Source organism: Leuciscus leuciscus, assembly GCF_965113295.1.
Source record: "Leuciscus leuciscus genome assembly, chromosome: 5".
Lineage (NCBI taxonomy): Eukaryota > Metazoa > Chordata > Actinopteri > Cypriniformes > Leuciscidae > Leuciscus > Leuciscus leuciscus.
In genome coordinates this window covers 22419876-22708233 of record NC_138729.1, presented here as the reverse complement: position 1 = coordinate 22708233, position 288358 = coordinate 22419876, and the positions used below count along the sequence as shown (strand labels likewise).

General features: G+C 38.1%; 1 protein-coding gene and 4 long non-coding RNA genes across 8 annotated transcripts; 2 read left to right on the top strand and 3 right to left on the bottom strand.

Annotated features, from left to right (window-relative positions):
• Positions 1-11650: 11650 nt before the first annotated feature.
• LOC309499047 lies at positions 11651-14207 on the bottom strand. The gene is made up of 3 exons (XR_014206121.1): positions 13995-14207; positions 13595-13722; positions 11651-13307 (listed from the first exon to the last, which is right to left on the bottom strand). It is a non-coding gene; the product is annotated as an uncharacterized lncRNA (long non-coding RNA).
• A 13035-nt stretch (positions 14208-27242) lies between these two features.
• On the top strand, positions 27243-28243 carry LOC309500105. The gene is made up of 4 exons (XR_014206486.1): positions 27243-27506; positions 27639-27689; positions 27888-28115; positions 28196-28243. It is a non-coding gene; the product is annotated as an uncharacterized lncRNA (long non-coding RNA).
• Positions 28244-75942: 47699 nt separating this feature from the next.
• edil3a (EGF-like repeats and discoidin I-like domains 3a) lies at positions 75943-261012 on the bottom strand. 3 transcript variants are annotated; one of them, XM_082170029.1, is made up of 10 exons: positions 260436-261012; positions 193278-193307; positions 180194-180322; positions 147350-147463; positions 132479-132660; positions 112107-112262; positions 110011-110155; positions 108421-108605; positions 89914-90069; positions 75943-78325 (listed from the first exon to the last, which is right to left on the bottom strand). In XM_082170029.1, exons 1-10 carry the CDS (start codon positions 260497-260499, stop codon positions 78176-78178), a joined length of 1311 nt encoding a protein of 436 aa, XP_082026155.1. In that variant the 5' UTR covers positions 260500-261012; the 3' UTR covers positions 75943-78175. The 3 variants fall into 3 exon arrangements, with proteins under 3 accessions (XP_082026155.1, XP_082026156.1, XP_082026157.1); XM_082170030.1 differs by having other exon boundaries at positions 193278-193304; XM_082170031.1 differs by lacking the exon at positions 193278-193307 and having other exon boundaries at positions 260436-261009.
• Positions 218256-221547, top strand: LOC309499038. 2 transcript variants are annotated; one of them, XR_014206110.1, is made up of 5 exons: positions 218256-218774; positions 219978-220182; positions 220433-220498; positions 220746-220869; positions 221233-221547. It is a non-coding gene; the product is annotated as an uncharacterized lncRNA (long non-coding RNA). The 2 variants fall into 2 exon arrangements; XR_014206111.1 differs by having other exon boundaries at positions 221218-221547.
• LOC309499049 lies at positions 248505-256501 on the bottom strand. Its single transcript, XR_014206123.1, has 3 exons — positions 255790-256501; positions 250390-255239; positions 248505-250273 (listed from the first exon to the last, which is right to left on the bottom strand). It is a non-coding gene; the product is annotated as an uncharacterized lncRNA (long non-coding RNA).
• Positions 261013-288358: the final 27346 nt, after the last annotated feature.

Sequence of the window (288358 nt, the reverse complement as noted above, 5' to 3'; positions counted from 1 at the left end):
CGCTCTGTGGCGCGGCAGGATTTTGAACACGGTCCTGAGCCGCCGCGGACAGACGCCGAAAGGCGCCGCCGGTGTGTGTACTCTCATAAAGAATAATGTGTTTGAATTTAAAAGACGTGGCGCTGCGCGAGTACTTGAGAGTACACACCGGCGGCGCCTTTCGCCGTCTGTCCGCGCTGAGCTGCGCGTCCGGTGTGCGGCCGCCTTAACTTGGGTTGCCCGAAGCACAACCGCTTTACAGCTCAAAGTATTGCCTATACAAGGCTATCGGCTCCAACAGTTAGAAAACATTTAAACAAATTTTATAATCATCATAATACAATATATTTGATCTGTTACAAGGTAGATTTGTTCAGTGATAACTACGAAGAAACGGATAGGCTGTAAAACCATAGACAACGGTCTTGTCAAGTAATTGTATGAACTTCTGGTTATAGCCCCACCCACTTCCGGTTTAATCCAAATACAGATAAGAATAATTTTGAGATTGTTACAGATACAGATATTGGCTCCACTGCAGACCCATAATATAGGCTATAAATTAGAAAGGACACCCTATAATGAATTCTATGGTCAGGACACAAAAAAAAAAAAAAAATCATCTGGTCCTTGGTTTTTATTAAAGGGATACTTCAGGATTTAGCATTAAGCTTTGTATTAGTAGAAAACCTGTAGTATTTTCGAATTACCGTGCTTTCTACACTCATATCTCCCTGAGATGAGAGATTTATATATTTTTTGTCTGGAAAAAATCCTCAGATGACGCAAAAATCGTCATTTTGCGTCATCTGAGGATTTTTTGGCCAGAGGCTAAAGACTACAGCCAGTAGGAGGGGCTGTCCCGCATGTTTTCAACCCGCCCATAGAGGGTGGGATCTCACTCACAGAATGTACACATAGTGTCAGCCGTCTTTCTTTGGAAGCTAAGCTAGCAGGCTCTTGTTCTGTGGAGAAAACTGAGTAGTAGGAGAAAGCTGAGTAGTAGGGGTTACCATCCTCTTTTTCCCGGACATGTCCGGCCGCCGAGATCGTCTAAAATGTCCGGGATTCGGCTTTTGCTTTCTGCAGTCGCCATTCATTGTTTACATGCACACCTTTTGTTTCAATCTAACTGAATTCATTCCAATTGGTGAATCTGAATGTAGTTTTTACATGAATGCTAAACAAGTGATCGGTCGATGAGCGTTTTAACATTGCTAAGAAAATTCCCGCTCCTCCGTGAGAGATACGAGATCGGCGCGTCTCAGTAATGACGCCACCGGCCTCGCGCCGTTCTCCCGCGGCCCTCAGCCTCGTCCTGCTCGCCACAGTAAACATAATGAATGGCGACTGTAGAACGCAAAAGCCGAATCCCGGACATTTTGGGCGATCTCAAAATACCGGGCAAACTCGTCACGGAGTCTCACTAGTAGCCTAGCCGCCTTGTTTTCAACTGCGCTCTCTAACCGGTAGGCGTGGCCTCCTAGGGCAGCGAAGCAAGTGCATTCTGGGAGTTGTTGTCTTTCATCCACATAAGCCAAAAATACATTTTCTGGCTTTTCTCAGTCTAGAAAGCTCCAAATTCAAAAATAATTTCACATTTCTTCTACATAAATGACCTATTTTAAATACACATTCATCTTTCCAGAGGTGAAGTATCCCTTTAATTGGGTAAATACAACCTCAGACAAAAAACAACACATGACATATTACACCGTATCATCATTTATAAAAAAAAAATATTAAAAAAACAATGCCAAAATGGAAAAGCCATGGGTGACAAACTAAGTACACCCTTACTGCTTTCATGGCAGTTTGCTGGTCTTGAGCATTAAGGTGTGTTAACACAATGCCAAGGAGAAAAGATATCAGCAATGAATTTTGTCATTGAGGATTTCTATACAATATTGTGCAAAAATCTCATCTCATGAACCCAATCTCGTCTCTCGTCTCATCTCGTGTGATAAGTGTCTCATCACACCCCTACTGTATACCAAAGTGTTCTAGAGTCAAATGTAAGGCCGTCTGTTCCGACAGCTAAAGCTTAGCCGAAACTGGGTCATGCAACAGGACAATGATCCCAAGCACACCAGCAAATCTGCAACAGAATGACTGAAAATGAAAATAATCAAGGTGTTGCACTGGCCCAGTCAAAGTCCGGACCAAAACCTCATTGAAATGCTGTGGAAGGACCTTAAAGGCACACTATGCAAGATTTGTACCTTAATATAACAGCTTCGAAATCATTTCGATGGCAAACGAACTAGTATTAGGGTGAATCATCCCCTACTTTTGCCGCTGGCAAAACCATCAATGCAAGTTTGAGAGGTGGCGCCCCGACAAATCTCGCGAGAATCATGACTTGCTTTACGGCACGATGTCACATACATCAACAACATATGAAGCAGCCTCTATGGAAGACACTAGCACGCATTTCAGATGTGAATCATGGCAGAGTCGACGAAAAAAACTAAGAAAGCGCGGTCAAAAGAGTGCAGAGACGGCTCTGCTTGTTTGAGAAAAACGGAAACTGCATAGTGTGCCTTTAAGAGAGCTGACCATAAACAAATTCCTGCAGAACTCAATGAACTGAAGCAACATTGTAAAGAAGAGCGGGCCAAAATTCCTCCAGAATGTTGCAAAAGACTGATAGTGTCATACAGAAAATGATTAATTCAATTTATTGCTGCTAAAAGTGGCTCTATAAGCAATTGAATCATAGGGTGTACTTAGTTTGTCACCCATGGCTTTTGCATTTTGGCTTTATTTTTGTTAAATAGATAATGACTGTGTAATATGTCATTTTTTTGTTGTTCATAGTCGTTGTAACAACTAATTATTTAGATCAGTGGACAGGGTGCATAAGAACAAACAGAGAGAGAGAGCCCCGGCCACGTGCGCGCACTCTCACCGCCTTCAAACAACACGAGCGCTGTATTGCTCTCTCTCCCTCGCGCATATCAACACAATAGTAAAAGGTCAGAAGACCGATTGTGTTTTATAGATTAGTAGTTTGTTCATATAAAGTGTTTGATTAGCAAGTACATGTTAAGGAAATGCATAATACAAATTGTATGGGTTAATGTAACGGTAAACGGACTCTGCGGGTAAAACTGTTGTGATGAAACTGCGCATGCGCGTGGTAAAACTGCTGGGGTGAAACTGCTGGGGTGAAACTGCTGGGGTGAAACTGCGGCTCTGCGGCTCTTCCTCTGCTTATAAACAGACCGTTTTGCGCTTCCGGCAATGTCGGGACGTCATCTTGTACAGTAGATGGCGGTAATACTCCCAAGGAGTAAGCAGCCAGTAACAAGTAGTAGTAGAAGAAGAACGCAGTAATCTCAGTTCTCGCGCATGCGTCCTGGCGCTCCCGTGAACTCTCGTCAGAGGCCCACATTGAAGAACACTAATAGTTGGATAAAGTCGTTATTTTTGTTGTTTTTCCGCACAAAAAGTATTGTCGTCGCATGATAAACTTAATGTAGAGCCACTGTAGTCACTTGGACTATTTTAACGATGTTTTTAATAACTATTCTGGGCCGGCGAGTTTGGGTCCCTCTGAAAGCCTATGGAGGAGTGAGAAAGCTGTCAGATTTCATCAAAAATATCTTAATTTGTGATCCGAAGATGAACGAAAGACTTACATGGTTGGAACAACATGAGGGTGAGTAATTAGTGACAGAATTTTCATTTTTGGGTGAACTAACCCTTTAAACAAACTTTCATGTCGGCACAATTAATCTCCTTGACCCAGAGAGTCAACCAAGCCCAAGCAATCCATTTAGACAGAATCTCATTCTTCCCGACAGTGGATAAAACTACACAAAATGACTCTGCAAGGTCATATAATCAAACTTAAAAAATGTATTTCAAAATTCAAGGCAGGCGAGAGAGAAACTTGCACACTGGCCTGAATTCAGGAATAAGGAATAGGAGGTCATAGGGATACGCGGCTTTGCACTGTGACATTAATTACAAGATGATGTTGTAAACATAGGGCGCATCAAATAAGAATCACATGCTCTAAAACGGCATGGAGGCCTGCTGGCTCCTGTGAAATCAAAATACAGTGTTATCCAATTAGAGCAAGGAAATTGAGAGAGACAGGTTGGGTGAGGGAATGGCAAGGCATGCTTTGAATTATTTGCATGCGTATACTATGTATGTGTGTGTGAGTGTCGGCACCAGTGTGTGCTCTCGTTAGATCATGCAGCACTTTGGGTAATGTTGCCAGAGAGGCTTATCGTTCTTCAGAAAGTAAACAACAGCAGGGCAGAGACTCCTCTCACTGCAGCAGGTGGAATGAGATATGCACAAGCATTAGGCAATCGCATAACTTTGCCAACTTCTGTGTCTGTCTTTTTATTTATCTGTGACTATGGAAGTCAACGTTATTTGCAAATTCTCATGTTTTTATCCAAGCAATTAGGCAAGGCAAGGCAAGTTTATTTATATAGCACATTTCATACACTATGGCGATTCAAAGTGCTTTATATAGAAAGGAATAAAAATAATCACAAAATAAAAGCAAGTAAAATCAAAACAGTTATTCAAAATACTTTACATAGAAAGGAATTAAAATTTCACATTATAGCAATTCAAAGTGCTTTGCATAGAAAATAAGCACAAAATAAAAGCAAGGGAAATTAAAACAGATATAAAAGGAATTAATTAGAGTAAAATGAATTAAAGTAGTAAAAAGATGATACATAGAATACACTTCTCATCTGGCAAAACACCACTGTATCTTATTTTGCATCTTTCAATTTCCCCAATTAAGTGGTTTATGTTTCTCTCTTACCCAATTCTCAGTGCCATTTGAGTTCAGTTTAGAATCAAAAGGAAGAATACAGTGCAGTCAGTCGGACGTAAAGTGAATATTCGGAGATTGTCCCATGATGGTCAGTCTTTTCTGTGTTTTTTCCCTCGGCACGCCTATATAACGCTAGACGTCTCTAGAGAGATCAGTTTTCACCTCAATTGAAAAAGGTGAGCACTCACAACTTGCTCACACATTTGATCATCCAGACCCTCTGGGCTTCCCCCACTAAAATACCGTGGATTAACTAAACCCACCAGACTAGTATCCCCATACTAGTCACCAGTGTTCCTTTGACCATCATGAGTAAATCCCCCTCAGGTACCTTTTAACAATTTAGACAGTTATAAAAAATAATTAAAAGAGATAAACTGGCAAAACCATGGTGTATCATATTTTGTACAGCTGCTTGTTATATTGTGAGATTATCCCATGTGGATTGTACTGTGTCTGTGGTGATCTTTCGACACGCCTAAACAAATCTATTTGACGTCTCCAATAGACCCGATTTGTCCCTAAAATCGGACAGGAGGAGCACTAGGACTGACTCACAGAGGAAACCTCAGGTTCACTGCCCCATCAGTCCGCACCCCCCAAAAAAAACATTTGTTCGGAAGCTCTAGGAATGGAGTCGATCCAGTCCACACGCAGAACATCGAGTTTAATTGACACATCAAACTCACTACTCCACCACAGACCCAGGTCATCAGCATGGTTTCTCTCAATTTCTCCAATTAAAGGGATACTTCACCTCTGGAAATATGAATGTGCATTTAAAATAGGTCATTTATGTAGAAGAAATGTGAAATTATTTTTGAATTTGGCTGAGAAAAGCCAGAAAATGTATTTTTGGCTTGTGTGGATGAAAGACAACAACTCCCAGAATGCACTTGCTTCGCTGCCCTAGGAGGCCACTCCCATGCCACGCGGCCCACGCCTACCGGTAAGAGAGCGCAGTTGAAAACAACAAGGCTAGGCTACTAGTAAGTCTCCGTGACGAGTTTGCCTGGGATTTCGAGATCGTCCAAAATGACCGGGAATCGGCTTTTGCGTTCTACAGTCGCCATTCATTATGTTTACTGTGGCGAGCAGGACGAGACTGAGGGCCGCGGGAGAACAGCGCGAGGCCGGTTGCCTGATTACTGATGAGCGTGTGAGACGCATCGGTCTCGTAGGCTATCTCTCACGGAGGAGCGGTCATTTTCTTAGCAATGTTAAAACGCACATCAACCGATCACTTGTTTAGCGTTCATGTAAACACTACATTCAGATTCACCAATCAGAATGAATTCAGTTAGACTGAAACAAAAGGTGTGCATGTAAACAATGAGTGGCGACTCTGGCCAAAAAAATCCTCCGATGACGCAAAATGACAATTTTTGCGTCATCGGAGGATTTTTTTTCCAGACGAAAACTACTCTCGTCTCAGGGGGATATGAAGGTGGAAAGCACAGTCATTCGAAAATACTACATGTTTTCTACTAATACAAAGCTTAAAGGACAAATCCAGTGAAAAATGAACCTAGGGGTAATTAACACATGGTTACCGAGTCGATCATTCCCTGAGATGCGTTTTCATGATAATCGAATATAAAGTGTTTTATCTTTAAAAACAGATTAGCTCATAACAATAGTATATGGGGCACAGAGTAAGTAAAAATAAATTGCTAGTTAATACCACTAACAAGGCTCAAAATAGCCTCACACTAACACGGTAGCATAATGAGGGTCCATACATGCAAACCGAAGCATTGAGAACTTTGTAAGTGTACAGACAGTTTAATAAGAAGATACTTTATAAAGACAGTACATTACGCGTTTACATGCAGGATCCATTTTGGAAAACAGTCTCGACTAATCGAGTCACGAACGCCGTGCTACGTTAGATTTCACTATGCGTAATTCCTATCGACCAGCTCACTTAGCGCGGCGTTCGTTGCTCGACTAGTCGAGACTGTTTTCCAAGATGGATCCTGCATGTAAACGCGTAATGTACTGTCTTTATAAAGTATCTTCTTATTAAACTGTCTGTACACTTACAAAGTTCTCAATGCTTCGGTTTGCATGTATGGACCCTCATTATGCTACCGTGTTAGTGTGAGACTATTTTGAGCCTTGTTAGTGGTATTAACTAGCGATTTACTTTTACTTACTCTGTGCCCCATATACTATTGTTATGAGCTAATTTGTTTTTAAAGATAAAACACTTTATATTCGATTATCATGAAAACGCATCTCAGGGAACGATCGACTCGGTAACCATGTGTTAATTACCCCTAGGTTAATTTTTCACTGGATTTGTCCTTTAATGCTAAGTCCTGAAGTATCCCTTTAAGTAATTTATGTTTGTCTCTGATCCAGTTTTCAGTGCCATTTGAGTTTAGAATAAAAAGGAGGATGCAAAATAAAATACAATGTAATCAGTCGGACATACAGTGGTACAGTACTCGTTCAATAAATGCACAGATAAACAGATGTGTTTTGAGTCTGGATTTGAATGTGACTACTGTAGGAGCACATCTTATCTCTTCTGGAAGCTGGTTCCAGCTGCGGCTGGCATAATAGCTAAAAGCAGACTCGCCATGCTTAGAGTGAACCCTTGGTATTTCTAGTTGATGTGATCCTAATGATCTGTTAGGTTTATATTCAGTGAGCATATCTGCAATGTATTGAGGTCCTAGGCCATTTAGTGATTTATATACCCGTAATAATACTTTAAAATCAATCCTAAATATAACATGCGCAATATGGCTGCCGTCACATCATCCAAGTGGATGCTGCACATTGGTGGTGGTTGATGAGATTCCCCCTTCTATGTAAAGCGCTTTGAGTGCAGAGAAAAGCGCTATATAAATGTAATGAATTATTATTATTATTATAACTGGGAGCCAATGTAAAGACCTGAAGACTGGTGTGATATGTTCATACTTTCTGGTTCTGCTCAGAATCCTGGCAGCAGCGTTCTGTATGAGCTGCAACTGTCTTATGGTCTTTTTGGTAAGGCCAGTGAGGAGTCCATTATTGCTTTGACTTCTAAAACTAATGTCTGACTCCATAATCACACCGAGATTCCAGACTTGATTTTTAGTTGTTTGACCCCTAGCGCAGGCGCGGATTTATGGGTGGGCCTGGGTGGGCACGTGCCCACCCAGATTGACCGGTGGCCCGCCCAATCAGATTAATAAAAACAATTTTAATTTTTAATTTTAATAATAATAATAATAATGAATTAATAAATAATGTCATTGTAATAGTTTCCTGAGGACATTTATGTACAATAGCTACGAAAAATAGCTACAAAAGAAAAATATTATGTCGGCATATCATGTGTCAGTCCAGTGATGCTATCACGCAACACCGCTCTCTGTGCGCGCACTGACTTAACGTTGTGATAGTCTACATGCGAGTCGCATAACAGACAGATGAACTTCAGGTTTAAAGCAGCCGGGAGGGCTGACTGACATGAGTACAAGGTAGTTAAATTCACTACCTAAGTACTGATCTGCTATAGTTGACATATTTATCAGGCGTGTTACATAGTCGTAATTTGCGGGTGGGGCGAGGGACATGTCCCCACCACTTTTTTAAACATCTCGCGGCACTAATGTACCAATTCTACAAATACATTAAACATCTCCAGTTAACCAGCAGAGCATTCATTTCGTTCGTTTGTTAAATAAGAGACGATCTAGCGCTGAACTGTGTTTTTTAAATCAAGTGATGAAAGTGCTCGTTGCCGCTGCGATCAGTGGCGCTGATACAGTGTTCTCTCGTGTGGCTCGTGCTTCAATCCGGACGCGCGCTTCAATCCGTTGCGGATACTCTATTCGTTCTGGTGAAATCACACATCATAATGCACACATGTCCCTCCTTGATATACAACCACTGATGAACATAATCAGTTTTGATGAGAAAAAAAACTAAACTGGTGCGGATTAGATCCCACAACCTCTGACACTGCTGGCGAAAGTTCTACCACTGGACCATTTAGGTGTACGTTGTTTGAATAGGCGAATCTATGTATTTTAGTCACACAAAAATTGTCAGCACTGACAAAATATATAAGGCTACATCTCATTAAACGACAAATTAAACACCATGTAGCCTACTATTTAAATCGATTGCTGGACATCGTAATGTTATTGTACAATGTACATATATCTAATTTAGCAAAGTTACGCCACTGGGCGTGTATATAAGCTTAAAAATCCGAGGCCCCCCCGTATATTCACCAGGCCCACCTATTAATGACATTCTGTATCCGCCACTGCCCTAGCGTCAAGGTGTGCGTTCACCTTGAGAACTTCATCTTTGTTTCCAAATGCAATGACTTCAGTTTTGTCTTTGTTTAATCGGGGACCATTTTGGGGGATTTGAAAAGCACCCCATATCCACATACATTTGTCAAAATAGACAATTTTGGTATCATTTTACATGAAACCCTTTGAAGTTTCATAAAACAGTGCTAAAAGTGATAAACATTTAAGTGTATGTTGTCGGAGCTGTAATAAACCCCCCAAAAATATGTGCTTTTTGTTTTTTTGTTTTTAAATTCATTTTTGAAAGTGTATAACTCAGGCCCTGTGTGCTCTAGCACCATGCAGACAGTTATGGCTGTTTCCACTAGATGCCAGCAAACATTGGAAAACTGTTTTTTTTTTCTGTATAATAAAACATTTAAAAGATGTTCAAATTAATCTGAAGGGAGGAATATTACCTTTTTTTTATGTAATTTCCACCTACCCAAATCTAAATCTCTGCCCATACCCATATACTGTAGATAAATGCAATATCCCAGTGTCATTTTACAGAAAACCCATTGAAATTACATAAAACACTGCTGAATGTGATAAATATTACAGTATATGTTGTCTGTGCTATAATAAATAGAGTCTGAAACTTGTTTGAGCTCAGAAAACACAATGGAACAACAGTGGAACTATATTAGCTCTGTGCTCTACGATGCAGCAGCCAAATCCATCGGCTATAAGAGCAAGAACCACCAAGACTGGTTTGACGATAACTCAGACATCATCCACAACCTGCTTAAGGATATGCGGAAAGCACAACGAGAAACTTTAGACAACCCTTCATCCATTAAGACTTGACAGCATTGGCAGGCAGCTCGGAGGAAAGTGCAAAAGGATATACGGGCCATACAGAATGAGTGGTGGACTGAAAAGGCACATGAAATCTAATCCTTTGCAGATAAAAATGACATGCATAATTTTTATAATTCTGTCAAAACCATCTACGGTCCAACAAATCGCTGTGTCACTTTGCTGAAAACAGCTGATGGTCAAACACTTCTGAAGGACCAGAATAGTATCCTATTGAGGTGGGCTGACCATTTTGACACCCTGCTTAATCAGGACTCTGATGCAGACCCCACCATCCTAGACGAACTGCCTGAACTTCCTCCCATCCACGATCTCAGTCTACCACCAACCTTCCAGGAGGTTCTATCATCTGTCCGTTCCCTTAAGAACAACAAGTCCCCTGGCGCTGATAACATCCCTGCTGAGCTACTGAAGGAGGGAGGGTACATATGTATGCACACCTTCTACCAGTAGATCACCAAGGCCTGGACTGATGAGAACATCCCACAGCAATGGAGAGATGCAAACATTGTAGTCATCTATAAGAACAAGGGTGACAAGGCCGTATGCGGTAATAGTAGGGGCATATCACTCCTTTCTGTTGGTGGTAAGGTCATGGCCAAAGTGCTGCATCTGAGACTTATTAACAACATCACTGAGTCAATGCTGCCAGAATCACAGTGTGGGTTTAGAAAGAACAGAAGCACGATCAACATGATCTTCACAGCCCGGCAGCTTCAGGAAAAGTGCCGGGAGCAACATCAGGACATGTTTATGGCATTTGTCGATCTCTCGAAAGCATTCGACACTGTGCAAAGAGAGCTCTTATGGGATGTCCTCCTCAGGTTTGGATGTCCAGATAAGTTTGTTAACATCCTCCTCCAATTCCATGATGGGATGACTGCGCGGGTGACCATAGGCGGACAAGAGTCCGAGCCCTTCCCTGTACGCACAGGGCTGAGGCAGGGGTGTGTGTTAGCGCCAGCGCTCTTTAACATCTTCCTCCTGTGTGTCACCAAGCTTCTCCACAATGAGATTGAAAACAGCAGTGGTGTGGCAGTGGACTTCAGATTAGATGGCAACCTCTTTAACATTAGGAGGCTACATGCAACAACAAAAATCAGTAGAGAGCAGGTCCTGGAGCTACAGTATGCAGACGATTGTGCTTTTGTGGCCCATACTCCGGAGGATCTTCCAACTGTCCTTGCTGTGGCGGTGAGGGCGTACAGCAGGATGGGGCTGACTGTCAACACCACCAAGACAGAAGTGGTCTGCCAATGGAGTACCAATGTCCCACCCACATCTCCTGCCTTCACTGTTGGATATGAACAGCTGTCAGTAGTGCCATCTTTCAAATATCTGGGGAGTTTTCTCTCTGAGGATAGCGGCATCGACAATGAAATCCAGAGCCGAATTAAACAGGCATCAGCTGCCTTTGGGAGTCTTTCATAATAAGAACCTTCATCCCTCCACAAAGGTCGCCGTATACCAAGCGGTCTGTGTCACCACCCTCCTCTATAGCTGTGAAGCATGGGTAACCTACTGCCGTCACATCAAGTCCTTAGAGCACTTCCACATAAGCTGCCTTCAGCGTATTCTGGGAATTACCTGGCGTAATCATGTGCCTCACACTGAAATACTTAAAAAGACTAACTGCAGAAGTATTGAGGCCATTATTACCCAGCGCCAACTGCAGTGGTTGGGGCATGTGATAAGGCTGCCCCGCAGAGTACTATATGGCCAGTTACATCATGGTCAACGCTCAGCTGGGGGTCCGAAGCAGCGCTATAAAGATCAGATGAAGAACGCCTTGAGAAAATGTAAGATCAGACCTGAGGATCTGGAGGATGTTGCTGCTGACCGCACCACCTGGCGACAGCTATGTGGAGACGGGGTTCGTACACTAGAGATGGAGAGGACAACCAGAAGACAGCAGAAGCAAGCCAGGAGAAATGCAGCCATTGCAGCCACTGTGACCATCACACATACATATGCCCCACCTGCAATAGAGCTTGTGGGTCCAGGATAGGACTGTTCAGCCATCAAAGATCTCACCGTTAAAGGCGTGGACGTCATCATCGGATTTCGATGGACAACCGAAGAGTGGTCGACCGATATTGGTTTTTTGATGGCCGATGCCGATATCTTAGAGAGCAGGATGGCCGATGGCCGATATAAAGCCGATATTTATATATATATTTATTTTAAATCAATATTTAATAAGTTATAAATAAATTAGAAAACAAATCTTTAAAATAAACATGCTTTTATATTTTAGATGGCAACTTCTTGAATCTGCAATCCTATTACAGTATTTTTCACAAAGTAAATGTTTAGAAATATATGAATATGTGAATAAAAAGAAGGTAAACACTGTAACAGGGCACTCAGTAATCTGGTAATTTCGTGCTGGTAATCATATTTTTTCAAATAAAGACAATGTAACGCTAATTTTACATACAGCACAGTGAAAACGATATGAATATGACACAGTTGGCAACTGGATATATCACAGATATGAATGTGACACAGTTGACAACTGGTTATATATTAGCATATTTTAAAATGAAGGATTTCAAGTTTTTCGATCGCGTCTCCTGTGAAGCTGATCTTCTGTTCGCATTCACTCACTTCGCACGGACCGACCGTCACTTGCTGACAGTAATGCACACTTCACAAGATATCACAGCTGGATTCGATTAAATCTGCAAGGTTTGTGAAATTAAATGTTTATTAGATATTCAGAGATTTGTTTAAATGACGTAGATGCGCATTTGCTGAATGTTGACAGCAAATGAGAAAGTATTTTAGCCTGATTGTTTGCCTTTTCTGTTACAAATAATATAAAAGCAAACGCTTTACTTTACTTACTTCGCATACCATTTACTTTCTTTGTTTATCAGTTCTGTCAAACAAAGTATTAGATATGACTGACAGAGATCGTAAATTAATTAAGAGACGGAGAATGTGAGTGAGCGCTGTTTGATCTGAGGAGCTGCCGTTGCCATTCTCTTCTGGCGCTGGTGTTCTCAGCGCCGCCCGTCAAAATAAAAGTCTGGAGCACCGTCAAAATAAAAGTCCAACACATCGGCCGATGCCGATATTTCAAAAATGCCAAATATCGGCCTTGGCGATATATCGGTCGACCACTAATAATAAACAAACAAAAATATAGGCGCTTTATGATTTTGATCAGAAGATACAAGATTTATAATTTTCCAAATTATAGGCCTAAAATCAGTGTGGTCTATTACAATCCAGAACAGGATCCACATCCTCCAGATGTATATCATTCCTTAAATGTGCATCATGTTTGTCACCCGTGTTGTGCATCACCTCAGCATTACCCGGACTGCCTTCTGGAGATGTGATGCCAGCTGTGCCAGCTGCTGCTCAATCTTCAACAGAACCTGAAACAAAGAAATCACTGTTGATGCAGTTTTTGCACTGTAATAATATCCATTTCACAATATCAAAATGTAGATTTACTGAAATTACCATTTTATTCAAGTCTGCATACTTGGAAACTACTGTGCAAGCATCCTTGCCATATACTAAACGTTTGACATTTCTTTTCAAATAATAGTTTATCAGATTGGTTGCTGTGCTTTCACATTTCAAACTAATAATAACTCTACCAAAATGCGTATAACATTGTAAATGCTGTAATAATACAGTATAACTTAGGCCTACATACCAAACGCAGAGCGCTCTCTCCAAACTGCGCGTTTCAAAACTGTGCGCTCCCCTCTCGAAATCATCCATTTAGCTTCAGTTCCACTTCCAAAGATCGCTTTTATCAATGCCATCGACGCTTTTACCTTTCTAGGTGCAATTATAGAAATCAAAACTATAATTCCAAACGCAAACTCGAGAACACTTCAGTCAACAAAGCTCTTGCACGTCACCCGGAAGTGATCGGCGCGTCCAGCCTCTTGACCGCGAGCAGTGTCAGTATCTCAGCCAAGGAGGTAATCCAGCATCCGGAAAGCGTACCTTCTATGGGGGCATCCATTGGCTAACAAGCCATCACCTGCTGTTAGCATTCCACTGTTTATTTCTAAAGAAACATGGCAATGTATAAAAGGCTCCATTACCTTGTATCTTACGTTATGGCCCCGTAGAAGCCGTTTTTACATATAGACAGGTGGAGAATCTCGCAGGCAATCGGGGGGACGTGGAGGCATAAAGTCCAATAAAGTCAAAGGAGAAGCCCATAGAGAGTAATAAAGTTGCTCCTGCTCCTAGCTCATGGACAGCTCCTACTCACGCTCTCCGTCTCTGCAAGATTCGGAAGGGAATGATTCAGATTTCTCTTGGCACGGCTACTACAAGACTTACAACTATCAAACAGGTTTCTCACATCACATCTACGTCGTCAAGCTCAGTTTGAGGCTGCGCAGTACGCTCAATTTTTATTTTATTTTTTTTTACCAAAGACAACTCACAGAAACGTGAAAATGGTCTCATTTGAAAGATAACATCCTAAGCTAAAAGGTGATATAAAGTTTGTGGCTGTTTGTGGCTGACTGAAGCCGTCATCGGAGCTGAAATGTGATACTTTTCTCTGATCCTATTTCACGGCGCAATTCTTTTGAAGATCATTCAATCTATGATTTTCTCACAATGAAATAATCTACACCTTAGAATGAGAGCTTTCTTGTGATATATGACTTGACTGTTTTGTGAAATATATAAAAAAAGACATATACTACTACATATTAAAATATATTAAAAACGTAAGTTTTTTTAATGGCGATTAATCGTGATTAATCAGAAAAAAAATGTGTGCATAATCTAGTTAACTTTTGCAATCGATAAAAATAAATAAAAAAGAAACATGAATAAGTCTTATTAATGTTTATTTTTATTGAATATTTTTTATTGAATATTATGTCTTTATTTATGTTAATATCTGCACAATTAATGTGTATTTAGACTGCCTATGCCATTCGGTACCCCCCATAATCCCCCCTCCCCTCACAAGTCTCCCATATTTTGGTACCCAAATGTTGACGACATGATTCGTAGAAATATTTCTTCACAATCATAAAGTGGAAATTCGTCTATGGCATGTTATTCTTTGGTAAAGTTTAGATTCTAAGCTTTCAAATGATACCATAAATTGGGTGATACCATATAGGAAAGCCTATAGAGAATGAGAATGTGACGTCACGCGTTTCACTCTGCGTTGCATTCCGGGAAGGCACCACCATATTAGGTGGTTACGCCATATGTCGCCATGGTTACTTCAACAGTGAGACCGAGAGAAATAGCGACAAAGAGAGAAAAAGCAGCTTGATATTCGTTTTCATTTTTGCAATACGGTTGAATAAATGGAGAAATAGGAAGCGAAAGGAAAGGGGCTCTATCGGGAGTGACAAAATAACAACGTCAGGCAGCGTAATTTATAGAAACTGCTTAGCATCAACAACATGGACCTGAAAGACCTGCAGCTACAGAATGGATGAAAGACCCAGAAGCACTACCACCTTTCACACACCCTGACATAGTCAGTTACCTGGTTTATGGTATCAGTGCCTACACAATGCAAGAGTTTAGAAGCTTTAAGTCATATGAACATTTCTGATGCGGCTGGGTGCAACAAACCCACAAACCTGTTAACTGCAAGATCTCAGTCATACTTGAGGTTTCAGGCGTCATTCATGGAAATAAATCTGATATGAATCGGATGTGCATTTGGACCTGCCATGTAAGCGGACAGATCGGACATTCCCCTGTCAATGCGAGTCGTACGTCATTGAAAAAAAGACTGTCTTTTTGAAACAGTTTGCGGTACAGATATATCTATAATAGTGGTCGACCGATATATCGGCCGATATTTGGCACTTTTAAAATATCGGCATCGGCCGATACGTTTTTCTGATTGGCCGATGTGTTGGAAGCGGGACTTTTATTTTGACGGCGCTCCGGATTTTTATTTTTACGGGTGGCGCTGAGAACACCAGCGCCTGAGAAGAGAACGGCAGAGCCTGATCACACACAATGTTGCCAACTTAGCGCCTTTGTCGCTATTTTTAGCGACTTTTCAGACCCCTTTAGCAAAAAAAAGTCAAAAAAGTGACTAACGACAAATCTAGCTACTTTTTGGACAAACCTCAGTACAGGGCTGTAGTACTCGAGTCCGGTCTTGGAATTTAATTAAAATATTATTTTTCGTCACGTCATCCGCCCGATCCGCGGTTTATCCGCATCTCTAGTGTGTGTGTGTGTGTGTGTGTGAGTTGGCTCGGCCCTCCCTCAAGCAGTTTAATTGGTTTACATCGCGTGTATGATTGACTGGAACAGAATGTGAGGCTGATCAGACTGCCCGCCTTAAGGCCTATATAATTATTTTTTTGTTGTTCTTTGAATTAGTGAATTATTTTAAATAAAATTAAAATCAGTCATTATGTCATTATTACATAATGATTTCATTTCTATAGGCTATATTTTAAAAAATAGAGTCGGCTCTTCAGATATGCGACGCACCTACAAGAGGCTCATTCACGAACGACCCATCACTACTAATAACCATCACACACTAGAGTATCTTCGCACAAATGCTTGTACTTTTAAGTAGGCCTATACTGTGCAAAACGGTTCTTATGAATTTCTTAAACAACTTCCTGATGAATTTATTTGAAAATTCTGCAGTTTGTTCTCAAATAAAAAGAACATATGTTAAATTACACTGTGTTCATTGTTGTTTAACCAAACTTTAATGTTTTCTGAAAATACATGTCTTTCCTATTAACCCACGTCCAAATAACAATATAATACAATATAATATTTTTTTCAGGGAAGGCATAAACCAACCATAGGGATAAGATTATATGATATCAAGGGGAATGTCTATACTTAAAAATCCTGGGTGTTGTGACACTGTTTTTGCTTTTAGATCAACAATTAATAACCCAAAATGATTGTCTTGATAATGTCATGCATACGACTTTTTTTTCCTGTCCTGGACTCGGTCTTGACTTGGACTCGAACCTTTTTGGACTCGGTCTTGTCTTGGACTCGAACCTCTTTGGACTTGGTCTTGACTAGTCCTGGTCTTGGACTTGTCTTGGACTCGACAAAGGTGGTCTTGACTACAGCCCTACCTCAGTAACCTCCAAATGTTGCCAGCACAGTCCTGCGAGCGCAAGGTTTGCGTTCTCCTTGCCATCACACACATATCTCTCTGCGTCTACCATGTTCAGTGAATGGCTGAGAGAGGAGCAGCAGCACGGCACAGACGTGAATGAGCAGTGTTGTTTCCACGGACTTATCACTTATCTTTTGTTTTATATTTAAAGAATTTAGTTTGACCATTTTATTTCATTACTTGTGCTTATCACTTGTAATACTCACTATCACAGTGCTTTAGTTCATCCAGTTCCCGAACTCTCTCAATTCAGATAATTTTACACACATAAAAAAAATAGTCATTCAATAGCTATTCGTTCTATTGTCTGACAAAAAAATATAGTAAATGAGAACAGCTTTATTGGACATTCGGCTATATGATATTATATGATATTATAGTATGTTATATTAAAATACAGCATCCGAACATGATTTTAACGAGAAAAAAACATTAGGCAGGCAGAGCGCAAGTACGCCGCGATGACGTCATGAATATGCTAATTGACGTATGACGTCAGACTTTTAGGGGAGGCGTTAGCTACTTTCCTTTGAAAATAGTTGGCAACACTGATCACACAGCGCTCACTCACATTCTCCGTCTTCATTAGTTTACGATCTCTGTCAGTCATAGCCTATCTAATACTTTGTTGGACAGAACTGGTAAACAAAGAAAGTAAATGGTATGCGAAAAAGTAAAGTGTTGCTTTTATATTATTTGTTACAGAAAAGGCAAACAATTAGGCTAAAATACTTTCTCATTTACTGTCAACATTCAGCAAATGCGCATCTACATCATTTAAACAAATCTCTGAATATCTAATAAACATTTAATTTCACAAACCTTGCAGATTTAATGGAATCCAGGTGTGTTATCTTGTAGCCTGCATAAACGTGTTACTGCGAGTGACGGTCGGTCCGTGCGAAGTGAGTGAATGCGAACACACTGAGAAAAACAATAAGTAGAATTTACTCAATTTTTATAAGGCAAGTTTTTGCACGAATTTTTTTCAAGTTAATTTCACATTGATGGAAATTAAGTAAATCTACTTAGCTAAGCCGAGTAAAATTCACAAAGTGAATAAGTACATATAACTTGGCCTGTTAAATTATATTGAGTAATTTTTACTTACAAATCTGATATAATTAATATAATTAAGTAAAACCACTTGATATTTTAAATACATTTTACTTGTTTTATGCAGTGCTGGTAATTATTTTAAATTAAATTAAATGTTACTCTTATAATGTGACAAAATAATACTGTGACAATGTGCAGTTAAGAGTAATTTATTAAGAAATAAGCATCTACAGAAACCTATAATGACAATAATAACAATTCAGTGTGTTCGGTCTCTCTCTTTGTCCCTCTCAACCGGTTTACAGCAACGGAGGCACAAAGGACTGAATGCATTTGAGAAATATCCTGAAATTAAGAAAAGAGAGAGAGAAAAAAACAATAATCAGTAAACAGCAAATACTTTTAAATTAAAAGTTAATTAATTTGCATTCACATTATTCATTTCATTTATACCAAATCATTAAAAACATCCTGCATGACCTTACTCTCATAGTCATTTACACACATTAATGCTAACATGTTACACACAGCAGATATCAAGGCTACGAATTAGGAATTTGGGAGTACGAATTATTGTCATTTACAACGTGGTCACGATTTAGTAAAAGCAGGGACCATATGCACGATTTAGCAAATGAATGAGGAAATGAATTATATTGTGCACAATGAGGGAATGAGAACCTTCTCACTTAGGCCTATTGTTAATTGGTGGCCAATATTTGTCATCTATATAGACTTGTAGTCAAGACCGCCTAAACCGAGACCAAGACACTACCAAGACCAGAGGGTATTGAGACCAAGACAAGACCAAGACCAAGACCAAGACAGACCAAGTCAAGACCAAGACCAAGTCGAGACCAAGACCGAGACCAAGTCGAGACCGGAGGGAAAAAACAGACTATAGTATTGAAGCTAAGCAATAACTTGTATGAATTCAAGAACAGCAGCATACTATGGTTCAGCCGCAGTTTACATTCAATACATATTAGATGGTATTACTTTAACTACACAGGCAGAACAATACAGAGACAGACCATGTCATGTGTGTGACTGTGAGCTCACTGTAAATGTTTTTGCAGACTGGGTGAGATCAACTATGTGCAGCAATTGCATGACGGCTGTTACTGCACTATTAGAGGATTGAGACTCCCTTAACTTTTGTGTTCTGTTGAGGACTGACATGACTGGTACTGACTGGTTCATCTGACAAAACATCAAACACCTCCAACACCATCTTGCTCCTCCAACAACTGTCTAAAGAATGAGAAATATGTAACCAATTGAAATTATACTTAATGTGTAGATGAAATCGTAACATCAAATTAAAGATACACAATTATAAACTTGGATTAGGCCTAATGTTTAGTCAACACAACGGAGATATGCAGATGATATTTAAAAGACCATTTATTTAGTCTAACACCATCTTAAATACAATACTGTAATCAAACAACACACACACACACACACACACACACACACACACACACACACACACACACACACACACACACACACACACACACACTCACATGCACACGCACACACACACACACACAGAGAGATATCAAAGACACAAATTCATCTAAGCAAATGCCTGCCTATCTCTGTCGATTTCGGAGTCTCCAAATGAATCCATTCTGCAACTTTTAAATACATAATAAAATGTTTAAAAAACGAAATTATAGGCTTAAGTGCAGGATCCGAAAGTTGGTCGTTTTGTCGCTATGGTTACACACACACACACACACACACACACACACACACAGTTGGCGGTGCGCTCAAAGTCATCTGTCAGTTGTGCAGTTACCCAAAATCTCCTGAATGAAGTTAAAACCCATCATGTCACTGATATGTGTTTTTTAAATCAAGTGATCAAAGTGCTCGTTACCGCTGCGATCAGTGGCGCGGATACAATGTTTTCTCGTGTGGCTCGCGCACACGCCGCACTGTCTTCACTCGGACGCGCGCTTCAATCCATTCCGCTGCAGATAATAATGTTGCATTATCGAACGTTGTGTCGTCGTGGATATTGTAGTATTGTATTGCTAAATCCCCGACCACTATGTCGGTCTGAGACAGCGAGACCTAGACAAGACCGAGAGGTCAGAGACCAAGACAAGACCAAGACCAAAGACCGTCAAGGCCGTGACAAGACCGAGACCACGTAAAAGTGGTCTCGAGACATACATCACTACATCTATAAAGAAAATTGCACACAAAATAACAAATATTAAACAAAAAGATCATGATTTAAGTGACATATTCATGGTTTTTAGGCGTAATTACTGATAAATCGTGTAAAACGTAAAGTTTAAAACTGAGAAAAGAATGTGGCTAACGTCTACAATCAGGGTATCTTCCGTCCATTTAATTTCCTATTTGAAATGAAATAAGCAAAAACGAGAAAACGAGCCTTTATTCGTTTTTCGTTTTTTCAAAAAAACGAAAAATATGAGATTTCGGCTTGATTTTTCGTTTTTTTGGTTCACGGTTCAAAAACGGATAAATGACTTCAAAATCCGTTTTGCACATGTGGGCGGTCATGAGACGCCCCTTTCACCCGATTGGTCAAGCAAATCTGAGCCTGTGACGTCATCAGTAGTTCCCCAGGTCTGTTCGACAAAATAATAGTCCTATGGCTCTGCGAATTCCGCGTCTTAAACTGTAGGCTACAGGGCATGTCTAGAACGGGCTTTCTTCTGTGCAACTTAACCCGTTTCACATAAATATTTATATATCAGAAATATTAAATATTAATCTGCATCCAGCCGGTTTTATTTAATTGTGCTGTGCAGTGTTAAATGTGTGTACACGTGCTGCGCCTGCGCTAGACAGCGGGTGAAGTTCAGTCAAGTATACGCAGCTGTCATAACTCTTCTTTTAGACAATACGCTCAGTTTTAGATAAGGAGATGTCATTGCAAATACTTTAATGCAAAACTGCTAATGGTGGTATAGGCTACCGATGAGGGTAAATCTTTTTTTTTTTTTTACTGTAACTATAATCATAGCTGAGTGAGACAGCGAGATGATTGACAGGTCGATAGCCTATAGCGGAGGAAAAAGCGCAAGATAGCCTATTTTGTCAGTAAAAAATAAATAAATATTTGTTTACTATAAGTGAGTTTGTCTTTGAAAACAATAACAACAAAACAATCAAATAACACTGAACCACAAACTGAGCGTTCATTTTAAAGGGAAATTTCCAAATATCTTTTATTTATCTGTTATAATGCTTTTGTTTTATGTAGGCCTGTTGCGTCTTAATCGTTTTGTTAATAAATGTCTAATATAGGCTACTATGCGCCCCGGGAGTTTTTTTTTTATTGTAGCCTACTATTTTATTGTTGTTGTGCTTCCATTAAAATAACATTGAACCAATTCGTTATACAGCCAGCACTGGAGTTGTCTGGACCACTGGGCTCCCATTTGGGTCCCAGACTCCCAGTAGGTGATCCTGAATTAACAGATTGATTGAACGCATGTTCGCTTGAGTTGTTCAGTTTATCTCTGTCACCAAATTTAAAGAAACTGAGATTTTATTTTATTTTAAACAAATATTTATTTTCATGATATAATTAATCGGCTTATGTCCGTGACGCCACCTGTCTGAAGAGCATTTTTGAAACCCGCTTGCTTATGGCTGACTTGCCGCCACCTACTGGCGGTCTTTCATGATGAAAGTATTGTTACATGTAACTTCATATTTTTCACTGTTGCATTTAATAGTCTCTTAGTATGCAATTGAAATTGCTATAAAAATGCACTAACTGTGCCACCTTTGAGCTGCAAAAAAACTGTGTGTAAATACATAAATCCCATGTCAGATACAGATTTCATCAGACAGCCTATAGGCTATCTACAGCAATTTGTTGATTGAATATTAAGAAAGTTATGACATATATTTACAGGGTTTCAAAAAAACAATTCTACATTTGCTCACAACATTTTTCTTACAAAAAACAAATTTTACTGGACAATGTCTATTACAGTACAACATAAGGGTGATAACAGAGTGATATGATTTAAGAAAAGTTTATTTTCATCACACTGTAATGTGATCAAAGATTTAAATATAAACTCTGTATGCAACACAGCATAGGCTACTACTATGCGTCACCTTATTCTGCTCTAAACAATGGGCGCCGCCATGACGATGACTCCGGTTGCCTACTTCCGGTTCGTAGAGATACCTGTCAATTTTGATGGACGTGTCTCTGTACGTTGTTAATTATTGTAGGCTATATTGTTTTATTGTGTATTAAGGGGAATAGGCCTTACATCAAAACTGTCTCTCTTAACTGCGTCTGCATAAGTGATTCTCAATTGTAGCGGGTGGGCTATATGCGGTGAGGTGAACCCAGGAAAAATTAGGCCCTTTTTAAAAATGTAGGCCTATAACCTAGGCCTATATTTTATATAAAAGTTTTAGGCCTATATTATATTATTATATACGTTTTTTTTGTTAATATATCTTCATTAGATATAATTATACAAAATACTAGTGAAAACGCCATCTAACAGAACATAAATAATTTATTTATTTACAATATTATCTGCTTATTTTAATTAACGAAATGTCAATCTTCATCTTTATAACAGAAGATACAATACAACAACATCTTAAACATACAGATAGCCTATCAGTATCCCAAAAATAATAAGTAAATAATGTCAACTAAATATTGATTAGAGTTCCCATAGACTTTTTCTAGTCGACTAGTAGTCATTTATTTAAGCAATAGCTAAGTTGACTAATCGCACGTTTATATTAATTAAATACTGGGTGCATGGAGGAATAGGCTATCCTATTCCGCGCTCAAGCACATGCATAAATCTTGCCGCAAAAGTAGGCTAATTATAATAAATGTTTCTGAAAAAATAAAGAGGCATTTAAATTGTTTATTAATAAACTACTGTTTTCTAAATCAGTGTCGGCTGCAAATATCCATACATCTTCGCTGTATGCAGATGCGCATTTAGAGAGAAATCCACATGGGTTACAAAATCAGATGCTTTCGATTCGAATTTGTTCATTTAAAAGTGTACATTTCAAGCTTTAAATAGGTAATAATTATTATATAGGAATATTCCTACACTGTTTCAGTTCATTTCTGAGACGCACTCCAGTTCATTTCTGAGACGCACTCCAGTTCACCGAGATCATGAAAGTGTGCCTGATTGTTTTATTTTACAAAAGTACAACGTTTTCTTGTTATTGAGTTTACACAAATAAAAGTAGTTGCGAATGATGTAGGCTATTATTATTTTCAGTATAACCAGAAATTATAGAGTATTTTATTTTAAGTTGTTTCCACTGTTGATAGGAAAATGCAAGTTCGCGCCGGCGACTCTGTGCCATGCAGTGCGCGCTCCACAATGCCACTCGGATATGCGTTAAAATCTTGTGTTTATTTGTAATAATCTTAGCCCTGAATTATTCTTGTCTAACCTGTATTATGACTGACATTTGCTTTTTAATTTACCCTCATCGGTAGCCTATACCACCATTAGCAGTTTTGCATTAAAGTATTTGCAATGACATCTCCTTGTCTAAAACTGAGCGTATTGTCTAAAAGAAGAGTTATGACAGCTGCGTATACTTGACTGAACTTCACCCGCTGTCTAGCGCAGGCGCAGCACGTGTACACACATTTAACACTGCACAGCACAATTAAATAAAACCGGCTGGATGCAGATTAATATTTAATATTTCTGATATATAAATATTTATGTGAAACGGGTTAAGTTGCACAGAAGAAAGCCCGTTCTAGACATGCCCTGTACAGTTTAAGACGCGGAATTCGCAGAGCCATAGGACTATTATTTTGTCGAACAGACCTGGGGAACTACTGATGACGTCACAGGCTCAGATTTGCTTGACCAATCGGGTGAAAGGGGCGTCTCATGACCGCCCACATGTGCAAAATGGATTTTGAAGTCATTTATCCGTTTTTGAACCGTGAACCAAAAAAACGAAAAATCAAGCCGAAATCTCATATTTTTCGTTTTTTTGAAAAAACGAAAAACGAATAAAGGCTCGTTTTCTCGTTTTTGCTTATTTCATTTCAAATAGGAAATTAAATGGACGGAAGATACCCTGATTGTCTACAAAGCTAACTCGTCATTAACCCTCTTGAGTCGGCAAAAGCGCCCGCGCGTTTTGCTCGATTTTTTTTCACATAGCAGCAAATTAGACTTATACTCCGTCATTTTTGGTCATAAAGATTACAGACTTAAGAAATATGAAAAAATAAACTGTTAAATGTCTACTTTTTCCACTTTCAATCGAAATAAAACATTGTGCTTTTGTAAAATAAAGAAAATAAACAGGGTGCTTTCTGCCTCTGCCTCTCCGTCTCCCTGAACTTTTTTCTGGAGCACGTCTCTAAACTTACGAACACTAAACTTTTCGAATGTATAGCATGAAGTGATGACAAGACAATCGTTGAATTAATCAAAAAATCATTATAAATCCGTAATATAATGCAGTTTTTTACTGTTGCTTACCTGTCGAGAGCCGTTGGAGTGGAGATTCGAAATCCCTCAATCATCGCGTGTGTTCTTCTTTCTGCGCATGCGCAGATTCCTTTCTTCAAGGACTAAATTTTACTTGATTTTTTTTTATTTGCTTCAATGCTTACATGTAAATATGCCAGAGAGTCAGAAGTCAATTTCACTTGTCTGTTGGATGTCTAATATTTACAAGTAAAAAATGAGTATATAATTAGGATTTACTTAATATACTAAAGTTTTCATTTTTACTAAATTATTCTTAGCAAAAGATACATGATTGTTCCTGTTTTATTTACTTTGACATAAAATCATTTTTTACAGTGAAGAAGATCAGCTTCACAGGAGACGCGATCGGAAAAACTTGAAATCCATCATTTTAAAATATGCTGTGATATATCCAGTTGCCCACTGTGTCATATTCATATCGTTTTCACTGTGTGCTGTATGTAATATTAGCGTTACCTTGTCTTTATTTAAAAAAATTGAATTACCAGTGCGCACAATATTACCAGATTACTGAGTGCAGTGTTACAGTGTTTACTTCCTTTTTATTCACATAATATATTTTTAAACAATTACTTTATTTGTGAAAAATACTGTAATAGGATTGCAGATTCAAGAAGTTGCCATCTAAAGTATAAGCATATTTATTTTAAAGATTTGTTTTCTAATTTATTTAAAATTTATAAAATATTGATTAAAATAAATATAAAGTATATAATAACAATATCCGCTTTATATTGGCCATCGGCCATCCTGCTCTCTAAGACATCGGCAATCAAAAAAACAATATCGGTCGACCACTAATCTATAACAAATTAAACAACTCTAGTTGACTAGCAGAGTATTAATTTTGTTCAATTGTGTTAAATAAAAAGCGATCATCTGACGCTGAAATACGTTGCTTTTGAAATCATGCTGAGTGCTCGTTGTCACTGCTGTCAGTTTAGTGACAAGCAGTTTCTCTAAATAACGCTGCCTAGCGTTGTTATTTTGTCTCTCCCGATAGAGCCCGTTTCATTTCGCTTCCTCCTTCTCCATATCTTCCCAAGAAACTGCTGCGTATTGCTAAAATGTAAACAAATACTAAGCTGGGCTCTCTCTCTTTCGCTATTTCTCTCGGTCTTACTGTTGAAGTAACCATGGCAAGGTATAACGTTACCACCTAATATGGCGGTGCCTTCCCAGAATGCAACGCTTCGTGAAAAGATTGTGACGTAACTCTACCCTGGTAATCCAGAGTTCTCGCGAGAGCACAAGTTGAATTTGCTCAGCGAGTTACTCTGGTGTCGAGCAATGGAGCTCATTAAATATGCCCCTCGATCTGAGCTGCACCAATCACATCGGGCTATCTGATATAGGCGGGCCAGAGGCGAGCTAAACAGATGACGACAGCGCTGTGACGTCGAAGTCATTAGTCATTAGTTACACTGTTAGACTTTTCTGTAATTTCTACAGTTATTTACTTTAAATCCCCCAGTATTATACTGCTATTTCTCTTTACAGTAAATAACTGTGATTCCCATTGCATCATGGGAATTTCCTGTGACGTCTAACACCACATACAGTGACTTACTGTATTTTTTAAATTTGCTGTATACTACTGTATTTGTCTAACACCACATACAGAGACTTACTCTATTTTTTTTTTATTTGCTGTATACTACTGTATTTGACGTAACGGTCTCTCCGGCTGGCACCATTCCATCGTGCTTTTTATTTCCTAATTTTTGCCTTACACTGCGTGTCTACAACGCTATAACAGTCAGAGGCTGTCTATATTGGACACATTGAAGCGACCGGACCGGACCATTAATGCAAAATGCGAACCTGTTTGTCCCTTGTCAGAAATAGCGCGAGCGCTTGGACTCGGAGTACTGTACGTCAGAAATATAACGGCGCATCATTTGTCTTGTCGTGTCGTGTCGTGCCGGAGCATCCAGTGTAACCGCCTTTCCACTGCGCACGACATTCGCATTCGATTGTCGCATTTCGCCCCCTGGTGTCAGTCGCACGGAACTTTGAAATTGGTCGTGATGCAACCGTTACCCTCCGCTGTTCACAATGGTAAAATTAATGATTTTAATGAATGTAATGCATGCATGAATATATCCACACAAAACAAATGACCCTCAATACATCTTATATATAAAAAACAGTCGATTTTATAGAGCTAATCAATATAAATATTGATTTAATAATGATACAAATATTTTTTTCAGCCATAATTATTAATAACCGTCATTTTGCAGGAATAGCGTTTACATTAAAGTATTAAAATATTGGTAATTCTAGCTTCGCGCTCATAGTTTTGATTAGAATACATCACATCCGGTCGATCGGTCGCATACGGTCTAGCGCAGAAGTTCAGATATTTCAACGCATCCGAAGCTCAAATCGGATCCGAAATTTCCGCATACGCATATGATCGGAACTCCCCGCAGCTCCCGTACGTCTCTCCATAGGAAATGAATGACTTCCGGTCCGACGGCTGTCGTTTGTCGTTTGCAGTGGAAAGGCGGCTTTAATATCACTGGGTTCTGACTGTCTTTTGTTGGACCGCGCCGTTCGAGTCTGGCCCGGGGAAGAGACAGAATTCACTTCACCGAGAGAGAGACCAGCAAGCAAGGTAAAAAACATTCTGTGTGTGTTGACAGGAATGTGCCCAGTTTAACCTGTTATAGCCTACTACATGGCGGTAACGAACTTTACCACGGTAAACTGCGCTAACGTTTCATTTGACAGACTTTGTTGTCGAGTTAAAATACGCCAACGAGCAACGCTTAACGTTAGTTTACATTAACAATAAATTAACTAATGTGAAATTCTGTTTTGGTTGTAGATAATGTTGGCCTACTGATGAGAAAATAACATTGTATGTAAGTTTTATTTGGCTAGCTGCCACCTTTCTAGGTTTAGTATTAGTTTGCAAACTATAACATATAGGCTATTATAGTTTTTTTTATGGAATTTAATATTTACTTCCATTTTTGTATGTGTTTAAACTAAAGGCAACTGCAACAAAGCGCCAATTCGCGCCAGTGACTAGCAAGATTCCGGAGGTAAGTTAACGTTAGGCCATTTGTGATATATTTTGAAATAAGTTTGCTGAAATGATTAGCAATATGTGATAAGTGCTTTGGAGCCACTGGTGCAGACTAGGTAGCATACAATGTCTTTTAAAATCTCTATAAAATTGGCTAACTTTATATCAAATAAGTGATATTTGCATCATGTCTAACTTTATATTTATTACACAGCAAATTAACCAATCAGAAGATGGACCATTGTCTTTGTTCAGTCTCACCAGATTAAATGTATCCAGGTAAGCACTGCAGTAAAACTCTCACTAATTCATCCATACCAAATCTAGAATTCTAAACAACTTAAGTTTATATTTTTTGCATTATTTTGATATTTTATTAGGCAGAAGACTCTCTACCATTGCAGTCCCACCTGACCAGCAAGGTCCTAATATCAGTGCACAGGTGGGTTAACTGTAGGAAGGAGAACGATCATCACACAGTGAGTTCTTGCATGTGTCTTACTGTGTATTTGTCTCAAACAGGAACTCCTTCACTGCAGACGAGCTGAAATGGGCTAAAACATCGATTTCAGTCACAGTCATGGATCTCAGCATTTTTGGACAGAATTTAGGATTTGTAAGTATTAAAATTTAATCTGGAATAATTTAATTTAGTTCAGTTGAAATGTTTGAATATGCTATTTACATATGCTAAAAAGCTGTTTACAAATATATATTCTTTAGTTATTGTAAAAATAATAATAAAAATGTAAAAAAAGGAGGTTAAAAATATTTTGACACTAATATTTTCTCTCTCTCTCTCTCTCTCTCTCTCTCTCTCTCTCTCTCTCTCTCTCTCTCTCTCTCTCTCTCTCTCTCTCTCTCTCTCTCTCTCTCTCTCTCTCTCTCTCTCTCTCTCTCTCTCTCTCTCTCTCTCTCTCTCTCTCATATAGTGTTGGAACCGGGATCTCCTCTGAAGGACTGAGTACATTAGTGTTTGTGGACACGCATGCAGACCAGGGAACATTCTGATGTTGTCAGTCAAGTTCTGAACAGGAACCAATCTTTGGAGAAGTCATTTATTCGCAAAGGTGGACAAAAACATTGTGTTGACTTTTTAAAGATTATTCTGATGATGATCTTTACTCGTAGAAGTAGAAGTAGACTGAGGGGTAGACAGTCAGACATTGATAATAATAAGAAATGTTTCTTGAGCATCAAAGAGACTCCTTTCAAAAACATTAAGACACTTAAATACTTATTTTGGCCACCAGTGTACATGAATCCAGTGTACATGAATCCAACACATTTTTGTAAATAAGTGAAATTATTTTTAAGGTGGGGTTATGTGTCATGTATTGTGAAAAGAACTGTGTTTTGTCCTGTGTTGGATATTTCCTTTTTGACTGCTTAGAAATGTATTTATATTCTGCAGTTTTATGAATGTAATGGTTGATATTTAATTATAATACTTGTATAAGCTAAACAACCAATGACTCTACATTCATTTAGTCAAATGCCAACGTTTTGTTTATGATTTTATGTATGATTTTAACAATGTGTGCAGTGAAGGACAGCGTGTTAATTTAACACATTTACACATCTTTGTGCTAACCTTTCTGACATATTTACTTTGTTAAAATCATTAACACAATGAATTTAAATGTTAAATGTTAAAATTAACACAAAAACGTTGTCCCTAAACTCACCCATTAATGTGTAAACGTTTCACACATATTTCCAGCATTGGCAGACTGTTTATTTTGTGATATATATGAAATGTTTTAAATAAAAAAATTGTATTTTGTAATAACTTTGTCTAATTGGTTTGTATGTTAGTAGTATTTATGTAGGATAAAAATAAAATGAATTATATATCAAAATTATGAAATCTAATTTAGTACAAAGAAAAAAATAATTACAGTAGTGTACTGATTAGCTTCGTTTTTACAGTAATGCACTGTATTACTCAATTACAGTACCATACTGTAAAACTGAAATACGGTAATGTACTGTAAATCCTAATTACAGTAACTTACTGGCAACACTGTTGCCAGTAAGTTACTGTAAAAACCCCTTGAAAAGTCTAACAGTCATAGTAACATTGCAAGATGCCTATGGATGAACACCAGTTGTTTGAAACGGCTTTGGCCGCTACAATGAACGAGTTAGACTTGGCTTTTTCTCTAAAAGAGGAACAGAAGACGGCGCTCGAATCGTTCCTTGGCAAGAAGGACGTTTTTGCTGTTTTGCCGACCGGATACGGTAAGAGTGTTATCCAATTGCGTGCAGTGAGATTTTCAAATGCATGCTTGGTGCCACCCCTCGAGCTGGCCGATTTTCATTAGTCGACGCCAGACCATTAATCTTTTAGATTTAGGTCTGGTTTTCCAGGCTAGTACTAACGTAACTCCTCATTCTCTATAAAAAGGACGTGTGAACATTGGAACGAAGATTTCGGACCCGGAGTTTAAAGGGGTCATAGACTGGATTATTTTATTATTTTATAATGTTTCCTGGGGTGCCCTTATAATGTTAGTATGATTTTAACATCAAAAACGGTCATAATGTATAAATAAAAGGCATTTTTCCAAGCCTGATTTTAGCCTCTGATTTGAACGCTCTGTTTTAAGGGGCGTGTCTGCTGTGAGACTTCAGTGCTGTGATTGGCTGACATGTTTGTATATGAAATAGCTAGTATTACATGTGGAACTCTCTCTAAAACTTTTACTACGTTTTTACTATAACAGCTAGAGATTAAGGAATCGTGAAAAATATTGATCATAATGATCTATTCCCATCACATGAAAGGTTGCAGTGATGAGCATTGAGCAGATGAAAGACAGATCGCGTATGAAATTACACCTCTGGCTTTCACCAAATAACAATGCAAACACGATGTAAACTCAGTAAAGCGTTGTACTGTACATTGTAACAGCGTCATGATTTTGTGATGATTGATTTCAGTGAGTTTTGGCAAGTGTCCAGATAAACTTGCGCTGTTTGATTGACAACTTGGGCAATTGGAAAGGGAGCGTTCTTTGATCGCTTTCTTTATATAATTTAATCACAGTTTAAATAAGATTATTTTCATCCTACTACGATAAACGACATGAAGTTGATTGTTTAGTCACTGGCTTGATTTACTGATGCAACAGTATTGAACGATATTTTGAGAGATAATCTGTCTGCACTTGAATAATTACATCAGAAATCACTGATCACAGATCAGGCATTATAATAAACATGACTAAGTTACTTAACGTTACATGTTTGTGGCGTTGCTGGCAGAACCATATCGTAAAAGTCTGTTTGCAAAGCCTCCGCCGAAATTTACCAAATAATCCACAGTGAAACAGGGCTCTCAAGTTTTGAAGACAGGCAAGAGTGACATTAGCTTACTAATAAAATGATTAAGCCTATTTGGAGAGATCCACATCTCGTTTATAATGTGACAATATGTCAGTCATCGTGTGATAACGAAAATATGACCAGGCCTAGACTACTTGTTCTGAGCAGGTGTTGTCACTGAACAGGCTGTAAAACTGTTGGCTAAGTTACAGGCACTCATGGAAAAACTGATGCTAATTATCTGGGAAACAGCAGTCAAGTTGTCACTATTTGTGTCAAACAAGTTGTGAATTTGTTGTAACATTAAAACAGGAGATCATGACTTACTCTGTGCTCAAAGTGATGCTCGGAGGTCCAGTGGTTTCCTCTGTGGATGAAGAGACGTTGTAAGCAAAATCACGTGAACAATTCCAGAATATGGTTTTATTTGTATTTATTTTTTTATAATGGTTGTTGCGTTAAATCTTACCCAGATACAATAGTGCTATTTTCTGATTGGCGCTTGATTCCTGCCGGTTCCATAGAGAGAGAGCGGCGCGGCCAGAGAAATTTTGGGCGCTGCAGCATATTAAATATATTATAAATAGTTTTCCAAGGTGAGAAATACAATGTGTGGCGGGAGAGCGTGACAACAGACCGAAATGAGTGGCTGTCACGCTCAATGCGTGACACTAAACAAATAATGCACTGCTGAGACATTCACATTGTTGGTCAAGAAAAAAAAAAATCCACTATCCTAGCATTAGGATTTTTTGGAAGGTAATGGTATTTATCCTGTATCAATCTTTTCTCGTGCTCATGTCATTGTTCACTAACGCTCCAGTGGGCGGGGCCAAAGCTAAAGTGTGGCGTCACAAGTCTCCACTTTTTAGATCCTGTTGTTTGCTGGCCTTGGTTTCAATAAAAGCAGTTTTTGGAATAACAATAAAGTTTAGAGTTTTGAAACTTACAGGGTATTTTTTTATAGTATAACGAACTCTTAACTGTCAAAGGATCAATGAACATTTGAATTCTATTCTCATTCTATGACCCCTTTAAAGGGGTTGTTTAACTGCAGAAAGTTTTGGCACATCCAACTGTTCACTTCATCAATGCATTGGCACAGGGAGTCAAGGGGGCTGTAATCGTTAGGCGATAGGGCTTAGAAGAGCTGTGTGTCATCTGCATAGCTGTGGTAAGTAATTTGGTTCTTTTACATTATTTGGCTAAGTAGTGGGAGCATGTGCAGGTTGAACGGGAGTGGCACAAGAACTGAGCCTTGAGGGACTCCGCATGTCATGGATATCCATTCAGACTTTTGGTCTTCTATACTCACATAATAACCTCTCCCTTCTAAGTATGACCTGAACCATTTTAGGACTAACCCAGAAAGCCCGACCCATGTTTCCAGCCTGTCAAGAAGTATGTTATGATCGACAGTGTCAAATGCATCACTGAGGTCGAGTAGCCTAGTACCAGAATTAATGTTTTGCCTGTATCAGTATTTAAACGAATATTGTTTATTATCTTTATGAGCAGTGTCTCTGTGCTGTGATGTGGTCGGAAACCAGATTGAAAATTGTCAAAGTATCCATTTGAGATTAAAGCGACACTAACTTTTCAACCTTCATAATATATTTCCAAGATCATTGTGATGGTACATCGACTTACAATAGGTTGAATGACACGTCTGCCATAGCCTGACAGGGTCTGTATCGCTTTTACTGGCACTATGTAACTTCGGTGTTCGGGTAGTAACAAGAGCACAAAAAGAACTACAAAATTCGACTGCTTTACGGCATACGTCACTTCCCCCACCACTTCGTCAAATTTGGACGTGAGAGGCCAACCAGCGTTTGTTATCGGCTTTCGTGCGTATGTTTTTGTCATGGGGGTTGTTTACACCTGGCCACTTCATGCATTTTCTCAGATCGGATAGCTATCCGATCGTGAAAAGTCCAGGTTTAAATGCCCTCCGAAACGCATTTGAATCCAATCCCTCAAACCACTTCAGGAGGAGATCTGAGACGCATTCCAGACGAAACTGGACAAGTGTAAATGCATATGGTTGTTGAAACCACATATGTAAATTGTACTCCTCCCAAAAATGCTAAAAAAATAAAAACGTGTGAGAGCGTTGTATAGGCTATTATGTTATATCCAGATATGACGACGCGCTGGAACACGCATCACCGCAGATGAGCAACTGCATCAAGCCAACGTGCAAACTATCGCAAATCAAAGTGAAAGTAAGTCGCAGACGCTTAACACACAATCTTCATCATTAAAAGTAAAGAAACGAAATGATCTTACCAGGGCTGCCTGTTACTGCTCTCTCTTATTGCGGTCTTTGATTTTGAAATTTTAGCTGATGATCTATAAAATGCAGCTCATATCTCGGTGACGTGCACTCCATTAAATCTGCATATAGCGCGAGAATTGAAGATCGAATTTAAATCCGTTTCGCAAAAATACATTTATGTGACCAGGTGTAAATGGAATCGTTTTGATAAATCAGATAGCTATGCCTCACGAATTAGTTTGCCAGCTGAACTCAGGTGTTGTGAGGTGTATTTATCACGTAGTCCTGAGGGATATCAGATGACGCTGCGATTGATTCCTGCGATTATCATGAGAACAGCTTTCAATATCTCACATAATTATCATAAATAAGCCTAACGTAGAGGTTGTAAATAGTGTAAACGAGCACAATTTGCTAACTATTATGATAAATTGCAATAATCATGTCTAATGACATCATAACGGCCAATGTTATGAAATAATACGACGTACATTTAACTTAATTGATGTTATCTGCATAGCTGCCAACTTTTGAGTTTTGCTTGGAGTGAGATTTATGTTTGGGGGGGGGGGGGGGGGGGTTATGTTGACAAGATTATGTTGACATAAACAAGATTTATGTTTTTTATTAATAAAAAAAATTATTGCATCACAATAAGTGTATTGTGATTGTCAAAACATTTTAGTAACTATACTGAATTTTATTAGGTTTAGCGACAACATGTTACAATGTTTACATGGTTCAATTTCTGGTAAGCTACGCTTTTTTATTATTTCAATTCAATTCAGTTATTGTGATTTGATTTAATATTGACTCATTTGGATAAATATTAGGTAGGCTACACAAGATAGGCATTCATTTTTCTCAAGAAAAAAACAACTCACCTAATGCTGTAAACATACAGACAGCCCTATCAGCTGGCAGTATTATTTAAGGTTAAAAAATAACACAAATTAAATATAATGCGTTTTTTCATTATAATAACAACTTTATTTAATGATATAAGTAAAAATATAATAAATATGCAATATAGTACACATATTTAGCCAAATACTCTCTATAGCTCTTTTTTTCTAGGCAACTAACGTGCTATAGCCTATATTATGGTCATTAAATGGCTTTCCTGAGGTAAATGTTATGTGACATAATTGTTCTCCAGCTGTTTTATTGACCCCTTTGTTTGATTGATTGGTCGATATTATGTATGAGGAATATACATTTCGGTAAGTTGTACTGTATCTTTCAACAGTGTTCATTCGTGTTTAAAGTTATATCAGCTGGAGATGATCGGTTCACGTGCCGCTAGGGATCTGTCGCGTCACATTTACAAGCGCCAAAACGGTATTTATTGTCTGAATTTCGTAATAAAAGTGACAGAATCTGAGAGCTGAGATTTTTTTTATATCATAAGTAACCTGCTCTGTCTAGTCTGTCGGTCTCGGTGTCCTCTTTGCTTCGCGATTTTTCTGTGCGTGAGAAAATGGATGTGTGGCGTGAGAGCGTGTGAAGAGTGTCAATTGCGTGAGTCTCACGGTGAATGCGTGAGAGTTGGCAGCTATGTATCTGGCATTTTGTAATGTTTACATTCCAATAAAAACAACACAAATTAAATTATACAGTAGGCCCTATAGACTATTTACTTGTGATTTAGCTGCAATCATGTAAAAATGTTATAATATAATTTACGACAGTGCAAGTATTCCACAGCGACTCTAGGGGTCGCTGTTTGACAAAAACACAATTTCTACTTAGTGTGGCTTTAAGAATTTGTTCAGCTGATTGAAGACAACTTTTTCAGTGATCTTGCCTATGAAAGGAAGATTTGAGATTGGTCTGTAATTGCTCAATTATGTTGCTATCCAGATTGCTCTTTTTCAGGAGGGGCTTGACAACTGCGGTTTTAAGGGACTTTGGAAAAGTCCCATAGAGAAGTGAGGAATTTACCACTAGGAGATCTGCTTCTAAGCAGTTTAACACACTTTTGAAAAAGGAAGTGGGGATTGTGTCAAGGGCGCAGGTTGATGTTTTATGGTGCTGTACTGTTTCTGGCAAAATTTTACAACTAATTTCTTCAAAATCAGACATAGTAACTTTCTGCGGATGTGGTCTGATCTGTCTGACCTCAGATACCACACGAGGATATGCTGATCGCCTTTCTGATATTATTGATTTTCTCAGAGAAGAAGGAAGCAAACTCACTGAGAGTATTTCACTGGGAATCTGGCTTGGGGTGTTTGTTAGACTCTCTACAGTAGCAAAAAGAGTGTGTGTGTTGTTTATGTTTCTGTTAATAATATTTGAGAAGAAAGTCTGTCTAGCTTTGACTAGTTCCACATTGAAAGCATGGAGGTCGTCTTTATAAATGTTATAATGGACTACAAGTTTTGTCTTCTGCCACATGCGCTCAGCTTTTCTGCATTGTCTTTTCATATTTTGCACTGCTGTTGAGTTTCTCCAAGGTGCTTTTTGTCTGCCACTCTTCTTCCTGACTTTCACAGGAGCAATATCATCTATTACACTCTGTACTTTTGAGTTAAAGGACTTAAGGAGAGAATAAACAGAGTCTGCAGATATGCTTGGTGTTAAAGAAATGGCCTTTATAAATAGCACACTAGTGTTCTCATTTAAGCATCTCTTCTTGACAGACACAGATCTAGCTTCAATAGTAGGAGAGATCAATATGTCAAAGAAAATACAGAAATGATCAGACAGTGCTACATCCTTAATAACAATCGATGAAATGTTTAGACCCTTACTGATAAGTAAATCTAGTGTGTCCACAATTGTGTGTGGGTCAGTGTACATTAACACAAGCAGTCATGTGATCTTCCTGTGACTTAAGTATAGCACCACTCTTTCTCACCACTAGGATGATATGGTATAATCAGAGACAATTAGATCATCAAGATAAAAAAAAAAAATTGTTTTTGATTGGTTATGAGAGGGAAGAGGGCTTTGTTATTTATGTACTGTTTGTATTATTATTCTTTTTGCAGAGATGCAAAACTGTCCATTTACTCATTCAGCCATTAGCCCAATAGTAAGGTCCAGTGTCCACACGCACACACACACACACACACACACGTTTACTTAGCTATCTAAATGGGAACATTCCATAGACGTAATGGTTTTTATACTGTACAAACTGTATATTCTATCCCCTTACACAAACCTTACTCCTAAACCTAACTCTCTGCATTTTTACATTTAAAAAAAACAAAAACAAACTTTAATTACTTTATTTTAATATCAGATTTACCAATGAGGACGTCCCTAAAGGGAGGTTCTCTTACGAGAGGCTCTCTCGTATTGCGTAAGTTGCTTACGCTACGGGAAAAACTCATTTTCTCGAGATATTGAAGCCAAAAAATTATCCTTAATTTTGTATTTATTGTCAACGCGTTGCAGCAGCTAGAAGACCTAAAGCGGGCTAACTAGTGCACCCATTGGTTGCTCCGCGGCAACTGCAGCAGCCTACCACTGAGCCCTGCGTGACGTCGCTTCGTGCCCCCACGCGTCATAGCCTGCCAGAATGGGCTTGGCTTTAGCGTATAAAAGACGGGCTCGGGAGCTGCTTACCTGATTTTCATCTCTTCAGCGAAGCTCTCCGCATCGCTGGATCTCTGAGAGAAGCCGCCGCCGTCAAAACAAGCGACAGAGCAAGCCTAGGACAGCGCCTGATGAAGCCGGTCGATTCTCGCCGCCTTCAGCCATCCGTGCCTGCTACGCTATTCAGCATCATATCCTTTTTCTGCTGTGTGTGTTTGCCGCTGCGTCACACACACTTTCTCTCTAAAAGAGCACGAGGCGTTTTTGTTAAAATGCCTCGCACTTCCTGTGGCTCTTGCAGAGCCCCGCTCAGCGACGGAGACCGCCATGTGATCTGCGCTCTCTGCCTGGGCCGAGACCACGCAGCCCTCGCCCTGTCTTCGGGCGGCTGCGTCCACTGCGACGACATGACAATGTCGACCCTGCGGGCTCGACTTGCCATGTTCGACGACGAAACTGCACCTCCGCCTGCCTCTGCTGGACCGCGCAGTAAGAAGCGTCGCTCCCAGAGGCTACCTGAGCCTGCCATGGCCTGCGAGCGCTCGCCGGAACCTTCCCCTCGAGCCTCGCTATCTCCTTCTCCGCACTCCCTGAGTCCAGTGGGAGTCCAGTGGGACTCGGGCAAGCGTGGACGCTGAGCTTATTCGCCTCCTCACCAAGGCCGTAAGCCAACTTGGCCTCGAGTGGTTCCCGCCTGAGGAGCCCGCGCCCAACAGGCTCGATGGGTGTTTTCTGCCTGGCCTCCGCCATGCGCCCGCCTCCAGGTCAGCACCCTTCCTGCCGGAGCTCCACAATGAGCTCACGAAATCGTGGAATGCACCATTCTCCGCGAGACTTCACTCCCCAGTCTCCTCGACGCTCTCCCAAGTGGACGGCGCCAGTGAGAAGGGATACAAGTCGATCCCCCCCGTGGAAGAGGCGGTAGCAGCGCACCTTTGTCCGCCCTCTGTCTAAAGCTTGTCGGGCCACATCAGCTCTCGTCGGCCGCGCTTTCACCGCCGCTGGACAGGCTGCTTCCGCCCTGCACTCTATGGCAGTTCTGCAGATTCTGCAAGCCGATCTCCTCCGTGAGTGGGATGAGAAAGGCGCGGACCAGTCCATCGTTACGGATTTACGAAGCGCAACGGACCTTTCCCTTCGTGCTACTAAATCCGCGGCCCAGGCTATTGGGAGGAGCATGGCCTCGCTCACCGTCACGGAGAGGCATCTCTGGTTGACGCTCGCTGACATGAGGGAGGCTGAGCGGGCTGTGTTTCTTAGTGCCCCGCTCTCCCCGTCCGGCCTCTTTGGCCCAACTGTTGGTGGGATTGTCGACCGTTTTTCTGAAGTGCAGAAGACCACACAGGCTATGAAGCTATTTCTGCCTCGTCGCTCGAGCTCCACCGCAGGCCGCTCTCAAAAGCAGCCTCCTGCCCGGAGCTCTAACCAGCAGTCCTCCCAGCCTCCGCCTTCGCAACGTCGCCAAGGCGCTCACCTGAGATCGCGCTCGTCAAGCCGCCGCAGGCCGCCTCCCCTGCGGGGACTCCGGCCTAAGATTGCGCTGACACCTGAGCCCGCAAAGTCCTCCTAGCAGCTTCAAGGAGGAGAAGAAGGTCGAGTCCCGCTGCGGACGGACCGCCTTCAAAGTTTTTTGTCTCTGTCAGTTCCCTTAGAAAAGGCGACTGCAGATGTGTACTTTGCAGCCAACGAGCGTGTTGTACAATCCGCTCACCTGCACCCAAACGCCGTTTTTACGGCGACCCAGAGAAATCTCATAAAGAGTACAATTTCTGGTTATCCGGCTCATCCCGATGGTGTCTTGAGTGTAGTAAATGTGCCCGCTTCCCAGTGTTCACCCCTACACACAAGCACGGTTCCCCCTGTGTCATTCACTCATGCAGAGCCCACTCTCGTAGAGCTGGCATATGCCGCTCGAGTGTTAGATGTAGGAAATGTGTCCACAAAACAGTGCCCACACCTACTCAATGCCCGCTCTGCTACACCTTTATCCTAGGGGACAAAACCTATAAAGCTGACACACACCGGCTATGTTGTAAGCCCTGTGTCCGCCCGCGAGCGCCCACGCTTACTGATAAACACAACACGCCCCGCGCTACTCGCGCGCCCCAGGCTTTTCCCCATGAAATGTTCCCCGCTCAAAGTTACCAGGACGTTACATGTAAACCGGCCAGCCGCCGCTTTCAGCACGCCGCTGTGTTCAAGCATTGAGAGCGCACTCACCGCGCCGATAACTCAGACTCAGGTTCACGAGCCCACGCCGGTATTTCCGGTATAGCCGGTATTTCCTCGTCCCAAAGAAGGATGGGGCTCTCAGACAGTGTTGGGAAAGTTCACTTTCTACATGAACTAGTTCAAAGTTCAGTTCACAAATTTTAAAATGAACTAGTTCAGTTCATAGTTCAAACTTCAAAATTTTGAACTAAAGTTCACAGTTCCAAAAAATGAACTAGTTCAGTTCTTTTTTTCCATATGTTGCTGCGAGCTATTATTTTTCAAAATTATTGCCACAGCCCATATAAAACCACAGACAGAAATTATGTTATCAGTTTTAACACTGAAACTATGCGTCAGATTTCATCTTCATATCCAATTTTAAAATCCTTATCCAACCAGGGTTTACATAGCATTGAGGGTAGGGTTGCCAACTAAACAAATGCGGGACAATCGTGCATGGTTCTTTACAGGAAAATGAGGGACACTCAAACTATTTGTAGGCTATAGGCTAGGCCAACATAACACAGTAGGCCTATATGTCATTTCAGGTTCGTATGTGTTTAAAAGGTTTTCAGACAACACATTTGTTTTGATTAAAGTCATATTACACACAAACCATAGTTCAAAATAATAGCATTTATAATTATTAGCTTTTGTAATTATACACTACTTTTAAAGAAATTAAAGAAATGAATAGCCTACTTTTATTCAGCAAGTACATTTATAATGTTACGTTTTTTTTTTATTTCGGATAAATTTACTTTGAACCTTTTATTCATCAAAGAATCCAGATTTTTTTTATTATTATTTTTTTATTAATAATAATCAGAAATGTTTCTTGGCCAGCAAATCACATCAGTATATTATTCCCTCAGGACGATTTCATGCTTTCTTGCGTGGCTGGATGTATGTTGGACTCACAATAATCACGTTGTTTGAATTCGTCAAAACTGATTTGCCGAAATCAAAACCCAGTCGTACAGTGAAAGGGATTTGCCGGTAGCGCGAGTCCGGATCGAAGCGACCAGACAGCGGAGGATTCTGTGCACAAATCAAACAATGATTTGTCCCAAAATAATAATTAATTCTCAATTTAGAGTTTGTTATTCGTATGGTCTGGTGCGCGTGAGTGTGGACTGTGATTGGATGATGACCGGTGTCGTGATCAAGTGCCGCTGTTCAGATTCAGTCATACATCAGTGGTTAGATCAGCGTCAATAAACGGGACAACAGAGGTTCCGAACGGGACAAATACATTTCTATAGAAATCTTGCACCCTTATGAACGAAGTTAAACTGAGAGAGCGTGCCGTTCACAGCCACCAGAATGAACGAGTTCACAGTAACGTTCATCAGGCAGTAATAGAGTACGTTCAGTTCACGTTCGCCCAAAATATGAACGAGTTCATGAACTATCGTTCAATGAACGCGTTCAGGCACAACACTGCTCTCAGAGCGTGCCGCTCTGTATTCCCTGCCACATGATACTGTGTGCTTATGTACATGTACTGGCCCACTCAGGTTGGCCATCTTACTCCCACTAATCTGTGTTCCCCGGGTGTGCCCTGGGACTATATGGTGGATGCTTGGCGAGCACGGCATTGACAAGGGGTTCCCGTAGCGTAAGCAACTTACGCAATACGAGAGAACCTCTCGTAAGAGAACGTACTCGGTTACTAGCGTAACCTCAGTTCTCTCTAGAGAGGGAACGAGTATTGCGTAACCTGCCGTGCTTGCGCCTCGAGCTGGTCTCGCTTCAGTCGATGAAGACCAGGTAAGCAGCTCCCGATCCCGATCCGGGCTCAGTGGTAGGCTGCTGAAGTTGTAGCCCGCTCTAGGTCTGTTAGCTGCTGCAACACGTTGACAATAAATACAAAATTAAGGATAATTTTTTGGCTTCAATATCTCGAGAAAATGATTTTTTCCCGTAGCGTAAGCAACATACGCAATACTCGTTCCCTCTCTAGAGAGAACCGAGGTTACGCTAGTAACCGAGTACATTTTGGGAGATTTTGTCAGGTTTTGGTCACTTTTGGGTACAAATTTGTCCCCAAAATATAGTTAAGTAGACAGACTGACAGACAGACACACACACACACACACACACACAGACACACACTTATTTTTTAGTGTTCACAGCTTAAGGGTTTATTGGCTTAAAATATAAAAATAGAATATATGATTCACAATTTAATTATATTGACACAATTTAATATATTTAATAAATGATACACAATTTAAAGGGTTAGTTCACCCAAAAATGAAAATGTCCGTGTTCACATATTTTTTAATTTTTTAAAAAATGTTCACAAGTACGAGAATACTTTTTGTGCGCAAAAACAAACAAAAATAATGACTTTATTCAAAATTAGTGTACAGCAGATAATGTGTTTGATTTGCAGACTTGGTCTGAAGATTAGGAACAAGATGAATGCATGGAGTGGGCCTCAAGTACCACTTTTAGTGTGTGAGCAATAAAAAATTTAAAACACCTGTAATATCAAATTGGCCTAGACATGATTATCATTAAAGTTGCATTTAAACTTCCCACACATCCGATATTGAAATAATTATTTTCAATACCACATTCTAATAATATTGTTTTTCTCCTCAATCACATCTGTTGTTTTTCTTACAAATTTCTGTGATGGACTGAAATATGTGTCTCGAGTATTTTACTATTTGCCAAGTCCTCAAAATTGCAAATTAAATCTTAACTTGAGTCCAAGCCATGAGTCCACAAAACTGAGAGTTTTTATATGTGTGTGTTTGTCTCTTTGTGGAAATATAAACCCAGGATACACAATTAGTTTCAGTTATCTATCCATCTGTCTCTGCTCAACACCATCCAACACCACACTGACTCATTCTTCTGTTTTGCTAGTTTTTCAATATAAGTACCTGAACACACACACTCCAAAGATGTTTCATGGAAGATTTTACAACTGGATTTGAACGAGAAGTTCACTCTGAATTGTGCAGACTGCTCCTCATGGTTCTATATATTGAATTAGAAGGGAGACATTATTTCTATGTATGTGTTGATTCATAAACACACCTTGCAGTCATCAAGACTCTGTGCCATCTTGATGTTGTAATACCCTGATTACACAATATCCCTAATCTGAACAGACAGTCTTGTTTTTCAGACATATGGACAAAGAGCTGAGTCATCCATCCCCATGTTATGCACCCACTCAACACCCACAAAGTGTATCTCACCAAAAAATGAACAATGTTTTCTGCTAATGAACTGAACAGTTGGTCATGAATTAATTAAGTGGCTTAAGTGTGAATCTCACTTCTATATAACAATAAGCTCTGTTAAATCTGCTTCAAATTGTTATGAGGAACAGCAAAATAGAGTGAATAAATGGAAGGTATAAGCAAGATACATAAACTTAATAATCTTTATCATTTAGTATTTTTCTATTGCTTAAAGTCAGTAAGTTCATCTTAAATGATGAGACATTTGACACTTCACTCCACTTTTGAAGAGAAGTGATGGGATGGTAAGTAACTTGACAAGGCATTTTGAGACGAATCATGTTGTAATTTTGGATATGGGATACAATAGTGACTGTGATTTTCCTAAAAGCAATTTCTATTTTAGATGTGACTATGACATGTTGTCTTAGTTTGCCAAACTGGGGAAATTTATTACTTTCAAACTGGGAGAGCCATTTAAGTCTGTTTAATGAGGGAGCATACATTCTTTCCGTCTTTGACCATTATAATATACAATTCCTAACCCTACACTTCAGTCTAGAAGGTTAAGACCATGTTTTATGTAAATTTGCCCTTAAGATAGCTTGTTAGCTAGTTTTAGTGGTATGCTGACCTATTCACTATAATAATAATAAAATATATATTTCTGAATACATGTAGTCATTAAAGTGAAAAAGAAGAATAGCCTATGCCAGGGCAGCAGCAAAGAGAAAGGTTAAAATAAGTGGAATCAATTTATAAATCCAATGAGATAATTAGAATAACAGGGTTTTTCCTGGATTGAAAATATTTTGGTGGCGAGACTGGCGACCAAAATAATTTTTTGTCCCGCCAAAGATTTGTTTGATCATTTATGTAATGATACCTGCTGTTCTTCAGTATCGGTACCCGCTGGTAGCCGGCTGCTTTAGAACACTCCTGTGAGTGGGTAAACATTCTTTGAAGACAGAGAAGTGTCAATGGTTTCTCTTTATACAGTGTGTTTTTGCAGCGTTGAGCTTTGTAGCCAATCACAGACATTTCTGTTGAGTGTGTGAACGCAACGGCCAATCAGACAAAACAAAACAATCTGATAAATGATCTGGGGTGCATTTCCCAAAAGCATCGTTAGTCAACTATATGGTCGCAAGTTCCGTCACTCTCAGCATAGTTCAACTAGTCGGTGTTTCCCAAAACCATTGTTCCAACGAACATTCGCAAACAGCATCGCAAAGTTGTGTGGTTGGAACGACAGGTCTCGACCTGTGGTTAGAAGCATAGTTTCTAGTTTGCATGACATGTGGACTTAATAAATCATTATCTTGAGCAAAATAAGCAAGCTGACATTCAGTACAACCTGTGTCTTTTATGTATAATACATACAAATGTCATTTACATCTATTAGTTTGTCAAGAGATTTAAAGCACTGTTTTTGAAGACTGCGCATGTGCGAACGTGCTCTACTACGTAAGAATGAGCCTATGATTGAATCTGGAAATATAGAAAAATAACTGAGAAAAAATTGAAATAGTCATCAGATGCCATGTCTGTAATTTATAGCAAACCATCTAGCATTAATTCGATCTCAAACAGTTTATTTAAAATAAGTTATTACTCCAACACATGCATGACAATATAAAATCGAACTAAGCAGTTTGTTTTATGATCTGTTCTGACAGTGATCATTTTTGTATTTCATGAATAAATATGTGTCACAGTTGTGAAGAGATAGGTGCTCAAAAAAGAAGATGCAAAACCAAAGGTATATTATTTAAATCCACTTACATAAACAAAGGTGATCACAGGAGAAATACTGCTAGACTACTATTAAACAAAGACTTTCAATACCAGACAAAAGCCAGAGAGAAACTGGGCGCATAAATAGAGCAACCAAACTAGATGAACTAAACAAGAAACGCCTGAACTGAATGAATCAATCAATGTGTAACCAAGGAAACAAACAGGCATTAAACAATGAGAACATAACTGGTTAAACAAATTAGAAACTGAGGGGCTGTTTATAAAACACAGTTTTTCAACTAAAAATGTAAAACATTTTATGCGCTTTAGGCCGTTCATTTACACAACGAAAGAAAACTCAAACTTTTGAAAACGGGTTTCAAAGTCCACGTCTCTGTGTAAACAACAAAAACGCGAATCTCTGAAGACGATGACGTCATGCACATGCATATTACGTGTTCAGTCTTTAGTGTTTCATTGCCAACTAATGGCTTGACAGCAGAATACAGCATTTTTAGTCAGTTTTGCGGATCCATGTGAATGGGGATCGTTTACCAATGGTGTTTGTTCCCCACCCTTTTTGCTTCAGTGGGGAACACGTCAAGGTTGCCCACTCTCGCCCTCGTTATTCATTATAGATATTGAGCCCTTGACCATCTGGTCCCCGGGGCGGGCGGTTTGTGGGTGGAGGTCTGTGTTGCAATGTTTAACTTTTCTGTTGTTTTTACATTTCTTTATTCAAACTCGCATTAGTTGCTCTACATGCCATCCATAAGCTGTGGATCACCCATGGCTTCAGCACAAAGCATCAGGCTGAAGATCAACTCAGACTTGTCTTATCACAGTCACCTCTTTTCCAATTGCTCCCTTTTGACCAACAGTTCAGAGCAGGCCAAAAGAGCTTCAACCCCTGCACTGTGACCATCTGCAACACTCTTTTTTTTCCTCTGATGTTCATGCCATTCAGCGCTTATGAAATGCTCCTTTATCTTAAACTCAAAATTTCAGCCCCTCGGTAAGGTCATGTTTGTGTGGGTGTGCTGTTTTGACAGCTGGATCTGCTTTGAAACAGCACAGGTGACAATGTTGCATAATGCATGCAGTGCGATAAGACGTCAAAAGGTTCAAATGGTTTAAAAAACAACCTCATACAGCCTTTTGTCAATTTTGACAAAAGCTTCACCAACAGCTTATCAGATAGGATACTGACAAAGTCACAAAATCACAAAACTCAACATTTTGAATGCACAAATTTACAGAATACAAACGAAACAACTGCACTGTATTTCCTATGATCAAATACAGATGTCTCAGGAAGACAAAGCCTATCAAAAATCACTGAATCGAATACCCTGCAGCAAACCAGCAATGCTAAGAAAGCAAATATATAATGCACTTTCAAATAATACTCCAATTAAAATCATATTAAATAAACATTAGATCATTCTAGTCTAGTGCCACGTTCAAGCAATAAGCTATCACATGATAAAGAGGTCTGTTGTACTAAATATCAGAAAGGCACGAGCAGCGTTGTGATATTGTTAATACAAGTAAATAAACAATAAAGCAAACAACTTATTTAGTCAAAGTTTATTTTAGGTGTGCCAACGGTATAATTCCGAATACTATTGAAGCAGAATCCCTCACGTATCTCCGAGCAACACACAGCCTTTAGGTGTGTTCGACTTAAAGTGGCACTACAGGACCAATCGATGTATGACATCAAAGTACCGCGAGAGTGATTCGAAAGCATCCCGAAGCCGTCTGCTGTCTTATCGCTCCTGCGGTACTTTGATGTCATACACCGATCGGTCTGCGCAGCGCCACTTTTAGTCGAACACACCTTTTGATTCCTGACAGAAAGAATCAATAGGCTTGTTTGAGCCTGAAATTAAGACGAGAGTAGGCGGCTGTAGGGATGGGAGGAGTGAAAAAAGTGCAGCTAAGACAGACAGTTCTCTCTTCTTGTAGAGCAGGGGTCGGCAAGTAACTTTGACCGCGGGCCAATATTTTTTTTTAGCCAGTAGATGGCGGGCCAGCTACACAGAGTAGGCCTATGGATACAAATTAAATACTTTTATATAAGCCTATAATCGCGGAATATGATGGGTCCGTCACCGTCCGTGGATCATTCGTTCTATCGTTTTTTCAAATTAAAACCAAAAATAAAAAGATGAAAAACGACTTGTTTTTCCATTATTTATTTCCTGAACTAAAATGAAAAAACGAATAACAATGGGTTTTCTGATTTTCTGATTGTGCTCAGATCAAAAATAGAAAAAAATAATTACTGGATTAGACAAATTTTAATTTAGATTTTTAATTTAACACCTTAGGCATATATCAAGGAAATCATTTTAAACAGATCAAGTACTATTGTGGTAACAGATTACAGCCATTTTAATAAAGGTGTGAATAGCAATCATACTCATTCGCTTACAGTCCGACTTTTGAACTTTATACCTTTTTTTTTTATTATTATTTATTCGGGACACACACCTAAGGTTTAAGGAGTTCTGCGCGGGACTGTTTTTTTTCTGTCCCGCTCCCACAAGGTTCTATTCAGCAACCGCTTAAAATACACTCGGTGTTCACCCGCTTTATTTCCCGACCTGACGGTTCCGCAAAATTTAGATCTCGTTTCCATAATCTCACATTCAAATGTCTCTAACGGCAAGAATGAGATTAAGTAGCCTATAATAAATGCTATATAAAAATTGTGTTCGTGTCAATATAAATATTAGGCTATTTTAACATTGTACTGTCAGCAGAGAAAAAAAATGCCACAGAAAAAAATTATGAAATATAAATAGCCTAACATAAATTAAATAGGACAAAGCCATATCACTCAAATTTCTAAGCAACATAAACGAAAATCATATTGCCCTACTGACAAATGAAGTAGGCTATTTTCTGCCGAACTATTTCAAACATCCTTGCAAAAAAAGAATGTTGTTGACTGACAATGGTTTCAGTACCAAACAGCTCCTCAGAGCTAGGTGTACAGGTGGTCAGAATTAAGTGTGGATACGCTGTCAAAAGATGTCGGGAGTGGGCTATTGTCAGTCAGACCGCCCGCTCCGTCCAAAGTAGCCTACACCAGAGTTCTGACCGCTACCGTCTTTTGACGCGCGAATGGACACAAAGTTGTCAAGCGTATAACTAGACGCGGCAGGCGCGAATTTGACGCGCTATTCGCGTCCGGTGTGAACGCACAGTTATACTTTAAAATGTAATCCCGACTTCGGCTTTTCTCAAGTAGTGGAAGAGTTTTGTGCAGCATTTAGGACTTCCAAAATAATCCGGCGACGCCAGAAAATATTGCTGGCGGGCCAGTTTTGGCCCGCGGGCCGCCAGTTGTCGTTCCCTGTCGTAGAGGATCAGACACTGATCAGGACTGTCTGAGAGGTGAACATTCGCAACTGCACTTGACTGCGGAATCTGACACAGGCACCTCACCGCCACGAGAGTTTTCTAACCGGCATGCATTTCGCTGTGATCAGCGGTGATGCGTTCTGTGCAGATTTTGCTCATCTCAAACGAGCCTTGTGTTTTTGAATGAGATGATTCAATGACTATACACAACATAATACACAACAATACTCACTTGTCGCCACCATATGGTGTAACGATGTAATCTGCAGATGGAGAACTAAAAATCCCCACCACAAATGAATTTGGAAACACATACAGTAGACAAACCGGACGCTGCAGTTCCATTTATCACATTTCTAGGACCCTAGATTTTTGTGACGGCACCCATCAGAGGAGACCTAAAACCTGAAACAAGTGCAAATACTATAGATGCACGGAAATTAACCTTATTAACGTAAAAGTGAGCACAGCCATTTCAAATATTTTTAAGTCTTCCGATGTCTGCCGCTTTCATGAGCTGTGCAAAAAATTGTTCATTGTGCTGCATGATGCTGCAAACTGGTAGGCCTATTTGTTGATTTAATATCATAATCATAAACATCCACTGTATCGCAGGTTCATGCCCACCATAGCATATAATCTTACTATTTCTGCCACAGAAAGATATGGTAATATATATTGTAAGAGTTGTATGTCTATGAATTGAATTGAATTGAATTGAACAACTTTATTAATCCCGGTAGGGAAACTGGTTTGCCACCAACCATACAGCCATCACAATACACAACTAACAAACAATAAATAATTCTGCATTAGAAGACTAATAAAACCTGATTAAGAGACACAATTTAAAAAAATTCAATATCACAGTTCAAAAGTATAAAAATACAAACACTATAAAAAAAACAAGGATAATATTTAGTAATTAACAATGTTCGTTGAAGTATCTGATCGCTGCGGGAACAAAAGACCTTCTCATGCGCTCACTAGAGCACCGAGGCATAACCAATCGCTTACTGAAAGAGCTTCTGAGTCCCTTAAACAAATTGTGTAGTGGATGGCCTTCAAAAAGCAGGACAATTTTTAATTTTGAACTTATCCTCTTCTCCACAATAACCTCCAATACATCTGGGTTAAGACCAATAACTGAACCAGCTCTCTTTATCAGCTTATTTATTCTATTTTTGTCCTCAGCAGATATACTGCCCCCCCAGCAAAGTACAGCATAAAAAAGAACACTAGCTAAAATCCCCTACCTATCCCCTACCTATGCTACCTATATGTAGTTCTGAATTCAGACTGACAGTCTGTTTGGATCATGTAAACACAGACAAGTGGAGTGATACAAACAGTGAAAGTGAATTTTTATTTAGAGCATCTTGAAACATGAATAGGAACCTATAGCACAAATGTTACATACAGTATTATGTAGTTTAATCTAAGTCATGTGTTATTCATTAGCATCATTGTTCATCTTATGAAAGAAAAGTGAAAGAAAAAAATATATTTCTGAAAAAAAATGTTGGTTTTATTACACAGGCATAAAAAAAGATTTGATTATTTCAAAAACAGTTTGGAGACAAAGATGAAGAGACCGTGAGAACAATGAGAAAGAAAGAGAGAGATTAGGCTACATAAAATAATGAACAATGAGAAGACAATAAACTAGACAGGGTTAACAGAACATTCTCTCCGCTTATCAGTACAAGGTTTTATCCTCATTCACTTTTCAATTAAAGATATGGCTGCATACTCATCTCCCGAGAATGACACTTCAGCCTCGCGCGCTGCCATCTGATCGCAATTTCAGTATGTCATTTTCATGCAAATGGCTTTTTTTATATCCCCAAATGAAACCTAAGAGGTGCTTACAGGCTGTGTTCATGTTCTGTATCACCTTTCACTTTTGTATAATCGAATGGAAATAAATAAATACATTTGTTAAAAAAAAGTAAATGTGGAAGGAATGCATGTTTGCTTATCAACCAAAGAGATGCAAACATTCAACACAGAGGAAAAATTCACTACAAGATCAAGACTTGCAGGCCCTATCTTTCCTGTTTGGCACAGTGGTGTTTGGCACACCAGCCCAATAAGAGTAATTTATGGAAGAAGTATAATCCAATTATGAAGCCAATAGATCTGGGTGATGGTTTTATAGTTAGGAAAGAACTGCATTCTTATTTAAATATGTTTACTGGCATTACTGCATACGGTAAATGAAGAGATCAACACTGAATACAAACAGTCAGAACCAGGCTACAATGTTATATTTTGCTTGTACTGACACAATCTTTTTATTAGATTACAACTCCCCTTGCAATCAGATGTTTGCAAGATTTTTTAAATAGTTTTCCTCTTTGAAGACGAAATGTGAAGGCATTTCTGATTCAAAGTGTTTGTAACCAAGGAGATAGGTGCTATAAATCATGAATTTGTATGCCAATGAAATTACATTCGGTTTTGAACCATTTGCTGAAACCTTATATTTCTATGCAAGGCCATTTGAGCACTACTTTAATTAAACCATTATTAAATACAAAGATATTATCATGGCCTCCAGTGAATGAGAAGCTAACAAATAAAGCTGAGCTCTTTATCTCTTCTCCATCTTTGTCTCTCACTTTTTCTATAGACTCATCACCGAAATGGAATGCGCTCCTAGTGTCACCATCACCACATCCTGCCAATTATCCAAGTATATTTCCCTTGGTCTTTATGGCTCCTTATTTTTTTTATTTTTTTTTATCCTCCAAAATGGATGTTGGATTATTACAGAGAATGACATTATATTTAATTATATTTCTTATAACATAATATTTATTGTTCCACTTATTTGATTTTTCGGTTATTGTTGATATGTTGTCAATATTTATGACTATCACCGTTGCAAATGTATGGACGCCTTTTTCCCCCACATATATATATTTTTTAAAACATAAAGGTCATAATTATGACATAAAAAGTCAAAATTGAGATTTCAATAAACTACTTACTATTACTTTTATGCCATAATTGACTTTAAAATGATGATTTACAGAAAAAAGGCTTCCAAGGTAAAGCTGTATTTCTACGGAGCCCCAAAGGGGACACGGTGGTGGAAAAAAAACTATGACATGAGAGGACTTTAGGATTAATATAACCATAATATTTTTTTTCAGTTAGGCAGACTGTTTCACACATTGCAGTGGACAATTTGATTTTACTTAGTGGAAGCTTTAAGGTAATATGGAATTTTAATGAATGTAAATTATAAAATATTTATGCATTTCACAGTTATTTCACGTATTCATATTTTTTTAATTGGTGAATATCCATTTTATATAGGAATACTGTACATCTATTACCCCTTACTTACTTTTTAGCGTACTGTTTTGTGATTCTTTGAGTGATTCTTGGAACACTGACCATTTTTAACATCTCTGCAGTATTTATCTCCTCGATCAGATTACAGATCACTGTAGGGTATTATGTGAATGTTCCTTCAAGACAATATAGGCAGCCAATAAAACTCAATAAGCACAGCAGTGAGTACAATTATTAACCCAGCAGTAGACCAACATTCAGCTGCCTCATTACAGCTATCAACTAGAGTCCCACTAAGATTTAATACCACCAAATATTCCCACATTTTCTTCAGGCATCAAACTACTTCAAGCTTCTCATTAAAATACCACAAAAAAAGAGCTGAAAGTCTCCACACTTCAGATCAATACATTTGTGTGGGACTTAAGCAGGGGTAGATATGTATCAGATGGCTGTTTGCATGGGGGTATCAGCCAGGTTTGCTCATCGATTCTGGATGACAAGGGCCAAGAAATAGCTCTCGTAGATGAGTATGAATTCATCACAGCTGCAAAGGACAGATGTCATGTTTGGCTGTCACCGTAAGATGAGATCAGTCCAGACAAACATGGAGGTCTGCCATGGAATGCAGTTAGGTTAGCTAACGTCATATTGTTTGGACGCTAGAATATTTCCAACTGGGCATGTCCTAAAAGACAGATTTTTTGGAGGGAACTGGTTTGATAGGAAATCACAGGGAGAGACTGCAAACCACCATTTCTCTCACCTTTCCTTCTTCCCCTCATCCACATCTGGCTCTTCTACCTCTCTCTCTCTTCTCTCTCTCACGCATAGCACATCAAGCTACCAAGTTACAATCACAACTTGGGCAGCTCAGGAGGGAGGTAGCCAGCGGCCTGGAGAACATCGACAAAACTATGCTTCCTGGCAAGCTGAAGCTCTGGTGCATGCAGTATGGACTACTTCCACGTCTCCTGTGGCCGCTAACCCTCTATGAAGTCCCGCTCTCAAAGGTTGAGAAGCTGGAGAGACTGGTCAGCTCATACATAAGGAAGTGGCTTGGTCTTCCCAGGTGCCTTAGCAGAATTGGGCTCTACGGCAAAGGGATGTTACACCTACCCATCTCCAGTCTGATAGAGGAGTACAAGTGCGCCAAAGTCAGACTGGAGATGATGCTGCTGGATTCGAGTGATCCATTCGTGGCCCAAGCTGCCCCCATCTTGGCCACCGGGAGGAAGTGGACCCCATTGGCTGCTACTGAGCAGGCAAAGGCAGCACTCAGACACAAGGACATCGTGGGCCGAGTGCAGGAGGGGAGGAGTGGTCTTGGCCTTGGGGCCAGTACACCTGTGTGGAGCAAGGCCTCTACATCTCAGAGACGCAAGCTGGTGGTCCAGGAGGTACGTCGGGAGGAGGAAGCAGGAAGATGTGCCCAAGCTGTGGCGCAGGCAAAGCAAGGACAGTGGATGGCATGGAAAGGAGTGGAGAAGAGGAAGATCTCCTGGAAGGAGTTGTGGGAGATGGAGGCATTCAGGGCAAGTTTTACCATCAGGGCTGCCTACGATGTTCTGCCTTCCCCCGCAAACCTTAGCCAGTGGTATGCCGAGGACCCAACGTGCCCTCTATGCCCAGGTGCAGCAACACTAAAGCACATCTTAGTGGGATGCAAGACCAGCCTCACCCAAGGCCGTTATACCTGGCGGCACAACCAGGTGTTAAAGAGTCTTGCAGCAGTGCTAGAAAGTCGACGGACAAGTGTGAATGCCCTTCCTTTCCCGTCATCCCGGTGGCAGCTGACACCATTTGTTCGGGAAGGCGAGGGTCAAGCCAGCCTCACCACCACAAGACCAAACACTGGCCAGCTGGGCAAAGCACGGGACTGGAAGCTGCTGGCAGACTTGGACAAGAAACTCGTCTTCCCAGCTGAGATCACAGCTACAAACCAGCGACCAGACCTTGTTCTGTGGTCAGCCTCACTCAAGACTGTTTACATCATCGAGCTCACCGTGCCCTGGGAAGGTGCAGTGGAGGAGGCTTACGAACGGAAAAGGCTGAGGTACGCTGAACTTGCAGCCGATGCCCAACAACAAGGCTGGAAAGCGAACATACGTCCAGTGGAAGTAGGTTGCAGAGGGTTCGTAGCCACCTCAGCATCCAGGCTACTCAGGGAGATGGGAGTGCGAGGGAAGGCCCATCGGCAGGCAGTCAAAGAGCTCTCCAGGGCTGCTGAAAAGGGGAGCCAGTGGCTGTGGATGAAGAGAAAGGACTCCGCCTGGGCCTTCAAGTGAGTAGATGGCACCTAGGGAGTGAACCTGGGACGCTGGGAGTCACTGCTGAACCCTCTGGAGGTGTCGTGGGTATATCAGCGAAACACCAAAGAAGGAGGGCGCCCACTTGATAACCCAAAGGGTGCCCTCACTCATTTGACCATCCCACGGAGTTCCATCGGAGCCCCAAGTATGTATTGAGGGATATCAACATCTAGTCCTATACAACAGACCTGATCATCTGGTGAACCAGTGACTGCTGTGAAAGGGCAGCTGACAACAAGGGAAAGACCTTGCGACGGCATGGAAAGACAGCTGGCAGGAGGGAACAGACCCCAACGGGGCCGCCATGGGCTAGCTACCCGTGGTGGCGGGATCCAGCACTTGATGTGTATGGTTCCCACCCACACATAGCTACGAAAAGTTCTAAGGAAAAAATACCCCCTGAGCCAGCGAGAGCGGGGGCGGAAGATGGCTCGTCGGCAGATAACCCGGTAACGAACACAGGAACGGAAAAGACTACGAAATTGATGATCAGCTTACCTGAGGCTTCGACAGCTACAGCAGGACATAAGCTCCAGCACTGCGTTTGTGGTTGGACAAAGGTAACTTCCACCCAAGGCCTGAAAATACACCAGGGCAAGAAAGGGTGCCTAAGGAAGGGTCAACAGGGAAGTCGCATCGACTGCTACTTTTTGAGAAGCAGGCCGAGTCAGTCAACAGAAGTTCAGCAGCAGGACACACACCACAGTCTGCAGGACATCAACACCCCTGTCCTAGAGGAGGAAGAAAAAGGCACAGGAGAGCAACCTCAACCCAACCCATCACGACCAACAGCAGAGAAGAAAATCCAGGGGCGAAGGCCATTAGTCAAGTGGCCAAAGGCCTGCGACAAGATGCTGTGGAAGGAGGTCAACACTGATCTCTGCAACATACTGGAGGGGATAAGAGGTACAACCATGAGGAAGTTGGAAAGAATGGGCGACCTTTTCTATTCCTATGGGGTGGAACGGTTTGGAGTGGTCGAAGGCAAACGAGCTACTCCGTTAATCCCCACCAAATCCAGAAGGCAGATAGAAATAGACCGCCTAGTCAAAGAGAGGAGGCAGCTGAAGAAGCAATGGAGAAAGGCCACAGAGGAGGAGAAGGAAGGTATAAACCTACTGCAAGAAGAGATTCAGAGCAGGCTTGCAACACTGAGGAGAGCTGAAAACCTTCTAATGAAGCGCAGAAGGAAGGCGCAAACAAGATCGCGCTTCTACAAAGATCCCTTCAAATTTGTGAAGAGCCTCTTTACAAAGGAGAAGAGCGGACGTCTCTCAGTTTCAAAGGCTGACCTGGAAGAACATCTGAAAAATTCCTGTACAGATGACCGACACCAGGAAGAAATTACGCTCCCTCCTGACATGCCACCAGTTAATCCACCAGAGCACGAACTGGATATCAGCCTACCCAGGTGGAGTGAGGTAGAACAAACCGTGCGCAGAGCAAGGGCCGCATCATCTCCAGGTCCCAACGGAGTTCCATACAGGCTCTACAAAAACGCACCAGATGTCCTGCGACTCCTCTGGAAACTGATGAGAGTTGTGTGGCAAAAGAAGGAGATACCAACGTCCTGGCGGAGAGCTGGAGGGATCCTAATCCCCAAGGAAAAGGACTCATCAGAGATCAGCCAGTTCCGCCAGATCAGCCTTCTAAACGTCGAGGGAAAAATCTTCTTCAGCGTGGTCGCTCACAGGTTGGCAGGATACCTGCAAAGGAACAATCTGATTGACACGTCAATCCAGAAAGCAGGCATCTCAGGCTTCTCCGGTTGTGTAGAACACGCTAGTGTCATCTGGCATCAGATCCAGGTCGCCAAAAAGGAGGGAACTGATCTTCATGTGGTGTTCCTGGATCTTGCGAACGCCTTTGGCTCAGTCCCTCACAACCTCTTGTGGACAGCCTTTGACTACTTCAGGGTCCCAGCAGCTCTCACAACCCTTGTCAAGGCCTACTTCGAGGATGTCCAACTCTGCTTGACAACAGCAGAGTACACAACAGCATGGCAACACCTGGAGGTGGGAATCATGGCTGGCTGCACCATCTCACCGCTGGCCTTCACCCTGGCCATGGAGGTCATCATCCGGGCCTCTCGATGGACAGTTGGTGGACAGCGTATAAGACCAGGGCTGAGGCTGCCACCGCTCAGAGCCTACATGGATGACCTCACAACTCTCACCACGACTAAGGTTTGCACCGTGCGGCTACTAAGAAAGCTCCAGGAAAACATTGAGCGGGCTCGCATGAAGATCAAGCCGAGCAAGTCTAGAAGCATCTCCATTATCAAGGGGAAGCTGTCAGACCACCGATTTCACATTGGCGAGGAACCCATTCCAACGGTTTCCGAGAAGCCAGTGAAGAGCCTAGGTCGTTGGTATGATGCCTCCCTCAAAGACAAAGAGCAAGTAGAGCAGCTCAGGAGGGAGGTAGCCAGCGGCCTGGAGAACATCGACAAAACTATGCTTCCTGGCAAGCTGAAGCTCTGGTGCATGCAGTATGGACTACTTCCACGTCTCCTGTGGCCGCTAACCCTCTATGAAGTCCCGCTCTCAAAGGTTGAGAAGCTGGAGAGACTGGTCAGCTCATACATAAGGAAGTGGCTTGGTCTTCCCAGGTGCCTTAGCAGAATTGGGCTCTACGGCAAAGGGATGTTACACCTACCCATCTCCAGTCTGATAGAGGAGTACAAGTGCGCCAAAGTCAGACTGGAGATGATGCTGCTGGATTCGAGTGATCCATTCGTGGCCCAAGCTGCCCCCATCTTGGCCACCGGGAGGAAGTGGACCCCATTGGCTGCTACTGAGCAGGCAAAGGCAGCACTCAGACACAAGGACATCGTGGGCCGAGTGCAGGAGGGGAGGAGTGGTCTTGGCCTTGGGGCCAGTACACCTGTGTGGAGCAAGGCCTCTACATCTCAGAGACGCAAGCTGGTGGTCCAGGAGGTACGTCGGGAGGAGGAAGCAGGAAGATGTGCCCAAGCTGTGGCGCAGGCAAAGCAAGGACAGTGGATGGCATGGAAAGGAGTGGAGAAGAGGAAGATCTCCTGGAAGGAGTTGTGGGAGATGGAGGCATTCAGGGCAAGTTTTACCATCAGGGCTGCCTACGATGTTCTGCCTTCCCCCGCAAACCTTAGCCAGTGGTATGCCGAGGACCCAACGTGCCCTCTATGCCCAGGTGCAGCAACACTAAAGCACATCTTAGTGGGATGCAAGACCAGCCTCACCCAAGGCCGTTATACCTGGCGGCACAACCAGGTGTTAAAGAGTCTTGCAGCAGTGCTAGAAAGTCGACGGACAAGTGTGAATGCCCTTCCTTTCCCGTCATCCCGGTGGCAGCTGACACCATTTGTTCGGGAAGGCGAGGGTCAAGCCAGCCTCACCACCACAAGACCAAACACTGGCCAGCTGGGCAAAGCACGGGACTGGAAGCTGCTGGCAGACTTGGACAAGAAACTCGTCTTCCCAGCTGAGATCACAGCTACAAACCAGCGACCAGACCTTGTTCTGTGGTCAGCCTCACTCAAGACTGTTTACATCATCGAGCTCACCGTGCCCTGGGAAGGTGCAGTGGAGGAGGCTTACGAACGGAAAAGGCTGAGGTACGCTGAACTTGCAGCCGATGCCCAACAACAAGGCTGGAAAGCGAACATACGTCCAGTGGAAGTAGGTTGCAGAGGGTTCGTAGCCACCTCAGCATCCAGGCTACTCAGGGAGATGGGAGTGCGAGGGAAGGCCCATCGGCAGGCAGTCAAAGAGCTCTCCAGGGCTGCTGAAAAGGGGAGCCAGTGGCTGTGGATGAAGAGAAAGGACTCCGCCTGGGCCTTCAAGTGAGTAGATGGCACCTAGGGAGTGAACCTGGGACGCTGGGAGTCACTGCTGAACCCTCTGGAGGTGTCGTGGGTATATCAGCGAAACACCAAAGAAGGAGGGCGCCCACTTGATAACCCAAAGGGTGCCCTCACTCATTTGACCATCCCACGGAGTTCCATCGGAGCCCCAAGTATGTATTGAGGGATATCAACATCTAGTCCTATACAACAGACAGCTCAGACACCTCAAGTTAGATATAAAGACATTCCCAGCCCCTCTGACCTACAAGGCACAGAACTGCTGAAAAATAAATAATGCTACCACCATCTTGTAACATTTGCATTCTGTGCAGTAGAGAGCCGAAGGTAATGAATAATTCCCAATTGCACAGCTGATGTCACATCTACATGCATACAAAAAGGAAAGGGGATCTTTACTCTACATTAAGTGTCAGCTTAAATAGCACTAAACACAATAAAATGACGGCAGCACACACTTCCCATCACCACGATGCTTCGTTTTCTCGTTTTTAGATTGAAGTGCACATGGCAGGGTTCTAAATCATTTAAATTATGATAGATCATAATTAGAGTTCTCAGTAGGAGCTCAAATGGCGTTGATTGCTCATTGAGAGAGGCTCAACTCGGCTGATTTCAATTGTTTCTATTCAGAAAGGGATTTGTGTGTAGATGCTTTTCTTTATGTCTGACTCAAATGACAGATGAATGAATCTGGCATTGTGGCAAATTGGCTGGAGATGAAGACACAAGACAATCAGAAAAAGTTTGCAACATGATTTAAAGACAGAGACAAACACACTAAAAGAGTTGAAAAGAGCTTGATGAGGACCCACTCAAAAGAACAAAGTTTATCTCACAAAGTCTAACTCTCTTTTATTTCCTACAGTACGCGGACCACACACTTTATCAATCACGCAACACCAGTTTCTAATACAAAGCTCTCTTAATGTTCTGATGGCTGAATTTTCATTTTATCTGCAAAAATGTTTTGAGTGACTGACTGATTGATTTTTTTTGTACTCCATACAAATAATATTAGTAAAAATAAAAAATAAACTTTACTGAGAATATCTGTAAAAAATGTCTCTTTACGTTTCATCTTTGTGAATTTTTCATTAGCTAGTGCAATTTAAAATGTTCTCAAATCACTTTCACATGACTGCCCCCCCCTCCCCATCCCCCTCCCCTACAGATTAGAGGACTTGACAGGATCTGTTTCATAAAACTTCAGAGGCCCTGGAAATGTTAGGCATTAAACTTTGATGTGAGAGATTAGAGGAAGGCGAATGGGAAGTGGGAGGTAGGCTGAGTGGTCTCTGATGTGAGATGCAGGCTCATTGCACATTTATATTCCTTTGTTGTGATCTCTGTCAAATAAAATGCCAGATATAGTTCTTCTTTGGAGACAAGGTAACAGTTTAGAGTAGTTTTAAGCTTGTGTTCAAATTGTTTTGAGTCCCTGGGAAGTGGTTGTCTGGTCCCGCGCTGCATATTACACTGTTGAATCCAAAAGGGCTTTTTACACTAAATTGATATTCTTCTGAATGCTTATTGTGTTTTTAAAGCCGAGCTGAGCCACCATATTTTTAGTTGTTACCCAAAGCAATCATCATCCTAAGAAACATGAAATATTCTTTATTTTTGGAGCCTCTTATTTTTTAAAGCTGCCATCATGTTTTTTGAGGCGTGGGAGCTCATTTGAGCATTACAAGTTCAGGTCTCCAAACTCCACTTGTATAAAATTAGCCTTCAATTCATCTACTGTGATGTACTTCCAGTCAGCCTTCGGCTACCGAAAATGGGGCCTTATAATGAGTTCTAGCTGGAAAGTGCAAGCTGGACTTCCCTGCAGCTGGAGGGACAATCCAAACAGGGTCCTAAGCAGGGAATATTACCATGAAAGCCTTTTAATTACACCTACTTAGAATGAGGTTTAGATTGGAGAATTCCCTTTACGAACAGTACGGGTGGAATAACAGAGTGGGCATAGAGGAAGCTGATAATGGATTGGCTGTGATATGGAAAATGAGGGCATGTGAGCATGCTGAATGCAGAGCAGGATTCAGAGAGGAATCACAGGGACCAGGATAACACCTCTGCACTCGACCTATTCTTTTTTTGTCTGTCACAGCAGGACTCCCTCTACTTCGATGCCTGAGGCTTATGTCAGTGCATGGATGCAGAGTGATATCAATATCTTTTTTATGAGCTTTGAGCTCAGTGATTTTGCCTTCACATCCAGAAGGTTTGAAAATGTAGCAGATGCATCAACGTGACTTCTGAAAATCCTTTGGTTTCTCAGATCTCCCAGGAGCTTTCATTAAAAGATAATTGTATAATCCACTTTTGTTGCATCTGTTTTAAACAAAGAACAAACGTGAGTCATTCACACAAAACTGTTTGATGAAAAAAAGTAATCATCTTTGTGTAAAAACGTTGTCCATGCATTTTTAAAATGTATTGTTCTATGTAAGGTCATATGAATGCTGGAGCCACATGAATCAGGCCATAGAAATGGAAAGACCCTGGATGGATCGCCAGTCTGTCACAGGCATGAACACATTTACACTCACACCAACAGACAATTGAATGTCTCCAATTCACCTACGCATGTATTTGGATTGGGGTGGAACCCGGGGCATCCAGAGGAAATTCCATAAAGGCCTCCTGACTCAGGCAGGTCTTGAACCGGGACCTTCTTACCTTGCATATTCACAGTTGTTTTAAATACTTGGTTCTTATTTCTGTCATATTATGTAGTTGAAATGGGATTTTTAGTATTTGCATTTGCACAGCGAAAGTAATGAATGCACAAACAATATGCATTTTGGAAATACAGCGGGACTTTGTTTGCAGAGCTTGATTATCATAATATTAGACTTGATCTCTTTTTGACTTTACATTTTATGCCTCATGATTTTTTTCCTACAATATCATTAAAACCACTTGGATGTCCTTGGGCAGGCTGACAGATGCAATTCTTTCATGATGCCATTGGTTCACAGTATGTAAATACAAAACCTCATCATTCATTTTACAATGTGCTGCACTCACAGATGCCACATTCAGTTTCTTTTTTTTTTATATTATGTGATTTTAATTGGTTCCAAAGAGAGCACAGAGCGGCATGCATGTCGTTGGCAGAGAGAGAGAGAGAGAGAGAGAGAGAGAGAGAGAGAGAGAGAGAGAGAGAGAGAGATCTCTTTTCTGAATCTCTGCTTGTGCCAGTTTTATTGTTTTAACTTCTCAATCTGTCCACCTAAATTAATCTTTTTAATTGGATCAGTTCTTCTAGATCAGACCTAGCTTGCCCTCTATCATTGTATCAGTTATCAGTTCAGACATGAACATAGATGACCCTTATTGAAGATCACATAGTATATTTATGGTGCCTTGCATCTAAGTAAGTGGACAATCATGGAGGGAGCTTTTGGAAATTTTGCAAAGACTTAGACATTGACAAATGAGATTGTGTGTCCTTGGTGAATAATGTGAAATCTGCTCTAATACTGTCACAGCACTTTCTCCTTTTTATTAGGCTACTGTAATTATACCCCTTTTAACCTCTAAAATCAAGGACGGTAATTTAACGTCATGCTAGAAATGTACCTTTGAAATTAACTTGCACTGCTAACTCAGTGAGTTAAAATGTCATTCTGATTCATTTATGAGGTGAAAGCTCAAGTTATTGTATTATATTGTACAAACAAAGATGTGCGTGACAGAAACGTATTGAAATAAATAAATAACATAATGTTAGCATAGATGTTCAAAAGAGATTTTCAAAATGGTTTGATTCAGTTTTAGGTTGAAGGACATGATGCTAATGAATGACTAAAATTGCAGCTTCTATTATATCCGATTTTGTCCTTGAGCATAGAACTTAACTTCAGGTTACTCCAAAGGGGATTGTCTCTACGACGTAATTTAAGTTGCTTCGGATAAAAAGCACCTGCTAAATGTCAACGAACATCAGAATGCTCATTAATGGAAGTATGAGTAATATGTCTTCTGTACAAAATATTTTGTATCGCCGCTGAAGATAGTTCAGATGCATGTTCATGTCCCTTACGGAAGAACACCATCAAATATGATTCTGATATTATCCTGTTATTTCCCATTTCAAATAGGTATAGTTTTCCCATTACATAATAATTGCATCCATCTCATCCTTATGGCACACCAATCTTGGCACCATGACGAGTATATTGGTCAAGTATACCTCGTTCAGTCTGCAGAAAGATTTAATATTGCTTTCAAAAACACGCAAATTATGCATTATATTTAATGAATAATCCAGCAAACTCACTCTCAAAGGTCTGTGAACCATCCTCTGAAAACTGCAACTAACATCCCAAATGAAGCTAACACACAGGCAGGACACTGGTTACAGGACACATGAAGATCGATAAGGTTTATGACCAGAAGGAATTTGCATAGAGTTGTGACTCTCACTTAATTCTTGCTGAGAAGGACAAATAAACCCTTTTAATCCTATTCTATATATAACCACTTGTGTATAAACATGTATCCAATTTTCCCATCTCATGATTTTCCTTTTATGGGGTTTTGACCTATGTATTCATTCTCTATTTTAAACTCTTTTGGATTAATGTTTCAGACTTGCATACTATGGTTAAGCAAAATCACATGTGTAGCATGTTTGGTCTCTATGAACTCCAATCTTCGTTCCCCATTTGTTCATTTAAATTATATTTTGCTATTAGTATTATAAGAATCTTGAAGGTTCTTATCTTAAAGGTACACTGTGTAGTTTTTTAAGCATTTTATTAGCTAAAATCAATGTCTTTATTCATAAATACTGTATGTCCTCATTGGTGTAAAATTACCTCGCCAATGATATGACTTGTCCTCATAAGCGAAGAATTTATTATCTTTATTTACATTGGATGGGTAAGTCCAAGGCGGCTTCCATGTCGTTCCGCCATTTTGAAAAACTATAATAGCATAGAGGGTCAAAAAGCACTTGCCTACCTCAACACGTTTCCACAACGCATTTTCATTCAGAGCCAACAGCACATGACTGAAACCAGCTGAAACGGACAAGGAGATCAGTGAGAGGCGCTTGTCACTGCCCCCGGCAAATTTGAAAGGCTGCACTGCACGGTACTTCATAATGCAGGATCATACTTATGCCGAGCCACAGGAGAAGGTATCCTCGTTGCCAAAACAGCAAAAAAAAATAATTTAAAAGGAAACGTGACCGGCGAATAGAAAAAAAACTAGGGTAAATATCGTGATAGCTTTTTCCAGGTGGAAAGAGCTAATGAAGGAGAAAGACTTTGAGTGGTCTAAATTACAAGCTTTTTTTCATTGCTTGGTTGTGTAATTCATTATATAGGCAGCATAACATTAGAACATGTACAGTTAAACTCGATGAAGTGCTATTGGAAGACATGTTGTCATAGCTTCTTGGTACATAACGGCTGCTGTAGTTACAACACACATTTGAAAAAGCCAGGCGCTAGACTAGAGAGCACTATTCGTTTGAATGCAAAATACAATTTCACCGAGCTGAGCTAGGAGACATTTAACCCTTGTGTTATGTTGCGGGTCAATTTGACCCGTTTTGATTTTCTAGTTGTTGGAAATACTGGTTAACCTATGTTTTTTTTCTTGATATTTTGTGACTTTTTCTCATTTATCATCATGAACATGCATGCAAAGTTTCAACATGCTGGTGTTTTTTGACATATACAAACAAAATTACTGTTCCTTTCGTGATGTTCGCGGGTCAATTTGACCCGCATATTTTAACGCTCTAAGGCAACTGTACGGACCCAAAATAATAACATTTCTTGGTTATATTTTGTTATTTTATTTTTTTACTACCTTATGAAGCTAAAAAAAATTGTTTTCCACACTTATTTCAATGCAGAAAAATATTTTGTCAGCCACAGATGGTAAAAATTACCTATCATTTATTTTTTCAAGCTACCTGAAATAACATTAAACCTTTTTTTTTTTTCTTGATATTTTGTGACTTTTTCTCATTTACCATCATGAACATGCATGCAAAGTTTCAACATGCTGGTGTTTTTTGACATATACAAACAAAATAAATGTTCCTTTCGTGATGTTCGCGGGTCAATTTGACCCGCATATTTTAACGCTCTAAGGCAACTGTACGAACCCAAAATAATAACATTTCTTGGTTATATTTTGTTATTTTATTTTTTTCTACATTATGAAGCTAAAAAAATAGGTTTTCCACACTTATTTCAATACAGAAAAATATTTTGTCAGCCACAGATGGTAAAAAATACCTATCATTTATTTTTTCAAGCTACTGAAATAATATTAAACATTTTTTCTTGATATTTTGTGACTTTTTCTCATTTATCATCATGAACATGCATGCAAAGTTTCAACATACTGGTGTTGTTGGTTTTTTTTGACAAATACAAACAAAATTACTATTACGTTTGTGATGTCCATCATAGGCAGCTATTCAAAAGCAACTGTACAGACACAAAATAAAAACATTTATTTTATGTATGTCAGGGCATCAACTCCAGTTCTAAAGTGTAAGTGTATCTAAAAGTGATCTAACCCAAACCAAACACACTTGAAAAAGCTAAATCATGGTGTTCAGAATTAATTGCAAATTACAAATGATAGAAGACAGATAGAAGATTTTGATAGAAGACACAGATAGTAAAATAAGCTCTCATTTATATATTCAAGATATCTGAAATATCTTGAGACTTCGACATAGACAGCAGGAAAAATGAGCTCAGATTAATTGATTAATTGTTCAGTTATGATGTTCTAAGCAAAAAAAAAAAAGTTAAAAAAATGTATATGCAAATATATATAAATATAACGTATATTCAAATTTTAAATAGTTTTAAAAAATGGTTAAAAAACATTTTCATTAAATCATAACTTCAGATATATATTTTTTGGAATATTTGACAAATGCTGATATTAAAAGTTTACAGTTTGAACCTGAATCTTTGATGTTTTTCATAGTGTGATTTTTGAGGAATTGTATTGAATCCAATGCGGGTCAATTTGACCCGGACCATAAGGGGAGTGCACAGAGTTCCAACATAACACGGAACCCTAAGTGTGTGCCAGGCTGCGGCCTTGTCTTTCCATTCACCAAAGATCCTCTGACTCCCACTGGTTCTCTCTCATCAAGACAACATCAGCAAAGATCAACTGGAGCCTCAACAAATTGCTTCAGGACATTTTTATTCAAATGAGCAAGACATGCAAGCATCAATACTAGTCTCATTATTTGATACATTAAGCATCCCTACCCCTTTTAAAGAAGGGTATGTTAGAACTAAAACTGATGGTTTGCTCAAGGCTGTTGATCTGCTGAATTTCAAACAATGCTACAACTTCTTGTTTTCCTGTATTCTGCTTCAGCTCTCTTTCCATTGCTAAACTGTATGTATGTATGTGTGTGCATGTTAGAGTAGTTTAAGTGTTTAGTCTTGTTCATGTCACACGTAAAGAGTCCCTAATCATGCAGATTTTTACTACATGCTCTGAGTAACATTTCTTAAAATTAATAAATACAGTAATATCACTAATAATTCATCACTGGACGAACAGGTTAGTTGACTGGGGTATTCATTTTGCAACATCAAGTGAATTCTATTAACTGATCCAAATATTAATAATTAATAATAACAAGTTATGATTATTAATATTTCCCTTGCTACAATTCTTGGAACAAATTCGGCCTGATTCTGTCAATGGCTCCTAGAAAAGACGAGGTCATTTTATAATATAATTGTCTGGGTATTTGTGCTTCTTACTTTTTCTGTTCATAAATGCTTTTGTTCTCACAGTAAAATGAAAATATGAAGCAATATGAAAAGCAGTACACTATGCACTCGCACCAACACATTTCAAATGTATGATTATTTATCATGCATTTCTAACTTTCACCAAAACTCTAGGACTACATTACGATAATCTCATCTGTAAACATCACGTAGGCTGTCATCGGAGATGGATGTGGAGGGAATTATCAGCAAGGTCCAGAGATATCTTAGTGTGCAACACACAAGGTACAAGCACATCACTCAAAATGATATATCCCATCTAGTGATCACGCTGAATGTGTGAATAAGAAACCCCCAGGGGTTATTTTGCATATGCACAGAGATCTGACTGCTGCTCCCACAGATAACATTTGTCTTGTATTTATAGTGTTGGCCTATATTGTTTAAGCTTATATTGCCAGGTTTAAGAAACAAAAGGATCAGAAAAGAAAAACTTTCATTGGTTGTAAAATAAGTATAAATGTTCATACATTTATACATATAATATCATATATATATATATATATATATATATATATATATATATATATATATTAATGCAATGTATTTATTATTATTATGATTATTCGTGTGCAGGAAATTTCCTTTATTTTTTTTTCATCTTTCTGTTCAGTCATCTCCATGGAGACAGACAACTACAGGTATTTATTTTTAACTTAAAAACACTTATTTGGAAATCATCATGCAAGCTTTGGCCTCTTTAAAAGATCATTTGAATGCAAGCCATATTCAGTAGCTGGAGAGGGAGAGATACGGAGAGAGAAATATTCTCTGCAAATGTCATCATGTTGACAAATGGCATTCTTTTCCTGACCTGAGACAGTAAAGTCAATTACTGAATTTGCCATATTGATACTCTTGACATTCACAGGAACTCTCCTTGAAGCTTCAATAATAAAGTGCTCCAGAGAGCAATTTTACAGGGTCAGGGTTGCATTTTATGAGTCAACAAAGCTGTTTTCTGTTCATCATTTTGTTTGTTCTGCCACTTTAAACTTTACTACAGTCCGTTTTGTGATGAAACGTTTCAAAGAAATCTACATTGGGGAACAAATATGTTCCCACAAAGAATGGGAAACAATCTGCATGCACTTTTCATGTCGAAGTTTTTGTGGGTATTCAAAAAGAACATTAAATTAATTATATCAGTGGTCTCTCTCATTTTGTTTTGCTTCCTGCTGTGTGATTGGCTATTTAACATAGCAGGTGTTTTTTTTATCCTTCTCAGACAGGATACGTGTGTTTTTAGAAGTGCAGAGGAAATAGGCAGTACATTTGAAATGGCCAAGTCAGAGCCCGTCTACGGAGAGCCTGCCCTCTCCCTATTAAGTCCTATTGTACCGAATTTTGGTTGTAGTTCCACCAGAGTTCCACTGGGGGCGATCGCCCATGAGTGCAAAATGAATGGGAGCCTATGGGGCTAGATGGCTAAATTTGTCTCTTTCACCCGATTGCCGTTGAGAAATCTCAGATTTTATTGTTTTGCAAGTTCAACACGGGTTATAGGTCGAAAGTTGAATGAACAAGTACTTATGTCCTTTCGATTTCTTACAGGTTGAGTTGTTGTTGCCCAAACACGCTAGCATTCTGCTAATGAATGCTGATTGGTCAGTGAAGGACTGATTACGACCAGAGATACCGCTTGATGGCATCGTGGCATCCGAAGAGGGACCAGAAACAACAACAAAAAAATTCATCTAGCACGTGTATTTACCTGTGTCAGCTGTGTTGTCGATGCCTTGATAGAAAAGAAAGTGCAGAGCGCGAAAGCACCAAAGTGACTGAAGGATTGCCGTAAAGCAGTATCTCTGGTCATACGATGTGATGTCATTGACATTTTAAAAGACTTTTTAAAGCAAATAAGTGATAGGACTCTAAAAAATCTAACACCCAGCAATGTGTAATTTATTTGCATCTCCTTTCGAATACAACATTCAAATTACTAGACAAAAAATGTTATCCTGAGAAAAGTGGATTTTGATGGGTATAGCGCCATAGACCTCCATTCATTCTGCACTCGTTCTGTGAGCGCCCTCATATGGAACCAGAGTGGAACTGCAACTAGTTCAGAAGCCGGAAGTTTACTGAGATTAAAACTTCTCCCCTTATTAGACATTCTCTGGCCAAGTGTTTAATGAACACGAATGTAGGGCATACAAATGACGGGAGTTTCCCAGGAGAAAGAACTAAATGGGATGGGGTCGGGAGATGGGTGTGAGATACAGTAGAGTTGACAGATATGCTAGCATGTTAACATTCAGAAAATAAAGTCCAGCCATTAAGTAATTTATTCATGAAGTAGTCTAAGTCAATTTTTTTTTTTTTTTTTTATATAAATTTGACAAATTACAACTGCCAATTTACATGACTTGATGAAAGAACATTCACATAAGTGCACTTCAAATAGCACACAGAGAAAAAAGAAAAAAAAAAAACAACATAAAAACAACAACAATACAGCATTCAAGGCAACTGCAGTGCAAGCCATTGCAAGGTGTGTCTCAGCGTATAAGAAGGGTGCCTGAGAACACATCATCAGATTTGCATCATCTGAAGAAAGATGCGCAATTATGCCCGAAGCATGGAAACGTGGAGCAGTGTCTCGTTCCCTTCTCAGGGAACCTGGGTTACATATGTAACCTAGACGTTCCCTTTCGAGTGAACTCAACGCTGGGTTAGCTGACGCTATGGGGACATCAATACCAACCATGCCATGCTGACCAGTGCCTGCTTGAGTGTAACAATTCACAATATCTCAGAAGATTACACAAAAATGGTTCTGCCACTTTCATGTGCAAAATTAGTGTATTGTGAAATTCATAAAATACATCCCCCTTCACACACCGATGCAGGATGAGCAGAGTCTCTAACTGTGCCGATAGTCTCTCCAATATCAGCAAAGGCTATATCTTTTACAGCATATGTGACAAAAGAAGTCCGTCCCAGTTCACAGTACTCATGAAAGACATGAGTCAAAAAGTACCAGCATGACCTACTACTTCCGGTGAGATTCTGAAGTGTATGTTCAATGGACACTTTACTATCCCATGAGGCCAGGGGAGAGGTTATGTGAATGGAAGTTTAGTCATCTTAAATATCTGTCCAGCTCTACTACTAAAAATATTATATCAGGGAGTCAAACAGCATGCTACTCAAGACTAATAAAGCAAGCTTAGCTTAATTTATTTCTCAGAGTAAGGACAGAGTAAGGCCTTCCCTCAATGGGGTCAGCCCTATGTTCCCACAGCCCTATGTTCCCACATTTCTAAGAATTTGTTTTTTTTACTGAAAATTTTGAAAATTAGGCCCTATGTTCCCACAGCCCTGTTCCCACAACCATATGTTCCCACAGCCCTATGTTTCCACAGTCCTATGTTCTCTCATTTAACTATGCCCCCTATGAAGGGTAGGTTTTAGTGCTTGTGCTGGTACAGGGATAGCCCAATTACATCCCAGACAAGTCTCCCTCCTGTGAGGGGTAGGTTTAGGTATGTTAACTAATTAAGCCCTATAGTCCCCTATGAAGGGTAAGTTTTAGTGCTTGTGCTGGTACAGGGATAGCCCAATTACATCCCAGAAAAGTCTCTCTCCTGTGAGGGGTAGGTTTTAGGTATGTCAAACAATCAAGCCTAATTCCCCCACCAAGGGAAGGTTTTAGTGCTTGTACTGGTACAGGGATAGCCCAATAACATCCGAGACAAGTCTCCCTCCTGTGATGGGTAGGTTTAGGTATGTTAGGGTTAGAGTTAGGGTTAGGGCTGTGGGAACATAAGGCTGTGGGAACATAGGGCTGTGGGAACATAGACATGCTCCCATCTCAATTATAGGCCGCCTGCTTGGTGGCGCGAAGAGCTAGATCTGTGGCTATATGGAGTTCAGAGATCGACCCTTGATCTAGGTCTTTGAGCAGGTCTGCCTGGTAACTTGCAGTACTGCCATAGTGTCCAAAGCTCTGCCAGTTTGACCGGCCGCCGAAAATGCTATTCAGAACAACCTCTATGTTGCCTGATATGGTTTAGAGGGCAAAACGGAAGCCTGGATGGAGCATGTACTGTATGTCTCCATGATTCTGTCACCACAGTGTTAAACAGAGTTAAACTTAAAGTTATATTTATGTCATGTCACTTTCATTCCTTCCACTGCAGTTGTAAATGTATATGAGATTCATTAATTAAAAGCTTTAGTTTTGGGAACCATTTTTGCAGCTTCAAAGCTCAATTAATTGACCTTAAGACCTTAAATAGGCCATAATTGGCAAAAAATGAAAGCAAAGTCCTGCCAAAATAAATTCATACAATTATATTGTTGGGTGAGGGTTGTCTTCAAGTTGTTTTCACCATATTTAATTAACATAAGAGGGAGTAGATTATGATGAGCCATGCTGGCCATGCTGAAAAAAAAAAAAAAAAAAAAACACCCTCTAAAGAGTTTAATTAGTACATGTGCCGTTCCAGAAGAAAGGCCTCGACCAATGCCAAAACCACATAAGATATTTTCCCCAATGCTTTCCTGTGGAATAATAGAAAGGCTTTTTGGTGCAGCAGATGTGGTTTGTCCATTGATTTTGAACAGAATGCCTGCCACAAGCATTTAGTCAAATGTATTTTCTTTGCAGGGCGGGTAGAGGAACAGATGGCATTGTAATCAACATGGATAAATGCAAAATTGCTCTCTAAAAGTCACGGTATAATTTATACCTTTAAGACAATTGGATTGGACTAGCCTTTGTGCTCATGCTAAGACTTGATGACATGATAGTCTGGGTCTCCTAAACCATCCAAAAATCACTAAATCTTGAGAGTGACTGAGCAGTTTTGGGACAACTAGTGTTCAAAATTAATCATAATCTTAATAGCTTAACAGGGGTTACGATACAAGCCCGCTAAAGTGAAAGAAAACTACTCTCTGTGTCGTGCACATCAAATTGTAGGTAGAACATTTGAAATTCCATTTATTAAATTGGTAGAATACAGGTGATTTGTGTATAATACATGCATATTTCTCTGAATATGAAAAGAATAATTATAAAATGGAAGTGATCAAACTTCATCTCAAATGTAAAGTAATTTAAATCTAATGTGATTTAAGCAAAGAATCCAGCACAGCAACATTGGTAAAAACTTTTGCAAAACTATAAAAGATTGTGCCTCGTCTTAATCAAAAGTTGTAAATATGATTATACTGTAAATATTGAATATTTCAGACTGTAATTATGGTCTTCTCTTAAGGTCACATTTAGTGCATTGCAAACGCTGCCATTCTCATGCTCAGCTCTGTAATTGCTGCTCGCAGATATATTTTGTTAGGAAGCTACTGAGTGGGCTGAATATTACTGTAAAAAAAAATAATAAAAATAAAATAAAGCTCAAATGTATAGCATTTCTTCTGCTCAGTTAGCTCAGGATCATTTGCATGTGTAATGTCAGCTTGTCGAAATGTTTGTTTTACACTCAGAGGTGGCTTCTTGCCAGAGTGGCTCAGCACAGTAGTAAACTAACACTGCATTCCAAACAGATATGGAATATTCATGCTCTATAAACAAAAAAACAACATCCCAGCAACATGTTCAAGAGGGAAGGAGAGGCGGGCAGTGAGGAAGAGAGATATTCGTAGCAATATCAATGCAACATCAAATGCAATCTGTAGGAATTTGTAAATACATTTGAATCAGTTCTTCCGGCTTAAGTATCTTCTCATCATGTAATATTTGCGCTTTTGTGAACAGCGGGTGTGCTAGTGTGTGCCAGGCCCAGACGCGTTTCCACTGTCACTTCGGGAGTCGGCAGCACCGGATGATTCCAGATATACGGTATACCAGCTAACATCAGCATTAAATAGTTTTAAAATCATTTACCTCAAAACTCACTTTCATGTTTGAATGCCTTCTGTTTGTGATCCGATGTGGATTCGTGATCACCGTATAATACATGTATACGCGATGCAAAAGACTATGCACGCTAACCATTACCATAGTAAACATGGTATGAACGTTTGAAGAAATTGGACAAATCATAAAGGCTATCACAATCATGTTTTTATTTTATCTGTCAGTAGCTTTCGTCTCGTCTCTTTATACTGGATTGTCTGATATCCATATTTAGCTCTGCATAGCCTATCATAAAATAAAGCAACCTTTTTTGTTTTCCGGGAGCTTCCTCTGTTTCTCTGACTGAAAATATAACTGTAGCCTAACTGGGAGAGAGTGCTAAAGCTCCTCAGGTCGTATTTTTGGTGGCATATTTGTAGAAATTATCGTTCTTTCTAAATGTGATGTAAATGTCCTGTAACTACCAAATAAACAGAAACAGACGCGACTGAACAAGTAAGCCTAAGTGTGTCCTCTTTCTTTTGTGAAATAGACCTAACAGTAAACCACTTTAATTCAGTGTACTAATGTGGAATTTTGACACAAATTAATTCATTATGGTCAATGTATCACTTTTTATTGTAAACCTGTGGTAAAACATCGATGCTTGGGTTTTAAATCTTCAAGTAACACAAATGCCAGAAAATGGTCGCTTTTATCATGTTTGTTTTGCGATCACGCTTTTCCAATGATTTCTTTCTGATTCGTTTTCTAATAAAACTTCCATTTGTTGGTGAAATGATGGGTTAGTGTGACGTTGTTCCAGAGAGGCGTGTTATGGGCGTGTTTTAGTGAAGCGCTATGGAGCTTCTGGCCCGACACGCTGCAGATTTTGGGCCCGGTGTTACAGGTCTGAGGCTATTACCCCGGCACGGCCTGTTTAAAGCCCTGGCTCGCACTGGCCCGACAGTGGAATCGTGGCTAGTGCCAACAGTCCCTGTAATCTGTTCATTTTATGAATCTCCTAACATATAGGCTACCCTTTCCCCAAGAATGATGGTTTAACATTTTTTTAAATGTTAAACATTAAGGAAAAGACCCTGGATTTAGATGATGGTTTATAGCAGTCACACAAACTTTACTTATTAATCACAGACCTTCAAAAGAGATTTTCAGAGTAAACACAGAATCCCAACAGTCCAAAGCTTAGGACATCCCACAGATAAGAAAAACAAAGTCTCAACTTTTAGAAAAGTCTCAGATCTCTGTTAGTCCTCTCCATCTAAATGGGAATCCTGTTGAGAAACTCACATCTAAGCTCTGCAACATCTAGAGCTGACTGAAGGCTCACTGTGTGGTTTCTCATGAGACCATATTCTCTACCATCTTTTGTGGGCATTAACATTACCATGAAGAAACATGCATTTTTAGTATAACTAGCATTTTTACACAGTGTCTGGATGACTTTGAAATCTGTGGTAAGTACCCATGCTAATTTTAAACAAGCCTTATTAACAGTGTAGTTATTAGGTGTGGTTTAAGAATTGTGAGAAATTGCAGAGAGCTTTGAAAGACTTTATTTTGGCCCAAAAATAAAAAATAAAAAATATAAACCTCAATGGGGGACCTTCACAATCCATGCCAGCAAGGCATGACAAGCAGGCAATGCTTCTGCACAAGAAACATAGATGACAATCTGGCACATGACAGAAAACAAAAGGAGGATAAATAAGGAAGGAAATCAGATTGGTAACAAGGGAGAGCAGGTGGGGCAAATTAACCAATAATCAGGTAACAAGAGGGCAGGGTCAAGACTAGAGACTGACAGATGGCCACATGGCAGACAGAAACAAACTAAAAGCCATGTGAAAAAATGTTATGACAGAAGCCATGTGCTCTCACAAACCCACATGACTGAAGAGCACATGGCAGACAAACGCTCATCTACCATGTGCCCAAACAGAAAATAAGATGTCAGGACCCCGACCCTAACACCAAAACTGAACCAAGACTAGACCGAAGAGTCAGGATCCAGACCCCATGCCCCAAACATGCAAGACATGATTGTCATAAAAGCACACGACCCAGATAACAACCCCAAACTGTGCGCTCACACAAACACGAGACAAACATTAGGTTTCTTAGCACTTATTTATTAAAAGTAATGTTTGAACATGACTTTTATAAGATTAAAAGACAGCCTTTCATAAATCCATTAGTTTAGATTTGTATTTTTAAAGGTGCTTTCAGTAGCTCTTTAGCTAGCTTTAGCATCAGTGTTCTTTGTGTACCTTAAAAGAAAAAGTTCGGCAATTTTCAAACATATTTGTCTTGGTTACAATGCTAGTTATAAATTAACAATGTGTAGGCCTACTCTTTCTCTATGTTACCTGCACCCAGATTCCCTGTGTAGGCTATTTGTCAGCAAAAGCACATGGGATGATGCAAAATGTATCATTTTGTGTCATCTGGCAGACTTTTGACAGCTCCAGGGCTTTTGTGAAAATTTCATAATATTTCTGCATCCAAGGACAGTTGGATCAAGTGCATTACGGGTTTTGAATTTCACCTACCTTTTTGGCAAAAAGGAACCATAGAGTGTAAAAAAAAAATATGGATGTATGGTCTGTGACGTCACCCATAGGTTTCTAAAGAGCATTTTTGAAGCCCAAAGTGGGCAGAGCCACCAATCGCTTTCTTCGCAGCACGTCACTCCCGAATATTTTTTTTTTTTTCTGCTGTCAAGTTGGGCATATTATCATGGGGGGTCTATGGGATTGACTCTCTTTTTGAGCCTGTCTACAGTGGCCAGTTGATGAATTGCAGTTTAAGTCACTTCTGTGTTGGATTGAAGAGAGAGAGAGTGAGCGGAAGGTTGCCGCTTGAAAAAAGCTAAACAATAAAAAACAATAAATATTTGAATCTGATAATTACGGTGACCGGGTGGGGACATGTTCGATTCACTTAGTTTTGTCGAACGTGGGAACGTGATATTAAGTCGTGGGAACGTCATAATATCTCGTGGGCACTAGATCGTATGTTGAGGGAATGACATCCGTTTCTCGTGGCCACGAATTAATATGTTGAGGGAACGACATCTTTTTCTCGTGGCTACAAATGAATATGTTGAGGGAATGACATCCGTTTCTCGTGGCTACGAGTTTTATAACATGTGGGAACCGAATCTTCACACGCGACACGGGCTCTCCTTTTCCTCGGCATAATTTATTTTACTATTTGTTCATTTAAGTTTCTCATAATTTGTTTTTGTTTATTGCCTTAAACGGGACTTTATTCGTGACCCGAGTATTTCATTCAAGCCAGCAAATTTCCGACGAAAAAGCCCATTCAACTTAAGAATGCGCTTCAGGTGTCTTTCACTAACGTACCCAAGTCTTAATGCCAGAGAGCGCACTATATATTTATATGACATTCCAAATTCAAAGTAAAATGTTATTTCATCAATCATCTCCATCTCCGACTGCTGTATAGGCTATATGGTTACAGTATTGACCGGTGTGGTTCCCTCAACATAACTACGAGAAGTACATAACTACCTGGCCACGAGAAATATGTCGTTCTCTCAAAATATGAAGTCGTGGCTACGAAAAAAAAATATCGTTCCCTCAACATATGATCTCGAAGCCACGACTTTACATCGTGTGGCCATGACATGATGTCATTACCTCAAAAAAATGATCTCGTGGCCCCGATTTATTATCACGTTCCCACGACTTAATATGACGTTCCCACAAATTAATATATTGTGGCAACAACATATTATCATGTTCCCACGGGTTTATATGTTGTGGCCACGACAAAACTAAGTGAACCGAACATGTCCCCTCCCGGTCACCGTAGATAATAGTCCCTTTCTACTGCAACAACAGCCAAGTTTATTATCTTGCCAGTGGTGAATTACCTTTTTAAATACCAATACTACAAAAAGTTAGATGCTGCACTGCCATCAATCAGCACGGATCAGCAAATTCTTCTTCTGAGTTTTATGTAAATTACACTGATACTAGTGAGTTTTAAGAGAGCTGTCTACACAATAAGTCATACCCTTACATAAAAAGAAGCAACTTGGGCATGACTTCTCTATATTATATTTCCATCTAGTGTGTTCCAATGTTTGCACTTGTTTTTTCCCTATCTTCTGGCATCAGTTTCTGTTTCTTCATCCATACAGGTACTGATTGTCCCATTGTCCCCGCTGAACAGACAAAAAGTGTTATATTGCCGATTTTACGTTCTTCGCATCATCAATTACACTACACTGCAAGCTTATCTACGATGGGAGGCAATGAGCAAGATGATTATCTCTTGAGTTTTGTGAAACATGGCAAAATACATTGAGGAGATGACCTGGAACTTACATAGTTAAAACACATTTTATAGAAAACTATTATGTGTACAGTACAGTCTTCATGTGAGTGTACACCATTCAGAAGACTCTTCACAAAACACTATTTATTTCTCAATGTGTAAAACTTTTGAAACTACTGAATGCACATTTGAGACTTCCGAATGAAGATTTTAATCTCCTGTCAGTATGTGATCTGCATGTGTAGCGCACAGCTGTGTATCAGTCTTGGGTCTTCACTGAAAGATGTCACGGGCAGAAGCAATCAGCTGTTACATCTGAAAGCAATTCTAATTTGCGTTTAAAAAAAAAAAATCCAAATGAAGCAGGATAACCTCCTTTTCGCTTCGCTTTTTGCTTGTGGCACCATGCCCGCCTCGCTGGCTAAGGAATGATTTCCTAGCAATCAGTCATGTGCATTAATAACCCAACAGCACAATCAGAAAAGTACAATAGCCTCATGCTAACATCTCCCACCATTGTGCTCAGAAATGGGCTGATTGAGAATGCTGATTTTAGATTGCAGGTCTCATAAAGCCCTTTTCAATCTCTCCTTGCATGGGTTTCAAACCAAAGACAGCTGTGTGAAGTCTATTAGAGGCATTGTCAGAAAGATCCTACAACTCCATGTGATTTCTGTTTATCCACATGAAATGTAGCACCTGCAATACAGATTTTATGATATCAGCTTGGCAGTTTTTCCTCACAGAGAAGATTGCGTGGGATGCACATGATGAACATATATACTTTTCAAGAAACTGTGTGCGGATGTGTCAGTTCTTTAAGCAATCTACATTTCATGCTTTAAAGAGTATTTTGGCACTGATTCATTGCTAGAGATCACAGTTGTGCATATCTGGCCATGTCCTCAGGATTACTCCTTCTTCTTCTTTGTTTTTTCCTTCACATGAAGTGCCAGAAGCAGTATATGATCGGACATCACAATCATATGATGTATCTTGTGCCATCCTGAACAAAGCATGGCTTGGGAGAAGGAGGAAAGCAATCAATGCAAGTGAAAAGCACAAGCAGCATACCAAATCATGCACCGAAAAAAACAACAACATGAGAGTTCTTTTTAAACAAAACATTAGAGAAGGTGTAACAAGCAAAAAGTGATAGACAGAAATCGTACGATTTTTCACATAAGTCTTTTTATTTGTCAAACAAAAGAGCTGTCTATATGTTAGCAATGGCTGTCCTCCTTTGTACACTTCGCTTTAACTAATAGTGAATAATTGGTATGTTTTACCACATAGCACTTGCTTGACGAAATGAACAAAAAAGAAATATGACATTTTATTTTTGGAACAGCTGACAGCATAAAAGCAAAATCAAATTTTAGATTATGTGGCCCACTGGGTCTCTCTTAAATTTAACTCTATACATGTTTGCAAACAATCACTATTCACAGCACATGTAAAGGAAATGTTGGACTATCAGACCCACACATACATATATATACATACATACATATATATATACATATGTATATATATATATATATATATATATATATATATATATATATATATATATATATATATATATATATATATGTAGCTATATATATTAGTTATTCTTTAAAAAATGTGCCTGTGGACCTCATATTTTACCTTTTTTTCTTCTTAATACAGTCATCCTCAAAAGGTCTGTACAAAACTGTTAAATGTGCACACAAGTCATTTGAACAGTGTTAGAGAATAATCTCACAGACACAGGAAAATGTTAGACAAGAATTACTGATATTACCTCTGTATACGTCAATAGTCATGATAAACATAGAAACATGATGCCAACATTTATCTGTTAGTTAAAAAATATGGTACTGCAAGTGATGTATATGCTGATTCTGGTGTATGATATATGCTGCATTCATGTCATCACATCTCTGACATTTTTTTTCTTTTTTATTTATGTCACATTCAAGACTGTACAAATAGTGTTACACCCCCCACCCCATGGGTTCTTGTGTATATATATATTACATATGTGTCGTGAGCCCTGAAAATTTCAGAAAAAGTAACAAATTGATGCCGTGATTTCACAACCCAATGGTGCTCAACTTGAAAATTATAACTATTTTGATGATTACCTAACAGCTGTATAAACATCTGTATCTAATCTTTGCATACATAAAAGCTGTTTTTTAATGGTGCCTTTATTATATCCAAAGGGGAGAAGAAAAAAAAGAATAATCCCTAGTCCTACAACATATTTTTGTATGTTTATATTCCTTCACATTTTTAACAAGCACATACAAATGTGGGATATTTCAAAGGGACTTTGCATTCCACCAAAGTTAGATCTACTTGTACGATTGTAAAATTGACATCTATCCTGAGGTTTTTACAATCAACAAAAACAAAAATACAGTAGTACAGGTATTTAATAGGTAAACAGCCTGAAAAACTGAGACATCTGGAAGTTACACAAAAAAAATATTGTACACATAAAAAATAAAATAAAAACTCTAAACATTTAATTTCACACATTATTTTCTTAATTTATCCTTTCGTCGTTACAGACTGCCTACGTAATAACCTGTAAGCGAATGTACCTTTACCTTCATAACTTTCCATCAGTTGTCTATGTGTGTGACATTGTTAATCAAGGTTCACCTGTTATGGATGCTTCCAGTACTGTAGTGTTGTTTTTATTTTTATGGCAAGTTATTACATTATGGGGCATGTAACAGTGTCATTAGAAAAGTAGAGGAAATAAGATCATAAACATTTGAAATGATTAATAAAAATGATCTACGAAATGCTTTAATTTGAACTTATACATCTTTTTGTCTTATACTTCTAGTCATTTTTGCATCATGCAGTTATTTTGCGTTTTACATATAATACAATACCATCATATTTTTGTCTACACAACAATGTCAGTGTTGGTTGTGATATAACTTCAGTCAGGCCTACTGTTAAAATGAAAGTAGAAACATATTTTACATATTAATGTTAGTCTTTTCTGCTAGGTGTTGTGATCTTTTTTTTTTTCTTTTTTTTTATTATGGCCCAAAAAGCATTGCATGTCATTTTTGTTCTTGTTTAAAGTGACACTGTACAGTGGCTATTGTTCCACTGCGTAAACCGCAGTGAAATAACCCGCCCTCCATTTAGCTCTTAAAAAAAAAAAAAAAAAAAAAAAAAAAAAGATTACAATATTTAATTCACTAAATGGCACAGACCACATAAAGGAAAAACAATCAGGGCATGATAGATGACTAAACCCCACCTCTTTAGGAAAGAAAAAATTTAATATAAAAAAAATTGAAAATTCAGATGAAACCAATTTTAATTTTACATGTTCAAGCACAGTTTATATTGAATATGGACCAAAGAGAAAATAAGTTGGGGTCTTCACTCTTCCTCTGTGCATCCCAGTAACTCTGCGCGCAAAGTGATTCTTCCATACCAAGACCATGGAAGAATTCGGATGAATCTGGCATAGATGGGGGGATCTATCACGTTCTTTCTGTGGGTGTCATTATCAAAATTTCCTTGAAAGACCTGAAAGAAAAAATAAATCACAAAATTTATTTTCAATCAAATATAAACACATTTAGCCAGTCTTTTGATGATTAAAAGCGACTCTGTAATACGTTCAGTGTACAATATAGTATAACATTCATTTGTTTGTAGAAACTGTTTATAGCTTTCACTTTTTTCTCATGAGAAATATTTCTAGCAGATTACATACAGTTGTATGTAGTAATGTTACACTAGATGTGTAACATTATAAACACCATTATTAATACATTTCTTTAAAACAAATAAATAAATACTTTTGTTCAGTGTGGATGCATTAAATTGATCAAAAGTGTCAGTAAAGACATTTATCATTTAATACAAAATAATGAAATCTATCACAGAACTATAAAAATATTAAGCAGCAAAACTGTTTTCAACATTGATAATAATAATACACGTGTCTTGAGAAACAAATCAGCATAATAAAATGCCACTGGACATTTTAAACTGTTCAGTTTTGGTTCACAGGCCGCCAATTAAAAGATCAAAATACAGTAAATAGGCTAATTCACAGTGAACAGTTCATTTAATTTGCTACTACTTACAGCAGACACATATTTACAATACAAAGAAAGGAAGAACAGTTGATGATTTATGAATAACCCTTGAGTGTGCAGCTGAACTGATGATGAATGCAAACAAAGCTCAAGTACGTTCAGTGTAAAGAGTTCAGAGATGGGCGAATTTCAGCAAGCAACAAAGTGGCTGGCTGGGAACTAAGTCTTCATGTGGGCTTCAAAGACAAATTTTACTGAGCTCTCAAAGCACTGACAACACATATTCATCAGGAGAAAGTAAACAATCAGAGCACAGATATCCTGTGTGTCTAATTGCTGGTGTCATAAGCATTACATAAATGTGTGACATATTCCCTCTCTTACTTCCGCACTGAACCAACGTTCCCTTTTGCACCATGGAACCAATCTCATGTTTTGTACATTGACTCTTTTCAATGCACTCCAAGGCAGAGCGAGGGGAAATGTCATAAAAAATTGATTAGGTAAAAGGGCAGCTCAAAACATGAACTCGTTCACTGAACTTCTCATCTGATGCCCTGTGTGTTTGCAAGGAATATGTACACAGGAAAGTCTTTCAATGCCAAGCATTTCTCGCCAGGCTTTTATAATGATAAGGTCTGCATACTTTGGCTATGAGTGTGGATAGATAGTATGGTGGGAAAAACATAAGTGTTAAGTAAGATTTATTAGACTGCAACTCTGACTCTAACATTTGTCTTTCTTTAACATTTTAGAACTCTGATGACACCTCGAATGCCTGTGTGGTTCTATTATGGGCAAATACATCACAGTACATACGAAATCAAGCATGACCGCATCTGCAGTCAAGGTTGGGGAAGAACTCTACTAAATAGGTGGTTTTTTTTGTTTTTTGTTGGTAGCTTTACAGTAGTATAGCGTAGCCTTTACACTATCAATATGTTTTCATTTCAGGGAGTTAAATGTAAATATATATCAAGTGGTTCACAAAGAGTCCATCTGATTAAACTGAAGCTATTCACCAATTTATCTTGCACAGAAGTCGCCATGAGGAGTTTTTTGTCTTTTTGAAGATAAAAAATGTTCGTAACATTGTATTCTTTTATTAGTTGTATTTCATGCAAATTTGTTTGTTGACGTTTAATTTGTCACTATTTTAGATCCTCATTGTTTGTATTTGTAAGATGGCATCATATGATGGGTAACTTGACTTTTATTTAAATATCTAGTCCAGTCATGAAACTCTAGAGGGCGCAGGCTGATATGTCCTTACCACATGACACAAGCTGACACATTTAAATAGTCTGGTTCATTGTTTGCTAGTCTTGCAGCATGTTATCAGAGTTCCTCTGAAACCCTTCACCTCCCCCAGCTCCACCTGTCTAGATCTGCAACCATTTGTCTATTTATGCAACAACAGCATATCCTACATCTATTAGCAGTAGCAAGTCCATACATGCTCTGGAGCAGCAGCGTAGATCTAGCCTGCAGAGACCTTTATGCAAAATGGAAATACTGGCAAGACTTTCACAAACATTTACTTTAAACAAGTTATTCATTGAGGAAAATGTGTATTTGTCCCACAACGACTCTGTGTCCTCCCTTTTTTTTTTTTTTTACTTTTTTTATACGTTCTAAAAAACATATATATACTTTGGAACATCAAAGTATATTGATATCTGCACACACAAGTTCTGCATATGCAGTGGTTAAAACAACGATTCATTAATTCAGTACACGTGCCTACATTTTTCAGTAGGGATACCTGTACCATTACAAATATGTGTACTGTAAACTGCAAAGATTGAAGTTAGTTACCGCATGAATGAACTGATTGGTAGCATGTCACAATACAGCATCCATGTTACAAATATTATTGTTTTTGCAGGTTCAGGTAAATGTTGCTCAGCTAATGCAAACTGTAACCAGGACACTGTAATGTTGGGTTACCATCTGACATAAAGGCCCGATGAAACTGAAGTAGCGGCAGATATTTTCCTTTGTATTGTGACAGACATCCGAGTGTAATGGCTTATGGAGATAACTGACTGGAGAGGTCCGGCATACTTCAGCTATTTCACCAGAAGATGGAGTTAAGACATTTCACATAAAAAATAAATAAACGTATGCAGGGATGAATCATTTGCACTCAAATCATTAAGATGCATTTAGAAAGCAGAAGTTAAATTTCATGTTCACTTTAAGAACAATTTTTGGTAACACTTTATTTTGATGGTCCACGTTATACATTCTACTAACTTAGTAACTTTTCAACGGCAGGTCAACCTCAAGTCATTAGAGTTTTAGTAAACAGTACTGCTTAATATCTGCTAACACTTTATTTTAATGGTCCCTCAACAGACATTCTACTGACTATAACTAACTTTGCAACTGCATGTCAATCTATTATACTAAGCCAAACCCTGACAACTAACCTTAACCTTATCCTAACAGTCTACTACAGTCTACTACTCTGATGAGTTAGTTGACATGTAGTTGTATAGTTACTTATAGTTAGTAGAATGTCTAAAGTGTAACCCATATTTTTAAATTCATTCACTATCTGGGATATCACAGGTTTCAATTTAATTATAAGAGCTGGAGCTGAAGTTCTCTAAAATTAAAACAAACACCACTCACCAGGTAAAGCATTAAGGTTAATTACTTGAAAAACAAGTAGCTATTTGACTGCTAAAAGCTGCTAAATAAAAACAGACTCACAGGGGTGTAATGTAGTGAACATCTCTTTTATAGTACTTATCCATTTCAGTCTTTCACGCAACAGTAATCACTAAAACTTCAGTGAACGCTTACGCTTTCTGTGACCGTAACCAAATGAGACATCTCACTCTTCTGATGTACCCTCTGAAGAAATGACGGAAACAAGTCACTCTCAATTACCCTTCTCTCCCAGCGCACCCAAGAACATTTGGAATGATTATGCATAAAAGCTGCAAAGAAAACAAATCCATCTCTAAGACATCCCATAAATCTGTGCCTGGTGTTTACTGCTTAACCTAATCCCTGCACTGCTCCGCTCATGACTGCAAAGCTGTGGAATGGAAATTTGTCTTTAGAGCACTGAATGAGTGTTTTGGCATGCAGAAACAAATGTTATCTAAGTAGGTACATCAGGTAATGCAGATATTTTATTTGGAGGTGAGGGCTTTTGGAGTTTGATCACAAGGGGAGGACACTTTATCACTTCATAGCCTCTTCTGCAAGACTGTTCAATTCATAAACACGTCCTTTGAAGTGGGTCCTTCACATGGAGCTGAATCAGTGTGAAAATCCCTCAAGTGATGCTCAAAGAGGCAAGGCAATCTCAAGTCCTTTTGGAGCATGGCAAAACAAGGTTGTCTGTGTGGAGATCTGGGTATTACATCTGAGCATGATTTTTGCAACTGATTCCAAATCTGATTTGGATGGATTGAAGACAGAGAGACAGGTAGATCCTTGTTGGCACAAATTGATTGTACATTCAAAAAATCAAGTGGCCGATTTGGAACACTCTGGCACCAAATCCATACACCACAAAAATACCAATTTAGTATTACATTTCAATAGAACTAGGGGTGTTTGATTCTGGGTTTTTCAGAGTCGTCTCTGATTCCCAGCTCCCACCGTAGAAGTAAATGGAATTGACTCCCAGAATCGATTCCATTTGCTCCATTTACTTTAAGTCAAAACAGGCCAAGCAATAAGAATACATGATTGCCGTCATTATTACACACCATATCCATTCTTTTTTCCAACACAAAGCCTACAACTCTCTGTATTAAAACAGTTTTAGCAAATTTAACAAATTAGCCCAGATGACATTACTTTGAAATGATGAGTATCTCCAATTCACAATCGTTTCCTAGTTTTGCGTCAATACCTAATTTTACAGAGGGAAAATTTAGGAGAAAACGACTCGGTTGAATATTATTTCAGAGTTAAATAAATGAGAGAGAAAGTAATGTATTCTTTAATGTATTATTCTAATTAAACTAAACGGTCGGGTGAAGGCGATAAGTGGCAACTGTCATCTCTTGTAATACATACAGTACAATCAATGTACACTTATTAAAGTCCCCGTGTAGTCAATCATTTTATCCCTTCAAACTCACCTTTGATCACCAAAATGACATATGTAAGTTTTTTCCTTGAAATAATGTTTGTCATGCCCTAAAATAGCTTTACAGCCTTGCCTCATTTAGTATACGTGGTTCTATGAATATGCAAATTAGCCCTGCCTCCAGCTCAGAGATCCACTCATTGATGATCACACGTTGACCTGATTGGTAACAAGGTAGTTTGTGACGTCAGCGATTTCCAACCGTGTTTTTGAGACTGTCTTTGGTTCACTGCAGTTTTAAGGAGAAACTACTGAGCAAATGGTGTTGACTTATGAATTTGCGCATGGTTTGTCTTAAACCATATATTAAAAACACCACATAGATATATAAACAACATTAAAAACTTGTTTTTGACCACAGGGGGAATTTAATGTGTTTATTCTTGTAGGCAGTTTTTTTATTATTATTATTATTAACCAAGCTGATCCACGTCTAGGGGCGCCACCATCAATTTTGGGCCCTATGAAAGAATATGAGGTTGGGCCCCCTACCGCATCCATTCCGTTAATAAAATCGATCTCTGGGGCCCCCAAAAGTGTCTGGGCCCTTAGAATCGTCCTAACTTTCCCCCCCTTAGCGGCGCCCCTGCGTCTACCTATAGGAATACGACACCTATCACTATATATATATATATATATATATATATATAGTGACAGGTGTCATATTCATATATATATATATATATATATATATATATATATATATATATATATATATATATATATATATATATATATATATATATATATAAGCTCCTTCAGTATTATCAGCAGCTATTGCATTTCTCAGGAGCTAATTACCCTCCTCCATCCCCAGCTCCTCCTCTCGTCAGTCAGGATTTGGCATTCTGATTCCCCTTGAATCAGAAAAAATTCTCGAATCATGTTGTACTTTACAAATCTTGAATTAATGATATCTGCAATACATTCATGTTGGTTCTGTTCTGTTTACTCTAAGGGGGGTTATTGCTGCTCTACTTGCTCTTATCCATGCTAGGCTGCATGGATGCACAGTAGTTCTTTCCCAGAACAGAACCATACCGCCAATCCAAACTGTATGCTAATTGTCAATCATATTCGATGATAGTGGTCCTGTCAGAATTATTAGTTTAATGGTTATGAACACAAATTAGGATAACCAAGATAAACAAAACAGCTGGCACGGAGGTAAGTTGGCTGTTATTTTATTTAATAAAAATTGTAAAGTAAGCTACATAGGATAAAAGTATGTGACTGTGGCATGTTTCTGCAACAGCTCCAGCTCTCTGACACACAAGTGAGTTATTTCAACAATGAGAGTCGATTCCCGTGCTGGAGTTGACTCCCACACTAAGACTATTAAGAGTCAAGGAATTTACGCTTTTGGAGTTGATTTCCCATCACAAAATATAACTATGTTCGCATGCCACGAGCTCCTCACAATGCACATGCCTGTACAAGGACAGAAACGTGAGTTTAAAATCACAGCCAAATACACCCTCTGTGAAACTGAGCACCTATCAAGTACAACATCTTTTATATCTGTCAAAAGGTATAATATTGCTTTATCTTGTGTGCCAGCTGGCATTATCCCTCTCAATTGCTGTCGTACTGAGCCAAACTCATTTTATGCATGTTATCTCATCTGTAGTGCACTAGCTCGCTCAATTTAATGTTATTAACTAATGATCAAGATATTGCGTGAGCTCTTACCCTTTCCTGACACTGTCTGGACTGTCTAAAAGAGTTTAAGAAGTGGCAGGCTGCATGATTTACCCAGGGGACTGACATCCCACACTATGACACGGACCAAATGAGGACAAAATTGCTTTTAATATGACATTCCTTTTCATTTTATACCAACCTCGTAAGTCAGTCTCCTCGCATTCTTTAACTAATCTATATAGTAACAGAGGAGATGAACAGGCTGTGCACAGCAAACAAATCTCGAACAACAGATCAGATGTGAGGGCTCCATGGGTACAGTTGTCCTATTTCCCCTGAGTGCTGATAAAACTGAGAAGATTTGGTGTGACTCAGCAGGAAAGCAATCCTATAAGGACCTGCTCCGAATTTCTGCCATTTCTCAGAGGCGTGCCAATTTAACAAAGCTACTCATTACCCCTTTGCTGAAGTAGCTTTAGTTGGCAGTTTTCAGATTATGGTTGTGTGATTTAGAGAGCTGTCAGTTGATTCAAAATATTTATTCATGATTAATTTTATACTTTTTTTATATCCTTAATACGTGAACAAATATTATTTTAAGCACACTACCATTCAAAAGGTTGGTGTCAGTAAATTTTTTTTTGGAAGGAAATACTTTTATTCAGCAATAATGCATTCAATTTATCAAAAGTTGCAGTAAAGACATTTATGTTACAAAAGTAGATTTCCATTTCAAATAAATTGTGTTATTTTGAACTATCGATTTAAAGAATCCTGAAAATTATCAAAAGATTCCACAATAATATTAAGCAGCAAAACTGATAAAAATAAGAAATGTTCCTTGAGCAGCAAATCAGGATATTAGAATGATTTCTGAAGGATCATGAGACACTGAAGACTGAAGTAATGATGCTGAAAATTCAGTTAACATCATAGGAATAAATTACATTTTAAAATATATTCAAATAGAAAACAGTCATCTTAAATGTTAATACCATTTCACAATATTGCCATTTTAACTGTATCTTTTATCAAATAAATGCTGAGAATAAGGGACTTCTTTCAAAAATACTTAAAAAACTTACCGACCCCAAACTTCTAAATGGTAGTGTATGTATTAGACAATTGTGCCAATCCAATCAGTTTTGAATGTTTTTTTTTTTTTTTTGTTAGAAATACAGAATTACATATAATAAAAATGAAAATTGTAATACTTAATAGAAAGACCAAATAACATAAGTTATACATCATTTAAAATGTTTCCAAATAAATAATTGTGTTAAAGGTCTTAAAAAAAATAATAGTGTTAAACGAACCGTATGTTAACTTTGACAGCCCTAGTAATTTTATTATGTTGATAAACAGTACAGATGTAGGACAGCCTTTAAAAAATAGCAACATAAATGGTGACCCATTTCACTCGTTTCACGTATTACCAAACTGGCACCTTTTCTCAGACCCATCAAGATATTGTTCGGTGATTCTGAAAATGATTCCATGTTAAGAGGAACATCTGTGACTGCTAGTCAATAGACTGGGCTAATGCAACCACTGTTCCAGAGCTCATCTCGCCTGAAGACAGTAAATTGTGGGTTGCATTGCATTCAATTTCATCTTCAAGGCCCATCATCCTCAGAACCCTATTGCCAACAACCAGATAAATAGCACTCTAAGACTACCATTAGACCAGGTCCAAATATGAAAGGTTAAAAAAGAGATATGATACAATCTGATATTGGTTTTTCCCCCTTGAGTTGAAAGCAATTGTGGATATGAGGGGGTGAGATACTGTAAGATTTCAGTAGAGCTTGAAAGCTGCATCGTGACTACAGCGTGATAAGAACCAGACCAAGTGATACGTTTAGAAGAGTGACCGAAACATCTCAAAAATCATTTAAAACTCTTGGCCATCAAGAAACTGCCTGTCCATCTATATTGTGTCTTCACGGGTATTAATGCAGGCATTTTAGAAGAGCACCTCTAAAATTCAAAAGGTGCTATCCTTAATAATATCCACTGTGCCCTTTGTGGGTCACTAAGCCTCCCTTAAACTTCCTGCTCAGTGGCTGGAAATAGAGTTTTACTTTTCCCCTCCAATCTGTTCTGGTCTGTGCCTTCTATTTAACCCATTGGGCAATGTTTCCACAGTATTGATTTCTGCAATGAGGACATCAAGGGCACCTACTACCAGAAGACCCAAGGGAACATGCACCTTTCCTGGTTATGATTCGACACTGATACAGATGATACAACAGGAGAATAATCCATCCATTTCCATATATTACTTTCTGCTGGTCATACCCATCATGGAAATCCAATCTCTTTTCTTTCTTCATTCAAATGTGGAAATCTTATAAGCCAATGCATTACTGATACATGCCTGGATGGGGGAAGGGCATCCACTTGGCAGCTAATCTTGTGATGCGATCTTATTTACCCCATTGCCTGCGAGGGAATAGTTCTATTCACAGGCTAATTAACCCCTTGACGTCGACCCCAGGCTAATCAATGATGGGTGTGCATTGTGTCAATCACAGTGTCTTCCCTACCAAAGGTTTCAGGGGGCTGAAGATTTCTAACAGGAAACAGGTAAAAGTATTTTTTAAGGATATGTTTGTGTGGAAATTATGGTGTAAGTAAGCATTATGCGAGTGTGCAAGCAAATTTTTTTTATTGTGAGGTGAGTCTCTTGCGGTTAAGCACACTCAGATGAGTTTAGGTTTTGGCCAAAGGCAGAGTGAGATCTGAACAACACACTACAATGATCATGGGCACACACGAGTACACATTACACCTAAATGTGGTTGTCACTCCTCTTCTGAGTGCTTAATGCTGTACTGTACACACAGAGCAGGTTATAGTGGGGAGTGACAAACCCAGTCAAATAAATTTTAATTAAATCCTTCTAGTGTTTACAGAACCAAGCTGAACAACTAGTTGTTAATGCATTGACACCACTCTCTGGTGGACAATGACAGCTTGTCAATTTGTGGCTCTTTTCACCAAGTGCGGTACAAGCAAATCACAGGGAAAGAGGTATTCATTCACAGACTTTGATATTAGTCTTTATCTTGCCACCATACTGATTCCTACAGAGTGCTACAGGGGTGACTTTTTTGTTTGTTTTGTTTGTAGGCCATCCTGGTTCTCTTAACAAAAAGCCAGTAGGATTTTTCCATTGAGTTTTGGATTATCGCAGAAAACAAGCTCTGTGACCAACAAAAGTTTATGTTTTTTACACGTTTTGTTAATTAAAGGAGACATATCATGCTTTTAAATCGTTCCTTTTTACATATTAATCATACATTTGTAGTCTATATAAAGCAGAACTGCAATGCTTGGGTCTGAATTCCTCATTATTATAGCTCCACAGGCCCCTTTTCTACCCCTTTTCTCATGTGCATCTGAGAGCAACTCGTTTTGGTGCGGTCTCTTTAAATACAAGTGAGACACTTCATACCCCGCCCCCTCTCCAGGTTGTAGCGGTGACACTCGGTTCAACTCCACCCCGTTCGGCCATTTTTTAGTTTGATAGCAGATATACGATTATCTTGCGGCACAGAAACGTTTTATTCACACGTTATTAACAAAATGTCAACAACGGAAGACTTGTCCATCCAGCCTTACATGTTCGAGCCAGAGCGAGATGAAAATGAAGACGACGAACCAGCAGAACAACGTCTTCATATGGATGTATGTATCGCAATGGTGTGTTACTGTATTTACACATGAAACTTTGGTCTTCCGACCTTTTACCACTGTGTCGATTTATTTTGATTAATATGTGCGAGGGAGAGAGAGCAAGACAGCGTCTAGTTTGGAGACGGTGAAGTCTTGTTTACACTTTCGCCTGGCTCCGAAGAGAGAGAGTGCGCGCGCGCGCGCGCGCGCGACCGTGTCTCTCTCTCTGCTCGTTCTTTCAGTTAAACATGCACCCTGTCACAAGTGCGCTGTTCATCTACATTAGACGGTGTAATGAAGCGTGTGGGTTACTACATCCAACAACCGAACATTTTAACTTACCCTCTCGTAACTTCTGCATCCTTTAGCTTGGACTACAAAATTGCAGCGAGAAATAAAAATGGCGGATTGCTCGAAGTGGTGGGCCGGAAGTCAATGTCCTTATTTGGCAGTTCCGCTGCAAATACTGTGACGTAATAGTTCAAAAAACGTCATAGAGAACAGAAAAATCGGAACAGGTTGAAAAATATGACCAAAACAGAATATAAAGATATCAACGAAGCACCTGAAGAGAATAATTTCAACTTTTCTGTACTTCTAAACACTCCAAATATACAACAAAATGCATTTAAGGGCTAAAAAAGTGGATTTAGCATGATATGTCCCCTTTAAGATAATCAATGTTGGTGAGAGTTACTTTTAAAAGTAATGCATTACAATATTGGGTAACGCTTTATTTTGATGGTCACTTTTGAACATTCTGTTGACTATATTATAGTATAGTATAGTATAGTATAGTATAGTATAGTTAATAAAATTAACTTCAAGTATATTATTTTTCGTAAAGGATAGCACATCTTTTTTTGCGGAAGCCAAAGATTATCTCAGTACTAAAAATGAACTAAAATCAGAGCTGTGACACAGAGCGGTATAACAAACATTGCAAATATTAGTCACAAACAAACACTGTTTACTGCCTTAATCCATGTTTTAGTCATCTTTTAGATTTTCCATTTAACAGCCCTGACTTTTTTCAAACACTAAAAATTATATTGAATAATATCTTCAGAATGTACATACACAAATTAACATCTTCATTGCTAGGTTCAGAATAGAGTCAGAATCCTCAGAGGACAAGCTCAGGCCAATGGACTGGACACATTTAACCCACTAGAGGGTTGTTAACAATCATTTCTGGCACACTCTTCACTGAGGCTGGGCAGATTGGACTGTTATCTGCATGTAGGCAGACCATGGAGAGAGAGACAGAGTCTGTCCAGGTACCCTGGGACAGTGCTGACAGGATGGAGGAGAATATATAGCCCCGTTTCCAGACAAGGGGATGCTTCTTTTATTGACTTTATGACATAAACATGTCTATGGAAGCCAGCTTAAGACAACAATGACTATCTAGACAGTGTTTAGGTTTAGCAAAAAAACAATCACACACGGTAGTGGTAAAAAAGAAAAGAAAAGCGAAAAGGAATATATGCATACAAAAAAAAAATCAAGGTGATTCACATCAACCTTGAGATAAAAGCGCCTTTGGTCAAAAAATATAAATTATTTTGGTCTTGAAAAAAATATGAGTTTTTGACATGTGACTGTGAGAGAAAGAATCCTACCTTGTCTGTCTTCTGTTTTTCATCTTGATATATAAACCATCTTTCGCCGTTATTGCTGTAAGCCACCTTGTAGGAGCCGACAAACTGAACATGTCCAAAGTCTTTAGCCCCCTGGGTGATAACGCCTGTGATTTTTGTTGGCTGAAGCATGTCAACCTGAACACACACACACACACACACACACACACACACACACACACACACACACACACACACACACACACACACACACACACACACACACACACACACACACACACACACACACACACACACACACACACACACACACACACACACACACACACACACACAGAGAGAGAAATAAAATGAAAGTGTTATTCTATCAGTAGGATATTTTAGTGATTACTTGACTTCCCAAATAGCCTGAATCTTTCACCCTCATCTTCTGCATTAACTTCTAAAGATACAGTAAATTTGTTTGGATGGTATCATCAATTATTCATAGCTAAGTGGGCAATAAGATGTACCCTTTTAGTTCAGCTCAGCAGAACTGTGATTGCTAGCCACAGCAATATGTGATAATTGCATTTTGTTAATATTTTATGCGCTTGTATTTATTGAGAATTTTTTTTTGTTGTTGTTGCAAAGCTGAAAAAATAACAATTTTGTTGTGCTTTATGTAATCTAATTTGTAAAGCAACCTAAATATGTACTTTTAACTGTTTATTTGCAATGCTAAATTCCGTCTTTCAGATTACTTGACCAACTAATGTAAATGAGTTTGTGCTCTCTGAGCTGATGGTATATAATTACCTAAAAAGTAGATTTGATAGAGACTTGAATGGTTTATCTTGAATGGTCAGTCTCATTCAAAGTTTTAAGTCTTTATTATTGAATTGTTGTCACAGATGGTTTGAACTACACCACAAAACAAAAAGGAGAAGGCAGCTTTTTGTACAGGTAGAGAGTGTTCAGATAATGTTGGGTTAGAAACAAAAACACTCATATAGACCCATGGCACTTCAGGAGAAGAGCCTCAAAACTCCAAATACACCAAACACAAGAGCTTAATTTCTCAAGCCATTAGGTGCGGTCATATTAGCGAAATTTCAGCAATGTCCACTGTCCATGTCAATGTATTATATGAAGCACAGCTCAGACTTAAACCAAGCAGCTTTCTGATGGTCAGCGTGGTGAATCCGTGTGACTAACTTGAACTCTAAGCTTCTGCACCAAGGTCACTGGGGAAACTACATTGGGTATTTTATTATTATATAAGAGAGAAACAAACAAAAATAAAACTTCACTTGACTTCTCTTTAATTACACCCAGTCAACACACATACATTCTCCTGAATGAATGTAAGTACATGACACCCCTGCATGTCCTTGATTTCACACAGAAGCTTCAACCCAAAGCTAATCTCACTCAGACCAACGAATCAATAAATAATAATAATAATAATAATAATAATTTGTTACATTTATATAGAGCTTTTCTAGGTACTCAAAGCGCTTTACAAGGAAGGGGGGAATCTCCTCAACCACCACCAATGTACAGCATTCACCTGGATGATGCAACAGCAGCCATATTGCGCCAGAACGCCCACCACACACCGGCTTACTGGTGGAGAGGAGACAGTGATGAAGCCAATCAGTATATGGGGATGATTAGGAGGCCATGATGGACAGAGGCCAAGGGGCCAATTTGGCCAGGATGCCGGGGTTACACCCCTACTCTTTTTCGAAGGATTTTTAATGACCACAGAGAGTCAGGACCTCGGTTTAATGTCTCATCCGAAGGACGGAAGGACAAGCCAGTCCGTCTGAATAAAGGAGGACCTTGAGGCAGTAATTGCAGTTACGTGTCTTCTACACTGTAAAAAATGTCTAACCTCTCCAAGTCAAAATTTTCTAGTGACTGGTCACATCTAAATTTTTTAATTGGCCCAAGTGCACTTCTTGTTGCAATAGTCTGTTAACATTGGCTCAATGAGAAATAATACGTAAGACTAATTGAAAAATTTAGATGTTATCAGTCACTAGAAATTTTTGACTTGGGGATGTCATTTTTTTTTTACAGTGTATCTATCCATCCATCCTCTATCCTTTCTCAAGCCAACATCAAAGTTTGTCTACAAACTTTTCAATCCATACTGATCTCTAGAGAGAAAGCTATTTTGCCTGTCCCACTTTCTGTGAAATAAAGTCCTGGCCAGATGTATTATATTACCGCTGCTTTCCGTCTAGACAAAAATAAACTTAAAGGAACACGCCGACTTTTTGGGACTTTAGCTTATTCACCGTATCCTCCAGAGTTAGATAAGTCCATACATACCCTTTTTATCTCCGTGCGTGCCGTAACTCTGTCTGACGCACCCACCGCTAGCCTAGCTTAGCACAAAGACTGGAGGTAAACGGCTCCAGCTAGCACACTGCTCCCAATAAGTGACAAAATAACGCCAACATTTTCCAATTTACATGTTGTGATTTGTATAGTCACAGCATGTACAAATAACAAGGTCACATGAGACACAGCCATCTTCTAACCATATACATACTGGGAACTATATTCTCAGAAGGTGAAGCACTGCTACTTGGGCGGAGTGATTTGCTCGCAGCACCTGAGAAGCCCCGGTGAGGAGCAGAGAGTTCGCTCAGAGTTGGAATAAATCACTCCGCAGAAGTAGCAGTGCTAAGCTAGGCTAGCGGTGGGTGCGTCAGACAGAGTTACGGCACGCACGGAGATGAGAAGGGTGTGTATGGACTTATCTAACTCTGGAGGATACGGTGAATAAGCTAAAGTCCCAAAAAGTCGGCGTGTTCCTTTAAACTACCGGTTTCTGCAATGTGTTTAATTACCCACCATATTCCTACCTAAAATTAACATCTGCACTGGACAAAATAGCACTGCCTTTTATGCTTAACTTGAACCAGAAATAATTATTCCGTCCCTAAAATATAAAATAAATGTCATAGAAAGCATTACATTTAAATGTATCATACATGTCGATACATTATTTCAACACTAATTTTATGTTTTAAAACAAATTATAAGTAAACTGTTTGTTTTTCTTGAAAATGGTTGCTTCAATTAATGTTTTGCAAGATATAACCTTATAATTATAAGCGGAAAGTGATTTTTTTTAGAATTAGAAGGTTCTATCTGCATTTGATCTGTTCCCAAAATCCCCATTTACAAATTTGAGAGGATTTTGATATTATTATTATTAGTTCAAGTGCGTCAGCTGTGTTTAGTAATTATCCTCGTTATGTTCACTATTTAAGTTGCTCCTTCTCCTGCACTCCTTGTCCGGTCACTGTAATACCTACATTGTGTTAATGTGAGTTTCCCTATATGTTAGCTGATTCTTGAGTGTTACTAAAGTGTTGTTTGGATTTCATCTTCTGAGTTTTCAGCCTATTCCTAAGTGCACCACAAAACTTGCCTATAAGTCACCTGAATTTGCTTTTTCAAATGCCAAAAGTATGCTTGTCTACATCATGCTCGATGTATGAGCTAGACATATGACTGGTTGTAATGCTCCTCTCTATCATTTAGTGAGCCAATGCCACCATTTCTGTAATTGGCAATAGCCCCATGTTAATTGCAAAAGCCAAATTGCACAGAATTTTGTGAATAAGGCTCAATATATAAACTTAATGAACAGAGAAAGGTTTGTTTGTGCTGAACAGAATGACAATAACTAATACAGCAAGTAGAGCCTGGTTAAACTGCAGCCAGTTATTGAATACATGTATTTTTGTGCTTACATAGTGCACAAAAAATTGGCGCAACAATACTGTATTCACCCCAATGTGTCTAACATTCATACAAACAGAAGGTTTTACGTTTTTTAGGAAAGGCTGACTGAGGATCTGCTTCTCGCAAAATGTAACACATTTTTTTGACATTCATTTACAGTATTTTCCCTCAAGGCAGATCTAGATTCAGGAAACACCATTTACAGTCTTGATCTATTTTATTGTCCCTTCATTTTAATCCAACACATGCAAGTGTTGCTATTTATTATCACCACACAGTAATATGGCATATTACACTTTGTGTAGCCCTGCCAGTTTACATGGAAGTACTCAACTATAAATAACCTACATTTTGTTGCACATGAAATATACTAAATTAAACAGACTTCATTATGGTCACACAGTTGCGATATTAGCGTCCCTGTTTCTAAACTAAATTAGTTGTTGAAAACCCCTTTAATTTATTCTCTGTCCCACTTTCATGCCTACTTGAGAGAGTCGGATAAAAAGGTATAGGGGGTGAAGACATGAGGTATGTCTGCTTGACAAGAACATATAATATCCAATAAAGCAGACAGCAGTCCTTGTACTGTGCACACAACACTTGAGGTGGGCTAAGGACATGGTTATAAGTAGAAACAAAAATGTGATTACCTTTTATTTTATTTTTCCATCATAATTTTCAGTCTGGAATTAAAACAGTTTTAAAAAAAATTATTAAAAAAAATCCGATTTTCTTATTCTTAACTTTTATGTCCTTCCCTAAAATCTCACCCTCTACTCATGCACACACATATTTCTGACACTAGTGCTAGAATAAGCGCAATTGCATTTTCAATAATAACTTTAAAAACATTTGGACTAGAATCAAAATCAAAACCAATCATTGGTTTTCCTTTTCCATCTTTTCTGTAAAATATACTTGTTTGAAACCTGTAACACAAGGACACCAACACAATCTGATGGAGCATGACATCCATTTCTGATGATAAGGGGGCGCTATAGCTGAAAAAAAACCCTCTAAACTGTGCAACTGAAGTATTTGCCATTTACTAATAAAACAACTACTGTGGACCCCACAGGATTTGATCCGTCATATTCTGCATTTTTTTATATATATTTTTTTTTTATATATATTTTTTTTATCTGGTGATTTTTTTTTTTCCTTTTCTTTTTTTTCGGTTTTGGTTTTGGAATGAACAAATAAAGTAGTCATTGGAGTTTTTTTAAACACAAGGTACAGTGCTGAACAAGGTGACATGAGAGTCAGAAGAGTTTTGGTAAACTTATGGTAAACTTATTGCTAAACCCTTAATGCATGAATGTTTAGCCAATAATTTTTACATAAATGGGTCTTTAGCGACCCATAACTATATCTAATGGATGGATCTCTACCTGTTGCAATAATATAAAACTCTCCTGATATTAGAGTTACATTAAATAAAGCATATTTTGTTACCTGTTGGAGCTTGGAAGGGTTCAGTTTGAGTAGATGTTTTATACCATAATCACTGTCCTCATCAGAGCTCATTTCCCAGTACATTCAGCATCTGGCTCATATTCACAATCTTAAAAATCAATATTTTGATGGCTGACAGTTTCTTCACCAGATCCACCATCAAGTGACAGTGACACTAATATTTGATTGCGTTCAGCTCTTGCTCTGCAGTAAACCACTGAGACATTTCAGTTTTGCTGATGATACTTCCTATTCTTTTGTTTTCTGCCTGCAGAAACTATAAGTGAAACGTAACTTCATCATTGTGTATCAGACATTACCTCCTTGTGGAATAAAGGTGAATTGCACTTATTCAGTCATCAAAGATTAAATTATTTTTGTACAGAAAAAATATACTTACACTGATACACACTTCGGGTTGTTAGCGTCCCTATACAATTAAAAAAATTCTTATATTGTTTATAATTAATTAATTGAGGAATACTAAGAAGGTTGATGTCTAGCTTTAAAACATGAATGAGGAGGATGGTAGTGAATGATGTCCCGGTTCATTAAAGACCCGAGGAATGCATTTAAGGGTTAAAACATAATGCTGTCATATCAAAGCATTCACAGTTAGTTAGCAAATCTGTTTTTAAAACAGCACATCAAGCATCAGCAAACCCTGAACCAGAGGAGTAACTGCCATTGAAATGAATGGGAATGATAAAAGCTTTCTCTAGATATTACAGACTTATTTGATTTGGTACTAGTTTCATTCAGAAATGTAACAATTTCATCACTGCATCTGTCATCTATTTTTGATTCAAGAATATACCAAAATAGATCTAATCTGTAAGCTTGATAAGAGAACAACAAGAAAGTGAGTGTGAGCCTCTCAAAACAGATAAAACTAAGAGCAAATTAGTCCCTTGTGGTGAATATTTTATTGCTCTACTCAGTTCCTTCAAGTCTGAATCATTCTTCATCTGTACAGATTCGCACTTAAATCGCTTCTTTTTATCCCATTACATTAATTAGTTCCACTGCTTAACAAACTGCATACAAATCAGACCTGGAAAATGGAATACCTCCAGTTGAGAGAAAATGAGAGAAGAGAGGTAGAGGGAAAAAAAGACTTTTTTTTTACGAGTAAAAGCATCTCCAATTCATAGCAATCGTCCGGATTCGAACAGACTTGACAGCTTCTCAATTCAGAGTGCGCTTGCTCTGCATGCATAATTCACACAACCAAACCTCATCTAAGAGCTTGACACACACACACACACACACACACACACACACACACACACACACACACACACACACACACACACACACACACACACACACACACACACACACAATTACTTTTCACAGAAAAATCACCTTTGTGAGAATTTTTGGAGAACATCCGCATGCGAGTTGGATGTGACCGCTCTTGTATTGTAGAGGCTTAAGGCTCTACCTCAGATATCCAAAAATCCACCACTGCATTCATCCATTCTAGGATAGATATAGATAATTTAAAAAGTTTACTCCCTGGAGGATATCAATATCTTTAGCCATCCATGCTTCAAATCCAGTTAAGAGCTAAGGACATTCTTAAGGTGACAAATGCAGCTCCTAGTCAGTAGACGTGTTGGGAATCATTCTTGTTCATCTGTGAAAGGACAGGATAGAAGCTTAGATATTTATCAGGTCATGCATCAGTCATTTTGTTTTGCTGTGCTGCCACAGAGCGTAGAAGAGCACTGATTGAAGAAATATGTATATTTCCTTTCAATAACTCAAAAGAGCTACAGATAAAACTGCTATGCGGAGCTTGCAAATTGAAAGGTTAGTGCTACAAATACTAAATTATAAAGTACCACTGAGAGTTAACAGATTATTAGCAGAACATGAAGTAGTTATTACATTTTAAGAAAAGATTTCCAACTCTACAAAAGATTATTTTCATATCCAAATTCAACTGAATTCAGAATATTTTGTATTCTTAAATTGTTCTTACTGTACAACAACTTCCCCAATCCATTTTTTTAAATAGTGTTTGGATTGAATTTTTCTTTGAATAGTTTAAACAGAAAACCTACATAATTTCAATAGAATTTAATTTTCCATAACATTATTATGAATATTTATGAGCTTACAGTCTAGAGACTCAAGCCTCAGGCTTTATGATAATTTCTGCAGTTTCCAACAGGTGGGAAATACATAGGAGTTAGTAAATAGGACCCTCAGCCCATTATAGACACAAGTGAAGTGCACAATGACGAAGTGAAAATGCATTTAAAGCAGATAGATGCAATGATTGAAGAATGTTAAGTGAATTGCAGTTAGATGCATCTCCTCTCTTCCTGAAGTAACACCATTTATCAACTAATCGAATTTACGCTGACACTCGGGGAAATCAACTCAAATTGGGTAAAGTGAAAGTTTCATTGGTCTTCATCTAACAGAGAGTGTGCTGTGGGCTAGAAGCACCTTCAAATTAGATTAGTTAATTTTTAGATCGTTTGCAAACACAGAGTTTACATTTACATGACTTTCAGTTTTGGATGAGAGGGGGAAAACTCCCAAAAGTACGTAAACAACCATACTTGATGTTCGAAAACACCAGAAAAAACAAAACAAAACAAAACAAAAAAACACCTCAAATGTTGAAAACAGGCTAAGCTGAAGCTTCCCAAAAGATTGTCTTCAATGCTACATTTAAATAGGTTCAGTTCAAACCAAGACCCAAGATAAAAGTGACACTTACACAATGATCAGCATCGCTTCAGTGCTTACATGGCATGGAAATGGAGCGAAGAACAGTCACATATATTAAATAAAACACCTGAACCCAGAAAATTGAGGGTGAAATAAAAGCCACTTGAGGTCTTGGAATGAAGAATAATGGGTCTCATTCAGCCATGCATACAAATTGAATATATGTGTGAAATCTGTGTATGAACATTTTCACATGTGCAATTAATAACAAATGAGACCCATTTTTTTTTTTTTCACCCAGGACCAATAGCTGTTTCCCTGGAGAGCACATCATCACCATCTGCCCACAAAAAGACCTTGATGCATCTAAAAGTGTTCCTGCCCTTCACCTTTTCACACCTGCACACCTCACACATTTAAAAAAAAAGAAAGCGCCTTCTCTTGGCACATGAACATAGACATCTGTTGCATTCTCAGTCTATCAGCAAACAACTTAACAGGAAATCAGTAGTGTTAAAGGTAAAGTGAATAATATTGACTGTTAAAATACTTTTTTCCTATCTCCTTTTAATATGCAAAGAACACCACACTTAATCCATCTGTAGTCTAACTTCTGACAAGTACAACATGACTCTAGTGTTGGAACAATACACAATACAAACATCTTGCAAGCAACAACCTGCTTATCTAAGAATGTTTATTTTATTTTATTTGTTTATTCTGAGATGTTATTGGCACAAAAATTATACACATCACCTTTAACTTGTATATTGCATTGTTACTTTGCGATAATGACCAGGGATAATGGATAATTATGTCTGGTGGTCATTATACAAAAATATTTGATCGCATGTTGTGACCGACCCATTACAATCAACCATGAAATAGTGCTATATAACTGAAAAACTAAAGGGAATGTGTAGTATATTGCTTTTTATTATGCTTATTTTCTCAAAGCGGATTCGACTCACTGAGAGAGATGTTTAATTTCATTTACGCACAGGATTCGAAGCAAGAATCATGATTTTTTTTTTTGGTCTGTTCAATAATTGTATTAGAATCCTGAAGACGTTGTTTCCAACTCACAATTAGTTGACTGAGACAACATGGCTTCAGGTAGAGTTTCTATTGATTCCCTTACAAGGCTGGGTAATAAGTCAAATTACATTAAAAAGCTATTTCATTCAGGATGAGGCAATGCGTGTCAACAGAGCATACTTTGGTTGGGGGGTTAGGGGGTGGGGGGCTGGGGGCTGGGGGCTGGGGGTGTGGGGGGGATGCCACTTACCAACATGTTTCAGACATTTTGGTGCGCCAGAATATATTTGTGGATCATTTTGATTGGTAAATCCCGAGGCATACTGCAGATCATTCTTTCCACAGGCACTGATGGCCGCTTGTTGAGCTTCATTTTTCATGTGTGACATTTAATCAAAACAGCAGTAGTCCCAGCTTTTATTTAGCTAGTCATCATTACCGCTCTAGGAGACAATTACAATTCCTCTCAACTTCTGTCATGTCGATCCCCTCATTTTTCCAAGGCAGCAGTTTTCTCAGATATGTTGTCTTGGGTGGAGACATATTCCATTTTTGAAGTGTGTTCATAATAAACAACTGTGACAGAGCAGAAATTTAATCAACGGGTAAGTAGCAGCTTTGAGCTGTGGACAAGATGTACCCGGTTTTATTGACTAAGGGAACTCGTTTTCTTTGCCAGAAGCATCCACCAGGTTCCATACCAAACCATCCCTCCAAACACAGAGCAATTATACCAGACCTTCTGATTAACACAAACACATGTTTCTGTTTGCAGAGAGCCTGACATTAATCAAGGCATTGCCGCTGAGTAGGAATCAATCTTGCATTACTCCTAATTACTGTCCCACGCCCAGGCTCCTCCATTTGAGCAATTTGTTCAAGCGTAGACAGATCACTAGTCTCTTTAGATTGGGTTCAAATCTGTGTGGTGTCAGTAAAACAGTTTGCCATTTATAGGCACAGGTTGTCTTCTGGTGTACTTATACTGCAGCCGGAAATCTGTGATCAGTGCCACTGACTGTGCTACAACGCCTTCACTTTGGGGTGGTGCTGAGTGAGTTTAAATGTATGTTTTTTATCAACACATGGCCTGTGTAATATCATACACACGATTACAGTTGGAAAGATGCAAGCTTTGTTCCAGAATGCCTAAAGTAAATATAGTGTCAAATTAACAACCTTTTGCAAACACAGCCAGTCTAAACACAACAAAAGACAACTGCAATGAGTGTAAACAATATGATTTGTGCACTAAATCCAGCAGAAACTCCAGAACAATCGGCATATTTGTAACTACCTGCTTTTCACAGCGTTTGGCTGCAAGCTGTCTGACGTTTTTCTGTTTTTATTTGTATAAAGTTGAGCATTTCCCAAATTTGGTTGCTCTTGGCCGCTCTCCGTGCTTTTTCTTACCCGCAATTCACCACGAGCTCGGCTTCTACAGGAATGAATTGAAAACGCCTGCTTTGCTCCACTAAATCCACTGCAATGTAAATACACTGTCAACATTCTTCTGTTGTGTCGTCCAAGAAAACTGTAATATTAACACACACAACAAAAACTTGAATGCATGAGTGTTAATGAGAATTATCAAAGGCTATACTGAGGAAAACTAAACAATTATTTTAGATTTTCCTGATTCATATTTTTGCAGCTCTACTCATTATGACATTTTTTACAATGAACAATTAACAGATGCCTGTGAATCATTTGCAATTGACTAAATTAAGAATTAAGAATGAAGTCCCTTATAAGTTGTCTTATCATAAAAAAAAAAAAAAAGGTATTGCTCAGTCTAATGACATCTAGACTGATTTATACAAAGCAATGGGTGATGTATTTAAAAAGCCAGTTCACTGATGTTCCACTGCTGCTTTGTAGTGAGAACCTTGTTCAGCTAGTGCACTTGTTAAACAGAGAATATAACATCTTCAGAAATTATCCTATAGGAGCTACATATGAGAAGAGAACAATAGAGATGATCTTAATTAAATGTAGAGCATCAGGCATATTTATCACAGCACAGGAGATAATTAACTGAGAAAACACACAACTATCAGATGAAAAAGAGTGTCAGAACCTGCAAATAGCTTTATTTATGAGGTGCTTGGACTGCTGAGAATACATGGAGTGAGAAAGCAGGTGATTTTTTGCATCGGCAGCTGAACAATTTGAAGGGTTTATTTCATGCGAGGTGATTAGCAAAAGAAACCATAGAAATACTGTAATATTCACAATTAAACAAAGCAATCATCAGAGGTCTCAAATAACCATTATTTAGATAAAAAAAAAAATCCTAATGTATTATCATCCATCAAAAATTTATGCATGAACCATTACTACAAATGATCCAGCTGTGAACACTGTCTGTAATGTTATTGATAAACATCATGTTAGTGCCGAAAAAGCCAGGTACTAAAACACTGTATTATAAACTACACAAACTACTGTTTTATGCAAATTGGAATTTCTTTGCATTGAATTTGAATTTAATTTATGCATTTTAAAGCCAACTGCATTAAAACAATTTACAAAATAATAGAAGGCATCCATATGCTGCAATTTAACAATTATGAGCCATTCTCAGCAAACTTATATGCCATCTGCCTGATGTGGCATGCTTAGTCTAGCTAGATAAAATGCCATATCGAAATATTTTGAGGCTGCAACCTAGAGGGAACATTTAAAATGAATATGTCCAACTATAATATAATTATTTTTACAAATTATTTTACAAAACGTCTGTAACTTTGGTTAAAATTCCTAATTAAAGGTTCCTAATTGGTGGTCTCCTACAGCATGTTTACATTGCATCAAAAGTCAAAAAAACATTTCATTTTCTCAAAATATACATTGAACATCACAAAATTTTTCAATGATTCTCAAACGCTTTGTTCAATGGTTCAGTCTAAATCCCTCATTTCCACGAGCCTACTCTGCTCTGATTGGCCAGATGGCCCAGTCTGCTGTGATTGGTCTACCTCTGCTCTGATTGGCCAGATGGCCCAGTCTGCTGTGATTGGTCTACCGCTTATAGCGTGTGTAGAAAACAAAACGCCCATTTACCATAACTGAATCAGCTCCGGAGGCTTCCTCAGTCCTCAGCGATTGTACACACTGTAAAGACCGCAACGATGGCATCGATTTGACCATATCAACCCTAGTCCAATGATGAAACATTGGAAGAACTAGTTATTCAATCCATACCTCCATCGCAAGGACGACTTGAGCAGGACGTTTCTCAGTGATATGCTACTAAGTTTGACATAGTACATTATGAGATGTTGCAACTGTAATTAGCATTAAAAAGTGTATGTCCATTAACAAATTGATGTGTATATTTCAAATTTATTGCGGTGACACAACAATATAATTTTTTTGGTCCACTTTTGACTTTGCAGACCATTTACATTCACAGACAGCTATATTACACACTGCATGAAAGGTAATATTTGAAAAAGCATAATGGGGAAATTTAAGTCATGCACATCTCACATCTGTGCTGGTCTTTTTGTTAGTAATACATCCCACCTGAATTTGATTAAAAATAATAATGTCACAGGCTGGTTGCAGCAGAGATTAAACTGGATCTAATTGCAGCAGCCTTTATTGATCAAATAAACTCAAACTAACATAAATACTCAAGTTTCTCAAGAATTCAAAAACAAGAACAGAACAACCAGCAAACAGCAACGACGACAGACACCTGAAAATGACTAAACATGGCTTAAATACATGGGCAAACAAGGGTGCTAACAAGATAATTAACGAAATACACCTGAACTGAATACTAAAAAATCTAAATGTAAACATGGTGACAAACTGACAGGGGACAGAGGAAGACAGGAAAAAACAAAAAAACAAAAAAAAAAACTTAGAATCTAACAGGAAAAACAACACAAAAGTAAATGAAAACAGAACATGCATGAGACAAATAATAATAATAATAATAGAATGGAACAGTTATGCATAAACATGATTTATTGCATGTAATGACACATTAACTTTGAAAGCCCTTATTATTTCTAACATGTATATAATACTTCTAATTTGCAAGAAACACTGTGTTTCTTGAGTGCGGTTTCATCTGTGGTTTTTGTACTAACTGTTGCTGCGCCAGCAGGGTCAGCATAACATTTAGCATATGCCTGCATTGCTGCAATGATTCTGTAATAAGGAAGTTCTAAAAAGAGCCAAGTGCACTCTGGCAGGCTCTGTGGTATGCGGTTAGCCTGTTAATGTGCATAATTAACTAATAAGCCTCTGCCAGCTGGAACTCAGCATATTCACTGTTTGCCTCAGAAGATTTCATCATCTCATCTTCAAGCATCCTCCAAAAGGGAACGAGCTTCTAATCTCATTCCCATGTCTGCCAGTGTGAAGCTGGTTTCTGGATTCCAGAGCACAGTGTTTGAGGACATGTCTGATTGGTCTAAAAACCTTCACAGCAAAGTATTTGAAATTCAGAACAAATAAAAATAAGGGTAGAACAGTCAAACACTTCCAGGATGAAAGAAGGTACTGTTGTATCACCTACTAGTAGGGAGATATGCGTATTTAGACACAGAGTAAAAAAGTCACAACAGATTAAGTAATCCATAAGTAATGCATAAAGTTTCGATAAAATGTTGACAAAAATGTATCCAAAAATACTGTTTTGACTTTTAAAATTTCTTTATGCATTCTACGGATACCAAGAAATATGAAAATGTCATTGATGAGGGTCAGAAACGAGTTTTGTGATGAATTCATTTAAAATCAAACAAATATTATTTTTTAGATATATATTTAAAAAGAAAATCACAGCATGCCAGGCCAATTTGACTCCCTTTATGCATTCTAGGTTTAATACTCTTTGACAAGGTTAACCTCACAGACAGTGAATATCAAGAACTTGCTCACTAAGACTACAATGACTTCGTATCTAATACTAAAACACCGCCTGCGGCAGAATCAAGGGAGACCAATCAACGCACAGAACAATCCAACAGGTTGGTCAGTTGCCAGGAACAAAATGGGAAAGCTAAAAGGTTTGTAATGTAATTTTCAAACAAAGGGTGAGGTACAATACATTCCCTGATTAAGAGATTAAGGGAGGAATTAACTAAGAATGAATTATTCCAGATGATTACTACGTTTATTTGCACATGCAGGCTGCGCTGTTTTAGCACCCAATTCCCTAATGGAATTATGCAAAGAAGGAAAAGTCGCTAACAAAATGTTTGCTGTGCACAATTTGCACAGTGCAATCTCCCTTCTAACAGACCGGTTCTGAGTGTTAAGTTGTGGAGGAAGCAGCAGACTACCACGATTGGTTATACTTTACTGTGACTGTACAGCATTACTACAAACGTCAGAAATAAAGAGTTAACCACAAACATTGCAAAAATGAGAACACAATATACCCTCTTTACACTGATATTTACACTACAGTTACACTAAAGTTTGGGGTCACTACCTTTTTTTTTTTTTTATGTTTTTGAAATAAGTCTCTTATGCTCACCAAGGCTGCATTTGATCAAAAGTAAACTAAAAACAGTAATATTGTGAAATATGATTATAATTTAAACTAACAATTTTCTATTTTGATATATTTTAAAATGTAATTTATTACTGCTAAAGCTGAATTTATATATATCCCATCTGACGAAATCAGTGTGTAAGAATTTGTCTAAAATGACCACAGGCCAAATGAAATACAAAGTCAAATTCTTGTGAGGCTGCAGTACAAAAGGAACAATTCAAAAGACATGTGACCTCTAACAAAACTAACATGACATTAATATATTTCGACTTGACTTAAAATGAATTAAATTATTTTGCAATGTGTGTGAAATGACACTTTCCAGCTATAATTAACATATAAAGTCAAGTTTCTTTCACATCTTTGTTAGTATAACGTCTTTCTAATGAAAAGAAAGACCCCAGAGGGTAATGATAAATGTGGTCTGAACAGTGTGAAGAGCTTGAGACAGATAACAGGCCACTGCAGGGTTATAAATGCATTTATATAGAGTACAAAGAAGCGGTAACTAAATCTAATTGAGAAACTGATAGCTGGGCAACCACGACTAAAAAAAAACGAATCAACAGTTTTATACTATATCATCATTGCAGATTTGATTATATCAATGGTCAATCTTAAGCACACAATCTTGTACTCCTATCTTTTTTTGTTTTAGCAAATTTGTTTATGATGTTGTAATGTGATGTTATGATGTTCATTTTGAAACTATGGATTGGTTCAGGGCTTATACGTTATTTTGAAATGTCTATATGGAGAAAATGAATGGGAATTTCCTTCCAGAACCCAGGCTGCTGGAAAAGCTTGTCATGGATTCGCAGAAAGGTTTTTTGTTCTCATTTCAGACATTTTCCACGGACCCCCTGGCGACGGTTGGAGAAACGCTGACTTTGATATAATTTCTTGTAAATTCTAGTCCTCATCTTTGCTGAAGAAAACCACTGCAAAGATCTCTCAAACTGTCCATGCACACAATCCATAATGAACAGGCTTAAGAACCATAATTAATCTAAGTGCTCTTTCTCATGCCCTGCCTGATGAAGGCTAAAGTTATCTGTGTGGGACTGAGGTCACATCTCTATTTGAGTAGTGGCAAAGACACAGGAAACCACAAATGAGGACACTAAATTGATCCATTACACACGAAGAGGAGGGAGAGGAACGAGTCGAAAAGGCAATTTTTCAATATCTGCGGGGAGAAAAGCCAAAGATAGACCCAGGCAGGCTAGACAGATGTAAGAAGAGGAGGATGACCGTCTCCTCACTGCCTGTTGGTCGACTCAGCATGTTTGGAAGCAATCAACAGAAACTTCAAGAGGCCTTCTTGCTGTGGAGTATGTCCAAACAGAGGAAAAAGAGCTGACTTGCAGTGTATTTGAAGGTCTGGTGAGTAATTGGTTCATTCAAACAGCTCCAAAACCTGTCAATGGGATTTATATACATTTTAATGCGAGTGGTTTGTTTGACCTTAGAAGTCCCTGGAAAAGCAGTATGTTTTTTTTTTTTTTATTGGTTAATGGAGGGAAATTTTGCGACAGATGGAAAAGATAATGTTGTTTGTGACTTCCGCCTGTATTTTAATTCACTAAAACAAACTGCCTGACAATATAAGACTTTATTTGCATCAATTTGATGCAGTTCCTAATCCAGCTAAATGAATGGAGGCAAATGAACTTTTCACTTGGAGTCTTACTCAATATTGACATGAGCATGCGCCATGTAAAATGTCTGCTTGACTGAACATGTCAGCACACAGAGACCAAACCGTTTAACAGACTGGAAATACCAAGATCATTAACAAAGATTGAAATTAAGGGCTGCAAGTAAAAACAGCTTTGTTTTCACCTAAATCAATGAACAGTAGAAATAAAGGACTCCGGATCTAAAAGCGGATGTAAAAGCAAGTGCACTGCTGAGACACGATGACATCTTCAGGATCTTGATGTAGTGATTTAGAACAGCACTGTGTTCCGTTCGGTCAAAATGTCTCTGACGTTCCTACAGTTTGTGAGGTAATTCTTGCCTCTGCAGCACTGCAATTGTCTTGATTAATTGGAATACTTAATTTGTCATTAAGCTTGATTAATTCCATTAATCTATTAAGCCTAAAGTCATTCTCTGATGTCACTGGTATTGATTATTACATTTGGGCAACCACTGCAGAAGCTCACAGTTCACCATGGCAACAGATGTTTGAAATGTGCCCAACTGTCTCACACTCGCTCAATTTCTGTGATTGCACTGGAGCATTTATTCAGTAATCTCAGGATATTAATCACTTTTAGCACCTCATGTGCTAGAAAATTATTCAGATGTGATGACATTCCCTGCATCTCATGAACAACAGTCCAAGCCCTATGAAAAATAGCACAACCCCATCTATTACAGAGCTGTCTATCAAAAATAACAAACGGAATTATATCAATGCAGGACAAAATATATATCTAGGATTTATCTAGAGGTGACTTGTGCAGGACTTGAGACAGCCAGATATCCCAGAATATATCTTACACCAACTTTGCTGAGTGCAAAGTGAAGTTTCATAACTTTATATATTTAGGCTATTTACCTTTACCGTTATAGCCTACTAGAGCGCTGACTTTGTATGTTTGACTGAATTGTTTGCTTTATTTCATATTGTATAGCTTCTTATACCTTTTACTTATACTTTTATAATGGCTATTATTGATCAGTAAGATTTTGAAATGAAATATTTTTTCGTCTTTCATTTAATAGAAAGATTGTTCCATGGTCTGATGAGTCTCGATTTCTGCTGCGACATTCAGGTGGTAGGGTCTGAATTTGGCATAAACAACATGAAGCATGGATCCATCCTGCCTTGTATCAGTGGTTCAGGCTGGTGGTGGGGGTATAATTGTGTGGTGGATGTTTTCTTGGCACACTTTTGGCCCCTTAGTACCAATTGAGCATCATTAACGCCACATCCAGCAGATATATGTCCATTCCTTTATGACCACAGTGTACCCATCTTCTGATGGCCACTTCCAGCAGGATAACGCACCATGTCACAAAACTCAAATCATCTAAAACTGGTTTCTCGAACATGACAGTGAGTTAATTTACTCAAATATCCTCCACAGTCCCAGATCTCAAACCAAAAGAGCTTTGAGGTGAATAGAGGGATGTGGTGGAATGGGAGATTCACATCATGGATGTGCAGCTGACAAATCTGCAGCAACTGCGTGATGCTATCATGTCAATAAGGATCAAAATCTCTGAGGAATGTTTTCAGCACCTTGTTGAATCACTGTCATGAAGAATTAAGGCAGTTGTGAAGGCAAAAGTGGGTCAAACCCGATACTAGCAAGGTGTACCTAATTTTTGTTTTCTTTTACATAATAATTGTAATATTTAAATTGTATTTAATAGCCTTGTATAATGCATAATGCATATTGTGACACATGCCCCACTATACACTGTAAATCCAATGTTTGCATATTAGAATGATTTCTGAAGGACCATGTGACACGAGAGTAATGGCTAATAAAAAATCTAGTTTTGCCATCACTTGAATACATTAGATTTAAAAAATAAATTTCTAAGAGTTTCATAATAAGCAGATGTAATTTATAATACTACATATTTAAATTAAAATAATATTTGAGCCAGTGATTTAAGGCCAGGATTAAAGGCTAATATGGTTAATATGAAGTGATGAAAGTGGTACCAAAATGCTTGGCTTGAATGATGGCAAATATCTCTCTCTTGAAGCCTGATCAGTTACCTTAATGAACAGTGACTGAGCAAGCGGAAAGAAGAAGCTCTAGGGAGAAGGGATAATGGGGGTTTTGTTGAAACTTTGATTCTAGGATCTAAATAGCAATAATCTTGTTCTCATGATAATGCTTTGATCTTTGCTTAGGTTCTGTATTAGGGATCATCTTGTTTTATAGACTACACCCTGAGCTTTGCTGCAGTGATCTTTTCATTACAACACATATTTCATCTCTTCATGCAATCATTTGTAGCTGTTCTGTTGAGTTCTGTATAATCAGAGCCAATAACATGCGTTCGTACGCATATAAGGACATTATAATAAACCCTACCTGCAGCCACTGGGACTGATCACTGTGTCCAGACGTCCAGGCATTGACCTTCCCTTGTTTATCCAGTCTTGCTTTCCCAGGCTCCCAGGTGAACATGTCCATGTTAAGAGTTCTGAAGATGCTGGAGGCTGTGATTTGGTAGTCCTGAACGTGGCCAGACTTCATGCCCATTGGCTCTGAACAACCTGAAGAATTCAAAGGCATGTCACCATATTACACCAAAAATCAACTTCCATGTTGGACCAAGCTAATGTATGCAGGTTAGTGTTTTATGACCAGCCATTCTGGATATTGTTTTAGCAAGGAATGCAGGTAAACTATCATTTATGTACTGTTTAGCTCCAAATGACAAATTCAAGCATAAAAAGGTAGACAATGCCACTGCCTTGCCTCTAACCAGTTTTAATAAAAAAAAAATATTGGCTTCCAATTAACTACATTTTAGATTGTATAGTGTTGATACCTGTTTTTAAATCCTAGAATGGATTAGCACCTGCATTCCTCTCTAACTTTCTTTAAGGTCATTCAATCAGGGACCGCTAGAGTTCCCCGGGCTAGGCAGAAAATAAAACTCTGGAAACAGCCTAACTGTTTTATCAGGACTGCCCCTACATGCTTTTAGAACAAAGATTTAAACATATTAATTTCCTCTTTTAATCATAGTGGATTTATTGTGTGGTTGTTGCTCTTGTTTTATGTTTGAAATCTGTTTTTTTATTATTTTATTGATTGATTGTCCTTAGACATATTTCACAGCACAGTGGTCAACAAATGTTGTTTTTAATGGTGTTATATAGTTAAAAAAATAAAATAAAAATAAGAGCATATAATTGCCCGGATACTGTCCTTCAAAATAATATGAATTATATTATGAACTTGCATGCCTTTTCAGGGCTCAACAAAGAGATGTGTGTGAAAGAGATTCAGGACAGTGAATTCAACTTTTATTTTTGGGCCAGCACTGTGTTCTTGCATCTTATGTTCATATTGATCATGAATATGTGTTTTTATGCCTTTGGTTTGTTTTCATGTTTTGAGCATTGCTGGAATTTTAAATATGTCATCAAGTAGTTACCTATCTGAATAAACACACAGATGAGGTTTTGTTGAAATCAAATGTCTTGTGATAGTCTTGAAAGCAACTATATGCAATCCTTTTTAAGAAAAAGTGTGTTTATGAATTTATAGCTGACATAAAGTTATATTATAGCTGCATGATTTTTTAACTATTATTTAAATTTAAAACCAATTTTTAAAAAACGAATAAATTATTTGTCAAAAAAAAAAAAAAGTATTATAAATACTGAAGTACTAAAATAATTGATAATTTTTGTGGTGGAGACATTGGCAGTGCAAATATTAATCCAAAATACTGGCACAAGTGGACCAACAGAAAAAAATCCTCCTATCATTCAGATCCCCATAAAATAAGTCCCCTGAGCTTGGTAAGAGAAAACAGAACTGACTTCAACCCTGTTGTGTTGCATTTTATTGACAGTCTGGACAATGTTTCAGAAGTATAACACCGTTTTAAAGTCCCCTTTGGATGTGCTCTCAGAATGATGTATGCTGTCTACTGAGGTGACTCACCCGTGAGCTCACAACCCAGGAGCTCCATGCGGAGAGTGCAGTGTCTCCTGCACACCTGCGGATAGATCCGCACATACTGAGCCTCGATAGGAGGGGTGAAGGAGTTGGCAAATGGAGTGTTGTTATCAATATTTCCACGGAAGATCTGGAGGGAGAACGTAGGGAGAAAGAAGGTTTGAAGTAAAAGGGTCGAAACTAGATTAAACTGGACTAGGTTTGCATTTCTCAAAGGAAATATCAGTGCTTGCAAGATAGCAAAAGTATAAGTGTTAAAAGAAACCTTAGGTTCTGGACCCAAAAAAAAAAAAGGGTTACAAATGAAAACAAAACAAAATGAATGGGTTAGTTCAGGGGTTCCCAAACCTTTCCATGACAAGGCCCCCTAAATACCACTAGGTTCTGGCCAAGGCCCCCCTTTTGCAGGATGTATTATTGAACCCATCGACAATACGGCAAATGTAGAAATAAATAAATAAAACATCTAGGTGAACATCAGATTAAGTGATGGTGTTTAATACCAGACAATCAGAAAGATTATAGAGATGCACCGATTACAATTTTCTAGGCCGATTCTGATTTTTCATTGAGTTTGACCTGCAGATACAGATTTTAGCCGATTCTGATTTCATTTTTTCTAACCACTTTACAGCACACACAAATTTTTTTTTTTTAGATTTTTTTTTTATAAAACACCACTTTTACCCAAACTGATTAATAAAAACACGTTTAAATGGGTAAATTTTCTATAAATATTTTTGAGTCTTCATTTTCTTTTCTGACATAGCTAGCCTACTCCAGTTCTTGTTAAAACACACTATAGTATGCAAAGTATGTGCATTTTAGGTACTTTTTTTGTGAAATCATATTTATTTTGTCCATCAATAGGGTGCTTTCACTTTAATTGAGCGTGAGCAGCGCAACAAAAATAGACTCTGCGCCGAAACCCTCCACTTCACTGCTGCTCACGCAACGCTCCTGCTTGACGCTCACGCACTGCTCCTGCTCGCGGTGTGAATGCACTCACTGAACACGGCGGAAAAAATTTGCACCGCTCGCGCTTGCGGTCTGAAACGGCCGTAATTCACAAGGTTTCCTACATGTGCGTTCCGTGTGCACGTGATGCTGATGTTGCGCGATGTTAATCATGCGGCGCCCGAGTGCATTTGACTGGCATAAAATCGCCATTATGTCAGACTGAAAATCGGCCAATTCTGGTCACCAGCCGATCAATCAGTTCATCTCTAAAAGATTAGCATTAAAAGTATAATGTTCAGATAGGCTATGCAACAAATTATTAGCCTATAATGCTATTTCATTACAATACTCATATTAACAAATATTTTTACGTTTTTTAAACTTTTTTCCAACTTGCTACGGCCCCCCTGGCGGCCCCCACTTTGAAAACCCCGGGGTTAGTTCACCCAAATTGAAAATTCTGTCATCATTTACTCACCCTTATGTCGTTCCAAACCTGTATGGCTTTCTTTCTTCTGTGGAACATAATTTCCATTGACTTCCATTGTAATTCTTGTCTATATAATGGAAGTCAATGGGAACCAAAATGATTTAATTACCAACAATCTTCAGAATATCTTCTTTTATGTTCCACAGAAAAAAAAAAAAGTCATACAGGTTTGAAATGAAATAAGGGTGAGTAAATTATGACAATTTTCATTTTTTGGAAATGAAAATGAAGGGTGGCTTAAGGTGGCTACCCTATAAGTATGCAAAATATATGTAAAAGAGAATACTGATAACAATTTGGTATGTACATATTTTGATGGAATTATCACTGTTGTTTAGAGCAAGAATACATAATATAATACAATACGATATAATGGCTAAAATCCCCTAATAACAAAACAGTGTCTGAAATGATAAAAATGGCAACTACTCAAAGTTATTAGAGGAGATCTGGACACTGTCTAATAATAAAAAGACGGCATCTGAGAGGATGGACACCATATGTCTTCTGAGGCCCTGACAACTCTCATTTATCCCCTAAAAATCTAGACTGAAAATGCATATGGCATAGAGGGAAGCAAAAGCACACGCTGAGTGACTGATGTGTCTCTTTTTCGCTAATTAAAACTCACTATATCTTCCTCCGTGCCCTTGACTTTGTACGTCCTCCAGGTCTTCCCGTCATCGCTGTAGGCCACTTTGTACGACTTAACATATTCTGGGCTCCCGATGCGCTTGGCTCCTTGGGTTATCACTCCTGTGACCCGCATCCTCCTCTGTAGGTTAATCTGAGTGAAGGTGATAAAGAACAAGAGGGAGAGAGAGAAGAACAGATTCAGAGATAAAGAGAGAGACATAAACAGTCTTCTTTACGGCTTTATTTTAGTATTGTTTATTTAGCTAAATAGTTATTCTATTATAGTATTTATAAAAAAATTATAATAATTAGCTTTTCATATTTCCAGTTTTCATTATTTTTTTAGTTTAAGTATTGGTAGTTTTGTTATGTGATTTTGTCATTATTATTATTTTTTGTGTATTTCTATATAGCTAGAATTTATTTTGATTATAGGTTTGATTTGAGTCATTTTAGTACTTGTAAAGTAAACTCAGATGGACTCAAAGATCCGGACAGCCTCAAAAACCCTCTTGTTTGTCGAACCTACGGATTCAGCATCTGCTGTAGTGTCCAAATTTGTGTCCAATTTCAGTTGGGCCGTTTCTGAGAAGTTATTGGTTTAACAATGAAGCATGATTGTGTGCTGCATGAAATGGAGTTGCATTATTCATTTCTTCCTTATTGTGTTGTATATCCAAATGAAACAGCGTTTCGTTTACTGTTGCTTTAATATTGAAAAACACACATTTTAGAAACAACATTGTCAAATAAAATAATTCCAAACAAAGAAGCAGAATCAAACACACAATCCTTTGTCTCTGAATGAATTAATGTTTCTGAACGAATCCTTGAATGATTGCTGACTCACTCATAAAGCCAGTCACGTGTCGCCACCTACTGGCATAACGATGTAACTTGCAGTAAGAGTCACTGAAAATCCTCACCAGAAAAAGCTGTTTTTAAGAGTAAAATTAATCAATAATTCTGCTAAATTAGGTTGCCACTTCACCTTTTACTGCTATAAAATGCAGTCATATTTCAGCAACATTTCCCTGGCAATAGATCATTATCAATATCATTGCAATGTATAAAGCACTGTTCACACAGAAGTCAATTTAAAACCAAGCAGCTTTCTGTTGGTCAGCACTGCAAATTTGCATGACCAACTTGAACATGAGCAAAATCTGCATGGGGAGCTTTTACGCCCTCAGACGAAGCTTCCTATTCCCATTGATTCTGATTGAAATGACTTGATTTCGCCTGCAGAATTTAACTGAGCATTGGTAAATGTGACCACACCTGTTCTACACACACATATGTGATATAGAAATGGCTTCCTAATATTTTGGTGGGTCTATGTATCATTTGCATTCGCATAAAAACCTCTATATGTCAATGTATTCTGCATAATTTGACAAAATTACATCTTGAAACTTTCTCATATTTGGATGTTACAAATCATGAAAATCAGATGAAAAGCTTGCATGCATGTAGCAGTAAAAACTGAAACAAGGGAACCTGTTGAAGATGATAAGTTTAGTCATGTATCTTCCATTAACATGATTTAAAATCAAACCATAAATTGTTATTTATAAGGGTTAATTATTTTATTTATACACAAAGAGAGTTTCTAACAAGACTAGATTGACTCTAGTCACGGAATTTTCCAATGGAACTTTTCTTGCGGAGATTATGATGTCACAGTGGCCTGTGATAGTCAAGGCTGCTGGTGGTCTGCATTCCACAGAATGCTATATATTGAGTGCAATCACAGCTCTGGTCAGATCATTCATATTTCTTTGTGATTTATGTCTGAGTTGCGCAACTGTGAAGTGAAGCTAGCAATAGTGCAAAGAGAGACTCCTTACATTCCTCCATCTCATGGGCCAATGATGACTACGGAACGTCATGGAATAAGTGGGACTAGAGATAAGAGTTCAAGAGCAGAGGAGCTTTGGAAGACTGATTCAGTGTCCTGCTAGGTGCAGATCTGTGAATGGACGAGAACTGTGGGTGCTTAATATTGCCAGAATGGTTGAGTCTTTTCTTTTTGCCAGCAAAGTGTCCTGGCCTGAAATGAAATCACTATCAACAAAATCACAATTCGCAAGTGTTGACACACAAGCCTAAATTCTTGCAAACATCCCTGAAACCAATTGTTGGCCACAGGCTGACCAAAACCATAAATGACTGGGACTGTTGTTGCACTGTTTATGACTGTGCAAGTGGCATGAATCTGGTAATGGAGATATGGACCCATTCGTTTCTGCTCTTACACAAAGATTGCCTATACTGCAAGATAAGAGTCATTTATATAAGGTAAACAATGATTAGAAGACTAATCAACTGCTCTTCCAGACCAGTAGTCGTGGAAGCCCTACAGCCAGTATTTCCATTTAGACAGCCTGCCAAAGACTGTTTCCACTAGACATTCACAGTTCTTCATTTCATAGCCGCCCTCTCTGAAGCACATAGCTGGCTGGCTGTTAAAGTCATGGCTTGTTCCATTATACATTCCTAGGAAACCCAAGAAAAGACAGAAAAACCTTTCTGAGCAATAGGAAAAGATCTGGCTGATTAAGCTTTGTCATATATCCACACACTGAAAAAACATCCTTCGAGTCTTTGAAAGTATTATGTTTGACAAACTACAGCTGTAATATCAAATGCATATCCACATAGCTTTGCAGTTTATCTTTAAAGTAGGGCTCTACTGCAAAACCATAAAGCTGACCTAAGAAAAGACATGTCCCTCATTGAAAACAAAATCACCATATACAGATTTTTTTTTTTTTTTTTCATGTATAATATGAAAGATCCTCCCAGGACCCCACTGATTTTACTTGAGATGCATTTTTAGTATTTTTGTATTTTGAGCTCATTGAATGGCTACAGGCCTCTGGCTTTAAAGTAGGCCATGCAACCTGACAGCCTTCTGGGAGTGTCTTTTTGTAGCTAGCCTATAGAATATCAAAGCAATCTTTTTCTAATACGCCACACAGGTAAACTGCGAGATCACAAATCTACAGCTTTCGGTAACCAATGTTCTGGAGTAAAAAACTAAAAGTAGCTAAGCTACTCACTTACCTACTAATTTGTAATGCTACTAATTTAACTATAAGAAATTTAAGTTTTAAATGATATACACTGACAAGACATTTCCAGGTTACCTAGATGTATCTGATGAAGACAGGCAATGGTGTCATTTTTTGGCAATTTTTCCATCTCTTAAATACTTTCCTCTTTATCTTGTTTGCATTGCTGTCATTCAGCAAGTGTAAATAACTTTCCCATACAAGACACTGATGCATTCTTTTTGTCATCAGATAAATCATATGTTAAGAAAAACATGGAAAAAAGTAAGAAAGAAAATTAAATAAAATGAAATTGCACTGTTGAGAAGGTAAAAGTAACATATTCACCAGTGAATAAATATTAGCTATGCAATCCACCTATTTTTTTTGCAACAACACAACCTTGTTTCAGCAGCGACTTTCAGCATGTTTCCTATAACAATGTCTGATGTGTTTACGTTTTACATGGCATGAGAAAGTCACATAAACCACCAAAATCCGATCAGAGCAGTCAGACTGAAACGTACAAATAGGATTGACATGCCTATTATAACAACAAAATCACCTAAAACTGAAGGCTACATATACACAGGTTAACTAAGCAAACTAGAAACAGGTGTGCAACTAAATTAGTAACCATGGAAACAAATGAAGAGCAGGAAAGTGGGGAACAAAGGAAACAGGGACAGAAAACAGGAAAACAAAATACTACAATATAAAAGTACAAGAAAACAGAACTTAAACCTGGCAGAACACATTTACTGAATAAATTGCTTGATATGCAACAAAAAAACCTCACATCACTTTGCCTCAATATAGGGTGTGATTGGATTACTGGACTGCAACGGACCAATTTCATTGCACAGCATCTCAATTGTTGGTTTGGTCCAATCAGAAATGCCTGCGCCAGAGTCATCAAAATGGTTTGGTATAAAACACCAGGCATCCACCTCAGAACGTAAGATAACATGAGATCGTTTATTACGTTTCACCTGCGAACTCTGATTTACAAAAAAATGAGCCACAGTGGCTTCCCTGATTGCAGCAACTTCCATTTTTATTCCATATATTTTGCAACAATTTATCCCAGGAAGTGACTATTTTGATCTCTCGAACGCATGAGATGGAAACACTGCTTTTATTCGCAAATGTTTAATGCAATATTCCAATTTTGCACAAAAGTAAAATTTGCTACTTTGGATGGAAACATAGCTATTGAGATGGAGTCTGCTCTAAAACCTTTCCTTCACATCACAGGAGAGCAGCTGGACTGGCAAAGGCTCCAATTGAGTTTTTCAACTGCCTCTCCTTCATTTCAGTCCACCTGCATCATTCATTCAATCCACTGTGCACACAAATCAATAATCAACATCCAAACACACAATGCATGTTTTTCCCTTCATTGTGAGTGTTGTGTAAATACATTTATCAGTTAAATGGCTCTAGATAAACAAGTTTAACCATAACCTAAATGACCCATAACTTCTGCACTTCATGCTCCCATTGTGAGTTTGTTCTTCCACAGCAGGGCACATCCTCAATGTTAGAGTTAATCTGAGGCATACAACTGAACCTGCTGTGGGATAGAGGGAGGACGTGCCCACAGGGACTGACATCATGCCAAACCAAACTGTTGTGTAGGTCACGACTCAATGCAACACAGCTCTGGTCTAACAGACACTATTACTCAAGTTTAAGTGCTTAGTGGGAGAACAGAGGGGGGAATCTAAGATAAGATTATGTAAAACACTGATTCTAAGCTGCTTTTACTTCAGGACCTAGAATTTTTATCGGACATGAGGTGGTAACCCAACACACTACACAATTCACAACAAAATGTCCCCAAAACACTAACATTTATTAATATTACCCAACAACAAGCATAGCTAATATTATATTATATTATATATCAATAAATTAATTAATTTATTTAACAATTATATATTTATTTATTAACATTACAATTGCATAAGCAACAGCAGAAGTATGATTTACCATAACACAAGGAACAAATACTGTTCATCGTACACTATTCAACAAAATAGCCCCAAAACAATCAATCTTAATAACATGACTGTTAGCACAATGAAATGGAAAGTTAATAAATTGATCTTATTCATTGATTTTTATTTGTTTGTTTGTTTATGTTAATTATTAACATAACTATTTGGTAAATGCTCAAGCACAAGTGTGACATAACAAAAAAAAAAAAATAGTGTTTATCATTGACAATTCAACAAAATGCCCCCAGAACACCAATTTGTATTACCCTAAGCTCAATTATATGTGACCCTGGACCACAAAACCAGTCTTATGGGTAATTTTTTTTAAATTGAGATTTATACATCATCTGAAAGCTGAATACATAATCTTTCCATTGATGTATGGTTTGTTAGGACAGGACAATATTTGGCCGAGATACAACTTTCTGAAAATCTGGAATCTGAGGGTGCAGAAAAATCGAAATATTGAGAAAATCGCCTTTAAAGTTGTCCATTTCTATTGGCGATTGTGCTGCATCCACTAATGTAAATGAATGTTTTATATATTTAAGGTGGGAAATTTACAAAATATCTTCATGGATCATGATCTTTACTTAATATCCTAATGATTTTTGGCATAAAAGAAAAATCGATAATTTTGACCCATACAATGTTTTGTTGGCTATTGCCACAAATATACCCGTACGACTTAAGACTGGTTTTGTGATCCAGGGTCACATATGGATAATAAGTTAAATATATATTTTTATTAATTCATTTGTTTGCTTAATTACTTGTTTATTTACATGACAATTAGGAAAATGCACAAGCTACAGCAGTGACTTACCAGTCTAACACATAAAACAAATAATGTACTAAATACTAATAATATTGGTGTATTACCCAGTCTTCAACAACAAAAAATATAGAAAGTGTTTCCCCCCTTCCTTTTAAAGACTATTTATTGTGCTATCCTATCCATGCACAATTAAATGGTTAGTTGCTTTTAATGTTTTGCATTCAGCACTGTTTTCTTTCCCTGCTGTCTGTGACCCTATCACAACTATCCTGCGAGCCATTTTTGGGGTCGCGACCCACCAGTTGAGAACCAGTGATGTATTAAATATGTGCAGTAGAATGTAAAAGACTTAATTAAAACAAAGAAATTTCAAATCAGCTCCCACCTACACACTCCACACTTCTAGCATGCACCAGAGAGAGAGAGAGAGAGAGAGAGAGAGAGAAGAGAGAGAGAGAGAGAGAGAGAGAGAGAGAGAGAGAGAGAGAGAGAGAGAGAGAGAGAAGCACTAATGTCCTTCTTGCTTGGCTTGATAACAGAGGGAGAGACCGAGAGCAATATGGAAATGAGCACACACTGATGCTCAACTCACTGTGTTCCTCCTGTCTGAATGCATACACATGTATAAATGCATTCACTTGTGCACATATGGCGCAACCCCATCCATCACACTCTACATATGTACACATAAACCACTGTTGAGCAAAGAAGTGATCTGCATGTAATGAGCCTTTCAAAATAACTCCCACACTATTTCTCAGCATAACTCCTCTGTCCAACTAATGAAAAAACCATGAAGACCCGAGACTGAGTTAAGGCATTTAGTCTGCCTTCAAACAGCAAGTGAAAGCAGTCAGTCAAGTTTTTGTTTTCCCCAGAGGTAAAAAGCTGTCTGAGAGGCTCCTGAGGGACGGGGCGTGGAGCGAAGCCGAGTGCTCAGACTGTGGAAGGGAATGGGAAGACAGCTCAAGCTCGAAGACAGACAGCCATGAAATGGGGGAAAAGTAATAGTCATAATACAGGGTTTAAAATGATTTGTTATCGCTGAGTGGGGAGCGTGTGTGTGTGCGCGTTGCTTCACAGTCAGCTACACTTGATGACAGCTAATTCACCATCCTAGTGTGTGTGAGCAATGGGCTGGGATTTTGAGGGGCCACACAAATCACTAGCTGAATTCGTTCTCCTAGCCTTTAAGTCTCTCTGAAGATGTATCAGAAACTCACTAAACCACTGACAGCAGCTATACAGCGCACACTGGGAGAATACGTCAAGTTTTTGAAAGACCCATCACTTTCTGAATTTCTATGAAAAATCTTGTAGTTTGACATGTTTGCAGGCTTGTACAGTAATTCGAAATAATTGTAATTTTGCATATCAGTCGCAGACGTGTACTTGTGTTACTTGTGGAGAGATTTTCAGTGTTGAAGGGTATATCTCACAAGTTGAGTATTTTAATTAGGTGTTAATTAGTTAATTAGGTGTTAAGGTATTAGTTAGTTAAGGTGTTAAATATTAATTAGGACTGGGAGCTATGGTGATATATACCATACGGTGATAGAAATGTGTCAAATGTGAATACATAAAACATTTAAAAAAAATAATTATATATATATATATATATACACACATATACACACACATACATACATATACATACACACACACACACACACACACACACACACACACACACACACACACACACACACACACACACACACACACACACACACACACACACACACACACACACACACTATTAATACTATTTGGATACATAAAATGCATATAAACAAAATAAATAAAACAAGACCGATAAAAACAGAAGCAAGCAAAAAGACTAAAAGCTAAACAATTTAAAAAGTAGGAAATAAATAATAATAATAACAACAATTCAATGCAACTTAAACATTTTGCTCAAAAGCTAACACAGAAAGACAACTTGACTAAAATGTTAAAGGTACAATATGTAAGAATTTTGTAATAAAATATCCAAAAATCACTTGCACAGAGTGATATATTTCCTGCAGTTGTGTACTTACAATATTCCAAAAGTTCCCAAAGATTTTTAATTTCAGAGAAATTCCAATTTTAAATAATGGCTCATCCCTGGTCATTGTCGCCTGTCATTGATGTAATATCCGCGTTATCCCTGGTTTCCGGTCGTACTGCCATAGTAACCATGGCGACAGACGCGGACAACTGCGTAACGTCTAGCAGGACGCTCACGCTGTTGTTGTTTCGTTCAAACATTACGGACCATGGCAAGCAGACTTTGGGACACAAGGAGAACTAAAACGAGGATCAATTTCAGCGTGGCGTTTTCGAGATGCCGAGAGGTCCACGTCCGCGACTAACTTCAACGCGCAAATGTAGAGGTGAGCAAATGTACATAAAACGAATCAATGTTATATAGCTCAACATGATGAAATGTTAGAATATGATTAGTATGTTATTCTAATGTTGATCTGGCTTACTGCTAGTCTCATACAGATAAACTAACACATAGAATAACATTATAACTTTCAACACACTCAAATGCAGTTTAGTGTGATAGTGTAGAAACAGTGCTGCGTTACCTCACAAGTTTCATTCGTCTAATAAACTAACCTGTGTGAGTATTAATTCAGCACTTGTGGGTAGTTCGGTAGAATGAAATGTCCTTATTCCTTTATATCCCCAGGACTCGGTGTGGCGCTGATATCTGTCTCTCATTAGCAATCGTGCCATGCTTCATACCACAGTCATGTTAAAAACATCAATGTATTCACTCATCCATAAACATTATTAGATCCTTCAGCATGACGACAAGTTCCATAATTCCGCTTATGCGTCATCAACCTACGCCTTTGTTATTGTAAGAGGTTAGCAACCCTTAGTGGCGACATTTTTTTTACATATTGTAGCTTTAATAGTTGGACCTTGTCTAATTTTGCTAAATGTTTTGTAAAAGGACCTCTAACCTATTCTGATGCCAGATTTATCATTAATTTGCTCTGAATAAACTTATATTTTGCTTTTTGTCCAACACACCATAAAAAAAGATAAAACAATGAAATGAGAGAAAGTATCTTTTATTTGTAAAATATTTAATTTGCAAGATTATCGAAAAATAATCATTGTCACATGGTTATTTAATATATTTAATAAAAAAAATAAAAATAAAAAAACTATGTGATATAAAATTACTCCTACCATGCTAGAATATTCTGGTCACACAGCCCACCAATAATGTTAATTATACACCAATTAATCTCAATTTATCCTTTCATAGACTTGCATAAGACAAAAACAGGGGTGACCAATTAAAGCTGTGTGACTAAAAGGCCATGACTGGCTGATACTTCATTCTCATAATGGCCACAGATGCTGGAGTCACTTTGTCTAATGGAGATACACACTGGCGCCATGTGTAGAGGGGCCATTGGAAACATCTGGCACGGCAATATTTGTCAGTTTTGCGGAAATTGATTCTGATGTGGCTGTAATTCCCAGAGGCTGTTTATTAGCCTGACACCCAATCACACAAGAGTCGTTTACCAATCATGATCTCAATTCTCCAGCCACTGACAGGGTTTTTAAGTTTTTAAGGTGGGTGTGGGAGAATGAGAGTCCTGCACAGACATAAACAGACACAAACACCACTACGGACTCTACTGATTCCAGTATACACATCATATCTCAAAATCTCCCTTGATGAACATATTAGAAGTCAGTTTAAAGGTACATTATGTAACTTATTTTGTCAATACCTTATCAATCCTTCTTTCAAAACGTGTTTTTGTCTTGACCCTGATTCACTGTTATACTATTATAAGTGTTTATATTTATATTACATTTACTCCGGCTACTTTGACATGAGTATGGTGTGGGAGTGGTATAGGTTAGTTGTCACAACGAGTGAGAAAGGTTGACATGGATAAGCTAAATCTCAAACTTCCGGATAATCACTTGTTAAAAAAATAAATAAAAATTGCCATATGTAGCTCTCCAACATAGTTTATTGTAAAGCATTATCTATTGTGAAGGGCCACTTCATTATGGTTGTTGTAGTGCTGTGCTGGAGTTTATTTTCAAGGAAGTACCGTGTCTATTAATGGGTAATGCTACAGTAACGTCTTCAGCTAGACAGCTTGAGATCCTTTCCATCTAAACTTCCATCTCTTAAGCCCAGTAGTGAATGTTTTATGACCAGTAGGATAGCAATATTCATTTTGCACAGTCATGCAGAGCTGAAGCACAACCAAAACAATGTTCTTCTGCAAAATGCATGCAGAGGGCCAAAAGTCATGTACCTTTAATATTTTTTTTAACATTTCCCCCCTCCAGTAAATAGTCTGTAGATTACAGGTCTCGAGTTTCTTTCTTCTTTCTTTCTTTCTTTCTTTCTTTCTTTCTTTCTTTCTTTCTTTCTTTCTTTCTTTCTTTCTTTCTTTCTTTCTTTCTTTCTTTCTTTCTTTCTTTCTTTCTTTCTTATTTGATAATAGTATGCACATAAAAAGAGTTTTTGAATACTTCATTACTGTACATGAATATTGTTTCCATTGTCACTCTATATGGTTTCAATCAATCAATCAATCAATCAATCAATCAATCAATCAATCAATCAATCAATCAATCAATCAATCAATCAATCAATCAATCAATCAATCAATCAGTAAGATTTTGGGCCAGCAAGATTTAAAGTGCCCCAATTATGCTATTTTAAAGTTTCCTAATATTGTTTTGGAGTCTCCTACAACAGGTTTACATGCATCAACGGTCAAAAAACTCATAAAATACATTTGCACATCACCACATTTTCAATGATTCTCAAACGACTCGTCAGATGAATCAATCTCTCTAAATCCATCTTTTCCGTGAGCTACTCTGCTCTGATTGGCCAGACAGCTCAGCCTGTTGTGATTGGTCTACCGCGTACAGCGTTCGTGTCGAAAACAAAAACGCCCATTGCCTGAGGCTTCCTACATCGTAAGCGAAACCGTAACGAACAATGACATAGATTTTGATGAAACATTGGAAGAACTATTCATTCAACCCGAACCTCCATCGCAAGTATGACTCGAGCAGGACATTTCTCAGTGATACGCTACTCAGTTTGAGGTACAGTTTGCAACTGTAATTCCTCACCATCAGCATTAGCAAGTGCATGTCCATCAACAAACCGATTATTTTACTTGTACTAATTTATTTACAGAATATTTTTCTAATATACTGCGGTGAACACGTGGAAACTGTATCAATAACAGTGCATGTATGCAGTGTTAGCCGAGCTCTAGCGTGAATGACTGATGTAACATAAACGTTGGTAAAACAAATCTTACTCCATGCTTAATCTTTCCTCAAAGTAGTGAGAACGACAGACAATCTGCATTAATAGACACAGTTATTGGTAATAGTGGCCCACAACTGACTAGCAGGAGTATTTCAGTAAGACAGTAAGAATGTGAGTAACCAGTTAGCAGGAGACCTACATAATATAAAATCAAAACTAAGTATTTTGAACACCATCTTTCAAGAGCAAGCGGTTTGCGAATCCTGCATTGAACTCAGAGATTTGAGAAGCAGTCATCAGTAAAATACAGGGAACACAGGAAAAGTTTAGGATTATACTGCTGTGATATCGTGGTAAACATTACCTTTAACCACTGATTCTTCACATGCTTGTCCTTGGGCAGTGAAAAAAAAACTGGCTTTACCTTCACATTGTAGAGCACAGCGTCTTCTCAACATGATGCTATCCAGTATATTGTGAAAGACAATAACTTTATATACGGTGCACTTTCAGATTTAAAACTTTGCAGGATGCTTTCATTCACCTAGACCTATGTTACACACTACATGAAAGGTCATTTTCAAAAATCCATAATAGGGGCCCTTTTAAAAAAAACAATACTTGTATTCAGCAAGGATGCATTACATTTATCAAAAGTGACAGTACAGACTTTTACATTAATACAATATATATATATATATAAAATAAATGCTGTTCTTTTGAACTTTCTATTCATCAAAGAAACACGTGTCACGTTTCTACAAAAATATTAAGCAACGTTTTTTTTTACTTGAGCCCCAACTCAGCATATTAGAATGTGACACTGAAGATTAATAGATGCTACTAATAGATGCTGAAGGAATAAATCACAGGAATAAAATTAAATAATATTAAAATAGTTATTTTAAACTGTAATACTATTTCATAATATTGCTGTTTTTTAAAACAGTATTGAATGTGTGTGTGTAGTGTCCATGTATACACTATATATATTCTGCTGCTGTCTTCCATCTAGACAGTGGTATGGCTTACAGCCCTGCTCATTACCTCTTAATGAACTATGACTCTTCTCACGCAGGAACATGCTTGCAGTTCCTCCAAAAGCGGTTTACCAGCCTATTAAGCCCATGCTATGATACAATCTGCTGAGTCACGCACAGTCATAATTATCCCACCTCAAACATTCAGGCTTTCTGCTGTGGTGAGGGCATTTTCAAAGATACTGTGATGTGCTACTTTTAACTGACAGTATCATCCCTAAGGATTGTCACTGATGTCTGCAGGGATAATCTGCAGACAAAAAGGACACACTTCAGAAGCCTATATGTTGTCTGTATGAGAAACATGCCGCAAAGCAGAAACTACTTTTAATGCTGTGTATTCAAACCTTTTTAATGTTGGATGAAAAGCAGATTTTTAAGCAATAATAATGCAACATAATCATGATTAAGAATTTTCCCCTTTGGTCTAAAAAAAGTATTTTTTTTTAGACTAATGTGCAATTAAAAGTTGAAAGAACAAGAGAGAAAGAAACACAGAGAGAGCGACACCTCAAATTTAAATCAGCCAATGAAACGTTGAGATTTGAAATCTCTATACTGTGAGACAGAGAGGCCAAGTAGCCATAACCAGCATGGACAAGTGAATAAACTGACTGAGATGTTTTTTGTTGTTGTTTGTTGTTGTTTTTTGTTTTTGTATTTTTTGTATTCTGGGCTGCTCAAGGTCTGGATCAAATTTGTGGACTGAAAAGTGACAAAGGCCACATACAGTAAGGGCCAGAGTTGCTCTAGAGTCTAGTCCATCCAAATTGACAGCTGGTTCATACAGTCAAAGCTACCGGAACATACTAATAGTTTGAAAAGAAAGATTAATTTGTCACTCAATGCATATTATCATATTTCAGTTGCACAGTACGGTTCAAAAGTTTAGGGGTGTTAAGATAAATATATATATATATATATATATATATTTGAAAGCAGTCTCTTATGCTCACCAAGGCTGCATGTATTTGATCACAAATAGGCTACAGTAAAAGAACCGTTTTGTATTTTAAATGCAATTTATTTCTGTGATGTCAAAGCTGAATTTTCAGCAGCCTTACATCCAATTACTTTATTTTGTAACATTATAAAAATATGTACTGACATTTTTTATGTATTTAATGCATGCTTGCATAGTAATAAAAGTATTACTTTCTTAAAAAAAAAAAAAAAAAAATCCTGACCCCAAACCCCAAACATTTGAATGGTAGTGTAAATTGGATATTTTCTCACATTTAATATATTCCTTTCACAGTCACAATAAAACTATCCAAAGCAGTGTTGTATTCTGCTTTTAATTCATGTTATATGTGCTTGGCTAACAATAATCTAAACAAGTATGATGTCTTTGCAAAATAAACACAGACTGAACCTCAGTTACAGATTCATTGGTGTGATACTTAACATCCCACACACAAACAATTACTCACCAACCACATCCTTGACATAAGCTGTATAAGCACCAGTTTACACTACATGACTTTAAGGAGATGCAAATACAGCAACAGCAGTGCAAATAATGCATTAAACAATGCATTGTAAAGCATATTGTGCATGATTTATTAATGGCACAGTGCATGCTGAGAAAACTTTTAAAGCATATTTACAACTTATTGTACTGTTTATGTTATTGTACAGTTAACTAGGCTATGTAGCATAGTCAAATATTGTCTCATAATGACTAAGGAAAGGGAACAAAATCATTATATTTAATGAAATTTGAGAACAGACACAGGGGTCCATCTGAATTCATCAAGGTCCACCCACTTACATCTGGCCTTGACACATAGTCAAATGACTGTGAGTGTTATTGGCAATGTGGCTGAAATACTCAGAACTTACAGCAGTTACAAACAAACTTCTACCCTTGCGATATTTGAAAATATAAACTGGGGATAAATTATGCAACTCAATTCTGACAGGTTACACTAAAACATGCCTGGCGAGGATAAGTGTTGATAAGTTGTAATGAAAGCCTTGGATGTTACAGTGGATTCATGATATTGAGGAGACGTGCCAAATCCTGATCCTCACCGAGAAATAAAATAAATAAATGAATAAAGCATGCTGCTGAGTATTCCACTTCCTTCATGTTCAAAAGTGCCACTTCTTCAGTTATGAAATCTCATGCTTTTGTCCACTATGGGCTTAAAGAAATTTCCCTAGTGTGTCACAAAGCAATTTCACACAAGTGAGAAAGTCAAGATTCAAGTGCTACTGACAAATATGCCTCTTCCACCCTCACAGAATTCCATGTTTCCCTCTAGCTCTTTCATAAACAAATAGATTTATCTTTCTTTTTTTTTTTTATTAAACGATGAGACTTGTAAAATTCTATTATAAAGCAAGAAATATATGTTTATTAAGCAAGGATCCATTACATTGATCAAAAGTGACAGTGAAGTGTTTATAATGTTACAAATTATTTCTATTTCAAATAAATACTATTATTTTGTTATTTTTCATCAAATGTAATGGCGACTGAAAATTTTGCTTTGCCATCAGGAATAAATAGTTTTAAATATATTAAAACAAAATCAGTTATTTTAAATCTTAATAATAACAATTGTACTGTTTGTTTGCGTGTGTGTGTGTGTGTGTGTGTGTGTGTGTGTGTGTGTGTGTGTGTGTGTGTGTGTGTGTGTGTGTGTGTGTGTGTGTGTGTGGGAAACAAGCTTATAAATCATACAGAATTATATATTTTTTGAAAATCAAAAAATTCATAAGGTTTTCTGTGATGGGTAGGTTTAATGTAGTGGGATAGAATAAACAGTTCCCTTTGAGTATGGTACGTCCGACTACGTCTCCGTTCCCTCCTTCAGGGAACGAGGGTTACATACGTAACAGAGACGTTTGTACATTAACCATTATGTCTAAGGAATGTCCCCATAAAACATGGAAACCCAAAGTTTGTGTGTGGTTCAGGTATATATGTCATGGGGAAAAAATGTCCTCACAAAGATGACTATCCAAAATTGTGGGGACATTTTTGGTCCCCATGAGGGAAAACATTTAAAAAACACACTAAGTGATTCATACTAAGTGAGGATTAGGGGTAGAGTTAGTGTTAGGGGATAGAATATACAGTTTGTACAGTATAAAAATCTTTATGTCTATGGAATGTCCCCATAAAACATGAAAACCCAACCTTTGATGTCATAAAAGGGCAAAAGCCCTAATGAATATTAATTAAGTTATGCACAAACAATTTAACAAAACCTTAATTTTACAGTTTTGTAAAAGAAACAGAACCGATCATATGGAAAGCTCAGTAGATCCAAGACAATTATGAAATGTAAACAATATTATAAATAAAGAAATGAAATAAGATAAAAATTGACGAAACTAAAACTTATAGTTAAGTCCATAGGTGCTGATCCCGTGGTTGTTCGTGGGATTGACCGCATACGGAAATAGTCGAAAACCCACGGAGAAACACAAGATATTCCCCATTAATTTTAACCAAAAAAAAAAAAAAAAAAAAAAAAAAAGTAAAACATTTGAGAGCGCATTATTGTAACGTGAGAGAGCATCCATGTAATGTGCGAGCAAGAATCTCTGAATTTCCTTCACTCTAGCACAAAACGGGACGCATGCTCTTGCTCTTTGTCTAGAATTGTGTTCTCTGTTGGATTTAATGTTGCCAGAAGCTTTCAACCACCACACTTTAACGATTGACTGATGAAATAACACAGTTTACCCTAATATTGCAAAGAATGAGTTGGCATTTTCAAGCTGAATTTAGTCAGCCTGTTCTCTAGTTATTTTATTATTTAAAAGTTAGTTTTGAGTAAAGTGCTTATTGTAGATAGATATTTATTGAATTATTTTATTTTGTGAACTGCTACCGCTATTATCTGTGAGAGTTTATATGGAGTTTGGGAATCCTCCGGCAAAAACATAAATCAGTGCCTAAGGCTAAATCCTCATTACACAGTGATCAGTTAAAGTTCTTAAATGAACTCTGAAATGGAATTTTATTCCATAACTTCATTCCTACATCTGCCGCTGCCAGAAATGGGATTTTATAGCTCAATGGATATGCATAGATCAACAGCTTAATCTTAAAGATGAATCATTGGTTTAGAGATAACATTTTTACTTTGAGTATGAGGGTTTCTGGGTTCTAATCCACAAACATATTTCCATATATTAACCTCTTCAGCTCTGGTGTATATTTGGATTCTGGCTCATGAATACGAAATAAATGTTTTTCTCCAAAACATGTTGGCCACAATTATTGGCACCCCTAGACATTTGTTTATGAGTAAAATATCTCTGAAGAATATTCCCATTAATATTGAAACATTTTATTACGTCAGGGAGACTAGGAACATGAACTTGTCCAGCTATGACTTCTTGTTTCACAGGAGTATAAATATGAAGAAACACAAAGGCCGAATTTCCTTAATCATTCATCACAATGAGTACAACCAAAGAATATAGTTCTGATGTGCAGCAAAGGATTGTTGAGCTTCACAAAATAGAAAGTGGCTTTAACAAAAACAAAAACAATGAACATTTCCATTTCAACCATCAGGGCAATAATTAAGAAGTTCCAATCAACTAAAGATGTTACGAATCGGCCAGGAAGAGAGCGTGTGTCTATATGCACGGCGAGGAGGGACGTTTGAGTTGCCAAAGACACAGATGGAGAATTGCAGAGATTAGTTGAAGGATCTGGAGATATTCTGTATGGAGGAATGGTCTCTGATCTCTTGTCAGGTGGTCTCCAAATTCATCAAGCATAGGAGAAAACTCAGAGCTGTTATCTTGGCAAAAGGAGGTTGCAAAAAGTATTTTATAAAAGGGTGCCAATAATTATGGCCAACATGTTTTGTAGAAAAGCATTTATTTATATTATGTATTTAATGATTTACCAGCCACTTTCATTTACTTCAATGAAAGGTTCGATTTTTGCACTTTTTTTTGAATGAAAGATCAAAAGGATAGTGGCACATTTCTGTTTGTGTTTGGACTTCCTCTATGTTCATTGTGTTCAGTTTCTAGCCACTCCTCCTTCATTAGTTCATCCCAAGCCTGTTTGTTACTATGGTTTCTGTCATTGAGTTCATTTGTCCCATGCTGTGTCTCATTTCCCTCATCTGCTCTGTCTATTTAAGCCCTGTGTTTTATCCTGTTCAGGGTCTGTCGACGTTAATGTTGGTTGTTCTGTCCTTGATCTTAGTCTCCTGAGTGTTTCTGTAAGTTTAAGTTTATCGTTCATAAAGTCTGCAGCACAGAAATCCTGTTTCCTCTTTGCTGCAACCAGAAACCTAACCGATAGACAATGCAGATTTATTTTTGTAGCCAAAATTACCAGTAAAAATTGTATCATATTTACCAGGGGTGTCAATAATTCTGATCACAACTGTACATTGGAGTTAATAGACAAATGTTTAAAAAAATTCAGAAAACCCCATACATTTTAATAAATAAGGGGAATGTTTTTTTTTATTGTGTATCACCTTCAAAACAAAAGTTATTGAGCTTTTGCTGAAGGGAGGCGATGATGCCTTCAAGACTAGTGTCCTTTTAGGGTCTCTATTTGTAATTTCTGCAATAATTACTATCTGAATTTAAAAGGGCCCCTTCCCCCGAGAATAATAAGTGGCTCATTCTGCACAAAACCTCTTACATTTTAATGCATAGGTGGAATAATTCATAATTATTTCATTTCATCACAAAAACAGCATAGCCAAAAATGGCAGAAAGTGGTGATGATGTCCCCATTGTAAATGACGCTAGAGTTAGCATTTTATTCACCACAGCATAAGGCTTGAAGACAGTGAGAAGCTGAGGTATACATGTCAGGAAAAGACAGAATAACAATGAGGAAAAAGTATGTTAACGAGAGGCAGACAAACAGACACACTGTGTGTCGCCTCTGATTTAAGTGACGAGAGCTCAAGAGAGGTCATGTGGAGGCTATCACAGCATATGGCCTTAAGCCAATCTGATATTTCTAGCACACCTTTCTGTGTTCTAACCCAGCAGCTCCAGAGCACCAAAATCTCCATCCCAAGTGGCATCATTAAAGTCAGACAAATTCCCTAAATGTTTAGAATTCTCCCTTTTTACTACTTTCCCCTCCCTGTCTCTCTCTCTCTCTCTCGCTCCACCTATAATCCTCACTCTTTACCTGTGAGCAACGACCGTTGCACAAACGGTGGTTAACTTGTTACGCTCACAAGTCTGCAGTCAGACTATCCCTTTCATTTCTTTCTTCAGCCGAATTTCATCTCAGCTCTTTTATATTACGCTGCTGCACAGAAAACCAGCTGAATATCAATTCAATGAAGAATCCAATTCAGTCTCTGTCTTTTACAAGCAGGCATTTAAAGAATAAATCTGAGGTTGACAAGAGGCTACTCATCGTAAAACTAGAGGTAAATGGACTGAGACTTCCATCCACTGTGATTGTCTGCATTATCAATCAAATGTTCTCTGCTAAAGAAACGGCATATGAATACTAAATCATCTACCGAAGAAACTCAAAGAAATGGATTGATACACAAAGTATATTTATATGTAAGTTTGCCATCAGCATCAATAGTAATTGACAGTAATGGACTAACATGAAGCGGTTCTGTGAATGGACAACGCTTTTGAAACATTTCTGACAGAGTTGCAGCCAAGGAGGGATTTTTTTGGGGGGAAAAACAACTGTTTTGATTTTTGAAGTGAATAACAGAGAGATCCTACTAAATTCCCAGCTTCCCCGCTGAAGAAAACAAAAACAAACAAACCAAAAACTTCCAAACGTTTGAGAATTGTAGTGTATCCTGGTTTCCATTAAAATATTAAGCAGCACAACTGTTTTCAACTGATGATAATAAGACATTATTCTTGATTTCTGAAGGATCATGAGACACTGAAGTAATGGCTGCAGAAAATTCAGCTTTACCATCACATTAATAAATTACATTTTAAAATGTATTAAATAGAAAACAGTTCTTTTAAATTGTAATCATATTTAACAATATTACTGTTTTAAATCGATAGTTCACCCAAAAATGAAAATACACTATAAAAAGTTCACTATAAATTCACTATAAAAAGTTGACTTAACTTTTTAGGAAAATTTAGGAAACCCGTTGCATTAAAATTAAGAAAATAAACTTCATGTTTAATAAAAAAAAAAATAAGTAAGCATTTAATTAAGCATTACGTTTATTTACTTAATCATTTTAAGGCAACGGGTTTACACATTTTTTTTTTTTTTAACTGAACACTATTTACAGTGTGTCATCATTTACTCACCCTCAAGTTGTTCTAAACCATGAGTTTCTTTCTCCTGTTGAACACAAAAGTAGATATTTTTAAGAATGTCTGTAACCAGACAGTTGATGGACCCTACTCACTTCCATAGTATTTTTTTGTCCTACTATGGAAGTCAGTGGTCCATCAACTTTCATTACAAACATTCTTAAAAATATCTTCTTTTGTGTTCAACAGAAGAAAGAAACTCATACCGGTTTAGAACAACTTGAGGGTGAGTAAATGATGACATAATTTTCATTTTTGGGTGAACTATCCCTTTAACTGTTATACTGACTGGTGTTATTATATAACATTTATATTTATAAATATAGTTCAGATGCAAAAGCCTCTAAGTGCCATCTGGAATTTTCTTCTAGAATGATACTTTTTATCAAGCTCGTATATTTAAGTTCAGTAATTTCACTTAAATGACAATTAATAGGTAATTTTCACTGCCATTTAAGTGAAATTACTGAATTTAAATATACAAGCTTGATAAAAATGATCATTCTAGAAGAAAAATTTCAGATGGCACTTAGAGGCTTTTGCATCTGAACTCTTCATATATATATATATATATATATATATATATATATATATATATATATATATATATATATATATATATAATTATTATTATTAATTTATTTTTCTATTGCTTTATATTCCGCACTCCGCAGTGCTTTGGCAATACAGTATGCACTAAATTAGGCCATGTCAATAAAGCAAAATAAATTGGAATATAATTTTCCACAAACATAGTACAATAGTAGCTTTAAACCTAAAAACCTCTTGTCTATGAAACAAAAACTATCAAGAAAAACAATCTACCAATGATCATAATTTTCAGATAAACATGCCGACAGGAAGAGAACATTTCTGCCAACTACAGGTTAATTCACTGTAGATAGATTTTCATACAGACTCAATGCCCATGTCAATCTGTTACCTGAATCCAGGGCCATCTGTCATTCTCGGCTGCGGTCCAGGCGTTCACGAGACCCTTCTTATTCAGCCGGGCAAAGTAGGGGTACCATTTCTGGAGGCCGAAGAGAGCTCGGTGAGTGGAGGAGGCCGTTATCTGCTGGTTAGAGATGATTCCACCCTCCATGCCCAGTGGACCGGAACATTCTGCTCAGTACACAGAAACAACACATGAATGGAGAGGTTAGACAGTGTACAGACAGTGCATCATGTATCATGGGTCTTAGTACAAAATTGTTATTGGCACAACATAAGTTTTATGTGAAGGTTCCATATGTTGGATCTCTCTTCCAAAAAACAGTCTTTCAGGGGCATGTGTCTAACTTTCAGAAAAAACACGTTTTTTTTTCAGAGAAATACTTTTTAAGTCAGCATGGTGTTTTCACAGGCTGTACGCTTGATTGTGCTTAAAAACCTCAGCTGTGTGAACATTTCATTGGACATGCATGACTTCCATGAAAATGTAATGCAATTAGATATTCTACAAGTGTCAAAAAGACTCGGAAACAGTGTTTATTTTTGGTTCAAAACATTACTTTTAGCTTTTTTTTCTTTTTCTTTTTGCCTCAAAGCCATCCTCTCTCTTTCATCTGTCTCTCCGTGCACACATACTCAAATCTCTCAAAGTTGAAGCATTGCCAATGACCTCAACAACAAAGGAGCTTTAACTACAGCTTGTGTTTTTAATTGTCTTACATAAAATGTGCACACTTTCAATGCTAAAATTGAATTGCTCATGTTTTACAACTGGGTATTAACCTATACATTATTTAAAAGTCTATTAAAGAGAAGAACACAGAGTTTAAAACATGGAGCTGAAAACATATGCATGTACAGTATCAAGTAGGAAATTCTTTTTAAAAGAGTCAAATGGGTTTATTGGGTCAAATTCCAATGTTAGTCAAAACAAAAGGCAAGGCAAGACATTTATATAGCATGTTTCATACACAATGGTAATTCAAAGTAGTTTACATAAAAAAAAAGGATCTTTAAAAAATTATAGTAAAACAATAATCAATTCTGAACTGCCTGATCAGGACGCCCTATCTGGAATGGAAGAAATCTAACAAAACAATGCTTTAATATATATATATACTGTATATATTCTTCTTCTTCTTTTTTTCTTCTGTTAAATTTAGCAGAAAAGCCTATAAAAGGCTTTTTAATGACAATTTACCCTATGTTTTCTTGTCTGTAAATATACTACCGCTAAAAAGTTTGGGGTTGGTACAATAAAAAAAAAAAAAAAAAAAAAAAAATATATATATATATATATATATATATATTTTTTTTTTTTTTTTTTTTTTTAAGAAGTCTCGTGCACCAAGGCTGTATTTATGTGATCAAAATACAGCAATATTATTGCAATTTATTTTATTTATTTGGTCACACTTTAGATTAGTGTCCAATTCTCACAATTAAAGGGATAGTTCACTCACTTACTCAACTTACTCACTTACTCAACCTCGTGTTGTTCTAAACATGTATGGGTTTCTCTGTTCTGTTGAACACAAAAGAAGATATTTTGAAGAATGTCGGTAACCATATTTTGAAGAATGTCGGTAACCAAACAGTTGATGGACCCCATTGACTTCCATAGTGAAAAAAAAAAAAAATACTATAGAAGTCAATGGGGTCCATCAACTGTTTGGTTACCGACATTCTTCAAAATATCTTATTTTGTGTTCAACAGAACAGAGAAACCCATACAGGTTTAGAACAACACGAGGTTGAGTAAGTGATGACACAATTTTCATTTTTGAGTGAACTATCCCTTTAACAAACTATTAACTACAACTTTTGCCTCAATACACTCCTAATTACTGCCTATTAAAAGTTAGTAAGGTAGTTGTTAAGTTTAGGTATGGGGTAGGATTAAGAGGTGTATAATATGGTCATGCAGAATAAGCCATGATGTGCTTTATAAGTACTCTTAAACAGCCAATATCCTAGTAATATACATGCTAATAAGCAACTAGTTAATAGTGAGAATTGAAAAGGGACAATGTACAATATTCAACATAAATATTTCCATTTAAAGCATCGCACTAGATTTAGCCAATGGCTCTTTTTTAATCCGCTGTCTCTTGACAGGTCATCATTAACTAACAAAATAAATATATCTTAAAATGTAATTTAATCATGTGATGGCAAAGCTCAATTTTCAGCATCATTACTCTAGTCTTCAGTGTCACATGATCCTTCAGAAATCATTCTAATGTGCGGATTTGCATTTCTTATTATCGATGTTGAAAATTGTGCTGATCTTTTTTTTTTTCAGTATTCTTTGATGAATAGAAAGTTGAACAGCATTTATTTGAAATATGAATCTTCTGTAACATTCTAAATATATTTACTGTTTAACATTCTAACATCAATTGAATGCATCCTTGCTAAATAGAAGCATTAATTTATTTCACAAAAAAATTAAAATAAATCTCTCTCTTTTTGTCCCAGTGGAATTACTAAGACACTCAGAGCATCTTTAGTCCTTACATCCTTACATCAAACATCCCTCTTTATGCAACTTGCAACTGAACCTTGTCCGTTTCCATTTAAAAAGGTTCCAGTAATTAGTCACCCATCTACCAAATCAATACCGGAACGCTGAATCATCATCCTTAACATGAACTTCCTCCAAGCCTTCTGGGAAAGAGAGGATGTTTGTGAGTTTGTTTACTTAACATCGAGATGTACAAAGACATCCCTCCATTACCTCCCCTCTTAAGGGCTATGAGGATGATTCAATTATTCAAGCCCTTTCTTTGCTTCTTTTTCTCTGCTATTTTCTGCTGGCATGTGCTGTCCAGCAGGGGCATTGTGTACATTACAGTAACAGTAATATGCATACAAGACCAAAACAGAGAATTAAAACCAAACTGTGGAGGAAAACAACATTTCTGCATGTGTTTTCCAAAGACCCAAAAAATACATACAATGAAAAAAAAAAAAAAAAAAAAAAAAAAAAAATTGCCTGCTGATAGAAAACCTATACTGTTTCCCAGAAAGAAAAATAAATAACAGCAAACTTTTTCAAAGATGAACAGGATGCAGACCCATCTATGTGGCTGACTCGTTCAGTTAATTTCTTAACATATGGCTGAAAGACATTTAAGCATTACAAAGTTTGTCTCGAAGAACTACTGCATAAATCTGACTACATCCATCTGAAATGGACGAATGAGGTTATGACTGAGAGAAAAAGGTCAAGGGGTGTAAATCATGAAATTACCATCAGAACCTTTAAGCTGAACTTCTGTCCATAAGTAACAGAAACCACTGCATATTTATAAGAGCAGCTGAAATGGATATCCATGTGGAGAAAGGAATTCAGATTAAATCTTTAGAAATGCATTCTATCTATCTATCTATCTATCTATCTATCTATCTATCTATCTATCTATCTATCTATCTATCTATCTATCTATCTATCTATCTATCTATCTATCTATCTATCTATCTATCTATCTATCTATCTATCTATCTATCTATCTATCTATCTATCTAATACAGATGTTTGAGTCATCAGCACATCTCTACTGCCTTTTCTGTCATTTGTGAATCTGTCAGTTTGGAACCTACCACCTTACAACTACACAAGATAAAAACAGTGTTCCAGCTCCCCGTCTGATTAAAACTTTTGTAAAAAACAACTAATAAGATGATTAAATGAGTATGATGACATCTGGTGTTCTGCTGTATAATCTAAAATGTCCACCGCCTACTGTCTGTTCTGAATGCATAGCATCACCACACCATATCAACAAACACGCCCTCATTTTCCACTCCATTTCTGTGTAATTTAACAATGTTGCCGGGGTTGTAACCCTACAAATACATGTATTAATATATTTTTTAGAATCCTTCTTCTCCCGCATAGCAAATACGTTCCTACTGGTGGTCTGATTGTTGGGAAATGCACATAGGCCACTGTGTTGATATACATCTTCAATTCAATTTGGGCTTTGACATTTCAGGTGCTTTTTCTTTATCCCAGGTGCTCAATACTAATATTTACCCGGCTTGGCACTCCATAGCTCCCGATTGATTCATCTCAATTGCCTGGTGCTGTTTGAAGGAGTCAGAAGTTTCTGTTTTGCCTCTTCCCTTTTCATCCCTCAATCACAAAGACAGTTTTGTGTGGAATCAAAGAACAGGCACATCACAAGAGTAAACTTTTGACACCTACAGTCACAACAGATTTCTGTTCGCTGAGAATTCGTGGATTCAGAGTTCAATTATGTCAAAAAAAAAAAAAAAAAAAAAAAAAACGTATCCTCTCTCTTGCCATGCGATTTTCTTATTTTCACAATTTTCACATCAAAGAGATAATGTTTCACATACAGCTCTTTTATCATTGTGGATCTGTTGTTTCTCTGTGGGGTATTCATTTAAGCCCAATGTAGACTGCAAGTACAATATTATAGGACTTAACTGTAATATAAAAGTGATTAATCTGAAAAAATCTGTCCGTTCGTCCGTCTATCAGGGCTATTTCCATTGAGGAGGCGAGGCAGTGCCTCTTCAAAAAATTGAATGAGGAAATAATCCATATTATAAAAACACGTGCAAATAACGATATATGCCATTTACACTAAGTCAAAATAGCAGTAGTTAGTATTTACTTATAAACAGGGTTTGACATTAACACCGGCCAGTGGATTTCAGCGTTGGCGTGTAACGCAGTCATTCCTACTAGCGACTTCGGCGGGGGTTGAATTTTATATAATAGGCCTATACATTTTTCAATTCTAGTCTTTTAAAAAGGCATCTGAAATAATAAACTAAGTGTAATCTAGTGTTGTCAGTAATATTGATTTTTCGATAAATATGCATATTGAAATATCTGAAACTCTTCCGCAGAATAGATACACAAGATACCAGCTGCGCGTTCTCGTTCTCTAAGCTCTCCGACAGCCAGTTGACACACAAACCCTTAACTCACTCGTTTAATTTGCTCCGGATTAATATTTTTGGTAGCCTGGAAATCCAGACCTAAATCTGAAAGATTAATGGTCTGGCGTCGACTAATGAAAATCGGCCAGCTCGAGGGGCGGCACCAAGCATGCATTTCAAAATCTCACTGCACGCAATTGGATAACACTATGACCAATCACAACAATAAACCCCATATGCTTACCTACCAGCGGAGCTAACTGGTAGATTGTACTCTTACCGTATCCGGTCTGCAAAACAGCAAAAACGTCCTTCTTGCAGAGGAACGATTCGAGCGGCGTCTTCTGTTCCTCTTTTAGATAAAAAGCCAAGTCTAACTCGTTCATTGTAGCGGCCAAAGCCGTTTCAAACAACTGGTGTTCATCCATAGCCATCTTGCAATGTTTACTAATGACTTAGACGTCACAGCGCTGTCGTCATCTGTTTAGCTCGCCTCTGGCCCGCCTATATCAGATAACCCGATGTGATTGGTGCAGCTCAGATCGAGGGACATATTTAATGAGCATCGTTACGCGACACCAGAGTAACTCGCTGAGAAAATTCAACTTGTGCTCTCGCGAGAACTGAGTGCTTGCGAGAACTGAGTGAACTGAGCAATATCTGTGCTCGGGTAAAAAAAAGAAAAAGAAAGTTATGTTGAGATGAAAACTCTTGTTCATTACATTTGACTTCATAATTGCAACCACATGTGTTGTATTCATTGTTGCAAAACTTGTTCTGTATATAGTTCATTTGTTATCGTGATCAAAACCATTGATCTGAAGCTCAATGCTGATGCTGTCATGTAAATAGTTTTCTAATCAGCAATAAATATATAAATTTCTGATCAACCCATACCAATTGCATGCTTAAAATAACATACCGGTTAAAGCCCCGCCCATTTCAAGACAACCCGACCCACTTCCGGGTTAAATCCCGTCCACTTCCGGGTTAGGCCCCGCCCAGTCCGAGTACAGATACAGATAATTCATATGGTTAACAGATACAGATACAGATAATGCTGTATTCGCTCATCCCTATTGGCTATGTTAAACAGTATAATGGGTCCATGCGTCATGTCTTAAAGTGACAGCAGCCTAATATACCGGCTGCCAAATTATGAGATACTATTATAGATTATAGTTATAGATTTTTAACCTAACTATATGGTAGTTATTCCCCTATGGTATCGGTGTCCATGTTGTGGCCAGTGAAAATGCTGAGTGGCTGTAACTTTGGAAAACCACTAGCCACAGTGGCTGGTGAGCAAAAAAGTCAATGTCAAGCCCTGCTTATAAATAATGGCAAATACTATTTGTGTCACAGGGGAGGTTGTATAAACAGAAAGATGAAGATTAAGGCAAATAGGTAATATTTAAAAAATCCAACAGGAAATCCAACAGGCACAGTGTAACATACAACACATCCAAGATAGAAGACACCTGCCACTAAACTGAAACAGAACCGAACATAGGTGATAATGATGGTGATTGATGAGTGCACAGCTGAACATAATTAGTGTCCGTGACAACAAATCAATGATTAAGGTAGACAATGACAAAACACAAAGACTGAATCTGAAATCGCCCCCTAAACCCTCATTTACAATTCCCTACGTTAGTCCACTAATACTGTTCACTTGAAGGAGGGAATGAAAAGGAGTGAGCGAATTTGGACAGCCGCTGAGCGTATATCGGTTGTACACTCGTTATTGCAGTGCATTGTGGGATTGAATAAGTGCACTCAACAAACATTATTGTGACAATTTGCACCTTGGTGTTGCGGTATGCAATAATAGCATAGAGTGTAAATGGTTTACTAAAATTATTAAATGTATGCCGCCTTATTGGGTCAATAAAGCCCTCCCTACACCTACCCCTCACCGTAAACACTTTATTATTAAACACATGTTAGACACTTTATTTCCACTTTTTAAAATATTTTCTTAATTTTTATTGAAAATAAATGCCTTTATGATCTGATATGAGATGGGAAAAGGGGTAGAGCGAGTTCGGAAAAAGGCTGATTCGAACTCGGGTCGTTTTGCGCCAAAACTTTCTACCACACACCTCACCCCTACACAATTTTTACAATCCAGTCTTCTGTAATTTCGTCTGGTCCAACCAGACGTCAGTGGGCGGAGTTTGCGTAAGTAGCGTCTGCCAAGAAGGCTGGCAATTTGCACTTAGTGTGAATAGACACAATTTGTCAGACCACTGAGAAGTCTGTTCACAAACTTTGTTTTTAAAGTTGAAAAATTACAGTTTCAATTTATTTTAAATCTTCTTTTAAATTATATCCTACTTTGATTCAAAGAGCAATTATGCATCCTTTGCCACGTCAGTTTACATTTAAGAATTGATTTGGAATTTAAAATGTATTTTCAATACAATTTCTGAATGGCTGCATTAATACAGATTTGAATGAAGGATAGGAGGATTTTCTGTGTATAACGACATAGCATTTGATCCTTGAATCATAACGAATGGACTATTTTTAAAGCTTTACAGTTATAATCACCGTTCTCCCATCCCTTGTCCATCTCATTTTGTGTTCCAATGAATGAAAAATTAAAGGTTTAGTGAAAAAAAACCAAAAAAAAAAACATGTGAACCACCACTGGATTAGTCCTATTAACACTCACACACAACATTCAGTTCGGCTTACATATTGTGAAGCATAAGGACTACTGGCAGCATTTCCCAGAGATATTCTGTATATCATTGTATGAGCATCAGTGGATCCCTTTCGTTCAGATTTTCTCTCTGGCAGTGTTGTGACTTGCGATGACACACTGTTCGGTGTGTGATCTACCATCTTGAATGAGCTGCCCGCCAGCAGCAGCAGCAGCGGGCAGCTCTTCTATACTGACCTTCCAGCATTCATCAGCAGCCCAACACACAGTGGCCATCACTAATGCTACAGGCACAGTAGTTTGACAGTTCAGACATTTCACTCCAGACCTATATAATCTATAAATTGAGTTGAAGGCCACCTCAATCTTTGGTGCTTGTGCTAATGAGGAAGAACTGGGAATAAGCTCCTCCTTGTCAAAATTTAAATGGATACAGTTTTGATTATTCAGTTATTAGATTATGTTTTACTTTTTTTTATATCTTTAAAACTGGAGTTTCAAGGTTGAAGTATTAGGCTACCCCAAACTTTAACCTCAGAAACCGGCACTCACATGCTTTTAAAATGAACATTTATTATGTGGTTTCCATTTATAGCAGGTAAAGGTTGCAGTTTTCAACTGTAATGTCCTGCTGAGGTTTCTGAATAATGCTTCCATATTCCAATTCCTGTTAAGTACATGTAATTTTCGTCTACTGAATCTATCACACTCTGGATTACCCATCTGTAATTTTTATTGAAAAGGTCCTTTGACAAAAAGGTCCTTTGTCTTCAGAACTTTATTCAGATTTTTATATCTCTCTGCATGAGGCAAGCCAAGAACACATGTTGATAATCTTCACAAGGGGGGGGGGGGGGGGGGGGGGGGGAGTTTTCACACTCCCTCTCAACACACATAAATGTGCCTGCCCCCCTGCGGACACGTGCTACTTATCCAAAAGCCTTACTGAACAGCTAATTGGCTAATCAATTTCCCACAATCAGACTAAATAAAGGCATTTACATAATGTTTTACCCTAAATCATAAAAAAAAAATGTCAAAGGTTGTCCTGGGCTCACTAAGGTTCTCCATGTTATAGACCACTCATTAAGCCCAAGGGAATAAGCATCCAACCATAAATATTTTTGTTCTGAGCGTCATGAATTTTAGCATCAGCCCTGGCTCCATGAATTCACTGGCACTCTATGTCTAATGGTTGGATGGAGAATAAATGTGTATGAGGAGCTCCTTCTGGAATAAATAAGCTACCAAATATTGATCTGAAAACTTATGAAAGAGATGGATGTTCTCTCAAGAGATGGATTATCTGACTGTGCCGGTTTCCACAATAAACTTTCATTCATACCACTGAAGACTTTTTTATTTGTATTTCCATTGACAATAGGGGATTGACATGCATTTGAAAACTAGTTTTCAAGTACAGTTGTGCCCCTAATTTTACAGTTGTGGATCATTTTAAAATCCAGATCAGTTACTGTTACTGAGTTCACAAAATAGGGTGTAAAATTCTATTTCAGTTCTAAATTGAAAGAAATGCAATTAAGATTAATGCATTTAATTTTTCCACATTAATTGCCCATGTTAACATATTGCATAGTATTTAATAAATAACATTATACTACAGGGCTGTTGAATGCTTGATTCTGATAGGCTGACGGACGTTCTAAGTTGTGCAGTTATTTTCAAGGAATGTTCCTGGCAGGTCTTGACTGCATCAAATTATTTCAGTTATTTCAAATGTCCTTGCAGTCTCTGGCTGCATTACCACCTTGGGTGTTTTCTAATAATTCAACGGCCCATCATCAGTTATTCCATAGTTATGGACCAGGGCTGGGGCGCAAGGAGGGGACTTCATTTCAAGAAATGTTTCAATTTACCCCAGTATTTCTTGCATATGGAAGTAAATAATCAACAGTCCATCTAAGAAGTTAGATTTTCTTATAAATTTCCTACATTTTGGAGACAATTTTGTCCAAGCCTCTTACCAAGACATTGTTCTGACAAAAACAGAATATATATATATATATATATATATATATATATATATTTATTTGTTTAAATTTTTTTTTTTACTGGATTTCCTTTTGTACACATTTGTATTGATGATTATGCATTGTGAACAGAGAGAAAAAAAAAAAAAAAAGATTGGAATATATATATATATGATATATATATTCATATATATATACATATATATATATATATATATATATATATATATATATATGAATTTATTATTTTCAGTTGCACACTGGACAAATCAGCAGTCTTGCAAGGTATAATCAGTTTGACCATGTGTGCAAAGCCAATGTGCAAATTCAATCCATTCTTAAAATAATATAGAATTTGCCTTGTGATTTATGATGACTCCCAATATACACTTGCCCCAAAAAGTACTTGGACAATTAAGCCACATTTTTAAAGACATTTCGGTGAAATAGATAATATAACATCAAATAGAACTACAGTAAGTAGCAAAAAAAAAAGAAAAAAAAAAAAAAGAAGAAAACTAAGAAACGACAAATAAATGTGACTTATATATCCAAATACTCGTTTTGAGCCCATGCGGTTGGTTTTGAATGAATATATTTATTTGTTTCTTTATTTTATTATTACTGTCAAGAAGTAGTTGTTACATCATTCCTAATCTAAAGAGAGAGACAGAGATTGAGTGAGTGAGGAGAACCTTAAACTTTCAACATGCAAATGATTTGCAAGCTTGCCACACATAATAAAGCAAAGGAGGTGGCAGTGATTCAACATGACAAAAAGGTGAAATGAATAGAGCGAGACTGTCAGTCAAACAACTGGGGGAATTTAGCAGCAATCGATTTTAGCAGTGTGGGAAGACGTGAGTGAAGGCTTTCTGACAGGGCTTTGGTCAAACTCATTCTAGGAAGGTTGTGACACATCTTCCTGGGCTTAGTTTGGAAGAGCATTTCATTCTGCCCGTGTTTGTGTGGGTGCTATTATCAGGGCTTTCAATCAATACAATTTTTAATTGGATTAATGAAAATATCCTGATTAATCAAATTAATCACAGTTAATCCAATGAATACATTTTCGCAGAAAAAAGCCCTCAAATGAAAATCATCCATGCACAAACTATTTGTTAATTTGTGTATTGTTGTGCACATATAAAAAGAAGAGCAAAAAAGATAAGTGAAAATTACTTGCAGATGAAAGCATTATATTCCATTATGTTGTGCTGCTTTTAACACAATTACAATTGAATAATTAATTGTGTTTTTAATATAAATATATAATTAATCACACCAAATGAATGCATTAAACTGCCAGCCCAATAATTTTAATTGTTTATATACACACAGTGATAGTCAGAATTATTGGCACCCTTGGTAAATATGAACAAAAAAAAGCCTGTGAAAATAAATCTGCATTGCTTGATCTTTTATAAAAAAAATTTTTTTTTTTTTTACTCACAAAAATCTAACTTTTTACTGAAGTAAAATAATTGAAAATAGGGGAAAATGTATTTATTTGCCAAGATAACAGCTCTGAGTCTTCTTCTATAATCCCTGATGAGTTTGGAGATCACCTGACAAGAGATCAGAGACAATTCCTCCATACAGAATCTCTCTAGATCCTTCAGATTCCCAGATCCATGTTGGTGCTTTTTGATATGGACTGAAATGGTAGTGATGCCACCGACCCGGGGTGCAGTTAAAGATTCCTTTTGCCCATTCTCTTGTGTTTTTTTGAAGTTGGCTATAAGCTCTTGTAGATCTTGTACAACAGTATCCAGCTTGAGTTGGCATGTGCAATCATAATTGTTTGTAACTTAAGTTATTTGTATTGTGATTAATGATATATTATCATATTTTGTGTGGGTAAAGTGTGTAGTCCTGGCAGCAGGGAAAGTAATATATTTTGTAACTTGTTACTCTGTGATTGCTACCCCCAACAACTGTTCTGATGTAGCAACAAATGCAATGTGTAAAATTGTGGAAATAAAAATAAACTAAACTAAACTTTTCTCTTCAGTTTTCTATAGGGTTCAGGTCAGGGAACTGGGATGGCCATGTCAGAAACTTCATTGTCCAGTGACTGATTTTTGTGTTGATTTTTATGTTTGTTTTAGATCATTGTCATGATGGAAGATCCAACCACGGGCCATTATAAGATTTCTAGCAGAGGGGGTTAGGTTTCGATTTTGTATCTGTTGGTATTTGATAGAATTCGTGAAGCCATGTATCTGAACAAGATGTCCAGGACCTCCAGTAGAAAAATAGGCCCACAACATTCAATATACAGCATTATTTTTTAACTGTGCGAATGGGGTACTTTTCATCCCTGTTTGTCAGTAGTGTCTGAACTGAATACACTGGAGTTTGTTTATAGATGAAAGCAGATTATTTTTCTTGGAACCCTCCCACACAACTTGTGAAGATGTATGTACTGATATTTTTTTCTGAGGCTTTCGGACCCAGAGACTTAACAAATTTCTGCAATTCTATAGCTGTGATCCTTGGAGATTCTTTGACCATTAAGACAATATAGCAGTACGGGCACATTGGAAAACAAAGTACCTGTGGCATATTTTTGCAAAACGCAAAATACTTATCACTGTAGTTTCCGACAGTAAAACAGCAAGCACCTTTAATCATTTTCACACACTATTATGATTACAGGGGCAGATTACGGATTAATAAAGACTTGTTTTAACGTAGCTCATTCTACAATTATGTTATGACTTCAAAACACTTTTTACCATAGTAAATGATTTGTAAACTAATATATTTTGAAGTTTGCATCATTAACCATATGTTCTTTTGACATAATACACTTGCTCGGTAGCTCAACTGGTACAGAATTGTACTTGTGATGGAGAGAGCTTGAGTATGAATCCCGTGAAAGACGAGTCATGATAAAAGAGCTCAAAGACAAGAGTTTTAAAAAAAAGCTAAAATGCCATGGTTACGATTGCATTTTTATGCCACATTTGCTTTTGCTAACACTATCGGGTAGGTTTAGGATTTAGTGTAGGTGTACGTTATTTTAAAATGGAGCATTGATTTTAGCGCCACTCACCGGGCATTTCAATTCAGAACTACGGTGATCCGTACAAACTCCATATTACATATTCACGTTCATCTGTTCTGAAAAAACTAAACACGCTTTTAGCACCACTCACTGGACATTTCTCTTTGAAACTGTCGCGGAACGTGCACAACGCAACGTATTTTGCATTTTGCACAAATATTGCCACAGGTACACGCTCTTCCAGGCAGATTTCGTAACATCTTTAGTTTATTGGAACTTCTTAATTATTGCCCTGATGGTGGAAATGGGAATTTTCAATGATTTAGCTATTTTCTTACAGCCACTTTCTATTTTGTGAAGCTCAACAATCTTTTGCAAATCTGTATTAATTAATATATCAATATGAAACTATGTTTCACCCTAATATGCAAAAAATAAATAAATAAAAAATATTAAGACTAGTATTAAGGCTAAGACTTTTGCACAGTACTATATATATAATTGATCGTTATTTTGGAAGCTGTTATAGTGGGTATGCATGTGACGTCACCGTCGACTGAAGTAACTGCGGTTATGCCCACTGAGTGCCAGAAAGACTGAGCGGCAGCATTGGTTTTCAGTGTGAATGCCACGAAAAACATACAAAACACATTACAAAACGGGAAAGAGCTTTGAGATTGACTGAACAACTAGATTTGACATGAAATCTGAGGTATATTTTTACAGACTGCAACAGAGAATCAAATGGATCACTGCAATTCATAAGAAAAAACTGGACTTAAGGCAGCAAAAGGTGAATTTTCAGTTATCATTTTGTGTCAATATGCTGAATTTAGGGGTAAAATCATGCCCTATATATTGTATTGTTATATTCTGCATAATTGGACGTTTTTAAATAAACACTGACAAAAAACTATACAAGTTTTAGGGCTGGATGATATGATGATATATATGTATATATATAACATTGATATAAGTGATTACCCGGATTTAAACCTACCTGTATGGTATTTACATAAAGCGTCCACACTCACAGGCAAATTTGCTGTATGTATTTCCCCCGCGTCAAAATCAGACACATATGTCAGGAAACACGATTCCTGGTTGAATGTCAACATCCATGGATCACTGGATCTGTGGTAAGTTGTAAGGAACACTATATCAAGACCAACCTTTAGTTTAAACTGATAATCGTTTGTTTTACTCAAGTTTTCACAGTTTTCCCTATTAAATTCAGTCACGCAGCAGTCCGGCTGAGGGGTCGTGTTCCGGCGGGAAAGTGACGTCAATGCATATCCTCTATAAAAATGTTTAAAGTAATAACCGTGACAAGAATGACAGAGGTGTTTGTCTCTATTTAATAAATGTCTTGAGATATCTCAAATAACTCAGAGAAAAGTAATATCCCTTTTGATTCATGGTGATAAAGCATATCTAGTGTGAACAAATGACATTTCTCTCTCTCTCTCTCTCTCTCTCTCTCTCTCTAAATATCAGTCCCACTCCTTCTGTCTGCATCTTTCTATTGGTCGCATTGGCCATTTATATATATAAAAAAAAACAGAAGCAGCAATATAAATGTTTTACATAATACAGCTAAAATGGTGATGAAAGGTGATGAAATTCAAAGTGTTTGATCACACTTAAATCAAAGTGTTTCGGTTCTTTTATAGAGCTTATGTTAAATAAATCAGCCTGGTACATCAAGCATTGACTACAGAAGTAAAAAAGATGGTTTAATGACATATGATTCCAGTTTGCATAGTGTGAGAGGAGTGTGACTTATGTAAAACCACCATGTTCACTCAATCACTGTTGCCTTTACTTGCCAGGCATGCCTCAGTCTCTTCCCTCATACACGCAGTTTTAGGAAGAAATTGGGTAAGTTAACTTTTGGGAGTTTGAGCCATGTCAGGTCCCGAAAAAGGTGCTAAAACATCTCGCCACTTTTCATTATGTAACAATATTTCCAATAATCTCTTTTTAATAGTTCATGTTTGTTTTATTTCAATAAATCCCTCTCTGAGGCATGGCACCACACCCACCGTGCCCGTCTCTGTTCACCCTGCCACAATGTGTCTTGTGTGTGTGGGCATAACTGTCTGTTCTCCGCTGCTCTTGCATGCTTCTCCATGGACCCAGTGAAACAGATGCTCTGAACTGTCACAAAATTCAGTTAATACAAAGCCCACTGGATGGACTGAGGGAGAAGAAATGGGACAGGGAAAGAAGTATCCATAAAAAACAAGAACATGGACTTACTGTACTGGCAGTTTCTTCCCATATATTCTCCTGGGCATTCACATGTATAGTTCGCAACAAGATCGGTGCAGATCCCTCCGTTTCTACAGGGGCTTCTTTCGCATTCATTAACATCTGCAGAAAAAAAGGAAAACAGATTCGTTTTTATTAGGCTTAAAGGCAATTACTGGAACGTCTCTCATTCAAATGCACTGGTATATGCCATTTATTGGGTTTGTACTGTTTGTTATTTGATATTTGGTTCTCTCCTCATAGCTGAGAAGAACATTCCAGCCATATAATCAAATTATAGCGATTAAAAATGGTGACTATCGAATATAAAGCAATAACACCCTCTCCCTAGCAAGTCCTTGATTAATTCAAGAATGAATTTGAATACAAAACAGTGTTGGATTTGAAACAGACAAAATAAATAGATATTAAAACAGCAATTGCAGGAATGCACAAAGACGCCCATTATTTACATGGTATAAAACAGTTTATTTTAAGCTAGTCGATTATTTGTCATTGAGAAAACATTTTATAATGTTACTTTTTTGTAACAGGGACATGATTCTTACTTTTTGACCCATACATGACTTGTGATTACTGGAAAAAGACTACACATTCTGTAGAGAATTACACACACACACACACACTCTTTTATGTGCATTTTATTTCCCTGTTTTGAAAATAAATAGAGGCAATAAAATGCATGAGTACAAGAAGTACTATGGAACATTAAGAGTCCGTGAAAATATTGCCTGGTAAAATCTGACTCCAAATTATTTCAGCTACATGGGCCTCCTTCAAATTACACTTCATAGATTTACACTACTGTATGCTGAATTGGTGCTCAAAAATTATTTCTTAGTATTTTTTAATCATTATCTTATTATTATCAATATTAATATTTTTGTGGGAACTGACACTTTTTTTAAAGATTATTTGATGAATAGAAAGTTCAAAAGAACAGCATTTATTTGAACTAGAAATGTACAACGTTGTAACATTATAAATCTCTTAATGTGTTTACTGTCTCCATTGATCAATTTAATGTGTGTTTTTTTTTTTACCCCAAACATTTGAACACACACCTACTCATCACAGAAAACGTTCTGCATTTTTCCTTTTTCCAAACTCATTCTGTATGATTTATAAGCTTGTTTCCTCGTGTGGACCTCAATTTAGGTCCCCACGGTGACACGAGTCCCAATTAGTCTGTGTGTGTGGCAAGCAGGGCGAGGCCAAGGGCCGTGAGAACGGAACAAGGCCCGATGGCGAGATTGATAATGAGCGTCACCTGCGCCACACCAGTTGCCGCATTCTCACGGCCCTAGGACTCGTCCTGCTTGCCGCAGTGTGCATCCAGGTTGAAGTCCCCAGAGAGATAGAAAAACTTGCGCGCGCACACACACACACACACACACGCACACATTAAACATTTCAATGAGCAAAAAAAAAAAAAAAAAAAATTACATTACATTCACTACAGATATTTCCATGGCTTTTCCATATTTGAACATATATATATTTTGCAGGTTTTTCCATGGATCTTTGGAAGCACGGCAGAGACAATGTATAGAAGGGGATTGTGGGATTGGGAGATGATCCAAGTCGGATTAAAACTTGTTTCGCCTACATGTGAGTCCAGGTCCCACGCATCTCCGAATGTCTTTTATTGTAAAATTATATTCATAAAGTATACTTAAAAAGGAACAGCAGCCTTGGAGAATCCTGAGGTAAGGATCAACAATGGTAAAATTAATTCCAATAAGCAATTTGTACTGTTAACTTCCTGTTATAGAAAACGGCAAGAAAATCAATATAAATGCAAATGCAAATGCCAATGTAAATACATGTAAAAACCCTACACAAATCTCTTGGTGAACACTGAACACTGTTTTGTTGGTTATGCAACCTTTTCTTTTAATAACATATGCTTACACTAACACATGATACTATACCTATGCATATCATGAGCTTCTCAGAGCTGCAACCTCCTACTGAAGAAAAAACTGAAATCCACACAGGAAAAGATGGGATCTGTTTCAAGACATATTGAGCCCACCAGTGATGGGGGTCATCACTTTAGCATCTACCGCAGCGTGCACACAGAAGTGAGACATTGAAATTCAACCCCATTATCCTGAGGCCTCACCATAAATTAGCCTGATGAAAAGCACACCTCTGTCTTTATTCCTCTGTGGTTAGACTAACAGGATATAGACAGCCGCTTTCTGAAAAAGAGCAGTCGCAATAATCTAGCCGTGTGGTCTAGGGAAACCCTTAACTCTTAAAACCAAATGGCAGGAGACAAGACTCATGTGTGTCTGGCCAAAGAATGAAGTTAGAGTGTGTAACTTTTTTGGATGGTAAAGAGCTCTCTCTTTAAGAAAACTCTGTCATCACTTGCTTATCCTTATTGCTAACCTGTATGACTTTTTTTCATATATATAGGCCTATATATATGAAAATGAAGCAATTTATAAACAAGCTTATAAATCACACAGAATGAGTTTGGAAAAAGGAAAAATGCTGAAAGTTTTCTGTGATGAGTAGGTGTGTGTGTGTGTGTGTGTGTATATATATATATATATATATATATATATATATAATTATTATTTTTTTTAAATGGCAAATAAACATCAGGTTTTCAGGTTTTATAAGGACTTTCCATAGACAATGATTATTATTCTGTACAAACTGTATATTATATCCCCTAACCCTACCTTAAAAAACACCAAATAGGATGATTTCTATATATATATATATATACGATATATACATAGATACCGTAAAACTTCAAATAATAGCCGAGTCCCAAATAGACGCCTTTCTCTTTTACACGCCTGGTGTGGCTACAGGTTTGGATAAATAAAGGCCGGTCTCAAATAGAGCCCCGGTCTGTTTATTAGTTTCGGGTTGTATTTAATCTTCTAAAACCCGTCAGATCGTCTGTTTAAGCCAGTTCTATGGAGCAGATTGCGCACGCAAGAGAGCCCAGCGCATCTGGGCGGGAGCTGTTAGCGCAAGCAAGGCAGGCAGAGTTAGCGGAGGCCGGAGAGGGAGAAGTGGAGGAGAGCGACGAGGAGGAGGAATTCGTCAATGAACTTGTAGTTGAGGATCGCGGTGATGATGATAGTGATGGATAGGGTCCTTTTGTATCACATGATTGCAGTTGTTTTACAGGGTAGCCTTCATTCTTTCTTGTTGATGTGTTTCTGGCAACTAGTTCATAGGCTCGATGGATATTACCGGTAACTTGTATTGTTCAGTACCATGGCTGTCACATTGTTTCGTTTTTTTATACTGCCAATAATCTAAAGGGGGTCGCACACCGTACGAGAAACGCAGCGCCTCGAGGTATCGCACACTAGACGCGCACTTTGTCAGTTTATGGCCAGCAATATAGTTATGTTTAAGGATATTATGGAATTAAGATCATGTCTGTACTATGTTATGATTGTAGGCTACTGTACAATTAAATACAATCGTTGCTTAGTCTGCAGTCTGAACACTTTACCTCAGAGCGTCCGTTAACTGAATGAATTGAGAATATCACCTGAAAATCCGATAACATCAGCAATTTTCATTCAAGCAGCTGATTTCTGTTCATGAATGTAAAACTGAATGTATAGTGAACCACAGGGTGAAGTCAGTATACATTAACGACGATTTGAGACAATGTAGCCTACACTCATAGAGAATAGTGTGTTCGAATTTTAAAGACGTGGCGCTGCGCGATCTCGTCTGGTGGAAATTACATTAACTGATCTGTTAAACACAAAAACAGATTTGGTAACCTCCTACTGTCATGCTCATCTCAACACTGAATTAAAGGCCTGTCTCATATAGTCGCCTGTCTCAAATACAAGCCGGTGCAGTTCGGCGATTTGAGAAAAGCCCGGGCTATTATTTGAAGTTTTTACGGTGTATATATATAGAGATAGATAGATAGTGATCCTAAAATAATTCACACAACTGAATAAATCTCAAAAGCAGAAAATGTTACAAGCAGCCATCACAGAGCTCTAGGACTTAGCTTTGATGTTTGGAGGATAAGCTTCCATTCAACAGCAGCCTTGATTTGCTTAACTTATCTGGCCTTAATAAATCAAAGACTTAACATCCAGCTGGTATTTTCGGACATTGAATGCATATGTAAAATAAATCCCTAAATGTTTTTCTGATCTAGGTTTTGGCTTGAGATTAATATAGCCTTCCAACAAAGTCAGAGCCAATGCTCATGTAACATACATGAATTTCATTTGTGCTCCTATGAATTACAATTTTAGTAGTGCCAATAACTGGTTGCCTTTTAAAACACACCAAAAATGTATGCAGTAGATCTGACTTTACAAAAAAAAAAAAAAAAAGAAGAAGAAAAAAATCCCTTGTAGGTTTCACACTTGTTATGCATTCTTGTTTATCTAAAAAATCGCCACCACTTGTGATGAAAAACCAAATGCACAACAATTACTTCATTACTTCACACATCTTAATGACCATGCAACTTCAAATTAGAAAACTATGCTTTAAGCACTCCTCTCCAAACAAGTGCTTTATTAGCATGGGTGCACAAACAAGCCCTTGTCAGACACAGTGCCATCGTCATAGCAGGAGATTGTCACAATCACAAGGATTATGTTTTAATTAATTCAAGTGAGCGAGGTTTAACGCTCTCATTAACGATCATTAACTTGACAAACAAAGACCTGAGAGCACACTGCTGACAACGACAAGGGCAAATTATCATTAAGTTAATAGCTACTTCAAAATCAAAATTAGGTGCTAATGTTTGCTATATTTCACAAATCTGTTGATTCGTTAAAGGGGTCATCATGAGGAATCACATTTTCCTTAATCTTTGAGTTCAGCCTAATATGAAAGCATATTTCTCCAAAAACTCAAAACTTGTTTTGCAAGCTGAAAAGAGCTTTCTGACATAATTTAATAAACTCCAGACATTAAAAAATAACTATACACAAGTTTACACATCAATGCTGCCCATTGGGGTTCAGAAACATGTCCCACAAAGTGAGGATAGATCAGTGTTTCTCGGTGGGCCGTGACCCGCGAAAAACCCGTGGTTTAAAAAAAAAAATGGGGTAACAAAAATACTGTTCAGTTTTAAAGGCAGAGAAAAACGGATCAAATTAAAATATATACTACTACTACTAATACTAATTTTTATTATTATTAGTAGTAGTAGTAGTAGTAGTAATGGTAGTAGTAGTATATAAAAAAAAAAGCTGGAAGCAGATCACATGAAATAAACAGTAACATAGATATTAGTAGTTATGTAAAGACAATTTTACAGGTGCCATTTTTGTCATAAATGCACATTCACAGTAGTCAAATGTTTAGTTACACCGTTCAATAAGAACCGTTCCATCAAAGTATGCAAGCTGCTTTTGAATGACAACTTGGAGGAAATGCTTTCTGACAAGACTAGCAAAGCACAAGCTATGAAAACATTTCAGAGACACCAGTATAGTAAATGAGTGTTGTGAATGTGGATCTCTGTGCATTTAGTTCAATTCAGATCATGACATAAGTGTTCTGTGACCATACAATACACTCATTTAACCTTTCAATAGGTTCTTCAGAGGATCTTCAAAAAACACTTGAATTATGGTACCTTCTCTCTCAGCAGAAAGTATTGAAAGCTTTATCGTTCGCTCAAATGAGCACGGGGGTCGTGGGTTGTGGTGATGGTGCGTCACACTGCGGTTTGCACTGCACTTTCACTGTAATTTGCTACAATTAGACCTTGCACCTGCATTGGGCATGTAATGACAGAATTTTTTCATTATGTTCACAGAACCATTGGAGACAAATTGATAGATGATCAGGTGGCATTTGGCACTTCAGGTGTACATGGAGACAAAGCCGACCTGGCAAGAGTGGAGGTCCTTTTGAGATGGTGTAGTCACCCTGGACTGAGCTTAAGGACTGAGACTTTAGATCAGTGAGGGGCAATTAAATCTGTTGTGTGTGAGAGTGAGATTGTTGGGGAGGGCGAGTGTGTGTGTGCGTACGCCTGTCAGAGCGCGTGCGGGAGAGCGAGAGAGAGAGGATTACCTCAGGGGAAGAGTAGCTAATCCACACAGTCGGGGAGACACAGACACTGAGAGGCTCAAGGTCAGGTAAACAAAACTCTGCCATACCTGACATCAAGATCCCTCAACTAGAAGCCATCAGAGTCAATGAACTCCTGCTCGCTGACCAAACACTCTCATGCGCGCTGTCTACTCTGAGACCCGAGGGATGTGGAAAGAAATATGATTATACATATTATAAAGCTCACACTGCTCCAGAATTCATGTAAGGAATGATCATACAGAATAATATGAAGTTTACTGGTAGTACTGTCACTGCGTACAACAAATTATCATACATTTAATCATGATGATGTAATCCCTTAAGGGAAACTTTTGAACACTCGTATTTACATGTGCACATGCATGAGTTTAATTAATTGTGTTCTGTCTTATGTTCTGTTTGTGCTTTGGGAGACCCCACGGGCTTGAAAAACATACTTAACATGTATCGGGTTGATGCTTCATGTTTTATCTAATCTCATGAGAATTAATAAGAGGGGGGAAAAAGTGTTAAAATTGTGATTTGTGATTCAGGGTTCTCATTTTCTGGCCTCCAGAAAATGTTAACATTATTATTAATTTTAAAAATAAAATAAAACATGCATAAATGCAATGAATGACCATTTATAATGTATAATGTAATGAGTTTTCACATTCTCAGACTGATGCACACTCTGTACCTGATCACACCTGCTAGATAAATTATATTTCAAAGCATTTTCTCGCAAGTCAGTCCCATCAGAGAATGAAGGTTAATGAGGAAACAAGATTACCATAATATATATCAGTCACATTTCTTCAAAGTGCATGTGTACTCAATGGTAAAAGTGAGGGATAATGATTTAATCCAGTAAAGGCTGATATATGGCATACGACTTTTTTTAAATGGAATAGTTTATTGAACCAAGACATAATAATAATAATAATAATAAAACAATTAATATTTTTTTACACATTTAAATGTTTTTTTTTTTCTCCCTGTGAAAACAATTTATTAGCTTGAATGTACAGTAACTTCACACTCTTGCTTCATTTAGTATATGTGGATCAATGAATATGCATATTAAGTCCCCTTCACTCAATCACACAAGCTCAGAATACCTGATCCACTCAGTCGACTTTACAGTAGTAAATGCTACACAATGGCAAGTGGATATACTGGTTTAATTCAGCTATATATGTTTGAACCAGAAACTGCTTCAGAAGAAGAAGTGGAAGAGCAAATTATAGCTGCCTTCTAAAAATCAGCATCCTTAGAAATGCTTTAAACAACTCAGAAAGTCAGTGGAGAAAGGCATATAGTTCATCATAACATTGTAATATATCATATACATAATTCACCCTCAATATTGCTAAATGTACCCGATTTTTCATATAAACAAAAAAATATACCGGGATAATTTAGAGGCCTTAGAAATGCATTTATCAAATATGATACAGTAGCCTATGGGCCTACGGTTATAACTGCCTACCGGCTTTTAAATTGGATCAGAGGTACGTGTTCAAATTGGGATCTCTAAGATCACAAACATACACAAATGAATGTTAATCTCAGCAGAGAATGAGGGTTAATCACATCTGTTGTGTTCAAGGTATGACATGCAAAACAAACCAGTACAAAAATGTGTTTTTGTGAACTACATATGCGAAAGTCATTTCAAATCTGCACCAGGTGGGTTTGTAAAGATCAAACAGAGACACAAAAAATGTTGGAAGGATTTTACAACTCATGTCTATTAGTATGCACACGCAGAGGCAGACAGCGAGAGGAGGGATTGTCCTTTGCTGTGGCATTGTCTGCCGTGTGAGTGATGAAGTGCTCTGCTAGCCGGGAGACAGTGGAGGCTTAACCTGATTTAGTGTTCAGAGCACATAGGGCCATTTCCACAGAGCGAGGGGATGGTGTGTGTGTGTGTGTGTGTGTGTGTGTTTGTCGGTGGAGCATGCGTGTATACATGTCTTTTAAGCTTCCAGCCTTCCTCCAATCGACATTCACTGTCATGCCTTTTCCCAGAACAGAAAATAACTCCACAATCTCTCTCGCTCTCTCCACTACCGAAGGATTTTAAAAAACCTTCCAAAGTGTGTCACACTCCCCTGTAACTACCTTCTAACCCTTTATCAGGCCCTTAACAACATCTGGTGTTATAGTTAGTCTCAGGCCAAACTCTGATTGGCCGTGGTCGACGGTCTCTCACCCTTTTCCGCTCAAAGCAGTTCTGAGTCGGGGATAATGAGAGAGATGAATAGCACTCCGGCATGAAGGGCTGTGACGGTAAGCACTAAATTGGTAGCCGTGCATCCCAGGAGTGAGCCGAGGGAATGGGAAATGGCCTTTCCGGTAGATCCGGTACCTGCTCTGAGATTCTCGGATGAGGATGAACCGTGCAGAAGAACAGAGAAGATGGGTGCAGTGGGACACAGTGTTAGAGATGGGGGGCTACAGAGGGCAGAGGTGTACGAAACTGTTCTAATGCATTTCATTCTGTTATACTGCACAAGCTTGGATTACTAAGATTAGTGCAAATTCAGGGGGCAACTGCTACTGCTTGATGGACAAGTCAGTTATCAGACAAAAATGAATAATATCAATACTAAATATGGCGCTTCAATATGTGGAGTGAGATTGCGTCCAAACAATATGCCAGGCCTTTTAAAATGTTTACATTGTGTCCACCACAACAATGAGCCTCATAAATATTGAACAATCCATCTGTATTACCACGAAAGAGCAAGTATCAATGACCTTTATCAAAATTATTCATCAATAATATCTTGTTGGATTTTGAATCAGCACTTTTTGGAATGTTGCCGGTCCGATCAAATTCAAGAACTAACTGTTGAATAAATTTGTTTTAGTTTATTAACTCTATGTCATCCTGGATACAAATGTTTGCAAAAAGTATTAAATGTACACTACTGTGCAAATGTTTGGTGAAAATAATAATAATAATAATAATAATTTTATTCAAGAAGGGTGCATGAAATTGATAAAAAAAAAGAAAGTAAAGTAATAATAAATGTACACATTTCAAATAAATGCTGTTATTTTGGACTCTAATAATCAAAGAATCCTTAAAAATGGTATCCACAAAAAAAAAAAAAAAAAAAAAAAAATGTTTTCAACATTGATAATAATAAGAAATGTTCAATCAAAGATTGTTGAGCAGCAAATCAGCGTGTAATGGCCCTTAGAGCAGTTACTATGGTTTCAAACAGTATAGTACCACTACCATGCTCCAGGGGGCTCTCCAGACTACTCTTCCTCTGGATAAGGGACAGGGAGAAGTAGAGTTGGAGTATGTTTGGTTGGAGAGAAGCATGGCCTCCTTTTGTGCTAACCTTATGTGTAGAGTCCAGGTTGAGAAACTGTTGTTTTAAGCTCATCCAAGTGTTTTGTTCATTTTTGTGTTGTTAACTTTGTATTTGGTGGGTTACGTCTTATTTGGGTCATTTCATGTGATTATGTTTGGGGCTAATGTTAGCCTGTATGTTTCTATTTAGATTAGAAGGACTTCTTGTACATCCCTCATCCACAATGTTTTTCTTATTCTATGGGGTTGAGACATATTCCATCCAATGCTGTACTGTTTCTTGTGGGGATTTTACTGAGTTATGCCAATATCATCATTGGAGAAATTGAATAAACTGATAACAGGGATGTTTGAGTGCTGCAAGGACACTGCTATTGCAACATTCCCTAAACTGAAGCCTGAATTGACTTATGTTAGTATTTGAAATGATCTACTGGACTGTTTGCTCCTTTTTTGTTTAACAAACCCCTATCTTCGCCTGCACCATTCTCAAAGACCTCTAAAGGAAAGCCATTTCTTGGACAGTGACCAGATAAGCTTGGTTTCTTATATCTTTATTCACCATGACAACAAAGAAAACATACATGCAACTATCTTCATATGTTGACTCACTGTTTTGATGATTTTGTGTGAAATATTTGATACAGTTTCTGCAACTACTTCTGTGTTTGGACTTATGGTTTGAGTGTCTTATTCTGAGAGTCTGGTTAAAGCCATTATAGTCAATAGAGACCTCCCTTATTAATTTATGTGTGATACGCCCTTCTGAGAATTCTCAGTTGGACGGTTACAAGCGTATTAAATGATTTCTGAAGGATCATGTGACACTGAAGTAATGATGGTGAAAATTGAGCTTTGCCATTACAATAATACATTACATTTTAAAATAGAAAACTAAATAATAGTATTACAAAGCATTTTTTTAATTTTTTTTATCAAATAAATGCAGCCTTGGGGATCATGAGATACTTCTTAAAAACACCAAACTTTTAAATGGTAGTGTAAATCTACAGAATGAACAGTTGAAGGAGGCCAATGGAACTGAAATATGTCATAGAATCTTTTTCGAGGCAATATTTCCTCTGACTTAAGGTTCCAACAGTTATACTACTTGTTCTTCTGCGTTTTATTGGCTATATTTTATTTGAATGGAGAAATAAAATACACAATATGTGACCCTGGCCCACAAAACCAGTCACATGGGTACATTTTCTGAAATTGAGATTTATACATAAGCTGAATAAATAAGCTTTCCATTGATGTGTGGTTTGTTATGATAGGACACTATTTGGTCAAGATACAACTATTGAAAATCTGGAATCTGAGGGTGCAAAAACATTGAGAACATGCCCTTTAAAGTTGTCCATTTCTGTTCGTGATTGTGCTGCATTCACTCACAAAAATAAATGTTTTATATATTTACGGTAGGAAATTTACAAAATATCTTCATGGAACATGAGCTTTACTTAATATCAGATTTTTGGCATAAAAGAAAAATCAATAATTTTGACCCATACAATGTATTGTTGGCTATTGCCACAAATATACCTGTGCGACTTATGACTGGTTTTGTGATCCAGGGTCACATATGAGTATTTGAGATGAGCCCAATTTTCAACTGAATATACTAAATATGCCAGTAGTAGATGTGATGCTCATGGAGGTCAGTAGAAAATAAATAATATTTATTGTAACACTTCATGTTGTTGGATCTTTAAATGCTTTTCAATTCCATTTGCATTATGAGTGCAACTTCTTGTGCACTACTACTATGATTGGAGTTGCTGTTTAGCAATAGCAGACGAAAGTTTGCAGTCAGATTTAATCTTACTTTTCTTCTTTGAGTATTAGATCAGATTAGATTCAGAACTATATGTGATCTATAGTCTCCGGGGACATTCACCAAGTGATAATTCAGTGACTCAAATGAAAATGCCATGGTCGTAGGCATTATAAGTCATGCAGTTCGTATTAAATAAGGCTGATGCAAAAGGGCTAGTTTCTCAGAGGTCTCAATAAACAGCTGTAAAAAATAAAAATACACAGTTCATTTTTACTGTTGCCCTGAGGAGAGACGAGTGCAATTAGTTTGATGACTGAAACCATACTGAGAGTATATCATTAGTTTATCAGCTTATCTCCTGCTTAGCTCAGTAGGAAAGAAACAGCAGACGCCAAGCTGTGGAATTCAGGTTTAAGACATACAAATGACACTGTGTTAACTTTCATATCAGCCCAAGGTGCTATAATTTATTAAGTGGCTGTTTAAAATAGTGGAGCTTGGTCTAGTTCGTACACTTTTGTATGCTTTGCTATAATTCAATTTACTGGGTATATTTCACTTGAATGTGGTCCATATATTCAGTGCATCTATTAAACATAATCGAGTGAACGTGAAACATGAGATGGCTAATTTAGATGTTTTAGTGAATTCTTTTGAGAATTTAAATAATTTGGGGTAACACTTTATTTTTGTGTCCTTGTTACATAATGTTACATGTACTTACCATAGTAATAACAGTAAATTATGCATAATTACATGCAACTAACCCTCAACCAAATCCTAATCCTATATTAAGTACATGTTGTTAATTATTATTACTCAGTACTTAAATGTATAATTTCATTATAACAATAACACCTTAAAATAAAGTGTAACCTAATTTGGTTAGCTTGACTGTTATGCTTTTAATACAACCTGATATGTATACCTGACCTCTAGCTGCTCGCATCAAGTTCAAGGCACTGACGCTTGCTTACAGAACTATCACAGGCTCAGCTCCCTCCTACTTTCACTCACTCCTACGAGTCTACATCCCTACCAGACACCTACGATCGGTCAACGAGCGACGTCTCGTGGTTCCATCACAGAAAGCCACAAAATCACTTTCCAGAACATTCTCATTTACAGTTCCATGCTGGTGGAACGCTCTCCCCACCCTCATCCGGAATGCAGAATCCCTGACAACATTCAAAAAACAGCTGAAAACCAATCTCTTCCGTGAGCACTTAACCTTATAGAGAAAAAATAAAAATAAAAAAATAAAAAAAATAATCCTTTCCCTTTGAAACATCACTTATCAGGCTTATGCTACTCTGAATAATACCTGAACTTCGTATTTTGAGCACTTCCTGCGTTGTTGTTGCTTTTGCCTCTTTATGATGACTCGCTGAACTTAGTCCTAATTTGTAAGTCGCTTTGGATAAGGGCGTCTGCTAAATGACTAAAATGTATACATATTGGTCCATTTAAATAACTTTTTTAAAAGTTCTTCCCTCACGAATAAACGTATTACAGCAGATAAAATCAAAGTTAGAGTTTTGCTACTTTAAGTTAATGTATAAAAAGGTACTTCTATAAGACTGCCGTGCAAAGGCAAAAGACCGTAACTTCGTTTTTGGTCGAAAATTTGTTATTTATATTTTTGGCACATTCAAGACTTCCTTTATCATGTAGATGAGTATCTTGAATCAATTCCGTTGTTTTTTCGAGAAAATAATGAGTTGTCTTAACAGTAACTTCCAAAAGCCCATGAGAAACAAAGGCAGAACACCGTAACACCAGTTACCGCTCTTTGGCTTTGTTTTGGAACGCTCAAATTGAGTTACGGTACTCTGCCTTTGTTTAGCCGCGCGTCAATATGAAGTTACTGTGCCGGTGTTCTATCAAATAATGCTACCTACCAGATTGTATGGTTATCATCCTTTGTTTTAATGTCCATTAAAATTAAAATGACGGTGTAGCCTGTGTACTTTGTACAGCTGCCATCAGTCCCTGTAACTTCTGATGTCCTCAGAGCTTTGTCCTGCATAAACGCGGTCAAAAGATTTAGTATGGTCTGAAACCGCTCCATCGACAAACGTGCGATAGCAGATGAATACAACCAAGAACTAAAGCCCCGCCTCACCCAGTTCAGGTAGCGGACCTAGTTGAAACACTCATGCATCTAGCTGGCAGAGTGCCAAAACTTGCAAAAACTGTTAAATCATACAAAATAAATGCCATGATCACTAGATTTTATACAGGTGTTACTATAATGATTTTGTTAATGGTGATCAGCAACCAAATATTGATAATGTGGAAGTTACTGCCTTTTGCCTTGGCATGACTTCTCACTTGGCATGACAATACAAAGGCAGAGTACAGTAACTTAAAAATAGTGGTCAAAAGTCAAGTTTGAGCTCATGATTTTTTTATGTATATAATTGTCATTACTAAAACATCTATTTGCCAGATTTCCAGTGTCCTACCTATAATTAATTTGGCGGGACAACTAAAAATCTTTAAAGTCATTTTTCTCAGTTCCACACTCTAGCGACTTAAGGTCTTTTGCCTTTGTAGGGCAGAAGAGCTCTCTTGATGTTGTGAAGATCTGCTATGTTTATCGCAAGGCTTTGGTTTATTACCAACAGGGACATCTTCTCTCAGCTCGGCATCTTTGGTTTAACAGGTGCCTTGAGCAGTTGGGGGTTGGGATCTTTGATGGCACTAGCAAACCCCCGAGTTTAATTACATCCTGTGTGTCAGACCCAACATCTGTCATGTATGAAAGTTATCTTGAGGTATGATCCTGATGTCAAATTATCAAGTAAACTGAAATTTTCATTTTTCTATAAACTATATTTACTATATAAAACTATATTATAAATGCAACTATAATACAAAATATAAATGTATACATAAGAATCAAGACACTGTTCCTGACTATATAGGTCATGCAGAACCTGATTTCACAGTGCAACATGTTCCTGGGTCAACATCCAGTGAAGCATCAAAGTTTACAGTTTATGTCAAGTTTAAGCTTACAACCAGGGTTAGGTGCTTCTAAATCCGTGTTATTCGCCTATTATTTCCCTCTGCTTTTAAGGATAAGTTATGGGTAGGGTTAGGTTTAGGGGTAGGGATATGGTTATGATTACATTTTCAGACAGGAATGTTGTTCCAGGATCAACGAAGTATGCTGATTCAGTAACACGTCTAACTCTGCAAAATTAGTATGTGCGTAGGTCATCCCAGAGAAATGAATTAATTTACTGTTGTGTGTAGAAACTATCAGACAAATTATGAATAAAATAAATTACAACAAACAATTATAGATAGATAGATTTGCATAGTGTAATATTGCAGGTCATTTCTGAGTGCTCAGCTGTGGATGATGCAGCAGACTACTGAGAACTGACACTCGCTGAGACATCCACCACTGCAGTGACACCTGATTTGGCTCTTAAAAAACAAACAAAAAAAACTCATCTACACTGCATGCATGGTTGTAATCCCTTTCTTTTTATCATCATTTGTTGAATTACTGCCACAGTGATCACTACAAAATGTACACCACATCTCTTTTAAATAAAATACATTTTACCGCCGTACTAGCACAACGTTAATGATAACTTTTGAAAAGAAAGTTGGCATTTTTGCAGAGAAAAGAATGACAATAACTTAATTTAAACACTGCAGTACAACACCAGAGCAAATAGTGTCTGGTTAAGTTGGATGCAGTTGATTAGTGAATGAAAAACAGGCTTCTGTGCTGAAATACCATAGAGTCGCAACTGATTTCTGAATTCACCCCTCGGCATTTTATTTTTTTTTTTTTACAAAAAAAAGCTGCTGGGATGATACTAGTCTGATGGCCTGGCTATAACGATGGGCTGAGTCCTAATGCAAGTGCAGTGGATTGTGTTTGAGGAATGGGCAGGTTTCTGTACTAACAGGCTTTGGCAGCCTGCCAATGGAGCTCCGGCTGCAGAGATGAAGGCTCGGCTGCAGCACAAAGAGGGAAAAGAAGCACATAAACCTTCAGTGAAGGAGGAGAGACAGAGTGGTAGAGAGAGTAGAGAGGGAAGAAATGACAGAGATGAGATGAAAAGAGAGAAAGCTGAGAAATGGGTTTGGAGAGAAGTATGGGGATATAAGGAAAAAGTGAAAGGAATGGGAGGAGTGTTGGGGTCAGATGGAAAGGGAGAGGAAAAAGAGAAGAGAGAAAAACAGGGGAAACCATCAAGAGGCAGGCAATGTGGCAGCACCAGGGGACACAGAGAGGAGCTCTGTCTCGACGGGATTGTAGAACAATGCTGAAGAACAATACAATAGCTCCACACTTTGCTCCTTCAATGAAGCTTTGTCGCTAAAAAGCACTATATCAATTGATGTTTTGGATAGCGCGCTTTCAAAGCAGGAAGAAAACCAACAAACACATTCTACGCTCAAAACTAGGTTACCCACTGCAGCTAGAATTGTCAGGTTGTGTGACAATACCGTTCCTGACTATATATAGGTCATCCCCGAGAGATAAATTTACTGTACTTGTGTAGGGCAATCAGATTAATTATGAATAAAATCAAATACAACTAAAGCAATATCCCATATGTAAATTGTGTTGTCCTCACTGTGAATCTGTCTTGTTTGAAAAGTTTCTAAAATTGAAGTTTGTCATTGTTTTATGATAAAATACTTCTATAATCCGTTTGCAGGTTGATTTTCCCTAAAAGCGTAAAGACAGACTCTATGCTGATTTCAAAACAGTGCAAGCCTGACATAGCAACACTGGCTCAACCAATGGGGTGAGTTTGAGACGGGGTAATATGTTTTTCTGACCAATGGCAGGTAAACGGAGCGTTTTGGAAATCTACTGTTTTTGAAACGTGCACTGAAATTACACACTTCAACTCACTTCAAGGACATGCACTCTGAATTAAAGGACCAAACAGTACAATGAAGATTATTTTATTTAAAAAATCATAGATAGCTTACAACTGTTAATATAATTTATGAAAGGGAAATTAATTATTTTACAAATGAAAACCTGACACGGAAACATGCACAGGTACTGTCTTATGGTTTGCAGTGTGTGTGTGTGTGTGTGTTCACCACTCATTACTCCTAATGTGTGTGCAGTGTACACACTAACTTGGATGGGTTAAATGCAGAGGACAAATTCCATCACATGTCACTTTCACTTATTATATTGTCAACTTCAGTCAACTAATTTCTAGAAACATAGAGATTATTCAGTAGTCCCTTAACTCTAGTACATATCATTGACGTTCATACCAAATCTATATCCATGTATGGGATATGCTAAAATTTGGATATGAATAATAACCAGCTGATGCTGTACTGCAGTGTATAGTAAAATAAGAGCACCCTCTTCTCTCCTGTCCCATCCTCCTCAAGAAATCATTCAGCTTGTGTTTCAGATACAGCAATGTGATTGACAAGTACACTGTTGCATGGCATGAATGATGGTCACCTGAGTTGTCCAGTCTGACAATCATTCACATGGTAAACGAAAAGGTCAGCAGTGATCTATGGGACGTGAGTTTGCCGGCTGGGAAGAACAAGATGAGGACTGATGTTGGAAACCAAGATCACCAACCCATGAAACTCTCTGATTCAGGCTTTATTCCTACTGTTTGTTTTCCCTGATGTCTTTAGACAGCTCAGAGATAACAGCAGCTCCAGACACGACAGAATCCTATGGCTGAGAGGAAGTGTGGCCTGCCGCCTACAAGCTTATTTTGAAGCAATCTGTTCTCCCTCAATACATTGAGTGTATGTCAATGGAAAAGTAAATACATACAGTTAAAGAGATCTATAATAATGTATGTTAATTGTTTCTCCTACACAATGAGATTAAATGGAGAGCAATGGATAAAAATGCAAAAAGTCTCCCGCTTCTCAGATTTGTACCACAAATGCACAGATTTGCCATGACACCAAAGTCTGTAATCAGAAGTATGCAGATGAATCTTCAGCAAATTATTCTAATACCAAGTTATCTATGCAATTCACGAATAATATATAACTAAACTGAAAGTACATATTTATTTACATACACATAATTATGGATAGATTGATTTCTGGGTCAATAATTTGCCTGATAATTTTGGCTGATGAACAAGTTTATCAGGTTTTATACACACACACACACACACACACACACACACACACACACACACACACACACACACACACACACACACACACACACACACATAATCTAAAAGCTCATACAAAAGGCAAATGCTCTTCTTGATTATATCTCAAATAAACAAGCAAGAAATGTAAAAATGTCTTCATGCACAAACAGTCTTATTTGCTGGGATTATTCTCACCAGACTGCCTGAAGAACAAAACCCATTTCATGCTATTCTCTTTCATCTTGTATTACCACTTAGTGTAGCTGAAGGTTATTTTAAATAATTCATTGCCTGAGCTTGAGGGTGGAGATACAAAGTATTGCTGATCTCATAGGCACCGATACAACGGAAATGGTCGAGCACCCATGGAAAAACATGAGACATTCTCCATTTTTATCCAATAATTTAAAAAATAAATAAATAAATAATTAAAATTGACTGCAGCTTTCAGACACAACTTTCATCTCGTTTTATTGTTAATTTGAGGCCATTGCTATGGCGTTATTTTAATGACAAATGTTGAATAGAATATGGTACTATGGTTTCATGCTCGATTGTTCAAAAAACACATTATTCTTTCACATATTTTACATTACTATTACAGCACCTCTCTTCCCAGTCTGGCCCAAACGTGCCATGTAGTACCTGTTTTGATGAAGCCGTGAGATGAAAACAGGTGAATAAAAATGTGTTTTATGTTTGGTTGGTAATGTATCTTTTATAAGTATAATGTATCGCACGTGTATATAATGTATACATTATAATGTATAATGTAATGTATAATGTATCGCACGTGCGTTTTGTGGTGTGGTATGGGGGATGGGGATGGGGATGGGGGGGGGGGCACACATCACCAAAATGTCTGAAAGAGGGAATACTCTGGAAAGCATCACCTTTTATATATAGTGTCATATACGTGTAAAAACATCTGATAAAAAATTATAGAAAATATATGCTTCTCATTCTAATATTCAAGGAACATTTTAGTGACGTGTTGTAGGAGAGTCAGGTAAAGGTTACACTGGAGAAAAATGTAGTGAGCTAGCACCAAAACAGCCTACACGGACAAGATCTGATAATGACAAAAACAAACATATGGTTATATAACAAGGGGTCAAGGTTGGACGGCTTAGCATGCCACTGTTAGAAAAATAAATAAAAAATGCTATAAATACATGCCAGTGAGATGAATGGGAATAGTTTGCTTTCCCCAGGTGTATGTATAGACTTAATATACACACACATAAAGCAATTAACAAACAAGAAACATCTGGGTAAAAATGAAGGGATGGATCTAGAAACAGAATGAGAACAAGGGAAAATACAAGATACATGGATTAAAAATGATAAAAAAAAACACGCATGAAAAAGCCCTCAAAAAACCATTACAATAAAACAAAATGTTATTAAAATGTAGGCTAATTTATTCCTGTGATGTCAAAGCTGATTGATTTTTTAGCATCCATTACTCCAGTCTTTCATTTAGTAATTTAAGAAAAATACAGACCCCAATATTATTACTGACCCCAACTTATATACTTATATATATATTATTTTGGACAAGAACAGTAGAATACTGTTTATTATTTCAGTCCTGTTTTGCATTAGGTTTACTATCACGGCAGAACACATTATTGTGATGTGTGTGTGTGTGTGTGTGTGTGTGTGTGTGTGTGTGTGTGTGTGTGTGTGTGTGTGTGTGTTTTAAGAATGTGTGCATGTGTGACATTAGGTTTAACTTAGTTCTCTTTTTAGTGTGTAGGGCTAAACTTACAACTTCCAAGAGCTCAATAATCAGAAGCATCTGTAATCAACATAAACTTCAGTATGTCTCCACATTTTTGTTTTGTTTACACTGAACACACTAAATATGAATCTGTACACTTTTAGTGCATAATGTCTCTGAGAACGCTATTTGTGTATTTGTCATCTGTAAGATGTTGTTATAGAGTTTGTTCAAATGTTTTTATGATGTTAATAATTTAGCCCCTTTTAATGATGTGTTACTGAATCTGGTGCGTAAAGTATTACCTGATGCTTTTCAGATAATGCACTCATTTACACACATCTCGCGTGCATGCGCAGCCATTATCTATGAAGAAAAATCAGTTGCTCCTGGGAATATATGGTCTGAAACATTGTACACCGTATAATGAAAGTCCAGAACAGAAAAAAATATATTAAATCTGGTGCGGTAAAAAAAAAAAAAAAAAAAAAAAGGTGAAAGGTGCGGTTCATCCCCATTAATGTTTTCAGCGCTGTCAAGAGTTTAATTGTTTTTTTCTTTTGTTTACCATTGTATTTAGAAGGTTGTGATGTGTGTGGGCTGTCATGAATCGGATCGTAATCTGAATCTCCAGATGAGTTGGTCTTCCACAAAGTACTGGATCATTGAGCACTGTGGTAAGGCCACCCAGATTGTGAGAGAGCTTGAGAGCTGTGGTGATCAAGAATAAGGTTAGTGGGCATACTGCTGTATAAAAAAAATAAATAAATAAAAATATATGTTAAAATGACATTATGTCAAGTGTATAAAGATTCAAACTATGAGCATCAATCATGAAACACTTCTACAGCATTGAGTTCAAATCTTGAATTCAAACGCAATTTCTTAAGAGGCTAATTTCAGCATACAGGCACACTTCAACCAAGGGTCTCAGAAAATCATGTCAAGGATAAAGGCTTCATCTACCAGTTTCATAATTATGAGATTGAGGAATAGGTGCTGTGAACAGGAAATTGACTAATCATTTTGTGAATAAGGTAAGCACAATACCACTTCAAGCCTTGAAAAAACCTACAAATCTAACTACCCTATTGTTATTATTATACATTTTTCTAATTAATTTCCCAGTTAATGGAAATTACCCTGCCAAAAAAAAAAAAAAAAAAAAAAAAAACTACAAAAACAGACCTCGAGCACAATGACTAACACTCATGTGCTGTTTTTAATTAGCAGAGTTTCAATTGATGCCAACAAAACTTTTTTTTTTTTTTGGAAGGTTGAATAAAGTTCACTATAAAATGTTCTGTTTGGTAACTCTTCATGACATAATACCACTAATTGGTTTGATTCAAGTCTAAAACATTCTTTAATGTGGCAATAGTCAGTTGCAATATATTTTTCCCGGATATGTGGCTGTAGAAAGCGCACACCGAAGGAGATGATGAAATACACAGTCTTTAATAACAAACTCAGGAAGAACAGTCACATACACGTTCAACACCAACAATAACCGACAAGGGACTGAACAGAAAAGGGAGTATAAATACACGGTAAATGAGGACACTAAACAGGAACAGCTGGACAATGATTAACTAATTAGAAACCATAGTGTCTAACGAGAACTAATACAGACATCACAGAAACTTGATTATGACAGAACATGATTATGACAATATTAGGTTACCAAAATATATTTAAAGGGATAGTTCACTTTGAAATTTAATTTTGGTATGTTTTAGCTTACCTCAAGGGCATCCAAGATGTAGGTGTCTCTTTTTCCGCAGTAGTTTCAATTTTTATATTTTTAGGTCAAACCGTTCTTGTCTGTCAGTCATATAATGCAGGTCTATGGTCATTATCTCAAAGAGCATGCACAGAGTCCAAATTAAAACAATTCCCCATCGTCCAAATTAAACAATTCCCCATCGTAAGTACACATTGATGGCCCAAAACCAAATGATCTGAGAGCGCGGGCGGGTATAGATATATACACTAGATGCCGCATTGGCTACAGTTTCGCAGTAGCCAATGCGACATCTGGTGTATATATCTATACCCGCCCGCGCTCTCAGATCATTTGGACGCAGCTGTGTTCAAGAGGTAAAAACGATATAAATACTGTTCGTTTTCTCACACAAACCGCTCGTTTCGTGTCTTGGGCCATCAATGTGTACTTACGATGGGGAATTGTTTAATTTGGACGATGGGGAATTGTTTTAATTTGGACTCTGTGCATGCTCTTTGAGGTGGTGACCATAGACCTGCATTATTTGACTGACAGACAAGAACGGTTTGACCTAAAAATATAAAAATTGAAACTACTGCGGAAAAAAAGACACCTACATCTTGGATGCCCTTGAGGTAAGCTAAAACATACCAACATTTAATTTCAAAGTGAACTATCCCTTTAAGTGTTGGATCAGGTAGAAATAGCTTTTTTTAAATAATTGCATCAGAATCCAAATGCTTATATGAAATCTTTAAGCTGAAGTGAGTCATTTTGTCTCACTCGTGTCATCAACCATCATAGTGTGCAACAGTGCCTGCCCACTTTTCCAGCTACCTTGGTTCTGGAAATATTTTTCCCATTAAGTTTCCCCCCCAAAAAACAACAACAAAAAATCGACAAAAAGACAAAGGTACAAGAATGAGGGAAATAATCCCATGAAGCAGTGCGAAAGATATAATCAAATAAAAAATGGTGGAGAAATATGAAACTATTGATTTAAAAATGTTGATTACTGTATACATATAAACAATATTTCACGTTTGTTGCAAAATATAGATTGAGACAGAAGGGAGACTGTCATTCACATTTCTTCGGTGGAGCGCACGGGCGCCACATAGCTCTTTTGAACGCAGTTCGGCATAATGGAGATTGTTTCGCAGAATCATGGGTATTGTAAATTTTCACAAGGAATTCCATATTGGAATAATGCAGGCAGATGGCTTTAAAAAAATTGAATTAAGGAAAAGTCTGAAATTAGTATAAAAATTATTTATAGTTGTCTCTGCTTATTAGGCTGACATAGGAGAAAGTATTTTAACATTGAAAAAATTACACACTTCACCTTTAAAGAAAGTCTGGTAATAATGGTACCCTTTGGATTTTCTGAACAGCCAGTAAAAAAGTACACAGTGACACACAGACAGACAGACACGCACACACATCCCCCTTCTCTCTGTCCCTCAGAGTGGTGCCTACAGGCATGCTCCTATTTATTAGCGGAGCAGAGGGAGCAGTTTGAGTCGATCTCTGAGCAGGTGAGGAGGTGGAGGCTGAGCTGAGAGCTCTGTGAGGACAAACTCTCACAGACATGCCTGCATATCTCCACTCCGTATGCTCTCAGTCGCGAGCAATATAAATGTGGATCCAGGTAAACATTCCCACACATTCTGGCAGATGTGGTTCAGAAAATCAACAGTAATGCATAAGGCACAGTATAATTATATTATATCGCCCCAATTTATGCTATAAAGGATGATAATATTAAATAAAGAGAGCCAAGATACTGATTGCATCTGCTTAACTTAAACTTTAAAGTGTATTTACAGAATGTGTTGTATGTATTTGTGTAGAATTAGCCAAGATCATTTGAATGCTTTTGAGACCGAGATGCGGCATGATCTGGTATTATCTCGACATCATCTGCAAACTGTATAAAATCATATTCATGAATATTCTCTACGGACAGACTGCTATATTTTCTTTTAAACCCACCAGGCAGCCAAGAAAACAAGCCACACAAGTGTCTGTCAATATTTAATCAAATACAGATCAGGTCCAAAAACCTTGCACATGTTCCCTCAATCCAATTCAATCGCTGTAACAGCTGGACTATTTTGTAAGAAACCGAAGATTGCTTATTGATCAAAGTACAAATTAAATCACCCAGCAGACTACTTGCTCAGATATAAAAGTGCTGCCATCTTTTGAGTTTTAGCCTAAGTGTAGTCCAGCCCACTCAAGATGCCCCTGCTTGAGCTTTTTAACCTTGCTTTATTATCTTTTCTTATATGCACTTCTTAAAATATGTTTTTGGCCTTTGGTCAGACCATGTGATAAATCCCACAGATTTGGCCTGTATTGGATTTGATGAACTTCCTGCAAACACAATCTTCAATCATTAGGAGACAAACTGAAAATACAGTTCTGCATGCTAAAACTCTTCAGCTTGAATAACCTTGAAAGAAACAGAACAAAGTGATCATCAATTGTATTATGCATAACAGTGGAGACCAGAAAATCTAGTTTATGGTCATTCATGTTATAATAATAAAAAATAAAAAAAATAAAAAAAACATTACAGTGTCTTAAAAGTAGCCACATTTAAACTCAGACTAACAATGCATCTATTTTACATCCTTTTCCTTCTTTTTCTTAATTTCTTTTTTTCTTAATCATTATTCTTATTTCATTATTTTTTGTATTCTTAAATTATTTAAAAACTGACCCTGTGTTTTTTTCACTTTTTTCATGAATGTGTAGGTCACTTCAATTTGCATTGTGCAAATGTACTAAACCTAACCAGTTACTTAACCTTACCCATCCTAACCATGCATATGATGATTAAAGCTATTTATTTATTTTAAGTTAAATAAATAGCTTTATTTAGCTATAGTTTTTTTTTTTGTGTGTGTGTGTGTGTGTGTGTGTGTGTGTGTGTGTGTGTGTGTGTGTGTGTGTGTGTGTGTGTGTGTGTGTGTGTGTGTGTGTGTGTGTGTGTGTGTGTCTGTGTGTGTGTGTGTAGGCTGGCGATCCGTGGATTTTGCATTGGGGGGATTTCTAAAACAGGGGCCAAACAGTTGGCAAAGTACTGTTCAATCTCAGCAACTATAGGAAGCATGTTTATTTGGAAAAGGCGATGCTTCCTGTACCCCTATAATCCATAACAATGTGCTGATTTGTTTTAATCTGTTGGATTATTCAAAACATTTGATTCCTAATTAAATATGACTTGTAATGTGGAATCAAATAAAGTATATAAAATGTGTGTGTGTGTGTGTGTGCGTGTGCGTGTGCTAACCAGCTACACAACACTACATGTTGGTTGCTTTGTTTCTACCTAAAAAAAAATCTGTAAAAAATGGGAACTAAGAAATCAAACATCAATTATGAAGGAAGAGAGATTGCTGGTGGTTTCTTGTCACAGGAATCTTGCCTGGATAATAGCACACAGATGAATGGAATAATATTAATAATGTTTATCATGACATTGTAATGTTTACTGTTCTAAACAGTGGCGGTCAGGAGGACTGTTTAGGCTTGCACAAGTGAGAATGACAACTGGCTGGTGCAAAGTAAACACAATTTGTATACAAAGAGCTTTCAGTGATGACATGAACAATGCACTACGTGTCATATCACATCAAAGGCTTGTAGTTCAAAGACACCATTTGGGGCTTATTAGCATTATAACTAATACCAGTAATACAAAATGTACTGATTCCCCTCTCTTCCTTTTCCAGCCTGACAATATTCACATGCTTCTCTGCCTGCCAATAGCTTGTCGAGACATGCCATTATAATAATTGGCCGTTCGCTCTCCATTCCCGGTTGGCCTGCCAATCTGCCCATTGACACAGTGGGAGCATGGCAGCCCATCATTCCAGTAATGACAACACAGCAAAGATTCAAGCTGGATTTCACCAATAATAATGATTATGGTAATAGAGCTAACCACCAGTGGGTCTCGTCATCCATGGGATTTCACAGAAACAGGACACTAAGGGAAAAGTTTTACAGAATTCAGAAATGATGAATAAAATAAATCTGAATGTTTGAATGTACAGTATATGAATGTATATAAGAATGTATACTCTGAACCCCTCTGGTTCTACTCGCTCCTCTCGAGCGGGATTCAAACCAGCATGGGAGGCGGGCACGTTAACAAGGACGCTAAAGTCTGCAGCCTTTAACATCAGTAACTAGTGTGCCTTTTGAGGCCAGGGGATTGAGGTTTACTCACACAGGTCTTAATAGCTGGCCTCCATTATACTCATCCCCTAAACCTCACTCCCATACGGGTCACGGCACCAATGTAACCGCATTGGTCCTACTCGCACCGCTCGGGGAGGGATTCACACCAGTGTCTCCGCCAAGGGAGATGGGCACACTAACAAAGCAGCTAAAGACTGCAGTCTCTAGCGTCAGTCGCTAGTGCGCCTCTTGAGGCCAGGGGAGTGAGGTTTACTCGCACAGCTCCTACTAGCTGACACTCAAGCCCCAAACCTCCTTTCCATCAAGGTCACGGCACCAATGTAACCCCACTGGTCCTACTCGAACCACTCTGAAAGGGATTCAAACAGCATGGGAGACAAGCACGCTAACAAAGACGCTAAAAGACCGCAGCCTCTAGCGTCAGTCGCTAGTGCGCCTTTTGATGCCAGGGGAGTGAGGTTTACTCACACAGCTCTTACTAGCTGGCCTCCGTTACACTCACCCTCCTAAACCTCACTTCCATCCAGGTCATGCCACCAACATAACTCAACAACTCTTATTAGCACCACTCCGAGCAGGATTTAAACTGGCGTCTCCAGCATGGGAGGCGAGCACGCTAATAAGGACGCTAAAAACTTCAACCTCTAGGGTGCCTCTTGAGGCCAGGGGAGTGAGCTTTACTCGCACAGCCCTTACTAGCTGGCATCTGTTACAATCTGACAAAATGTGAAATACTGTTAAAGGTGAACAAGCATTTTCCAGCACGAAAATGCCATCATAATTTGCTCACCCTCATGTCGTTCCAAACCTGTGGAGCATAAAAAAATATTTTGAAGGATGTTTCAACTTTCAAAACAGCATTGGGCTCAATTGACTTGCAATGTATAGACAACAACACCTTAAGACATTTTTCAAAATATCTTCTTATTCATGAGGGTGAATAAATGATGACAAAATGTTTCATTTTTGGATGAACTATCCCTTTAGGTCAGAGCTGTGAGGTACAGAAAGAAATTTGTACATCTGTGAGCAGTATTACAGCCATCCAAGAGTAATTCAGTAATTCATCCAAACATACTGCTTATACGTCTCTCCGGGATACTTGATCCTGATTGGTCAATCACTGTCTTTTGTGGTCAAATATATTTCGTATAATGACAGTATAATAAAAAAAAAATATTTAAACACTTCAAATCAATATTTCATGGCCATTTATTTATTTGGCAAGCCATGTAATGAGCGAGACAGCGTAGACTCAGCCAGTCATTATCTGTAAGGTTTATCTGCTTCCCACTGAGCCAAAGAACACCCCTTATACAAGATACAATCACTATAACACACAACCTCTCTGCTTAGTTGTTTTATAAACCCCATTAGGATATATTCTGTGATAATGGCCGACTGACTATAGGGCCTACATATTGTAGGTACCATCCAGTAATTGAATCAGACCTCAAGATTTCAATTCATAACAATGCCTATGAAACAGGGATTATTATCTTCTTTGTCCAGTACTGTTGACCCTGAATGCTCTAAATAGCAAGGTTACATTGGCTGGCCATGCTAAAGATAATGTGCAAAGCTGTGAAATTGTTCTTGATGCTCACAGTTCAAATGAGCCATGTCTTTATATGTAGCCTGAAAATACCTGTGACATGCTGGAAAATGAAATCACATTAGCTAAAAGTGGATTGCTACAACAATGTCTTATATCATTCTGGGCACGAACAGAACATGTTTAGATTACAGGGAAAACAACGATGTTTAACTAAGAACTGTGAATGTTCCTGTGATGGTTTAGTTTAATTGTGATGATTTCGCTAATTGAATATGATTCATATAATTTTGCTACATTTATAGATCCTAATAACACGAAAATGAATTACCCTAAAAAAAAAAAATTTCTAATTAATTAAATACTTAATTCTGAATAAAATGTTGAAAGTTCAATTTTATAAATATAAATTAAATTAAAATGCAACTCCTTAGGCTCTACTCCTTAGAACAACTTTCACAAGTTCAACCGCAAAAAGTAAGCAAAATCTGGAACTTTGCTCGATATTTCAATCATAGACTCAGAAGTCACTATTTTTGATTTTGTTTAGTTAAAATAGCATCTGGTTTAATTTCTACTTCTTTAAATATATCTACTGTGTTATGCTAATTGTTGCTTGCAGCTGTACTGAATGTGTCTAAGTCAAAATCAAATCAATTACTTCGAGAACAGAGCAGACCAGCCACAAAAACACAAGGCAGCACCATTATGTATTTTAGGGAAAGTTGTGTGGCTGTTTTGGGTTTTGTTGTTTGCCAATTAACCTGAGGTAATATAGATTTCTTTTCATGTTTCATGCTCCCCTGAAAGTGCTTTTTTTTTTTTTCATTTCCACACTGACTCCAATGTCATTTCCATTCGTAACAAAGGACCAGCATTCAGAACAGGGTTTATTCTTGCTGATAAAATCCCAGTAACTCAATTTTATCAGTCCTATTAAGCCTGTCAGCAATTACAAAGACTGCTCATGGCTGCAACAAAGCCCACTAAGCTGTCATTCTTGGGGCTCTATTATCACTTTCCTTTTATCATTTAATTGCAGGAATTACTCAGAAACTAGATTTGGTTACCTAATGTCTTTAGATACTGTATGTGCCAATCCATTTCAACGAGTAGAAAAGAAATAGGATCTCATTGTAGACCTTTAGTTGTTTTGAGACTTAACAAATGTACTGACGAAGCAGAGCTTTACTCAGCTTAACTGAAGGTAATCACACAAGCCGGATGACAGTCTTTCAAAGTTGGCTTTGATAAGACATACAGTCTTCTTTCGAAGAAAAGTTTGTCTTCTGCAGAATGTTTATGACTATGCACAAGGGACATCTTTTAAACACAGAGAAACCTGGTAAATTTCAAGTGTCTACAACTTTACATAAAACAAATGAGTCACTGATCTAAACAATCCTTCAATTATACTAAAATGTCAAACAGCCACGTTTGGTCAAACAAATTGTTATTGTATTTTTTGATGGAAGCAAAGCATTGGAGAAATTGCAGGTTATAGGCAAAACAGTTTACTGATTCCTCTTTCCACTACTATAATCCTTTCCTTAGGAAAATAACCTTTCATTTATTTATTTAATTTTTTTTTTTTTTACTCCTCTTCTCCTCCCACATCTTTGGACACCCATTGCAATGTTTACTAGCTCCTGCCCAAATGCACCCTTGGCCATGGTAATCCCCTCACCTGTGCCCCATCTGCCATTATCATGAATCTCGTCCAACAGCAGCCTTTGCAAATGCTTGCATCCTACTCTATTGCAGTTATAATAGAATATATCATTTATATACAAAAATATAATTTTAATAGAATACTAGAATAATTAGTCAACATAATTATTTACATATAAAAGTATCTTTATTTGTATGCTTTCTAAAAGGTTTACCTTCTTAAATCTTTCCTTTGTTTTAATAATCAATGCTGTTTTCTCTGCTCGTTTCTCGATGATCGTTGTAATTCCAATGGCATGAGTCTGAACCTGAAATGTGATTTTCAAACTCATGCTGATGTAAACAAAACCAGCACGTTGCTAAACAGTCGCAATAACGTGTTTCGGTAAAAACACCCCACGTTGTGGCGCATTGTGGTCTCATGGAAGCATGCTCTGAATACACGAAAAGTAAACATGGCAGAAATTTCAAATTTTCAAGCTTTTAGTTCAATATTTCATTGACATATGCCTGTTTTGTAATGGATATGGATGATAGTGAGAGGGCTCAGTCAGTGGCTAATGCACTGTGGTTGGCGAATCTTGTCGGAGCAATTGACATTGAACATTTTGCTCAACTTATTAATGACTACTTCGGTCCGGGGCAGATTTAGGCATGGGCGACATGGGCAGCTGCCCAGGTTGGCATCTTGCAGGGGAACGCAAGGGGGCGGCCGCGAAAAAGTAAGGAGTAGAGGGGATTGATTTACATCACCTTGGGACGTCCAGTGAGGTGGCGTCAGAAGGGAAAGCAGGAGAAGTTCTAAATCAGTACAAATTGAAATTATGGATTAGAAAAAAGGTCTAAGCCACCAGGGGCTGGTTGCACCATATAGATGTACACCTGGTTTTAATACTAGTCTGGACGAAAAAAATCGTTTTAAGTCCTGCGTAGAAGTAATACCTGTTGCACCATCTGGACCTAGCGTACGTCTGAGACTAAATATTTTTGGGACCGTCAATCTTTTACATTCATTTTCAATCACAAAGTATATCTTCAGGTAAAACAATCAAAGAAAACATGCCTAAACCACCAACTAGTGGGCATTATATAAAACACAAAGGGAAAAGAACTGCATGAGATTGCTTAATTTAACAGCTTTATCTAAAAACATACACGAGCTTAAGATAAATTATTCTGAAAAGAGTGTTTTCCAACACAGACAAGATTAGAGTAGTTTAATGTCTGCAAATTACTTTTTACTGCAGATGTGAGCTGTAATGTCAGTGATTATTTGTGCTGGATAATATAACATTGTTAGATAGATCACGGATGTGTCTCAATACACTCTGCCGACACAGGTAAATGACCTAACACAACATTTCTGTATGTAATTATATTGGAAATATCTGGGATTATTGGGCACAGAAATTGTATACTATGCATCATCTTGCTTGGAGGGACGTGCTTGGAAATAATATTTCATAGCAATCGATTTTTAGCCAACCAGTAAATCATTTAAATTAAGTTACTAACAAAAACAATAATATCTAACACATAACATATGGGCGTAGAACACGTGGGGGATGTGGAAGACATGACCCCCTCGCTTTCAATAAAATGTAAACTCTTTCCCGCACTTTTTTTCGGGCAAGTGTGTGACTTAATCTAGACTTAAATTCAAATTGACAGACAAAGTGAATTAAGTTGTAAGCACATACCTTAAATTAAAAAAAAAAAAAATCTGTATTCAGAAATCAGAATGAGCACTTTAGACATTTGCAGTAGGCTTATATATAGTTCTCTCACACTTTTAATAAGCAGGAACAATTCCCAACTTTAACTAAATACTGCGGTAGGCTATGTATCAGAGTGTCCATGCGCAGTTGCCGCCTGGTCACAGTTTTAGGGGCTGTTTACACGACACCGTTTTCAACTAAAAACGTAAAACTTTGTATGCATTTTGGCCGTTCGTTTACACAACAACAGCATTTCGGGAGCCTGAAAACGCAAACTTTTGAAATCGGGTTTTGAAGTGCAAGTTTTTGAAAACGGTCTGCCTGTAAACAAAACAAATCTCTGAAGATGATGACAGCATGCACAAGCGTGTTCAGTCTATAGTGCTTCATCGCCATCTAATGGCCTGGCAGCAGAATACAGCATGTTTAGTCGCTTTTGCAGATCCATGTGAACTGGGATCGTTTTGACAATGGTGTCGTCTGTACGCGGAAAAAAACTCAAAAGAAAAACGTCTCAGTTTTAAGCATATTGTTGTCATGTAAATGTACCATTAGTTGGTGCAACAGGTGTACATCTTTATCGGAAGGTTGGATGTAGCTAAACCCAGCGTAGAGATTGCACCCAACTTTTTTACGTCCAGCTGGGGAGCCTAAATTAGGAGAATGAAGCTATGTATACACATCATTCATTGCGTCATGAGTAATATTATGCATATTGTTATGCATACATGTTGTTCACACAGTGCACCATCCAAGCTAGAACCACCACTGACAAAAACAAGGTGATTGTGGACATTAATGCAGCAAATCTTGAACAATGGTTGGGCATGGACACAATATGAAACTGTCATGACTGTATTAAAATGAACTGTGTTACTGTAGATGTGTTGATCACTATTAATCTGGCCACACATCCATGCAGGAAAAATCATGAAAATTATTTCACAGAATTTAGTATTCTTTTATATATGTATAAACTTGTTAACATGAGAAGGGCAAATTTGTTTTTTATTGTTATTATTGATATTTTGTTGCATAATTTTGCTACATGGTTTGCTACATAGGTAGCCCATAACCAGTGACACGCTTCTCAAACTGACTGCTAAGCAGAAACATCAGTTAAGTAACAATGTTAAATATTCTCTCTTCTTCACTTTTTTCTGTTACCATTTGACATTTCCCCCCTCAAAACTGAAATAAAAACAATATTAAAAACACACAAAATAGTATAAAAATATAACAATAAAAACTAATTCAAAATATGAATAAAAAAGTTAATAGTATCTCAATGACACACAAGCAACACAGCAAAATGGTTTCCACACATTGTGTGGACCCCATGCAAATCGCAAAATCAATAGACAATAGAAAGGAACCCCTGGATTAAACAATTATTACTGAGATAATTTTGAGATTAAAGAGTAAGACAGAGACACCATGAGTTACAGCAGTAGAACAGTTAAGGAGCTTATATTCAAATCCCTTTTCATCTCTGGTTTGTCTTCCAGCTTGTATCCACACAAAATCATACACACTTAATATGCAAGAGTAAATGTTGATTTTTCGGCCTTTTTTCTGCTGGAGTGGCAAAATATCAGACAGCTTCTGACCATATGTTCAGCAGAGGAGAAAAATCTGCCTTTGTTTGCCGTAATCACAGCAAAAAGCAATGTGTGTGCACTTGCATTTGAGTGGATGTAAATACAAACATAAATTATATTAGGCCTGTAAAATAAACTCTAAAAAAACTGCTTGATGAATGTGATATTTGTTAATATGACACTACCAATGAAATACTGTTTAATAATAAGAGGAAATATCATTTTCTGCATATGAAATCGCTTACATTAACTGCCTGACAGTAAAATTTCATCTCCCATGGCCTCATGGGATAGTAAAGTGTCCACATTTCAGAATCTCAGAAGTAGTAGTATGTCATCCGGTTACTTTTTTCTGAATACTGTGAATTCCGACATGCTGCTCTTTTCACATACTGCTTTTCGCCTTAAGTATCTGAATGCAAGGCATGTGTTTTTCCCTCAATCTTAAATAATTTGACTTGAAAACTAAATATGAAATCACATGCAGAATGTAACATAAGGATTCGATTAGTTTTTGACATCTAATAAAATAACTACAGAAAAAAAAAAAGCATGTTTTTTTCGGTACTCCACGAAAGGTTCCGTCACATCTGTGATGTTGACCAATAGGAGCACAGAAGCTCTTCCGTACACAGCTTTCAAATATGATGAAATGAAAAAGAGATTATGGTATTTGTGCTGCTGGGTGGAATTATCCAATGGCGGAAAGGTTTGTGGAACTATTGAAACAATACTACTGCAGCAATACTAATGCACCTATAATGTTTCCTTGAGGGACTACCACGACAGAGTGAAAAAAGATGAATGCTGGCGAACTAGCGGAGGTGCTTCAGAAACCTGGTGAGTATTGGAATTAGCATTAAGCTAACACGCCGCTTTGGTAGCCATTGTTTGTTTACACTCTTGTTTCCAGAAGTCATTTGCTAGTTCCGCTTTCTCGAAGACATCATGTATGTCGTTAAAAACAACAAGTGATGATTGGTCGGAAGCAACATGTAGTCTGACATGTTTCTTGTCCACGACACGCCTAGGGCACAACACGATACGACACAAGAATTTAGGAGTGAAAATTGCATTAATCTGACACTTGCCACCCATGCTTCACAATCGGTCAAAAAAATGTGTTCTCCCATATCATATGAATGCAGCATAGAGACTAGCTTTTTATAGGGAACTAGGCATGTTTACATAAGATGCATTCATGTGTTCAGAAAAAGTGGAGCACAATATAACAACTGAATGCAGCTACAGTAGTCATCGAACAACCCTCCCACCACAACAGCGTTGTATAAGTTACTGAACTTACTGTGTTGGCAATGGATTCCGTTAAAGCCTGATGGGCACTTGCAGACGTATCCAATGAATGTGTCGCCCCTGAACGTTTCACTGATTTCACAGGTGCCTCCATTGTGACAAGGGTTTGGATGACAGGGTCCTGTAATATAGACAAATATAAATAAGCACACAGACTTTTTTATTTATTTTATTTTTTTCACAACTCACATAATGGGTTAGATGAACAGATGGGTTAGAAACAGACATCAGCAGTTTATAACATGGCTTGCAGTGTAAGCGCTTGCATCTCAAGCACTTGAGGGATAAAGGATATCATGGACACTGCATTACCTCTGTGTCAACACACAGACAGAGAAAGAGAGATAGAGAGAGAGAGAGAGAGAGAGATCTGGCATTTCACTCACTCGCTACAATCCGTCAGAGAGTTCAATCGGAGCAGAAATTAATCAAATTATATGAGTATGTGAAAAGGTCAAGGTAAGGTTATAGAGCAATGCTATTTGACAGGATGTCAGTTTAATGACATTATAAGTAATTGATTGATTCAGTGAAAGTATGACAGATGTGGCATATATTAGGTAAGTAGACAATATGTTGCATATGTTCATTTAATGTAATGTGCCTTGGCAGGAGGATTGTCTCCCCCAGCTGATTCTGTTTCCACTTGAGTTTGTTTTCCCTCTTTTACGCTGTAAAATATGAGGTGATTTACAGACTTTTTGGAATCAGATTCCAATACTTTTTTTTTATTCTTTTTTTAAGTAAATCTCCAGGGTGAACTTGAAAGTAAGATGTCATGATTCCAGCAATATAACAATTACCAACTTAAATATTTAAGTTGTACTTAACTATTTAAGTTAATATTTTCTGTACAAATTGCATGCAAAACATAAATACAAATTATTTTAGGTAACACTTTATTTTACAGTGTCTTTGTTACATATGTAGTTACCATAGTAATAACAGTAAATTATGCATAATTACATGCAAATAGCCCTCAACCAAACCCTAATCCTACCCTAACCCTATAGTAAGTACATGTAGTTACTTAATATTACACAGTACTTAAATACATAATTACACTGTAACAATGACACCTTAAAATAAAGTGTAACCTTATTTTATTTTGTTCAATATAAATTATATATTGTGTGTAATATTTAGCTATTACTAAGGGAATGTCGGGGGTCAGTAAGATTTTTTAAATGATTTTGAAAGAAGTTTCTTCTTCACTAAGGTTGCATTTATTTTGAAAACAGCAAATAAAAAATACATAACAAATACAGTACAAACATTAATAAATAATACTACAATTTAAAATAACTGTTTAATACATTTTTAAATATAATTTATTCCTGTGATAGCAAAGTTGAATTTTCAGCATTCATTACTTCAGTGTCACATGATCCTTCAGAAAGCATTATAATATGCTGATTTGCTGCTCAAGAATCATTGAACATTTCTTATTATTATCAATGTTGAAAACAGTAATGCAGTTTTTGTGGATACCACTTTTTAAGGATTATTTGATAAATAGAAAGTACAAAATAACAGCATTTATTTGAAATCGTACCATTATAAATGTATTGTATGCGCCCTTGCTTAATAAAAGAATACATTTCTTAGAATAAAAAAAAGAACAACAAAAAAGAACCTTGCCACAAACAAACCTCAAAACTTGGACAAGGGTAACTAATCAATTAAAGTAAAGGGGGAAAAATAATCTTAAAATTGCAATTAAAAACTCAATTGATTAATAAAATTAGCAACAACAGGGTAAATAACACTGAAAGTGATCAAATGGTCAAAAATTATTTTATTTTTTGGGGTTTGCTCACTTGGGGCAATATTTTTTGTAAAGCTAATTTTGTTGTAGTGTTGTGAAAAGTGACTCGACTTGATTTCATTTGACTTGAACGAGTGATGAGATTTTCATACTATATTGGTTCTTAATGGTTTGAGTGTCCCTACTCCAAATGGAAAACCACTTTGATTTTATCTATCGCCTTGAAAAATAAATAAATAAAAATAACCTTGTGACATCATGATTGACCAATCAAAATGCTGATTTCACTAAGAGCTTTAAAAAACAACATTCAGACAATGGACCGGTTTTTCTGGAGTAGCTTCTAATCTTTTAGTCTTCACAATTCCTGCATTTGCAAGCAAGTCAAGCTCATAAGAACCCCTAGAGGGCCCATATCTCATGGCCTATCAATACCATACTGATGTTTAAAACATTAGAGTGCCTGCATCGGGTTGCATGCTGTCAAAAGTTCCTAGATGAAATTGCAGGGCAGTCAGCTTAATCTTTCAAAATATCAGTCGCAAGTTCTGCAAGAGGGCATGGGTGGAGTAGAGAGATGTATTACAGAGATATGATCAGTGTGCTCTTAAGTGCAAAGACCGACAAAATGTAAATTGTATAAATAGGGTCCTAAGCAGAAGAGCTCTGGATGACACTTTTCAAAATTTTGATTGTACATGCAAAACCAAAGGATATTACACTACCATTAAAAAATGTGGGGTCAGTAAGTATTTTTTTTAAATAAATGAATTATTTTATTCAGTAAGGATTAACTAAATTGATACAAATGTACATAAAGACACTTATAATGTTAATAAATGCTGTTCTTTTTAAGTTTCCATTAATCAAATAATCCTGAAAAAAAAACACAACAAAAATATTAGGCAGCACAACCGTTTTCAACATCGACAATACTAAGACATTTTGAAAATAATTCTCAAAAATGACATTTTATAGGGATCACGTGACCCTGAAGACTGGAGTAATGGCTGGCTGCTGAAAATTCAGCTTTGGAATAAATTTCATTATAAAATATAATGAAATAGAAAAGAGGTATTTTAGGAAATAGTTATTTCAGAGCATAAGAGACTTAAAACTTTTCAATTTTATAGTGTAAATCACTCTTTTTCTGCTGGTTTTATACATTGCATGAAGTCAGGACAATTTGTCAATTTGTCAGTTAGTGTTCTTAGACAACAAAAGTCACTAAAAGAAGATATGGGCCACAGAAGGTAACCCTACCACCATTTGTGAATTCCAGCACTGTGTCTTATAAGCTATAATGAGAGTAGTAGCTAATTAAAGGGACACATCATGTAATAACCTTGCCAGAACTCTATTAAAAGTCCTCTGCATCCTGAAGGAGAGGGTGACAGCTAAGCCTGCATTCTGACATGACGATCTATAACCGCACAAAGCTTTGTGACAGCCCCCTCTCTACCTCCAGAGAGATGGAAGTAAGAAGAGGGAGAGCAAGACAGGGTTGGAGAGAGACAGTATGAGGAGGAGAAACGGTAGCGAAAGAAAGGAAGGAGGGGGACGTATGCCCCATTTGCACACGTTCCTGAGAGACATCGCCAGGCATTGTGGCCGATGAAACAAAGCTTTGTCCTCTGTGCTGTTTCCTTTTGTGGTGCAAGTCAGGGGGATCAACAAGAATGTCAGCCGTTGTTGGGAGGCTTGTGCTTGTGGCAGGAAAGTAATTGATGTTGGCTGGCTCACGCATCCCGATTTTCCGACAAGTCACAATGGAAGCCAATCTATCAGAAGAGCCCGGCTCCAATGCAGAATAGTAAATCCTCAGCGGTGGTTAAACACAGCAAAGTGCCCGATGTTTCCTGCACAATTAATCACTCTCTGACGGACGCTTCCGTCTAAATTCCCAAAAGAGAATTAATTTTAGTTGCTCACTTATACGAATCAACTCAAACCTTATTGAAGTGAGACAGGTAAGCAACCCAAATGTGTTACACTCTCTAATGTATTCATTTATGCAGATTGTGGGTAATGTCACTGAGATGGTATGGAAATTGTAACGCATTAATATGGAGATATGGTGATCACTTGGTTGGATTATGATAATTACAGCGTTGACGTCTGAACCTGTGCAGGTTTTTACTGCACAAACCTTTCAGCCATCGATTGGATCACCTATATCTGACTTCTTTGAGGTTCATGCAAATAAAGCTGTCACTAAATAAAGCAATCCATCTAAGATAATTACACACCAAACCATCTATAGAGCATCACATAAAACAAACAGCCCCACTGGATAATTGTACCTTGACATCCAGAGGAAGTAGGTGTTTTAATTAGAGTCCCCTCAAATGCTCTCCAGGGTGAAGGTGATGGAGGTTAGAGGGGCTCAGACAGCCTCCATGTCTGAGTTATCATGAGCAGATTGAGCCGAGCATTTGGGAGGTAGAGAGGTGAGCAAGCGGGCAAGCTGGAGCTCAAATCAGACTTCCAGTAAAGCCAAACCAAGCAATGCACCAGCAGCAACAGTGAGGTCATGTGCACATGACCTGTTTGTATCTTATGAGGCCGGGGACTCCAGAGAGCCTTTTTTTCCACTATAGCTATATCAACTAACATTTTTTTTATTTTTTTTTATTTAAGCTAGGAAATAAAGTTTGAACATTTTAAAACAAAGAAATGTTGCAATGTATAATCAATTACAAATATAATAGTTTGCACTATTTATAGGTAACTAATCAATTAATCAAATTTGTGACATTTAAATATGACTCGTTCAAAGTACAAACGTAAGTACAATGTTCCAACCCCAATCTATTTTGCACGGTTGTGCACCATTCAGTATTTAATTGAGAATTTATTTGATAAGTTTATTCATTTATTTTATAGCAATTCAAACCCCAATTTTAAAATGAGAAGATTGGATGTAGAGGATGTATAATTGCTATTTGGATTTGAAAGTAAGGAAGAATAACTGAAACTAATTGAAATTCAAAGAAATATATGATATACTTTTTTTATTAAACAAGCAATGTTTATCAAGAAAACGTTGCATGGTGGCTTGCAAAGCCTTGTTTGAAAGTTTAAAAGCCTGGAGGTGTAGAGGTTTATATATGCATAGATTGATTAAACGATGGATATATCGACAGAATGATAGATAGAACAATACGAAGACAGACAGACAGACAGACAGACAGACAGATAGATAGATAGATAGATAGATAGATAGATAGATAGATAGATAGATAGATAGATAGAATTAATTTGTTAAATTGACATTATGTAAATTCCTCTTCCTGTCATTCCAAATAAAATTCCAATTACTTTTTTTTTTTTTTTATGGGGTGCGGCCAATTCAGTTTAAATTATGTCTTCAAACTTTGAGTTGCACATCTTACATGCACTCAGTAGTGAAGCAATGTCACAATACTGTAATTTAGAGCACTGTTTCCTTAATCAAGAATCACTGTACCACAGAAAAAACACACCTTCACATTAATGCCTATGCAGGCACATTAAAGAGATGTTCAGCTCACAGAGTTTGCAGGGTAAGAGCTTACACAGCTCATACGTGGCCTAATTCTGTCTTCATCTTTTACGTGGAGTGCAGTATCAGCCTCCTACCAGTTCACTGCCTCCTGCCCAGTACACTCGCCTCTCCCACTAAGAACCACGACTGGCAGAGAAAAGCTTTTAGAGCCGTCTGCCCTCTCTCTAATTTCCAGAGTTCAACCAGCTCTTATATGAGAAGACATGCTGACTAAACTGAACGGATGCAACTACAAGTTCAAGTAAAAAACAGAACAGAGGCAAAATGTATTAATCAGCGTCTCTCCAGGTCTCCACCAAGGGAGCACAATCTCTTGAGGGAGCCAAAGTAAGTTCAAGCTCACCTTGGAAAGTCTTTCGGATATTGAGGGTGAGGGTGTAAGAGGAAGCCAGGAAATGCCATGGAAATGTCACCATGATAGCAGTCTGGCAGGAGAAGAACAGTCCGGAGATTCTCTCCTGTCAACTCACATCCCTCCAAGAATGCAGAGCTGACAAGAACAGACATGGCCAAATGAAAACTCCTGCAACAGTTTTCTTTGGATAGACTAACCGATTAGGGTGCACCGATTTTGTAATCCTTTAGCGAGACGTAATTTAATTTTTGAAAGAATATCAACATTAATGAATGAATCACACAAGTCAAGTCAAATGTTTCTGAACAACACTTTTCACAGAATTTCAAAGCAACTTCATGATGTGAATATATAATGTTTATGATATCTTCATAGTCACATTTAGCAGATTAGAGATGGGCAATATTATCTGCATTTTGTGATGATACAAGCAATCAAGCAGTTGAGAAATGCTATATACTGTAATATATATCACCCTATAAGAGTATATCGTATGTATCCGGAAAAAAGTTGGACATACGTATATCGAACTTTATATAAAGAAATGGTCGACAATATACAGTACATTTTGCAATGAAATAAACAATCATGCAGTCTAGATTAGATTTGCTATACCGTATATATTTGTTTTACGTATGTACACCCTATGTATGCAGGTAAAGTAGGATGTACTATATTGCCAGGTGATTATGTTGGATGGATGCGTGATAATTTTTATGTGTTTCATAAAACAGATTAACATGTGTCAGCCGCTGTTCTCCAGCCATTTTGTTTCTCCTATAAACATATGGCAAACGCTGTGCTATTAACCTGCTTACGGAACAAGTATTTATCCTGAGCTTTGCTGAATTTTCAAAAGGCCACGTTTAATGTAAACCCTTAAAATTATTGTGAACTGTTTGAAGCTAACAATTACCAGGCATAGCAGGAATATTGTTTCCCGAGTTACAAAAATTGTGCTCGGGCCAGAGGAAGGGCATTTTAAAAAAAGAGGGCTTTTAGCATATGAGTGTCAGATGGAGGGGTCATAATAATGGCTGGTGAACTTGGTCCCACCTTTAGTTATATAATGGCATTACTAATGTTCGCTTCAGTTACTAGCTCCATCGCTCAAACTCCCCAGGAGGAAGAAGAAAGTGTATTATTCATGCAACACGCTCCTCCATAGAAACTACACTAATAAGGGCCCAGTGGGCTAAGATGAATGCTCTCAAGCTGCATATGAAATGTACATATCAAATCCATAATTGAACAAAAAATTGAGAAGTGAAAAGCACAGTGATGCTGTTAAGAAATAAAACAAATGGTTCTAAAAGGAGCTGATATTTAGATTGTGTTTTAACTTCTGAAGTTTTGTTCATACTTATTTGACTAATTGCAGCTCTGAAAGTACAGTGGGATATATACAGTCCAAAGAGCTTATACGGCAACATTTTTCGCTCCCGTTGAAACGCAAAGATGAGTCAGTATATGGTTTGTAATCTTTGCCTCTATGCCAAGTCAGAGTTCATACAGTAAAACAAGACATGTGGGGGTAATCACAAGCAACAAAAAGAAACCTGCTTCCCATTTTCCTCTTGCTCTCAAACTTGGCAAGACAATAAAATGCAAATAGCTTTTGATAAGGCTGCTGTAACAGGAATAAATGCATTTGAGGGGGACTAAATAATTACCTATATAATAGTGCTTTTGATCTCACTTAATCTATATAATTATATCAAACATGTAGCATGCTATTAAGCTGACAGCCTGGGGCTCTTGATTGAACAGTATTCTGCAGGAGCGCACTGATTCAAGCATCACACCACATGTTTATCATTGAATCCAATGATGTTGTTTATACGCACAAAGGTATATTTCTGCATGTACTTACCAACCCCACGAAATGTATAATTTTGGCATCAACAGGTCATAATTCTAGGTTTAAAAGTCTAAAATCAATGCTCCAGGCCCCTACTGAAGAACCCATTGAGGTCACTGTTCTAACCCTTGTGGATTGTGGAAAATAAAATAATCCAAAATAATACCAGATTATACGTAAGCTTCAATTCTGAAACCAATCAAAACTATCCCAAACAAAAATCTAAAGTTCATCTGCTCTGTGGATTTAAAAAAAAAAAAAAAAAAAATTCTGTGGATAACACTAATGTAACTAGTTATGTTCCGTATAATTACATTAGTGTTATACACACAAATGTATAAACTGGCATATCACACTTTTTTTCCCTTAAAATGAAACAAAAATATGGTAGAACTTTATTTTACAGTCCTGTTCCCCTTGCACATAGGATGTACTTCTTATTATAATTGCATAATTGGGTAATAACTAAGTACTAACCCTGAACCTACCCCTAAACATAACCCTAACCCATGTGTTACCTTATATTACCTAGTACTTTCTTAGGTAAGTACACTGTAATTACATGTAAGTGCATATAATGTAAAAAAAAAAAATATATATATATATATATACATATGAAATTTAACTAAGTAAGTTAACCGTGTGGTTGATAATCAATGATTTAAGATGATAGCATATACAGTATATGAAAGAATAAAATAAGTATTCAGTTGTGAGCAGTAGCATTTGCAGGCTTTTATGTTCATCAAAGATCATAAATTCCGTGGGGAAACCAAGAGATGTTGGTAAGTGTAAACTTTTGAACAAATACAGTAGCATATGAAATGACAGTTTTTTGGATAGGATATGATGGCTGCAATATAGATAGTGTGGTTATTTGAGAAAAGCATATAAGTAACCACAGATTATTTTTGAGGTGGAGGAAACAGCCTACTCGAAGATCTGTGAATGGGATAAATCAACACTCACTGGCCTGGTTTCATAAACCGGGCTTAGATTAAGCCATTAGTAGGCCTTAGTTAAATTAGGATATTTAAATAGCTTTTATAAACATGCCTTAGAAGAAAAAAACATTCCTGCTGTGCATCTTGAGTCAAAACAATGGCACTGACATATTTTAAGATAGCCTATGTCAGTGCAAGTTGCTTTCAGTTAAGACTGCTCAAACATGCATTTTAGTCTGGGACTATAGGATTAAGCCTTGTCTTTGAAACCAGGCAAATATGGCTGTTGGAATGGAAGTCTTGCCATACAATTACAAGAGCCTGTAAGCTTTTCGATTGGGTTTATTTACACTAGAACATGCATGTGCATTAACTGGATCAGATTTAAAGCTACAATATGTAATTTTTCTCACCGCTAGGGGTCGCTAACCTCTTACAATAACAAAGGCATAGGTTGATGATAAGCGGAATTATGGAACTTGTCGTCATGCTGATGGATCTAATAATGTTTATGGATGAGTGAATACATTGATGTTTTTAACATGACTGTGGTATGAAGCATGGCACGATTGCTAATGAGAGACAGATATCAGCGCCACACCGAGTCCCGCGGATATAAAGGAATAAGGACATTTCATTCTACCGAACTACCCACAAGTGCTGAATTACTCACACAGGTCAGTTTATTTGACAAATTAAACTTGTGAGGTAACGCAGCGCTGTTTCACTTGGTCTACACTATTACACTAAACTGCATGTGAGTGTTTTGAAAGTTATAATTTTATTCTATGTGTTAAGTTTGTTGGCTGTATGTGTCACGGTTCATGGATTCAGTGACTCATTCTCTCTCCTGTGTGTGCGCATGTGTGTACTTGTGGGTGTGTCTGCTAACTACCTGATCACTCATCAGATATTTAATGTCTGTGATTTCCGTCCTGTGTTGTCAGATCGTTTGGGTTAATTGTGGTCGAGTCCTGTTCCTGTTCATGTCTCTGGTTTCTTGTCTTCGTGTTTCCAGTTGGAATTCTGTTCCTGGATCCCTGTTCGTCCCTGAGGAGTCTCACAGAGGAATTGTTGCCCATTGCGTCCCTGCGCTACCCTGTACAGCTGCTTGGCCACTCTTCGGACTTTGGACTCTGTCTCTCATTACATTGAATTCTTATTCAATAAACTTGTTTTCACTTGCATCTGAATCTGACTCTATTTCCAGTCCAACCCTGACAGTATGAGACTAGCAGTAAGCTAGATCAACATTAGAATAACATACTGATCATATTCTAACATTTCATCATGTTGAGCTATATAACATTGATTAGTTTTATGTACATTTGCTCACCTGTCTAATAAAGTACATGCAAGAGCGGCGTCTCTGTCCAGTCGAAGTTAGTCGCGGACGTGGAGCTCTCGGCATCTCGAAAATGCCACACTGATATTGATTCTCGTTTTAGTTCTCCTTTTGTCCCAAAGTCTGCTTGCCATGGTCCATAATGTTTGAACGAAATAACAACAGCGTGAGTGTGCCGCTAGACGTAACACAGTTGTCAATGTCTGTCGCCATGGTTACTGTGGCAGTACGCGCAGAAACCAGGGATAATGGGGATGTAACGTCATTGACAGGCGACACTGACCAGGGACAAATCATTATTTAAAATAGGAATTTCTCTGAAATAAAAAATCAGGAAATATATCACACTGTGCAAGTGATTTTTTTATATGTTATAACAAAAATCTTACATATTGTACCTTTAAAGGCAGAAGCTAAAGTTAAATGAATACTCTAGTTAACTGAAAAAACTCACACTCATATCATCCCAAACCTGTATTACGCTCTTCTACAGAACACAAAATAAGAAATTTTGAAGAATGTTGGTAACCAAACCATTTTGGTTACTGTTGACTTCCATTGTATAGACACTCAAAAATCTCTTATTTTATCTTTACGCAGAAGAAAGAAGGTCATAGAGGTTTTCATTTTTGTGAGAACTAAAACAAAAATGGTGAATCCGCGTGCCCACTTTGAACCGGTTGTGAAATCTGCGTGGGGAAAACTTTCATGGGAAATTCTCATTGAAAATTATTGGATATTGATTGCAAAAATTTGCTGAACAATGGTAATTGTGTCTCTACATAAGAGAATCAAAAGTCAAGTCACCTTCATTAATATATAGCGCTTTTTAACAAAATAGATTGTTTCAAAGCAGCTTTACAGTGATAATAGGAAATTACAGTAACAGAGATTGATTTGGCTTTACAGCAGCTCTAGAATAAAGTTATTGTCCAGCTAAAGTTAGTTTTGATTGATTGATTCACTTCCGTTGCAAAGATCATTAGTTATTAACTTAGGGGCTGCTTACACAACACCGCTCTAACAGAAAACCCTTAATGCGCTCCAGTGCCTGGTGGCTCGAGAATAGATTGCACGGTGCAGGCCTCAAAGAAAAAAATATAATAAAATCTCTGCGCAAACCTCAAAAAACACAAACCTGTGAAAACTCAGATGCCGTGCACATGAGTGTCACGTGTTTAGTCTATAGGTATGCGTGTTTAAATATATATGTGCACAGGCGTATAGTCCTTCTTTACAAACCAAACCTCAACAAACTATTTGTCTGGCCTTAAAAATGTATAATAAAGAATTATTTATCGCTTCCGCGTAGCCATGTGAACCGGAATTATCCCGACAACATTTTATCTGTACAGAGGTGAAGGGAAGGAGGCCTTCACAGGGGAGAGACTAGTTGACACTTCAGGACTGCATTGTCGTTGGGTTCAGGTCCTTCATCAGATCTAGATACGGCCTGGATCCGGCGGACTGCAGTAAACCTCGGGATAAATAGAGAGACTAATATTAGTGTAGACGCCATCCTTCTTATGATGTAACAAGTACATCAGGATTTATGGGAAGTGTTCCCAGTTCCAGCTGACCTAATCTATGCTGCCTAACATTGAATTATAGGAGTCTATAATGTGTTATGTGTATGCTAGGTCAAAGAGATGTGTTTTTAGTCTAGATTTGAACTGACAGAGTGTGTCTGCTTCCAAGAAAATTTTAGGAAGACTGTTCCAGAGTTTTGGTGCTAAATAGGAAAAGGATATTCCGCCAGCAGTCGATTTTGATATTCTAGGTATTAATCAGCTGGCCGGAATTTTGAGATCGCAATAGACGTGAAGGACTCTAAAGAGATCGTTCACGTACTGGGGAGCTAAACCATTTAGTGCTTTGAAAGTAATCAGCAATATTTAAAAATGTTTACAATGTTTAATAGGGAGCCAATGCAGTGTTGACAGAACTGGGCTAATATGGTCATACTTCCTGGTTCTGGTAAGAACTCTAGCTGCTGCGTTTTGGACCAGCTGTAGTTTGTTTATTAAGCGTGCAGGGCAACCACCCATAATAGCATTACAATAATCTAGCCTTGATGCCATGAACACATTAACTAATTGTTCCGCATTTGTTATTGAGAGCATATGATGTAATTTAGATATATTTTTACGATGGAAAAATGCATTGAAAATTATTAGATTGATTAGTTATTATTATTTAGATTCGAGATCGGCCTGTAATTGACTAATTCTGTAGGATCAAGTTGCATTTTCTAACAAGTGGTTTAATCATAGCCAGCTTAAAAGTTTTTGGTATGTATCCTAATGACAAATTTGAATTAATGATATTAAGAAGAAAGAAGAAGAAAATTTGCTGAACAACGGTAATTGTGTCTCTACATAAGAGAATCAAAAAATAATCTAAATCATCATAAGTCTAAAAATGTACACAAAAGTCTATCTGAAACTGTCTATGGTCACAGAGAGCAACAGATGTATGTGCATCTTGTTCACAATATGAGAGGAACACTTGGGAACGTGAAGACGAGAGGGGTGGAGTGTTTTATTGAAAGCTTGGAACCCAATAAAACAACGAGGCAGGAGAGAAGAGTCAGAGCGCTCTTCAAAGCAGCACAGCTCACAGAGATCAGTGGGCTTGAGAACTAGTGCTGACCAGGCGCGATGAGAGGAATCAATGTGTGTGCTACTGAGGAGCCAAGAAGGTCGAGAGAAGGTGGAGAAAAGCAAACACCTTATATTACTCAATGTGTGTGTGTGTGTGTGTGTGTGTGTGTGTGTGTGTGTGTGTGTGTGTGTGTGTGTGTGTGTGTGTGTGTGTGTGTGTGTGTGTGTGTGAATGTGTATCCACAGTGCAAAATCTGCAGAACTACAACATTTTATAAAAGGCAAGAAAAAATGTCAACAGTGACAGCAACCAAATTCGATCGCGAGTGAGCGATCAGAATAGCAGCATTTGAAAAGAGACCAGGTGATATTTCATAAGCACGGGGATTTATGACGCAGGTTTTGAGATGCTCTATGCATCAACGTCATGGTGAGAAGACAGAATAACACAGCAAGGACGATGTGACATTAGAAGAGATCTTGAGAAGGTGTGAAGAAACAGGTAAGGAAGAACTCTGAAAAAGACGTGTGAAATTCATGCAGGGAAGGTCACACATGCCAAAACTGACAACAGTAGAAGGAAGTGCAACAAAGAGAGATACAGAAGCCAAATGAGGGGAGCACAACAATTACCATATCTAGATATATCCCACCTGCTGAAGTCGGATCCTCACCATCTGCTGCTATAGAGGGATATGACGAAATTGGAGGGGAGGAAGGAGAGAAAAAGAGAGGTGGTAAATCCTCTTTCGTGTAATCTATCTGGTAACACCAAAGCTATTAAAATTTAACAGTTTTTTTTTTCTTTTTTTCATAATGACAATTTTTCATAACCTGAGATAAGCCTTACATTAGTGATTGACAGCAAAAAAAAAAGGATGGTTTTGCACATATTTATATCATACATAATAAATACTATTTTATGTATTTATTTTAATAATCTTCTATTCAAATAATATCTTCTCTTTTCTAACAAAAAAAGGCCAATTTCAGGGGACACTCCCAGTGCTTTCATTACAGATCTGTGATCTCCAGAGAGTTTTATTCTGCCATATTTCATAACCTGAGAGAGGCTGACAGGCCTTACATTAGTGACTGACAGCAAAAAAAAAAAAAAAAAAAAAAAAACCATACTTATATCATACATATATGACACTGTCTGTTGCCATTCTGTTCATAGAGCACATATCAGCTGAACCCACTCAAAATCCATTTGTGACGTCTGAAAATGTGTGGTGGATGGAAGAAGAATATAATAAGGCTGTCATCTTCTTTCATACTCATTACTTATTTTAGCTCTCCCAACCGGACCGACTGACTGCTGCTGCTGTGTGAATGTAGCTGATGACCGTTCTCGTAATCGCCTGAAGGTCAGGCTCTTTGGAATTAGGACAGTCTCGTAGGGCAAGTTTTAATACAATATCTAAACGTTGTTGTTGCTGTCTGACCCTGCCACTCGCTCAGCCGGAGCACAGCCCGTATTTATCATTCAGCAGCAGCTCTCAGATTATCCGGCTGAGTATGCATGTGTTTGACTGTTAATCGCTGTGCTGTGGGCCTTAAAGGCAAGGATGAACCCGACCTGTCTCCAGCCATTATCATCGACCTCCATCAACCTGATCACGTTGCAGCAGGAAGACTCCTGGCACACTCTTTTTCTTCTTCACTCTGTCTTCATCCAATTCATCTCACTTTGAAAGAAGCTCTTCTTGGGTCCCGATCATATCAGGACTGAGGTTAAGTTTTCCTTATTGGCTGCATGTGATGAATTGTTTGGGTTTTTGTGGTGTTGGTGGAAATTGGAGGTTAACTCTCTCTAGAGGAATATTAGTGGTCTGTCTGTACAAGGAGCAATGTAAAAAATAAAATAAAAAACCCATTATATGGCTTCAGCAGACTGCTGGGTTGTACATTGTGTGGGCCAGAACTATTTTATATAATTAAAAATGAGTTCATGCGTAGTCATCTAGAACATACAGTATAAGGAGACATATCTGTTGACCACATAGAAAGACACAAGTCATTTCATTTCCTGTCCTCTGTGTACTCTCCCATCAAGAAAAGTGACAGAATCCAATAAATATCAAGAAAAAAATTCCATTTCATATTAAACTTCATTCTACTTCCTTTGGTATGTTCATCCAGAGACAGAGATGTAGAAAGTCAAAGCCAAAGTCAATAATCCATGTAAACAAGCAGAAGACAGAGCGGATGCACCAACCCAGCAACAACGCAGCTACTCAGGTGCGTGCCAATGTCTGCTACACTACAACATCCATAAGAGTCATTATCTGAGCCAAGACAGAAGTTTAACTATAAAAAAGACATGCACAGGCACTGTTTACAAGCTTCTGCGTGCCAAACACAGACTTTCCTGGCAAATATAAACACACATGCACAACCAGGGCACAAAGTACGCCTTTATGTTAAAATGATTCAAAGGCACAGGAACACACATTTACACCACTATAGCCACAAAACAGCTGTGTAGCATTTTAAAGAGCTGCATGAATACAAATATAACATCACACATCCAAGCACTTGACTCCATCCATTGTGAGTTGTATCTTGTTGTGGTTTTCTACTGTATTGCTGTTCTATCTTTCTTTTACAGAGCAGAGTGACAGCTCACAGACATGAAAGGGCCAGTCCCCATGCTACATCTTCCCACTTTCTTGCTTCCCCTCATTCTGCTGGGTCTGGTTTCTAGAACCTTCTTTGAGTCTTGTGTTATCTTCTCTCTGAAACATACTGCTGCACACTAGGGATTTGGCCCGGCGCCTCTAACATGAAAAACAAGGTTGTGGAGTTGCGAAAGGGGGGACAAGAGTATGTGTGTATTTGTGTGCGTGTGTGTGTGTGTGTGTTGGGCGGGTCTTTGGTGAGGAAAAAACAAAACTAAAATTTTGTATCACAAATGTGCTCGGTCTCAACATGACATCACGCAAGGTGTCTGGAAAATGCCCATTGAAGTGTAATAAGAGCAAACCACACTGTCCTTCAAAAGACAACTGGTCTTCACATATAAGAAACTACCTTGGTGTCAGCATGGATTTTGTGGCATGGTGCCATTGAAATAAATATATAAATATATAGTTATACATGTACTTACCTTATAAAAGCTTTTGAAAGAAGGCTGCATTATTTGATCAAAATACAGTGAAAATTGTAATGTTGCGAAATATTACAATTTAACCACTGTCCGTGTCCGTCCCGGAATGACATTTTCAACAAAATTTTTTATAAATCTTGAATACTTTGGAGCATGAATATTTTTTTAAATCTTTTTACAGAAGACACTTGGCAGATTATTGTAGAAATGTGAAAAATAAATATGAAAGTGAAAAAGTTTATGGAAATGTAAAAATATATATTTGTATATTTGATATAAAAATATATTTTACAAAATATGTTTTTCTCTAAAACTGCAAGAAAATCAAAGCCAACAATCTGAATGTGTGGTGTTCCAAATGTTAGGTTGATATATTAATAAATGAGCTTTCAAGATTTAATAGGATTTAGTTTTAGTGAAAAGGTTTGGTACTTCCCCAAATGACAACCAGACTCCACTGATGGCCATAAGGACTCTTCCATTTCCATATATGGTTTGGGTGATCTGAACCACATATTTCCAGAATGTTCAAACGATTTATGAAGAAGACATCATATCCAGAAGTAATATGAGCAGTTTGGCAAAATTTGATTTGAATCCAATCTCTAACAATAGAAAGACACGCAGAAAGAACACGGATATGTGTTATAGCTCACCATCGCATCACAAATGGAGAATCTATCATTCATTTTGGTTGCATTTTGTTTTAAGGTGTCATTGTTACAGTGTAATTATATATTTAAGTACTATTAGTAATATTAATTAACTACATGTACTTACTATAGGGTTAAGGGTAGGATTAGGATTTGGTTGAGGGTTAGTTGCATGTAATTAAGCATAATTTACTGTTATTTCTATGGTAAGTACATGTAACATAATAACAAGGACACTGTAAAATAAAGTGTTACCTTATTTTTTTTATTTATATTAAAAACTTTTTCAGACCTATTTTCTCAAAACAGAAAATGTAAGTTTAGTGACAACATGTTACGAAGTTTACATGGCACAATAACTGGTAGCCTACTGTTTTTATTAGTGCTTGATACAAATTTCACAATTTCAATTCATAAGCTTGTGATACGATTCCGATTTTGATCCAATATCGCATCACATTTGTATAAATATCAGGTACAGTCCCTACATGTTAATTTTTCTCAAGAAAAAAATCAAAACTAATGCTGTAAACATACAGGGAGCCCTGTCAGCTGATATTATTAAAAGTTAAAACTAACAACTCAAATTAATGATAGTTATCTTAGATGTGTAAATCTGCTTTGAGTGCACAAATACTACATTTCACAATGCCGCCTAAACATATTCGGTGATCGTCGCCAGAAATTGTCTTATTATTGAGAGATGAGAGGGTCTGTGTTTCGTACCATTGGGAAAAGCTTAACGGCTAAACTTGGATGACGTGAGGCACCTCAGTCTATTATGGCGTCAGGTTGCAGGCTTGCCTTCCCATGGCTTTGCCGCCGTGCATGTTGTTTATAGTGACCTTACACGGTGTGGGGAAAATGTGATTGGTACAGACTGGTCCAATCAAGAGGTGGCAGATCTTCATAAGTTTAATTAAAACCCGTACCTTGTCAATACGTGTGTTCGACTTCAAGTGGCGTTGCGCAAACCGAATGGCGTATTAAATCAAAATACAGCATGAGTGACTCTTACCAAAAAAAAAAAAAAAAAAAAAAATGTAATGTAATGTAATGTCTGTTTTATTCATACTGGAAGCCGGAGGGTGTCCTCAAGCAGAAAGTCCACATGTGAGACTCATAAAGACATAAATCTTATGACGTTCCAGGAAGTTCCTTATATACACAAAGGCATCCAGAGATCGCTGCAGCTGAATCAAAATCCCTTTCAGAAAAGTCATTTCACTTTGCGGCCATCTTTGAAACGCCTCTGGGGCAGCTATTCCAGTCATGCATGGGGAAATGAAAAGGGGATGAATGGGGCAACATCAAATTATCAAAAGCTGTTTGTGGCAAGCAGGACGGTGGCCGAGAGCCATGGGAACAGAGCAAGGCAGGTGACGCTTATTAACACTCGCACCATCAACCTTGCTCGATTCCCATGGCTCTCGGGCCAGCCCTGCTTGCCACACTGTTCACCAAGGTTACGATTAAATTTCAAATATGAAATCACTAATGAAATCTGACAACAACGGTATCATAAATGTGGTTTCTCATGCTCAAATAGCATTAAAAAAAGCTTATTTTTTAAACTGAAGCAGCAAATGCGCATACACTGTCCTAAGCGCGGGTCTCAGAACACTGACTGTTTCTATAGCAACCAGAGCTTCTAACGCCACTTTCTCACATTCATTTTAATATGAGTACACCATCTTTCTATTAGGGGTGTAAAGGTACATGTATTCCTCCTGGACCGTCACGGCACGGATGATGTCACAGTTCGGTCCATGAAGTCAGTGAAAGGTGATCCACACTCCAATCCAGAAGGGGGCACTCGCAGTAATGCAATGCTGTTTGCTAACCGCCACAACAGGAAAAAAGAGCAGAAAAAGAAACAATCTATGCATAATCCTATGGGATTTTATAAAGAGGTTTTTCAATTCGGTAAAATGAAGCCTGTGGCGATACGTTGACGTTTTGTTCTAGGAGAGTTAGAGTTTTATCTTCATATTTGAAATAAAACATGATCAGGTCTGTGGCTTTAGCTGCAGTGCATTTCTAGTAATAATTTCACAGTACATTTATACTTTTACATAAGTACATAAGCCCTTTATACATTTTCTCTTTCTTTTTTCTTTTTTTCTTCATGGCAATAACTCATTTTGACTTGATGACAACAAACTACCAAGTGTCTGCTTTTAAATAAGTCTAGAGAGGTTAGTGTTCAGGGAAGAAAGTGGCGGGAACCGGCAACGTTTCACACATTTTAATTCTAAAATAAACAAACACAAAACGAAAGTAAAGCAGCAGCCGCTCACAGACGACAGCAGCACACACATAAACAAAACATAATGTAAATGTCCCAGGCCTGGTTCTCTCTCATCCTTCACTGTCGTCACTCCTCCTTGTATCCAATCAGAGCTCCTTTGTGACATACCATTAGCAATCGAGCCACCAGCTTCGTCCTGCTTGCCACAATGAGATCACACTTATCTTTTTGTGTAAGTATTGTAGCATTTTGCATCACTGTGATAATATTGTGCTTCTGTTGGAACATGTAGACTAGAGACATAAATCAGTAGACACTGGATCTGGGTGAAAAATTAGGTGGCATCTTCTCCTGAAGCAGCTAGAACACCATCTGAGCCAAACAGTGGCACCGCACAGTCTCTAACACTGACTCTTTAAACTGATTACAGGAAGAAAGACATTGCTGTCAGACGTCACAGACTCATTCAATTAGTGCTGGAACTGATGTGTTGTATCTGTTCCGCCCCATCCTTCTGACACTTTGATTAATTCTGTGTAACTAGTTAGATATGTAAAAGCTAATTCTTTCTTTTGATTCAGCTATATTTAATGGCTGATAAACAGCATTCATTCTGAAAATAAAATCTGACAATCAGCTTTTTACGCAGGCTGTTGTAAATCCCTTGGGTCTAACAGAGAATTCAAAATCTGAGCAATTATATAATTACTGTGAAATGGTAGTTAGCCAGAATGGTTGTTAGCAGCCGTCATTATACTCATCCCGGGCATGCTACTGTAGAGAGGAGCCTTCCTTTACAAAGCAGCTCTTTCAGGATTCAGCAAGAGGAATGTATGCCGTTCAGTTAATCAAAAATGTGAGAGGAAACATTGAATTTGAAAATATAAAAAAGCAGTGGATGTCAAGAGAGCAACACTTGAATGGCAAAAACTGAATATTGATGTAGACTTCTAAAAACTGAATATGGATGTAGACTTAAAAAAAATGGTGTACGGTACATAAACAATGTGTTCTTATGGCAACTCAGACATCAATTAACTGCCAGTTAGACTCCAAGTATGTCAGTACTGGGTTTTGTAACACTGACATTTTGTGTATAGTAATTAACATTCCAAAGAAATAGAAATAATTTTTAAACTTATTGTGGTTTAAAACTCTTCTACTGAGACAAAATTTAAATGTGGTTGAATCATCCCAGTTTTTTGGCGCATCAAAACAGCCCATCCAATTCTACAATATTTCTGCTATTAGAGGGATGAACCAATTTTATAGCTCTGAGCATTCCAAGTACTACTTTTTTTCTTTTTCTTTTTTTAAATAGAGATGCAGTAGCAGCACTGAGCAACCAACATTTTACAATATTCAATTGTAAACTGTCAAAGTTCATGTTAATATAGGTGATTGATTGACTCTGTTTAACATAAAAGCTGCCAATTATTTTCATTTTATGATATATAACCGATAAATGGCAGACAGTGAAATTATGTACTATTTTGTCTATAAAAATTACACACAAAAAAAGTTAATTTAGGCATTACATTTCAATGTACCATATGAAGTAGATGATACTATTGAGATTTGCTAAAGATCAGATTTAACACTGTTTTAAATGATTAGTCCTTATAAAAAGATGAAATAATTGAGCATTAGATGATGTAAAAGAAAATTGAATTATGAATAATGCACAATTAACTCTTTCCCTGCCAGTGTTGTATTTTTTAGTTGCCAGCCAGGTCCAGCATTTTTTATCATATTCACAAAATATTGTGGCCCCCAGAATAGCTTGCACCTCTCTGTGTGTTTGACATTTTTCTCGATTACCATGCTTACCATGGATATAAACAACTGGGAAAATGTGTCAATGGTGTGAAAGCATTGTGGCATAAATGACAGAATGGCAAGGAAAGAGTTAAATATCAATATTGGCAAATATTACATAAATATAATGATATTTTTGAAAGAAAAAAAAGTGGAATTTTCACATGTGAAATTTAATGAGGAATAATGATTACTTAAAAAGAATAGGTACAAGTACTTTAGCATATATTTTCAATTCTGTATAGCCTTGAAAGCTTATAAGTTGAGCAGTAAAGTCTTTATATGCAATGACAGATCATAATGTTTTATGAAGGTCAATTAGTGAGCTTGACTATCTCCATTCAAAAGTTGGAGTTTGGTAAGAGTATGATTTTGTTAATGTTTTTAAAATAAGTCTCTAATGCTCAGCAAGGCTTCATTTATTTTATATAAAAAAATATTTAAAAAACAGTAAAAACAATACTATTGTGAAATAGTGTTACAATTTAAATGCCAAACGTTTGAACGATAGTGTATTTCTCACAAATATCTTGCCATCTGCCCTGATTCTACACATTTAAAGCACATTCCTAAGTGATAACTTCTAAAAAGCTAGTCAGTACAGCCACAGGCAAATGTAACCAATGCCAATAAGGATTGTATCAGTTCAAAAGCGCCTTTTCTAAAGTGGATGTGTGTCAATAGGTATCACATACTTTGAGTCAGTAATGCACAGACAGTTAATTACAGCTTTATAAATAAGTGCCATGAGTCATAGTGCTATAATATATGGTCTGTGACAGACAAACTGAGCATCATGCATTTCTAGTGGTTAAATAACAGTTCTTCCATACACTCTCCAAAGTACAGGTTATACTTTTAATTAGCCTTTTCTGAATGACTACACAGATCATACTGACCTTGTATAGGAGGGCTTTTCACCTGGCAGCCCACAAGCCAGTCAATCATTTTAAAACAGCCCGTAGATTGATTTTGATTAAATGGCTGTGCTGCCTGACGTATCAGAGCAAAACTCTGTGCAAATCTCGTTAAAAAAGCGTCAAATCAAAAAGTGGTGAAAGTATCACTTTTTTCCCCACACATGGCTCGGCACCATTTAGACACACACACATTTAATCAAGTCTTATATAAATGGATTTATGCAAATAACAGCTGCAAACAATTCTTAAAAAAAAAAAAAAAAAAAAAAAACGGAAGCTAGCTGACAAAGCAGTACTGTATATCAACACTAGGGGTGCACCGATCCGATATTAGGATCGGATATCGGCCGCGATACTGACAAAATAGCTGGATCGGGGATCGGAAAAAATAACAGATCCACGGGCCGATCCGTTTTTTTTTTTTTTTGTCGTCGCAGCAGAACCTACGTCATTCGTCAGCTTCACGTGTGTCGCATGCTAGAAGCAACATGGAGCGAGCCAGAGGCCGTTTCTCAATACCAAGTACGCAATCTTCGGACTTGCGTCCTTGGTAGTTCGGACTTGCCAAGTTCGACTCAGGAGAACGAACTCCCGAGGACGAGAGGACGCGAGTCCGGTTATTCTGCAAATGGAACAGCAGCGCTCTTGATCGCGTCACTCAGCTCGCTCTGGCTACTCCGGTCATCTCTTTATGTATATTTTAGCCAACAATAAAACGAAATATGTTATAAAACACCACTCTGCCTCTTTTCATTTAAACATTTTTTTTAAACATATTATAATGGCCACATAAATGTGGTTCAGGCAAACGCGTACATTGATTATCTGCATATATTTATAACAACACGAAATATAAAACACAACCCTGCTTCTTTTTTTTTTTTTTTTTTTTTAAATATGAAACAATGATCATTAAAACTTTAAATTTGCCATTGCTGATTAAGTGAGCATTCACAGGTCATGTTTGCGATGGTGGTGTGACACTGCACTACATGTTTACAATGTTTGGTTATTATTATTTGTATGTGTGATCAAGTTGTTGTTCGACCAACTTTTAATTTTTTTATTCTCAGGTTCAGCTGCTATGTTGCATTTTAAATTCCTGTTTGCAGGACTTTGCACTTTATATTTTTACATGTTTACAATGTTTGGTTACTGTTTGATTACTATTGTATGTTCAACCAATGCACTGTTTTGTTTCTTGTGGCTACATTTTACTTATTTTAATTTAAGAGTTTGATTACATTATATTTTAGATTTGAATGCACAATTGTTATATAACAAATTTATAAGAATTCCCCAAAAAAAAATGTTCATGTTTACAATGTTTGGTAACTGTCAGATTACTATTGTATGTTTGACCAATACACTGTTTTTTGTTTCCACTGCTACATTTTTTTTTTTTTACATTTATTTAAAGAAGTTTGATTACATTCTATTTTCGATTTGATTGCACAATTGTTTATTAAATAAATAAGAATTCAACACATTACATACATCTGTTATTTTGTCTTAGTTATGTTTAGTTAGTAAAGTCTGGTGCCTTTAGTCTCTTCAAGGAAAGTATAAGGTGGAAGGTATACAGTTTATTATTAATTCAACTATAGTATCGGATCGGTATCGGGTATCGACAGATACACAAAGCCCAGGCATCGGTATCGGTATCGGGACTGAAAAAGTCGGATCGGTGCACCCCTAATCAACACGTGTACAATGAGACTGTTTCATTAAATAAGAGAAACTTCACCTCCGTCTGAGCAAATTTCCTGAGAAAATGTATTCATAAAAATCAACTGCAGATTTGAAGTTTAAATTACATGCTCGCTGAAAAAAACAAAAACAAAAAACAGCTTAAAACTACATTTCATGCCATAAAAACAATAGTATTTTTAAAATCATACACTGTAAAAAAATTCTAACCTCTCCAAGTCAAAATTTTCTAGTGACTGATCACATCTAAATTTTTTAATTGGCCCAAGTGCAATTCTTGTTGCAATAGTCTGTTAACATTGGCTCAATGAGAAATAATACGTCAGACTAATTGAAAAATTTAGATGTGATCAGTCACTAGAAATTTTTGACTTGGGGATGTAATTTTTTTTTTTACAGTGTATGTGTTTTCTTTGTGTCCGCTGTCTAAAATGTATGTAGACTTGCTATAGTCAAAAATATTGAAATTGAAATACTAGTACTAATATTATTATTAGAAATATATTTTAAATATTATTTATCAGTTTCTAAATACCATCTACATTTCGTTAATGGTAAATTTCCCAATAAATTCAGATAAATACCTTAAAGTTTTTGATCTTCCGTAATATTTAAAATATGTACAATATTGTACTCATATTTGAATGATTTAATCAAACTTGTAGGGTCATAAAAAAAATAAAAATTAAGTTTTATAAAAAGTATATAGGGTCATTAAAACCAAATGCCCTCTGGACATCACTTTTGGCCACCACTGTATTTGTTGGGTTTGTTCTCTAGCCAGTCCTTTCTGAAGGAGTTTTTAGCCAAACCCTAAAAACTTAACATTAAATAGCCCTAATTATTATGCAAAATAAACAAACAGTATTATGAGTATTTAGTTTTGTTTCTCATGGCAACAAGCTACTTCCAATGGAAAGTGCTAAGACAAAAAAAGTTATTCACTCTATAAATTTCAATCTGGATAATCTCACCCCTGAAAGAAAGAGCCCTGCTGTGTGGCATTATGGGTCGAACTTTAAAAGAGAGAGAGTGTGTGTGTGTGTGTGTGTGTGTGTGTGTGTGTGTGTGTGTGTGTGTGTGTGTGTGTGTGTGTACGTTTGTTTTGTTTTGTTTTTGAGAGTTGGTTCTCAACATGTGTTATGTTCTTCTACAGTTTAAGGAGTGTCCACTCCTCCAACAGTGATTCTGAGAAGCACTGAGAGATTTATGGAATGGAAAAAGAGCCGATCAGATTACGCACAAACCCTTTCATCTCCCTATAATCCCATTTCTCAACCATGCCAGCTCATTTTAGAGGAAAATGAATCAAATATTTTCCCAAACACATGTCAGATGCTTGGCATCATGATCCAACTAAAGCACACAGTGATCCACCCAAAAACATTGTCTAACATGCAAAAGAATGGCGGTGCAAAAGGTCTTAAATGAAGCGAAAGTCATGGCCAAAATAGTCAAATGCAGACATCAAGACTCCACAGCACAATCACACAGCCCATTGAATTATTGTATATTTGACTCTCATCACCCAACCCTCCCCTCATTTCACAGTTTGTTTTCATTAGTCACATGTTTTCCTTTGTTCAGTTTTCCCGCCACTCCTTTGTTACCATGGCCACCATCATTATGAGTTAATTTGGTTCAGCTGCGTTTGATTAATCATCATCATTTGTGTTTGCTTTATAAGTTGGTCCCTCACATCCATTCTCTGTCCGATCACCGTGCGTGTGTGTGGATCAACCTGTTTGTGTGTCTTCAAGATTGTAATTAAAACGTTGTATTTGAAATGATTGTCTGCCTTCCTGTACCCCACCGTGACACTTCCCCCCTCCACACAACTACTTTTTTTTTAAGTATGTTCTTTGAGTCTAAGTTTAGAAAAGGCAAGAAGAAATTAATCATGATGATGGTTTATTACAGAGCGGTCTCTACTCATGTAGATAATCCAGGCCCGGAGTGATAAGGCTAAGCCATGGGTGGATTGACTTAATCTTTCTGAAATCCTGGAGAAAGTAATATCCAAATATAATGTAACAGGTATAGAAAGTACAAGGCTGATACCACCCTAAAGGTGCATACTGAAGATAGCGGAGCGTGACACGCACAGAGGTGTCACAAAGGTTTAGGGGAGCACTGATGAATCGTTATTGGTTATGGTCCATTAAAAGACAAGACATTTTGTATAAAACATAGATTGTATCATTACAATCTGCTTAGAATGAATACACAAAAAGCAAATACGCATTTATTGAGTTAAAGAAAGCACTGCATGGCCATCAATACACCTTTCAGTCACACCATTAGTATTTATTGCCTAAAATCTATTGTATATCAAAAGATCAAGCCTAAGGCAAATATAAAAGCCTGTACTTGTGGCTGATACTCACGTAATAGAACAAATAAGTTATATAAATTCCAGGTGTGTTAGATAATTCAGGAGGGAAGCTAAAGGGAAGCTTGGGGAGGGTTTAGGTTAAGTGAGGATTTAAGGGCTTGTGGATCTTGCTGGAAAATGAAAGAGAGCTGTTGCCTTACATCTGATAGAACGATGCATGGGAGACAGAACTATAGCCAAGAATAGGGGGCTGTTGCATGACTTTGCAATGCAAAGAAATAGTTCACTCAAAATGTACTTGACCATCATTTAACAATCAAAAATATCAAACTATTTACAGTATGTTACTGTTGAAAAGTTAGATTTTTTTCTCTTTTTAAAAAAATAAATAAAAAATAAATACTCTTATTCACCAATGATGCATTCAATTGATAAAAAGTGACAGTAAAGACATTTCTAATGTTATAACATTTTTATATTTCAAATAAAATTATGTTCTTTTGAACTTTCTTTTCATCAAAGAATCCTGAATTTTTCTTTTTAAATAATATTTCCAATAAATATTTTTTTATAGGAATTTAGTTTTTTGGTTCAAATATAGCAGCCTTGGTGAGCATAAGAGACTTTTAAAAAAAACATTACAACAAATTTATGCCAACCCCCAATAGTAGTTTACTGTATATAAATATATATATATATATATATATATATATATATATATATATATATATATATATATATATATATAAAAAAGAAATAAATGAACTAGTCAACCTCACTAATTGAACTTCGTGAACTATTTTTAGTCATTATGAACTGCCGTTGCATTGAAAATACTTCTCAACTTATAAGCTCTCGAGGATAAGCAAAATTGGAAAGATGCGCTAAAGAACTCGTACCCATTCTTTTTAAGTAATGATTATTCCTCATCAAATTCATGGAATGAATCTAAAAACTTGTTTCCAAGTCGCCTCATCTCAGCATTCATCACTTGACAAAGTTAATTACTAAATGATCATACTTTAAATGAGCGGATGGTGGATGTGTGAAAGCGGCTTGCAGTGCTGAGTGCTGTGAGAGTCACATCCACGTCTCTCTTCCAACAGATTGTGACAAGGTCAGAGCAGATTTGGGTAATGGATCTAATCTGCATTTAGCACAGTGGCATTCCGAGTGACGGGCTTGTCACCTCCCACTAAACACCAGCTTCAGGGGGTATATTCAGTCTAAGAGTATCTTTGTCTAACACAGACAGACATTGAGCCGTTCTGTTTAAGCAGAACTGTTGCTGTAAATTTTTCCTGTTGCTGGTATAGCATGATGGTAACAAGGTATCACGTATAATGTATACTTTAAATGTACACTAAACTCGGATTTCCACCAACTGCGGAACGGCTGCGGATCGGCTCCGCTGCGTGTCGGCTCCGTGCTCCGCTGTCCTTCAATACCCACCAGGTCCGGATTTGTTGCTGAACGGCTGAGGCCATGACTAACAGTTGAAGTCACGAGGACCCACGAGATCTCGCGAATTCACGTATGATCGCGCAATATAAGTGCTGATTTGCTGCGGCGCTCTCCGGCATCCGGCAAAAATATAAGCTCTGCGTATCTGCTCCGGAGGGCTGTGGATCGCCGGAGTCGGAACGCAGCCGTTCCGCAGTCAGTGAAAATACACACATTGAAACCTATTGACTCCGCCGCCATTCCGGAGCGGATCCGCAGCCGTTCCGCAGTTGGTGGAAATTACGGGGTAAGTGGCTTTGGATGAAAGCATCTGCCTTATGTGTTTGTCCAACTAGTGGCAGATGAGGGAAGTATTTGGGAAACCTGTTTGAAACAATCATTATTATTGCATTTTGTTGGCATTAGTGGCACAGAATTTACACACTTCGCCTTTAAATATTTACAGAATACAAGGAGATTATTCATGATCGAATCTTGTATTCATTTAGTCAGTGACAATGATATATGCAGCTTCTTGACCTTTACTCCAATACATCGGTGTAAAAACACAGACAAAAAAATAAAAAATAACCTTTGGAAACAAGACCCATTACAGCACAACTACATTACTCCTAACATTCAGTAATGTTCAAAACTAGACAAATTCACTAGAGATAAAGTAATTGTTTTTAACAATTCACCACAATGATCTTACCAAAGACAAAAGAAAACTGTTAAAGGGATAGTTTCCCTTTTAACAGTTTACCACTTTACCCTCAAGTATTTTTGAAAAAAGTTGCCAGCCAGACCTAGCCTAGAAATCTAGAGGCACCCTAGCGGCAGCAAATCTTATTTTGCAGCCAGTGTCGTCTAGCAACTCTCCGTTGGCTTGAGAGCAGGAAAAACCAAACTCCAGTCAGGCCAATCACATCGTGTATAGAGTCGGTGGGCGGGCTTAACATAATGACGATAGAGTTGTGACGGTTCCATGTGAATTCCCTGCTGATTGAAAACAAAGAAGATGGCTGCTGCTGCTGGCGAACAGCGGCCTTTTGAATCGGCTTTGGCCGCGACTCTGGAAGACTTGGTGTTAAGCTTTTCTTTGAGAAAAGAATAAAGAACGGCACAAAGTCATTCTTAAAAAAGGAAGATGTGTTCGGAGTTGGCTTGTCAGGCTAAGCCAGACCCTCTGTTTAAAAAAAAAAAAAAAAAAAAAAATTTTATTCTAGCTTCATGCATTCTTTTTTATCAACACTTCAATGTTGGTAAGTAAAAACATTCTAAAAAAAAACGTTACAGCAAAAAACTAAACAAACCTAAAAAACATTTTGACCAAAAAGCTGGAAAAATCACGTTTTTGTCAAAGACTACATGTGGATCGGATTTAGAACGATGATCAAAACACACATGGAGTAGATCGAGTCCATCAACACCCCCAAATCTTGCACAGTCCCATCGGGCGTCCTGGGTTGAAATTTTATTCGGTAACGTTAGACAGTTTTGATGTATTTGCTGTTTATTTTTGATGGCCGCGTTATTTTACATAATGCATCTGCTTACATTTGTTATCGCTTGTTTCTGCTTCTTCTTCATATGTCTTTTGATCAGGAGATTCTGTACTCTGTACTAATATCGCCCCTACCATATAACAGTGAAAACACGGAAAGCCGGAAAATTCCATCAGTGGCAGGGAAGCGCTGTCTCATAAATGAAGGAATATTCTGTCAATGGCGGGGAAAGAGTTAACAGTTGAAAACACTGTCATGATTTAGAATTTATTCACCCTTAAGTCATTACAAACCTGACTTACTTTCTATATTCTGTAGAAAACACGCGCGCGCACACACACACACACACACACACACACACACACACACACACACACACACACACACACACACACACACACACACACACACACACACACACACACACACACACACACACACACACACACACACACACACACACACACACACACACACACACACACACAGATGTGAATATCTCTCTGATGTAGATAACTAAAATAACACTTATTCCCTGGCTCAAGAATCAGTGTATCATTTGAGACCAGTGTTTGAGAAACCTTACACAAATATGAAGGAATGTAACGTGACATACAGTAGGATGGCAGGGGGAGATTACACCATATGGAATTGCTGGATTAAATGCTACACCTACAACATCACAGTGGGGATTACATACTCAACACACTAATGTGAAATTACACTTCTTCTGAAGGGCGCTCTTATGATGAGAAGAACCTATTTGGAGAGCGGACAATCAGTGCCGACAGACGCAGATATGTGCTCCATAAGCACTTGAGCCTTTGTTTTAGGCTTAAGGCTAGGTCCAACCAACCTTGACAGAAAGACGTCTGAAAATCGTTACAGAATGATGATGTTCTGTTTCATAAGTAGCACTTTTATATCTGCACAATTCATTAGTTTCAATAGCTCTCCACTTGAAACACAAAAATGCCTCTGCAGAACATTAACAGTGTACGGCTTGTTCAGACCACTGACCGCATCTGCTCTCTTCCTCTTACACATCATTATGTCCCTATAAGACAGCTGGATACTATTAGAGACAAAAAATGGTGCGCACATTACTCAATCATGCACACACAGGGTCTACAAAAGTTGATTACATGCACTAATAGGGCTACCCTGTAAGCTAATAGTAAAATCGACAGAAGCATCAATAGCTACATTTATATGAACCCTTATAATCCGATTGTAAAAAATTCCTTTGTAACTACGTCAAACAGTATGAATTGTCCAAATCCGATTTAAATTTCACTTCAATTGTAAGTGGTTGTATACATTTTTTCAAATCCATTCGATAAAACAAAACTGAAACTTGAAAATTCTGCACATGTGCAATGGTGTTGAAATGGTGTAATGACTTATAACTTAAAAATTGCTTACGACTTGCTACAACTTTTTACTGCTTAATAAATATATGCATCATGGCACAAAGGTTGATGTGCTCGTTGCCCAATTAATCGGCTTTTTTCGTTTTTTTTTTTAGAAAAGGAAGATGGTTAGTATGTGACAACTGCAGAAAATTCTGTATATTCGTGCAGTGTGCGCATGTCAAAAGATTAATTCTGATTTGAAGCTTGTGACATATAAACGTGGACATCAAACCGGGGTGGGTTTCCAGAAAGCAAGTTATGCGACTTAAATGGATAACCTTAACTTTCAGTTCCAGAAAGAGGTAACTTTCAAAGTATCCAAGTAGCCATAGCAACTTATTTTCTGAACATAACCTTGTGAATAAACTGCTTAGAATAGTCTTAAGTTAGTCATCTATAGCCTTACCTAAAAATAAAAATAAATAAAAACTTGTTTAATGTAGTCATGAAAACAAAATTGACCCTATTTACTTTAATAGCGCACATTACTAGTCTTGTGGTGAACAATTAATCCATGCAATTTAATATGCAGAATACAATTGCTTGGCATGGTAATCTTTAATCAAAAACTGAATCTGGAATGACATATTTCTTCTCTGATGACGTTAAATGGTATATCAACTGGTAATAAGGATTTGATGGCAAAGCTGAATTTTCAGCATCCATTACTCCAGTCTTCAGTGTCATTCATTTGATCTTTCTAATATGCTAATTTAGTGCTATTTAAAAAAAAAATATATATATATATATTATCAATGTTGAAAACAATTAAGATGCTAATATTTGAGTTTTCAAACGTGATATGTGATTATTCAGAATATTTTGTAACAATGTAAAATTCTTTACTGTCACTTTTGATCATTGATCATCACTTATTGATCAACCTTGCAAAGTAGATCGGTAGAAAATTTGTGCATTTCATTGACCCATATGGTATAGACCACGGTTATTCAATTAAAGTTCCAAGATGTCCGGTCGCTATATTTCCATCGGAGCAGCTGCAGTACTTTGTAAAAATTCAAAAAAATTACAAAAATAATCAAAGATGATCATCTTGGGCCCAGAGGAGCAAAGCAGTAATGTCTCAGACTTTTTACCAATATTTACCAAAAAAAAGTAAATATTTACTGGTTTCAACTGGATATCCATATAAACAGGTTAGATCAGATTTTTTTTCAGGTTTAATTTTTTTTTTTATTAGACACCTATGGTGAATAGCACATTGAAGGCCTTGGACTGAGAAAACATACTGGGGGTACAGGGAAATATGGTTTAAAAAAATATGGACCATTTTTATATTTATTTCAAAGTAACAAACTACTAAAAACAAACAGTACATTATCTAATATAATCAAAACTTGTCACAAAACTGCAAGTTACAGTAAATGGTCGGAGTCATCTGTATGACAGATAAAAATAATTGTATATGCTGCATTCTCGTTTTCTGCAACGTTTTAGCAAAAGCATCTATTTTGCTGCTCACTGTGTTTCTGCTACTGTTGTTAAAATAACCACATAATCTGCAGCTCTTACTGTGGCACTTTACGTCTTTAGCGGGAGAGAGAAGAATGGGCTTGAATGAAGCATGCTTGGTTCTAGATAAAAATATTAGAGGATGTAGCGCCGAAAGAACATACCATAAACGAGCCTGAGCACTTGTGGTGTGTACCGCTCCGTTGTTTTGACGCGCTGCTCACTTTAGAAACGGTAAAATGGCGCAATTATGTCCCGCGATGGAATCAAGCCGGGGTCCGGAACTGGACCACGGTCCAGCATTTAAATACGGCTGGTATAGTCAGACAGTTAAACATGATACACAACTTACTGTATTCAATAAGTTAATAAAACACTAAAATTATTTACTCATACGATCGTGAAGGTCCTGTATGCCTATGGCCACTGCTTAACCTTGCAGGCACCGCCTGAAGCCCTCAGGATTTTTAGATGTACATTATTCAAACAACAGTAATCAAACAATGTAAACTAATCACTTTTACATTGCTCTCTCCCTCAGGCACACACATAGTCATTCCCCACAATGGACCCATGCCCATGCATAAATGCAACAGAAACATGAATCTTTAACTGCCTTTCAATCTGGGACTTTCAGTGCTCTGAGTTCAGGTTAATTCTCATGTTTTCTGCCTGGTCAGCAGAAAGTGTATGCCTATAGAAGTCTATATAAGAAAAAAAAATAACGCACCAGTGTGGTGATTGGGTTTAAAGGCCCCTGAGAACCTCCCTTGTCTCATGTGGATAACATTTATGGGATTCTAGGGAACACAATAGCTACTCAAAATGTTCCTTACAAAAGTGAAAAGGTGCAGTTTAATAAAACTGCTACAAATTAAACTTAAAAAATGAAAGTTACAAAACGAATAGCATAATGTGAAATCTGTTGGGTATCTGTACTACTAATAAAAGGCAACAACTCACTGTTAATTGGCTCTTCCAGCCCACCTCGATGCACAAAGGGAATCGTTATTGTTCAGATAAATGTTCATTTATGCCATGCCTAAGGCACATTGACCACAGCGATCTATGGCTATTGGCATCATTTGCTTTGAATCAATGTGTTTTCCACATCTGTTTTCAAATGTCCTGCCAAAAAAACCTATTGCTTATCAGCGGGACGTTACTCACTAGCTCTGTGCTTTGGCACGCACTGCTCCACACACACTCTGAGATCCAAATTACACTACCTAAGCATTTAAAAGGCCAATGAGCACATCACTGACACTCAAAATGCTGTGCTATTGTGTTTTTATGCATGGCTTAACTTTAAAGCCAGAATTAGTGGCTGTTTGAGGTTTTCATAAGGAACATTCAAAAGAAACTCAGGAACAGCTGAACCATTTGCTGTGAGTTTTGACTTAATAAGCTTTGAATAAATAAAGCAATGGCTTGTAACTAATGAGGAAGTTTATCATAATCAGAGAATGTAAGTTAGACATTTATCCAAAGTGATTTACCCTGCAGAAATGGTCTAGTTCTTACACAGTCAAGGAAGTGACGGTTAAATGGTTAAAACTGCAACATTTCTGATACCAGACTAGATGTTTAACCGTGACAACACATAATGCCATGATATCCACATCAAACACTGGCACGCAAAAGCATAATTTACTGTAAAAAAACAACAACAAAAAAAAACATAATCTTGGCCTCCATACCATTTGCAGACATTTTTGTTCCCCATCAGTGGAACTCTTTTGTTATGCTCTGCCTTCTTCTCTTTTGTAAGGAAACACCACAAGCTAAACACTCCAAAAGCAAAATGAAACAGTGCTAGGCTACATATTGAACGGCCACTGATCCACAAGGCTGAATGGACAAATATGATTTTTGTAACATATAAGTAGGCTAAATTTGCATTTGCATCCCAACTCAACCAACCAATGATTTTCTGTCAAATGTTTCTGAGAGACAAATTTGCAATAAACTGCAATAAAAAGTAGAGATTTATTAAAATAAAATAAATCACCATAATTCTGGTGGTACACTAATTGAAACATTTCACTTGTATAGAGAAAATAAGTTGATGAGCTAGCCATGTAGTAGACATGTGATGTATCAAGTATGAATCAACCCCACAACTCATTTTGTGATAGTATTGAAAAATGGCTGCTTCTCTTCCTGTTACCAAGGTTATGGTTTGCTAACATTAGCATTCAAGAGTCAACAATATGACGTTTCTACATACACATTCTGCTTATTTTATGTGACAGAATTAGTATGCTAATGCAGGGGTTCCCAAACTTTTCCATGACAAGGCCCCCCAAATACTACTAGATTCTGGCCAAGGCCCCCCTTTTGCAGGATGTGTTATTGAACCCATCGACAATACTACGGCAAATGTAGAAATAAATAAATAAAACATCTAGGTGAACATCAGATTATGTGATGGTGTTTGATACCAGCCAATCAGAAAGATTATAGAGATGAACCGATTACAATTTTCAAGACCGATTCCGATTTTTCATTGAGTTTGACCTGCAGATACAGATTTTAGCCGATTCTGATTAAATTTTTTCTAACCACTTTACAGCACACACAAATATTTATTTTCTATAAATATATTTTTTATAAAACACCACTTTTACCCAAACTGATTAATAAAAACAAGTTTAAATGGGTAAATTTTCTATAAATATTTTTGAGTCTTCATTTTCTTTTCTGACATAGCCTACTCCAGTTCTTGTTAAAACACACTATAGCCTACATGCAAATTATGTGCATTTTTGGTACTTTTTGTGTGAAATCATATTTATTTTGTCCATCAAAAGTGTGCTTTCGCTTTAATTGAGCGTGAGCAGCGCAGCAAAAATAGACGGCGCCGAAACCCTCCGCTTCATACTGCTCACGGCACGCGACGATCCTGCTTGACGCTCACGCGCTGCTCCTGCTCGCGGTGTGAATGCACTCACTGAACATGCACGCCGGAAAAAAATTCGCGCTGCTCACGCGCCGCTCGCGGTCTGAAACGGCCGTAATTCACAAGGTTTCCTACATGTGCGTTCTGTGTGCACGTGTGATGCTGATGTTACGCGATGTTAATCATGCGGCGCCCGAGTGCATTTGAATCGGCATATGTCAGACTGAAAATCGCCCGAAAATCGGCCAATTCTGGTCACCAGCCGCCGATCAATCAGTTCATCTCTAAAAGATTAGCATTAAAAGTATAATGTTCAGATTTTGTGACGTTTTTTTTACTTTTTTTCCCGCTTTTTTTTTCAACTTGCTGCGGCCCCCTGGCGGCCCCCAGTTTGAAAACCCCTGTGCTAATGTATACAACACTTTAAATGTTAAATTAGAGTAAAACTTACCAAGTTTGCACTTCATCAAATCGTCCCCTTGGAATTATAAGGTTCTATCTGCGTTCTGAGCAGTTTTGAGATATTGAGCTTTAAAGTTTTTGCATTCCATTCGACTGTGTAGAAATAACCTTTTTATTTTCTAAATAAAAAGTTCCAAAATGTACACAACTTAAAAAAACAACATCACATAATGTAAAGAAGTGGTCACAAAATAAGAATATGTGAATAACTAAATTTTGACAAAAATGTCAGATAGAACCTTATAATTCCAAGGGGACGAAATGTTAAGGACAGTAATGACTACTTTTGTGTAATGACTCTGTAATGTTTAATTATTGAGAGGTATCAGTTTGGCACATTGATTTAATAATTCCTTCCTTCAAGTTCAACAGCTAAACTCCAGCTCTCTGAGAGAGGAATCTTTATCGAAACCCTCTTAAAGGGATACTCCACCGATTTTTCATATTAAACTACTGTATGTTATTCCCTTAACTAAGATGAGTTGATACATACCTCTCTCGTCTCAGTGCGTGCGCTCAACCGCTCTGTCTTGCGGCGAAACTTTGTTAGCACTTAGCTTAGCCCAGTTCATTCAATATGGGCCAAGCAGAGAAGCTACCAAACACCTCCACGTTTTCCCTATTTAAATACAGTTACTCGCATAGTGTAACTCGACCTAGGACAGTGACACAAAACAAAACGTTGCGCTTTTCTAAGCGTGTAAAATGGATAACTATATTGTATGGCGGAATACCATAGCAAGTGCTTGTAAGCACTTCGACTTGGCGTAGTAATATCTTCACTCGTGAAAAATCCTCTCACCGGCCCCCGCTCCCTCTAGTGTAGTGTTGCACGGTGTACCGATACTTCAAAAGTATCGCGATACTCGGAAATTAAAAACGTCACGATACCTAAATTTATCAGTATCGATACTTAAATTTTTTTTTTGAAAAAACGCCTCCCTATGGACGTCTGTGTTTTTTTCCTGACGCACGCAGCAAAGAACCTGCCGCTGTCAGTGTCATGTGACAAAACACTACAGCGAGATGGCTGCATGTGCGAGCACAAGTGGTCCACGACTCGTAGAAAAAGATGACGCGAGGAGTGACATATGGAAGTACATTGCCTACCTTGCTCTGTTGCACGGTGCACCGATACTTCAAAAGTAAATAGGAAATGAAAAACGTCACGATTCCTTAATTTATTAGTATCATACTTCTAAGAATGACCACGTTCCAGATTTGTAAGGCCGGCGACACACTGGCTGCGTGTCGTGTCCGTTTTTATTTCGGCTCCCATGTAAACTGCTTGCGTGACACACGCGTCTGGGCGCAGCTCGAGACGCGCGGAAAACGCGTGTATGCTATAAATAGAACCGACGCCTATTTTTCACGCGACATGCAAGCCTGTTGGAAGCGTTTCCAGGCAAAATAGAATAGGAAAAGATGTTTCTATGTCATTTTGACACGAATACATATTAATAAATGACATTTTGATGTTTGAAAGTTTTGACATAAATACAATATAAATGTAATTTAAAAAAATATTATCGATTTTCAAATATTGCACCTCTCAATACAGAACGAATTATTCTGTAGCCTATTGTTGTCTTTGCTGCTATATATTTATGTTTAACATGAAGTATAGGCCTTCCACAACTCTCTCCCCACATGTCAAATATATCACCAATGAGGCTTATCATATGTTACCAATATTAAACATTGTTTAATATAATCGCTGTTCATATTTTTATTCAAAGTTCATAATCAAGATAAAGCTCTTATGTTTCTTATGATAAATGAGATAATGCTGCTAAATTTATCTTTTTTTTTTTCCTTGAATGTCATTGCTCTAATTTATTTTTTATATTTCATATTTCATATTTTGTTCAAATGTTTAATATATCTGCTGTTCATATGTTCATTTATTAGTGTGTTATATGATTAGAATGTTGTCCCGGTTTTAAAATAAAGCACAGCAGTGATCTTTGAGAGTGTTTCTCCCTTTTCAGGAAAAGTATCGAAATCGCAATACTTGACTTGGTATCGGTATCGAAACAATAATTTTGGTATCGTGACAACACTACTCTAGTGAAGATATTACTGCGCCAAGTCGAAGTGCTTACAAGCACTTGCTATGGTATTCCGCCATACAATATAGTTATCCATTTTACACGCTTAGAAAAGCGCAACGTTTTGTTTTGTGTCACCGTCCTAGGTCGAGTTACACTACGCGAGTAACTGTATTTAAATAGGGAAAACGTGGAGGTGTTTGGTAGCTTCTCTGCTTGGTCCATATTGAATGAACTGGGCTAAGCTAAGTGCTAACAAAGTTTCGCCGCAAGACAGAGCGGTTGAGCGCACGCACTGAGACGAGAGAGGTATGTATCAACTCGTCTTAGTTTAGGGCATAACATAGTTTAATATGAAAAAACGGTGGAGTATCCCTTTAAGAATGAAGAGCTAAATTGCTCAGCAGGGTGCAGCAAAATGGCTAATGTGAAATCTAAAAAGAAAACAGCTAAATCAGATGATGTATCTGAAGAGAAATCAAAACACTACAAGAGCAGCCAAACTTTGGCTGAGAATCAGCTGGGAATATGACTAACAACATTTTTTAAAGTATCAATGCATATTTGCAAAAGGTTCTGTGTGATCGACCAGAGCAATCCCATGGAGAATCAGATATTGAGAAGCTCTCCACCCAACAACTCAATTAACTTGCTTTCCCTTTAATGTTTCTGCCTCTTTTAGAAAGTTAAACAACTTCCCAGAATCGACAGGAACTGTCTGTCAGTATGAGTCAAAGAAATAACTCCAAAATAAAGACACTAAGGCTTAGCCATAACTCAATCCACAGATAGAAAGTTCAGCAACTTGGCAGCAGCAAAACTGAGGTGATAGGTGATATAGTTTGTATCTCAGCAGTCCTCATTAAATCAATTTGTGTGGCACTTGGCCATCAGGGTTCAGACAATTTTCTGTGTGCCATTACACAAGGGAAAAAGTAACTAGTTCCATTACCCAACTCCAGCAGTTGTATTCAGACCATCACAGTGGTGGCATATTGTGAACATATGGGCCAGCAAGAGGGCACCTTCATAGCCTTTTTTATAACTCGTTGAGCTGCATGTGTGAGTGTGCATGTGTGTTTGTGTAAATAAAGCATGGGCCAATGGATGGAATGGAGTGGTACACATGGAAAAGCTCAGAAAAAGGAGAGAAACTGGATATTTCCAGAGCAGGAAAGGTGGAGAGTGAGTCAACGAGGGGAGACTGAAAAGGTTTGCTAATAAACATATGCCAATGATTTAAGAGCTTAGTTTATCAATTAAGTAGCCCCAATTTTCACAAAAATATGTCAATTAACATTAACAGATGTTAATGATGAAATATTTCAGTAGCTTACTAAAGTTAACCATTTTAAGGCCTAAATAAAATGTAACGTATGTAACTCATAAAGGTGCAGGGATCTAACCAAATTCATGTGTCACACACATAATAACAAGCTGACCAGTATTTCATGTTGCTGCTGATAACTGAAAGAATGTATGATAAAATGTAGGGGAGCGCGGGGCACAACCTAACGCGCGGCTAGTTGTAACACGCTTGTTTTAAATAGGCTACTTCCGCACATGCTTGGATGACGAAACTTTGTGTACACTGTAAAAAAAATCCGTAAAAATCCGGTACAATGTACCATATTAATTTGAAGGAATTTTCCGTATTTGTCTTTTACAGGACTTTTACCCGTATTTTGAATTACGCGTTGCATTGTGGGAACTAGAACCTGATCGGCGCGAAAAGTTTGAGACGCAAGCGCCATTACACACACAGGGGACGCGGCGAAAGTTGCTTATTAAAGTCGGATTTCGGATGTGTGGAAGCCATTCTGACACTTCTGTGGTAAAAACCGAAAATTATATTTTGCTAAATGTCAAATAAGCTGTTTACGTAACGTTATTTAGTTGCCACCCGGCTTGTTAGGCAATGTCGGAGCCATCGCGTTTATCGTTTTATGCATATCGTCACACATTGAAAGATTTAGTTCACACTCGTGGAAGTTCCCCTGATTGTATGTGTTATAGTGTCCTCGTTGTAACTGGTTTATTGGCTTTTATTTTGTCGGTGATGCGGTTTATTTCGTGCCGAGCGCACCTGTTAAAGGGGTGGTAAAACACGATTTCACTTTTCTAACTTTAGTTAGTGTGTAATGTTGCTGTTTGAGCATAAACAACATCTGCAAAGTTACAACTTTCAAAGTTTAAAGCAAAGGGAGATATTTGCTTTTAAAGAAATCAATTTCTAAGAACTACAAAAAACGGCCAGCAGGGACTACACCACATTCCTGCGGGCTTGCTGACATCACTAAGCCCAATATTTACATAAACCCCTCCTCCGATGAAGGATTCGCACAACGGCTAGTCCTGAAAGATGGAGCAGTTCCAACTTTAAAAACAGAAACTATTTACGGGCCACAACCTGTAAGTATGATTTATTTTTCGTCGTTGTGTTTTCCTGTGATAGTTCGTATTGTTAATTGTACGTTGTAGCAAGGAAGTAAACGAAGGACAACGCTGTTTGGCTCCACAAACCAGTTTTTTAAATTCTAACATTAATTCATACTTATCCGACAAACACATACAAACTTCTGTTTAATATCACCAGCGCAGCGAACTTGGAATGTTCGTGGTTGTTGTCGTTTATGTGATCAGTGTAAATTATTCTTTGATTATAGCTTTTATGTATTGTTTATCTACATGCTTGTTTATCTTCAGGCATGCTAAACATGGTTTTGTGTTTGATTTGGCTACTGTTGTAAAGCCAATGTTTAGTGTTCGTATTGGATTAATAGTTCAGGCGACAGATATTTAGCTACAATCGTTCTAAATATACGAAAGTAACAGTGTCATATAGCGATCTGCAGTCTTAAAAAAACATACCTTTCTGAAACGTCCTTTAACAGCCGTTCTTGCACAGATTCTGCTCGATCCTCTCCATTACCATTCTCTGGGTCTGATTCGGGCTCAAACTGGTATGGCAATATTGACGCCGTTGTTTACTGAAGCACAAACTACCGGTAAAGATAAGGGGGCGTGACGTTTCCGAACAACGTGCACTTGGCGGTTAGCGAATCACAACACACTGGGCCAGCTAACCAATCTGAGCCCATTGCGTATTTTGAAGGGGGGGGGGCTTCATAGAACGCGGAAATCATCCGACCGTTTTTACAAGGAGGGACAGAGCAGTGTAGAATAATGGTTAAATATGTGAAAAATAATGCGAATTTTTAAAAACGAAGCATGAACACATGTTACAGTGCACCCCACAAACACAATCAAGCCTTCGAAAAAAGGCGTTTTACCACCCAGTATAAAGTGCAGGAACGTTAGCACTCATGTTTTTGGAGCAGTTTAATGGCTTCAAACAAAAGCTACCAGATGAATCGTCAAGAAAAGGAAAGGCCATTTAAGACTTGCTTGATTTAAAAGGCATGAAGATACAACGTGAAGAGACTGTGTGTGAAGATGCAGTACAGCTGGATCAAGGATAACACCACATTTTCTGCCAAATGAGGTACGTTACGTTAATGTTATGTTTACGTTAGACTTTTTAATGTCGTCTTTGTTTTAGACAACACACAGACATTATACACACACTACACATATTATTTGACTTTAAACCCCAAATAGTGACCTTTAAAGATTAATTTACATTTAACATGACTGCTGTTATACTTCTGCCTGTAACGTTAGTCATTCTTTACCAGCTCCCTCCTCATTAGTTTGTTTCATAGTGTTTCTGTTGTTTTCTTATCTATTGACAGGACTTTGCTGATGTAGCTACTAACGTTACTGTGCATCCCAAGCACCACCCTGCATGCTCCTTATGGGTTTATATTTTGTTTTATTAGTATATATAATTTTTATCATTGAGTATTCAATATTGGCAAAAGCACATTTAAATTTAAAGTCTGAGGAAAAATGTTTAAAAAGTTGGTTGCTGAATACCCCTTCAAAGATACCCCTCCCTTCAATAGAAAAACATTGTATAGGGAAGATTTAAACAACTATTTTTGGAGCGGTTTTCTGAAGTGATCGTGTAATGTTTTTCATTTTGTAATATCTTATTTGTTTAAGGTGATGGGCATTCAGGATTGCTGTCATTCAAGAAGTTATTATTGACCACATCTCCTACCCCATTGAGGCAGTGAGCTACAAGATACCCAAAGAAAATGGCACTTATCCTGGAGTTCATATAAAGGTAAGCAACACATTTTGAATGAGAACTTTTTATAGAGCATGTTGTTTTGTTACTGTTTATATAATTGAAAATAATGAAACATATTATAAGGTATAGTTGAGCAGACAAGCTAGCATGACATGCAATTGGAGTCCACTGGAAACAGAAGTCTTAGCATTTTATACAGTGTTTGAATTTGAAAGAATTAGGGATGGCAGTTGATAATTTAATGAACGTAAAATACTGTACGATTGTTTTTCAACCTCAACCTGGTCTGTATGATACTTTGTAGTTCAATTTCCTTTATTTAATTTCTTGTGTAGCTAAAAACATATATTTTTTTCCTTCATATCCAACTTTCCTGTGCAGAAATCCTGAACGAAGGTCGAAAGGGCTGAGATGAAGGAAACCGAACGTCTACACATTCCTCCAAGACTGCTGAAGTTCCTGTATGAACAACTGAAAACCCATGTAAAGTTTAAGCTTTTGTCAAATCTCTTAATGGACCTTTAACTAAAGGGTGGTAGTGGTGCAATGGATAAGACACATGCCTTTGGTGTGAGAGACCCGGGTTCGAATCCACTGTGAGACACCAATGTGTCCCTGAGCAAGACACTTAACCCCTAGTTGCTCCAGAGGCGTGCGACCTCTGACATATATAGCAATTGTAAGTCGCTTTGGATAAAAGCGTCAGCTAAATGAAAATGAATAAATGTTAACTGAACATACCGAAGAAGGAAAGTTTTTCACGCAAGTTGTTCACTCCAAAATGAAAATAATGTCATTAATTACTCACCCTCCTGATGTTCCAAACCTGCAAGACTTTAGTTCATCTTCAGAACAAAAATGAAGATATTTTTAATGAAATCTGAGAGCTTTCTCTTCCTCTGTTGACAGCTTACGCAACTACCACTTTCAAGCTCCAGAAAGGTAGAAATTACTTCATAAATTTGAGGTTAAACCACTGGAGTCACATGGATTACATTTATGTCTGTATACCTTTCTGAACCTTGAAATTGGTAGTTGTGTAAGATGTCAATGGAGGGACAGAAATCTCTCAGATTTCCTCAAAAAGATCTTAATTTTTGTTCTGAAGACAAATGGAAGTCTTGTGGGGTATGGAACAACATGAGCGTGAGTAATTAATGACAATTACAATTTTTGGGTGAACTAACCCTTTAAGGAATATGGTGTTCTCTTACAGAAAAATGGCATCAACACTAACATTTCACTCTACTATTGACTGTCTAAAGCTATTTTTAATGATAAAGGCAGCAGACCTGTATTCCTATTCCATTTGTTTTTGTTTGTTTCTTTCTGTATCATATTTGTATTGTATTGCATTTGAAAATGTTTTGAATCTTGACTTTCACAGTTTATGAAGATTTTTTCAAATAATTTTGAGAGCTATTTGGTGCAACACCAATATTGTGCAAGTACCTTCTCATGTTTTCTTTTTTTAATTGTCTCTTGTTTGTTTAATGTCTAAAAACTTATTCCACAATACAAGCACTTTTAATGGTGCTTTGTACATGGTTTCATTTATGTCATATATATATATATTACCCAATGAAATACCCAATTTACCCAATGAATGTATTTAAGAATGTTTACATGAAAATGTGTATAAAAATAAACCATGTTCAATTTGTATATATCGTTCTTGAATTATTTGCCACCAAAATATATGCTATAAAATTTCTATAAATATAGACATTTCTGTATAAGGATTATCCGTTAATAGTACAGAAAATGTACTGTTAATATACAGAATTTTCCGTTTTAGAGGTGAAGGAACTGTCCGTAATTTAACGGCACATGTCCGGGTAATTTTCTGCCAGTACATTATCCGTTTTTTTAAGGAATTATTTTATTACAGTGTATTTACTAGTTGCCATATCAACACTATATAGAAAAAAAAAAATTCCACCAAAATTATTATTTTTTTGGAAGATATCCATAGATATTTATTAAACCATAGCAAAAGTAAATTTCTTACTTAAGTTAATTTTTCATCTCTATTTTTTGTGTTTATTTAAAATAAGACAAATCTGATATTATTTTAATCTCCAAGATGTTATTTAACAGTTGAGATAGTTCTTTAATGTTTCGCTAACTAGCAGAAGACACTAGCAGGGTTTAAACCCCAGTTGTGCAGGCGGGGGCATGTTGTAACACTGCGTTACAATGTGCCCCTATTAGAAATATGCTATTATATTCTATACTTTTATTAATTTTATAAATTTTATTGGGAAAACGTGAGAAAAAGGTGAATAAAGACTGAGAGTCAATGTTCAGAAATGACTAATTATTTATTTGTTTTGAACTATGTTGTATAGCTTTGTTTTCATGTGTTCGTAGTCAAAACTCAAAAATTTGTTTATATTTAATTATTAAAAATTGCCATTATTTTATATGAAAAAGTTTTTTAATTGTATTTTATTTAGAAAATATTTTAGTTTGTTTTGTATATATTTTTTATTAGATCAGATAACATTTTAAGCTGTCATATGTTATGTTACAATGTGCCCCACCTATGGGGCATGTTGTCACATTTCACTTCCATTCTTTCGGGGTATGTCAAGAAAAAAGTATACTGTATTAATAAAACAAAACCACATAATTGTACTAGACATGTGGGAAATTAATGTTGGAAAAAATAAATACTCTGAACCATAAGTAGATTTACACAAACTGAGAAAGTCAAAAAGCGTTAGGTTGTGCCCCGCTCTCCCCTATACCTTGCATCCAATGTAATTTGCTTTGGGTAAAATCATTTGCCAAATGCATAAATACATAGTTTATTCAGGTTCTTCTAACGCCGTGGCATTAGCCAATCACACGTAGTTCCTAATCCACGAAAGCATATATTTAGTAACTAAGCCTGCAATTGCCCTGCTGCACTATTATGAAAACTTCTGTTTACCCCTCCTCCCCAGCACCACCTGTAGAGATCTGCTACAGGGGTTCTTATCCTGCAGAAGCATTTCCTTTATGCATATTATTTTAACTAAGCTGAACAAATTATTGTATTTGCACAGCAGCAGCAGCAAGGTAGCAGATCTTGTCAAACAAAATCAACTATATGTATGCAATGCATGTACATTCAATGCCCCATTCCAATAAATGTTGGTTAAAAAATTCACTCCGAGAGTTGTCATGACTAAAATGTAAACGTTAACTGCTACAAGTGAATTTTAGGCATCACATCATTGTAATGTACAATATGACAAATGGATATTAATGTTTAGATTTGCTAAAATTACATTTAATAATGTTATTAAATTATTATATTTTAAAGATTAAGATTACTTTTAGTGAGCGTTAGATGATCAGATAAGGTAAAATGAGAATACACTATTAAATATCACTTGGAGTAATAAAAAATGGGGGCATGGCAAGATTGTACAGTCAACAGATAATGAAAAAAAAAAAAAAAAAAACCCTCCTTCATACAAGACCCCACTGCAAAATGATCACCCTTATTATTATGCAATTATCCACATAAGTATATAATTGAACAAATAATATTAATTTTACATATTTTATTACCTCAAGATTACTTGCAATACCAGCTTGTACAGTCTGTTACCAGTTGTAGCACCTACATGTTGTGAGTGAAGAATCAGATTTGAGCATTGCAGGGAGCCGTGTAAAAATATACATGAATGATGCATGGTGCTGCACTAAGCATGGACAACTCTGTGAAAGGACTGCCAGTGCCAGGTAAATGTAAAGCAGACAATGAATCTACTTCAGATGTCCAACTACCAAAACAACGTGTCTACGCTAGACACAAGCTGTGTTATGCGACAAAAGAAAATAGAACCCATTATAATCAGTGACGCTGTCTACATTGGATGTAGCGTGGTACGACACGGCAAATTCCCGACAGTAAACTGATGCCCCATTCTATTTTTGACTTACCCCAAGCGCTTGTGCAACTTCTGACACAAAGGACAAATGGATTTACAACGTTTGCTTTATCGCATCTAGTGTAGACTGCCTCAAGACAAGAAACTGCCAATAGCAATGAATTCATTCTGACTGAGGAATCCGAACATAGTGTTTGCATGAACGCTAAATAAAGTGATTGGGTTGGTGTGAGCATTTATGTCACCAGCTTAAAATAGGAAAAGACATGTGTACACTGCACGAAAATAGAGAGTTTGCAACTGTTTTCGCATACTATTCTCCTACATTGCTTCTTTTCTTTTTTAGAACAGACTTAATATTAATCTATTTCAGGTGCCGGTTGCACAAACCTCTAAGTCTTAGAAGTTAGACTTTTTTTTTTTAAAATCAGTTACATAAAATGTAGATTAGCCTAATTTGATACCGAAAAATAAGACTGACTGCCCCTGACTAACTGTTAGTGGGTCATACTAGAACTTAAGACACTGTCTTAACATAATGGCTGTGTTTATGCAACTGGCCCTAATTAGGAAACGACAAGCACATGAGCCGCTGTGCCGTGCTGCTTATACAGTATTTATCAAGCAGTAAGAACGTCTGTGGATGAGAGTCCGAAGCATGGACTGTTGTTCTGCTCCACTTCACAGATAATGAGTGGAAGGAGAATTTTAGAATGACATGACAGTCATTTATGACACTTTATTCAACAACAACAACAGCTCGTTCCCCGCTTCATATGTCATTACGCCATTTCTCACTGCACATGCACAGTACTTTCCAGTTTAAATGATCAAGTGTTCACATGTCCTCTCTATCGGATCAGAAAAGGTTTAAACCACTCCTTACAATCCAAATGAAATTTTAATCAGATTTGGACAATTAATTCCGATTGATGTGGTTACATGTGACTTTTTCTGACTGTGCTACTAGTGCTACTATTACAATAGTATTATTAGGGTCCATGAAAATGCAGCTAGTGTGATTGAAACAAATGTGTGCTTATTGTATTGTTCTAGTTGAGACATTTCCAACGATATATGATTACCTGACATCCATGTTTTTCAACCCATTCTTATTCTGATTATTATGAACATATATTATAAAAATACAAATAAATAATTAAAAAGGAGTAGTTGAGAGTTATATAAGAGTTAAATTGCCTATATACACACTGTAAAATGCAGATTCCAAGCTTCTAGAAATCCAGACTCGTAACTGATACAACAGCCTGTTAACATTTAGAGAATTTCTCAAGAGTTTTAAGTGGATTTATGAGAATTTTGTACTTGGGAGCATGACCTTTTCTTACCATATGCTTCATATACTCATCCCATTAATATGAGAGCAAAAAGAAACATCACTTCCATGGCTGTGGTTTTTGATGTATAAGTTATCATCCACATCTGGGTCCAGCAAAACCTGGGTAACACTCACAAATGTAGGCATCAATACTGAGCCAAGCACCTCCATTCTTCTCAAGGGTTCAGTTTGAAAAGAGGCTTTAGAGTAGAAAAGAGGCTTAGGAAACATTCAACACCAAAAAGTAGCTTATTTGGATGCTAAGGAATCAGTTGGAGTGCTGTCTGATGACTTACCCGTGACTCAAAAGCAGAACAGAATCACCTGTCTCGGATGATGCACACTTTATTACACCATAGAGGCATTAATTTAAATGATATGCAAATTGCAAACATTCTTATCTGGGCACAGAGAAAATCCGGTGTAAATTCACATGTGCTGAATATAACCTATTTGCCGCCTAAAATTCTCAATTCAGAGAGTTTTAGATCGTGCGAAACTAGGACACCAAAGGAAACATATTCCCATTTCAAAACGAACCTATGGAAAACAGTTGCATGTTGAGGGCAACGGTTTCCAGAGGACATTCTTCATCCACAGACACACAGATCTAATATGACTGTGCACAGCACATAAATCATATAGAGTTTAAAGGTGCTCTAAGCGATGCCGGGAGTCGTAACTTTTGTTGACATTCGAATTGTTGTCAAACAAAACTGAGGCTAGTTAGACCCTCCCTCCTCCTCATCCCATCTCCTCCCTCCTCCCCTCCCTTCCGGCATAAAGGAAAGTCAAAATAGTCACTACAAACAAAGTTAAGTTTTACTGATACTTCATTCAATGTGTAATGTCGCAAAGTTAGATAAATGCTTTTATATTGCAGTACAGAATGCAGAAAAAGAGAAACATTATCTTAATCGTTTCGCCACCTGAGGTTATAACTATAGCTACCATAAAAGGATGCAATAATAGCAAGATAACGTTAGCTTCGCGTTTCCCAGTGAGCATAAACAACGGCGGCGGCGTAAACAAATTTAGTCAAAGTTGTCAATAGCCTATAAATGAACATTCAAATTCATAACAAACCGTGGGTGCAAACAGTCATTCACACAAATTGTCACCCTACTGTGAATTTGCTTGATCATTTACAATAGAGATTGATCGCTGCTAGAAACATACATGTTGTATTCACCAAAGTTAACGCTGACTGCATAGTTCTAGCTAATTACATCCTTGTGTTGGTTTGGCGAACATGAACGTCAGTTTAGAAAGAAAAATGGATTTACCTGTTCTGCAAAAACAGAGCAACTATGTCGGATTGGAAGCCGTTCTGCCGGCGGAGTTCTCGCCACCTTTCGAAGGTTTTTCCGATGTAAATTCGGGACTTCACGCGTTCCTTATCCTTGTCCCTCTTCTTTGCAATTTGTTCATCGAAACGTCGTCTCTTTGGTCGTGTGTCGGCCATAATTCAAACTTCCCTCTTCATGCTTCTCTCTCCTCCACACCCCCTTCATGTGTACGCGCACTAACCCCCCAAACCCCACCCTCAAATGCATCTTGTCGGTCATTGGCTGGAGCACTGTTTGTTATGTTTCGTAATGCGGGTGAGCCCAGTTTGTTTTTATTGCCGTTTGTGGAGCCTGTGGTTTCTAGAGAGACCGCGTTTTTTTACAGTGTGTTCGGGGGACAGGCAGCTAGCGGATAGTGAGGAGATGTTTGCTGTATGTGACAAAAAATGTTTGGGCCTAAAAAACGCGTCGCATCACTTAGAGCACCTTTAAGTGGAACCATGTGAGTAATTTAAAGCAGGACGCATTGTTCAGCAGAGTGTGTCAGTGTGACCAACTTGCATGTGCATTTGAATATTGAACATTTTATTGCTGAATTGGGGTTTTGGGATTGGCCTTTTTGCTTTTGTTGTAAAAGTGCAAAGCATGCTCAACAGCTTTAAAAGTTTATTGCTGAAGAAATTTGAAAGTCACAAACATATTAACACATTCAACAGGGAGTAAACATTTACTGCAGCAGTAGAAAGCATTGTTTAATTTGTTGCAGATGTGAACTTAAAGGGGTAATTCACCTGAAAATCTAAATTTATTTTGTTCCAAACCTGTATGATTTTCCTGTATGACTCTCATTAAATGGAGACATTCCATTTAAAAGACATTCTTAAAAATATCTTCTTTTTTGTCCCAGAAAGAAAGAAAGTCATATAGGTTTGGAACGACATTAAGATGATGACAGAATTTACATACTTTCCTCCAAATGAATATAGTTTTGGACTTAAAGCCCTGAGAGACATTGTTTGAAAAAGGGCTTACCTCCTGACAAAAAATACGAAATACATTTTGTAATGTTTTTTTTATTAAAGGGGTGATTTTTACAATATGTAAAAAAAGTCTCTGATGTCCCCAGTTTTGTTGAGTTTTAGCTCAAAATACCCCACAGATAATTTTACATAGCATGTTAAAGCTCATTTGAAGCTTTCAAAAACTGAAAGCAAATTTTTTGAGATATCAACCTAACATTTGGAACACAACTAGTTTTGGTCACTATAAGATATGTATAGTAGCTCAAAAAATAAGCAATACTCTTCCAATCATGTATTGTTTGTCAAGGTTAAATAAAGGCTTATAAATGAATTAAGCCCCGTTCATTTAAATTAAACGATGAAGTATTAAAGTTATGCATAAAAAAAAATCTGTTCTGCTGTATTAACATGTAGATAAGTCTGAAAATATACAGTAAAAATAGACAGCTTCTGTAATACTATATAAATATTTGGTCTGTCAGGTCAAAGTTTATTTTGCAATCATGACCATGCTACTACATGCAGACACTTGAACACAATTGTATTTATTATAACAATGTGTTCACTAATTTTTTTTTACTATGGATACAATAATTACATAACAAACAGCAATTTGATAAAAAGGAACATCACCTGATGATGACTCCAAACAGCAGGTAATCTTGAAACAAATCACGCAAATCTCAGCAAGCACACAAATGATACAAATAAGAGTCAGAATGTTATATTGTCACAGAACAGAAAAAGGCAAATATCCAAACAGTAAAGGTGCAGGAAAGTATATTGACGGGATCAAGTGAGTACTGATTTGGTGGATCAGTGCTGAAATGCTGATGGTGAATGGCAGATCTTATCTATTGTAGGTGAAGATGATAGCAGACCGGATTGAAGGGGATGACGGAAGACGGAAGACAATCGCACAGGTAAGTTTCTCAAAGGTAGGTGGCCAGGTTGCTTGTACTTGGTAGGAACGACGAGACCAGACAAAGGTGAACTGAAGAGTGACGGCTTATACAATGCGTGGATGATGAGTGATTATCAGTTGTAGGTGTGATGATGGCTGACTGAGTGCAGGTGGGGACCAGAAGGGATGCTGGGAAATGTAGTTCTGAGGTGATTTTTGACAACTATAAAGTGTCCAGATCAATGTTTTTAGTTTTCCTGAATACAACAGCACTTAAATCATCGAGTGACAAGAGCTTGATTTGTTCTCATCAAAGAAGCATGCAGCCAGAATTCCCCTCTACCGCTCTGCGTTGAGAGGTAGGGGCGGCGAAGAAGAAAATAAATTATCTTGCTAATTGGATATAATGGCTGGGAGGAATTCCCCCCCCCCCCCCCCCAAATACACACACACACACACTGCAAGACATTTGGGCTAGAGGCAACTGCCGTTGTAACAAGCCGACACCGGGAGATAAAGAGCTCAGAGAGTGGAGACTAAAAAACATCAACAACAAAAAAACAAGAGAAGGAAAAAAGAGCAAGATGCAATTTACCAAAGTGAGAGGCATAGCAGGTAGAGCAGAAGAAAAAGGCAAGACATTTAGCCCTGAAAGACTCAGTCGGTGTCAGGAGGGCTGATACCAGCGAGAGAAGCCAGTGTGAAAGTATTTTAAGACTAAGGGCCCGTCCTTTCTAAGGGGTCTCCCATCTAGCATTTGTATGCATCAACAAGAACAGCAAGCGACTGAACTCAAAACAAGAACATGAAACATGATTTGAGTCTGTGATGGCTTGATGAATAGACATAAAAGAGTACTACGTTATGAACCTGCAAAGATGTTGTTTACTCCCACATTATGACCTTGAGCGGCCTCCGTTTATGTGAGGTGGGTGGTTTCATCCACCACCAATAGAGTTCAAATACAAACAGCCATTCCACTATAAGAATCCACATCTGAAGATACGACATCCCACAGGTCCCTTGAGGGTACTTTCTCTTGTTTCTCCAAATACATTGTGTGAGTAAGTGCATCCATAAACCCACAAAAGGGCCAGTCCATATGCAGGGGCCTCTTCTGAAAACGGCAAACGATTGTAAGTGCAGACTGTCTGGAAAAAGTGGGTTTTTTTAGACAGATTATGCTTCTTTGTGTGAGGTGCCTGTCCAAAAATGAGCAGTCAAAAGTTTCTGTCTGTATTCTGTCTGCATTTCCAAACTTTGCAATATTTAAGAAAGAAAGTAATTTCATTTTGTAGTGTAGTGTGCAAGTCTTCAAAATGATGAGAGAGGGACCTGCTCTGCTGATGTGTAGATAATGAAAACAGTTTCTAAGCAATTGGAAAGTCAACTTCAGATGAAAGTGGGGAGGAAAAAAAAAAAGAAAAAGAAAAAAAAGACGAGACCACTAGCTTGGAAAAGGGAACACTTCTCAAAGGGCAGAAACAAACATATTTTGAAACTTTATTGAAATGTTTTACATTTCCCATGAAACACATTCTGAATACACTCCTACGTCTGACAAGACAGACATCTGTATTCATGTTGAAGATTTGCAATGCCTCAACCAAAAAGCCTACATTGTTCCACCCACATGCAGGTGAAGTATAACCTGGAATGAAATATTTTAGTCAAGTAGGTCGTCCATGTCATAACTTTCTAAACTGTTAAGACTGCACACTGTCAGTCCTGGTCTTTTTACTGAAATTTCTGTTGAAATATATCTGTCAGGCTCTATATTCAAACTCAGTTATGCTATGACAGCTTCCACATTGTCGAGACCAAGCAAAAGAAAAGAAACACTCATTAAAACCTAAACACTTACCTTGTAGTTTCTTCTAAATTGAATTCATTGTATGGGGAAAACAATAAAACGTGTTTTACTCCAGTGATCAATTTTCAGTTCATAACGTAATCATAAATGTAAAATGCACACAAATTAAATGAAATGCATATAAACACATGTATTTAAAATAGTGTAATATATCAGTCAGGATAAGTAATCAGATGATGTTTTGTCAACAATGGCCAATAATTGAAGAGGTAATTTGCAAAAAACGATAAACGCCACGTAAAAAAACAAACAAAAAAACTGACTGCCGTGCGTTATTCTCCAAATATAGAACGTTCTGAACCCTAAACACGTTTTGTCACAAAAGCCGGTATTGTCCACTATCAAGGCATCGCAAGTTCACGTTTCACAGCAGAAACCGACAAGCACCCTTGTTTGTGAACACAACCCGATAAGTCCGTTTTAGCGAATCAACGCACAGTATTCAGGTCAGGTGACAAGGCTGCTAGTCACCTCGAAAAGACGCGCTAGCTGAGAGGAGTTTCGTCTAAAGGAGTTTTGTCAAAGCCAGAGGCGGACAGAGTACACAGCTTAATTACTTGAGTAAAAGTACAGATACCCCTTGCTAAATTTTACTCAAGTACAAGTAAAAGTACTACAGTCAGATGTCTACTTAAGTAAAAGTACTAAAGTACTTGTTTTTAAAAGTACTTGAGTATCAAGAGTACAAGAGTACATTTTCTAAATATTGCATTACTACTGCCACAGTGCTTACATACATTGGTAAACACAGCAAACACTTGAAGCGAAAACTATCATTAACTTGGATGTGATATTTTTTTTCCCAGGATGGTAGGGGAAGACTCATGAATATTCATTAGGGAAGTCATCCCTGATTGGTCTGATGACCTAACCCCACCCCTAAACCTACCCGTCACTGGGGGTCTTATGACCTCCCTAACCCCACCCCTAAACCTACCCGTCACTGGGGGTCTTATGACCTCCATAACCCCGCCCCTAAACCTACCCGTCACTGGGGGTCTTATGACCTCCATAACCCCGCCCCTAAACCTACCCGTCACTGGGGTTAAGACCAATCAGGGATGACTTCCCTAATGAATATTCATCAGTCTTCCCCTACCATCTTGAAAAAAAAAAATATCGCTCCCGGGATGGACCTGCTGCGTCTTCATCCATTGTTTCGTCCATGGATGTCGTCCATCGTCTCTTATCTAAATCTGACCATGGAGTTGACTTTGGCGGAAAGCTGAAGGTGATTGCTGATAGGCTGTCCCAATCAGTGGCGCCTGCACAATCCAATCACATTTGAGAGGGAAACAACAAATTGAGGGTTTCCGAGATGTTTCTTTTTTCCTTTTTTTTTAGAAGAAGTAACGGGTACTCACAGTTATGGATAGAAATGTAGTGGAGTAAAGAGTACAATATTTGCCTTTCAAATGTACTTGAGTAAAGTCATGAGTACTCCCCAAAAATGATACTCGAGTAAAGTACAGATCCCTCAAAATTGTACTTAAGTACTGTACTCAAGTAAATGTACTCCGTTACTGTCCGGCTCTGGTCAAAGCTGAGTAAAAGTGATCGAGGTTGGATAACTTGATGAACCTATGATATCTTTTGAGCGTAAAAGGAAAATAAAAGCTGAAACATTTTCACGGAACCTTGCTAAAGCATCATGTTACAGTGGTGAGGGAAAATTCTGTCATCAGTATTTGATATTGCTCATTAATGGCCTATTTTTACTGCTCTTTACCTATAAGTTAAAGAATGTTAAATGTTGCACTTAAATACAATCGCACAGCAATTACCTGAAATGTGGAGTTATCTGCTCTTAAAAAAAAAAAAAAAAAAAAAAAAAAACACTGTTGGAGTTATCTGCTTTTGCTAAAAAACAAATGTTTTATATGTATAAAAATAACATACTTTCAATGAACTTTAATTTGGTAAGTTACCTGTATTTTTTATTATTATTTTTTATTATTATTATTATTTAATCAAAACATCCCAACTGCAGTTTGATTGATATTACTTGGAATGCAAAAAAAAAAAAAAAAAAAAAACTTTATTTTTAAAAACGATTTATGAGGATTAGTAAAAACTGAGTTATCTGGGTTTTTTTCAAATTAACTAATTTTCAAATTAAAACTTTATATTAATTACACAATAACTGTGAGTAAATATTTCAGAACAAAGTAAAATATAAATACATAAGTTGTATATATACCGTACACTACTGTTCAACAGTTTGCGGTCTGTTTGCTTTTGAAATTCTCTTATGCTCACCAAGGCTGCATTTATTTGATCAAAATACATTAAAGTTCAGTAATATTGTGAAATAGTATTACAATTTAAAATGACAGTTTTCTAGATTACGTGAACATGTAATTTTTACATGTGATGTCAAAGCGGTATTTTCAGCATCATTACTCCAGTCTTCAGTGTCACATGATCCTTCAGAAATAATTTGAATATGCTGATTTGATTTCTCATATACAGCATGAACATTAAATTGAATTACATAACATATCTGAATTATATTGAATACACATACTGAGTATTGGACATAAAATTATAAAGCGATTATAAAGATCTCAGTATATTTAAGTCTCATTTACTTTCATATTGACATTAAATAGTGACCTAAAACAAAGCACAGGTACAAACGCAAGTCAAGTGCTCAGGAAATGCTGCAACAATTGCAAATAATGTACCAGAGTGACAAATATAGTCATATACATCAGGTCACTAAGAGAGTTTGGTAAAGATGATTTGATTTATTTTTCACATATACTCCAGGTAAAGTGAGTGTGAATCTTGCAGAAGAATGCCTAAAGGTCTGTTTGAGTGGAAATGGCTGTCATGATAATGACTGAGATGATTAATGATAATAATTCCACCACATAAAGCCAAGACTAGAGACATTTCTGCACATACACCAGCAAGAACACTTCAATTGAGATGATAAAGGAAGTAGGTAAGCTGATGCAGCCAGTCGCAGGGCTTGCACTCCCTGTTTTGTCCCACTTTACTTCAAGACCCTATGAAATCACTTAAAGCTACACTGTGTGATTTTTTTTGTTGATTCTTAGCAAAAAACACTTAGTTCTTTCAAAAATATATGTGCTCATTACTGTATATTTACTTCTTTCAAGTAATAAAGTATTCTCGTAAGTTTATAATCTGCCATTGAAAGTACATACGGGTGAGGGGTTCGAATGCCGGTCGCCATGTTGCCCCTCCATCTTGAAACTACATTAGCCAAAGAGGGACATACCTGTAAATTCAAGCTTCGCCTTTCGCGCTTTACACTCAGTGACACAGAGACGAATGCGAGGGGGAGATTACTCGCGACTGCCGGCAGATTTGAAAGATTGCTGATGGAGGATCACGCCTATTTTCGCCAAGGAAGCGAAAGAGAGAATTAAAACGTCAACGCGACAGGCAAATCAGCAAGACCAAAGTCAACACTGGAGTAACTTTTCCCAGATGGAAAGAGCTCATGAGGAGCAAAGATTTTAAAACGGACGCCGAAGTTGCCTGCTTTCTTCTCGACAGGTAATTCAGCCTATTTGTGTAAATTCGAAGTTTTATAGTTGCTTGTCTAACCATCTTGGTTGTGCATAACGCCAGAACGACCTCTAGTATAACTTGCATTACTTCTCCTCACGTCAATGGTGAAAAATTATTGTTTACCTTGTAACATAAATCTGTGCTGCGACGGATCACAGGTGATAGTTTTAAAAGCGCAATTGGACGAAGTCGAACTGGAACCCACGTTAATCTTGGAATAATACGGCCACCGTAGGAGTTAAAACGCCCTCGAAATTGAAAGGAACAGAAACTAATATTCACTGGGTAGTCATATACAATTTCACCGCTAGATGGGGGAAAATATCACACAGTGTAGCTTTAAGAGCTGTTTTTGTCCTGTGTTCAAGTATTTACTAATGAATCTGTATGTTTTGGAGGGGTAGTTCAGAATAAAATATACTCATTGATCAATTTCATATTTTTCCCTTTTCTTTTGACAAAAGTAGGAAGTGTTTAACACTATTGCAACATAATGAAAAGCAATAAATGTGCAGAACAGGGGCGGTTCGAGACCGCCCTAAAACTATAATCACCTATTTGAAAGATCGGGCCAGTATTGCATCAAGAAAGTTTATAATTTTCATGTGTTTTTACGTTTTATCAGTTTTAACATTTAAGTGAATTTAACCCTTTCACACGCAAGTTTAAAATATTCTAGCTTCTAACGTATCACCTTATTACTTCCATAGCGACGCGTCATGCTTATAACGTGACACACCTCAGCCACAATACCTCTGTATGGCAGATGTATCGCTTTTATTAAATTTTTCGTTTTTTATTTAAAATATTCACAAACTTGTTGGCTATGTCATCAAATACCTGATATTCCGATTTTATCAAAAATATGTAAGTGAATGTGTTTTGTTGTTTAAAAAACTTTATAATGATCATGTTTGTTGATCTATAATGCTTGAGGGGCGCCGCCATGTTAGTTTGTCCCGCAGTTCAGAGAATTGGATCTGAATATTCAGCTTTGCCATCAAAGGAATAAAATACATTTTAAAATACATTCAAATAGAAAACACTTCTTTTAAATTGTAATAATAAATCACAATATTTCTTTTTTTATTCTATTTTTTTTTAATCAAATATATAAAGAATAAAAGACTTATAAAAAATCTTACCAACCCCAAACTTTTGAATGGTATTGTACTGTATGATATTTCCGACATGACTTTCTCATTCTAGAGAGCGTTTGATATTGAAAATATGTAGTGCAGGATGTCATCAATATTTTTTGGAAGAGAAAGACTGTACACTTTTAATGTGTATATCTGATAAACCTTTAGAAGTACAGTAGCATACAGATCTCAAGAAGAGTATCTAGGGATAGAAAAAGCAGAGCTGTAACACAAAGGCATACGATAAAAACAGGCATCAATGACTTATGACTCCAGTTTGTCCTCTTTAACAATGTTTACAGCCTACTGTTGAATTAGTCATGGGAGGAGAGACCAGCGCGAGGCTCAAGTAAATTACATGTGTCCCGCGTCAATCGATGTTGTAAAAGGAAACAAGAATTGCCATCATCAAATCCAAATTGCAGGTGAAAGAACAAGGAAGCCCATCGCTTCTGCCACAACGTTAGAAAGGAAAAGAGAAAAAAAAAAATAGGGTCAAAAGATAAAGATGTGAGAGTTAAAAAGGGTGGGTGTTGAAACGTAAATTATTCATATGCTTGTCTTACCACACATAACTCACACAGTGTTCAGTGCTCTTGTGTGGGTCGCATATTTCTTCTATATGCGTTTTAGCACGAAAATGTATAACCTGTTCAACTAGTCCACCCATCCATAAGAACTGCTTCAGTGTTCTCTCACCTCATCCCATAAATCCTTTTAGGCTGAGTCCGTGAGGGCCGCCTGTCACAGATGTAGCTTTTGATGATGACTCTTCCTTCCTATGCCGGACGTTATGCCAGGCTGATCGATGTCACAGATGCTGCGAGAGCTCCCACCAACTCTTTCCCCCTCCTCAACCACCCACCAGTGCTACTGTGAAAAACTGGTTAGCAGATGAGGCCTCGACCATTTCACAGTTTGTGCAAAGCAGCAGTGTGAATTTTGAGCCAAAACATGTGAGAGCTTTACAAGACACCCGGCTTTGTTGATGTTAGGTTGAGTGTGCCTGGAAATCACAGGGCAGGGAAACGTGGAATCCTAATGGGGAGCTGCCATGAGCACGGCACTCACATGGTTTTAATCAATGAGCGAGGTGGAGATCAAACGAAGGCACTCACGCAAAACACATGGATCCTCGCAAACACAAACACACACTCACACAGTCAACGTTTATCAAAACTTGAATTTTTCATTAAAACGTTTCATTGAAAAAAAGCAACATATTTTGATAAAAAGCTGAGAAAATCATATTTTTTGTCAAAAGCCCTATTCGGACGGGACTAGTTTAACATGGAGAGCTGGGGTAAAGTAATAATTACCAGAGTTTCTCTGTGATTTTAGTCCCGTCCGAATGTGCCATCTCAATAATCATTACGGGCAATGTCAGTAAAGATTACGGCGACTTTTACCTTTAGTAAAAATGTCTGGAAAAAATACCTCAGGTAATACTAATCCTGTGCAAATAGACTGGATCGGGGCTTACTCTGGGCCAACGGCCAGGATTTCTAGCCCGTCGAATACCTTGGGCCAAAGCGGGCCAGCTCAGGCTAGAGAAGTGGTTACGAACAGAGGCGGAGTTCACCTGAGTCGGGAGACGGCAGCGCCGGATGATTCTGTCAGCATTAAAGACTTTTAAAAAAGGCTAATTTAACTCGCGTTCATGTTTGAATGCCTTCTGTTTGTGATGCAAAAGACTAAGCGCGCTAACCATTACCATAGTAAACATAGTAAACGCTTGAAGATACGCATAGTAAAAAAACAGTGAACGCTTGAAGAAATCCGACCAATCATAAAGGCTATCACAGTCATGTTTTTATTTTATCTGTCAGTAGCCTACGTCTCGTCTCTTTATACCGGACTATCATAAAATAAAGCAATTTTTTTTTTTCGGGAGCTTCCTCTGTTTCTCTGACTGAAAATATCTGCATGGGAGTCGAGAGAGTGCTAAGTTAAAGCTCCTCAGGTTGTATTTTGGTGGCATATATTTGTAGAAATGATCATTCTTTCTAAATGTGATGTAAATATGTCCTGTAACTACCAGATAAACAGTATCAGACGCGACTGAAGTAAGTGTGTCCTCTTTCTTTTGTGAAATAGACCTAACGTTAAAAGTCATTTATTTCTGAGTGACTAATGTGCAATTTTGACCTAAATTAATTCATTATGATCAATGTATCACTTTTTATTGTAAACCTGTGGTAAAACATCGATGCTTGGGTTTTAAATATTCAAGTAAACAACAAAAATGCCAGCAAACGGCCGCTTTTATCATGTTTGTTTTCAACGCTGTTTCCAGTGATTTCTGAGTAGTTTTCTGATAAAACTTCCATTTGTTGGTGAAATGATGGGTTAGTGTGACGTTGTTCCAGAGAGGCGTGTTACGGGCTTGTTTTAGTGAAGCGCTGTGGAGCTTCTGGCCCGACAGTGGAAACGCAGGCCCGGTGCTATTAGCCCGAGGCTAACTGTACGTTCACACCGCCGCCGACTTGAGCTTCCAAAGTTACCGGAAGTCATTCATTTTCAATGGAAGCTGGCTTCTCTCAGCTGCAAGGAGCGTCAAATCCATCGGCGTCGCGTTTTGGGCGTTTTGAGCGTTTTGAGCGTCAATCAGAAAGTTGAAAGTATCTCAACTTTATGGTAATGAGCTATGACGCGGTTCAGCGGCAAGCAGCGGCAAACGCCAGCAACCAATCGGAATATAGACGTCCTTCGCGCTGGCTGATTCCGGAGAAACATACGATGTAAACTTTCGTTCCTACCAAAACATTAGTTCCGAGAAAATGGAGGAGAAACTGATAATCGCTGTTGCTGGGTTTCCTATCATTTATGATATGACGTTATTTTCATATAGGGACCAGTTACAAAAGAGAGAGAGCCCCGGCCGCGCGCGCGCACTCACCTTCAACGTCTTCAAACAATATGTCTTGCTCTCTCTCCCTCGCGCATATTAATCAAATATTTTTTGCCCGACCAAATGTGACCAAAACGGTTATAAAAATGCTGTCATTATAAAAGGTTCCTAGTGTCAATGTATTGCTTGTTTTTTTTTTCTGTTTACATTTCATGGTGTGACACAGACTTCAGAGCGGCCAAAGCGTCAACAAGCTTCCCCGTACGTTTTTGACAAGCGTCCTTGACAGGGCGGCCAGAGCTTCTTTGCAGCTCAAGTCGGCGGCGGTGTGAACGTACAGTAAGCCCGGCACAGCCCGTTTAAAGCCCTGGCTCGCACTAACCCGACAGTGGAAACGCGGCTAATGAGCTCGGAAATCACAACAAACTTATTCTGCCTAAATAAAGTAATGATTACTGTATTTATAACTAGCATATCTGTAGTTCCAGTCCCTGCATTGTAAAATGTAAGTTAGGCACGCGAGGAGTGAACATTAGACATAGAGAAAAAGTATCAAACATAGCCTGTGCATAAAAGTTAGCTTTTCTTTTACACGTGTGTGAAATCCAAGTGTGCGTTGCTGACTTCGTTTAACCGCAGCATTAACGAGTCACATAATGTATTTAGTGCATCACTAAGTAGTAGATTTTAGAAGGCAGGCAGCAAATGATGATTGAAAATGGTTTGTTGTAGCTTGATGGAATAGATGGATAGAATTAAAAGAGTGCAAGTAAAGGGATAAGCAAGTTGGCATTGTTATTATAAGGTAGCTTATAACATTGACATTTGGCTGACGCTTTTATCAAAAGCGACATACACTGCATTTCAAGGTACACACACACACAAGGAGTGACCTTTGTCTTGTTTAATAATAATACAAATGATGATGATAATAATAATATCATCATCATTGATTTTTTAAAATTATTACTGTCAATATTAATAATAATAGTTGTTGTTTTTTTGTTCAAAGGACTTTAAGTTTCATATCTTAAGTTTGTATTTTTAATATACATTATATTTATCAGAACTTTAATATTTTCTGTTGTGACAATAAAACAAACAAGTTTATTTTTAAACTGCATTATCATATTATTTTAGTAAGGCTGAGGACTCTACATTATGAAATTGTGAAATAACTACAAATAACATATGTTAGGGAAATCTGTTCATGTTTTGTTACGCGTTTCTGGATTAAAAAAAAAAAAATATATATATATATATATATCGGCCGATATATCGGAATATCAGATATTAAATCACCAAATATTTGTATCGGTATCGGCCTGGCTCTAATATATATATATATATATATATATATATATATATATATATATATATATATATATATATATATATATATATATATATATAGGTAATATGTGTTTGCGCACGTGATATTCATACACGCAACGTAATACGCACAATATCGACAGGAGGGTGACGGCGATGCCCAAATTGAGTTACCCCTCCCACTTCTGCTAGTTTTACTGAGATATCTTATCCCGTGCGAATTGGCCATTAATATTACAGACGTCCTGTGGTAAAATTACATTACTCCATCTACCCTTGTAAAGTTAATCCCATCCGAATAGGCTAAAGACTACAACGTGCATAAGCAGTGCTCTTATCATTTGTTTCTGCTCCTTTTTTGCCTGTGTTTTGATCAGGGGATTCTGTACTCTTTCAGAAGATGTGCAGTATCTCCCCCTACCCTAATAACAGTGAAAATAAAAGCCAAAAATGTCCGTCAATGGTGGGGAAGCGTTGTCTCATAAATAACAGAAAATTTTGTCAATGGCGGGGAAAGAGTTTATTTGTGACCATGTTTTATTAATTTGTTCCCATGTTTTAGTTAAATTGTGGCCATGTTTGATTGATTGTTCTCTCGTTTTAGGTAAATCGTGGTTACGCTATAATAATTTGTTCCCTCGTTTTTACTATATCGTGGCCACGATGGACCAAATTATTAAGTAAACAAGGGAACAAAAACAAATGAATATGTTGTGGGGATTAATACTTAATCCATGGTCACATTTTTGTATATAATTTGTGGGCATCAAGGAACCGCTATCAATATACGGGATACTGAAATCCCTTTTGAATGTGAGCTCGCTTTGGTGGTGGTACAAGATGTTTGTAAATCATGTTTGTCAGGATCGGTTGCGCATCTGTTAGTCATCTCTCCTTTCTCTCATCACGTGACAAGAGAAATCTGGCTCTTGCTGCACTGTGCTAGTTCTGTATAGAACAGAGCAGACTGTTTCAGTTTATAATTGTAGCTTCCGTTGTCCATCTGAACTAAATGTTTTTTATTCCTATAAAAAAGCAAAACGACAGTGCTGTGGTGGGCAAGTAATGTAATCGATGTGCAAAGCCTACTTCGGGGGGGGGGGGGGGGGGGGGGGTTGGGGGGGGGGAATCACTAAGAATAAATTATACCTGCTGATAGCATGTGCCCATGCTTGTCTGCATTAGAAGCCTATTCATTAAAGATATTATATATCAAACTATATCAAAATCAGGTAACAATGCTAACATGGCCACAAATAAGAGCTGAATGTAATTCTCTGCTCATCGTACATGCCACTGTCTGCTAAAGTGTCTGTTTGGTGAATTTGCCAAATTCTCATGATCACAATCAAACACCATCAAACCAGAATAATCAGTTTCTTGATTAAACATGACACATACACCAATGATAAGAACCAATCCAGGCTGCCCCATGCAGTTTCACATACCTCTCAATTCCAGCAGATTTCACCAGACTGAAAATATGAGCTGTCTACTAATTATAATGAGAAATGTATCCTCATCATATCTGTCAAATGGACTCTGCAGTTGGGCTATAAATCAGTATTTTTCGCATCATTCCTCATACAAAATGAATCATTTCTAGGGAAATACAGTGTATGCATGAATTATAGCTTATTTACTGTATTCTTGTCAGCACTGCAATACATACACATAGCATAAAACATAAGATAGATCTTTTTAAATGTTACCAATAAGAGTTAACAATTTTAAGACTGTATCGTTGTAATAATAGATAATTCTTAAAGGAATAACACTGAAAACAATGACTGCTTTAAATTAGCCAGAGTGTTACACTGCATTATGCAAGAATATATATATTTTTTTTTTTCTGCAGATGTTGCAAATGTTACAGAATAAAATGAACAAACGAGAGAATATTGTTCTAAGCACCTGCTTTATAAAACACTGCTATCCCATTAGAGACCTTGTTCAGCACACAAGCATTATTTCTCGGTTTTGTGTATTGAGGTTCTTTAGTTTAAATTTCACAAAGCTAGCATTTTCCAGCTCTTCCAGTCTGACCCTCTATACAAAACCATCACTGGAAAGAAGCTATTGGGCCTGCTTATTCATTTGGAACCTTCAACCCACTCACCCACCTCCATAAACACATAAACTCATATCTGAAGAATGTCTGCTGTGGTTACCGATTAGCTAACGTCTGAATGTACCGCCATGCATTGTCGGTTTTTCTTTCCCAGAATCATCAGTAACAATTTGGCCACTTCTATGCTTAACTGATCTAAACAATATACCATCATTACAGATTTTAGAAATGTCAGAGCACTAAATTCCTTGCTGAAATGAGATCTTCTGCAGATGTATCGTGAAACCATTTGACAGCAGAGAAAAACTTCTCAGAAATATATCTGTCACTACTAGTTAAGACAACCTGATAGTCAGTGTTCAAAATATCCAATTGACTCGTACAATCTACCAGACAATTTCTGATGATATTTAGATGAGAAATGGGGATCTTTAAGACCTTAATGATTCCAGTTCAAATTCCTCTTAATGATTCTGGTTCCTTGACTATTCCTTAAACAATGCCCATTGACAAGATCATTTCAATAATAAATAACTTGCTATCAGTAACTCAACTGGTTTAATCACAGTTATTTGAAAGCAGCATCTAATTGAATTACACTGGTCATGCTGTATTGATGCTGTATATTCAGTAAAGGTGTTGTGAAACTGATAAATAAGTACAGTGTTATTTTATTATTATTTGTATGCTATTTTAGTATTTATTAATATTTTGAATTAGCTTGGATTTGTATTTTTTTCAGTTTAATTTTAGTTTAAGTTCAAAATTAAGTTTTAAGTCATTTTGTTACGAGCATTTTTATTTAATTTAAAGGGGTCATATAATGTCATTTTTGTACAAGCTAATATGATTCTTTAGGATCTAAATTAAAAGTTTGTAATATACTTTAATTAAAAATTCTCATTAGTATTGTAAGAAAACACTAATTTTACCTGGTCAAAAACAGCTCTGTTTTCAGCACGCCGTTTAAGTGCATGTGTCTTTAAATGATAATGAGCTTTGCTCACCCCGCCCCTCTGTTCTGTGCGCACACCGTTTGAAATAATAACACAGTAACACAATAACCAAGCGTTGTTCATTATAAAAGTGGGATTATGAATTATATTGAGAATGTCGTATATAGGAAACATGCCGTAATGTACCCTGAGTGTAAACAGCCACATTCATCGTAAAGCGTGGAGCAAGCGATTTGCAAAGATTAATATAAATATAAAGGTTAATAAAACGTTACACTCACTTCTTCTTCTGGAGGGGCAGCAGGAACACGAATAGTTGGTACAGATCCTTTTTTCAGGAGCAGCGTCTTAGCAAAACCAGCTTTATAACTTACTGACCCTTGCTTGTAAAGCAGTCTGGTGTGTGAAATGATTCGCGCAAACATGAAAGCATTGCTGTTGATCGTGGGGAATATTCCCTTCGAAAACAAACTCAGACACTGCGTCTTCAGCGGGTCGGATTTAGGAACATCAAAATGACTAATGTGTTCCTTATTGCACCCAAGAACAGAACACCACAATCACTTAGACGCCATTCTGCTCATAGACAGTGCTCCAGTATATCAACAATGACCAGTATTTCAACAAAGTCTGTGTTGAAACGCTGCTGTCAATCAACAATCGTGGGAGGGGCGTCCGACCGTGTGACGTCACACGGTCGAATGGCTTGATTTGAGATGGGGGAAAACATATAAGAAGATAAAAAATAAATAAAATAAAAACATTGGATTTTTTTTATCATTTTATGATGGTTGTGTACAGGCACTGCCAACACACATTTCAGTACAATCAACTTGTAAAAGTCCATGTACCATTATATGACCCCTTAAATAAAATAACTATTTAAATTTTAGATTTTTAAACTTTAGCTTAGTTAAAGTAATTTTAGTTCAATTAAACTTTTCAACATTTATTTTTATTTTTTTATTTTTTTATTTGTATCTAATATTTAGATTTTATTTCAGTTAAAGCTACAATATGTTTGTTTGTTTTTTTCGCTAGGGGTCGCTAACCTCTTACAATAACAAAGGCGTATGTTGATGACGGAATTATGGAACTTGTCGTCATGCTGAAGGATCTAATAATGTTTATGGATGAGTGAATACATTGATGTTTTTAACATGACTGTGGTATGAAGCATGGCACTATTGCTAATGAGAGACAGATCAGCGCCACACCGAGTCCTGCGGATATAAAGGAATAATTTAGTGCAAGTGCTGAATTACTACTCGCACAGGTTAGTATATTAGACGAATGAAAATATAACAAAGTTATAATGTTATTCTATGTGTTAGTTTGTCTGTATGAGACTAGCAGTAAGCTAGATCAACATTAGAATAACATACTGATCATATTCTAACATTTCATCATGTTGAGCTGTATAACATTGATTAGGTTTATGTACATTTGCTCACCTGTCTAATAAAGTACATGCAAGACAGGTGTCTCTCTCAAGTCGAAGTTAGTCGCGGACGTGGAGCTCTCGGCATCTCGAAAATGCCACGCTGATATTGATCCTCGTTTTAGTTCTCCTTTTGGCCCAAAGTCTGCTTGCCATGGTTCATAATGTTTGAACAAAACAACAACAATGTGAGCGTGCCGCTAGACGTAAGGCAGTTGTCCACTGTCGCCATGGTTACTATGGCAGTACGAGCGGAAACCAGGGATAACGCGGATATTACGTCATTGACAAGCAACAAGTGGGACAGGGCGACAGGGACGAGCCATTATTTAAAATTGGAATTTCTCTGAAATTAAAAATCCTTGGGAACTTTGGGGATATTGTAAGTACACAACTGCAGGAAATCACACTGTGCAGGTGATTTGTGGATATTTTATTACAAAAATCTTACATATTGTAGCTTTAACAAAAATCGTCTTAGCTAACAATACCAACACTGACTGCAAATTGCATTCAGAGCATTTTAGTTCGGTATTAAATCCACAGAAGGATTAATGTGTTAGAAATGTTAACAGAACCGAACATTGTTTGAATACTGAATAAAAACCAGTTCTCGTTTTCAAACCCTATTCCTTATACACACACACAAATGTTCACAAGAACAAATGCACTCGCATAGAACCTACAATGTGATTAACAAAAAAAAAAAAAAAAAAAAATATATATATATATATATATATATATATATATATTAGTGGTGGGCCGTTATCGGCGTTAACGTGCTGCGTTAACGCGAGACTCTTATCGCGCGATAAAAAAAATATCGCCGTTAATCTATTCTCCAAGTTGGGTTGGGAGATGGCTCTATATACTACAAGCTATGATGACGCAATCTACTCGCGGCCGCGAGGTAAACCCGGCTGCAACGCATATTCGTCGTCATCTTAAGTAAACACGGCTGAAAGTGAAAGCTGGTGACAAGGCGTCACTTTTTGTCACTTTCAACCATGCTTCAATATCTGACGCTCAAAGCACCCTTTAGCGTCCATATGAGACGCAGAACCCTACCACAGACCTGAACCTACCCAACCGAAGCGTCTCATATTGACGCTAGGGGGTGCTTTGTGCGTCGAATATTGACGCTTCCGAAAGCGTGATTACATGACGCCTAAACCTACCCATAACCGAAGCGTCACATATGGACGCTAAAGGGTGCTTTGAGCGTCAGATATTGAAGCATGGTTGAAAGTGACAAAAAGTGACGCCTTGGGTGTGAGAATGTGTTGCTTATTTGGACTTGGTTCGGGTTTAAGCCGTCAGACGAGCAGCAGCAAACTATATACAGAGTGTGTGGGGTCAGCACGCCAGAATACAGTTATCTTTCGTGCTTGAACTTACAATAACACACACAATTATGCCAAAATGTCCGTTTTGTCGAGTATCTTCATAACATAAGAGCTGTCTTATGATGAACGTCAAGAGTTGTGAAAGAATGAGGCGCGTGCGAGAGCCGCGTCTCCGTCAGCTGGTCTTAAAGAGACAGCAGCCAATAAAGCTTTCTGTCAGTAAAGTTAATCAAAGAACAAAAAGAACAGAGAAAATGACTCACTGCTGTTGACTAAAGTTTTTTTTTTTTTTTTTGCTATAATAAGGATTAGTCTATATTTAATTTATGCAGTGCAGTTTGACAATTTCGGTATATGTCCTAGGTCTACCTGTTTGACAGGCACAGGTAAATATGACATTTATTTTTAACTCTTGTATTATTGAGACAAATAACAATATTGAATTTATTTTAATTTGAAAACAGTGCATTTAGTTGTTGTTTCTAGTTTGAGTTGAGAAATGGGCTACAAATTTCAGCATTATCACTAATCTGTGTGTGCATTTTACTTGAGAAATAAGCAAGTTAACTCATGAAACCATTTGTTTACTATATCGCAATCACATATCGCAATATATAATCACAATATGACATTTTCCCCAAATCGTGCAGCCATACTTTTCAGAAAAATGTATTTCGTATCATTGTCTTGTGAACTAGTCATTTAGCTTTTGATCAATAGTGATTGGCATGTTAAATCCCACACCTGGTGTGTGTGTTCCTTTGGAGGGTGTGGTTGTCAGGTAGGGGAGGGGGCCCATGAGCTTCAGTGCCCAGGGGCCCCTGGGGGTACTAATCCAGCCTTGCTTAGTGGTGTAGCACATCATCTCGATTTTAAGAATCGTTGTTGTGTTTCTTTTTAACTGAAAAGACATCAGTTAGACAATATTCTAATTTTAAATTTGGGGTTTCATAAGCTCCAAGCCATAATAAACATTAGACCTACTTAAGTCTCTGCAGCTAGTGTACTTAAATTTTATTTATCTGCAAAATTATGTTGTATACTTACAGTTTTGCACAATATATGTTCTCAAAACTACATACACCCTTTAAAAAAAAATACATTTAGCAGTTGTTTAGCATGGGTCTGTGTAATCTGTTCTGAAATGGTTTTATTATAATATACTGTAAATCGTTATCGCAAGAGGCTGCAATGTATATCACAATATAGATTTTAGGCCATATCGCCCATCCCTAATTGATAGCCTATAGTAGTTGATAATAACATAGGCCTACCTAATGTTGCCTACGGACGGTAACAGTACAGTAGTAACCTTTTACAGTCTATGAGTAGAACAGCTTTCTCAAGCAGTTTATGATGCATTTTGGAAACAGGAGATGAGCCCCTGGTCTAATGCGCCACCTGGCTTGAGAAACCCGTTCTCAAAGACTTACTTTTATAGTCATTATTTGGGTAGCAAACATATTCTGAATGCCTTCGGCAGAATTCAAATGAGCCATTTTAATCTAGATTAATCTAGATTAATTTCAAAATTAATCTAGATTAATCTAGATTAAAAAAATTAATCTATGCCCACCTCTAATATATATATATATATATATATATATATATATATATACAGTAGAAAATATATTCTTGTTTATTTATGCAGTAGCCAATTGATAAAAATGAAAACAACCCAGAGTTGTAAACTGGTTAGAAAGCTGAATGCATATTTATTCATTTAATTAGGCAAATGAAAGAGGGAGGATATGGAAATGTAGTCGAGGTGAAATCGGCCAAAATATTCCAGTTGTGCTAAACCTCAGTGGTAATACAGAATAGAAAGCAAATGCAGATGGACCAAAATTCCTCATAAACAATGAGTTTAATAACATCATATCACTTCTAACAACGCCAGTGCGTTCAGTTTTTATCGCCTGAATTCTTCATGGACATTCATAGCTGAAAGTTTCCAATTGCAAGAATTAATTATCCACAATTAAGTACCGCAAAAGATTCATGATCAATTATACACTCAATTCAGCATTATGTTCCTGAAATGCACTGTCCTAAATGCAGCCTTTGTAACTACAAATTATGCATTCCTGGGAAGGCAAGGGACCATTCTTTTGTTTGCCACATCTGATATTAATTTCTCTGTTCTACAAAAGCCTCTCTGATTTCATACACTTTAGGTAATTACTGTGATATCTTATCTGCTGTGAGTAATTTTGCATAATCTATTGCCTAATAGCTTATGAAATGTCACGCTGGGTCAGCTACACTGTGCTATGTTATATTTAGACTTATTTAAATGTATTTGAAAAAAAAAAAAAAAAAACATTGGTTTGTTTTAACACAAAGTTTAAGAGGACATAGTTTGTCTGCAGACAAAAACCTATAGTGTTAATACATAATTTCAAACATTTGCATATGGTAATGTACAAACACACTATCTATAATAAAATGGAGTCATCTGATCTTAAAACCAAATGTTTCAGATTCTGGAAGGAAACAGGTGTTTTCTAAAAACCTGTTCGAACTTCAAAAAGAAACGCTCCCAACCCCTCCACGGCTCCACCCCCATCCCCATCAAGCCCCTGCAACCTGTTTGAATTTCAAGCACTTCTCTAATTATCATGAGCTGTTGTGAGAGGCTGTAACCTTTCATCCAATTACAGACTATGTCAAACTCATCTGGGAAACAGCGGAGACAAAAGACTCCAAACTTTCCCACTCCATCCGCTTCATGAGTCAGTTTTTAGGAGAGCATGTGGTTTCACAGAGTGTCACAGACTAGGCTCATGAGAATGGTTGAGCTGTAATGTCTAACAGCTGGACAACTCTTCACAAACTCTCAGCTCTGGTCTCTAGGGATTGTGATTGCGCCAATCTCGATGGCTACCCGAATTGAACTTTCTTGAATTTCTCAAACATTTGCTTGATGGTTTAAAGCATCACATGGCAAGTGACAACATAACTTATGGTCCTCAAGGCCAAACCACTGGGACATGATTTAAATCTTAAACACATACCTCAGGTATTTAGTAACCCAGGACGTCATTAACTTCCCTCCTCCTCATTCATTTTTTTAAAGTTAGACACCAACCTTCTACTATTCATCAATCAATTAACTTCTAAACAATATAACAATAAAAAATTATAAAATAATGCCTGTTTTCCCTTTTTTTTTTTTTAAATGGTATAGGGTTGCTAACGACCCAAGGTGTGTAACAGTGTAAATATATTTTTTCTGCACAACAATAATTAAATCTTTGATTACCTTTATTCCACAAGGTGGCAATGTCTGATACACAATGATGAAGTGACGTTTCACTCATAATTACCGCAGGCAGAAAACAAAAGAATAGGAAGTATCATCAGCAAAATTTGAAATGGCTCAGCGATTTACTGCAGAGCAAGTACTGAACGCAATTAAATATTAGTGTCATTGTCACTTGACGGTGGATCTAGTGAAGAAACGTTTTTTTTTTTTTTTTTTTTTTGCAGATGTTAAAAATTATAGTTTTGAGAATAATGTTTGAGATTGCGAATATGAGCCAGATCCTGAATGTACTGGGAAATGAGCTTATGTTACTCTAATATCAGGAGAGTTTTATATTATCGCGACAGGTAGAGATCCATCCGTGTTAGATATAGTTCCGGCTTGCTAAAGACCCGAATATGTAATAATGATTGGTGAAATTTTCTTCTACTATGGACACTTTCAGTTCTGTGGTCAAAATGAAACCTTAAAATATGTTTAACACTCGCCGGATTATTTAATTAGTTAACTAACAATGTCCAATGGTGTATAAACACCTAAGGATAATTTTTAGTAATGTATAGTAATGAAATTACTACTATAAAGTCAACACATTTCAAAAAAAAAAAAAAATAAATAAAAAAGACTGACTCATTCTGGCCCATTTCATTGCTAACAGCAGATATATACTACATACACGCAAATTTAAATATTATTTTCACATTTGTTTTACATAATTTGACAATCAAGTAAGCTTGTTGTCTCTTTAGTAAACCAGTACACTAATTAATTTTGTAATCATTTTTTTTTTTTATTATCATTTTTTTTTAAATCATGATGCTGGAAAACTGCTGGATTTGTTGTAAAGGATAGATAAATCTAAAGTGAAACGTGCAACTTCAATCAGATTTAAGACTATCAATAAACAGTAGCATGAGCATAGGTTTAATATGAGTAGGTGTGCGAGAGAGTCATGGTGTCACAAAAAGTGCTGTAGAAGTTTCTGAAAAAGCTTATCTGGCTTGTGAAGAAGCACTTATTAATGTGATGACATTTCTGGGTTAGCTTTCAAAGCTTTTTGAGTATGGCACATATAGCACCTCATTATGAGAAAACACATCCTCTTGCTTAACACACGGTAGACACACAAATACACTAGCACGATAATGAACAACACACGCACAATAAAAGCTAAAAATACAGGCTCACACACACACACACACACACACACACACACACACACACACACACACACACACACACACACACACACACACACACACACACACACACACACACACACACACACACACACACACACACACACACACGCATGCATACACACACTTCTTCTCTGAACCTTCACAGACAGACACACACATACATTCAAAGGTTTAATTTGATGTTCACAGATCAAATTAAATCAGAACTAGCCAAGTGAAAGCCATTGTCTTGAACTGAGCATGAGATGATGGCTCTGAGAACAGAACCAAGGGAAGAAAGACAAATACTCAGATATCGACTGTGGTTAATGTACTTAATGTGCCTAAGAATGGCATGCTGTGAGCACCGGGTGTCTGGGAGCAGAGAATACGGCGGTAAAAGCCATACCGCATTGTGCTAACTACTGAAGATGTAAGCCTCGAGATCAGACAGACAGCGAGTGGTGTTAAACGAAATGGCTGTGCATGAGGAAAAGAGTCGGCTGGAGATTTGCTTCAGAGTATCAAATTAAACCTTCATTTTCTGATAATCAATAAACAAGCCAGGGCATTAACCTTGGCCTGAGAGTAATTGGGGTGCATTCATTCAATGCAGTTCGTTCAGAACACAATAAATGACACTGATACCTACATCTGAATCTTATCATACCTCACGTCAGTAAAGGGGCTGACTAATGTAATTCATATCTCCGCAGAGGCGAAATGGATGGTGAATTCCTAAAAGTACTTGTGGAATATGCTGTACTAAAGAGATCACAACTGCCAAGCACAGCATATCTGTACAAAAGTGTATATTGCAGTCAGTGCAGAACTTGGATAGATATTATACTCTGTCTAGACTATTTTAAGGAGCTTGAGTGATGGAGCTAATCTAATTAAAAAATATGAAAAAACCCAAGAGAACCAAAACCAGAGTTCAGCCAATAATTCCCAAACAATCCACCCACTCCCAGTATTGCACAAAGACTAGCCAAGTGTCTATGTTTACTTCCAAATTACTTACTAATGAGGCACCTGTATGGCTATGAAATGCTTGAATCTTCTCTGATGTTTAAGACCTTCTTAATTCCTCCCCCAGTTATACACCCAGAACCTTACGTAGATGGTGTTTATACATTGAAGAATTTGACATACTTATACGGTTGCAGTCAGCTATTATCTCTACTACATCCACCTCAATACACAATTTTACTGATTGAAAACTGCACTGTATGATATCTTTTTTTTTTTCTTAATTCATAATCTTTTGTGTGGGTATTGGTCAAATTTGAATTGTAAGGACAGGGTTATATTGTAAGGACAATTGTTTTCTACTTTTCTCAAAACTTTCAAACAAGGCTTTTTCAAGTCAACCAACACACTCTCATTGACATTCGTAACTATTAAACCTTTAGGCAAATTTGTGGCGAATTCACATTAATCTCATTCCTACGTTTTCCTACGATCTGCTTACGCTCACTGAAGATTAGGTTTAGGGCTGGACCTTCTGCTTAGTTATTTTCTAAAAATTTATTTTTTTCATATGAAACTAGAATAATACGAATTCGCCAAACCATAAAATTGTTATACTTTTCCATGTCGGGTTGAGTCCATAATAAAAGTCTTGTCAGACTTTGCTTTTCTATTTTGATTATACTTTACTGCCATTATGCTACATCAATTACAATTAGTTAATTCAATTGTAATTTAAATGGCATTCTCAATTCAGTTCTGAATGCCACACAACCCTGATTTCTTGTACAGTGCAGCTTCAAAATCAACATGCATTTTGAATAAATAAATCAAATATAGACTTGATTTACTAGATAGCTGATGTCATATCTGAAAGTAATAAGCTCTTTGCAAAGCACTTTGCTTTAATCAACTTCAGTCTTTAAACCAAAGTCTTAAAAGAGCTATGGACCTTGGAGGTAAAAAGGAGAACTTGCTACACAGGTAATTTTAGCACATCTTTAAATAAACTGTTTAAATATGCAGCAATTCAGATCCAATCCACCCTCTAGCCCATCACTCTTTAGCCACATTGGTATAAGTAGTACCAGTGGTGCTTGTTAACAAATGCCACATGAGGTAGCCATGTTCTATAAGAGGATGATTTGTTTCCCACAGAGAAGAAGAGGGTTATGTGCTCTGGAGTGACATAATCTTCATTCATTTTGACTCTATTATTCTAATTCATCACTCATTATGAATGTCCTTTCACTCACAGGCGGTGATAAACCACGACACCCACTATAGGCCATAAAGACCAACAAAATATGACAAAAGGAACAGAAAATACATTTTGCCTGATTTGTAATAAATGATGTGCTGGTGAAAAACACAACAACTGAATAAAAAAATAAACTGTATGCATACATACGTGCAAGAGTTGAGCAATGTAGTACTCCCTAAAACAAACAAAAAATGCATTGTTCATCTCATGGAGCACCACTATTTACTTAATACCAATCATGGATTGTTACAAAAAGCTCACATCTTCTGTTATGCCATTACCATTCAGTTAGAGGGAAAATAGATCTGCAGCAATCAATCTTACTTTTTCTTTTTTCTCATAGTTCACAGTGATGAACAGTGATCAAACTTTTCACATAGTTCACATAGTTCACATAGTTCACAAGACACAGTGACAAAGGATATCCTTCTGCAATATCTCCTCCCAAAGCAGACAGCCAAGCCCATTGACCCACAGGCAGTAAAGGCCGGGACACACCGTTTTGGTGTGTCGTTCGGCTTAGTTTTTTCGGAGTGTTACACATCGTTGGTTCTAGTCGGATGCCATTAGGTTTTTTGGGCTGATTTATCATGTTAAATCCGCTTCGGTGAGAGAGAGAACTCTTGATTGGCTGTTCAGTTTAGCAAACAATCCAGTGCCCGAGAATAAAAGCGAAAGTGATGAAAGTGAGTAAAGAAGTCAAGATGGTACAGACATAAGGCTGTTATAATATTACGTCATCTTACCTGATCATTCGAATGCACAAATATTTTCGAGCCAACTAGAAATAATGAAAAAAGTGATCAGCATGATTGATATTCGAAATGGTAAGTAAAGCGCTGCTTTGTTTATGGTTTGTATTTCTGCAGTCCTAGTTTCGGTTTCCCTTTTTGAATGATGAAAATAGACTTTTGATACGTGCCAAGCAAGCAATATCTGTGATTTTACCGTCTAACTATAGACCCAATTTAGTCCGGATAATGAGTAACCCAATTCTAGCCAAAATAACCTTGAATTTGGTTACATGTCGTTTTTGTGTTTGGACTGCTATTAGACATCTTTAAAACGCAAAATTGCTTGCTGGGTACTGATTTAAAGAGATATTACACGCAGGCGCAAAATGCACATGCTAGTTGACAGTCGCCTTTAGTCCTTTTGTTGTGTTCAAGCGCAGCTTTTAGGGCGAGACGCAGCCGACGAGAGGCAACAACACAGTAAGCTTTAGTCGCCACTAGTTGTTTGACATCAGCTTGGTGTGTCCCAGGCTTAAGATCAGATCATCTTGCATAGGAAACTCTAAATCTCACAATGCCATTTGATGATACCCCCCATAGGCACACCATAACATGCATCCCCTACAAACAACAAATTTCTCAAAATCATCACTCTTAAAGAAAGCTATCCGTTAACATTCCCTCCTGTGATGAAGGTGCCCTACCATAACATAATGCAGGTCAAGTCTTGCTCATCAACAAACACCAATGGTGCCATTAGTCTGTCAAAACAAATGAAGAATGAATCCCTCTTTTATTATTAGCTGTATTGCATGGGCACAGTCCAGACAGTGATGACCACAATTACACCCCAGTGTACAGGAAAAGAAGGGCAATGATTAAAGTTCAATGACACCTCATCAGAATGGAAGGTCATTATGGAAAGATTGAGTTCTGTTTCACCAGTGCAGCCATGTTGCTCCATTCATGATTAATTGTGATCTGTGAGCCTATCAGAACCAATGATCTAGAAAGGAATGGCCTCTGAACACTCATTAAAGAGAGAGTGAAAGTAATGGAAGAAAAAAACTAATGACAAAACTATCTACTTCTAGCAACCTGCAAAATGAGCCTTGTGAGCCTATCAGATGGTAAACTTGTATAATACGGCTGTATGTTGTTCTCAAGGGAAGTCATTTGCCTAACTAAGAAAACAATTCAACTGGTTCTCCATCATAAAAAATCACACGTCAACGCTCAAAATTACAATAAACTCTGCATTTCACTCTGCAAGTTTACTCTGGGAAAATGCTGTGGCCACATTTACATTTTTAACAAGGAATCTGATTGCGCTTTGCATCTAAACTAGGCCTATTATAATGAGTACTTTTTTTTCTTTTCTTTTTCACACAGCTGATGGTCCTCTTGTTAGATGGAGAGCCCATAGTGGATTGTTTCTCTAAGGTGTTTGCTTTGAATTTTTCCACAATGTAATCGCAAATGTCACACAATAAATAACGCATGCAGGACTCACGCAGGGAAGCCTTTCTAATGAAGTGGCCAGCTGACGCTGACAACACAGTTCATGTGTGCGGGATAAAGACCTGAAAAACTAGAGCTTAAGGGCCCACATGCTCAACCAACCAGAACAAATTTGTCTCACGCTCTCAACATGGGTCCTCTGTCAAACACACTTCTGTCCTCAAGCTGGGAAACAATTACAGTGTCATAAATAGTGTCCCCAATACGAAGCGGAAAATATAATGCAATACATTTTGATAAATAAAGCCTTTGATGTCTAAACTGTAGTGCACACTACTCACAAAATACATACAACTACGTAGATATGCATAAGTAGAGGATGGCTAGAAAGTTTACTGTGTCTAAAAACATAGTGGTGAGCAACTCATAAACATCATCTATACTCTACAATGAGATATGAAAGCCCATTTCCACTTTAAAGAGAATTTGAGCTAAATGTGATGCAATCTCAAAATTATGACTTTCTCACAATGTGATTTTCTCACAAACACGACTCATTATTTCTTATAATTGTGACTTTATATCTCACAACTGCTACTTTATTTGTGACCCTGGATCACAAAACCAGTCTTAAGTCGCATGGGTATATTTGTGGCAATAGCCAACAAAACATTGTATGGGTCAAAATTATCTATTTTTCTTTTATGCCAAAAATCATCAGGATATTAAGTAAAGATCATGATCCATGAAGATTTTTTGTAAATTTCCCACCTTAAATGTATAAAAAATATATTTTTTTGTGAGTGGATGCAGCACAATCGCCAATAGAAATGGACAACTTTAAAGGCGATTTTCTCAATATTTTCTGCACCCTCAGTTTCCAGATTTTCAAATAGTTGTATCTAGGCCAAATATTGTCATATCCTAACAAACCTAATATCAATGGAAAGATTATTCAGCTTTCAGATGATGTATAAAATCTCAAAAAAAAAAAAAAAAAAAATACACATAAGACTGATTTTGTGGTCCAGGGTCACATTTCACGTAATTGCAATTATTTTCTGTAATTGTTACCTTTTAGCTCACAAATGCATCTTTATTTTTTTGGAACTGCAGCTTTAGCTCTCTTAAGTTTTTTTTTTAGTTTTTTTTTATAATTCTTACCTTGTGATTATTTTCTGTAATTGTGACTTTATTTCTTGAAACAGCAATTTTAGTTCTCGTAATTGCTAATTTTGATATCTCACAACTGCAACTTTATTTCAGGAGTTGTCAAAAGTACCGACTTCGGTACAAAGTCATAACTGAAATAAAAAAAAAAAATTGATGATACTAGAATTTCCCTTTAGCATTAAAGCGGCTTTGAACGGATTCTTAAACACATCTGATTGGCCATTGTGTTGAGGCGCTCAACACATATCTGTGATTGGCTACAATGATCAACGCTTCAAAAACATGTGGTCTTTGACGCTCTTCATCGAGCGCTTACACAGATACACACGGGAGTGTTTGAAAGCGGCATCTATCAGCGGATCCGTCTATCAGCGGATGTATTAGGCGTCTGCTGATAGGACCTGCTTTTAAACGCTCACGTGTGTATCTATGTAAGCGCTCGGTAAAGAGCGTCAAAGATGTAATTGTTAATCATTGTTGCCAATCACAGACATATTATATGTTGAGCGCGTCAACCCAATAGCCAATCAAAGGTGTTTAAGAATCCGTTCAACACCGCTCAAATACTGGTATCGTCATTTATTTTATTTTTTTCAGTAATTTCGTAATTTATTTCTAAGTGAAAACAACAAAGAACAGGCATACTGCAACAGTCCCTGTCATCACCAAGTGTTATATCACGGTCTGTCTGAGACAGTCGGTAGCTTAACAAACCAAATGCCTTTTTATCAACCACACATCATTTTGATACATTACAAAATGGCATTTTGTGAGACGATGCACAGCAAATCTTTCCAGGCAAGGGATGTTTAAGGAGCATTGATTCGCTCAAGCCAGCAGCTGTGGCCTCTGACATTGAGAATAGGGTGTTTGCTTGTAATTGCCCCCTGACAGTTATGCATCAATGAAAGCAGCCACTGAAATCTCCCACACAGTCTCGCACTCAGTGGGAAAAATATGAGACATACTGCAAGATATTTAATCTGTCTTACACTTCCATAGATGTTGGACTTCTAAAGCAAATGTTCCACCATTGGACGTTAACCTACATTAAACTGTGATAGCAAATATTTGAATATACAAAACAAACACATTTTCCTGTTAAATTAAAGCTGCAGTCTGTAACTTTTGGCACTCTAGTGGTTAATAAACAGAGCAGCATGTGTCTTACGGAAGAACATTGTAGCCGGAGATACTTCTCTCTGTTTATGTCTATGAGACACAGGTACTGGGCTACTCCGCAGTGGTACGACCCGTACCAATCTAAAATAGTCTGAATACAAACACTTATTATTGGTGTACAGTAGTGATTCAGGATAAGACAAAAACATGATTTAGAAAGTGGATTCATGATATTCTCATTTATTATATACATTTTGTCAATTTTGAAAACACACAAAAAGTTACAGACTGCAGCTTTAAAGGGATTTTTTTTTACATGACAATTGGGAATTGTATTGTATTTACAGAGTTTCTGTTCAGTTAAAGTCAATGTTAAGTTAAAGGAATAGTCCACCCAACAATTCTGTCATAAATTACTCACCCTTATGTCTTTCCAAATCTGTTTGCATTTCTTCTTCTTTTTTTTCCCTTTTTTTTTTCCGGTGGAACAGAAAAGATGACGTTTTGAAGAACCTTTTTTTTTTTTTTTCACGGTTCCCATTGACTTCCATTATATTTGTTGTCAATGGAAACCAAAACTGTTTGGTTAACAATTGGTTAACATTCTACCAAATATCTTATTTTGTGTTCCACCAAAGAAGGGTTTGGAATGACATGAGGGTGACTAAATGATGACAGCATTTTGGGGTGGACTATCCCTTTACCTTAATATACAGTATATTACCTTTGACTATATAGAAAATAAACTCTGTGAAGTTTCTAATTCGTGTGTATGAAACAAAGGAAAACGTGACTGAAAGTGTGGCATGCCACCAAATCACACCTTGAAGCATGTCGAATGTGTGACGTCTGAATGTGCTGTGATTAACTGAAGAACTGTCGCTGATGATTTCACTCTCTCACCAAGCCAAGGAACAAGTGCACCCTGAGGTATTGTAGCTTACAATCCATTATTCAAGGAGAAGGCTTTAGCTCCAAGCTGCAGAAGCACAGTTGATTCCAGGAGGCTCTGAGGCCACGCTCAGTTACAATTATAGCTCCTAGCACAGCTAAACTAGAAGAGGTGAGCATACTTAAAACAGACCATGTCCATACTAAAGCAGCATCCAAACTTAGAAAGCGATAAAATCTGCTATTGAGGAACATATAAATGAAGAATTATTCACAATTCATCACCTCTGTGAGAACGCTTCATCATATACTTCAGTGCTCTAGCAGCCTCAAGGAGACACTTTCAGAAAACAGGTTCATCCCCTCAGGGTAAAAAAAAAAAAAAAAAAAAAAAAAATCGCACGAGAACCGTTTCTCCTAGACTGCAAAGAGATTCAGAGCATGTTTGCGAATTTTACTTCTCAGGTTTTTCCCAAGAGGAAAAAGATCCCAGTAATTTCCCATGTGTCTCCTCTAGAGTTTCAGTAGAGATCTCAGTGTCTTGAACTTTGCTCAGATTTGCCAGGAAACCAAGAAAATTTGCCAAGAGTTTCAGTATGAACTTAGACATTTCGTCTTCAATTCTTCCAAATTATTCGAGATATCTTATCCACATTTTCTTTTACATTTTTTTTAAATATATATTCATACTGTCAACAATTAATTATTTGTATTCCTCCTATGGAATTAAAGAAACATATAATGAAACATATAATGACACAAAAGTGGGACTTCCACTGTGTCCCTCAAGCTATGAAAAAACAACTAAGCATTAAGATGTCCTTTCTTCTCTTTGAATGCACTGAATTTATTTGTGCCAGATGGATGATGAGTCTTTTGTTTTTACTGCTAGAGAGTCATAATGCTGATCTGAATGCCAAAATCACCATTGAAGCATCTAAAATTAGTGTTTATAAGTTAATAAGCACAACTGCCACATTAATACCTAAATCTAATTACATGCCAAAACACAATGATTTTTTTTTTTTTTTTTTTTTTTTTTTTTTTTTTTTTATGATTATACTCAGAGGGATCATGACATCATTGAACATTATCTTCAAGATGTTTTACAGCGGTTCTGGCAGCTCTGAATAATGTTGAAATCCTGGTAATGCGAATATCACAATGAAAGAAGCAGGAATGAAACCTGTCCACTCTCACAATGACAGCACATTTGAATCTGAATGGATATGCATCACTCTCATGCAAAACATTCGCTGTGACTGGAGATCAATAAGAACAAGGAGAAACATCCACTGAGCTCCGGTAAATGGATCTCTAGTCCTTCCAGCATGACAACTGATCAGTCTCCTTCTGTTTCTCAAAATTCTGATGTAATGTGGCAAGCTGTTTTAACATTGACTCATTAAAACTAACTAGTATGTGTTTTAATTTTATTTTACTAGGATTTATATTTTAATTGCTTCCAAGTTCCATTAATGACTAGTATCCCTTTTTTGCAGTATTTCTACAGTAACTATTCATCAAATAATCATTCTGTTTTCTTACAGTGACTAGCATAATTTACTCACTAGTGTCTATTCAATTGCTTGTCATCTCAATACTGTTGAGCCATGGTTAACTGATTAATTGCAAATATTCGTCATTGATTCAGTGATGATCTGTGACTCAGACATCAGCTATTTACCACCAACAAAAATCTAACTGTTGCTGGTCCCTGTTCCAGTTTTACATTTAGTTATGCAGTTGGCAGACTTTTTTCAAGCCATACCAGTATGTACATACCAGAGTCTCAATAACATACAAAAACAAAGCTGGAAAAGACACTATAATTTGGGATAATGACTAGCAGCAAAGAATAAGAATAGTAATCAAATAATGATGCTTTTATTTGTGCACTATTGTGCACAATAAATTGATTGACTGATTTATTGATTGATGTTAGTAGGCTACTAGTGTGTGTAGACCAAAAAATAAGCATAGTGAATAGTATCACTGTTAATGGGCTATAAGGAATAATTGGTGAAATAAAAAATTAAATAAAAAAAGATAGCTAGTCTTTACTAGATTACCTAGATAATTATTAAAATAAATCATAACAACTGGTACCATAATAACAGAAAGTTGTTCGTTTTTAAGAATTAAATGTTAAAAGAGCTTGCCATAGATGTAAAAACCGTGGGAGTAAGATCATGAAAGCCGTAGCAGCCTGTCAATGGGATACCTTGTAAAAAAAAAATGTCTCTTACCTTCATTTGACCAATAAAAACAGCATGAGCTACAATGAATGGCATTTCAAATATCCGCATTTGACTTGTGATCATATAGTTAATGTAAACTAATCATGCCTTCTGTTGTTAATTCCAGGGCATGTTTGAGATGCACAGTAAACATTTTGTTTTAAACGAGTTACGTGCCGAATTTTGCAGGTCTTATTTTGTTTTGTCTCTCTAGAACTGAAAGTTAAACAACATCACTCACAAAAAAACAAACAAAAAAAACACAAAACATGGATCCTGCGCTTTGCCACTCACCTTTGACGAGATGCGGGACAGCGAGGTGCACGCAGAGGGCGATGGAGACGAGCAACGGTCCCATCCTCACCGAACAGTGCCTACGAGTTCCAAGGTTACAAATGTCCAACGTTACCTACGGTTAAAACTTCTTTCTTCCACTGAGTTACACGCACAGGTTTTCTACTAAGTATCTCCCTGGACAGGTGTCAGATAAGTCCGTGTTTTTTTTTCTCTCCAAGGAAGGGTCAGCGGAGATGAAATAAGTGATCCTCTCAGGAGTTCCTCTTGCCCTTATGCTGCAGTGGCACGCGGCGAGATAACGGAGAGACTCCGCGCGGGTCCCGATCAAACGGTGATTGCGCGCGGCAGACGGTCAGTGTAGCGCTCGAGCAGCGGCGCTGTCTTACTGATAAAGACGAGCCTCGCTCCTCCCCAGCAGCCCTGGAGCCTCCAATACACAGAACGAACGGCAAAACCCAAATGGGTGGGACACTGTCAGTGTATTTCACTTCGCACCGGCAAAGGCGCTCTTTTTGCTCTGATGTAGAACAGGTACAGCGGCTTAACTGTTCTGACCTCCCTTCCGAGATTTATCCCACACAGTCTCTTTTCTCTATGTCTGTAGGCTAGGTGAGATAGTGGGATGGCCCTGTAGAGGGGAGACCAGGGATTGCGGTAACAATTTTTGCTTTGATATTTTTGCGCTATTTATATCAAACTTTTATATGATCGTCCCATATTTATCTTTAAAGTATAGAGTTGTTACAGGAGTCGAAAACATTATGCCATGTATCACACTACAACCCAAACATTTAATAAAACATAAATAAATAAAACAACTCAAAGAACTGGAATAACTTACATGAAAAAAAAAAAATAATCTAATCAGATTTAAAACACTTGGTACACTTGCCGACTTAGTCAATGGTTACAGAGAAAACTGGGTATCATAAACTAACGCTATGGCCGACGTTCAGACAGACTGCAGGGAAATGTGGCCAATCCAACATGTTTGCTCACATGTGACCCAGATCTTTTTTTCTCATGACAATGTGAACCGCACAAACCACATGGAATCTGATCTCTTCAATTCCGATTTGTCCGATTCAATAGGAGTTTGTGGGGCGGCGGACGCTGTTCAGCTGAGGCTCTACCCCGCTTAGTATGCCTGCCGAAGCCATGCGCTAAATTTTAAGTTTCACTAAACTTAAAATAGTCTAAAAAATTTGAGAGAAGAAAAATTGTTACTTGATAGAATTTTACAATTTATTATTGATTCAGTTTATATAAAGGTATGTGTTTTGCATGGCACTGCCCCACCTACCCTTACAGACGAGCCATGGCTGATTAAAAATAGCCTACATATTGAGCAACTGAAACAATCTTTGTCATAGACAAGCAAGATAACTGGACCGGTGAGAAACAATGGGTGGCACAGCACAGATTTGAAGCAGGACATTTCACCAGAAAGGGCAGAACCGGTTACAACTCAGGTAGTTCCCCTTCGAGGGAACTCGCACTGCGTCGTCGTCGTGACGACACTTTGGGGAACGCCCTCAGCGTAGCGCATCTGAAGTATGAATGAAATCTGTCCAATCCTGATTGGTGCTGCGTCATGACGTAGTAGATGACGGCATACCCGGAAGATACAAAGGGACGCCGGCACACACACATGTTTAGCTTTTTGCTCTTCAGCAAAGCGCTCTGTGTGAAACTGTTTGTCCTATTTGGTGTTGTTTGTCCTATAAGAATTGTCCCAAATAACGTCTGCATTGCAATATAGAATCTAGTGGCTCGGATCTCGCGTTTGCCGAGGCAGCGCGTAGATTACGGGTCTACTCTGCAATAAAGATTCTGAGACTGATCTCGCGTTTGCCGAGGCAGCGCGTAGATTATGTCTGCATTGCAATACAGAATCTATAGCTCGGGTCTCGCGCTTGCCGAGGCAGCGCGTAGATTACGGGGCTATTCTGCATTAAAGATTCTGTGTGGGTGCGAGGCATGCACAGTCAGCTCCTGAGGGTGCTGGCTGTGTGTTCATTGAGAAATATCTTGACGCACACAGCCGTGCGTTCCGGGTGTTTCAGCCTCGCGCCCGTTGGCTTTCTTCTCGAGAGATGAAAGCCAAATATATTGTGAACGACTCGAATCTCGCATTTGCCGAGGCAGCGCGTAGATTAGTCTGCTATAAAAGGGACACACACGATCTGTGAAATAATACTGTTTGGGTGCGAGGCATTCACAGTCAGCTCCTGAGGGGGCTGGCAGTGTTCATTGAGAAATATCTCGGCGCGCGTGCATAGAAAAAAGCCGTGCGCTGTCGGATGTTTCAACCTCGCAATTGTTGACTTTCTTCTCGAGGGATGAAAGCCGATATATTGTGACCGACGGCTCGAATCTCGCGTTGCCGAGGCAGCACGTAGATTACGAAACCGTTTAAATAAATATTAAACTAAACAAACAGTATTGTCTGGTGATTATGGCTGCATTTAATTCTTAATGGAATTAAAATGATGGAATATTATCTGACTTTGAGAAGTTATATATTTTAATTCAGCCTACCACCGTTTCACTTATCTAGTGTTTTTGGCTGCATTTGATTTTGAGGAATTAAAATGTTGAGCCTCGCACCGACAGGTGCAAAAAGAGTGTCGCCTCCCGCGCCCCTCCCGAGGGAGCCTGGCAAAGGAGACGGCGCTCTTGCGGCAAGCCTTCTGAGCCTAAGGTCGATCTGAGGACCGTCCTTTAGGCAAAGAAGGCTTCTGCCAGGTGGTCCTAGCTGCGGCCGGACCACTCAGAGCTGTCCCCCCCGGGGTGGAGCGATCGAGGTCGCCTCCCCCCGGAGCTCTCAGGAAATCAGTGCTGTGTTCCCGCCGTCCAGTACGCTTCGGGCCACACTGATTTCCCGCGCACGCATGCCGCTCCAGCCGCCTCTAGAAAGACCTGCGGCTGGGCAGCGAACGCGTCCGCACACCGAAAATCATTCTCGACTGCTCCCTGCCGGTCAGCCGCTTCAGGGGGTCGGGAATGAGGCTCGGTTGACACCTGAGGCCAGCCTTGAGAGGCTGGTTCCCTTAGTAGATTATCTCGGCGCATGGTCATGCTTCCGAATATATCTGCGTGGGCCCTGCGTACTGTAGAGCTGGGTTACAGACTGCAGTTCAGCTCCCCTCCCCCGAAGTTCAACGGGGTGGTCTGGACTGTGGTCGGCTCAGAGCAGGTTCGGGTTATGGAACAGGAAGTTCAATCCCTGTTGGTCAAGGAGGCCATAGAACGTGTTCCTCTGCCAGACAGGGAGTCCGGGTTCTACAGCCGGTACTTCATAGTTCCCAAGAAGGATGGGGGGTTGCGTCCAATAATAGATCTCAGGCACTTGAATCGTTCTCTGAGGAGATTCAGGTTCAAGATGCTCACAATTCCAGCCATCGTGAGTCAGATCCAGTTCGAGGACTGGTTCGTCACGATAGATCTGAAGGACGCATACTTCCATATTTCCATCCTTCCATGTCACAGGAAGTTCCTGAGGTTCGCTTTCGGGGGCGAAGCGTACCAATATCGGGTTCTTCCCTTTGGCCTAGCTCTTTCCCCTTGCACCTTCACCAAGTGCATGGATGCAGCGCTGGCTCCGCTGAGACTCCAGGGCATTCGTGTACTCAATTACATCGACGACTGGCTAATATTAGCCAAATCGTACGATATGGCAGTTCGGCATCGAGATGTCGTTCTAGCCCATATCAGGTGCTTGGGGCTGAGACTCAACACAAAGAAAAGTGTGTTGACGCCCTCCCAGAGGACTACGTTCTTGGGAGTCGTATGGGACTCCACGATGATGCGGGCACGAATGTCTCCCGCACGCGTGGAATCCATACGGGCGATGGTCTCCAAAGTGAAGCTAGGCCACAACCTCACTGTGAAGCAGTTTCAGAGACTGCTGGGCCTCATGGCAGCAGCGTCCAACATCATACCTTTTGGCCTGCTACACATGAGACCCCTACAGTGGTGGTTGAGAGCCAAGGGGTTTTCCCCGAGGGGAAATCCGTTCCGTATGATCAGAGTAACGCGCAGATGCCTTCGCTCTCTCGTCATATGGAGGAAACCTTGGTTCCTGTCCCAGGGACCAGTGCTGGGAGCATCTTGTTGCCGGAAAACCGTTTCAACAGATGCCTCCCTCACTGGTTGGGGCGCGGTCATGGACGGCCGCTTTGCGAGAGGTCTGTGGGAGACCCGGCATTCTTCCTGGCACATCAACTGCCTGGAAATGCTGGCGGTCTACAAAGCTCTGAGGAGCTTTTTCCCAGACCTCCGCGGCCACCATGTCCTGATACGCTCGGACAACACTTCCGTTGTCGCGTATCTGAATCATCAGGGGGGTCTGAGATCGCGCCCTCTATGCAGACTGGCACACCAGATCCTTCTGTGGTCCCAGGGGAAACTGTCGTCTCTCAGAGCGATGTACGTCCCCGGGGACCAAAATCAGGGAGCAGACGTCCTGTCGAGGCAGGGGCTGAGGCCCGGGGAGTGGCGACTCCACCCAGAGGTGGTGGAAGCCATGTGCGTAAGATTCGGCCCAGTGGAAGTGGATCTGTTCGCGTCTCAAGAGACGTCCCACTGTCCACTGTGGTTCTCTCTCAGGCATCCAGCTCCGCTGGGGCTGGACGCCATGATGCAGACGTGGCCGAGGCTACGTCTGTACGCATTTCCCCCGATCGCTCTGCTCCCGGGAGTCCTGGAGCGGGTCCGCCGGGAGGGGATCAGTCTACTTTTAGTAGCACCCCGCTGGCCGACCCGGGTATGGTTCTCGGACATTGTAGCACTGCTGGACGGCCTCCCGTGGCAGGTCCCTCTGAGGAGGGATCTGCTGTCGCAGGCAGGGGGCACAATATTTCACCCCCGGCCAGAGCTGTGGAACCTCTGGGTCTGGCCCCTGAGGGGGCTCGGTACCTAGAGGCTGGCCTGTCAGCAGATGTTGTCGAGACCCTACTCAGCTCCAGGGCTCCTTCTACCAGGAGACTGTACAGCCTGAAGTGGAATGTGTTTTCCACTTGGTGTAGAGAGCGCGAGGTGGACCCAGTTAACTGCCCAGTGGCTTCAGTGCTGGAGTTCCTCCAAGATCGTTTCTCCGCCGGTCTTACCCCGTCCACACTTAGGGTGTATGTGGCCGCCATTGGGGCTTTCCACTCGCCTGTAGGTGATGGGCCTTTGGGGAAGCACCATCTGGTTGTACGTTTCCTCCGTGGGGCTCGGAGGATGAGGCCTGCGGCTCGCTCCAGAGTCCCAACCTGGGACCTGGCGGTGGTACTTGAAGGGTTGGCTGAGGCCCCCTTCGAGCCACTGGAGTCGGCTGAGGCGAAGAACCTGACCCTTAAGGTGGCCTTTCTCCTAGCTATCACTTCTCTGAGGAGAGTGGGGGATCTCCAGGCCTTGGCTATAACGCCAACTTGCCTGGAGTTTGCTCCTGGCGGAGTTAAGGCCATCTTACATCCTAGACCGGGCTATGTGCCCAAGGTGCCATCTAATGTGGCACGGTCAGTGGTTCTTCAGGCCTTCCATCCTCCACCTCACGTGACGGCGGAAGAGGGGAGGCTTCACCTGCTCTGCCCAGTCAGAGCCCTGAGAGTGTACCTTGAGAGGTCTTCTCAGTGGAGGAAGTCAGACCAGTTGTTGGTGTGCTTTGGTTCACCCAAGAAAGGGCTGCCTGCATCCAAGCAGACAATCAGTAATTGGATTGTCCAGGCTATAGCCACGGCTTATCAGGTGCGCAATCTGCCTTCACCTATGGCCGTGAGGGCTCATTCTACCAGGAGCATGGCCTCCTCGGTAGCCCTCCTTTCTGGAGTCTCGCTTCAGGATATTTGCGAAGCGGCTGGGTGGGCCACTCCGCACACCTTCATACGGTTCTACAGTCTGCAACTCCCTGTGACGCCTGGCGCCAGAGTGCTCGCGTCCTAAGTGTGCCTGTTTTACAGCTTCATACTAGGGCGGGTGTGATTACGGTGTGGCATAGTGGGTATTACGTTCCCCAAAGTGTCGTCACGACGACGACGCAGTGCGAGTTCCCTCGAAGGGGAACGTCTCGGGTTACGACTGTAACCCTTGTTCCCCGAGAAGGGAACGAGACACTGCGTCTCGTCGCCACACCTATCACGGGCAGAGCGCGTGCTTCATCGCAAATAGCTAAATATGTGTGTGTGCCGGCGTCCCTTTGTATCTTCCGGGTATGCCGTCATCTACTACGTCATGACGCAGCACCAATCAGGATTGGACAGATTTCATTCATACTTCAGATGCGCTACGCTGAGGGCGTTCCCCAAAGTGTCGTCACGACGACGACGCAGTGTCTCGTTCCCTTCTCGGGGAACAAGGGTTACAGTCGTAACCCGAGACGTTTTTCGTATTCACAAAGACTTAAAGGGATAGTTCACTTTGAAATTCATTTTTGGTATGTTTTAGCTTACCTCAAGGGCATCCAAGATGTAGGTGTCTTTTTTTCCGCAGTAGTTTCAATTTTGATATTTTTAGGTCAAACCGTTCTTGTCTGTCAGTCATATAATGCAGGTCTATGGTCACGGTCTCAAAACACAAGCACAGAGTCCAAATTAAAACAATTCCCCGTCGTCCAAATTAAACAATTCCCCATCGTAAGTACACATTGATGGCCTAAGACACGAAACGAGCGGTTTGTGTGAGAAAACGAACAGTATTTATATCGTTTTTACCTCTTATACGCAGACATGTCCGAGTGATCTGATCTGACGTGTACGCAGACTGGTGCATAGATATATACAATAAATGTCGCCTTAAAGACATTCGTTCCAATGAACTGCCGTAGCCAAGGCGACATCTAGTGTGTATATATCTATGCACCAGTCTGCGCACACGTCAGATCAGAGCACTTCGACATGGCTGCGTATAAGTGGTAAAAACGATATAAATACTGTTCGTTTTCTCACACAAACCGCTCGTTTCGTGTCTTAGGCCATCAATGTGTACTTACGATGGGGAATTGTTTAATCTGGACGACGGGGAATTGTTTTAATTTGGACTCTGTGCTTGTGTTTTGAGAGCGTGACCATCGACCTGCATTATATGACTGACAGACAAGAACGGTTTGACCTAAAAATATCAAAATTGAAACTACTGCGGAAAAAAAGACACCTACATCTTGGATGCCCTTGAGGTAAGCTAAAACATACCAAAAATTAATTTCAAAGTGAACTATCCCTTTAAAGGTACAATATGTAACTTTTTTGCTTTAAAAATAGCAAAAATCACTATATCTATGTTATAGGGTTGGGTATTGGTTGGGTTTTATCCGATACCAGTACCTACTCGGTATTTTTTAAACGGTTCCGGTGCTTAAATGGTTCTTGAACCGGTACTTAAGAAAACGAAAGCACACACACTTCATAAAAAAAATAAATACCTGTGTGTGTGTGTGTGTGTGTGTGTGTCCAAACTGGACACAATATTAACTTAAATCTTTAAAGGTCCCATGACATGAAATTTTCACTTTCTGAGGTTTTTTAACATTAATATGAGTTCCCCTAGCCTGTATATGGTCCCCAAGTTTCTAAAAATTTCAATCGGTGTAAATCGAGCTTTTGCTATCTTTCTCTGCCTTTGAGAAAATGGAGGCTCATACGCGCTGATCTTGAATCTCCTCCTTATGACGTCATAAGGAGGAAATGTTACCTCCCCTGTCTCTGCTTTGCCCGCCCAGAGAATATTTTCCGCCCATGAGAAAATGCGCTAGGAAGTAGGAAGTAGGAATGCGCGCGCGCGATTTTAGTTTGTCCACGAGAGATATTATGGCTTTTGAGCGAGCGAAGCATAACAATTGCTCAATAATTGGATGTACAAATGAACACCGAAGGGTCAATACAGAGCTGGGCTTGCTGAACGTCTGAAACTAAAGTCTGGATCACTCTCTTTGGCTCAGCTACACACCTCGGACAAGTAAGTCAACTTAACTAATGATATATAAGTGTGTTGCTTTACTGTTTATGGTTACCTAGATTTTACACGTAGAATGTGGCTGTAACATTAGCTATGCAGCTATGCAGTTTATGTGTGTGAATACACACACTGTAACGCGAGTGTTGTACACGTCTTTGTTATTTGGATAACCGTTTTCCTGTTGGTTATATGGCGCGCGCGATATCCGCATTTCAAGATCGCAGAGCTTGATGTAATTGTAATAAGATAAATTACAGATCTCTCATGAAAAGGCAACAGTAGGTTAGCGTTAGCTACATGATGATAACTGTAAACCATCCGAATAAAGTACCGTATCCAGACATAATATTTTAAACTAACCATTCGGAAACGTCCTGCTGGAGCCGCTGAGTTGCAACTTCTTCATCCGTTGCTTCTCCATCTGGATCAGATTCTGGGTCAAACTGAAATGCTTGAATGACTGCGTGTCTTCGTGCCATTGCAATATATCCAACGTAAACATGCACGCCACGTTACCGTTGCGCAAGATGGTCAAGGCCACACCCACCCTCCACCTTGCGCCGCCTTTCTCCTCCTCATTAGTATTTAAAGCTACAGACACCGAAACGGCCTGTCTGAAGGAAGCTCATTCTGGGACTGGCTTGTAGTGGCTATAATTCTGCACTGAGGCTGAATTTTTGGAAAGAGATTTCAGATACAGTACTAGGGACCACTAAGGCCTATATTAAAGCCTACAAAAAGTAGCATGTCATGGGACCTTTAATACTTGATATGCAAGATTTGCAGTTGGCATTAAAATACTAGACTTCCATGTCCACCACGACACTGTCAGCTGAACTTGAACTTTAGTCAAGTGTGTCAGAGGTTTTGGGTTCTAATCCGCATTCGTACAGTTTTTTTTTATTTTAATTTTTTAAACCAATTATGCTCATCAGTGGTTGTATATCAAGCAGGGAGATGCATTTCGTGATTTCACCGTAACGAATAGAGAGTCTCCGCAACGTATTGAAGCGCGCGTCCGAGTGAAGACAGTGCGGTGTGCGCAAGCCAAAAAAAGGAAACACTGTATCAGCGCCACTGATCGCAGCGGCAACGAGCACTTTGATCACTTGATTTAAAAAACACATTTCAGCGCTAGATCGTCTCTTATTTAACAAACGAACGAAATGAATGCTCTGCTGGTTAACTGGAGATGTTTTATTATTGGAACATTCGTGCCACGAGATGTTTTATAGGGTGCGGTAAAAAAAAGTCAGGCACCGAAAGTTTCGTTCTTATTCGGTCTCGTTACTACCATTTACGTCGGAACCGGTTCCCTATTGGAACCGGGTTTCGGTACCCGGGCCATCCCTAATTATATATTTTTTTTAGTTGTGTACTTACATTATCCCTACTGTTTCCAACAACTTTCAAACCAGGAGATATTTGTAATTTAATTCAAAGACACGTACCGTTTCTTTATTTCCGTTTTGTCGCCGTCAATGGCGTCATATCCGCGTTATCCCTGGTTTCCGCTCGTACTGCCATAGTAACCAGAGCCCTCTGATAGTAGCCAAGGCGACAGACGTGGACAACTGTGTAGTTCGCCATGTCTATTTGCACGCTGTTGTTGTTTCGTTCAAACATTATGGACCATGGCAAGCAGACTTTGGATAAAAAAGGAGAACTAAAACGAGAATCAATATCAGCGCGGTGTTTTCGAGATGCCGAGAGCTCCCATAGACAGTATATAAATGAGAGCTCCACGTCCGAGACTTCGACCGCTCCTACGTGTAATTTATTAAACAGGTGAGCACATTTACATAAAACTAATCAATGTTATATAGTTCAACAATGATAAAGTGTTAGAATATGATCTGTATGTTATTCTAATGTTGATCTAGCTTACTGCTAGTCTCATACAGACAAACTAACACATACATTTCAACACATTCAAATGCAGTTTAGTGTGATAGTGTAATTAGACCAAGTGAAACAGCGCTGCGCTACCTCACAAGTTTAATTTGTCTAATAAACTGACCTGTGAGTTGTAATTCTGCACTTGCGTGTAGTTCGGTAGAATGAAATGTCCATATTCCTTTTATATCTGCGGGACTCGCGTCGCGTGTGGAGCTGATAGCTGTCTCTTAGCAATGCCGACTTGCTTCTTATCACAGTCATGATAAAAACATAGATGTATTTACTCATCCATAAACATTATTAAATCGGTCGGCTTGACGTTGACAACAAGATCCATAATTCTTAGCAAGTATTGCGTCATCAAACTACGCCTTTGTTATTGTAAGAGGTTAGCGACCCCTAGCGGCGAAAAAAATTACATAGTGTACGTTTAAGGTAAGGTAAGCATTCACAGGTAAGGCTTTTCATAGTATTTGAAACAAGGCATTAAACATAAATCAGGTAAGTATTCATAGGTAAGATCTCTCACAGTCTTTGAAGCGAGGCGTCGAATATAATTCAGGTTGGTATTCACAGGTAAAGTCTTTCACAGTCTTTGAAAAGAAGAACAGAATGTATCTCAAGTAAGTTTACACTGTTCAGAAAAGGGTTGTCGTGATATACCGGTATTGACGATAACCATGATATTTAAAAAAATTAAATAGCGTTATTGTGTTAATTAGGGGTGTCGCAATATACCAGTATTGGCAATAACAGTAATTTTTCAAATGAATAGTACACAGATGATAATATGACATGTAAATAATCCAGCGCCTTATCTGGTTGACATCCCAATGTACAGTAGGTGGCGGTATTGCACGTCAACGCTGGTTGCCACCTGTCGTAAAACACAAGCAGATACAGCTTGCAACTGCTACAGTCTGAAGGACTTGCCGATTAACAGTCAGTGCAAAAGGGGGACAAAACACCAACCTGTTCAACCACCTCCACCTCCGCCTCCATTATCTTGCAGATTTGGCCACTGTAAAGTAAGTTTCCATTATTTTGCTAGTCCTAAAATGGAAAATGTTACATTAACCTGTTAACTGCTTACGCCTTTCTGTGTTTTATTATTTACATCCCTCTGGGCCTTTAGTTCAAAAGTGTGCTCATTCAGATATAAATGATGGATTATGATTACCGTACATGTATTTGAAATATCTTTAGAGAGCAATATTTTTTGTTTTCTATTTTTACCCAACATAGGACGATGTGAGCATCATGGAACACTAAACTCTCACATGCAATTTATGTTTTTATTCATACTCGATGCAGGAGGGTGCCCTTGTGCAGAAAGTCCACAAGTGAGAGTCATGAGGAATAAGATCCATGAAAGCCCTAATATTGACAAAGACATCCATTGATTGATGTAGCTGATTAAAACGCAGATAGAGACATTTTGACTGATTAATTAACACGCATTGCGACAGTATTATGGTTTATCTGTGTTCTTCAAACTATTTCGATTTTCATAAGGATAATCTATATTCAAAATGCAATGCCAATTAACATAGCCTTTATCACTGTATGTTATACTATAAAACAATATAATTTCTTTTTAATCTCTATTTGACTGATAACATTATTATTGTTTTTTAAAATTTCTAGATAGATATTGCGATATATCGTTATTGTGAATTCTTTAGGCCACGATAACCATGTGGTGAAGAATCTGATATTGTGACAGACCTAGTTCAGAATCAAACTAAAACTTAACTTGTGTCATTACAGGAAACATTCAGTAAGTTTGGTCCTTTGCAGACGAACGCAGTAATCCTTTACAGCATTCAAATCCAGACCCAGACTAATCTTTGTTTCAGCGTTTATATACGCTCCACACACTCTTATAAAGGGGAGCGCAAGAGGGCGAATGACGGAACCAAATCCAGGGTGTCGCTGTCACATTATCCTCACCTCTAGAAACGGATTCCAGATACTCCAAAATATTTCCTGCAATCCATGGGGGAGGGAGCAAAAAGGGAATAACCCCACAGCAAGATGACCAGTATGAATTACCACAGTGGAGATGAAGGAGGGAGGAGCCATGAGGGAGACTTAGCAGGAGGAACCAGGGAGCAGACAGACCAAAATGGAGCTGTCCAGGGTGAAGACTCATGTGCAGCCTAAGGATAGGAGGAACCGGGTTACATGGAAGTTTCTAGAGGGCAGGGCGGTGCAGCAGCGATGAGCAACCGAGGTAGAGCCAGGGTACCAGAGGACTGAGGTGAAGGCAGAGTGACCAAGGACTCATGTGAAGCTGACGGAAGCCTGGGACGAAGCGCAGCTGAAGGCCCGGAAGTCTGTGGCACAGGCAGAGAGACGGCTGACCAATCAGAGCCAGAGGGACGAGGAAGCGTGGTGGAGCCGTAGGGACGATGGTCTCAGGAGTGTGAAGCGACGGGCACTGAGATCCTAGGTAGAGTTACATGGTCAACCATCCAGGGTTGGACTGGCGCAGACTCAGAGTGAAGTGAATCAACATGAGCCAAAGGGCTGAGGAGAGGCAGTGCAGTCAGGGCTGGAGGACTGGGCAGACATGCAATTCAAGAACGTCCCTTTTTGCCGACATGGAACAGGCTGAAGAGGTGGGAGTGGGAGGCAGGGTCAGAGCATCAACTTAGGAGCATTTGGAGCTAGTTGATAGAGGAAAATTGAGACTGACCAGGATCAGTGGAGGAGGAAGCTATTGAGCACCGAAGGAAAACATGACATCCAGAATTTCAGGCTGGGGAACATCGGAACTCTCTGAAGCAGATGGACTGCGATGGTCATTTACTTCCTCATCTAGCTCCACCAAGACTCCCACAGGTACAGAAATACAACCCGGCACACACATCTGGTCAGACTGCTCAAACAGCTTTGGCTCCGGGACGGACATGACGGAAGGCATTGGGCTCTTGCTCGGGGTCAGTGGTGGGCATCAACTCCGGCTCTGTGTCGGTGGTGGGTATGGGCCCGGTGCAGAGGATTGAGGACATCATGATGGGAGTGGACTAGAGGGACTGTCACCATCATCACCATCTACCTCTCTGACTGTATATGATGAGCCACAGCACACTGTCCAAATATTTTGCCAGTGTCACTCCAGAGTCTCCCGTTGGACACCATTAACTGATGTTGTCATCCATTCCACCCACAAAACAGTTTATAAGAACCCACGTGGTCAGATGGAAACACTCCAAAAACTCCTCCACATAGTCCTCGATTTCCCAGCCATCCTGAAAAATAGTGCACAGGAAAGCTTCTGGTCCAAAGAGAACTCCCGCTGGGATCATCTTTAAGGATCTGGCTTTTCTGCAATGATACTAGGGAGAGGTAGATGTGAAACCAGTTGCAGGAAACTTCAAGATCAAAATAGGACATGCAAGATGACTGGACCGGTGAGAAACAACAGGTGGCACAGCACAGACTTGAAGCAGGAAAGCTTTTACCAGAAAGGGCAGAACAGGATATAACTTAGGTGGTTATTCACAGGTAAGAATTCACAGTCTTTGCAGTTATTCATTTAACATAACTCAGGTAAGCATTCACAGGTAAGGCTTTTCATAGTCTTTGAAATGTGGCATCAAACATAAATCAGTTAAGTATTCATAGGTGATACAACCTGTAGTGGTGCTCTTCACGTGTGTAACATATAGGAAGAACTACCCCTCAGAGGATTTTTTACACTTTGAGTGTAATTAAGTAAACATAATATCAAATCACATGGGAATGACAGTCAAATGTTGTAGGAAATGTTGGATAAGTATTCATACCAAACTCCATCGTCCACATATATATATATCGTCGCTGTCGGGCGGAATCCTCGTATCTCCAAAACCATTATTTTTCAGGAAATTAAAAAAACTGCATATTTTTTGAGTTATTAAACATTGTATCATTAAAGTTGGTATTATACCTTATATTGCTATCATATACTGTTGTATACCAACATTAACACAACATTTCCCTAAAATTATGTTTAATCGGAGATACGAGATTTATGACTTGGGAGCAGGGAGATACGAGGTTACGCTGTCATTGATTAGAATGGAACGGACACAGACGTCGCTGCTGCCAGCAGTGTTTATCAAAGTCTGTGGTCGCGTTCAGCCTTTTGATAAGAGCTGTCACCCCCCTTTTTGAGAATGTACATTAAAATGCAATATTCAAGCTTAAATGGTTGTAATTCAAGAATGCTTTGGAGTATAGACCTAAGTTTGGTCTTGTTTTAAAGGGGAAAAATAGCAGATTATTGCTGAAGTGAAAGCACTTCAAAAAATTTTACAAAATATGTTTTACAAAAAAATTACTATAAAATGAAAGCCATATATCTAACCAAGTTGTGTTCCAAATTTGAAGTTGATATCACACAAATTGAAGTTCCCATGAGATTTTGTTTAGGCGTATTACCAAAAATAGCCATCGGGTGTCATTGAATTCCATTGAATTTAACTGTATGCATTCTAACATAACAAATTAATAAATTTATGTCCAAATATCACTTCTGTCACAAAATATGGAACCTTGAGACTCAGACCTTTCTGACAATATGTGTTTTGTCAAGATTAGAAAATATTTTTATCATAAATTATGAAACATAATGATGCCCAAAAGGGAAGGAGCCTGATAAAATAATTTAGAGTACCGTTTCTATGGTAACACAATGTCCAATTTCAAAACAGTTTTCACAGGATGAATTCTGAGATCGTAAGCTTTCAAATGATACCTAATTTATGATAACTACTAAAATATGTAATGTAATAAAAAAAGGTGATAAAAAAATATAATATAATATTTTAGACGATAATATATATGTTATACTTTTTAGAAGATAATATTATTTTATATTTTTTTATTGACAAATACTAGATTAAATGTTTTATTATGAACTTTTAGCATGAAAACCAAAGTTTCAATTATTAAAAGTGTGTGTGTCGACTTTTTGTGACAAACGCCAGAACGCCTGTTATGATGTCGATTTTTTGAGGTGCACTCTTGTCATAAATTCATCTATTACTGTTCCTGCATTAATTGTAACAAAAAACAGTGCTGAAATATCTATTAAGGAGTCTTAGACCTTTCCAACAATATATAGTTTGTCATGATTAAATTAGGATTTAATTGTAATATAGTGACGTAAACTTAGGCGTCCCGTATACGGGACGGTGACAGTTAAGGGGTATTCAAATCTAATGATTGTGGTTACATACATCTTCCTAAACTCAATTTTAAACGTTTAAGAGATATGAGTGATGCAATACCAAAATATTAGGCTGTCTAAAATAGGCGGAAATTAATCTGCATGCAAACAAAATCGGCGGTCGCGTTGAGCCTTTTGACAAGAGAAAAGGCTTCAATGGTTAACCAAAGCTAACGACTGTGGTTACATACATCTTCCTAAACTCCATTTTAAAGGTTTAAGAGCTATAAGTGAAGCAGAACAAAACATGATGAGCTGACTAACGTTGTCTAATAGGTGGAAATTTGCCTAATCTGCACGCAAACTTACCTCCGTGGCTCACGGGCTTCCTTCTGCACCGAAGCATTACAGCTATCGATTTTTAACAAAACAAGCCTACTCAAATGTATCTGACCTAACTATTTTCTCTCGTTATTGTCTAAAAAACAGACAGAGTTATGCAAAAATAGGCTTAACTTACTGGCGCCAGTAGACCCTTTTTCTCCCATAAATAAAACCTGCTACTTGGGGTATTTTACATGCACATTGCCAACTTCGAGTCAGTAAAATAATAATAAAAACAATAATTTAAAGCTGGTATCCAAAACATTTAATTCAATTCAAGTATTATATTAGATACATTTTAAAACTTCAATGCACAAGTATAATAAGACTAATAATAAGCCTAGTAATACGTAGACATTTAAAATACATCAATAACTGATATCATAGTTTAACACAGATAAAATCAGAGTTAAGGCTTGCTTTACGTGTTGCTCGACGAGGGTTTCTTAATCGTTGCGACTTGCGAGTTTCAATCCTGAGGAGACAAAATGCCGCGAGGCTCCCGCCGCGGAGTGAAGAAGAGGTGGAGTTACGAGGATTCTCAGACAGTTGAAGTGTCCAATGGAGTTACAAGATTTGCTCTCAAGCTATTTTCAACACTTTAGATTGGTTAATAATTTGTAAAAATAACAGAACCACGTGGGGACTGACCAATAGCATCGATTTGTGAAAAAATATGAAATTGACCAAATTTGGACATACGAGGTTTCCGCCCGACAGCGACGATATACTGTATAATAAATGTGTGTGTGTGTATGTGTGTGTGTGTGTGTGTGTGTGTGTGTGATGCAAGTTTATATTAAAGCAGCACTCAGTAGCTTCGGGATTTCTTCGCTGTATTCTCGCTTTTTGCTCGCAGGTTTCTCTCTAGAGCTCCCCCCACAGCTTCGGAATAGATATTTGACAACACTGTTGTAAAAACTCGTTGGTGATTCTCAGACACCAGAGGCTATAGATCAACGACATCAAAGCAGATGGGACATTCTTTAAAACGTCTTCTTCATTCGGGTTCGGACAGCGTGAGGGAGCGCAATAATGACAGCATTTTAGCAGATTTCTTTTGGCCGTAAAGCAATTGTTTACATCGCGAGACCTGATATCACGCGAGACTTCCTGACACAGCGGCCGGCGGCCCGCCGGCTCAAAGTTGCAAGTGCGTATTTTCCGCTCACGGGCACCAGGGGGGTGCGAAACAACCACCATTCAACCCGAAATAAGTAATATAACCATTCCAATGACTCCGAAGCTGTTCAGTTAAGGTAAAAAAAGTTACTTAGTTCACCTTTAAATTGTGGACCATCCAGCGGTCCCCACGAGGTAAATTAATTAATAAACATACTAAATGATAATTTTTTGAAAATGTAAAATTGCATAAAGTTTTCTATGATAGGTAGGTTTAGGGGTAGGATTATGGTATAGAACATACAGTTTGTACAGTATTAAAACCATTACGCCTATGGAAAGTCAAAACTGTGTGTGTGTGTCTGTGTGTGTGTGTGTGTGTGTGTGTGTGTGTGTGTGTGTGTGTGTGTGTGTGTGTGTGTGTGTGTGTGTGTGTGTGTGTGTGTGTGTGTGTGTGTGTGTGTTAGTCTCTCACAACTATGGAAAATGTTGCGTATAAACGGTGCCATTCTGTGCAGTCTTTGTGGGTCTTTTAGAAGTACACTGGAAAATGTTACAACCATCCTCAACCAACAGAAAAGATTGTGGTGTTACAACACACTCTGTTCTTCTCTGTCCAAATCATTATGATATTTTAGAAGTAATATCTATTTTAATGGGTTAAGTGTACTTATTGCGCTTAGCAATTCCATTAATTTTAATGGACATTCACATTTGTGCAGTATCTCTTTGAATACTTGAGGTATTGACAGACTGGAGTACTTTAATCCCACATTAAAATATTAAACAATTTAAAGCTAACCCGAGCTGTCGATTTACCACACCACTTTATACCCTTCATTAGCCTAAAAGGAGCAAAATCCTTATGCTGGCTGGTTCAAATGTGGATGATAGAGTTTGGTATGAATACTTATCCAACATGGCCTACAACATGTGACTGTCAGTCCCTGGTGATTTGATATGATGTTTAATTAATTACACTCAATAAAGTGGAACATCGCCATATACATCACAATCAGACACAGCTGGTTTTCTAGCATCCAAAAATTGTAAGAACCCTTCTAAAAATCCTCTGAGGGGTAGATTAGAGGCTTATTGCTCTTTCTAACATGCGTGAAGAGCACCTCTACAGGTTGTATCACCTATGACATATAAGACATGTAAATGCTGAAAGCTGAATATATTTATAGAGCTGTTCAGCTGTAACCCTATACAAAGCAATATAACTGTGACATATGGGCAAGAATGTGGGAATATAAATTATTTATTTGCAGCAAGATGTTCTATTTACCTTACATCCAAGTACATCAGGATTCATTACACTCATTCCAAAAAAAGTATATTGTTAAAATACACAGTAATATCTATAAATGTTAAAATACTCAGTGTTTCAATAGTATACACACAAGATGTAAATAATTTTCATATTAACTGTGAAATAAAAGTTGAATAAACCCTAAAAGTAATTTAATAATCAATTTGACCAAATTAATTAATGTAAGTGCTTTTATAAACTTTACATTTTCAAAATCGCTAGCCTGTTAACGTACCATCCGGGCTTGCCGTCTTTATTTTTTTTATTTTTTTTTCGCGCCTTTTACGAGTCCATCAAACAACTGTGGTCAGTAGGATCAGTTGATCAGGATCAAACACGGTGAGTCATGTCTTCTCCTCTTATTGTCACTTGCACTTCGTGTCACATATATAGCATAGCCTTCTCTGTCAGCACTGAAGGATTTACATGTGATAAATGCAGGGAGATAGTCAGGCTGACGGAGAAGATTTCAGAACTAGAGACATGCATCCAAACTTTAATTGAGGATAGTAAGAGTGCAAGGGCTTTAGATACTGCTTTGGATGCAACTAGCTTAGTGAACTCTGTACATTGATCGGTTCCGGCTGTAGAGCCCGTGCAGCGGGGCAACTGGGTGACCGTGAGACGCTGTAGTCGCGGGACAAAACACCGCTCTTCCGTTCCGATTACCATAGCAAATAGATTCTCCCCACTCAGTGAAACACCCACTGTGAATCCTGTTGAATGTGCCCTAGTTATTGACGATTCTATTACACGGAACGTAAAAATAGAGACACCAGCCACCATAGTCACATGTTTGCCGGGAGCCAGAGCGCCTGACATCAAAGCATTTTTAAAAGTGCTGGCTAATGCTAATCGTAAATTCTCTAAGATTATTATTCACGTCGGCACTAATGATGTTCGACTTCGCCAGTTGGAGATCACTAAAATTAACGTTAAAGAGGTGTGTGAACTCGCAAGTACGATGTCAGGCACTGTAATTTGCTCTGGCCCCCTTCCTGTTCGCAGGAGTGGTGAGATACTTAGTAGATTGTCCTCACTCAATGGCTGGCTGTCTAAGTGGTGTCCGCAAAATAATAAAGAATTCATAGACAATTGGAAAAGTGTTTGGGGCAGACCTGACCTGTTGAAAAGAGAAGGTATTCATCCCTCCTGGGATGGTGCTGCTCTTCTCTCTAGTAATATGGCACATAGTCTTAGAGCTCAAACATGAATTGGGGCTCAGGTCAGGAAGCAGACAGACTGGCTAAACCGACCGTCTGCCAGCTGTCTCACGTCACCAAGGTCAGATAAATCCCATCACATAGAGACTCTTTACCTAGATATCATCATAGAGACTGTGTCTGTTCCCCGAATTAGGAAATACAAAAAACTCCCAAACCCATTTAAGGGTAATCATTTAATTGATGTTCAACAATTGAAAAACAGATATAATACAGATGAACAAATGATAAAGCTCGGGTTGCTGAATACTCAATCCCTTACTTCAAAAGCACTTATTGTTAATGATATGATTACAGATTATAACCTAGATATGTAATGACTTTATGAACTTCTTTACTTACAAGATTGATAATATCAGGTAGAAAATTATAACTTTGCAACCGTCTACTACAGTATTGCATCAGGCAGTGCATCCTTAAGGAAAAATTCGATTCATTCATTGCTACAGGAGAGGAAGAATTTACAAAACTCGTTAAATCATCTAAATCAACAACATGTTTGTTAGACCCTATACCGACTAAGCCATTGGAAGAGATGCTTCCAGAGGTCATAGATCCACTTCTTAATATCATTAATTCATCTTTGTAATTAGGATACGTACCAAAAACTTTTAAGCTGGCTATGATTAAACCACTTGTTAAAAAAACGCAACTTGATCCTTCAGAATTAGTAAATTACAGGCCAATCTCGAATCTACCTTTTCTGCCACAGATACTAGAAAAGGAAGCATTCTCACAACTATGTTCCTTTTTAGAAAGAAATCATATCTGCAATTGGATTTTCAGTCAGGATTTAAACCGTACCATAGTACTGAGACAGCTCTAATTAGAGTCACAAATGATTTGCTCTTATCATCTGATCGTGGTTGTATCTCTCTATTAGTGTTACTCGATCTTAGTGCTGCATTTGATACTATCGACCACAACATTCTTTTAAATAGATGTAAGATTATTTGAGTGATTCTGAATTAATTTATAGGGAATTCGAAATAATCACTTATTACAACCGAGCAAATGACTCGTTCGCGGTTCATTTGAACTGGCTGTAATTATCAGCTCTGCAACTGATATAAATATCCAAACTATAGTGAAACACTATTTGTTAGCAAGGTAACTTAGATCAGAAGTTTAAGACATTAAATTCGTAAGCCCATAACACAAGTAACAATTCTCTTTAAAATACAAACTAGACTTTATTGATTATTCTAACACATAAAACTAATATCTAACACAAACACACATTCATACGAGTTGCAGAAAGAAAGAGAGAGTGAGGAAAGAATGAGTTTTAAGAGTGAGATGATGAAATCCCAAGTTTCTATATGCACTTATAAGACCTGACCTGAACGAACCATCACTCATTAATTTAACCCTTTTCTCGTTTCTTAGGCGGGTTATTAAATATATATCAATGCACCAGTTCAGCTTAAGAGTCTGGAGGCTACTTGCTTGTCTTTGTGTTCCTTTTCGGGATTCCCTTCGTTGCGTAAAAGGGGTTCTTCCGTTTGCATGGCCGTAAAAGTTCTTAGGTAGACTGGCTGGAGCCTTTTTTTATGTTTCTGGATTGGTGATTTGGGGTCTGGAATGTTGAGTTCTGTGTGGAATTATGTTTGAACAAATCACCTGGAAGATTCATTTGTGTTTGATTTGCCCTCAAATCCTACATAGACTCGAAAATTATGTTGGCATTAGCAGAATTGCATTAGCATGGTTTAAATCATACTTATCTGACCATTATCAGTTTGTAGCAGTAAATTAAGAGATGTCTTATCGATCAAAAGTTCAGTATGGCGTACCTCAAGGCTCAGTACAAGGATCGTTGCTGTTCACTCGGTATGCTACCCTTGGGAGATATCATTAGGAAGCATGGCATTAGTTTTCACTGTTATGCTGATGATAAACAGCTCTATATTTCTTCCTGCCCTGACAAAACTTACCAATTCACAAAATTTACGGAATGCATAGCTGATATAAAAAACTGGATGACTAGTAATTTCCTACTACTACTACCTAATTCTGAAAAAACAGAGATTCTAATTATTGGACAAAAAAACGCCCGCACGTAATAACCTAGAATACTGTCTAACACTTGATGGCTGCTCTGTCAAGTCTTCGTCGTTGGTTAGGAACCTGAGTGTGCTCTTTGATACCAATCTTTCATTTGAAAGTCACGTGTCTAGTATCTGTAAAACCACATTTTTCCATCTCAATGACAAATCCGGAACAATTAGTTAATGCGTTCATGACATCAAGGCTAGATTATTGTAATGCTATTATGGGTGGTTGTCCTGCACTCTTAATAAATAAACTACAGCTGGGCCAAAACGCAGCAACTAGAGTTCTTACCAGAACCAGGAAGTATGACCATATTAGCCCGGTTCTGTCAAAACTGCATTGGCTCCCTATTAAACATTGTATTAATTTTAAAATATTGCTAATTACTTACAATGTGTCACGGTGTGGGTTTTGTGTCTTGTTCCTTGTTCTTGTCTGTCATGTGATTCCCTGCTTGTCATGTGATCCTGCCATGTGTCTTGTCCCATGTTCAGCTGTTCCCCGTTATGTTGATTAGTCTTCCCAGGTGTTTCATTTTAATCACGCCCCCTTGTTATCTTGTTTACCTTGTGTTCCCTTGTATTTAAGCCCTGTGTTTTAGTTCAGTCCTTGTGAGTTCTTGATGTTGTAACGTTTGCTGTTGTCTCCTTGTTCCTGTCCTGAGTTCCCGGTTCCTGTTCTGAGTGTTCTGTCGTGTACCCTGGATTACCTGTTTGTTTGTTTGTTTGTTTGTTTGTTTGTTTGTTTGTTTGTTTGTTTGTTTATTAAAGTGCTTGCGATTGGATTCACTCTCCGCTTCATTCCTGCCTGCGATGTTACAGAAGAACTCACCAACACTGAATCCAGCAGTATGTTCGCCAGTGTCTCTTCCCCAGCCACCGAGCGGGAGAGAGGACAATCTTTTGAGGGGATCCGGTTGGTCAAATTTCGCGGGACCCGTGGAGGCCGCAGTAGAGGAGGTGGTCGAGAGGAGTCCCGACACCACTCTCCACTCTGGCCCCTCTTCGACCCTGGGTTGGTGATGTCTAGCCCAGGGCCCCATTCGCCACTGGTTCCGTCCAGCACAGAGCCTGTTCCAGTGGTCCCGAGTCCAGTGGTCCCAGTTCCGGTGGTCCCAGTTCCGGTGGCCCCGAAACGGAGGAGGAGAAGGAAGACTTCCTCCATGCCTGTTCCGGTGGTCCCAGTCCAGTGGTCCCGAGTCCGGTGGTCCCAGTTCCGGTGGCCCCGAGTCCGGTAGTCCCGAGTCCGGTAGTCCGGAGACGGAGGAGGAAAAGAAAGGCCTCCTCAACGACTTGTCTGGTGGTTCCTAACCCAGAGACCATCCCGGAGGTGACTGCTATCCCTGATGCGCCGCCCAGGCGCCCTGCTCTGCCGGCCTCGTCCGAGCTGCTCGCCCTGCCAGCGCCACCCCAGCGACCTGGCACGTCTGCCCAGCCAGAGACGGTTCACGTCACGTCTGCCCAGCCAGAGACGGTTCACGTCACGTCTGCCCAGCCAGAGACGGTTCACGTCACGTCTGCCCAGCCAGAGACGGTTCACGTCACGTCTGCCCAGCCAGAGACGGTTCACGTCACGTCTGCCCAGCCAGAGACGGTTCACGTCACGTCTGCCCAGCCAGAGACGGTTCACGTCACGTCTGCCCAGCCAGAGACGGTTCACGTCACGTCTGCCCAGCCAGAGACGGTTCACGTCACGTCTGCCCAGCCAGAGACGGTTCACGTCACGTCTGCCCAGCCAGAGACGGTTCACGTCACGTCTGCCCAGCCAGAGACGGTTCACGTCACGTCTGCCCAGCCAGAGACGGTTCACGTCACGTCTGCCCAGCCAGAGACGGTTCACGTCACGTCTGCCCAACCAGAGACTGTTCACGCCATGTATGCGCCGCCTGAACCCTCAGTGACCGCGACACTGGCCATTATGGCCACAGCCATGTGGTGTGTGTGGGCTGCGCACACTCGAGCCGGTGTCTGTTCCTGTTCCCGAGCCGGTTCCTGTTTCCGAGCCGGTGTCTGTTCCTGTTCCTGAGCCGGTGTCTGTTCCTGTTCCTGAGCCGGTGTCTGTTCCTGTTCCCGAGCTGGGGTCTGTTCGTGAACAGTAGGAGTAGGTTCCCTGATGGGACCATGGCCACGCCGCCATGGCCGCCTGAACTATCTGGTCCGCGCTGGCCGCCTGAAGGGTCCTCTCCTCCCTGGCCGCCTGAAGGGTCCTCTCCTCCCTGGCCGCCTGCGCTGCCTGCTCCGCCGTGGCCGCCCGAAGGGTCGTCTACAGTTCCTGCTTCACCACCCTCCTGAACTATTGTTATTTGTTTTGTTTTTATGGGCGTTGGGAGCCGCCCATAGGGGAGGGGCTATGTCACGGTGTGGGTTTTGTGTCTTGTTCCTTGTTCTTGTCTGTCATGTAATTCCCTGCTTGTCATGTGATCCTGCCATGTGTCTTGTCCCATGTTCAGCTGTTCCCCGTTATGTTGATTAGTCTTCCCAGGTGTTTCAGTTTAACCACGCCCCCTTGCTATCTTGTTTAGCTTGTGTTCCCTTGTATTTAAGCCCTGTGTTTTAGTTCAGTCATTGTGAGTTCTTGATGTTGTAACGTTTGCTGTTGTCTCCTTGTTCCCATCCTGAGTTCCCAGTTCCTGTTCTGAGTGTTCTGTCATGTACCCTGGATTACCTGTTTGTTTATTAAAGTGCTTGCGATTGGATTCACTCTCCGCTTCATTCCTGCCTGCAATGTTACACAAAGCACTAAATGGTTTAGCTTCCCAGTACTTGAGCAAGCTCTTAATGCATTATAGTCCTTCACATCTATTGAGATCTCCAAATTTTGGCCAGTTGATAGAATATCAAAATCGACTGCTGGCGGTAGATCCTTTTCCTATTTAGCACCAAAACTCTGGAACAGTCTTCCTAACATTGTCCGGGAAGCAGACACACTCTGTCAGTTCAAATCTAGACTAAAAACATATCTTTGGCCTAGTATACACAATACACATTATATACTTCAATGTTAGGCTGCATAGTTTAGGTCAGCCGGAACCGGGAACATTTCCCATAAATCCTGATGTACTTGTTACAGGATGGCATCTACGCTAATATTAGTCTCTCTGTTTATCCCGCGGTATATAATTCTGTATTATAAATTTTTAAGGCCAGACAAGTAGTTTGTTGAGGGTTGATTTGTAAAGAAGGACTACACGCCAGTGCACACATATTCAAACGCGCATACCTATGGACTGAACTCGTGATGCGCATGTGCGCAACGTCGGTGTTTGCGCAGAGGTTGCGTAGGTTTGCGCAGAGATAACTGATAAGCGTTTGCACCTTGGAACCTATTTCTGGGAGTGCGTTCTCAAGCCACGGCCAGAGAGCGTTAAGGTTTTTCTGTTAGAACGGTGTTGTGTAACGGCCCCTAACTTAACTAAAGATCTTCCCAATGGAAGTGAATCAATCAATCAAAACTAACTTTAGCTGGACAATAACTTTATCCTAGAGCTGCTGTAAAGCCAAAACAATCTCTGCTGTAAAGCCAAAACAATCTTCCTATTATCACTGTAAAGCTGCTTTGAAACAATTAATATTGTTAAAAGCGTTATATAAATTAAGGTGACTTGACTTGACTTCTTTGATTAATAGCAAATCGCTAGACTCCTCAGTGTCTATTGCCTATAGGCCTAGAGTACTCTGTCATATACAGTATATCCAGTAGGCTTATGACTGATGTTTTTTTATTTAATGTATATGCCATGTGGAACGCTCATTGTTGTCCATTTAAAACTTTTTTTGAATGAAGGATTATTTCAGGGATTTTTTTTTTAATCCTTTGAGTCCTCTTCTAGAAGTAGGGGATTTGAGTAGTCTTTTCAGTGTTTTTTTTTTTTCTTGCCTTCCATCGACTCTTCAGCTGCCTGTTTTTGAATTTTGGCAGTAGTCGCTCTGCCATGTTCCATGTTCATTACTCTATTCACTCTTTCAAACCCCACGGCACTAAGAGAGGAGAGGCAGGGAAGACAGAATTTGCGACACTGCATTAATTCACCAGAGAATATTACTTTTGTCTTCCTGAACCGCAGTGGGATACAGCAGTGCACTACCCTCCCAAAAGCCCATGAGCTCCTGCTTCAAAGAAGGAATGCTCAAAACTCCCTGCGAATCATGATCTTTAAAATATACATTTGCATCAGTGTTTTCATAGGCTTGGGAAAGCGGATCCAGCAAAGACTCCATTAGGTCGCAGTGATTTTTTTCTTCTTCTTCTTTTTTTCCGTAAATGTGCAAGACCATAATAACTGTGCTCTGCCACTGTTCTGTGTTCTCCATCTGTTCTTCTGACGCATCAAGCTAAGGAACATGGTGGAAATTTTGTGAAGCACTTGGTCTAAATTAAGAGGAATCTGCACTTTCAATTTTGACTGCTTTTGAAAGTCATATTTGTTTGATGTTATCTGACTGCTGGTCCTGTTATGCATTTATATTAGTTTGCTGGCTGTCAAACACTGAATCTTTAAATGAAAAATGTTGTTCTACTTTGTCCCTAATAGACAGAGCAGAGGTTATATTATCCCTTATTTAAACAAGCCAAGAAATATAGACTGGAATTCATGCGGTTTTCCTGCTTACTGTAGAGCTACTGGAAGCTAAATTTCTACAGCCTATTTTGTCTTCATTCCTCAAGCACATAGTGGCAAGTGATGCCCTGCAAACAAGCAAATACAGAACAAATAAGAATATAAAATAACACTTTTCTAAATACTTTTATGTATACTGTAAATATATACATTTGAAGTCCAGAGAACATGACATGACATGAACACAGTAATGTTTCAGTATTACTCTCATTCTGTTTGTTCTTTGAAGGTCTTTGCTATGTGTATTTTTTTATTCTTTTTTTTTTTTGTGTGTGTGTATGTGTGCCATTTTGCTCTCTGCAGCAAACATCTCATGCCCATAATTTTGAGTAACATTTGCTAGATAACAAGCAACACAATTACATAGCTATTTTCCATATCAGAGTAATGCATCGTTTGATGTTGATGTAGGATTCTTAACTAGCCATTTCTTTTGTCGTTGATGTGAAATCCAATACATCCAATCATACTCTACTGAATTTTGGTAAATATTCATCTGTCAATTGGTTGAAGCAGCCAAACTAGCAACATATACTGTAGTATCATACACATACAATTCATTGTAGACATACAATTCACCTACATACAACTCACTGCAGTTTCCAGCTGAAATTAACACTATAGTGGATGTAAAAAAAAACATCTCACACATCAGTTCACACATATTCTGATTACAGGGAAAGATTATAGATTTATAGAGACTTATTTTTGCACAGTTCCTTGCACTTTCTATGACCTCAAAACACTTTTACTATAGTGCATGATTTGTAAACATATTTTGATAAAAGAACCACATAATCAGCTCCATATGTATTAGTCTAGATGGAAATAGGGGTCCAAGCGCACCCCCCGACTTTTTTTATGCCACCTGGTTTTTTATGTGTCTATTTTCAGAATCTGCCAGGTACCAAGCTGAAATAATGTCCCAAAGGATTAATTTTTAACCCTTTGCAGCACCCGACCGGAACCCAAACAATCAAAAAAATTATGCGAGAAGCTATCATATCTACACAGTATCCGAGATATGAGACTCTATGAAGCAGCCAGTTCACCATACCGCATTATGGATATTATTGAACAGATTCCATTAACATTAGAGGACTTGCCTTTGGATACAATTGGCTATCACCAAAACTCAAGTTCAAGGGCAAGACTGAAGAGCTTACAAAGTTTCAGAGTTGGAAACACAAGGAACCAGCCTGGAAAGTTATTGAACCTAGGGGACAGGAATTAAAGAAAGATGTTCTTTATCGCAAGGAGCAGGGCAAGGACCTTTTTGCAATGGAAGCTAAGTATCATCCATCATGCATAAACAACTTCAACACAGAGTACCAAACCCATGAGCGGGGAAGGGAGAGGGCAGAAAAGGCAGCAGACAACATTGACAGCCTGCAGGTCCAGAAGATAGCAGCACATAACAAGTCATATTGTGTGGTAAAGGATTACATTCTTATGAATGTAATTGAATGCAAAGAGGTTGTCCAGCTAAGATCCATGTGCAACTTGTACATGAAGACATTGGAAAACGTCTCAGGTTACTATTGTAACCCTCGTTCCCTGAGTAGGGAACGAGACGCTGCATCGATACTCGATACTTTGGGGAATGCCTTCGGCATGACGCGTCTGAAGTCAACTATGGAACTATTCCAATCTTGATTGGTGCAACGTCATTACGTCACTCGTGACGTCGCATGTGACGGTGATCTGGAAGCTATAAAATGGTCACAGGAACCAGGAAATGTTAGCTTCTGGTCTGAAAAGTGTGGCCGAGGGATGCAGCGTCTCATTCCCTACTCAGGGAACGAGGGTTACAATAGTAACCCGAGACGTTCCCTTTCGTAAAGGGAACTCCCGCTGCATCGATACTCGATACTTTGGGGAACGAATACCCACGCCGCCACACTGAGAGAAAAACGCCGTGGTATAAAGCATCTGACACACTCACGGACAATAGAATGAGTAGAGGGCAGATCCAAACTAGCTTGTCATAAGATTTGGTGTAAGAAGGGGAGTTCTGGAGCCAGAGGCTCGACTGACCTCATGGATGGGAGCCCCAGACAGTAGAAAGTATTAGATAAGAGGTGAAGGCAAAAGCGCACCTTGTACTTCAAATATGAGTGGTTTTAGATAACCAACTGTCTTTTTAATAAAGGGAAATAGCTCCTAACCCTTGATGCATAACTAGATGGACTGACTCCTCTCAGCCTG

Coding starts and splice junctions, on each gene's coding strand:
- edil3a (XM_082170029.1), bottom strand. CDS start 260,499: ATGGGACCGTTGCTCGTCTCCATCGCCCTCTGCGTGCACCTCGCTGTC. Junction 147,464..180,193: donor CGGAATCCATTGCCAACACA/GTAAGTTCAGTA, acceptor TTTTTTCTGCAG/ATGTTAATGAATGCGAAAGA. Junction 90,070..108,420: donor ATCAGTCCCAGTGGCTGCAG/GTAGGGTTTATT, acceptor GTGTGTGTTCAG/GTTGACATGCTTCAGCCAAC.